This window comes from Lethenteron reissneri, chromosome 66, assembly GCF_015708825.2.
Source record: "Lethenteron reissneri isolate LAM-NWPU_2019-01 chromosome 66, ASM1570882v1, whole genome shotgun sequence".
In the NCBI taxonomy this organism is placed as follows: Eukaryota; Metazoa; Chordata; class Hyperoartia; order Petromyzontiformes; family Petromyzontidae; genus Lethenteron; species Lethenteron reissneri.
The window spans coordinates 7,816,173-8,092,047 of record NC_083844.1 but is presented as its reverse complement, the minus strand read 5'-3'; the positions used below and the strand labels follow the sequence as shown (position 1 = coordinate 8,092,047).

Sequence of the window (275,875 nt, the reverse complement as noted above, 5' to 3'; positions counted from 1 at the left end):
TTTTTAACCCACTTCCCGTGATCCAATCGAGCTGACATTTTGCACGCAGACTCGTTGTGCGTGACAATTAATGTTTGTGAAAAATGTTTTCCAAAATTTTACACTGTTTAGGAAAAAATAAATTATATTTAATTACCAATTACTTAATGGTGGCAGACATTCATCTGACCCATAGGTGGCAGCCATCTCAAGCCAGAGGACGAGAGGACTCTAGCCGCCACGCATATAAAGGATTTATAGTGAAAAACTGTTTTTACGGGTACATTTTTTCTGTCTTTTCTTGGATTCTGTTTGCACATAGTCACTATAAGATGTTTTCTTGTTCATGTTTTAGTTTTTTGTTTGTTGCGGTTGCACCCGATTCAAGAGCCCAATGGCTCACAGGGCTACACCTAATACATGAACTTTTAAACCACTTATTGCCGCCAGAAGCAACAACACTTTCGGCAATTTCGAAACGAAACAAAGTCACCAGCAACACACATAAACACAAAACACAATAAAGATAAAATCCACGCGCTGCACCACGCGGCGCTAGACGCACAACACCACACACAAAATCGTCACGTGGTGGTGGTGGTGGTCGCACAAGCCACGCTGACGACCGAGCACGTTAGATGACAAATAAATTGTCACGCACAACGAGTCTGTGTGCAAAATGTCAGCTCGATTGGATCACGGGAAGTGGAGTTAAAAAACGACCGAAAGATTTGCACGGTCGTAAGCAAGCACGCAAGCACGCAAGCAAGTGAACTTAATATAAAGGATTTAATAAAAATCACCGTACACCAACCCTGTGCAAATATCCCAGTGGGATGCAAGTCTAAAGTCTCTTCTTCTTGGTTCTTTCGGTAAAGTCACGTAGAAGGGAAGTAATAAAAGAATAAAAATAAAACAATAAAATCATTCTTGACCTGAAGACGGCTGCTTGCGTTGTGGCCGAAACGTCGTGAGAATTATTTTATTAAGTTTTATTTTTATTATTTTATTACTTCCCTTCTACGTGATGACTTTACCGAAAGAACCAAGAAGATGAATCCCTGCAGTCACGAAAGCTTTAAATCGAAGTCTAAAGTCTCTCTTACCCTCTTACCCTCTCTCTCCCTCTCTCTGTGTGCGTGTGTGATTAGCGTTATCTCCATTCGAGAGAAGCGGATAGTCTCCCGTTTTCAGTCCCACGCTCTGCCACACGCTGCCCTGTCCCAAGATGGTTCTGGCCAAAGTGTGGAAACTGAAGAGTCACTTCGTGGGGTTCCCAAAGTCCAGCGACTTTCTTCTGGAGGAGGAGGAACTCCCGGCCATCAAGGATGGAGGTGGGTTTCAAATCTCTCTCGGTCCAACTATTTCTCTCTCTTTTGCCAAATATCTCTATCTATTTCTACTAATGTATACAGGGCTTTTCAAAACGATTGACCCGATTTTGAAGTCGCTACAGCTTTGAAGTTGGGTCCATTGTTTTGAAACACCCTGTCTCTCGGGTAAAGGTGTCGACATGCCAAGGGGTACGGTAAAGGGTAGGGTAAAGGTAGCTCGGAAGAATTGCCCGGTAGGGTAAAGGTAGCTCGAAGTATTACCCGGTAAATACGGTGCCTTGTTTACCGCTAAAAGCTCCGTGGCGCAGTCCGTGGCCTCCATTTAATATGTAATGCGGGCGCGGGCGACCTCCCGGATGTGACGTCGCGGAGAGGTGGAGTTAGGTGACGTGGGAGCAAGGTTAAGGTTCTTAAGAGATGAGACCGGAAGAGGAGGGCAGAGAGAGTGAGACTGGACCAGAGTAAGGCCACGTGGGGCGAAGCCAGGAGGAGTGGCACGGCGGCCAGCGGTGGCCAGCTAAGGGAACAGCCAGCGGAGCTGCGAGAGAAAGACAGCAGTGGGGCTGCTGGAGAGAAGGCGGTCGAGGAGCCGCAGTGAACACAGCCGGCGAGGCTGTGTGTGAGAGAGGCTACGAGAGCGACGAGAGGAGAGAGAGAGGCTACGAGAGCGACGAGAGGAGAAACTGCAGAGAGAGCAGCCAGTGGGGGCTGCGTGAGGATAACAGCCAGCAAGGCTACAATGACAACGGGAGACCAACAGAGGAACTGTTGGCGTGACGGGGTTAACAGCAGTATCAGTGTCGGTATAGAAGTCTTATAAAAGGACAGCCGTGTGGGTTACGAGGAAGAACCGAATAAAGGACACCAAGCCAGATTTCGTAGTCGAGTCTTTTATTACAAATAAGTAATATTTACAAAAACTTTTTTAAAAACACGCTTTTATGAAATGTACTCGTAATGGCAGAACTCCACGACTCCAGGAAGTGGCCCCGAAGCTTGCAATAACGTGGGTGGACTAATCTCCATCTGTTCCATCTCATTCCCTTCTAGCCTTGCGTGGACTAATCTCCATCTGTTCCATCTCGCTCCCTTCTAGCTGTGCATGGACTAATCTCCATCTGTTCCATCTCACTCCCTTCTACCCCGTGGGTGGACTAATCTCCATTTGTTCCATCTTACACCCGTGGGTGGACTAATCTCCATTTGTTCCATCTTACACCCGTGGGTGGACTAATCTCCATCTGTTCCATCTTACACCCGTGGGTGGACTAATCTCCATCTGTTCCATCTTACACCCGTGGGTGGACTAATCTCCATCTGTTCCATCTCACTACCTTCTACCCGTGGGTGGACTAATCTCCATCTGTTCCATCTCACTCCCTTCTACCCGTGCGTGGACTAATCTCGATCTGTTCCATCTCGCTCCCTTCTAGCCGTGCGTGGACTAATCTCCATCTGTTCCATCTCACTCCCTTCTACCCTGTGGGTGGACTAATCTCCATCTGATCCATCTCACTCCCTTCTACCCTGTGGGTGGACTAATCTCCATCTGTTCCATCTCACTACCTTCTAGCCGTGCGTGGACTAATCTCCATCTGTTCCATCTCACTCCCTTCTACCCTGTGGGTGGACTAATCTCCATCTGTTCCATCTCGCCCCCTTCTAGCCAGTGGGTGGACTAATCTCCATCTGTTCCATCTCACTCCCTTCTAGCCATGTGTGGACTAATCTCCATCTGTTCCATCTCACTCCCTTCTACCTGTGTGTGGACTAATCTCCATCTGTTCCATCTCGCTCCCTTCTAGCTGTGCATGGACTAATCTCCATCTGTTCCATCTCACTCCCTTCTACCCCATGGGTGGACTAATCTCCATTTGTTCCATCTTACACCCGTGGGTGGACTAATCTCCATCTGGTCCATCTTACACCCGTGGGTGGACTAATCTCCATCTGTTCCATCTCACTACCTTCTACCCGTGTGCAGACTAATCTCCATCTGTTCCATCTCACTACCTTCTAGCCGTGTGTGGACTAATCTCCATCTGTTCCATCTCACTCCCTTACACCCGTGGGTGGACTAATCTCCATCTGTTCCATCTTCTTCTACACCCGTGGGTGGACTAATCTCCATCTGTTCCATCTTCTTCTACACCCGTGGGTGGACTAATCTCCATCTGTTCCATCTTCTTCTACACCCGTGGGTGGACTAATCTCCATCTGTTCCATCTCACTCCCTTCTACCCGTGGGTGGACTAATCTCCATCTGTTCCATCTCACTACCTTCTACCCGTGTGCAGACTAATCTCCATCTGTTCCATCTCACTCCCTTCTAGCCGTGCGTGGACTAATCTCCATCTGTTCCATCTCACTCCCTTCTACCTGTGCGTGGACTAATCTCCATCTGTTCCATCTCGCTCCCTTCTAGCCGTGCGTGGACTAATCTCCATCTGTTCCATCTCGCTCCCTTCTACCTGTGCGCGGACTAATCTCCATCTGTTCCATCTCGCTCCCTTCTAGACATGCGTGGACTAATCTCCATCTGTTCCATCTCACTCCCTTCTAGCCGTGGGTGGACTAATCTCCATCTGTTCCATCTCACTGCCTTACACCCGTGTGTGGACTAATCTCCATCTGTTCCATCTCATTCCCTTACACCCGTGGGTGGACTAATCTCCATCTGTTCCATCTCACTCCCTTACCCGTGGGTGGACTAATCTCCATCTGTTCCATCTCACTCCCTTACCCGTGCGTGGACTAATCTCCATCTGTTCCATCTCACTCCCTTCTACCCGTGCGTGCGTGTCGAGGAGACACAGTACCAACTGGCTCTGCCAGCTAGAAGGCCGCACGGCAAAGTGAAAGCAATAGACTTGCACGGCCTAAATAAATACTGAATCGTGGCGTTTTTTTCTTTTCTAAATAGCCGAGTTTGTCTTTTGTCTTGGTGTTCCACAGAATTACTGTTGGAGGCGGAGTTTCTCAGCGTGGATCCGTACATGAGGTTAGTGTCTCTTCCCCCCCCTCCCTCCTGCTTGTGGCTGAAGTTGGGCGGTTTTTTTTGTTTCAGAAGTCTGAGGGATTTCAGCTGCCCTAGCACATAGCTTGGACCATCCAGCAGTGGATTGAGAAAGTCCTGTGAATTGCTGTTGAGTTGTACCAACAACAACAACCGCCATTCGCCACTAAGTGGTGGTGACATCGCCACGGTGCTTGTGCCAGGCTATGTGCACTTTGAGACCCACAGACTCCCCACACGGAGACCCACAGACTCGTCGCACGGAGGCACGGAGACCCACAGACTCGTCGCACGGAGACCCACAGACTCGCCACACAGAGACCCACAGACTCTTCACACAGACCCATAGACTCATCGCACAGAGATCCACAGACTCGCCACACTGAGACCCACAGACTCGCCACACTGAGACCCACAGACTCGCCACACTGAGACCCACAGACTCGCCACACAGAGACCCACAGACTCGCCACACAGACTCGCCACACAGACCCACAGACTCACCACGCAGAGACCCACAGACTCACCACACAGAGACCCACAGACTCACCACAGAGACCCACAGACTCGCCACACAGACCCATAGACTCATCGCACAGCGACCCACAGACTCGCCACACAGAGACCCACAGACTCGCCACAGAGACCTACAGACTCGCCACACAGACCCATAGACTCATCGCACAGCGACCCACAGACTCGCCACACAGAGACCCACAGACTCACCACACAGAGACCCACAGACTCACCACACGGAGACCCACAGACTCACCACACGGAGACCCATAGACTCATCGCACAGAGACCCACAGAGTTAGCTGTGATTAAATCGCGTTCGATCGCTGCTTGCATCGGTAACAGCGAAATATGTGAACAGGCCTCGAATGAGTACCTGGTGTGGTGCATGTATGCGTGTGTGTGTGTGTGTGAACGTCTTTCACAGCGTACATAGCCAACCGTGCTAACTGTAGGTGTCTTCTTGGTTCTTTCGGTAAAGTCACGTAGAAGGGAAGTAATAAAATAATAAAAATAAAACATAATAAAATAATTCTCGATTTAAAGCTTCTTTCGTGACTGCAGGGATTCATCTTCTTGGTTCTTTCGGTAAAGTCAACACGTAGAAGGGAAGTAATAAAATAATAAAAATAAAACATGATAAAATAATTCTCGATTTAAAGCTTTCGTGACTGCAGGGATTCATCTTCTTGGTTCTTTCGGTAAAGTCAACACGTAGAAGGGAAGTAATAAAATAATAAAAATAAAACATAATAAAATAATTCTCACGACGTTTCGGCCACAACGCAAGCAGCCGTCCTCAGGTGAAAACCAGGTCTGTCGAGGCGACAGCGTCTGAATGAAACACCACCAGGCTTGGAGCGTATATATATAAGCTGGGCGCCTTGACAAAGTAATTTGCATATTCCTTTAGTCTTCACCTGAGGACGGCTGCTTGCGTTGTGGCCGAAACGTCGTGAGAATTATTTTATCGTGTTTAATTTTATTATTTTATTATGTTTTATTTTATTAAGTTTTATTTTTATTATTTTATAATGTTTTATTTTATTAAGTTTTATAATGTTTTATTTTATTAATTTTATTATGTTTTATTTTATTGTTTTATTTTTATTATTTTATTGCTTCCCTTCTACGTGTTGACTTTACCGAAAGAACCAAGAAGTTAATTATTACTGGCCAAGATTACTTAGAGAATCAATTGAAAGTGAAGAATTCAAATGATTGCATTCGCTGCGATAGACTGGGCGCAGACTGGAAGCGCATGATTAAGTAATACACAAACACACATTGCAATTCCTTGCAGGTGAGTCACATGGCAAAGTGGCGGATTACTCTTACATAATTCAATCCTTGATTTTGAAGCTATTACATAAGTGCATACGCCCCTGCCTCCGCCTCTGATCTCGAATCCTGATGGGGTTCAACAATGATGACGTCTCATCGTGCACTATTAAGACCGCAAGCAAGAGGGATGGTTTTCTGGCAAATCGCCCGAAGATGCTGGATGTAATTGTCGAGCGAAATGTCACGGAAATTCCAAATCGTAAATGTTGTGGGCTAAAGTAGGTGAACTATTTTTCTTTTGTCAACGTCTCTCAAACATTTTGTTTTTACCGATTTGGCCGTGTCGGGTGGTGGAGGTTTGCGACACTTTGTAAATAACGCGATCTAACCCAAAAAAGTTGTATTATAAAAAAACTTTCTTAGAAACACGCTTTTAACATGAAATGTACAGTAGTAATGCCAGAACTCCACGACTCCAGGAAGTGGCCCCCGAAGGCTTGCCATAACGTAAGGGGGCCGTGGCCAGTTGCAGCCAACGTCAGTTGAGCGTGGACAATTAGACCCAAGCCGAAACATAACATCTATAAAAAATAATGTTTAAAAAAATATGTTTTTTTATGATAGAACAAGTATAACCTGTAAAAACAAAGTTTTTCACTCTAAATCCTTTATATGCATGGCGGCTAGAGTCCTCTCGTCCTCTGGCTTGAGATGGCTGCCACCTATGGGTCAGATGATTGTATTGCACCATTAAGCAATTGGTAATTAAATATAATATTTTTGTCCTAAACAGTGTAAAATTTTGGAAAAAATTTCACGAACATCAATTGTCACGCACAACGAGTCTGTGTGCAAAATGTCAGCTCGATTGGATCACGGGAAGTGGGTTAAAAAACGACCGAAAGATTTGCACGGCCCTAAGCAAGCAAGCAAACTTAATATAAAGGATTAAAAAAAAAGTTAACCCGTAAAAACAAAGTTTTTCTCTATACATCCTTTATATGCGTGGCATCGGTTTTATTTTATTATTCATTTCTGTTTTTCTTGAGTAAGAGTTTCATTTTTATCACATTGGTATTTTAAATAAAATATGAAAAAAAAATTCCTAAACAGTGTAAAATTTTGGAAAATTTTTTCACGAACATTAATTGTCACGCACAACGAGTCTGTGTGCAAAATGTCAGCTCGATTGGATCACGGGAAGTGGGTTAAAAAACGACCGAAAGATTTGCACGGCCCTAAGCAAGCAAGCAGCGAGCGAACTTAATATAAAGGATTAAAAAACCTTTATTACGACTCAACATTTTTACCGCCCTGCATCGGTGCGACGATTCGCTAGCGGCACTTTTCCCTCCCCCCGACGGTCCGTTGTCAAGCCTACACGGGGGACCTTTGTCTTTGTGCAGGCCCTACAGCGAGACGAAAATGAAGGAGGGGGACGTGATGATTGGCTCTCAAGTCGCCAAGTACCGTAGCAGCGCCCACAACAACATCCACAACAACATCAACATTAACATCATCATCAACAACATCCACAACAACAATAACATCCACAACAACATCAACATTAACATCATCAACAACATCATCAACAACATCCACAACATCAACAACAACATTAACATCCACAACAACAATAACATCCACAACAACAACATCCACAACAACAACATCAACCATAACATCCACAACATCAACAATAACATCCACAACAACAATAACATCTACAACAACAACAACATCTACAACAACAATAACATCCACAACAACAATAACATCTACAACAACAACAACATCTACAACAACAACAACATCCACAACAACAACAACATCCACAACAACATCCACAACATCCACAACAACAACAACATTAACAACAACAACAATCGACGTCACTTACCTGTCGACCCCTTACGAGTGCTCTGCCTTTGCAGACCAATTCGGACCTTTTTTGGGTCACCCCGTGCCCCTTTATAGATCACAACGTTTACATTATGCACTGTACACTATACACTACTACACTATACACTACACTATACACTACTACACTATACACTAGTCACTACTACACTACTATACACCACTATACACCACTATACACTACAGCACTATACACTATACACTACAGCACTATACACTACAGCACTATACACTGCACTATACACTGCACTATACACTACTACACTATACACTGCACTATACACTACACTCTACACTACACTACTACACTCTACACTACTACACTATACTCTACACTATACACTACTACACTCTACACTACTACACTCTACACTATACACTACACTACCACACTCTACACTACTACACTATACACTACTACACTATACACTACTACACTATACACTACTACACTATACACTACTACACTATACACTACTACACTATACACTACTACACTATACACTACTACACTATACACTACTACACTATACACTACTACACTATACACTACTACACTATACACTACTGCACTATACACTACTGCACTATACACTACTGCACTATACACTACTGCACTATACACTACTGCACTATACCTACTACTATACACTACTGCACTATACACTACTGCACTATACACTACTGCACTATACACTACTGCACTATACACTACTGCACTATACACTACTGCACTATACACTACTGCACTATACACTACTGCACTATACACTACTGCACTATACACTACACTATACACTACACTATACACTACACTATACACTACACTATGCACTATACACTACACTATACACTGCACTATACACTACACTACACTATACACTACACTATACACTGCACTATACACTACACTATACACTACACTATACACTACACTACCACCACACAGAGAGGCTGCTCGGGTGACCTCTGCCCCCCCCCTCCCGGCGGCGTTCAGGGTGGTGGCGAGCAAGGTCGCGGAGTTCCCCGTCGGCACCTTCGTGGTGAGCCACTCCGGCTGGCGGAGCCACTCCATCTCCACGGGGAACGGCCTCCAGGCCCTGCAGGCATCGTGGCCCGTGGAGCTGTCTCACTCCCTCGCCCTGGGGGTGCTGGGCATGCCCGGGTAACCAGCTCCAAACGCCCGCCCGCTCGCTCGTTCAGTCGCTCGTTCAGTCGCTCGCTCGTTCAGTCGCTCATTCAGTCGCTCACTGACTCACTCATTCGCTTGATCGCTTGATCGCTAGCTCGCTCACTCGTTCAGTCGCTCGCTCACTCGTTCAGTCGCTCATTCAGTCGCTCACTGACTCACTCATTCGCTTGATCGCTTGATCGCTAGTTCGTTCACTCGTTCAGTCGCTCGCTCCCCTCGTTCAGTCGCTCATTCAGTCGCTCACTGACTCACTCATTCGCTTGATCGCTTGATCGCTAGCTCGCTCACTCGTTCAGTCGCTCGCTCACTCGTTCAGTCGCTCATTCAGTCGCTCACTGACTCACTCATTCGCTTTATCGCTAGCCTCGCTCACTCGTTCAGTCGCTCGCTCCCTCGTTCAGTCGCTCATTCAGTCGCTCACTGACTCACTCATTCGCTTGATCGCTAGCTCGCTCACTCGTTCAGTCGCTCGCTCACTCGTTCAGTCGCTCATTCAGTCGCTCACTGACTCACTCATTCGCTTGATCGCTTGATCGCTCGCTCGCTCACTCGTTCAGTCGCTCGCTCACTCGTTCAGTCGCTCATTCAGTCGCTCACTGACTCACTCATTCGCTTGATCGCTAGCTCGCTCACTCGTTCAGTCGCTCGCTCCCTCGTTCAGTCGCTCATTCAGTCGCTCACTGACTCACTCATTCGCTTGATCGCTAGCTCGCTCACTCGTTCAGTCGCTCGCTCCCTCGTTCAGTCGCTCATTCAGTCGCTCACTGACTCACTCATTCGCTTGATCGCTAGCTCGCTCACTCGTTCAGTCGCTCGCTCCCTCGTTCAGTCGCTCATTCAGTCGCTCACTGACTCACTCATTCGCTTTATCGCTAGCTCGCTCACTCGTTCAGTCGCTCGCTCACTCGTTCAGTCGCTCATTCAGTCGCTCACTGACTCACTCATTCGCTTGATCGCTTGATCGCTAGCTCGCTCACTCGTTCAGTCGCTCGCTCACTCGTTCAGTCGCTCATTCAGTCGCTCACTGACTCACTCATTCGCTTGATCGCTTGATCGCTAGCTCGTTCACTCGTTCAGTCGCTCGCTCCCTCGTTCAGTCGCTCATTCAGTCGCTCACTGACTCACTCATTCGCTTGATCGCTTGATCGCTAGCTCGCTCACTCGTTCAGTCGCTCGCTCCCTCGTTCAGTCGCTCATTCAGTCGCTCACTGACTCACTCATTCGCTTGATCGCTAGCTCGCTCACTCGTTCAGTCGCTCGCTCCCTCGTTCAGTCGCTCATTCAGTCGCTCACTGACTCACTCATTCGCTTTATCGCTAGCTCACTTACTCGTTCAGTCGCTCGCTCACTCACTCGCACACTTGCTCATTCAGTCGCTCACTGACTCGCTTGATCGCTAGCTCACTCGCTCACTCGTTCAGTCGCTCACTCACTCACTCACTGGCTCGCTCGCTTGCACACGTGCTCATTCAGTCACTCACTGACTCACTCGTTCGCTTGATCGCTTGATCGCTCACTCGTTCAGTCGTTTGCAGACTCGCTCACTCATTGGCTCACGCACTGTTGGCTCGCTCCCTCACTCGCTCACTCACTCACTAGTTGGTTTGCTCAGTGCCTCGCGCTCACGTTCGCTCGCTCGCTCATTAGCCACTCCATCTCCACGGGGGACGGCCTCCAGTCCCTGCCGGCATCGTGGCCCGTGGAGCTGTCTCACTCCCTCGCCCTGGGGGTGCTGGGCATGCCCGGGTAACCAGCTCCAAACGCCTGCTTGCTCGCTCGTTCAGTCGCTCGTTCAGTCGCTCGCTCGTTCAGTCGCTCATTCAGTCGCTCACTGACTCACTCATTCGCTTGATCGCTTGATCGCTAGCTCGCTCACTCGTTCAGTCGCTCGCTCACTCGTTCAGTCGCTCATTCAGTCGCTCACTGACTCACTCATTCGCTTGATCGCTTGATCGCTAGCTCGATCACTCGTTCAGTCGCTCGCTCACTCGTTCAGTCGCTCATTCAGTCGCTCACTGACTCACTCATTCGCTTGATCGCTTGATCGCTAGCTCGCTCACTCGTTCAGTCGCTCGCTCACTCGTTCAGTCGCTCATTCAGTCGCTCACTGACTCACTCATTCGCTTGATCGCTTGATCGCTAGTTCGTTCACTCGTTCAGTCGCTCGCTCCCTCGTTCAGTCGCTCATTCAGTCGCTCACTGACTCACTCATTCGCTTGATCGCTTGATCGCTAGCTCGCTCACTCGTTCAGTCGCTCGCTCACTCGTTCAGTCGCTCATTCAGTCGCTCACTGACTCACTCATTCGCTTGATCGCTTGATCGCTAGCTCGCTCACTCGTTCAGTCGCTCGCTCCCTCGTTCAGTCGCTCATTCAGTCGCTCACTGACTCACTCATTCGCTTGATCGCTTGATCGCTAGCTCGCTCACTCGTTCAGTCGCTCGCTCCCTCGTTCAGTCGCTCATTCAGTCGCTCACTGACTCACTCATTCGTTTGATCGCTTGATCGCTAGCTCGCTCACTCGTTCAGTCGCTCATTCAGTCGCTCACTGACTCACTCATTCGCTTGATCGCTTGATCGCTAGCTCGATCACTCGTTCAGTCGCTCGCTCACTCGTTCAGTCGCTCATTCAGTCGCTCACTGACTCACTCATTCGCTTTATCGCTAGCTCGCTCACTCGTTCAGTCGCTCGCTCCCTCGTTCAGTCGCTCATTCAGTCGCTCACTGACTCACTCATTCGCTTGATCGCTAGCTCGCTCACTCGTTCAGTCGCTCGCTCCCTCGTTCAGTCACTCATTCAGTCGCTCACTGACTCACTCATTCGCTTGATCGCTAGCTCGCTCACTCGTTCAGTCGCTCGCTCCCTCGTTCAGTCGCTCATTCAGTCGCTCACTGACTCACTCATTCGCTTGATCGCTAGCTCGCTCACTCGTTCAGTCGCTCGCTCCCTCGTTCAGTCGCTCATTCAGTCGCTCACTGACTCACTCATTCGCTTTATCGCTAGCTCACTTACTCGTTCAGTCGCTCGCTCACTCACTCGCACACTTGCTAATTCAGTCGCTCACTGACTCGCTTGATCGCTAGCTCACTCGCTCACTCGTTCAGTCGCTCACTCACTCACTCACTGGCTCGCTCGCTTGCACACGTGCTCATTCAGTCACTCACTGACTCACTCGTTCGCTTGATCGCTTGATCGCTCACTCGTTCAGTCGTTTGCAGACTCGCTCACTCATTGGCTCACGCACTGTTGGCTCGCTCCCTCACTCGCTCACTCACTCACTAGTTGGTTTGCTCAGTGCCTCGCGCTCACGTTCGCTCGCTCGCTCATTAGCCACTCCATCTCCACGGGGGACGGCCTCCAGGTCCTGCCGGCATCGTGGCCCGTGGAGCTGTCTCACTCCCTCGCCCTGGGGGTGCTGGGCATGCCCGGGTAACCAGCTCCAAACGCTCGCTCGCTCGTTCAGTCGCTCGCTCGTTCAGTCGCTCGCTCGTTCAGTCGCTCGCTCGTTCAGTCGCTCGCTCGTTCAGTCGCTCGCTCGTTCAGTCGCTCGCTCGTTCAGTCGCTCGCTCGTTGGCATGCTCGCTCACTCACTCGCACACTTGCTCATTCAGTCACTCACTGACTCGCTTGATCGCTCGCTCACTCACTCGTTCAGTCGCTCGCTCACTCACTCGTTCAGTCGCTCACTCACTGGCTCGTTCGCTCACTCACTCGCACACTTGCTCATTCAGTCGCTCACTGACTCGCTAGTTCGCTTGATCGCTCGCTCACTCACGAGTTGGTTCGCTCGCTCATTTTTAAATCCTTTTATATTAAGTTCGCTTGCTTGCGTGCTTGCTTGCTTGCGTGCTTGCGTGCTTGCTTGCTTACGACCGTGCAAATCTTTCGGTCGTTTTTTAACCCACTTCCCGTGATCCAATCGAGCTGACATTTTCCACACAGACTCGTTGTGCCAGACAATTAATTTTACACTTTTTAGGCAAAAAAAAATTATTTTACATATATTCAAATAGAACGCATTCATGGCTTTGGCTGAACGTCAGAGTGTAAGAGCCCAGAGCGTAACCCCTCCACAGGCCGTGGCGGAGTAGCGCAGTTGGTAGCGCCCTCGCTTCCCATGCCAAAGGTCGCGGGATCGATCCCCGCGTCCTCCACAGGCGAATATATTTATAAATCCTTAATATTAAGTTCGCTGCCACGCATATAAAGGATTTATAGTGAAAAACTTTGTTTTTACTGGTTATACTTATTTACCTACGTGACTTTTATTAGTTTATTATTTTAGTATTCCCCTTCTACGTGACTTTACCGAAAGAATCAAGAAGTCTGTTACGGGCTACACGGTGGCACTTGCTCCCAAACAGCCCAAGGCTATACGGGGGATCTTTGCCTTTTGTTGTTGTTGTTGTTGTTGCTGGTGGAACCACGTGGGGACGTTCGCAGGCTGACCGCCTACTTCGGCCTGCTCGAGATCTGCAATCCCGTGGCTGGTGAGACGGTCCTCGTGAACGGGGCGGCCGGGGCGGTGGGGATGCTGGTGGGGCAGATTGCCAAGATCAAGGTGAGCGCGCGTCCCGCCACGCGTCTCTTCCACCCCCAACACGCGTCTCCCTGTGTCTGTCTCCCCCCCCCCCTCACCTGCCCCCCCCCCCCTCACGTGTCTTCCCACCCCTCCCCCCACGTGTCTCCCCCCCCCGTCTCTTCCCCCACCCCCCTCACGTGTCTCCCCCCCCCTCCCGTGTCTCCCCCCCCCTCACGTGTCTCCCCCCCCCTCACGTGTCTCCCCCCCCCCCCTCACGTGTCTTCCCACCCCTCCCCCCCGTCTCTCCCCCACCCCCTCACGTGTCTCCCCCCCCCTCACGTGTCTCCCCCCCCCCTCACGTGTCTCCCCCCCCCTCACGTGTCTCCCCCCCCCCCTCACGTGTCTCCCACTCCCCCCCCCCCCCCCCTCACGTGTCCCCCACTCCCCCCCCCTCTCACGTGTCTCCCCCCCTCTCACCTGTCTCCCCCCCCTTCCCCCCCCCCCCACGTGTCTCCCCCCCCCCCCCCCCCCGTGCCAGGGCTGCCGAGTGGTGGGCTTTGCGGGCTCCGACGCGAAGGTGGCGCTCCTCAAGGAGCTCGGCTTCGACTCGGCGCTCAACTACCGCACGGTGGCCTCCGTGGACGCGGCCCTGGGGGAGGCCGCCCCCGGCGGCTACCACTGCTTCTTCGACAACGTGAGTGCCTGAGGGTGGCGCGGTGACCTGTGAGGTGACCTCTGTGTGAGTGAGAGCGTGCGTGTGTGTGTGTGTGTCTCTGCGTGTCTCCGTGTCTTCCCGTGTCTCCATCTCCCCCAGTGACTCTCCGTGTCTCCGCATCTCCCCCCGTGTCTCTGTGCATCTCTGCCCGTGTCTCCGTGTCTCCCCCCCCCCCCGTGTCTCCCCCCGCGTCTCCCCCCCCCCCCCCCCCGTCTCCTCCCCCCCCCCCCCCCCCCCACATATCGCCATTGTGTCCGCACATCTCCCTGATTGATGTTGATGCTGTTTTCGCGGAGTCGTTATCGTTTGTGTCGTCATCTTGGTTATTTTGAAGATTGTTGTGGTGACCTGTGGCTGTTGTGAAGGTTGGAGGGGATTTCCTCTGCGCCGCTCTGTCCCACATGAAGCACCGGGGCCGTGTCTCCATCTGCGGAGGGATCTCCATGTACAATGACGCCACGTCGCAGAAGCGTGAGTGGATGACTCCCCGGCCAATCGGAAATCAGCGCCACTGGGTTGGGGCGGTTCTCGTGTGGACCAATCAGAAATCGGTACCACTGTATGATAATTGTTTTTTTACCCTTCTATCTGGCAAAATAACTGACACCTTTTTTACGAGGAGTCATGTTTGCATTGACCACAATACCTGCAGTCATAATGCAAACAAAAAACACAACTCTGATAATGATATGCACTGTCCTTGACGTTGATTGGTCCACACCCGAGACAGCTTTCCTTAGAGCCTAGTCTCACATGGTGTTGTAAAAAAAGGTGTCAGTTTTGTAGCCAGATAGAAGGGTAAAAAAAAACAATTATATTTTTTTACTGGCAAATGAAGTTCCAATGGTGCATAGCACTACAGTTACATTATAACACTGGTCAACAAAAACTGTAATCGGTGTGTGGGGCGGTTCTTAGTGTGGACCAATCGGAATCGCCGCCACCGGGGACTGTGATGGCGGGGAAGACCGACGTCTGTGTGTCGCCTTTCGCCCAGTGACCTTCCCGCAGCTGACGCTCATCTTCAAGGAACTGAAGCTGGAGGGCTTCATGGTGACGAGGTGGCAGGACCGGCGTGACGAGGGCATCGCAGCGCTCGCCGCCTGGGTGAAGGAGGTGAGAGAACCCACCCCAATGCCTCCCCGCCAGTGATCCACACGAAAGAAAAATAATCCACGGGGAGATGGAGCGAGAGAGACGCAGACTCCAAATGTAGACATCAAGATTCTGGATTGAATCCATTGACCTCCTGTATACCGGGAGAGGTAGTTAACATCTCCCAGCCACCGTAATGATGATGATGAGAGAGACGCAGACTCCAAATGTATACTGCAGGCATCAAGGGTCTGGATCGAACCCATGACCTCCTGTATACCAGGTGAGGGAGTTAACATCTCCCAGCCACCATGATGATGATGAGAGAGACGCAGACTCCAAATATAGACATCAAGGGTCTGGATTAAACCCACGACCTCCTGTATACCAGGCGAGGTAGTTAACATCTCCCAGCCACCGTAATGATGATGATGAGAGAGACGCAGACTCCAAATGTATACTGCAGACATCAAGGGTCTGGATCGAACCCATGACCTCCTGTATACCGGGAGAGGTAGTTAACATCTCCCAGCCACCGTGATGATGATGATGAGAGAGACGCAGACTCCAAATGTATACTGCAGGCATCAAGGGTCAGGATTGAACCAATGACCTCCTGTATACCGGGAGAGGTAGTTAACATCTCCCAGCCACCGTAATGATGATGATGAGAGAGACGCAGACTCCAAATGTACAGCAGCAGGCATCGTCAGGGTCTGGGATTGAACCCACAACCAGGTGAGGTAGTTGACAAAGACAAAGGTGCCCGGTGTAACAGATTGCTGGGGCAAGTGCAATAGACTTGACACTGCCCCACGGACTCGACGCTGCCCCACGGATTCAACACTGCACCATAGACTCAACACTGCACCATAGACTCAACACTGCACCATAGACTCAACACTGCACCATAGACTCAACACTGCACCATAGACTCAACACTACCCACAGACTCAACACTACCCACAGACTCAACACTGCACCATAGACTCAACACTGCACCATAGACTCAACACTGCCCATAGACTCAACACTGCATCATAGACTCAACACTGCCCATAGACTCAACACTGCCCATAGACTCAACACTGCCCCATAGACTCAACACTGCACCATAGACTCAACACTGCACCATAGACTCAACACTACCCATAGACTCAACACTGCACCATAGACTCAACACTGCACCATAGACTCAACACTGCACCATAGACTCAACACTGCACCATAGACTCAACACTACCCACAGACTCAACACTGCACCATAGACTCAACACTGCACCATAGACTCAACACTACCCACAGACTCAACACTGCCCCATAGACTCAACACTGCCCCATAGACTCAACACTGCACCATAGACTCAACACTGCACCATAGACTCAACACTACCCATAGACTCAACACTGCACCATAGACTCAACACTGCACCATAGACTCAACACTGCATCATAGACTCAACACTGCCCATAGACTCAACACTGCCCATAGACTCAACACTGCACCATAGACTCAACACTGCACCATAGACTCAACACTACCCATGGACTCAACACTACCCATGGACTCAACACTACCCATGGACTCAACACTGCCCATAGACTCAACACTGCACCATAGACTCAACACTGCACCATAGACTCAACACTGCACCATAGACTCAACACTACCCACAGACTCAACACGGACCCACAGATGGCGCCATAGTGCAGCAGACGAGTTAAAATGGCTTCCGTATTCTGCCCTGAAGCTTCTGGGTCTACAAACCCCGGATCGAGCCTCGTACGCAGAAACCTTAGTGGATGGTGGTAGTGGGTGGGTGGTGGGTGGTAGTGGGTGGTGGTAGTGGTAGTGGTGGTAGTGGTAGTGGTGGTAGTGGTAGTGGTGGTAGTGGTAGTGGTGGTGGGTGGTGGTGGTGCACACGTAATAAATATTACAAACTCTATCGGGGCATGGAAGCATCAGAATAGATTTGACCCTTTTCTAGCAATGAAACAGAATTAAATGATGATGTCACCCTGCTGCTGATGCTGCTCTAATTAAGGCCGGGAGTAACAGGAGAGCTTCACCATTCTTGCCCGATTGAAGCTGATTGTAGTTGCCAGCGAAACGTCGTACTCAAATTTTAAAATGCTGTTCAAGTTCATTTATTTTCTATAGCCCTGTGAGCCATTCGGCTCTTGAATCGGGTGCAATCGCAACAAACAAAAAACAAAAACGTGAACAAGAAAACATCTTAAAGTGAATATGTGACTAAGTGCAAACAGAAAATCCAAGAAAAGACAGCAAACTGTTGCAGAAAAAACACCGTACACCAACGCTGTGTGCAAAAATCCCAGTGGGATGCAAGTCAAACAACAACAACAACAACCGCAAGACAACTTAGATTAAGGCCATCAGTCTTACTCCGTACTACAACAAACAAGCATGGCCAATATTCATATTTTTGAAATAGTCAACTTTTAGTGAACTTTTCGAAATCACCAAAATAAAGCAATGAAACGGTGATCATAGGAACTGTGACGGAATTTTCACAATAAACGACATCAACAACATGTACCACCAAAACCCTACAGCCGTAGCTGGCTGCATGAGTCACTCCACAACAGCAGTAGCATCAATCGGAGTATTATAATTTTTCAATGCACCTTTTAAGATCAGCAAACCCGTGGGCTAAAGAAGTGAATGATTTTGTCGTTTGAAAAACGTGACGCATTTTTTTTTTTTACTGTTTGGCCGTGTCGGGTGGTGGAGGGTTACGACACATTTATAAATAACGCGATCTAAACCCAAAAACCTTTATTATGAATAATATTGGTCGCGAAAGCCTGCCACGTGTTATAAGCAGCAGGAGTTGTGATAATTGTTTTTTTACCCTTTTATCTGGCAACAAAACTGACACCTTTTTTACAAGGAGTCATGTTTGCATTGACCACAATACCTGCAGTCGTAATGCAAACAAAAAACACAACTCTGATAATGTATGCACCGTCCTTGAAGTTGATTGGTCCACACCCGAGACAACTTTTCTTTGCAAACAAAAAACACAACTCTGATAATGTATGCACCGTCCTTGAAGTTGATTGGTCCACACCCGAGACAACTTTTCTTTGCAAACAAAAAACACAACTCTGATAATGTATGCACCGTCCTTGAAGTTGATTGGTCCACACCCGAGACAGCTTTTCTTAGAGCCTAGTCTCACATGGTGTTGGACCAGATGACCTTAAAAGGCGCACAACTCAAAGACAATGCACCATCAGAGTATGAGAGCTCGGGGTAAAGAATTTACACCATTGGAACCTCATTTGCCAGTAAAAATATGATAATTGGTTTTTTACCCTTTTATCTGGCAACAGAACTGACACCTTTTTTGCAAGGAGTCATGTTTGCATAGACCACAATACCTGCAGTCGTAATGCAAACAAAACAAATGCAAACAAAAAACACAACTCTGATAATGTATGCACTGTCCTTGAAGTTGATTGGTCCACACCCGAGACAGCTTTCCTTAGAGCCTAGTCTCACATGGTGTTGGACCAGATGACGCCAAAAGGCGCACAACTCAAAGACAATGCACCATCAGAGTATGAGAGCTCGGGGTTAAGCATTTACACTATTGGAACCTCATTTGCCAATAAAACATATGATAATTGGTTTTTTATCCTTTTATCGGGCAACAAAACTGACACCTTTTTTACAAGGAGTCATGTTTGCATAGACCACAATACCTGCAGTCGTGATGCAAACAAAAAACATAACTCTGATAATGTATGCACCGTCCTTGAAGTTGATTGGTCCACACCCGAGACAGCTTTTCTTAGAGCCTAGTCTCACATGGTGTTGGACCAGATGACGGCAAAAGGCGCACAACTCAAAGACAATGCACCATCAGAGTATTGAGAGCTCGGGGTAAAGAATTTACACCATTGGAACCTCATTTGCCAGTAGCAAAATGTGATAATTGGTTTTTTACCCTTTTATCTGGCAACAAAACTGACACCTTTTTTACAAGGAGTCATGTTTGCATAGACCACAATAGCTGCGGTCATAATGCAAACAACAAACACAACTCTGATAATGTATGCACTGTCCTTGAAGTTGATTGGTCCACACCCGAGACAGCTTTTCTTAGAGCCTAGTCTCACATAGTGTTGTAAAAAAAAGGTGTCAGATGACGCCAAAAGGCGTACAACTCAAAGACAGCGCACCATCAGAGTATTGAGAGCTCGGGGTAACCATTTACACACTGAGACATCTTTACCAGGTGGCAGTTTTTGTACCAGTTGAAAAGGTAAAAACCTATCACTATATTTTGCCAATGGTAAAGGAGGTCTCGTAGTGTAAACTCATAATGTGTTATTATTATACCGGTCGACTTAAACTGACGAGACAAATTCATCGTATATCATCGAAGCCGTGCGGGGTTTTGCGTGTTCACCACAAGCGCACTGCGTGTGATTAACGCAGTTACTTGGTTTCTTGCAAAAAAGGTTTATAATTTGGCGTTTCAAAATCTTAGCACAACTCCTGTTTTATTGCCAGGTAAGGGTTCCAAAGAACACAGGATGAGATGTTACTATCCTTTGTGCAAGCACTTCCAAGAGTTCATGAACAGTGAGCGGCCTGGTGAAATTTGGGGAGCGCATCGTCAGTAGTGACCCTTTGGTTCCCAGGGTGTTTCGGCCTTTCATACTATACACCCTCCCCAAAGGCGGCCAGCGACAGGGTGATCAATCCTACGCTTGCGTCCCATTCCCAATTAGTCATAGGAGTTGCCTTGTTGGTAGCCAACATCCCATGGGACTATGCATGGCAGGGGCGTCCTCCTCCCTGAGTCAAGCATTGTTGACTGCATACCTCCTGGCCCTCTCACTTTGGGGCCCAGCTGGGGTCTTTCCTCTTCATCCAGAGCCACTGACTGCTGCCTTCTGCCGCCTCCGATACAGCTTTGATTGCCGAACGCTGGCTCTGGCCCTTAATTCCCAGGTCTCTAAGCAGTCTGGTTGTAGATGTTGCCACAAATTATATTTTCCACGCTTTGATACTGTTAAAAAAAAATGTATCCCGTTTATTTTCCTCTCCGGGCAGAGAGACCCGTAGACCTCGCGCAGAGACACACATATATACACAGACATATAATAGATTGACAAACTCGCCTGTACACCCGCTCACCTGTACACACACACACACACACTCGCCTGTACAAAGATACAAAGATCAAACAAAGATCCCCATTATAGCCTTAACAGACTGTAGGGGCAATTGCTGTTAGGGAGCACCTATGAAGGCCGGAACGGTACACGAGGGGGTGGGTGGCCAGCACCACGCCCGGCCGCCTTTGTCTCCCCAGTGGCGAGGTTTACACACCACACCGGGTACTCATTTGAGGCTGAGTCGACCTAGGGGAGGCCCGAGACCGGTTCAGATAATCGTCACTGGGTGTTGGCCGTGAGCGGGAATCGAACCCCGGGTCGCCGGGTTCATAGCGCAGTGTAGCTTTAACCGCTACACTACCGCTCCCCACTCACCTGTACACACACTCGCTCACCTGTACACTCGCTTACTCACCTGTACACACACTCGCTCACCTGTACACTCACCTACTCACCTGTACACACACTCGCTTACTCACCTGTACACACACTTGCTCATCTGTTCACACGCTCACTCACCTGTACACACTCTCGCTCACCTGTACACTCGCTTACTCACCTGTACACACACTTGCTCATCTGTTCACACGCTCACTCACCTGTACACACACTCGCTCACCTGTACACTCGCTTACTCACCTGTACACTCACTCGCTCACCTGTACACACACTCGCTCACCTGTACACATACTCACCTGTACACTCGCTTACTTGCCTGTACACACACTCGCTCACCTGTACACTCGCTTACTCACCTGTACACATACACGCTCACCTGTACACACACTCACCTGTACACTCGCTCACCTGTTCACATGCTTGCCTGTACACACACTCGCTCACCTGTACACATACTCACCTGTTCACTCGCTCACCTGTACACACACTTGCTCGCCTGTACACCCGCTAACCTATACACTCGCTTACTCACCTGTACACTCGCTTACTCACCTGTACACACACTCGCTTACCTGTACACCCGCTAACCTATACACTCGCTTACTCACCTGTGTACACCACCTGTGCCCCCCACTCATCTCTACACCCACTTGTACCCTCACCTGTCGCAGGGCAAGCTGCAGTATCGTGAGACCGTCACCGAGGGTTTCTCCGCCATGCCCGACGCTTTCATGGGCCTCCTGCGCGGCGAAAACGTGGGCAAGGCCGTGGTGAGGGCCTGACGGAGGGGGTGGCACGAAACGCCGCCGCCGCCGCCAGCCCAGGCAGATTTGTTGTCGTAAGGGCCAGACGCGCACACACACACACACACAACAGGTAATACTGACACAACAACAACAACAACAACCGCCATTCCATGGCGCCTGTGCCCTGTGAGTGGGTGTCCATGAGGAGTCATGCCCTCCTGGCCTTGCCAGATCGGTGGCATGGCAGCAAAGTAGACTAATCTCCATCTGTTCCATCTCACTCCCTTCTACCCCGTGGGTGGACTAATCTACATCTGTTCCATCTTGCTCCCTTCTACCCTGTGGGTGGACAAATCTCAATATGTTCCATCTCACTCCCTTCTACCCTTTGGGTGGACTAATCTCCATCTGTTCCATCTCGCTCCCTTCTACCCCGTGGGTGGACTAATCTACATCTGTTCCATCTCGCTCCCTTCTACCCTGTGGGTGGACAAATCTCAATATGTTCCATCTCACTCCCTTCTACCCTTTGGGTGGACTAATCTCCATCTGTTCCATCTCGCTCCCTTCTACCCTGTGTGTGGACTAATCTCCATCTGTTCCATCTCGCTCCCTGCTACCCCGTGGGTGGACTAATCTCCATCTGTTCCATCTCGCTCCCTTCTACCCCGTGGGTGGACTAATCTCCATCTGTTCCATCTCGCTCCCTTCTACCCTTTTGGTGGACTAATCTCATCTGTTCCATCTCACTCCCTTCTACTCTGTGTGTGGACTAATCTCCATCTGTTCCATCTCGCTCACTTCTACCCCGTGTGTGGACTAATCTCCATCTGTTCCATCTCGCTCCTTTCTACCCCGTGTGTGGACAAATCTCACTCCCTGCTACCCCGTGGGTGGACTAATCTCCATCTGTTCCATCTCACTCACTCCTACCCCGTGGGTGGGCGACAAGGAGTAGCCCCCCATATGGGCCGTCCATAAATGACGTCACGCACCTGAGGAGGGGTGGGGGGGGGGTCAGACATTTGTGACGATGTGTGACGAGGGGGGGGGGGAAGTTTGAGAAATGTGACGTCACGTAAAAATGCTGCAACTTTAAATAAATACGCACGACACGTTCCACTTAACTGAATAGACTTTTCGATAAATGTTTTCTCCTACAACATCCGAGTTGCAGCGCCACATTAAACACGCACTGCAATTACAACAATAGTTTAAAACGATTTTTTTGTTTGCCGAGGGTGAGGGCAGAGTTTTTGTGATGTCATATTTGAGGTGGTGGTGGGGGGGAGGGGGGGTCTGACTTTTCGAGAGTCAAAAATCGTTCAAAAATTGCGTGACGTCATTTATGGACGGCTCCTTGGCACCTCCGGCGAAGAAGGTGGTGGCACAGCAGCCGATTTGTGCAACAATTGCCTGTGGATGTTTTTAAACTCTCGGGGTTTGGTTTGTTTGCTGACCGCCTTGGTATTGCTGTTCGTGCCAAGGTGTTGGCATGTGGGTTGGGTTGGGTGGGTGTGGTGGCGGTGGTGGCGGTGTTGGGTTTTGTCTCTTATCTGGGTGTAGCCGGCTGCTTTTTTAATGGACCGACTATAAATTTCACCTTTACAAGTTAACAATGTTTGGCTGTCGTGTTCTTTTTCGCGCGCGTGCGTGTGTAAACACGTGTAGTGTGTGTGTGTACATATACATTACTGAGTGATTGAGCAATTGAATCCTCTCGACTACTCCCACTCGCTCGCTCACCTACCTACCCACTCAACCACCCAATTGTTCACTCACTCATCCACTTAACCACTCACCCACTCGCTCAACCACCCAATCGGTCACTTGCTCAACCACTCGCTCGCTCGCTCACCTACCTACCCACTCACTCAACCACCAAATCGCTCGCTCACTCACCCACCCACTCACCCACCCACTCACCCACCCACTCACCCACCCACTCACCACTCACTCATCCACCCACCCGCCCTGCACCCCACGCAGGCCAGAAGATCCCCCCCTCGCGAGAGGGCCAAGGTTCACCTCCGAATAGCAATGGTTGGCTACATACTGTGTGAAAGAAGTTCAACATACACGCACACACACAATCTCCTCACCCACTTACCCACGAACTCCCCAACGCGTTCACCCACTCACCCTCCACAGACTCCACCCACTCACTCGCCCACTCACCCACTCACCCGCCCACTCGCCCACTCACCGACTCGTCCACCAACTCACCCAATCACTCGCCCACCCACCCACTCACCCAATCATTTGCCCACTCACACACCTACTCACCCACCCACTCGCCCACCAACTCACCCATTCACCCACCCGTCCACTCACTCGCCCACTCACCCACCCGCCCACTCACCCGCCCACTCACTCACCCATTCACCCACTCGCCCACTCGCTCGCCCACCCACCAACTCACCCATTCACCCACCCACTCACCCACTCGCTCACCCACCCACTCACCCACTCACCCACCCACCCACTCACCCACCCACCCGCGGCCAGTAGCCACTTAGCACGCGATCACTGCTGCTGATGCTGGCGGTGACCTCTGCGAGGTCAACCCGTACCCTGACCCCAACCCCTTCCCCCCCCGGGTGAATTTCTCTGTCTCGGTAAATTTTACCCCACCCCCCCCTATCCTTTCCCCCCACCTCACCCCACCTCACCCCACCTCACCCCCCACCTCACCCCACCTCACCCCCCCCGCCACCATCCCACCACCTCGGCGCTTCGAGCCGAGAGTTCTCTACCGAGCGGATTTCGCTGTGAACGCCGCCGGTTCTACCCCGGGGGGTTTTCAGGGGTGAACTCGCCTCCAGCCATCGGTCTTCTACCCCGACAGCTGACTCTTACCATGACTCTTACCATGACTCTTACCATGACTCTTACCATGACTCTTACCATGACTCTTACCATGACTCTTACCATGACTCTTACCACGGCCATAGCTCTTACCATGGCAGTAACTCTTACCATGACTCTTACCACGGCCATGACTCTTACCACGGCCATGACTCTTACCACGGCCATGACTCTTACCACGGCCATGACTCTTACCACGGCCATGACTCTTACCACGGCCATGACTCTTACCACGGCCATGACTCTTACCACGGCCATGACTCTTACCACGGCCATGACTCTTACCACGGCCATGACTCTTACCACGGCCATGACTCTTACCACGGCCATGACTCTTACCACGGCCATGACTCTTACCACGGCCATGACTCTTACCACGGCCATGACTCTTACCACGGCCATGACTCTTACCACGGCCATGACTCTTACCACGGCCATGACTCTTACCACGGCCATGACTCTTACCACGGCCATAGCTCTTACCATGGCAGTAACTCTTACCATGACTCTTACCACGGCCATAGCTCTTACCATGGCAGTAACTCTTACCATGACTCTTACCATGGCAGTAACTCTTACCATGACTCTTACCACGGCAGTAACTCTTACCATGACTCTTACCATGGCAGTAACTCTTACCATGACTCTTACCATGGCAGTAACTCTTACCATGACTCTTACCATGGCAGTAACTCTTACCATGACTCTTACCACGGCCATAGCTCTTACCATGACTCTTACCACGGCCATGACTCTTACCACGGCCATGACTCTTACCACGGCCATGACTCTTACCACGGCCATAGCTCTTACCATGGCAGTAACTCTTACCATGACTCTTACCACGGCCATAGCTCTTACCATGGCAGTAACTCTTACCATGACTCTTACCACGGCCATAGCTCTTACCATGGCAGTAACTCTTACCATGACTCTTACCATGGCAGTAACTCTTACCATGACTCTTACCATGGCAGTAACTCTTACCATGACTCTTACCACGGCCATAGCTCTTACCATGACTCTTACCATGGCAGTAACTTACCATGACTCTTACCATGGCAGTAACTCTTACCATGACTCTTACCACGGCCATAGCTCTTACCATGACTCTTACCATGGCAGTAACTCTTACCATGACTCTTACCATGGCAGTAACTCTTACCATGACTCTTACCACGGCCATAGCTCTTACCATGACTCTTACCACGGCCATAGCTCTTACCATGACTCTTACCATGGCAGTAACTCTTACCATGACTCTTACCACGGCCATAGCTCTTACCATGACTCTTACCATGGCCATAGCTCCCACCATGACTCTTACCATGGCAGTAACTCTTACCATGACTCTTACCATGGCAGTAACTCTTACCATGACTCTTACCATGGCCATACCTCCCACCATGACTCTTACCACGGCCATAGCTCTTACCATGACTCTTACCATGGCAGTAACTCTTACCATGACTCTTACCACGGCCATAGCTCTTACCATGACTCTTACCATGGCAGTAACTCTTACCATGACTCTTACCACGGCCATAGCTCTTACCATGACTCTTACCATGGCAGTAACTCTTACCATGAATTACCATGGCAGTAACTCTTACCATGACTCTTACCATGGCAGTAACTCTTACCATGACTCTTACCATGGCAGTAACTCTTACCATGACTCTTACCATGGCAGTAACTCTTACCATGACTCTTACCATGGCAGTAACTCTTACCATGACTCTTACCATGGCAGTAACTCTTACCATGACTCTTACCATGGCAGTAACTCTTACCATGACTCTTACCACGGCCATAGCTCTTACCATGACTCTTACCATGGCAGTAACTCTTACCATGACTCTTACCATGGCAGTAACTCTTACCATGACTCTTACCATGGCAGTAACTCTTACCATGACTCTTACCATGGCAGTAACTCTTACCATGACTCTTACCATGGCAGTAACTCTTACCATGACTCTTACCATGGCAGTAACTCTTACCATGACTCTTACCACGGCCATAGCTCTTGCCATGACTCTTACCATGGCAGTAACTCTTACCATGACTCTCACCACGGCCATAGCTCTTACCATGGCAGTAACTCTTACCATGACTCTTACCATGGCAGTAACTCTTACCATGACTCTTACCATGGCAGTAACTCTTACCATGACTCTTACCATGGCAGTAACTCTTACCATGACTCTTACCATGGCAGTAACTCTTACCATGACTCTTACCATGGCAGTAACTCTTACCATGACTCTTACCATGGCAGTAACTCTTACCATGACTCTTACCACGGCAGTAACTCTTACCATGACTCTTACCACGGCCATAGCTCTTACCATGACTCTTACCATGGCAGTAACTCTTACCATGACTCTTACCATGGCAGTAACTCTTACCATGACTCTTACCACGGCAGTAACTCTTACCATGACTCTTACCATGGCAGTAACTCTTACCATGACTCTTACCATGGCAGTAACTCTTACCATGACTCTTACCATGGCAGTAACTCTTACCATGACTCTTACCACGGCAGTAACTCTTACCATGACTCTTACCACGGCAGTAACTCTTACCATGACTCTTACCATGGCAGTAACTCTTACCATGACTCTTACCATGGCAGTAACTCTTACCATGACTCTTACCATGGCAGTAACTCTTACCATGACTCTTACCACGGCAGTAACTCTTACCATGACTCTTACCATGGCAGTAACTCTTACCATGACTCTTACCATGGCAGTAACTCTTACCATGACTCTTACCATGGCAGTAACTCTTACCATGACTCTTACCATGGCAGTAACTCTTACCATGACTCTTACCATGGCAGTAACTCTTACCATGACTCTTACCATGGCAGTAACTCTTACCATGACTCTTACCATGGCAGTAACTCTTACCATGACTCTTACCACGGCCATAGCTCTTACCATGACTCTTACCATGGCCATAGCTCTTACCATGACTCTTACCACGGCCATAGCTCTTACCATGACTCTTACCATGGCAGTAACTCTTACCATGACTCTTACCATGGCAGTAACTCTTACCATGACTCTTACCATGGCAGTAACTCTTACCATGACTCTTACCATGGCAGTAACTCTTACCATGACTCTTACCATGGCAGTAACTCTTACCATGACTCTTACCATGGCAGTAACTCTTACCATGACTCTTACCATGGCAGTAACTCTTACCATGACTCTTACCATGGCAGTAACTCTTGCCATGACTCTTACCATGGCCATAGCTCCCACCATGACTCTTACCATGGCCATAGCTCCCACCATGACTCTTACCATGGCCATAGCTCCCACCATGACTCTTACCATGGCAGTAACTCTTACCATGACTCTTACCACGGCCATAGCTCTTGCCATGACTCTTACCATGGCCATAGCTCTCACCATGACTCTTACCATGGCCATAGCTCCCACCATGACTCTTACCATGGCCATAGCTCCCACCATGACTCTTACCATGGCAGTAACTCTTACCATGACTCTTACCACGGCCATAGCTCTTACCATGACTCTTACCATGGCAGTAACTCTTACCATGACTCTTACCACGGCCATAGCTCTTACCATGACTCTTACCATGGCAGTAACTCTTACCATGACTCTTACCACGGCCATAGCTCTTACCATGACTCTTACCATGGCAGTAACTCTTACCATGACTCTTACCATGGCCATAGCTCTTACCATGACTCTTACCATGGCAGTAACTCTTACCATGACTCTTACCATGGCAGTAACTCTTACCATGACTCTTACCATGGCAGTACCTCTTACCATGACTCTTACCACGGCCATAGCTCTTACCATGACTCTTACCATGGCAGTAACTCTTACCATGACTCTTACCACGGCCATAGCTCTTCCCATGACTCTTACCATGGCAGTAACTCTTACCATGACTCTTACCACGGCCATAGCTCTTACCATGACTCTTACCATGGCAGTAACGCTTACCATGACTCTTACCACGGCCATAGCTCTTACCATGACTCTTACCATGGCAGTAACTCTTACCATGACTCTTACCACGGCCATAGCTCTTACCATGACTCTTACCATGGCAGTAACTCTTACCATGACTCTTACCACGGCCATAGCTCTTACCATGACTCTTACCATGGCAGTAACTCTTACCATGACTCTTACCACGGCCATAGCTCTTACCATGACTCTTACCATGGCCATAGCTCCCACCATGACTCTTACCATGGCCATAGCTCCCACCATGACTCTTACCATGGCCATAGCTCCCACCATAGCTCTCACCATGACTCTTACCATGGCAATAGCTCTTACCATGGCTCTTGCCATGACTCTTACTACGGCAATAGCTCTTACCATGGCAATAGCTCTCACCATGACTCTTACCATAGCCATAACTTTTACCGTGGCAATAGCTCTGACGTTGCTGCTTTTGTTGATGTTCTTGATGTTGCTGCTGCTGATGTTATAATTGTTTTTTTACCCTTCTATCTGGCAACAAAACTGACACCTTTTTACAAGGAGTCATGTTTGCATAGACCACAATACCTGCAGTCGTAATGTAAACAAAAAACACAACTCTGATAATGATATGCACTGTCCTTGAAGTTGATTGGTCCACACCCGAGACAGCTTTCCTTAGAGCCTAGTCTCACATGGGTTGGACCAGATGACGCCAAAAGGCGCACAACTCAAAGACAATGCACCATCATGGCAAATGAGGTTGCTGCTGATGTTGTTGATGTTGTTGCTGATGTTGCTGCTGATGTTGTTGATGTTGCTGTTATTGTTGTTGCTGCTGTTGCTGCTGCTGTTGCTGCTGTTGCTGCTGCTGCTGCTGCTGTTCATGCTGCTGCTGTTCATGCTGCTGCTGCTGTTGCTGCTGCTGTTGTTCATGCTGCTGCTGCTATTGCTGCTGCTGCTATTGCTGCTGCTGCTGCTATTGCTGCTGCTGCTATTGCTGCTGCTGCTGCTATTGCTGCTGCTGCTGCTGCTATTGCTGCTGCTGCTATTGTTACTGCTGCTGCTATTGTTGCTGCTGCTGCTATTGCTGCTGCTGCTGCTATTGTTGCTGCTGCTCATGCTGCTGCTGCTCATGCTGCTGTTGCTGCTGCTGTTGCTGCTGCTGTTGCTGCTGCTATTGCTGCTGCTGCTCATGCTGCTGCTGCTGCTATTGCTGCTGCTGCTCATGCTGCTGTTGCTGTTGCTGCTGTTGCTGCTGCTGCTGTTGTTGTTTTCGCATTGCGTCTGCGTCACCTATCCCACCCACACTCTGCAGGGGCCAAACTGCCGGCGGGGAAATACTTCGAGTTGGGCGACGGCTGGGGGGGGGTACGCAGCAAGTTTTGGGTGAGCGGGAATTGCAGGAATGCGCCGTTCGTGTTTTTTGTTGTAACGCCACCATCATCACCACGTTCATCATCATCAGCACCGGCATCACCACGGCCATCATCACTATCACCACCATCACCCACCATCATCAGCATCACCACCACCATCACTGCCACCATCGCTGCTACCATCACCACCATCATCATCATCACCACGTTCATCATCATCATTATCATCACCAGCATCACCACCATCAACATCATCCACCACCCATCATCATCAGCATCACCACCACCATCACCGCTACCATCACCACCATCATCATCATCACCACGTTCATCATCATCATTATCATCACCAGCATCACCACGACCATCATCACTGTCACCACCATCAAGATCACTACCACCACCATCCCCACCACCATCACCCACCATCACCGACCATCATTACCATCACCACCACCATCATCAGCATCACCCACCATCACCAACATCACCAATATCAATACCCGCCATTCGCCACTAAGTGACGGTGACATCACCACGGCGTTTGTGCCAAGCTAGGTGCACGTTGAGACCACGTGAAGTGTCGAACGCCCGCTGGCAGGAGGTCACTGGGCAGACCCAGCAGGTGCCACGGGTCGACTGACCGAGATGACTGGCTGATGCACCACCTGTGCCCCCTACTGTGCCAACTTGCTGTGCTTTAGCCACCCGGCGCTCCGCTCATTGTTGTGAGCGTCGTTCCTCCGCCCTCCGTTGTTGTTGCTGGAGGGCGACTGCCTCCAACTGCCCAGTAGCGTCCTTCACGAGCCTCCTCCACAGAGGCCGATCTTAACACCGCTGGTACCGGTCATCGGCAAGTCCACTCAGCTCCATATCCTCTCATTCCACGTAATTTCTTCTCTTCTCTAGCTCGTGCCGTGCCCGTTTAGCCCCCCCCCTCCCCCATCTGACCCAGCCAACGCAGCCTTGCCTGCCGGAGGAGCTCACCAATCGGACTGTGTGCAGATATTTCAATAATTCTAGATTTGAAGCTTTCGTGACTGCAAGGATTCATATTCTTAGGTTTTTTCGGTAAAGTCACGTAGGTAAAACATCAAAATTAATAAAAAATAAAATAAAATAAAATAAAGATCACGACGTTGTGTTGCCTCCGAAACGTCGTGATCTTTATTTTATTTTTTATTAATTTTGATGTTTTACCTACGTGACTTTACCGAAAAAACCTAAGAATATAGATATTTCAATAATTTTGTGAGCTTCTAATACATTCCGTCCTGGTCGAACCGAGGATGGATCGTAGGCAGGGCCAGCCTGAGTGTTTCTAACCAGCGAAGATGTTCCATTAGCGGAGGGTGGGGGGAGGTCGACGTTTCGCAAGCGTAGAGAAGGGAGGGAATGACCGTGGCCGAGAAGACCTGAAGCTTCGTGTGGAGTGACAGACCAGGTAGCTTCCACACAGCGTTACACAACCGATGAAAAGATATTGCCGCTCGACCGATTCGCAGTGAACCTCTGCTGTCAAACCGAAACCGGTCATGAGTACACTGCCCAGGTATGGGAAACTTTCCACTCTCTCCACAACTGCCCCATCACCGATTGGGAGTTGGGGGAGTGGAGTGTCCGATGGTACAAAATACCCAGGCAGGTGCTTAGTTTTGGTGGGCTGATGGTAAGTCCCCACCTCTTAGTGGCACACTCCAGTTTCAGCAGCAGCGCCTCCAACTCCTCCTTTGAGTGAGCAGCAATTACCAGGTCGTCGGCATACATAACGTGGTTGACCAATAGGGAGCCATCCCTTGACCGCACCCGGGCATCGATCCGCCTCCCATTGTATCTGTACCAGATGAAAATTCCTCCAGTACAGCTACTGAAGGCTTCACGAACTACGTAGTCGAAATAGATGTTAAATAATGTGGGAGCCAGAGGACATCCCTGTCGCACCCCAAGGTGTACAGGGATTGGTTCTGACTCCTGGCCACGTAGTTTGACCCGGGCCCGCTCACCATCATGAAGGTCCTTAATGATCGTGAGCAGAGGGTCAGGGACTCCGAAAGCACGAAGAACAACCCAGAGCCCAGGTCTACTGATGGTATCATAGGCCTTGACCAGGTCAATACACACAGACACACAAACACATAAACAACAACAACAACCGCCATTCGTTACTAAGTGGTGGTGACGTCACCACGACGCTTGTGCCAGGCCAAGTGCACCTTGAGGCCACGTGAAGTGTCAAAAGCCCGCTGGCAGGAGATCACGGGGCAGACCCAACAGGTGCCACGGGTCGACTGACCGAGATGACCGAGATGACTGGCTGATGCACCACCTGTGTCCCCTACTGTGCCAACTTGCTGTGCTTTAGCCACCCGGCTCTCCGCTCGTTGTGAGCGTCGCTCCTCCGCCCTCCGTTGTTGTTGGAGGGTGACTGCCTCCAACTGCCCAGTAGCCTCAATGTGCACCTAGCTTGGCAGAGCCCAGTAGCGTCCTTCACGAGCCTCCTCCACAGAGGCCGATCTGGACACCGCTGGTACCAGTCATCGGCAAGTCCACTCAGCTCCACGTCCTCCTATACCACATCACTCCATCTCTTCTCTAGCCCGTGCCGCGCCCGTTTAGCCCCCTCGATCCGGCCGAACAAAAGCTGTTTGTGCATGCGGTGGCTGGGCATGCGGGCTACATGACTCAGCCAACGCAGCCTTGCCTGCCGGAGGAGCTCACCGATGGGACTTTGACCAGATCTTTCAAGGATTTGTGAGCTTCTCACACAATCCAGCCTGCAGGTTAAACCCAGGATGGATCGTAGGCAGGCCAGCCTAAACGTTTCCAACCGGCGAAGACACATAGACACACACATGCATACACACATACACACACATTCTCGAAAGTCCAACAACCCACACCGCTCACTCGCCCCGTCCACCCTCCCCGAAACCCGGGGGGAGGAATGATGAGGGGAGGGGCGGAGGGGGGAGGGGTGGGGGCAATGTCCCCCCCTCCCCCCGCCCCTCCATCCCCCGCCCCCCCCCGCCCCCCGGGGCATTGTGGACCAGGACAAAGCGTTCTGTGACATTGCCACGAGCGGTCATCAAAACGACAACAACAATGCCAGGACGATGATGAAGATGGCGACGAAATATTTGACCTCTGGGGGAGAGACAAAGGCGGCCGAGCGTGGTGGTGGTGGTGGTGGTGCTGGTGGTTATGGGGCCGCCCTCGTGTGCCGTGTGAGCCTTTATATTTGTATTTGGGGTGTAGGGCAGGGGCATCAATGTGTGGTGGAGCATGGATTTGATGATGGCCACGTGCCAGACTTTGAACTGCATAGTGAACACCATTGTGAAGTTTGCTGATGACACCACAGTTGTGGGGCTCATCTCTGGGGGGGATGAGTCTGCCTACAGGGACGAGGTGGAGCGGCTGACAGCATACTGCAGGGGCAACAACCTGCTCCTTAACACCGCAAAGACCAAGGAGCTCATAATAGACTACAGGAGAAAGAAAACGGACACTCCACCACTAATCATCAGCGGGGACTGTGTGGAGAGGGTGGCAGACTTCTGCTTCCTGGGAGTCCACATTGGGGAGGGCCTGACCTGGAGCGCCAACAGCACTGAGCTTCTGAAAAAGGCCCAGCAGAAACTTTACTTCCTGAGAATTCTCAGGAATAATAACATCACACAGAAACTGCTGGTGTCCTTCTACCGAGCCTCCATCGAGAGCATTCTTACATACTGCATCTGTGTATGGTACACCAGCTGCACAGTGGCTCAGAGGAAAGCGCTCCAGAGGGTCATCAACACAGCCCAAAAGATCGCCGGCTGCCATCTCCCCACACTGGAAGAACTACACAGTTCACGTTGCATCAAAAAAGCACAGAACATTATAAAGGACTCTTCTCACCCTGGACACTCACTGTTTGAGCTGTTGCCATCAGGCAGACGATTCAGATCAGTCAAAACAAGGACAGATTCAAACAGAGCTTTTATCCTACAGCGATCACCACACTCAATAATGCTAATTAATTATTAAGTAATAGCGTTTACAATTGACTGTGAAATAGAGATGTGCAATGACAAAATGTAACCTTATGTGGGTATGTGGGTATACTTGGGCTGTTTTATATATATAGTATAAATTGATTATCTTTCATTTAATTTTATTTTTATTTTCTTGTTTTATTTAATTTAAATTTATGAATGAGGCCCTGACTGGTGAGCATTTTAAATTTCGTTGTACTGGTGACAATGACAATAAACGATCTATCTATCTATCGATCTATCTATTGCGTGTCAATGTTGGCGTCGTTGGAACTCGCCACCACCCCGACACAGCCAACCAGTGAGGGTTGGCATGTCAACAGAGTCAAGCCCACAAGATTTACTTTGCTCTAAAGCACACTGGTGTGCTGTACTAGTACACTACACTACACACTACACTATACACTACACTACCATACACTACACTACTATACACTACACTATACACTACACTACTATACACTACACTATACACTACACTACTATACACTACACTACTATACACTACACTACACACTACACTATACACTACACTATTATACACTAGACTACTATACACTACTATACCCTACACTACTATACACTACACTACTATACACTACACTATACACTACACTACTATACACTACACTATACACTACACTACTATACACTACACTACTATACACTACAGCACTATACACTACACTATACACCACTATACACTACAATACACTACACTATACACTACACAATACACTACAATACACTACACTATACACTACACAATACACTACAATACACTACACTATACACTACACTATACACTACACTATACACTACACTATACACTACACTATACACTACACTATACACTACATTATACACTACACTATACACTACACTATACACTACAATACACTACACTATACACTATACTATACACTACACTATACACTACACTATACACTACACAATACACTACACTATACACTACACTATACACTACTATACACTACACTATACACTACATTATACACTACACTATACACTACACTATACAAACTCTTTGGTTCTTTCGGTAAAGTCACGAAGGTAGAAAAATGATATTAATATTAAATAATAGTAACCGTGACCTTTACGTGAGTGCGCTTCACCTGGCACAGCAGTCAACCCGTGGCACCTGCTGGGTCTGTCCCGTGACCTCCTCCTGCACCTAGCCTGGCACAGCAGTCAACCCATGGCACCTGCTGGGTCTGTCTCGTGACCTCCTCCTGCACCTAGCCTGGCACAGCAGTCAACCCATGGCACCTGCTGGGTCTGTCCCGTGACCTCCTCCTGCACCTAGCCTGACACAGCAGTCAACCCACGGAACCTGGGTCTGTCCCGTGACCTCCGCCTGCACCTAGCCTGGCACAGCAGTCAACCCACGGCACCTGCTGGGTCTGTCCCGTGACCTCCTCCTGCACCTAGCCTGGTACAGCAGTCAACCCATGGCACCTGCTGGGTCTGTCCCGTGACCTCCTCATGCACCTAGCCTGGCACAGCAGTCAACCCACGGCACCTGCTGAGTCTGTCCCGTGACCTCCTCATGCACCTAGCCTGGTACAGCAGTCAACCCATGGCACCTGCTGGGTCTGTCCCGTGACCTCCTCCTGCACCTAGCCTGGCACAGCAGTCAACCCATGGCACCTGCTGGGTCTGTCTCGTGACCTCCTCCTGCACCTAGCCTGGCACAGCAGTCAACCCATGGCACCTGCTGGGTCTGTCCCGTGACCTCCTCCTGCACCTAGCCTGACACAGCAGTCAACCCACGGAACCTGGGTCTGTCCCGTGACCTCCGCCTGCACCTAGCCTGGCACAGCAGTCAACCCACGGCACCTGCTGGGTCTGTCCCGTGACCTCCTCCTGCACCTAGCCTGGTACAGCAGTCAACCCATGGCACCTGCTGGGTCTGTCCCGTGACCTCCTCATGCACCTAGCCTGGCACAGCAGTGAACCCATGGCACCTGCTGGGTCTGTCCCGTGACCTCCTCCTGCACCTAGCCTGGCACAGCAGTCAACCCATGGCACCTGCAGAGTCTATGGTGACGTCACCGTCACTTAATGGCGAATGGCGGTTGTGCGTCTTAGGTGTGGGGCCGTCCATAAATGACGTCACACGATTTTGGACGATATTTGACCCCCCCCCCTCGTCACACATCGTCACAAATGTCTGAACCCCCCCACCCCCTAGGTGCGTGACGTCATTTATGGACGGCCCCTTACACTCCGCACCAGATACTCATTTTAGGAGCCTCAAATGAGTAACCGAGAGAGACAAAGGCGGCCGGGCGTGCATGGTGCTTGCCACCCACCCCTTAGTGTGCATTAAGTGCCGGCCTTCATAGGCGCTGCTACTCGCTAACAGCACTTGCCCCAACAGTCTGTTGAAAGACTATACGGGGGGTCTTTGTCTTTGTCAACGTGCACTGGTTTACGCAAATAACAGCTGCCCGGCGGGGCAATTCCATCATTTGAGATGACAAGTTGATTTGGAGATTATATAGACTCACACAGAGACACATAGACTCACATAGATACCCATGGACTCACACAGAGACCCATAGACTCACACAGAGACCCATAGACTCACACAGAGACCCATAGACTCACACAGAAACACATAGACTCACACAGAGACCCATAGACTCACACAGAGACCCATAAACTCACACAGAGACCCATAGACTCACACAGGGACCCATAGACTTACACAGAGACCCGTAGACTCACACAGAGACCCATAGATTCACATAGAGACCCATAGACTCACACAGAGACCCATAGACTCACACAGAGACCCATAGACTCACACAGAGACCCATAGACTCACACATAGACCCATAAACTCACACAGAAACACATAGACTCACACAGAGACACATAGACTCACAAAGAGACACGTAGAGTCACACAGAAACCCATAAACTCATACAGAAACCCATAGACTCACACAGAAATAGACTCACACAGAGACACATAGACTCACACAGAGACCCATAGACTCACACAGAGACCCAGAGACTCACACAGAGACCCATAGATTCACACAGAGACCCATATACTGACATATAGACCCATAGACTCACACAGAGACCCATAGACTCACACAGAGACCCATAGACTCACACAGAGACCCACAGACTCACACAGAGGTCCATAGATTACATAGAGACCCATTAACTCACAAAGAGACACATAGACTTACATATAGACCCATAGACTTACACAGAGACCCATAGACTCACATTTGAACAGTTGTTTTTTTACATTTTATTTAGAATTTCCCTGTGAACTTAGAAGTTCTTGAATCGGCGTTCATCAACTATACAAAAAAATTATAAAAATTAATACACGTGTTTGCAACAGGTCGCATCAAAATGATATATACAACAAATACAGCAATGAAAAAATGTCAACAACAAAAAAATGTACAATATATTGCTTAGTTATGAATTAAATATTAAACTAAAGTTAATATTAATATTAGAGAAACATTAATTCTAGATTTGAAGTGTTAGTGACTGCAAGGGTCCATACGCTTTGGTTGTCCTGTGACCAGTCACTCTTTGGTTCTTTCGGTAAAGTCACGTAGAAGGTAAATAATAAAATAATAGAAATAAAACATAAAAAATAAACATTGACACTATGAGACATCTCCTTTACCAGTGGCAAAATATAGTAATAGGTTTTTACCCTTCCAACTGGTACAAAACTGACACCTTTATACAAGTTATCATGTTTGCAATAACCACAACACAAGCAGTCACAAGTAAACCCGTAAAAACAAAGTTTTTCACTATAAATCCTTTATATGCGTGGCGGCAAGAGTCCTCTCGTCCTCTGGCTTGAGATGGCTGCCACCTATGGGTCAGATGATTGTCTGCCACCATTAAGCAATTGGTAATTAAATATTTAATTTGTTTTCCCTAAACAGTGTAAAAAAAAATTTCACGAAAATTAATTGTCACACACAACGAGTCTGTGTGGAAAATGTCAGCTCGATTGGATCACGGGAAGTGGGTTAAAAAACGACCGAAAGATTTGCACGGTCCTAAGCAAGCAAGCAAGCACGCAAGCACGCAAGCAAGCAAGCGAACTTAATATAAAGGATTTAAAAATGCAAACAAAAAGACCGTCTTTTGGGGCAAGTGCAGTTAGCGAGGAGCACCTATGAAGGCCGGCACGGCACACGAGAGGGTGGGTGGCCAGCACCATGCACGCCCGGCCGCCTTTGTCTCCCCAGTGGCGATGATTACTCCACACCGCACCAGGTACTCATTTGAGGCTGAGTCGACCTTGACACACAACAACAACCGCCATTTGCCATTAAGTGGCGGTGACGTCACCACGGGGCCTGTGCCAGGCTAGGTGCACTTTAAGGCCACGTGAAGTGTCGATCGCTCGCTGGCAGGAGGTCACGGGACAGACCCAGGTGCCATGGGTTGACCGACTGAGATGACTGGCCGATGCACCACCTGTACCCCCCTACTGTGCCAACTTGATGTGCTTTATCCACCCTGCTCGTTGTTGTGAGCATCGCTCCTCCGCCCTCCGTTGTTGCTGGAGGGTGACTGCCTTCAACTGCCCAGTAGCAGCGTCCTTCACGAGCCTCCTCCTCCACAGAGGCCGACCTTGACACCGCCGATACCGGTCATCGGCAAGTCCAAGTCCTCTTGTAGCACTCCACTCCCATCTCTTCTAGACACCTAGACACGCACAAACAACAACAAAGATCCCCCGTGTAGCCTTAACAGACCGTTGGGGCAAGTGCTCTTAGCGAGCAGCACCTACGAAGGCCGGAACGGCGCACGAGGTGGGATGGGTTGGCCATCACCACGCACGCCCGGCCGCCCTTGTCTCCCCAGTGGCGATGCTTACTAAACACCGCACCAGGTAGTCACTTGGAGGATGACCGTCACCGGTGGTGTTGGTTTGCCGTGCACGGGAATCGAATTCCAGGTTCACGCCAGAGGTCGCAAACGGGTTTTGATTCCTTACCCGTACCCGTACCCGGCCGCACCAGGGTCGCAAATGGGTACCCGTACCCGTACCCGGCCGGGTACGGGTAGCCGGGTATCGGGTAGGGTACGGGTATCGGGTACCCGATTACGACCTCTGGTTCACGCGCGCCCCCGTGCCCGCTCGCAGACACAGACGCGCGCTAATTTTTTCGGACATTGCCCTGGGGGTAGGAGTGGCTGGCCTGTCAGCACGAACACTGCAGATGTGTCACGTCGAATGTCAATTTCCCACCTATGACACAGCCCCCTACCTGCCAAACCGATATATCTCTCTCTTCGTCAAAGCGCTGACGACGAGGTTTTTGCGCGGCGGGCGAAGAAAAGGCGTGCGACGAATGCGGTTGGTTTTGGGTGTAAAAAAGTTACGACGCGAAAGAAAAAAAAAGAGCCACGCAAATTTTTCTGCAACAAAAAAATTCAAACCTGAAAAAGAATCCGAGATATTTCTGCCCGCCAGGTCAGAGAGGACAGCGCGGAATTCTTAGTGACGCACGCTGGGCAGGCGGGGAGGGGGGCCGGCCGAAGGACAATCGTCGGAGGAGTTTGTATCGATGGAGGGGGGGAGGGTTGATTTATGCTAGCGCCTCTGATCTGTGGGCTCAACAATCTCCACGCGGAAACACAGTCGGTTGAAAGGCTACACGGGGGACCTTTGTCTTTGCACTGCCCAGCGGGGCCATTCCGTCACATGCGATCACAAGTTGACATGAGAAATGACCCATCGAGACCCATAAACTTACACCAAGTCCTATAGACTTACATAGAAACTCATAGACTCACACAGATACCCATAGACTCACAGAGAGACCCATAGACTCACACAGAGAGGCATGGGCTCACACAGAGAACCATGGGCTCACACAAAGACCCGTAGACTAGCTCACAGAGACCAAAAGACTCATACGAGGAACCATAGACTCACCCAGAGACCCATACACTCACATAGAGACCCATAGACTCACACAGAGACCCATAGACTCACACAGAGATCCATAGACTTACACAGAGATCCATAGACTTACACAGAGATCCATAGACTTACACAGAGACACATATACTTACACAGAGACCCATAGACTTACACAGAGACCCATATACTTACACAGAAACCCATAGACTTACACAGAGACCCATATTATCACATAGAGACCCGAAGACACACGTTGAGAGCCATGAACTCACATAGAGACCCATAGTCTCCCATAGAGACCCATAGTCTCACATAGAGACCCATAGACTCACATATATGGACTCACGTAGAGACCCACAGACTCTCATAGAGACCCATAGACCTACATAGAGACCCATAGTCTCAAATAGAGATCCGAAGACTCACACAGAGACACACAGACTTACACAAAGACCAATAGACATACGTAGAGACACAGACTTACACGTTGATCAATGCACTAGTCTACGTTCAATGTTAATCTATGTGCAATGTTAGTCTATGGGCAGTGTTAGTCTATGGGCAATGTTAGTCTATGGGCAGTGTTAGTCTATGGGCAATGTTAGTCTATGGGCAGTGTTAGTCTATGGGCAGTGTTAGTTAATGTGCAAAGCAAGTCTATGGGCAATGTTAGTCTATGTGCAATGTTAGTCTATGGGCAATGTTAGTCGATGGGCAATGTTAGTCTATGGGCAATGTTAGTCTATGTGCAATGTTAGTCTATGGGCAATGTTAGTCTATGTGCAGTGTTAGTCTATGTGCAATGTTAGTCTATGTGCAATGTTAGTCTATGTGCAATGTTAGTCTATGGGCAGTGTTAGTCTATGTGCAATGCTAGTCTATGGGTAGTGTTGAGTCTATGGGCAGTGTTAGTTAATGTGCAATGTTAGTCTATGGGCAGTGTAAGTCTATGTGCAATGTTAGTCTATGGGCAGTGTTAGTCTATGTGCAATGTTAGTCTATGGGCAGTGTTAGTCTATGTGCAGTGTTAGTCTATGTGCAATGCTAGTCTATGGGCAGTGTTAGTCTATGGGCAATGTTAGTCTATGTGCAATGTTAGTCTATGTGCAATGTTAATCTATGTGCAATGTTAGTCTATGGGCAGTGTTAGTCTATGGGCAGTGTTAGTCTATGTGCAATGCTAGTCTATGGGCAGTGTTAGTCTATGGGCAATGTTAGTCTATGTGCAATGTTAGCCTATGTGCTGTGTGAGTCTACGTCACTCCACATACCCACCAAGTTTGCATCGAGCTCCTGAAACGAACAATGACACCAGCAAGACGGTTCTCAGAGACACCGCCAAAAGCGCATTCTCTCCGCCACCCCACCCAACCCACCCACCAAACACAGTCCCACCTAAAAACATGAACAAGACGTTTCACAATGACAAAGTAAACCACTTGCGGGAAACCAAACACCTCACGGCCTTTGGCCAAGGGCGTTCATGGGAGTTTGGTCTCATTACGCAACTCCTGCCGCTCGGTGCACGATGTAATTCAAGTGAAATGTAAGTCTGTGTGAAATGTTAGTCTATGTGCAATGTTAGTCTACGTGCAGTGTTAGTCTGTGTGCATTGTTAGTCTACGTGAAATGTTAGTTGTATTTGGGGTACAGGAACTCATCTACTTAAGAACGAGTTAGATTTCAGAGGTATGTTTGTAAGTCCCAACTTTATTCCTAAACACGGGGAATGGCTTTAAACGTTGTATAATCTCCTGCAGATGTAGATGCCACTGGTTCTTCATGTCATGCTGATGTAGATGCCACTGGCTCTTCACGTTCTGCAGATATAGATGCCACTGGTTCTTCACCTTCTGCAGATGTAGATGCCACTGGTTCTTCACCTTCTGCAGATGTAGATGCCACTGGTTCTTCACGTTCTGCAGATATAGATGCCACTGGTTCTTCACGTTCTGCAGATGTAGATGCCACTGGTTCTTCACGTTCTGCAGATGTAGATGCCACTGGTTCTTCACGTTCTGCAGATGTAGATGCCACTGGTTATTCATATTCTGCAGATGTAGATGCCACTGGTTCTGCACGTTCTGCAGATGTAGATGCCACTGGTTCTTCACATTCTATCTCTCTATCTCTCTGGAAGTTGCGCCCCCAGGATACAAGGTTCTACATAAACCTCGCGCAACTAACCAGCGGGGTGGTGGCTTAGCGGTCGTTTACAATGCTCACTTGAAAATTAAAGAGCTCCATCTACCAATGGCTCAGGCCACATTCGAGGTCCAGTCCGTATCCCTTACTACTAACAACGAGTGCTTTTACATGATTTCCATCTATCGCCCTCCAGATGGCAGCATCAACACCTTCGTAAATGAGCTTTCGGAATTCCTATATCTGATTCCTAACCCATCTCACAGGCTCGTGCTTACAGGCGACTTCAATTGCCCCGGCAATACCCCAGCCTCCATCGATAGTCACCTTGAGTCAACTTTGGCCTGCCATAACCTGGTCATCACAAACTCAGGCCCCACCAGAGCTTCGTCAACAAACGTTGAGAGCATGCTCGACCTGGTTCTGGAACCTAACCAGCACCGACGCATCACTGCACTGGGAGTTTTCCAAACTGGTTACTCCGACCACCGCCTTATACTTTCTTCCCTCCAATTTCCGAAGCCAATCACCATCAAATTCACCCTCAACTTGCGTAATTTTAAGGGTATCGAATTTTCTGCTTTTCGTCACCTCCTTGCAAACTCGCTTTCAATGTTAACCCCATCATCGGATCCAACCGTCTGCGCTCTCCAACTAGAAGCTGACATGAGGGCGGCGCTGGACAAACTAGCTCCATTAAAATCACGAACCGCTAGGCAGTCTTCTCACGACACTCACTGGCTCTCAAGAGATGCCATCATTGCTAAGCGAACCAGGAGGCGTCTTGAACGTATCGCATCCCGCAGTGGTCTACCTGCTGATCGACTTGCTTACAGAGTCGCCTGCAGGAAAACTAACAAACTGATCCTTGTCTCACGTTCCTCCCACATTGAGGAACGCATCAAAAAAGCAACCGGAAACCCGCGCATTCTATGGAAAACTCTCAAAGATCTTCTCCATCCTGGTAGCACCATGGTCCCTCACCTTAGCGATCCCCTTGCCTCACTGAAACTTGCCACCTCTTTTAATACTTACTTCAACAACAAGCTAATCGCCGTCGCAAACTCGTGCACGTCTACTGACACATTGCACCATTGTACCCCGCTCATGGTACCTAAAATTGTAAGCACTAACCCAGACACTCTTCTAACTATGCTAAAGCCTGTGTCTACAAAATACGTTTTCGCTTTAATTGAATCACTTCCTTTGAAGTCATCTCCACTCGACGTGCTCCCAGGTTCCTTGTTCAAGCAATGTGCTCCGGAACTCGCCATCATGATCAGGAACATCGCAAATGCCTCCTTCTCTTCGGGGTGTTTTCCGTCCAACCTCAAATCTGGCCTGGTTTCTCCCTTGTTAAAGAAACCAAATCTAGATCCGGATGACCCATCTAGTTATCGTCCCATCACTAACCTCTCGAACCTCTCTAAACTCCTTGAACGACTAGCCCTCGCCCAGCTACAACCACACGTCACCTCCTCCGCAAACTACTGCAACTTCCAGTCAGCTTACCGTCAAAACTATTCCACAGAAACAGCACTCACTAGGGTGCTCGATGACATTTTAACGATCGTTGATTCCGGCTCAACTGTTGCACTTGTAAGTCTGGACATTTCGTCAGCCTTCGACACCATCAACCATTCGCTCCTTACTTCCCTCCTGAAATCCGACTTCGGTATATGCGGCTCAGCACTCAAGTGGATAGCTTCGTACCTTTCTGACCGGCAATCCTCAGTCAGGGTGGGCATGTCCACATCGCCTGAAACAAGAGCATTATGCGGGGTTCCCCAGGGCTCTGTTCTAGGTCCCCTGCTCTTCACAGCCTACACTTCCCCGATCGGCCGACTCATTGCAAGCTTCGGTGTTAAGCATCACTCATACGCGGATGACACAATTCTATTCACCGCCATCGATTCTAGCAATGCATCTGGATTCGAGAGGCTCTCGGAATGTACCACCGCCGTGCAACAATGGTTCACTGCACACAACCTAGCCCTTAATCCGAAAAAGTCAGTGGCCATCATGTTAGGTACCAAGCAACGTCTCAATTCAGCAGCACTCCCCACACACATACACATCTTCGGTCATAGCATCAAGTTCACCAACCACTTCAGCTACCTCGGTGTCATCCTAGATTCAACTTTATCCTTCGACCGTCAAACCAACCATATCATCAGCTCATGTAACTTTCACCTGAAGGCTCTTAGACACGTACGTCCTCTCATCTCTACTGAAATTGCCAACACTTTGGCATGTTGCATAGTTGGGTCTCGCCTTGACTATTGTAACTCCGTCCTTGTCCGGACCTCCGCTGGCAACCTAAGGAAGCTTCAAAGACTACAAAATAACCTAGCACGCGTCGTCATTGCCCACACTCATCCCCGCCTCGACTCACTAGCTCGTCTCCGCGCTCTCAACTGGCTCCCCATTGCCAGTAGGGTCACATACAAGACCGCCTGCCTCTGCCACAATGCCTTCATATCCGCCTGCCCGCCGTACCTTTCTTCATTACTGACAACTTGCAGCTCAGCACACGGCAGATGCCTGCGCAGCGCGACTCACGACCTCCTCTCAATACCAAGATCCAGGATGGTCATGTCTACGCGCCGCTTCTCGGTGGCAGCCCCAACAGTCTGGAACGATATCCCTCTGCACATTCGCAGCAGCACCTCAATCGCCTCCTTCAAGAGACACTTAAAAACTCACCTCTACAATCATGCTTTTGAGCGACTCTGAGCTTGGCTCCGCGCCTCTGAGTTGCGGCCACTACGTCTGCAAATTTGCGCGCGTTACAAATTGTACTATTATTATTATTATTCTGCAGATGTAGATGCCATTGGTTCTTCACCTTCTGCAGATGTAGATGCCACTGGTTCTTCACGTTCTGCAGATGTAGATGCCACTGGTTCTTCACGTTCTGCAGATGTAGATGCCACTGGTTCTTCACGTTCTGCAGATGTAGATGCCACTGGTTCTTCACGTTCTGCAGATGTAGATGCCACTGGTTCTTCACGTTCTGCAGATGTAGATGCCACTGGTTCTTCACTTCTACAGATGTAGATGCCACTAGTTCTTCAGTTCTGCAGATGTAGATGCCACTGGTTCTTCACCTTCTGCAGATGTCGATGCCACTGGTTCTTCATGTTCTGCAGATGCAGATGCCACTGGTTCTTCACATTCTGCAGATGTAGATGACACTGGTTCTTCAGATTCTGCAGATGTAGATGCCACTGGTTCTTCACCTTCTGCAGATGTAGATGCCACTGGTGCTTCACCTTCTGCAGATGTAGATGCCACTGGTTCTTCAGTTCTGCAGATGTAGATGCCACTGGTTCTTCATGTTCTGCAGATGTAGATGCCACTGGTTCTTCACATTCTGCAGATGTAGATGACACTGGTTCTTCACGTTCTGCAGATGTAGATGCCACTGGTGCTTCACCTTCTGCAGATGTAGATGCCACTGGTTCTTCACCTTCTGCAGATGTAGATGCCACTGGTTCTTCACGTTCTGCAGATGTAGATGCCTCTGGTTCTTCACGTTCTACACATGTAGATGCCCCGTAGATTTGGAGTCTGCGTCTTTCTCTCGCTCTCCCCGTGGTCGCGTGGTTTTTATTATTTTTACACGCTTTTTATTAACTCACTCAGTCTGTTGTTGTTATATCCTAAAATCTTGTAACTCAATTGTAACCCACTTCCCAATGTGGTATCGACTGCAAACTTGGTATACTTTGTCACACTGATGGCAATACTATATTCTATCATTAAAATATTTTTTTATGTATTTTTAAACATTATTTTTTTTATATATGTTATATTTCGGCTTGGGTCTAATTGTCCACGCTCAACTGACGTTGGCTGTAATTGGCCACGGCCCCTTACGTTATGGCAAGCTTCGGGGCCTCTTCCTGGAGTCGTGGAGTTCTTCCACTACTAGTACGGTTACATTTCATGAAAGCGTTTTTTTAAGTTTTTTTTTAAATATTACTCATTTCACCTGATGACGATTGTTCGTGTTGCGATCGAAACGTCGTGATGTTTTTATTATTCTTTCTATCTACGTGGCTTTACCGAAAGACCCAAATATGTTTTTAGGGTAGTTTCGGCATCTTTACTGCTGCCTTTAGGAGGTCGATTGCAGCACATTACGAGGATATTCTGAAAAAAAAGTTTTTTTTTTAATATTACTTTATTTTGTCCTGCGGCCCTCCGGGTTTTCTAGCCCCCTTCACCACAACGGGGCAACGTTTCAGGTTCACGCTGGATCTCTATGCCAGTCTGTGGGTCTCTGTGTGCGTCTGTGGGTCTCTGTGTGAGTCTGTGGGTCTCTGTGCGAGTCTGTGGGTCTCTGTGTGCGTCTGTGGGTCTCTGTGTGAGTCTGTGGGTCTCTGTGTGCGTCTGTGGGTCTCTGTGTGAGTCTGTGGGTCTCTGTGCGAGTCTGTGGGTCTCTGTGTGAGTCTGTGGGTCTCTGTGTGAGTCTGTGGGTCTCTGTGTGCGTCTGTGGGTCTCTGTGTGAGTCTGTGGGTCTCTGTGTGAGTCTGTGGGTCTCTGTGTGAGTCTGTGGGTCTCTGTGTGAGTCTGTGGGTCTCTGTGTGCGTCTGTGGGTCTCTGTGTGCGTCTGTGGGTCTCTGTGTGAGTCTGTGGGTCTCTGTGTGAGTGTGTGGGTCTCTGTGTGAGTCTGTGGGTCTCCGTGTAGCGAGTCTGTGGGTCTCTGTGTGCGTATGTGGGTCTCTGTGTGAGTCTGTGGGTCTCTGTGTGAGTCTGTGGGTCTCTGTGTGCGTCTGTGGGTCTCTGTGTGCGTCTGTGGGTCTCTGTGTGCGTCTGTGGGTCTCTGTGTGAGTCTGTGGGTCTCTGTGTGAGTCTGTGGGTCTCTGTGTGAGTCTGTGGGTCTCTGTGTGGTGAGTCTGTGGGTCTCTGTGTGCGTCTGTGGGTCTCTGTGTGAGTCTGTGGGTCTCTGTGCGAGTCTGTGGGTCTCTGTGTGCGTCTGTGGGTCTCTGTGTGAGTCTGTGGGTCTCTGTGCGAGTCTGTGGGTCTCTGTGTGAGTCTGTGGGTCTCTGTGTGAGTCTGTGGGTCTCTGTGTGAGTCTGTGGGTCTCTGTGTGCGTCTGTGGGTCTCTGTGTGAGTCTGTGGGTCTCTGTGTGAGTATGTGGGTCTCTGTGTGCGTCTGTGGGTCTCTGTGTGCGTCTGTGGGTCTCTGTGTGAGTCTGTGGGTCTCTGTGTGAGTCTGTGGGTCTCTGTGTGAGTCTGTGGGTCTCTGTGTGAGTCTGTGGGTCTCTGTGTGCGTCTGTGGGTCTCTGTGTGCGTCTGTGGGTCTCTGTGTGAGTCTGTGGGTCTCTGTGTGAGTCTGTGGGTCTCTGTGTGAGTATGTGGGTCTCTGTGTGCGTCAATGGGTCTCTGTGTGAGTCTGTGGGTCTCTGTGTGAGTATGTGGGTCTCTGTGTGAGTCTGTGGGTCTCTGTGTGAGTCTGTGGGTCTCTGTGTGAGTCTGTGGGTCTCTGTGTGCGTCTGTGGGTCTCTGTGTGCGTCTGTGGGTCTCTGTGTGAGTCTGTGGGTCTCTGTGTTAGTCTGTGGGTCTCTGTGTGAGTCTGTGGGTCTCCGTGTAGCGAGTCTGTGGGTCTCTGTGTGAGTCTGTGGGTCTCTGTGTGGCGAGTCTGTGGGTCTCTGTGTGAGTCTGTGGGTCTCTGTGTGAGTCTGTGGGTCTCTGTGTGAGTCTGTGGGTCTCTGTGTGAGTGTGTGAGTCTCTCTCTATGAGTCTGTGGGTCTCTGTGTGCATCTGTGGGTCTCTTTACGCTGCAGTTTTGGTAGCGCACGCCAGGGGGCAGCAGCATAGGCAGTAGCGCTGAAAGAGAAGGGCTCTCCATCGAGAGGATGTGCGAACCCACGAGTCAACACTGAGCAGGGGACTCGGAGAGACTCGGGCAGTGGCGGCTCCTGCAAAATCTCTCAGGGGGGCAAATGTCTGGATGATTGATAAGGATAAGGTCCACCCATGCAATGGATAAATTAACAGCTTAAGCATGTAAAGGCAACTTCACTTCTTTAATATTAATGAAAAATAAAGTGACTCTTACAATACATCTCCTTGTTTGTTTCTATACTCACTATTATTACAATCCACTCAGTTTATTGTATTAAAGATTCCACTAGGTGACGACAAATTATATTGTTGGATGAAACGTGCTTACGTATGATGACGTAAGCACGTTAGGGCGAGCCCTCCCGGAAGCCATAGAGAATGCATTGCAGCGCCCGCCGTTCGAAAAAAAACATCTTTGAATGTAAGTCTATGGGAACACTCGGGGCGATTCTCAGCCGGAGTGAAATCGCCCAAAAAGAGGCGGTACTCCACAGAACGTGACATGACGCTGATTGGACTATATCCAGAGGCACAGTGACGGCTAGCGTGACTCTGTGGTTGAATGAGCTTGGTGGTGCGTCGCCCAATCGTCCTAATGAAGAAACCGCCCCTGGGCTCGGGTGATATGAAAGGCAAAGTTGTGATTATGTGTGTCTGTTCAACATGTTTAGCGTACTTCCCGACATGCAACAAACTTCGATTTAAAAGCTTTCGTGACTGCAGGGATTCATCTTCTTGGTTCTTTCGGTAAAGTCACGTAGAAGGGAAATGATGAAATAATAAAAATGAAACATAATAAAATACAATTCTCACGACGTTTCGGCCACAACGCAAGCAGCCGTCCTCAGGTGATGAACAGGTCTGTCGGAAAGACAGCGTCTGAAATTCAGACGCTGTCTTCCCGACAGAAATTCAGACGCTGTCTTCCCGACAGAAATTCAGACGCTGTCTTTCCGACAAATTCAGACGCTGTCTTCCCGACAGAAATTCAGACGCTGTCTTCCCGACAGAAATTCAGACGCTGTCTCTTCGACAGAAATTCAGACGCTGTCTTCCCGACAGAAATTCAGACGCTGTCTTTCCGACAGACCTGTTCTTCACCTGAGGACAGCTGCTTGCGTTGTGGCCGAAACGTCGTGAGAATTGTATTTTATTATGTTTTATTATTTCCCTTCTACGTGACTTTACCGAAAGAACCAAGAAGATGCAACAAACTTTAAATTTGCCACGTGGGAGCTCAATAATGCGTATTTTTTTTGCACGGCAAAGTGAGCTGTGACGTCACATCTGTCACGTGACCCGCGCACGTGGCAGCGTCACGTGTTGTCGTGTAGCGGTTAGCGCCACGCCGCGCTACGATCCCGGCGACCTGAGTTCGATTCCCGCTCACGGCCACCACCGGTGACGATTATTTTTAACCGGTCCTGGGCCTCCCCTAGGTCGACTCAGCCTCAAACGAGTAACTGGTGTAGTGTGTGTGTGAACATCGCCACTGGGGAGACAAAGGCATTTTTCGACCCCCACTGCCACTATTACACTGTCGTTAAAAAACATTAAAAAGTAAAATAAAATAAAAATCACGACGTTTCGGAGGCAACACAAGCAGCTTCCGTCTTCAGGTGGTACCGTCACAGCCACGACAGCTGTATCAAGTAAATGAGAGATTGCAGGAGCTACCACTCCGTTTATATAATGGTTGGAGAAGGTGGTGGGGCATGGGCCGCATACTTTTTTTATTAATATGGTAAGGTGTAACAGGGAGACCTAAGAATATTAATCATTGCAGTCACGAAAGCTTCAAATCTAGAACTATAATTTCAGGGTGCTGATTCCAAATCTGATCTCAGATTTGCTCTATCACATCTCATTTTTATGCTATCGGCATACCCCGTTTTCATTGATTTCACCCGAAATTAACTCCGTCACTTATGATTGCAAGTCGTTGCGAGTCAGTGACTGCTTTAGTGTTAAAACATGGTGCTGTATTTTTAGGATAGTGTGTTTATAATATAATTGTATGTAGATATCCACATTTATATAATATTTTTCTTCTGCAGTTTTTATTGAAAATGCAATATTTGATATCTCAAAAACCTGATGTGATAGACAAAAACTGATGCCAGATTTGGAATCAGCACCCCAAAATTACTTTGAAACCATTGGAATACCTTATGCCAGAAAACGTGTGTTGACCAGTGTAATAAATGTATTGTCTTTGAAACTGATTGGTCCACACCAGAGACAGCTTTCTTTTGAGCCTCGTCTCAAACGGTGTTAGACCAGAAGACGCCAAAAGGCGTACAGCACAAAGACAATGCATATATTATCAAAGTACGTTTTTTTTTGGTTTGCATTCTGACCACAAGTATTGTGGTCAATGCAGACATGATTCCTTGTAAAAGGTTTCAGTTTGGTGTTTTAACATCTTGACACAACTGTTTTGTTACCAGAAAAAAAAACAGATGCCAGATTTGGAATCAGCACCCCAAAATTACTTTGAAACCGTTGGAATACCTTATGCCAGAAAAAGTGTGTTGACCAGTGTTATTATTAAGTGCCAGGGACTCTGAGATGATAGAACAATAGTCTGAGTCCGTAATTGGCAATAAGTAACGGGCAAAGCGGTGATAAGCGACTCACAGAATTGTGCGTCTAGAGTTCACGACTTCCATGAAGGCAAAGTTGACTGCTGTGCCAGGCTAGGTGCAGGAGGTCACGGGGCAGACCCAGCAGGTGCCATGGCTTGACTGCTGTGCCAGGCTAGGTGCAGGAGGTCACGGGGCAGACCCTGCAGGTGCCATGGGTTGACTGCTGTGCCAGGCTAGGTGCAGGAGGAGGAGGAGGTCAAGGGGCAGACCCAGCAGGTGCCATGGGTTGACTGCTGTTCCAGGCTAGGTGCAGGAGGTCACGAGACGGACCCAACAGGTGCCATGGGTTGACTGCTGTGCCCGGCTAGGTGCAGGTCACGGGACAGACCCAGCAGGTGCCTTGGGTTGACTGCTGTGCCAGGCTAGGTGCATGAGGTCACGTGACAGACCCAGCAGGTGCCATGGGTTGACTGCTGTGCCAGGCTGGGTGCAGGAGGTCACGGGACAGACCCAGCAGGTGCTATGGGTTGACTGCTGTGCCAGGCTAGGTGCATGAGGTCACGTGACAGACCCAGCAGGTGCTATGGGTTGTACTGCTGTGCCAGGCTAGGTGCAGGAGGAGGAGGAGGTCACGGGGCAGACCCAGCAGGTGCCATGGGTTGACTGCTGTGCCAGGCTAGGTGCAGGAGGTCACGGGGCAGACCCAAAAGGTGCCATGGGTTGACTGCTGTGCCAGGCTAGGTGCACGACGTCACGGGGCAGACCCAGCAGGTGCCATGGGTTTACTGCTGTGCCAGGCTAGGTGCAGGAGGAGGAGGTCACGGGGCAGACCCACCAAGTACCATGGGTTGACTGCTGTGCCAGGCTAGGTGCAGGAGGTCACGAGACGGACCCAGCAGGTGCTATGGGTTGTACTGCTGTGCCAGGCTAGGTGCAGGAGGAGGAGGAGGTCACGGGGCAAACCCAGCAGGTGTCATGGGTTGACTGCTGTGCCAGGCTAGGTGCAGGAGGAGGAGGAGGTCACGGGGCAGACCCAGCAGGTGCCTTGGGTTGACTGCTGTGCCAGGCTAGGTGCATGAGGTCACGGGACAGACCCAGCAGGTGCTATGGGTTGACTGCTGTCCCAAGCTATGTGCATGAAGTTACGTGACAGACCCAGCAGGTGACATGGGTTGACTGCTGTGCCCGGCTAGGTGCATGAGGTCATGTGACAGACCCAGCAGGTGCCATGGGTTGACTGCTGTGCCAGGCTGGGTGCAGGAGGTCACGGGACCGACGCAGCAGGTGCCATGGGTTGACTGCTGTGCCAGGCTGGGTGCAGGAGGTCACGGGACAGACCCAGCAGGTGCCATGGGTTGACTGCTGTGCCCGGCTAGGTGCAGGTCACGGGACAGACCCAGCAGGTGCCATGGGTTGACTGCTGTGCCAGGCTAGGTGCATGAGGTCACGTGACAGACCCAGCAGGTGCCATGGTTTGACTGCTGTGCCCGGCTAGGTGCAGGTCACGGGACAGACCCAGCAGGTGCCACGGGTTGACTGCTGTGCCAGGCTAGGTGCAGGAGGTCATGGGGCAGACCCAGGTGCCATGGGTTGACTGCTGTACCAGGCTAGGTGCAGGAGGTCACGGGGCAGACCCAGCAGGTGACATGGGTTGACTGCTGTGCCCGCCTAGGTGCAGGTCACGGGACAGACCCAGCAGGTGACATGGGTTGACTGCTGTGCCCGGCTAGGTGCAGGTCACGGGACAGACGCTGGTACCACGGTCCATAATAGAGGTTTTTTTGGGTTAGATCGCGTAAATATATAAATGTTGTGTTGCTAAACCCGCCACCACCCGACACAGCCAATTATTAATGTTTGTGTCACGTAAATAAAACCAATTCGTTACGAGTTCAGCATTAACCGCTGGTGGGTTGCAGAGTAAACCCACCACAAAATTACAATTATAGTGTAGTGTATAGTGTAGTGTATAATGTAGTGTGTAGTGTAGTGTGTAGTGTCGTGTATAGTGGAGTGTATAGTGTAGTATACTAATTTAGCACTAACGGCTTGTGTGTTGCAGAGTAAACCCACCACAACATTACAATTATAGTGTAGTGTATAGTGTAGTGTATAATGTAGTGTGTAGTGTAGTGTGTAGTGTCGTGTATAGTGGAGTGTATAGTGTAGTATACTAGTTCAGCACTAACGGCTTGTGTGTTGCAGAGTAAACCCACCACAACATTTACCATTCTAGTAACCGTGACGTTTCGCCGGCAATTACAATTAGAGCCAGCATCATCAGGCGACTGAGTGAGATGACTGGCAGATGCACCAGTTGTGCATCTGCCAGTCTACGTGCAGTGTTCGTCTATGTGCAATGTTCGTCTATGGGCAGTGTTAGTCTATGTGCAATGTTAGTCTATGGGCAGTGTTAGTTTACGTGCAATGTTAGTCTATGGGCAATGTCAATCACCCACACAAAGATAAGATGAATCACACACACAGACACCTACACACCTACATTCCCAACCACCAACACACCCACCCACCCACACAACAACACATCCACCCATGCACCAACCCACCCACCCACACAACCAAGCACGCACGCACACCCCTGATTCATTCACGGAATGCTGACTCGGCACCCCCCCCCCCCCCCGCGTGCCCACAATCTGTATATAAGGGCGATCTTCTCAACCTGCCAACTCAGGTAACTCTTACGCGTCTTCACGCCGCGTCTCCCTCTGACCCTGTCACCCATCCCACGCGCGCACGCGCCTGTGTGACCGACGGCTCCACGGTGGTCACCATGAGGCTTTCGTCGAGCCTCCACCTGGGGCCTCTTCTCCTCCTCCTCCACCTCGTCGTCGTCCTCCTCCTCGTACTCGTCCCACCGGGATCCGATGCCACTCACCTGCGCGGTGGAACCATCTCGTGGAAGCAGTCGGAGGGTGACCAGGTGATGCCCGGCACTCACGCACGCTCGCTCGCCCCAAAATCCTGCAGGCTTCACGGTTTGAAACAATCTCTGGGTGGGTTTTGATGATTTTTTTCCTTGTTTTTTCATCACGAGTTGACTCGTAATTGGCCGTGTCAGAGACGCTGAGCGAGAATTGAAGAGATCATGGGATCAAATCCTGGGTCTGGGTGTCTCTCAGGGGGTTTATAATGGCCGTGTCAGAAACGCTGAGCCAGAGTTGCAGAGATCCTGGGTTCAAATTCTGGGTCTGGGTGTCTTTAGGGGGGTTCATAATGGCCGTGTCGGAGACACTGAGCGAGAATTGCAGAGATCCTGGGATCAAATCCTGGGTCTGGGTGTCTCTCAGGGGCGTTCATAATTGGCCGTGTCAGAAACACAGAGCCAGAATTGCAGAGATCCTGGGTTCAAATCCTGGGTCTGGGTGTCTCTCAGGGGGGTTCATAATGGCCGTGTCAGAAACACTGAGCCAGAGTTGTAGAGATCCTGGGTTCAAATCCTGGGTCTGGGTGTCTCTCAAGGGGCGTTCATAATTGGCCGTGTCAGAAACATTGAGCCAGAATTGCAGAGATCCTGGGTTCAAATCCTGGGTCTGGTGTCTCTAGGGGGGTTTTAAATGGCTGTGTCAGAAACACTGAGCCAGAATTGCAGAGATCCTGGGTTCAAATCCTGGGTCTGGTGTCTCTAGGGGGGTTATAAATGGCTGTGTCAGAAACACTGAACCAGAGTTGTAGAGATCCTGGGTTCAGATCCTGGGTCTGGGTGTCTCTCAAGGGGCGTTCATAATGGCCGTGTCAGAGACATTGAGCCAGAAATGTAGAGATCCTGGGTTCAAATTCTGAGTCTATGTGTCTCTCTCTCTCTCACAGAGGGTTCATAATGGCCATGCCCAATCCCGTTCAAAGCTCAAACCCTGTGTCTGCGTGTCTCTCTCTCTCTCTCTCAGGGGGTTTAGAATGCTCTGTCACGGACACTGAGAGCCGGAATTGCTCAGGGTGGATGCATATCTGAAACGGGCACGTTTGACATTTGCAGTCTGAAATGTCAGTGTTAACAGAGGGTCTGTTATGATGTTAAAACACCAAACTGAAACCTTTTACAAGGAATCATGTCTGCATTAACCACAATCAAAAAACATACTGGTCAACAAAACATACACTGGTCAACAAAAAAAAACATTTTTTTCTGGCCTGGACTTTTGCAGCTGTTCTAGACTAATTTCAGGGTACTGATTCCATAACTGATCTCAGATTTGCTCTATCACATCTCATTTTTATGCTATCGACATACCCCATTTTCATTGATTTTACCCGAAATTAACTCTGTCACTTATGATTGCAAGTTGTTGCGAGTCAGTGACTGCTTTAGTGTTAAAATATGGTGCTGTATTTTTAGGATAGTGTGTTTATAATATCATTTTATGTAGATATCCACATTTATTTAATATTTTTCTTCTGCAGTTTTTATTGAAAATGCAATATTTGATATCTCAAAAACCTGATGTGATAGACAAAAACTGATGCCAGATTTGGAATCAGCACCCCAAAATTACTTTAAAACCATTGGAATACCTTATGCCAGAAAACGTGTGTTGACCAGTGTAATAAATGTATTGTCTTTGAAACTGATTGGTCCACACCAGAGACAGCTTTCTTTTGAGCCTCGTCTCAAACGGTGTTAGACCAGAAGACGCCAAAAGGCGTACAGCACAAAGACAATGCATATATTATCAAAGTACGTTTTTTTGGTTTGCATTCTGACCACAAGTATCGTGGTCAATGCAGACATGATTCCTTGTAAAAGGTTTCAGTTTGGTGTTTTAACTTCTTAACACAACTGTTTTGTTACCAGAAAAAAGGGGAAAACCATATTCCCAAATTTTGGTGCTGGCAAAGGAGGTCACATGATGTAGGTTATGTTATATTTGTGGGGAGCGGTGGCGCAGCGATTAGCGCTGCGCTACGAACCCAACGACCCGAGTTCGATTCCCGCTCACGGCCACCACCAGCTTAGGTGATAGCAGTGATCTGAGACCAGTCTAGGGCGCCTCCTCCAGGTTGACTCAGCCTCAAATGCGTACTCTGGTGAAAAAAAACATCGCCACTGGGGAGACAAAGGCGGCTACCCACTCTCTCGTGTGCCGTGCCGGCCTTCATAGGTGCTACTACTCGCTAACAGCACTTGCCCCAAACGTCTGGTAAGACTATACGGGGGATCTTTGTCTTTGTTATATTGCTGAGTATGAATGTTATTACATCCGAGGCAACTTGAACAATTGGATGCAACTGGGAGCATCCGATGCAATTATCGTAGACTAACATTGCCCATAGACTAACATTGGCTATATATTGACATTGCCCATAGACTAACATTGCCTATAGACTAACATTGTACATAGACTAGCATTGCACATAGACTAAGATTGCACGTAGACTAACATTGCAGAAAGACTAACATTGCCCATAGACTAACATTACCCATAGACTAGCTTTGCCCATAGACTAATATTGCCCATAGAGGCCCCCCCCCACCCCGTCTGCCCCCCCCCCCATGCTGCTCGTTACACCGCTACTGGGGCGCTAGGATAGAGAGGGTGAGTGGGTGAGTGAGTTGGTGAATGTGTGAGTGAGTGGGTGAATGTGTGAGTGAGTGGGTGAATGTGTGGGTGAGTGGGTGAGTGAGTTGGTGAATGTGTGGGTGAGTGGGTGAATGTGTGGGTGAGTGTGTGGGTGAGTGTGTGGGTCAGTGGGTGAGTGGGTGATTGGGTGAATGTGTGGGTGAATGGTGGGTGAATGTGTGGGTGAGTGATTGTGTGAATGGGTGAATGTGCGGCTGAGTGGGTGAATGTGTGGGTGAGTGGGTGAGGGGGCGAATGTGTGGGTGAGATGGTGAGTGGGGGGTGAGTGGGTGGGTGAGTGGGTGAGTGAGTTGGTGGGTGAGTGGGTGAATGTGTGGGTAAATGGGTGGGTGAGTGGGCGAATGCGTGGGTGAGATGGTGAGTGGGGGGGGGGGTAGGTGAGTGGGTGAGTGAGTTGGTGAGTTGGTGGGTGAGTGGGTGAGTGGCTGGGTGAGTGGGCGAATATGCGGGTGAGTTGTTGAGTGGGGGGGGGGTGAGTGGGTGAGTGAGTGAGTGGGTAGGTGAGTGGGTGGGTGAGTGGGTGGGTGAGTGGGTGAGTGAGTGGGTGATTGAGTGAGTGAGTGAATGTTAACAACCACTGACCAATTCCATTCCGCCCCCCCACCTCGGGACTCTGAGATATGTGCGATAAGAATGCGGCTTTTCGTGCCATAATTTGAGAAACCACCCCCGAGGGGATGGGATGGTGTTGGGGGGTTGGGGTGGGTCGTGGTGAACTCGAAGCGATAATGACCATCCTCCTGGCGTCGTAAACCCGACCGCTGAGTAGACATTTTTTGAGACACGTAGAAATCACCCGGGGTGTGGGGGGGGGGGGTGTGAGAGTTGTTGAGGGGGTTTAGCGTTTGTGTCGTCTACAAAGGCAAAGATCCATCCCACCGTCTCGACCTCGTGTAGCCGGTAACAGAATGTTGGGGCGAGTGCTGTTAGCGAGTAGCAGCGCCTATGGATAGGTGGGGTTTTTTTTTTATTATTTCCAATGTATTATTTTTATTTTATTTTTAATATTTTCAATGTATTATTTAAATTTTTGTTCTTTTCAATTTATTATTTTTACTTTATTTTTATTATTTTAAATGTATTAATTTAATTTAATTTTTATTATTTTCAATGTATTATTTTTATTTGATTCGTATTATTTTCATTTTATTTTATTATTTTATTTAAAAATTTTGGTTTTTTTATTTACGTTAATTTGCCGAAAGAATCAAGAATATAATACTATGGATAGGGCTGAACAATTAATTGATTTCAAATCGATATCGCAATTTAAAACGATGCGATTAGCAAATCATAAAGGCTGCGATTTTTTGAGATTTTAAAAGTCATATTGCTTTCTTATTGAAATTGTTTTAAAAAAATTGTTTAAAAAAATTATTATTAGAACTTCATTTATTTAACTTAACAGTTGTTCTATATTTGATTGTTCTATTTCAATGAAAACATTGTAATAAATACATGTTGGAAGCAATTCATATCTTTTGAGTTCTTATCCTTGCATTAGAATATATAGAGCGATTCATATTTTGATGGTTTCACGCGTTAATGCTTCATCGCGTGTTTTAAATCTGTCACGCGGTGAACATTGAACTGTCACTCGACCACAAAAATGTAATCGCAAATCAAACCGCGATCGTGTGTGTTTGTCTGTATGTGTGTGTGTCTGTGTGTGTGTGTGTGTTTGTGTCTGTGTGTGTGTGTCTGTGGGTGTGTGTTTGTGTGTGTTTGTGTGTGTGTGTTTGTGTGTGTGTCTGTGTGTGTCTGTGTGTCTGTGTCTGTGTGTCTGTGTCTGTGTGTCTGTGTGTGTCTGTGTGTGTCTGTGTGTCTGTGTAGTGGGGAGCGGTAGTGTAGTGGTTAGCGCTACGCTGCGGTGACCCGAGTTCGATTCCCTCACACGGCCAACACCGGCGATGATTATCTGAGCCGGTCCTGGGCCTCTCTTAGGTCGACTCAGCCTCAAATGAGTACCCGGTGCGGTGTGTAGTAAATATCGCCACTGGGGAGACAAAGGCGGCCGGTCGTGGTGCTGGCCACCCACCCCCTCGTGTGCCGTTCTGGCCTTCATAGGTGCTCTCTAACAACACTTGCCCCTACAGTCTGTTAAGGCTATACGGGAGACCTTTGTCTTTGTGTGCAGTAAGCAAAAATAAACTTGACTCACTCAGCCACTCACGAACCTATCCAGGCACCCACTCACCAACCCATGTACTCACCCACTTATCCACTCACCCATCCACTGACCCACTCACCCAGCCACACACTCATCCATTCACTCACCCACTCACTCACCCACCCACCCACCTACCCACTCACTCACCCATCCACTAACCCACTCACTCACCCACCCGCTCACTCACCCACCCACCCACTCACCCATCCACTAACCGACTCACCCACTCACCCACCCGCCCGCTCACTCACCCACTCACCCATCCACGGACCAACTCACCCACTCACCCACCCACCCACCCGCTCACTCACCCACCCACCTACCCACTAACCCACTCACCCATTCACTCACCCACTCACCCATCCACTGACCCACTCACTAACCCACTCACTCACTCACCCATCCACTGACCCACTCACTAACCCACTCACTCACTCACCCACTCACTCACTCACCCACTCACTCACCCATCCACTGACCCACTCACTCAACCACCCACCCGCTCACTCACCCACTCACTCACCCACCCACCCACCGACCCACTCACCCACTCACCCATTCACTCACCCACTCACCCATCCACTGACCCACTCACTAACCCACTCACTCACTCACCCACTCACTCACTCACCCACTCACTCACCCATCCACTGACCCACTCACTCAACCACCCACCCGCTCACTCACCCACTCACTCACCCACCCACCCACCGACCCACTCACCCACTCACCCATCCACCGACCCACCCACCCGCTCACTCACTTCCTTACCCAACAGGGGGGGGCAAGGGGGGGGGGCTGCGGGGGTTTCAGGATCCCACGCAGCCCCGCCCCTCGATGGCAAGGTGCAAAAAGGGGGACCTCCCCAGTAGCTTGGACCATCTTCTTGGTTCTTTCGGTAAAGTCGTCACGTAGAAGGGAAATAATAAAATAATAAAATAACGCATAATAACATACAATTCTCATGACGTTTCGGCCACAACGCAAGCAGCCATCCTCAGGTGAAGAACAGAACCAAGCCTGGTGGTGTTTCATTCAGACGCTGTCTTTCCGACAGACCTGTTCTTCACCTGAGGACGGCTGCTTGCGTCGTGGCCGAAACGTCGTGAGAATTTGTATTGTTTTATATTTATATTATTTTATCATTTCCCTTCTACGTGATGACTTTACCGAAAGAACCAAGAAGATGAATCCCTGCAGTCACGAAAGCTTTAAATCGAGAATTATTTGATTATGTTTTATGTTTATTATTTTATTATTTCCCTTCTACGTGATGACTTTACCGAAAGAACCAAGAACATGAATCCCTGCAGTCACGAAAGCTTTAAATCGAGAATTATTTGAATATGTTTTATGTTTATTATTTTATTATTTCCCTTCTACGTGATGACTTTGCCGAAAGAATCAAGAAGATGAATCCCTGCAGTCACGAAAGCTTTAAATCAAACTATAATGTCCTGATGAGTTGATGAGTTAATGATGACGTCACCCTGCTGCTGCTCTTTATAAGGACGGGAGACACAGCAGAGCCTCACCATGCCCGATGATGCTGGATGCAATTACCAACGAAACGTCGTACTCAAATTGTAAATATTGTGGCTTCAACACACCGGTGGGCTAAAGCAGTGAACTATTTGTCTTTTGTCAACGTGACACTTTTTTACTGATTGGCCGTGTCGGGTGGTGGAGGGTTACGACACATTTATAAATAACGCGATCTAAACCCAAAAACGTTGATTATATATAATGTCCTCCTCCACCTCCTCCCCATCTCCCCACGAAACCTCTTCTCTCCCGCACCAGTATCACTTCTACTACATGCTCGCGTGGCGACGAAACTCTGGCGAAGGCGGGACGTGCGTGGACGCCGACATCGCCTCTGGCAAGTCGTTCACCTCGTACCAGAGGTGGCGCTGCACCGAGAGCTGCTCGTCCACCTACTCGCTGTCCTACTCCTGCATCGAGCAGAACCAGAACTCCAACTGGATGATCGGCTCGTCGGCGTTCGACTTCAACGTCCCGCCCACGGCGCCCAGTGTCATCGCGTGAGTGGCCTACCGACAAATCGTCCGGCAGACAGCCCGTGTCCCCGGTCCGGCCGGCTGCCCCAAAGGTCGCAACCGGGTACCCGATACCCGTACCCTACCCGATACCCGGCTACCCGTACCCGGCTACCCGTACCCGGCCGGGTACGGGTACGGGTAGGCCGTGAGTCACTGGTGAGTCACCGTTTGTCACTCATTTCCCAACGTCTTGTCTCTTCTCACGATTCAAGTTCCTAGAATCAACCCACCCGCGCCTGCAATGTGGCTTCATCCCAGAGGTCGCAATCAGGTACCCGATATCCGTACCCTACCCGATACCCGTACCCTACCCGTACCCGGCTACCCGTACCCGGCCGGGTACGGGTACGGGTAGGCTGTGAGTCACTGGTGAGTCACCGTTTGTCACTCATTTCCCAACGTCTTGTCTCTTCTCACGATTCAAGTTCCTAGAATCAACCCACCCGCGCCTGCAACATGGCTTCATCCCAGAGGTCGCAATCAGGTACCCGATACCCGTACCCTACCCGTACCCGGCCGGGTCATACCCGTACCCTACCCGTACCCGGCCGGGTACGGGTAGGGTACGGGTACGGCCGGGTACGGGTACGGGTACTCGTTTGCGACCCTGGTGTGGCCGGGTACGGGTAAGGAATCAAAACCCGTTTGCGACCTCTGGACTGCCCCGGCCGGCGACGCTACGACCCCTTCCTCCTCCCCCCCCCCAACCTCCCCCCCACCAACGCCAATGCGTTGGGCCAATTGGTTGACTGCGCGGGGTCGGCCCTCCTTACAAACTTCGGTCATCACGCGAAGAACTCGGGTCGTCCTCGCGGCAGCGGAGGCCTTCTGGCTCGGCCGTCGAGCAAAGATGGCGGTCGCCGCATCTGCGCGCGCGCTTTCAGATGCGCTCCTGCGGCCGTCTGGAACGCCGTCGCACGAGGTCACGCAATTGGCGCAAACGGTCCTTTGCTGACCATGCGCGATGATTAAAACTATTGAACGAAACTTTTTTCTTCTTGGTTCTTTCGGTAAAGTCATCACGTAGAATGGAAGTAATAAAATAATAAAAATACAACATAATAAAATAATTCTCACGACGTTTCGGCCACAACGCAAGCAGCCGTCCTCAGGTGAAGAACAGGTCTGTCGAGAAGACAGAGTTCTGAATGACACACCCCAGGCTTGGAGCGACTATTTAAGCTGGGAGGGAGGAGCAAGAGCGCCTTGACAAAATAATTTGCATATCAAGAGGAATTAAATATGCTAAAATTCCTCTTGATATGCAAATTCGTTTGTCAAGGCGCTCTTCACCTGAGGACGGCTACTTGCGTTGTGGCCGAAACGTCGTGAGAATTATTTTATTAAATTAAGTTTTATTTTTATTATTTTATTATTTCCATTCTACGTGACTTTATTGAAAGAACCAAGAAGATGAATCCCTGCAGTCACGAAAGCTTTAAATCGAAATTGAACGAAACTTTGTTTTGTGTCACTAGCTAAGGCCCACTGAACTATCCAGATCTTTTGCAGAAGCGACCGGCCTGCGACAAATGAGGGCCACTGCATCGCGCGGCGCTTTCAGATGCTGCTGCTTCTGCGGCCCTTCTGGAATGTTCTTCCCTTCCGATTTTCTTTTTTTAGAACTGCTATTTGTGTTTAGTTTATCGTCCTTCCCACCACACCTCCGATTAGCAACAGTTGGCTACGTACGGTGGATTGGACTCAATGCGGAATTGGTAGTTGGCTGCGTGGTCGCAACCTCTGTAGGACTCTAGCTGCTTACTCTCCAGGACCCGCCCAGTTCTCTTTAGGACCTCAGCTCCTTACTTCTTAGGCAGCACCCTTTCCTGGATCCGCGCATTTCGCTTTCAGGCTCCACCGCTCCTTATTTAGGCCCCTAACTCTTCCCGTGGGCATTTGGGAGCCGTACCCCCCAGAAGAAGGTGGATACATCACAGAGAAGTGTGTGGACAAATCTCCATCTCGATTTAAAGCTTTCGTGACTGCAGGGATTCAACTTATTGGTTCTTTCGGTAAAGTCACGTAGAAGGGAAATAATAAAATAATAAAAATAAAACATAATAAAATAATTCTCACGACGTTTCGGCCACAACGCAAGCAGCCGTCCTCAGGTGACGGCCGCTTGCGTTGTAGCCGATACGTCGTGAGAATGATTTTATTACGTTTTATTTTTATTATTTTATTATTTCCCTTCTACGTGACTTTACCGAAAGAACCAAGAAGATAAATCTCCATCTGTTCCATCTCCCTTCCCATGTCACGTCGCCCCATCCCCCCTCATCCCTCTATCTCTCTGTAAATGTTCACTACTGATGATGCGCTCCCCAAATTTCACCAGGCTCACAGTTCATGAACTCTTGGAAGTGCTTGCACAAAGGATAGTAACATCTCATCCTGTGTTCTTTGGAAACACCCATACAGTTTCCGCGACTGCTGCTGGGTGAACGTCCTGGTGTGGAGGGTGAACAACCAGATTGAGGCGTCCGAGTGGGACTGGTCACTCATCACTGTGCTCAACCCGGGCGTACGCAGCGACACGGGGGCTCCCAACGTCTCGCCCGTCACCGCCTCCAAGCCGCTCATTAGGTGCCCCCCCCCCCCCCCCCCCCCACACAACCATCTCGCTCCCCTCCCCTTTCACGTCTCTCCGCGTCAATCCCCATGCCCCTCTAGCCCCCCCCCCCCCCTTCCCGATTTTACTTTTCTCTGACTAGACTCGGGATGATAATTGTTTTTTACCCTTTTATCTGGCAACAAAACTGGCACCTTTTTTTACGAGGAGTCGTGTTTGCATTGACCACAATGCCTGCAGTCATAATGCAAAAAAGCATAACTCTGATAATCTTCTTGGTTCTTTCGGTAAAGTCGCGTAGAAAGAAAATAATTTAAATAATAGAAAACGACGTTTCGATTGCAACACAAGCAACCGTCATCAGGTAGAACTAAATTTGAGAGCGAGACAAAGCACAGACACGGAGACACACAGACAAACACACAAGCAGAGAGAGACTCACACAGAGACACACAGAGAGCGACACACAACATAGACAGAGAGAGAGAGAGACACACAACACAGAGACACACAGAGAGCGACACACAACATAGACACACAGACAGACACACAAGCAGAGAGAGACTCACACAGAGACACACAGAGAGAGACAGACAGACACACAAACAGAGAGAGACACACACATAGACACAACGGAGACCCAATGCCTCTGTGTCGAGGCCTTAAATAGAGAGGGGGGAGGGGGGAAGAGAGAGAGGTGGGTCTGCTGGGGCAGCTGCTGGAGCAGAGAAATTAGCATGTCAATGAGTATGCAGTAGCTCTTTCGTCAGAAGCGACCTGGCCACAAATGATAGCTCAAATGGCTTGTCAGCGTGTGGAAATTGATAGCGGTAGCCAAACGCTCTAAATGTGTGGTGACGTTGATTTTAAATGCAGAGGGAATCAACGGAGGAGGTCCCGGAGAAAAATCCACGTGAATACGGGGAGAGAGGGAGAGAGATGCAGACTCCAAATCTACAGCAGCAGCAGGCATCGTCAGGGTCGGGATCGAACCCACGACCTCCCGTAAACCAGGCGAGGTAGTCAACATCTCCTAGCCACAGTGATGATAATGACAGAGAGAGACAAACTCCAAATATACAGCAGCAGGCATCGACAGGGTCGGGGTCGAACCCACGACCTCCCGTAAACCAGGCGAGGTAGTCAACATCTCCTAGCCACAGTGATGATAATGACAGAGAGAGACAAACTCCAAATATACAGCAGCAGGCATCGTCAGGGTCGGGATCGAACCCACGACCTCCCGTAAACCAGGCGAGGTAGTCAACATCTCCTAGCCACAGTGATGATAATGACAGAGAGAGAGACGCAAACTCCAAATACACAGCAGCAGGCATCGTCAGGGTCGGGATCGAACCTACGACCTCCTGTATACCAGGCGAGGTAGTTAACATCTCATAGCCACCATGATGATGATGAGAGACGCAGACTCCAAATATACAGCAGCAGGCATCGTCAGGGTCGGGATCGAACCCACGACCTCCCGTAAACCAGGCGAGAGAGTTAACATCTCCTAGCCACAGTGATGATGACAGAGAGAGAGACGCAAACTCCAAATACACAGCAGCAGCAGCAGCAGGCATCGTTAATGTCTCACCACCGCAGGGCTCGAGTATATTGCCACGAGTACCGCCACAATCACCACCAGCCTGAATCTTCTTATGCGGTGGCGGAAAGTTTTTGCGATCGGGGGGGGGCCCCTCCGGGGGGGCCCTCCCCGCTCCCCGTGTCTGCGATTGTGCGCGTCTCATTTGTTTCTCGGTGGCCCCCCCCCCCCCGTCCCCTCCACCTGCCCCCCCCCACCCCCGCCCCCCCGCCCCCCCCGCCCCCCCCGCCCCCCCCCCCGCCCCCCCCAGGCTGAAGGCCGGCTGCACCACGGTGTGGCAGATCCCGGTGTACGATGCCGACGGGGACACGGTGCGGTGCCGCTACGCCGAGAAGGGAACGCGCGACGAGTGCGGAGGCATCTGCGGGGTCGCCCCCTACGGAGTCCTCGACGAGGTGGGGGTGGATGACTTGGGGGGGGGGTAAGGGGGGTGGGTGGTGGGTGGTGGGTGGGGGGGGAAGGTGGTAGATGGGTGGGGGGGAAAGGTGGGTGGGATGGTGGATAGGTGGATGGGATGGTGGGTGGGTGGGTGGGATGGTGGGTGGGGGGAAAGGTGGGTGGGTGGGGGGATGGTGGGTAGGTGGGTGGATAGGGCGGCCCATCTTCTCTCGCTGAGGTGGGGGGTGGGTGTCTTGGGGGGGTGGTAAGGGGGGTGAGTGGAATGGTTGGTCGGTGGGTGGTGAGTGGGGGGAAAGATGGGTGGGTGGGTGATGAGTGGGGGGAAATGTGGGTGGGTGGGTAGGGGGGAAAGGTGGGTGGGGGAATGGTGGGTGGGTGGGTTGGTGGGTGGGTGGGGGGAAAGGTGGGTGGGTGGGGGGATGGTGGGTAGGTGGGTTAGTGGGTGAGGGGATCGCTAATTCCTGACCCTTTAATGTCGTTGTTCCAATTCACTGCAGTCCCCTCTCACTCACCCACCCGCTCACTCACCCACTCACCCACCCACCTACCCACTCACTCACTACCCACTCACTCACTCACCCACTCACCCACCCACCTACCCACTCACCCACCCACCTACCCACTCACCCACCTACGCACTCACTCACCCACTCACCCACCTACGCACTCACTCACCCACTCACTCACCCACCCACCTACCCACTCACTCATTACCCACTCATTCACTCACTCACCCACTCACCCACCCACCTACCCACTCACCCACCCACCTACCCACTCACCCACCTACGCACTCACTCACCCACTCACCCACCTACGCACTCACTCACCCACTCACTCACCCACCCACCTACCCACTCACTCATTACCCACTCATTCACTCACTCACCCACTCACCCACCCACCTACCCACTCACCCACCCACCTACCCACTCACCCACCTACGCACTCACTCACCCACTCACCCACCTACGCACTCACTCACCCACTCACTCACCCACCCACCTACCCACTCACTCATTACCCACTCATTCACTCACTCACCCACTCACCCACCCACCTACCCACTCACTTACCCACCTACGCACTCACTCACCCACCCACGTACCCACTCACCCACTCACCCACCCACCTACCCACTCACTTACCCACCTACCTACCCACTCACTCACTACCCACTCACTCACCCACTCACCCACCCACCTACCCACTCACTACCCACTCACTCACCCACTCACTCACCCACCTACGCACTCACTCACTCACCCACCCACCCACTCACCCACTCACCCACCCACGTACCCACTCACTCACTCACCACTCATTCACTCACCCTCTATTCACCCTCTACCCAACCCTCCGCACAGGCCGCCTGCCTCATCACCTTCACGGTGCCCCCGGACGCTGACGGACTCTGGGCCCTGGCCCTGATGATCGAGGACTCCGTCAACTCGTCGCTGACCATCGGCTCGGCGAGCTTCGCTCCGGGCGACGCTCTGTCCAGCATCCCTCTGCAGGTCCTCCTCGAGTGTGAGTCACGGGTGATGACCACGACGATTTCGACGACAATGACGTCGATGATAATTGGTTTTAAAATCCTTTATATTAAGTTCGCTTGCTTGCTTGCGTGCTTGCTTGCTTGCGTGCTTGCTTACGACCGTGCAAATCTTTCGGTCGTTTTTTAACCCACTTTCCGTGATCCAATCGAGCTGACATTTTGCACACAGACTCGTTGTGCGTGACAATTAATGTTCGTGAAAATTTTTTTCAAAAATTTTACACTTTATAGGACAAAAATATTATATTTATCTGACCTATAGGTGGCAGCCATCTCAAGCCAGAGGACGAGAGGACTCTAGCCGGCACGCGTATAAAGGATTTAGAGTGAAAAATTTTGTTTTTACGGGTTATACTTATTTTACCCTTTTATCTGGCAACAAAACTGACACCTTTTTTACGAGGAGTCATGTTTGCATAGACCACAATACCTGCGGTCATAATGCAAACATAAAACACAACTCTGATAATCTATGCACTGTCCTTGAAGTTGATTGGTCCACACCCGAGACAGCTTTTCTTAGAGCCTAGTCTCACATGGTGTTGGACCAGATGACGCCAAAAGGCGCACAACTCAAAGACAATGCACCATCAGAGTATGAGAGCTCGGGGTAAAGCATTTACACCATTGGTACCTCATTTGCCAGTAAAAAATACGCTAATTGGGTTTTTACCCTTTTATCTGGCAACACACATTATCAGAGTTATGTTTTTTGTTTGCATTATGACTGCAGGCATTGTGGTCTATGCAAACATGACTCCTCGTAAAAAAGATGTCAGTTTTGTTGCCAGATAAAAGGGTAAAAAAACAATTATATTCTTAGGTTTTTTCCGGTAAAGTAAAATAAAATAAAAATCACGACGTTTCGGAGGCAACACAAACTTCCGTCTTCAGGTGGAACCGTCACAGCACGCTTGCTGTATCAAGTAAATGAAAAAAAAAAAACTATTATCATTTTTTTTTACTGCCAAATGAGGTACCAATGTTGTAAATGGCGTCGATGCTGACGACGATGCCCCCCCACCGCCCCCGCCCCCTCCCTCCAGTCGAAGCTGCCGTCTCGTGCCTGATGCCGACCTTTGTGGGCGTCACGCCCACCAACGGGCAGTCCTACGTGGTGACGCAGGGAATCCTCTTCGAGCTGCCCATCGACATCTCCGTGGCGACCGATTCGGCAGCGACGTGAGAGGCCCCCCCCCCCCCCACCTACAATTGCCCCCCCCCTCCAGCACTCCCCCCACCACACCGTCCCTCCACCGGCCCCCGCATCACACCACGTGCTTCCAAAGGCACGTGGTGTGAGTGCGTGCGAGGCTGCAACGTTATATCCACCGCAAAGACGGGACAGCTGGGTTAGGGCGAAGGTGCTGCACCGCCTTTCTAGAAGGCAGAGCCAGGGGGCTACGGCTACTCCTAGACACCCACCCACGGGTAGAAGGGAGTGAGATGGAACAGATGGAGATTGGTCCACGCACGGCTGGAAGGGAGCGAGATGGAACAGATGGAGATTGGTCTTCCCACAGGTAGAAGGGAGTGAGATGGAACAGATGGAGATTGGTCCACTCACGGGGTAGAAGGGAGTGAGATGGAACAGATGGAGATTAGTCCACTCACGGGGTAGAAGGGAATGAGATGGAACAGATGGAGATTAGTCCACACACGGGTAGAAGGGAGTGAGATGGAACAGATGGAGATTAGTCCACTCACGGGGTAGAAGGGAGTGAGATGGAACAGATGGAGATTAGTCCACTCACGGGGTAGACGGGAGTGAGATGGAACAGATGGAGATTAGTCCACTCACGGGGTAGAAGGGAGTGAGATGGAACAGATGGAGATTAGTCCACTCACGGGGTAGAAGGGAATGAGATGGAACAGATGGAGATTAGTCCACACACGGGTAGAAGGGAGTGATATGGAACAGATGGAGATTAGTTCACCCACAGGGTAGAGGGGGGTGAGATGGAACAGATGGAGATTAGTCCACTCACGACTAGAAGGGAATGAGATGGAACAGATGGAGATTAGTCCACTCACGGCTAGAAGGGAGTGAAATGGAACAGATGGAGATTAGTCCACTCACGGGCTAGAAGTGAATGAGATGGAACAGATGGAGATTAGTCCGCACACTTTCATCTCCTGCCATCTTCAGCCTGGCGGAGCCAGTCGGGGATACGGCCCCTCCCGACGGCATTTCCGCTAGACGTGTTACGAGGAGGAGGAGGAGGAAGAGGGGGGGTTTGTTAGAGCGATCCATCACCCCCCCCCCCCCCACCCGGTCGTGCAATCCCCTTCAGCGTGACGATCCCTCGCCTGGGCACATTCGCTCCGTTCGGCTTCAACAAGGACCCCATCACGGTGGACGCCACGAACCCGCAGCTGTTCCACACGCGCCTCACGTGGATGCCCACCAACAAGGACGTGCGCACCCACCAGGTCTGCTTCTACGCCTCCGAGAGCACCACGTAAGGAGCAGCACACACACTCACTCACCTAGCAGTACACTCACTCAGCCAGCAGTACACTCACTCAGCCAGCAGTACACTCACTCAGCCAGCAATACACTCACTCACCTAGCAGTACACTCACTCACCTAGCAGTACGCTCACTCACCTAGCAGTACAGTCACTCACCTAGCAGCTCACTCACTCACTCACCCAGCAGTGCACTCACTCACCTAGCAGTACACTCACTCACCTAGCAGTACACTCACTCAACTAGCAGTGCAGTCACTCACCTAGCAGCTCACTCACTCACCCAGCAGTACACTCACTCACCCAGCAGTACACTCACTCAGCTAGCAGTATACTCACTCACCTAGCAACAATACATCGCACACAACATTCCAAGTAGCCTCTATGCACGCGGTGAATACGCCACGGCGGCGAGGAGATGTTAACTACCTCGCCTGGTATGCAGGAGGTCGTGGTCTTCGACCAAGACCCTGCCTCCCGTTGTATATATTGGAGTTTGCGTGTCTCCCTCTCTCTCTCTCGCTCTCTCTCTCTCCTCATGGTGGTCGCGTGGTTTTTGTATCACTCCGGGTGCCCTCCGCATTTAGAATCGACGTATTTGGCTGCCGCGTTTTGTTGAGCGGCTATCACTTGTGATGTTGAGGTCGCTTCTGAAAAAGAGCTACTATGTAGCAGCTCAGTGGGGTCCTTACCTGGTCACAAAAATAATGGTTTAATCTGTGAGTATGTATGTATCTCTATGGGTCTCTGTGTATCCCCATGGGTCTCTGTGTATCTCTATGGGTCTCTATGCATCTCTATGGGTCTCTGTGTATCTCCATGGGTCTCTGTGTATCTCTATGGGTCTCTGTGTGTCTCTGTGTCTCTGTGTATCTCTATGTGTCTCTGTGTGTCTCTATGGGTCTCTGTGTGTCTCTATGTGTTTCTGTGTGTCTCCATGGGTCTCTATGTATCTCTATGGGTCTGTATGTATCTCTATGGATCTCTGTGTGTCTCTATGTGTCTCTGTGTATCTCCATGGGTCTCTATGTATCTCTATGGGTCTGTATGTATCTCTATGGATCTCTGTGTATGTCTATGGGTCTCTGTGTATCTCTATGGGTCTCTATGTATCTCTATGGGTATCTATGTATCTATATGGGTCTATGTATCTCTATGGGTCTCTATGTATCTCTATGGGTATTTGTGCATCTCTATGGGTCTCTATGTATTACTATGGGTCTGTATGTATCTCTATGGGTCTCTGTGTATCTCTACGTGTTTAAAGTATTTGGCTGCTGCTGTAAATGTCCACGTGACGGTGACGATGTTGATGACGTCAGTCACGTGGTTGAGCGGCCATTATTTGCGATGGCCCAGGGTCGATACTAACATAGCTCAGTGGGGGCTTACCTGGTAGCAATTAAAGTTAGTTTTTGTTTTAATGTGCTTTGTTTATCTTTCTCGCACTCTGCACTCCTATTGTGTTTTTGCTTTGTGTGTGTGTGCGTTGTTTGGAACTTTTTAACCCTGTGCCCCCCCCCCCTAACTGGACATCTCGTGCACTATTAAGTACCGATTTTTGATTCTCTCTCTCTCTCTGGACGGAACAGGCAGGAGACGGAGCTGCGTTGCGTGACCGTCAGAGTCTCACGTAAGGCCTGACACACGCACACACGCACGCACACACAACAACAACCGCCATTCGCCACTAAGTGGCTGTGACGTCACCACGACGCTTGTGCCAGGCCATGTGCACCTTGAGGCCACGTGAAGTGTCGAACGCCCGCTGGAAGGAGGTCACGGGGCAGACCCAGGTGCCACGGGTCGACTGTTTGAGACGACCGCACACACACACATGCACACACACACACAACAACCCCTTAGCCTCATCAGACTTTTGGGGGGTAAGTGCCACAACTAAACTATAAACAAGTAGCGACTTAGGGGCCGTCCATAAATGACGTCACGCGATTTTGGACGATTTTTTACCCCCCCCCCCCTCGTCACACGGTGTCACAAAAAGTCAGACCCCCCCTCAAATATGACGTCACAAAGCTCTGCCCCCCCCCCCCAAAATAAAACATGCTTCAAATCGCTTGAAACTATTGTCATTGTAGTGCGTATTTAATGTGGCGCTGCACTCTGATGTTGTAGGAGAAAACATTTATCAAAAAGTATATTTAATTAAGCAGAACGTGTTGTCTATATTTATTTAAAGTTGCGCATTTTGATGTGACGTCAGATTTCTCAAACCCCCCCCTCCCTCGTCACACATCGTCACAAATGTCTGACCCCACCCCCCCTAGGTGCGTGACGTCATTTATGAATGGCCTCTTATAGCGAAGCGACGAATAACGGGGACTTCCCCCCCCCCTCCCCCATAGGGATACATCTCAATGGGCTTGGGTGGCATAGGGAGGTCGTGGGTTCGATCACGACCCAGACGACGCCTGTGTATTTGGAGTTCGCATGCTATATCTCTCTCGCCCCCCCATCGTGGTGGCGATTTCACGATTTCAAATCGACGTCGAAATTCGATAGCCAATCGACTGCTTAAAAGAATCGTCACGTGGATTTGTTTTTAGATCGTCCGTCGAATGATCCGATTGGGCGGTCGCTCGCGATGCGTTGCGCGGAGTGCCGGAGGCGGTCGTGAGTGGTGACGTGGGGTCAGCGTCAAGCAGTACGAACTGTTGGAAAGTTATATAATTCACTATGTTGGGTAGTAAGTGTTGTTTTCTAATTGCTTATGCCTCAAAAGTAAAGATAATGGCTATTATTATTCCCCCACAAACTTTGCTTTTGTGACCGGGACTTTACGCGAAGGAATGACACAAATGCACACCACGTTTTCCCATTGAAAATAGGTACATTTCAAAATATCAATGTTCTGGTCACAAAAGCAAAGTTTGTGGGGATAATAGCCTTTTTCTACACTTTTGACGCATACGCAATTAGGAAATAATACTTAATACCCAGAAACAAAAAACATATACATTTGTTACACAGTGTTATTAATGAAGTGGATTATTAACTTTTATTTTGTGTCCTGGTGACAAAAGCAATGTTTTTTGGTAATAATAGCCATTGCCTATACTTTTGAGGCTTAAGCAATTAGAAAATAACACTTACTACCCAGGAACGAAAAGTAAAAACAATGTTTGTCACGCAGTGAATTATCACTCAAAGCGTAACAAAAGAGAAGTGGCCTAGAGCCCTGCAAGAACCTTAATCCGGCTTTGCAGAGAGGAGAGAGAGACACGCAACCTTCCAAATATACAACAGGATCAAGCCCACGGCGCCCTGCATACCAGGCCTGGCAAATGCGTTTGCTCACTCGGCTACTGGGTGGCTGTGGTCGTGATCGACCACTGACCACTGTCACTCGACTATCAGCTCGCGACGATCATTGAGGGGTGACGTTCCCGTGTATTTCTTCTCTCCCTTACAGCCACCGTGGAGCCAACTGCTTACGCCCACAGCACCCCGCTCACTTTCAACAACGTGGCCATCGGATGGACCGTCACCTTCTCAGGAGAGGTCAGCTTGTCAGCGCGGTCTTGTCCATTGCAGATGGGGCGATGAGCAAGCAGATGCTGTGGGGGGTACCCCCCTAAAGACAAAGATGATTCCAGATTTGAAGCTTTCGTGACTGCAAGGATTCATATTCTTAGGTTTTTTTCGGTAAAGTCACGTAGGTAAAACATTTAAATTAATAAAAGTTCATTGAAAATAAAATAAAAATCACGACGTTTCGGAGGCAACACAAGCTTCCGTCTTCATGTGGAACCCTCACAGCATGCTTGCTGTATCAAGTAAATGATTCATTTATATCAAGTAAATTATTCATGTACTTGATACAGCTATCGTGCTGTGACGGTTCCACCTGAAGACGGAAGCTTGTGTTGCCTCCGAAACGTCGTGATTTTTATTTTATTTCTACTTTACTTTTATTAATTTTAATTTTTTACCTACGTGACTTTACCGAAAAACCTAAGAATAAAGATGATTCCACCACCCCCCTCACCCCAGCCCGCTCACTCTCCCCCCCACCCCCCCACGGCATTGTGCCGTGCTCGCCCTTTTCCTAATCCCTCTTGCAACGCTCCACTCTCCCCCCCCCTCTCTATATCTCCTCCCTGGCTCCTCCCCCCGTCTCTTACCTATGAAGTGTTCTTGAAGACGCGTGGACAACGGGGTAAGGCACACGTATTTATTTGCACAATGTCTTTACAATACTGGAGGGATGTATCGGCCCCCTCACCCGTACAACTGGGAATTCACCCCTAGCTAGCCTTCCTAGCTGAGTCCTCCGCTAACGGGCTAGGGGAGGCTGTCTGGCCCGACACTGGTTAGTCGGGCTACGGTACCCGGAATCCCAGAGGTCTGACTCTGGTTCCGGGACCACGCCACTGGCTCCAGCCTGCACTGCCCTTACAAGGGCGGCGTCCCAGGGGGAGTCCAGGGCCTATCTGGCCGGTCTTCTCTCTTCCCTTAACTACACTAAGACTGAGCCCCGAGCTCTCTGGCTCAACCCTTTTTATACCCCCCTAGAGGATCGAAACCCCCCTCACGCCGTCCAGTACGGACGTCGTTGCGGGCACCACCCCGTGTGCTCACGGAGTCCCCGCCCACTGTGTTTGTTATCCGTTAGCCCCTATGCAAACAGCCCTACACAAACAGCCCCTCTGTAACAGCCCTACATCACCCCCCCCCTGTACAGCTCGCAGCCGTCCCGGCTGCAACAACTTTAATAAAGGCTGTTTAACCCCTGGATACCCGCGTGTGCCTTAAAAAACGTTTTTAACGCTAACATGAAGGAACCAACAGCAACAACGACAACAACAACAACAATGACAACAACAAAACCCACAACCCCGAAGGGAACAATCCGACGCACCCCCCCTGAATAAATACGAATACCGTAAGAGTGACGCATATATACAGGTTAAGCAGGGAACTCGCAACACACATGCAACACAACACAAAAAAAAAATGTGCTAGGAGCTCCCCACCGACGCAGCACCACGCAACCGTACGTAAGAGAGAAGAAGAAAAAAAATGTTCGTCCAATGCGCTATAAGAGTCTGCGCATTTTTGCGCGTGTCCTTGCTGCAGGCCCGTCACACGGGGCAATCCCGGGTGGCGAACCCGCCGGTGGCGGTTGTTCGTTTTGTATAGAGTCCGCGTCTGACGTCGCGGGAACCGCGGCGTCCCTTGCAGCAGCAGGTGGGTGCGGGCTCGTCAGTCCCGATGCACCTGGAGGTGGCACGGCCGGCAAGGCATTAGGTGAGCGCGGTGGAGACGGAGCTAGTGAGTCGGTCGACCCCCCACACATCTGGCCACGCATGTGTGAAGTGGGTTTGTGTACCGCGACGAAAGGTTTCAACCGAGAGGGGTGCACGAACCATCGCCGCTTCCCCCGACGAATGCGCACGCACTGTGGTCGCAAGACCTCGACCACTTCCACAGGGCCCCGCCACGGCCGCGCCAGCTTAGGGGAGGTGGCCAGGGGTACTTGGGGACAGTGCAACCATGCCCTGTCCCCCGGTTTCCACTGTATTACATGCGCCCGACCCAGCCTGAGGCGCTCGTTCGCCTTTTGACGGAGGTCCGAGTTCAACCTCGCAGCATCCCGCGCCTCTGTTAATTTAGCCAGATTAAATTTGACGTGGTCAGCCAATTTAGTTTTTCCTTGCGGGTCGGGGATCTGCAGCTGGGCGCGAACAGGCGGGTCGGGTTCGCGACCGTACATAAGGAAAAAGGGGGAAAATCCCGTAGCTGCATGGGGTGCCATCCGGTATGCCGCCAAGACCCCCTGAATATGCAGGTCCCAATCAGTCTGAGAATCTGAGACCTGCTGTGCCATCATAGACGAAATGGTGCGATGCAGGCGCTCGACCATTCCGTCTGTCTGTGGGTGATACGGGGAGGTCCGAATTTTCTTTGTGCCTAAGAGGTCAGAGACTTGTTTAAGCAATTTGCTTGAAAAATTTCTACCCTGGTCGGTCAGCAGCCGTTCCGGAGCACCTTTGTCCAGGACGTATCCCTGAACAAAGGCGTCCACGATGGCTGCTGCCGACTGGTTGGCAAGGGGCCAGGCCATGGGCCAGCGCGTAAAATACTCGACTCCTGTCAGCAAATACCTATTGCCCCTGGGGGTGGCGGGAAATGGGCCCAAGATGTCCAGCGCGACAAGCTCATTTATTCTGGACACCTTGATTGATTGTAAAGGCGGGTTAGACTCCCGTGCCGGCGGTTTCCGTTGCGCACACCGCGGGCATGAATTCAAAAGATCCCCAACATCCTTCGTCATACCAGGCCAAAAAAAATCTAGTTGTATCAGTGCAAGGGTCTTTAGAGTCCCCAGATGTAACAGGCGCTCATGCGCGGCCCACACCACTTTGCCTCGCAACTCCGAAGGGACGACCAGCCGATGTCGCTGCGATTTCGCGTCCCAATGCATGAGCAGACCCTGTACCATTTCCCATGCACCCGAATCACCTTTCACCCGGCCGGCACCCCCGACGCGACGACGCCACCCGAGGAGGGAGGTATCCTCCATTTGGAGGCGCCCCCACTCAGTGACGGGCAACCCCAACAGGGAATCCCTTCCCTGTTGTTCGATCGAATTATCAGGCAGTGGTTCGTCGTCGTCGGTGGCTGCCAGGATCGGAACCGATGCGTCCCCTGAAGGTCTGCAACGTCCCGACCCCAGGAGGCATGCACATTCCGAGGTGGTTGGCATGCGTGACAGAGCGTCCGCGTTGGTATGGCGAACGCCCTTACGGTAAGTGGTCTCAAAATCAAAATCCTGGAGGACCTCCAACCATCGAGACAACTGTCCCGATGGTTGTTGAACCCGCAGGGCATACTGTAGTGCCGCATGATCTGTGCGGACGGTGAAATGCCGACCGTACAGATATGGGCGATACTGTTGGATGAAAAAAACAATTGCCAACAGTTCTCTACGGGTGACACAATATCTCTGCTCCGCAGGAGACAACACCCGACTACCGTATGCGACCACCCGTTCAACGCCATCAACCACCTGGGAAAGCACACCCCCAATACCCGTGTTGCTCGCATCGGTGTCGAGCAAAAAGGGCTTCGAAAAATCAGGGTAGATCAAGGGAGGGGCTTTCACCAGGGCGTCCCGAAGGGAGCGGAACGCAGCCTCCTCCTCTTGACCCCAGTGGAACCGAACCCCTTTAGATGTTAAAGCGTGCAGGGGTTTAGCAATTGTCGCAAAATCAGCAACAAACCGTCGATAATACGACGCGAACCCAATGAAACTCCTGACCTCTCCCACCGAGGTGGGAGTCGGCCAGGAGCTGACACACTGCGTTTTGGCGGGATCGGTAGCAATACCTGAGCGTCCCACGATGTGCCCCAAATAACGCACCGAATCACGCAACAAATGGCATTTTTGGGGCTTGAATTTCAAATTAGCAGCCCGCATCTTTAGGAAAACCGCCCGCAACCTCTGGAGATGTTCATCAAAGGTTTTTCCAAAGACGATAACGTCATCCAAATAAATGAGGCACGACTCCCATTGCAGTCCAGCCAAAACCAATTCCATTAAGCGCTGGAAAGTTGCCGGCGCTGAGTGTAAGCCCATCGGCAACCGGTTGAATTGAAACAAGCCGTGCGGTGTACGAAAAGCAGTTTTAGGCTTTGACTCATCATCCAGAGGAAGCTGCCAGAATCCCGAAAGTAAATCGAGTGTGGAAAAGAATCGCGCTCCCGCCAAGGCGTCAAGCGATTCATCCATCCGAGGGAGCGGGTATGCGTCGGCAACCGAAATTTTATTAAGACGCCGGATGTCAACGCAAAACCGCAACGAACCGTCCTGCTTTTTAACCAGGACGATCGGCGCTCCCCAAGGGCTGGTGGAAGGAGAAATGATGTCCGCGGCCAACATGTCATCAACAGCCGATTTGACATGGTCCTTTTCGGCGGGACTCAACCGAAACGGATTTTGGCGAATTGGCGCGCTGTCACCCGTGTCAATATGGTGACGCAGCAAGTGAGTGCAACCCAAATCATATTTATTTCGACTAAAAACGTCGGAAAATTCTCGCAGTAATGTTTTAAGTTGTTGACGCTCTGAATCGGACAGGTCCGTCGATCCCGCACAAAGCGCCTCGAGCCACCCTTCATCGCTGTCCGAATGCGGTCGCGACGCAGGGACAGTGTTGACGCAATTTACGGCGGGTTCCTCACACGGCACCGGTGTTGCGTGAGCAAGCACGGTCCCCTGTGGGATCACCACCGTCCGCGAGCCCACATTAAGGACCGCGATGAAGGGTTCACCATCCCCTCTCACTATGGTCTGGGCCGGTAGTAAGTCAGGTCCACTAACCCCGCCCTAGACGGTCCCAACAGTACCCCTTGTGCCCCAGCACCCTTAACGAGGGGCCGCCGAAGTTTCAAGGGTACCAGCATTTGCGTCCCCGGAGGAACGCGTACCGTTCTTTCCACGAGCGCCGGCACCGTCGCAAACGCCGTCCGAGTCGCAACCGGCGATGGCAGAAACGCCATGCGTCTGCCCGATGGAAGCTCTATGCACCCCTGGTCGATCAAAATTACAATCGGCATTTTGGCCAGGAAGTCCGTCCCCAGCAGGCACGGAACCGCCAGCGAGGAAGAAACAAAAATTGGCCCAGACAATTTTATTTCCCCGATGCAAATTTGGGCACGAATTTGTCCGATGATGCCAAGTGAGCCCCCGTTAGCCGCATAGAATGGTATGTTAACTGGCATCAAGGGACGACTCCGGACGGGGAGAATATTATAAATTAATTCCGAAATAATAGTCGCCGATCCTCCCGTATCGACCAGGATGCGCACTTCAACCCCGTCGATGTACCCCACAACGGCCGACGATCCCGACGATGCGGCAACCACACGATCGGCCAGCACGGACCACTGGCCGGGTTCGATATGGGTACCCGGAGTGGTGCGTGATGGTGCGATGGTGCGTGATACCGGCCCCCCTCTCGTCGCGGTGTTTGAGTGCGTGACGGGTGTGTGTGTGGGCCAAACGTGTGGGGTGCCGCGACTCGCCGGTTTTTGATGGTGGAGCTTGGGATGAGGCCCGTCGTCCCGGTGAGGTGTCGTCCCGCGCTGACGAGGAGAGCGGCACCCCGAGGCGACGTGGCCCCGGACGCCGCAGTTAAAACACCGCGGGGAGCGACGTCGGAGGTGACGAATGGTCGGAACGGCCCGACCCGTCCTGGCCCGGCCGTGCACTCGTCGCCTGTTGCCGTCGGTGGTCGACGGCGTAGAGTTCCTCCGTCGGAAGGGTGGCTGCAGCCACCGCACGCCCCGCCGATGCCCTGCTGGCTTTTCGCCGGAGCGACAGGAGGTTTGCGTGGAGGAGCCGCGCCGCCTGGAGCGATGTCATTTCCGCGTCCTCCTGTGCGACGACAGCGATGTCAAGATCGTCAGCCAGGAGGAGTATTTTCTCCGTCACCATAGCGTCGATGCCGTCGTCATCCATACGGGGGAAGGCCGACTTGGCCAACGCCAGGAGGCTCGTTCGGTACGCCAGGGGCGACTCCTTTTCTCCCCGCTTGCGGTCGTAGAACTCCTGTCTACATTCCGCCGATGGTCCGTAGACCCCTCCCAGCAGCTGCAGCGCCATTGGTAACGTAGAGCGCCTTTCCTTCGGTGCCGATGTTAGAGCGGCAAGCGCGTCGCCGTCCAGGAGCGCCGGCAGGGCGTTGAGAGCTTCTGCGTCTGTCCATTTAGCCATTTCTTGGTGGGCGAGGAAGCGTCTTCGGAAGCCGCTCCAGTCGCCCTCTGCGCCCACGAATTCTTTAAGCGGGGGCAGCCTTTGATGCAGCGCAGCAGTTGCCGTGGAGTCCTCTGGGCTGCTGTCTCCCCGACCCGGCTGCGTCTCGGCGCGAACGGCAGATGGCATCGCCTGTCGCAGCTTTGATGACGCGCCCTCCTCCGTCGTTGATGCGGCAGCCCCAGCGCGGCCGATGTCGGACCCCAGGTTGAGGTTGGCCACGCCCCTAGCGGTCGCCGCGTCGATGGCGGGAAATTCAAAATTCGAATCTTCAGAAATGGCGGGAAGGCGCTCCGGACGCCGGTTCCCCTCGCCCCGCGGTGGACCACCAGCACCCAGCCGTGTGATGTTCTCCAGCGTAGCGGCAGCGGCGTAGAGCAGTTCCGCCAGCCTCTCGTGAGCCAGCCTCAGGTGGTCTGTCCGCTGCTCCTCTCCATGGCGATGCTCCGGCAAGAACGCGTCCGGCCCCGGCTGCACGTCGTCTTGTTGAGCCATCTCGGGCTCGACAATTTCGGCGGCGTCTTCCGTTTGCTGTTCCCTGGCTCGAGCTGTTTGGCGCGTGTCCATGTTCTTGGTTCTTCTGACGCCAGATGAAGTGTTCTTGAAGACGCGTGGACAACGGGGTAAGGCACACGTATTTATTTGCACAATGTCTTTACAATACTGGAGGGATGTATCGGCCCCCTCACCCGTACAACTGGGAATTCACCCCTAGCTAGCCTTCCTAGCTGAGTCCTCCGCTAACGGGCTAGGGGAGGCTGTCTGGCCCGACACTGGTTAGTCGGGCTACGGTACCCGGAATCCCAGAGGTCTGACTCTGGTTCCGGGACCACGCCACTGGCTCCAGCCTGCACTGCCCTTACAAGGGCGGCGTCCCAGGGGGAGTCCAGGGCCTATCTGGCCGGTCTTCTCTCTTCCCTTAACTACACTAAGACTGAGCCCCGAGCTCTCTGGCTCAACCCTTTTTATACCCCCCTAGAGGATCGAAACCCCCCTCACGCCGTCCAGTACGGACGTCGTTGCGGGCACCACCCCGTGTGCTCACGGAGTCCCCGCCCACTGTGTTTGTTATCCGTTAGCCCCTATGCAAACAGCCCTACACAAACAGCCCCTCTGTAACAGCCCTACACCTATATAGCCTCTTGTTACAGCAGCCCTTTTGCCCACTTCAGCAATTGTTTCTTGCTGTGGTTGTCCCACCTGATGATGGACGCTTGTGTTGCGCCCGAAACATTCGTGATTTAATGTTTTTTTATACCTACGTGACTTTACCGAAGGAACCAAAGAGTATGGATCCCTGCAGTCACGAAAACTTCAAATCTAGATTGTAACAGACTTGTTGGCGCAAGTGCCGTTAGCGCAGGGGCGGGGAACCTTTTTTCTGCCAAGGGCCATTTGGATATTTATATAACATCATTCGTGGGCCATACTAAATTATCAACTTAAAAATTAACCCGTTATATTTGGTCAAACATTTAATTAACTCACCCCTAATGCGATGGCTGGAACTGCTTCTCTTTGGCGAGGCGTGGTGATGTGAGCTGCTGGTGATGATGATGTTGCTGCTACTCGCAACTCCTTTTCCAGGTTTGCTCCTAGATTTGTTGAATTTCGAGTCCCGCCTGTGGTTGCCTTGGCAGGGCCAGACTCAAATGATTTCGCGGGCCTTGTATGGCCCGTGGGCCGGACGTTACCCACCCCTGCGTTAGCGAGTAGCGGAGCCTACATGCAAAGAAAAAAACATGGCTCTGGTAGTATATGATGCATTGTCTTTGAAACTGATTGGTCCACACCAGAGACAGCTTTGTTTAGAGCCTAGTCTCACACAGCGTTAGACCAGAGGACAAGGCCGAAGGGCGAACAGCACAAGGACAATGCCACGATCAGGACATTGAGAGCTCGGGTTGAGCAGCTTCAATCTGGGACCTTTCCCCCTTTAGGCAACAACGAAGCGTTGGCGTTGCCGTTTCACAAACCCTCCGGTGCCCGTCCGCAGCGGAGTGGCCCACTCCTCGGGAGCGCAGAAACACACAACGCAGAGTATCCGCTCATTGTCACCGTCTCCGGAACTTTTATGTCGTCGTCCTTGTCGTCATTGTTGTCTTGCTCGCCGATGACCCCCCCCCCCCCCCCCCCCGGCTCATCACGATTCTCGGTGGGGAAGGCCGACGGGATGGGTCGCGACCTCCAGCCGGGCGTCGCCCCGCGTCCGCACTGTCGATGAGCGCATCACCGGAGCGCGATAGGCGACGCCGATCGGTTAACCAACCCCTTGTCGGTTCGGTCCACGCAGGTCGCCCTTCCATCGGCGAGCGGCGCCTTCTTCCGCTTCTTCGAGGTGCGGGGCGACCACGAGGTCTTCAAGGTGGACGGGACGAGCGCCACGCTGCTGTCGGGCAACACCCAGGCGCAGTTCACGACCCCGGCGTCGGTCTTCAACGGAGGCGTGGAGCACTACATCACGGTGGACGAGGGCGCCATGAGGGGCGTCGTCGGCGGCGTGGCCGTCACCAACACGAACGCGCGCGTCAAGAAGGACTGGCGCTTCCGGCTGCAGAAGAAGGTCTACGGTGAGCGGGAAGGGGGTTGGTGGGGGTGGTGGGGGTGGTGGGGGGGGGTGGACTAGGGAGGATGGAGGAGGAGCAAGGAGGAGGTGGTGGAGGGTGTGGAGGGGGAGGAGGAGGGGAAGAAGGGGGAGGGGGGTGGGGATGAAGGAGAGGAGGAGGATTGAGGGGATGAAGATGGAGAGAGATTTAAATTGCGGAGGAGGGGAGAGAAGAAGAGAGGCAGGTGGAGGCTGAGGCTGAGGTGGTGGAAGATTAGGTGGAGGAGGGGATGAAGGTAGAGGGGTTGAACAAAAGACTCAGCTTTTGATGGTGCCGGTTGACGCGACCTCCAGCCAAACGTCGTCCGCATCTCACCCTGTCTCAACATTCTGCTGGCCAATTTCCAGCTTTCCTCCTCCCGCGGAGTGTTTTTTTCTCTTTCCTATTTCCTTTTCCGAACCACCAATATCAGCGGCGGGTGGCCGCAAGCAGGAATCGAACTCGGGTCTCCGCTTGGGTGGGCAAGGGGGGGGGGGTGGTGTGGAGCGCTAACCGCTGCACCAACGCTCACTCGCTCGCGACTCCGACCCTCCACCCCCCCCCCCCGTCCCCAACCCGCCCGCAGCGTGGTGCCACGGTGTGGGCGACCCTCACTACCGCTCCTTCGACGGCAACCACTTCAACTTCATGGGCACGCGCACCTTCGTCCTCGCCTCCAACTGCATCTTTAACCTGCCGACGCCGTGGCGCGTCCTCGCCAAGAACGAGCACAGGCGGCGTGCCGACGTGTCGTGGACGCGCGAGGTGCACACCGAGATCTACAACCACACCATCTCCTTCATCCGCGACCGCAAAGTCCTGGTATGTGCGCTCTCTTTCGTCGCGGGGCTGGGCAAAGGGCAACCCCCGCCCATAATAGAGGTTTTTGTCTTTTTTGGGTTAGATCGCTTAAGAATATAAATGAGTCGTTAGAACCCGGCACCACCCAGACACAGCCGACTCGTGAGGGTTGTCACGTAAACAGAACGTGGTCAATTCATCACTAGAACAGCACTCGTGTGTAGTGTAGTGTATAGTGTAGTGTATAGTAGTGTAGTGTATAGCAGTGTAGTGTATAGTAGTGCATAGTGTAGTATATAGTGTAATGCATAGTAGAGTGTATAGTGTACTCTATAGTAGTGTATAGTGTAATGTATTGTGTAGTGTATAGTGTACTGTATAGTGTAGTGTATAGTATACAGTGTAGTGTACAGTGTAGTGTATAGTAGTGTATAGTGTAGTAGTGTATAGTAGTGTATAGTGTAGTGTTTCGTAGTGTAGTGTATAGTAGTGTAGTGTAGAGTGTAGTGTATAGTGTAGTGTATAGTGTAGTATACTAGAACAGCACACCGGTGTGTTGGAGAGCCAAGCCACAACATTTACAGTCTGAGTGCGACGTTTTGCCAGTAATTACAACCAGCTTCATCAAGCGACAGCCAGATTTGTGGAGAAGTCAAACTGTTCCGTTTCTTACATTAAGGCATAGACACCGATTGCAGGAGACCGGCAGAGATCGGATCCGCTCTCGCAAAATTTGTCGGAACTGAGGGTCGGGTGTGACGACGCCGGTGCGGGAGACCGGTGGGTATCAGATGCGCTCTCGCACAATCGTCGGAATCGAGGATCGGGGTGACACGGCCGATGCCTTTGCGACGTCCCCGTCTTGACCTCGACACGTCATTTTGTTTTTCCCGTCCGTCGTCGTTGACCTCCTGCGCAGCTCGATGGCCTCGTCGTCAACGTGCCCTACTACGACCCGGCGGAGAGGTTCCGGATCACGCTGTCCAAGAACGACTTCCTTCTCTGGACCAACGCCTTCCTCAGCGTCTCCTACAATGGTATGTTCGGCATATATGTGTCCATATAAAAAAAGACAAAGAACCCCCGTATAGCCTTAACAGACTGTTGGGGCAAGTGCTGTTAGCAAGCACCTATGAAGGCCGGCACAGCACACGAGGGGGTGGGTGGCCAACACCACGCCCGGCCACCTTTGTCTCACCGGTGGCGATATTTTTACACACTGCACCAGGTACTCATTTGAGGCTGAGTCGACCTAGGGGAGGCCCAGAACCGGTTCAGGTAACCGTCACCGGTGTTAGCCGTCAGAGGGAATCTAACCCAGGTCGCCAGGCTCGTAGCGTAGCGTAGCGCTAACCGCTACACCACCGCTCCCCAGAAGGGCGCAGGATTTCCTCCTTGTGCTTTGCGCAGTGTGCTCGTGACCGTCTCCTATTCGGTGGCAGCGGAGGTCTCGCTCGCGGTCGGTTGTCGCGGCACCGCCGTTTGATTGGCCGCGCGAGTCAACGCCCCCGTGGGAGCTCTGCCCCTGGGCCTTCAGTCGCTCGACGAAAAAAAAAACAGCCTGGGGCCTCCGCTTGGCCACAATGATGCCCCTATCGTGTCTGCACACTTGTGAAACGTGGACCACCCGCACACGTGGCTCGCGTCGCGAATGTCACATTGGTGAACGTAACGTCACGTGTTGTTACGAATGACCACCGATTGTGACCCTAGTAAATGCAGATGTTACGCGTAAAGTAGAACGATGATTCGTGCCCGTGCATGTGCGTGAAAGTGGCCGAGTTGGCACAGTAGGGGTGCACAGGGTGGTGCATCGGCCAGTAGTCATCTCAGTCAGTCGACCCGTGGCACCTGCAGGGTCTGTGCCCGTGACCTCCTGCACCTAGCCTGGCACAGTAGGGGGGCACAGGTGGTGTATCGGCCAGTAGCCCCGTGACCTTCTGCCAGCGGGCATTCGATACTTCACGTGGCCTCAACGTGCACATAGCGTGGCACAAGCGCCGCGGTGACGTCACCGCCATTTAGTGGCGAATGGCTGTTGTTGTTTGTGTGGGTGAGTGGGAGAGTGAGTGGGTTGAGTGTGGGTGGGTGGGTAAGCGAGTGCGTGAGCGGGTGTGCAGATGTTGAATGCTTCGATGTTGTCTGCCGGCCGAATTGCCTCTCAAATCTACGGGCTTTACTGGGGAAATCGATGTCTGGACAGGGGGCGCGGATAACCAAATCGTTCGCACAAGCGATGCCCGCTCGATAATCCGGCACCCCCCCCCCCACCCCACCCATCCAGGAATCAGCCGCGTGGAGGTCCACCTCCTCAACTATGACGTCTACTACAACTCCGTGTGCGGCCTGTGTGGGACGTGGAACAACGACCCCAACGACGACTTCCTGACGCCCAACCTCACCCTGGCGGCCACCGCGGCCGAGTTCGGCAACAGCTGGGAGCTGCCCGAAAAGAAGATCACGGAAAGGTACGCGGGTGGGCGGGCGGACGCGTGGGCAGCGACAATTGCGTTCGTGCACAACAACATACGACGGGAGACTTGCACCCCCCTGCCTGCTCCTTCGTCTTTCAAGGGTCACCACCGACAATCCTGCTCCGTCCTATCGAGCCCGGATCAGTGATGGCTTCAAATCGACTCCCGGCTATGACCCGCCGGCTCGCGGTGACCCTGCCTGCTGTACCAGCCCCGCTGGGGTCGTAATAGGCGTGGCGATAGGGGTTGGGGTCGTGATAGGCGTGGTGTTAGGGGTTTGGGTAGTTATAGAGGTAGTGATATGGGTTGGGGTGGTTATAGAGGTGATGATAGAGGTTGCCGTAGTGGTAGGAGTAGTGATAGGCGTTGGGGTAGTGATAGGGGTAGTGATAAGAGTCTTGATAGCGGTTGGGGTAGTGACAGGGGTGGTGATAGGGGTTGGGGTAGGGGTAGTGATAGGCGTTTAGGTAGTGATAGTGGTAGTGATAGGAGTGGTGATAGGGGTTGAGGTAGTGACAGGGGTAGTGATAGGGGTGGTAATAGGGGTTGGGGTAGTGACAGGGGTGGTAATAGGGGTTGGGGTAGTGATAGGGGTGGTGATAGGGGTTGGGGTAGTGATAGGGGTGGTGATAGGGGTTGAGGTAGTGATAGGGGTGGTGATACTGTAGAATTGCTTCTTGCGTTGAACTTGGGAAAAAAAAATAAGAGTATGTGGTGATAGGGGTTGGAGTAGTGGTAGGGGTAGTGATGGGGGTAGTGATAGGCGTTGGGGTAGTGAAAGTGGTAGTGATAGGGGTAGTGATTGGCGTTGGGTAGGCCTGGCCGTAGCTGAGGGGTGGGGATTATTGACTAACACTAACAGCAGGACGGGCTAGGAAAGAAAGGATGGGGGTCGTTCTAAGGGAGGAAACGGAAGCTCGTCACTGGAGCAAAGACGACAATCGGGCGTCGCTGACTGCGCCCCGTGTCCCCATCCAGCGGGAGCAGCGACACGGGCGCCTCCGTCGGCGTCGTCCTCGACCCCCAGCGGCAGATCAAGGCAGGCTTCAACGACAACTGCGGCCTCCTCAAGGACCCGGCGAGCCCCCTGGCCCCGTGCTTCGGCACCGTTGACCCGGCGCCGCACTACACCGACTGCGTCTACGACCTCGTGCTCGCCAAGCTGGACGTGGCCGTGCTCTGCCAGGCGGTGCAGACTTACGTGAAGCTCTGCTACGACCAGGGTGTCACCTTCGCGCCCGACTGGAGGAACACCACCAAGTGCCGTACGTTGCCCCCCCATCCCCCCCGCACACTCGTTCATTGCATGCAAGGCGCTTGCCCCAATTGATGCAGGATGCCGCCTCATTGTTCATCTCGTCAGAGACGCACGAAGCCATCACGTGAACTCCGGTCGTACTCGCGGCAGTCACGATATTAGGAAGCCGCTGGAGCCCTGCACTTTTAAAGTCTGCTGAATTTATAGCTTATTACTGCAGAACTGCTTCTTGCGTTGAGCTTATTGTCCGTCCACCACAGCTCCGATGAGTGCGGTTGGCTACGTACAGTGCAAAAGAAGTACAACACATACAAGAGGGGGAGAGAGTGAGAGAGAGAGGGAGAGAGTATGGAATGGTTCAGGGGCACGGGAAGCCACAGGCATACAGGAAGGGCAGCCAAGAAAACGGCGTTACCGACAATTCCCCCCCTGTCCCTCCATCCCCGCCCCCATCCGGTCTTCCGCCAAAGACGTGGACTGCGGAGCGAGCGCGGCCTTCAAGGACTGCGGCAACGCGTGCCCGGCCACGTGCTACGACCCCAGCGCCCCAGCGGACTGCGCCGACCCGTGCGGCGAGACCTGCGAGTGCCTTGACCCGACCCACGTGTGGAACGGGGATGAGTGCGTCGCCCCGGCGCTGTGCGGCTGCAAGGACAACGACGGCAAGTACTACAAGGTGAGCGCGGCGAGCTCCTGCCACCTCGGGTTGGGGGTAACAACGGAATGGCTGCCGTCTCATCGCTCACAAAGACGCTGTGGGGAAAGCAAGAGGCCTGTTGTACAGAGAGAGAAAGAGGCGGTCGGTGTACAGGCCGTTGAAAATTGGGAAGATCTTGATCTTGGACTCGAACAGGGGCAGGGAGCCGATGGCACGGATGGCGGGAAGGAAGGAATTCCAGGCAATGGGGGCAGCAGCGGAGAATGAGCAAACGTTGACCTTAGACAGAACGCCTTGGTTTCTGAAGCAGAGAGCGTGTGTGCAGGAGGGTAGAGTAAAATGAGAAGGAGAGGAGGTAGCAGAGAGTGTGTGTGGAGGTCAAAGACGGCTGGGTGGGCGTGGTGGTGCCACCGTGCCGGCCTTCATCGGCGATGGTTCTCGCTACGAACAGCACTTGCCCCCATCAGCCTTGTTAGAGGCTACACGGGGGATCGCTGTGTGGAGGAGGAGCGGCCGAGCAGTGGTTGGTGCTGCGCTGCGAACCTCCGGTAGCTCTGCGGAGCGCACTGGTAACATTGGGGAGCGTGCTGGTGTGTTGTCGCAGAGCGGTCCACGAAACACACAACAATTGGGTACAGAGCAAGTTCTAGATTTGAAGCTTTAGTGATTGCAAGGATTCATACTCTTAGGCTTTTTCGGTAAAGTCACGTAGGTAAAAAATAAAATTAAAAGTTAATAAAAGTAATAATGGAAATAAAATAATAAATCACGACGTTTCGGAGGCAACACAAAGTCTCCGTCATCAGGTGGGACCGTCACAGCTAAAATTACTGCATCTTGATGCAGTAATTGATGCAGTAATTTTAGCTGTGACGGTCCCACCTGATGACGGAGACTTGCGTTGCCTCCGAAACGTCGTGATTTATTATTTTATTTTATTTCCATTATTACTTTTATTAACTTTTAATTTCATGTTTTACCAACGTGACTTTACCGAAAAAACCTAAGAGTACGGAGCAAGTTGTGGCCGGGAGTCACAACCGGCGTCGTCAGGCGGTCAGCGGCCTCACACTGGAGCTCTGTTGTTTGTGCGTGTGTCCGTTTAGGTGGCCGATGTGTTCTGGAAGAACGGCTGCTCTCTTCAATGCACGTGCGTGTCCTCGGGCAACATCCAGTGCCAGAAGAACCCTTGTGACCTGACCCTGAACTACTGCGGCGCCGGGCCCCAGGGAGACTACGGCTGCCAGCCCAAGATCTGTGAGTCACTGCAGCCACGGTCAGCCCACAGCATACACACACGTCAGTGACCACAGCAATGGTCACCACAAGATATGTGGGTAACTACAGCCATAGTCACCACAAGATAAGTGAGTAACTACAGCCATAGTCACCACAAGATAAGTGAGTAACTACAGCCATAGTCACCACAACATAAGTGAGTAACTACAGCCATGGTCACCACAAGATAAGTGAGTAACTACAGCCATAGTTACCCCAAGAAAAGTGAGTAACTACAGCCATAGTTACCACAAGATAAGTGAGTAACTACAGCCATAGTCACCACAAGATAAGTGAGTAACTACAGCCATGGTCACCACAAGATATGTGGATAACTACAGCCATAGTCACCACAAGATAAGTGAGTAACTACAGCCATGGTCAGCACAAGATATGTGGGTAACTACAGCCATAGTCACCACAAGATAAGTGAGTAACTACAGCCATAATTATCCCAAGATAAGTGAGTAACTACAGCCATAATTACCACAAGATAAGTGAGTAACTACAGCCATAGTTACCCCAAGAAAAGTGGGTAACTACAGCCATAGTCACCACAAGATACGTGAGTAACCACAGCCATAGTTACCCCAAGAAAAGTGAGTAACTACAGCCATAGTTACCACAAGATACGTGAGTAACTACAGCCATAGTCACCACAAGATAAGTGAGTAACTACAGCCATAGTCACGCCAAGATAAGTGAGTAACTACAGCCATAGGTACCACAAGATAAGTGGGTAACTACAGCCATAGTCACCACAAGATAAGTGGGTAACTACAGCCATAGTCACCACAAGATACGTGAGTAACTACAGCCATAGTTACCCCAAGAAAAGTGAGTAACTACAGCCATAGTTACCCCAAGATAAGTGAGTAACTACAGCCATAGTCACCACGAGATAAGTGAGTAACTACAGCCATAGTCACCACAAGATAAGTGAGTAACTACAGCCATAGTCACCACAAGATAACTGAGTAACTAAAGCCATAGTCACCACAAGATAAGTGAGTAACTACAGCCATAATTACCACAAGTGAGTAACTACATCCATAGTCACCACAAGATAAGTGAGTAACTACAGCCATAATTACCACAAGATAAGTGAGTAACTACAGCCATAGTCACCACAAGATAAGTGAGTAACTACAGCCATAGTTACCCCAAGAAAAGTGAGTAACTACAGCCATAGTTACCCCAAGATAAGTGAGTAACTACAGCCATAGTCACCACAAGATAAGTGAGTAACTACAGCCATATTCACGCCAAGATATGTGGGTAACTACAGCCATAGTTACCCCAAGATAAGTGAGTAACTACAGCCATAGTCACCACAAGATAAGTGAGGAACTACAGCCATAGTCACGCCAAGATAAGTGAGTAACTACAGCCAGACCTTGCTGATCTCGTCAAAGAGCACAAACTCCGGTCATCCTTGCAGCGGCTTTTGTTTAACAATCGGACAAAGACGGTCACCGCATCGAGCGGCGCTTCTGGAAAGCTCTTCCTTCTGATATTAGAAAGCCACTTGAGCTACGCAACTTTAAATCATCATCATCATCATCTCGATTGACAAACTCGTCTGCCTGTCGTTGTGTTTAGTTTGTTGTCCTTCCCTCCGCACCTCCGACCAGCACGGCTGGCTACGTACGTACGCACACACGTGCACACCGCGGTCGATCTCTGATGCCCCGTGCCGCGTTGTGTCTCTCCAGTGGAGTGCACCGCGTGGGGCGACCCCCACTACACGACGTTCGACGAACGCAAGTTCGATTTCCAGGGCACGTACACGTACGTGCTCACGCAGGTGAGAAACAAAGTCCTCTTTCCGACAGACCTGTTCTTCACCTGAGGACGGGTGCTTGCGTTGTGGCCGAAACGTCGTGAAAATTGTATTTTATTATGTTGGATTTTTATCAATTTATTTATTATTTTATTTATTATTTTATTTATTCTTTTATTGCTTCCCTTCTACGTGCCAGATAGAAGGGTAAAAAACTAATTATCATATTTTTTACTGGCAAATGAGGTTCCAATGGTGTAAATGCTTACCCCGAGCTCTCATACTCTGATGGTGCATTGTCTTTGAGTTGTGCGCCTTTTGGCGTCATCTGGTCCAACACCATGTGAGACTAGGCTCTAAGGAAAGCTGTCTCGGGTGTGGACCAATCAACTTCAAGGACAGTGCATATATTTTCAGAGTTATGTTTTTTGTTTGCATTATGGCTGCAGGTATTGTGGTCTATGCAAACATGACTCCTTGTAAAAAAAAGGTGTCAGTTTTGTCGCCAGATAGAAGGGTAAAAAACCAATTATCGGTGTGAAGTCGTTAACATCGCCACTGGGGGGACAAAGGCGGTCGAGCGTGGTGCTGGCCACCCACCCCCTCGTGTGCCACGATGCCGGCCTTCATAGGCGCTCGCTAACAGCACTTGCCCCAACAGTCCGTTAAGGCTATATGGGGGATCTTTGTGTTTGTTGTGCGTGGGGAGCGGCGGCGCAGCGATTAGCGCGCTGCGCCCAAGAAACCGCGGCCACCACCCGAGCTTTCGATTCCCATATTCTTAGGTTTTTTCGGTAAAGTCGCGTAGGTAAAACATCAAAATTAATAAAAATAAAATAAAGATCACGACGTTTCGGAGGCAACACAAGTCTCCGTCATCAGGTGGGACCGTCACAGCCAGATTAGCTGCATCAAGTGAGGCAATGATTCAAGATGTAATCCCTTAAAAGCGAGTTGAGGGGGGAGGAGACGGGGGGGGGAGCTCATCAGAATGTGGTAGCCAATGAATGGAACGTATCGGGAGGGAGGGGGGCGGGGCCAAAAGGGTGGGTGACGGCGTGGAAGCGATTGTGCGCAAGCGACAAACTTTTGATTTCCGCTCTCGGCCAACGGCACGACGACCTCAGCGGTCTGCTGAAGGCCCCAACGGGGCTCGTTTGCATCTGCCCTCTTTCTTTTGCAGCCGTGCTCGGGCGCCGACTGGAGCGTGAAGGTAAAGAACGAGCACCGTGCGGGCAGCTGGGTCGTGGCGTACACGCGCGAGGTCACCGTCGAGCTGTACGGCCAGCGGGTGCTGCTCGCTGTTGGCTCCCACGTCTACGTGAGTATCGCTCGCCGCACCGCCCCCCCCCCGCACCCCAAAGAGGCACAGCCGTCCAACCTCCCACCCCCTTTCTCGCTTCGTATCCATCTGGCTGCCGATGTTGATGTCGAGCAGCGGCGGTGAGTTCACGCTGAGGTGGTTGAGCCACAGGTCACGTACTCACGTCCTGTCCGCCCCCCCCCCCCCCGCCCTCATCCTCCTCCCCATCCTCTTCCCTATCCACCTTCCCATCCTCCTCCTCCTCCCCATCCTCTTCCCTCCATCGTCTCCCTTCCCATCCTTCTGCTCCCCATCCCCATCCTCCTCCTCCCTCCTCCTCCCTATCCACCTCCCCATCCTCCTCCTCTTCCCCATTCTCTTCCTCCACTACCTCCTCCTCCCCATCCTCCTCCTCCTCATCTTCTTCCTCCTCCCTATCTTCCTCCCTAACCTCATCATCATCCTCCTCCTCCTCCCACCCTCCGTCCTGCTCCTTCCCCCACCGTCCACCTCCCCTCCATCCCCCTCCATCGTCCACCTCCTCCCGGTCCACCACCGCCGCCTCGTTCCGCCCCCCCCCCCCCGCTCCCCCCGACCGCAGCTGAACGACGTCCATCTTCGCCTGCCGTTCTACTACGGCGGCGGCGGCGTCGCCGGTGGCGCAGGAGGTTTCTCGGTGACGCGCGACGGGGGCTTCATGCGCGTGGCGTCCGACTTCGGCCTCGAGGTCCTCTACGAGGGGAACTACCACGCCAGGGTCAAGCTGCCCACCACCTTCGCGTCGTCGCTCTGCGGCCTTTGTGGCAACATGAACGGCGCCAGCGCTGACGACTTCACGCGCCGGGACGGCTCGCAGGCATCCGGCGCCACCGACTTTGGCAACAGCTGGAAGGTGGAGGAGCCGGGCATCGTGGACACGTGAGTGCCGTGGAGGAGGTGGGGGAGTGTTGAGTCTGTGGTGCAGTGTTGAGTCTGTGGTGCAGTGTTGAGTCTGTGGTGCAGTGTTGAGTCTGTGGTGCAGTGTTGAGTCTGTGGTGCAGTGTTGAGTCTGTGGTGCAATGTTGAATCTATGGTAGAGTTGTGAGTCTCTGGTTAGTGTTGAGTCTATGGGCAGTGTTGAGTCTATGGACAGTGTGAAAGAAACGTGAAAAATATTGATATAAAAAAAAAACGCATAACCTGGTTCCGAGCATTTGGGGGACATATCCTCATCGCCTGCATCTATTTCCCTTGCCGAGTGTTCATCCATTTAACCTCACGCCCCCCCCCCCCCCCCCCCCGCTCCTCTCCTCCGCCGACAGGGGCTTCGACGACATCGGCCACCCCGTGGTCATTGACCCAGTGGGCTCCGGCGTGGCGGCCCAGCCGACCTGGTGCGGCATCCTCAAGGACCCGCTGGGCGCCTTCGCCAGCTGCCAGGCGTCCGTCGACCCCGAGCCGTTCTTCGCCAACTGCGTCTTCGACCTGGTGCTGCTGCAGTTCGACCCGGTCGTCCACTGCAAGGCGCTGGAGGCGTACTTTGCCGCCTGCGTCAAGGCCGGAGTGGCCACCCAGGAGTGGAGGAGCTCCACCGTCTGCCGTGAGTGTCGCGGCCCCCGACGCGGTGCCCAGTCCGGCGGTGGGCCGGCGGTGGCGGTGGTGGCATCCCTGATCATTCGATCAGGGATTGTGGGCGGAAACCACAAACCCCACCCACCCCCACTGACCATCCCCTCCCAGATGTGCGGTGTTTTCCCGTCGGTATTCGCCACCAGGGATACGTTCCAGAGGTGCTCGTGATTTGGCGAATTTCGCGGGCAACGGTTTTGTCGCTCTCATTTCCATTGTCTCATCACTTTCTATCATTCGCCCACCCATTCACCCAGCCACTCACCCATTCATTCATCCTTCCACTCACTCACTCATTCACCCTTCCCTTCACTCACCCACCCATTCACCGAGTCACCCGCCCAGCACACTCACCCACCCATTTACCCGGTCACTCATTCAAATACTCACCCACTCATTCATCGATCCACCCACCCATTCACTCACCTACTCACTCACCCCACTCATTCGCCCATTCACCCACTCATTCACCCACTCCCTCACCCACCCATTCACCGTGTCACTCGCCCACTCCCACTCACCCACCCATTTATCCGGTCACCCACCCAGTCACCCACCCAGTCACCCACTCGCCCACCCATTTACCCGGTCACCCACCTGGTCACCCACCCAGTCACCCACCCAGTCACCCACTCGTCACCCATTTACCCGGTCACCCACCCGGTCACCCACCCAGTCACCCACTTGCCCACCCATTTACCCGGTCACCCACCCGGTCACCCAGCCGGTCACCCAGCCAGTCACCCACCCACTCACACACCCAGTCACCCACTCACCCACCGGTCACCCACCCAGTCACCCACTCACCCACCCGGTCACCCACTCACCCACCCATTCACCTGGTCAGTCGTCCCCGTGAGGCCGCACGTGTGACACCTCTGCCGCCCCGCGTCTCCATTTGCTGCCGCCCACAGCAGCCCCGCAGTGCCCCGCCAACAGCCACTACTCGTATTGCGCTCCGCCGTGCCCCGTGTCGTGCGTGGACGGCGCCGTCGAGGGCCAGTGCCAGGGAGACTGCGTCGAGGGCTGCGTCTGCGACATCGGCTACGTCCTGGAGGACGATGCCTGCGTGCTGGCCGACCAGTGCGGCTGCCTCTACAAGAACAAGTACTACAAGGTGATGCACTCCCCACTGTGGGTTGTTGTTGTTGTACCATGAGGTCATGTATTGTATGTGGAACTTCTTTCACACCGTACATCACCATCATGGTGGCTAGGAGATGTCAACTACCTCTCCTGGTATGCAGGAAGCCGTTGGTTTGATCCCAACCCTGACGATGCCTGCTGCTGCTGTATATTTGGATTCTGCATCTCTCTCTCTCTCTCATCATCATCATCACGGTCACTTGGAGATGTTGACTACCTCGTCTGGTATGCAGGAGGCCGTGGGTTCTATCCTGACAATGACGCCTGCTGCTGTATATTTGGAGTTTACATGTCTCTCTCCCCATGGTCACTGTGCGGATATGTCTCCAGCTCCTACGGGTTTTTCCCTCCATGTTTGGAATCAACATCACAGCGCATTTAGAGTATTTGGCGGCTACTATAAATTTCCAGGTGATAATGATATCAGTCACTTGGTTGATCTGATATCACAATATGAGACCTCCTTTACCAGTGGCAAAATATAGTAATAGGTTTTTACCCTTTCAACTGGTACAAAAACTGACACCTTTATACAAGGCATAATGTTTGCAATAACCACAACACAAGCAGTCAAATGCAAACATAGTGTAAATGCTTACCCCGAGCTCTCAATACTCTGATAGTGCGCTGTCTTTGAGTTGTACGCCTTTTGGCGTCATCTGGTCCAACACCAATGGAGACTAGACTCTAAGAAAAGCTGTCTCGGGTGTGGACCAATCAACTTCAAGGACAGTGCATATCATTATCATCATCAGAGTTGTTTCTTTTTGTTTGCATTTTGACTGCTTGTGTTGTGGTTATTGCAAACATGATGCCTTGTATAAAGGTGTCAGTCTTTGTACCAGTTGGAAGGGTAAAAACCTATTATTATGATCTGCTATCGTTTGTGATAGCGAGGGTCACTTCCGAAAGAAACCAGATACATAGCTCAGTGGAGCCTTAAACCTGATAACAATCTTCTATCTAAACAAAGACCTTAATGTGTATGTTTCAAAAACCTTTCGGGCACTTCCCGACAAGGTAGAAAACCGACATTCTGTATATATGTAGCTTTAGGCTACAAACAGGAAAACCCTGAAAATGTCATATTTTTTATTTTAAGGCCCCCAAACCTCGATGTTTAAGTTCCTCGTAAACATGTTTGTGTGCATGGTGTCATTCAGAAACCGTTCGAAATATAACAGTGCGATTTTTTTCGGTTGATAGAGCCTTAAACAGCAAATTAAATGAAAGCGAGAAAGTTTTGGGGTTCCATCTTTTATGGTGTTTGAGATATTTAGGATTCAATCGGTTTTGAATGAAACATCGGCATTTTATGATGTTCACATCTGAATAATTTGAAAACGGTACACGGTAGAGGACAGCTTCCCCTCATAGACTATTAAGTGAATTAATGTTTGTGCTTTCGAATAACAAAAAAGAACGGGATCTTTAAATCGAGCGGCTTACCGTGATGGGTACGTCTTTAAATAGAAGAAGTTGAATAAAAGTCGTCAACACATTAAAGTTTTTGCGGGAAAATACCGAATGTTTGGAGTAGTTTCAAAGCGATCTAATAGTACGCTAAAAAATCGTAAAAAAAAAACAAGGTTCATTATCATCTTCATTGAAAACTTTTGCCCCACAAACACCCACCCCCCCCCTTCACGAACTAAAGATGACCCCGTTCCTGATTCGCTGCAGGTTGGCGACACGTTCATCTCAGACGACTGCACGAGCTCGTGCCTGTGCGACGCGGGGGGCATCGACTGCCAGGCGTTCACGTGCCCGGAGTTCCACACCTGCGCCGTGCTGGAGGGGGGCAAGGCCGGCTGCCAAGCCAACGCGAGTGAGGCCCGGCCCTGGGGCGGGAGGGGGGTGACGGGGCGGCGTGACGGGGCGCGGCGGCTGTCGCGGGTTGCACCGCCGCTCCAAACGACAACACCAACGACAGCAGCAGCAGCCACCTGTCGCCATTAAGTGGTGGCGACGTCGTCAACCGCGGCGCTCGTGCCACGCTGGGTGCACTTTGAGGCCACGTGAAGTGTCGAAGGCCTTTCGTGTAGCAGGGGGTCTGTATTGATGCGCCTGAAAATCTCCCATTGCGATGGTGGCTGTCCACCTAGGACCCCATTCGAACCCAGTTCCAATGGTCTCAGTTGAAAATTGGAAATGTCATCATCGCTTGCAGCTGGGGCTGGCATCGTCCCCACCTCCTCCTACTGCCGAGGGGGAAACCAGGGAGGTTTAGGACTGTGGCTCATGCAACTGCAATGGCTGCTTTGGGTGCACGGTCTAAGCCGGCCAGGAGACCCCGGGTGACGGAAGAGGTGTTCTGGCTGGCTGAGAAAAAGCGACAGGCCCACTTCCACCGTCTACAGCATCCCGCGTCAGAGAGAATGGGGGTTGGCATCGTCCTCTTTCTCGTCTCGATGCCGAGTGGAAATGGGCGAGGTTTAGGACTGTAGCTCATGCAGCTGCTATGGCTGCTTTGGATACACGGTCCAGACGTCCCCAGAGACCCTGGCTGATGGAGGAGGTGTTCCGGCTAGCTGAGAAAAAGCGACAGGCCCACTCCCACCGTCTACAGCATCCCGCGTCAGAGAGGATGGGCGTTGGCATCATCCTCTTTCTCGTCTCGATGCCGAGGGGAAATGGGCGAGTTTCAGGACTGTGGCTCACGCAGCTGCAATGGCCGCATACGCCAGACTTCCCCAGAGAACCCTGGCTGATGGAGACGGTTGTTCCGGATAGCCAAGTGAAAGCCACAGGCCCAGACCCCCACCATCTGCAACATCCCATGGGCAAGGATGAGGAGGCTTTCCACCACTCCCGTGGATACGTCCGCAGTCAAAGGCAGAAACCTTAGCAACAGGCGCGCCACACGATGACCACTCGGTGCCGGGTGGCGGTGATGGCTACGCCGCACGCGGCAGCCCGTAAGCCAGCACTGTGAGGCATCGGCAGCGGCACCAGAGGTTGTTGGATCGCACGCGGAGAGTTGTTTGCGTGAAAGTCCCTTCCCATGGGTGGTCGTCAGGGAGGGGCCATACCCTGGGTCGGGTTTGGTGGGTTGGTGGGTTTGGTAATTGGGTGGGTGAATAGGTGGGTGCATGAGTGGGCGGGTGGTTGGGTGAGTGGGTGGGTGGGTGGTTGGGTTTGGAGGTTGGGCGAGTGGACAGGTGGTTGGATGGGTGAGTGGGTGGGTGGTTGGGTTTGGAGGTTGGGTGAGTAGGCAGGTGGTTGGGTGGGTGGTTGGGTGAGTGGGCAGGTGGTTTGGTGGGTGGATGGGTGAGTGGGTGGGTGGTTGGGTTTGGAGGTTGGGTAGGTGGTTGGGTGGTTGGGTGTGCTGTTGGTTTGGTGGTTGGGTGGACGAGTGGGTGGGTGGGCAGGTTGGCGGCTGTCGGACACATCTCACTATCTCTCTTCTTTCCCTTCTCCACGTGGTGGCCATCCCCCCCCCCGCCACGCCTAAAGAGCACTGCCACGCGTCGGGCGACCCGCACTACACCACCTTCGATGGCAAGTACTTCGACTTCATGGGCACGTGCACCTACATGCTGGCAGCGCCGAGCCCCAGCTACAAGGGCTCGCACCCGGCGGCGTGGCACGTCCTTGTGCAGAACGAGCACCGGTACGGCTCCACGGCCGTGGCGTACACGCGCACCGTCGAGGTGCGGCTCGACCGCGACGTCAACGTCAAGCTGCAGTTCGGTGGCGCCGTCCTGGTGAGTTGAGAGTTGGGGCGGTGGGGGAGTGAGTTGTCAGGGGGAGGGGGGATGGCATGGGGGAAGAGTGGAGGGCATGGGCATGGCTAAGCCGCTGCACGTGGCAGGCTGTTGCCTAGCGCTGTGGAGGCGGAGGCAGCAACAGCGCGAGTTGGTGAATCACACGCAGATTGTTCTGTGAAACTATATTTTTGTGAGTGGTGCGTCGAGGAGGAGCCTATACCCCCTGGCTCTGCCAGCTAGAAAATGGCACAGCAGCAAAGTGTGTAGTCTAATCTCCATACGTTCCATCTCACTGCCTTCTACTCATGGGTGGGTGTCGATGAGGAGCCGTACCCCCTTGTTTTGCCAGCTAGAAGGCAGAACTCAGTAAAGATGTTGACTCCACTTGGTCTGTCTGCATGGAGATAGAGTGTTTCACCCTCACTCGTACTTGCGGGATTTCTCCCGGCGCTCCGGTTTCTTCCCACTCCATCTATAGTGGAGTGCAGAGCTTGGGAAATTGTTGATGCACTGGCTCCGCACCGCGTGGCTGCTGCTGTCACTGTCTCTCGAGTCACCCTCTCTCCCTCTCCGAGAGCAAGTGGATACGGTGCGGTGGCGGCTGTGAGTCGCGAGACGAAATCGGAACGAGTCCGTCGTTTCGCTTCTCCGTCTGGCGAAACGCAGGTGAACGACGAGAGTGTGAGCCTCCCCGTGGGCCTGCCCAACGGCACGGTGGTGAGGGCCGGAAAGTTTGCGGTGCTCTCCTTCCCGGCGGCGGGGCTCACCGTCAAGTACGACGGCTACAGCTACGTGGACCTGCGCCTCCAGGCGTACTACGCGCGCAACCTCAGCGGCCTCTGCGGCGACTTCAATGGCGACCCGGGCGACGACTTCGTGGGGCCCGATGGGGAGCTGCACGCCACCGCCTACACCTTCGGCAGCTCCTGGCAGTTCCCGGTTGCCAGCAACAACTCGGCGTGAGTCGTCTCCGCCGTTGGAACCCTCCACGTAACCCTAACTGTAGCATTGTCCCTACCCCTTGACCTTAACCAGGGCAGCTCCTGGCCAGCAGCAACTCAACTTGATGATGATGATGATGGTGAAGTGCTTTTGCTCTCCCCACCACCACCACAGCTGCGGGTTCGACTACGGCCGAATGGTGAAGCCAAACAATGCCGACTTGGACAGTGCCGCCGGGCCGTGCAGTCCCCTCAAGAGCGCGACGTCACCGTTCGCCGCGTGCTTCAACGCTGTGCCGCCCGAGCCCTTCCACAGCAACTGCGTGTTCGACCTGGCGCTCACAGCGCTCAGCGATGAGCTGCGCTGCTCCCACCTGCAGGGGTACTTCGACACATGCCTGGGCAGCGGCGTGAGCCTCGGCGAGTGGAGGGCGTCCTTGAATTGCCGTGAGTGGGGTTTTTTTTCTGTTTTTCGTTTAAATGTGTAAGGACAATGATTGTTGTTACTGTTACGACGTGGGATATCTAACAAGCCGAGTTGGAATTGGAAAAAATATAAAAACTGGTGGAGGAAGTCATACATCCCCCCGCTACACCACACCACCAATTCGAGAAAGATCTGGACCGTGCCAACTTAACCTGAGTGCAAAGCGGGGGTCGCGGATGCAAACGTCAACTCATAAATTAACATTGACTCATGAACAGATTCTGAGCGTGGCAAAAGGACACTTGCGACTTATCTATAGATATATACACTACCAACCTCCACGCCAATTCATTGCTTCCTCCCGGGAAGTGATTGATGCACATATCACGGCGGTGACCATGGATTGGGGGGGGGGCAGCACCAATCTTTATAGAGTCACAGTCTGCTACGAAACGTCAACCGACAACTGAAGCGGGAAGTTTGCTGGAGTTTGCGCATCGAGATGGGCGACGTGTCCAAGAATTGACAGCCACCCCCCCCCCACCTCGAATGAAGCTCTCAATCGCTCGGATGACCTGGCGCCTTACAAGTTGGAAGAATTATTAACGTCTTGCACACGTCCAAGCAGAGCTGATGGCGAACGCACGTTGAGGAAGCGTGACGGAAATTTGAGCATGTTGAAAGATTATTTTTCTCATCCTTCTTTCGTTTTTTTCTTCCCTTTCACCTGCCCTGGTCCACCCGGCAGCGCTGAGCTGCCCGGCGAACAGCGCGTACAAGGCGTGCGCATCGCCGTGCCTGAGCGCGTGCGGCTTCCCCAGCGCCGCGTGCCCAAAACGGCAGGCATGTGTCGAGGCGTGTGAGTGCAGCCCGGGCTTCTTCCTGCACGACGAAGCCTGCGTGGACGCGGCCAGCTGCGGCTGCACCATGGACGGCATCTACCATCCCGTGAGGCCTAGTCTGCTTCATCTGTGCCCAGAGCCTAATCTACCATCCCGTGAGGCCTAGTCTGCTTCATCTGTGCCCAGAGCCTAATCTACCATCCTGTGAGGCCTAGTCTGCTTCATCTGTGCCCAGAGCCTAATCTACCATCCCATGAGGCCTAGTCTGCTTCATCTGTGCCCAGAGCCTAATCTACCATCTTGTGAGGCCTAGTCTGCTTCATCTGTGCCCAGATCCTAATCTACCGTCCCGTGAGGCCTAGTCTGCTTCATTTGTGCCCAGAGCCTAATCTACCATCCCATGAGGCCTAGTCTGCTTCATCTGTGCCCAGAGCCTAATCTACCATCCCATGAGGCCTAGTCTGCTTCATCTGTGCCCAGAGCCTAATCTACCATCCCGTGAGGCCTAGTCTGCTTCATCTGTGCCCAGAGGGGAATGTATCTATCGCCATGCGAGGCCTAGTTTGCTTCAAAGCATAATTCCTTTACAAACCACATGAGGCCTAGTTTATGTCATCTGTGTCACAGCCCAATTCCTTCATCATCAAGTGAGGCCTAGTTCACGTCATTTGTGTCAGAGCCTAAGTCCTCTACCGCCACACAAGGCCTAGTCTACTCATCTATCACAAAGCCTATTTCTCTAACACGACATAAGACATCTTCAACTCCTATTTAATTACCTAAACCTCTGCCCCTACATAAAGGGGACGGAGCATGTCATAATGCGGAAGGGCCAGGTCAAACCGAGGAAGGGCAAGGCACTACTAGAGGTCGAAATACCCTGCTGATTTAAGGTAATAGACCTATAGCATCAAATATGTGCAGCAGATGCGTCCGCAGGCCAACCGGTGGATATTACATTTTAGATCGTTCAAGCCGACAATCCAAACGGCCGTTTGTGTGTGTGCAGGTGGGCGACGAGTGGTGGTCATGGGACTGCTCGTACCACTACACCTGCTACTCGCAGTACAACATCTCGAAAGACCCCAGCGGGTGCATGGGCAACGAAGTCTGCTTCCTGAAGAACGGAATGCTGGGATGTCACCCTGGTAGGTTGCGTGGTGGCAGCGATCATGATTACATGTGTTGCCTCTGAAACGTCGTGATTTTTTATTTTTTATTTTTTTTATTTTACTTTTTAATGTTTTTTACCTACGTGACTTTACCGAAAAAACCTAAGAATATGAATCCCTGCAGTCACGAAAGCTTCAAATCTAGAATTCATGATTACATTGCACATAAACTAACAATGTCCATTTAGGCTGGCATTACACATCACCCAACAGTGAGCATAGACTAACACTTTGCACAGACTTATATTGCACTCAAACTAACACTGTCCATGCAGAGCTACCTGAGCCATTAGCTCTCTTTCAGAAGCGACCTGGCTATCACAAATGCTAGGTCAACGAAGTGGATTGTCGCGTGGACATTTATAGCAGCCAAATTCTCCGAGTGCACGTTTCTAAATTCTGGAGGGGAAAAAAACTCGAGTGTGTACCCTCAGTTACTGGTCCCGCCATCCCATGGCGCGGCGTGCACAGTGGTACGTTGTATCTCGCCAAACATTATCGGTACATTGCTCGTGGGGAAATTGTTTTCACTCAATGCGTTTTATCGCTTTAAGCGACACCTTTCGGGAACGCATCTACGACCGCCGCCACATTAAATGAGGACTTGCCGTAATAAAATAACTCGATTAAATTATCGTGCTCCAGCCACTTTTACATGCGCCGACATCCTCTTCACCATTGTCGTGTCCGTCGCTCTTTCCCCCCCCCCCCCCCCCTTTAGCTGAGGTGCGGCTGTCGTGCCAGGATGAGCGGATGTCAGCCTACATCCCCAAGGTGCTGGTGGCGGGCCACAACGCGAGCGACTTCTCGCTCAATGACGGCTCGCCCCCGGGCTGCTCGCCACTCGACAATGGCCAGTTCATCGTCTTTGACATCGGCATCGTGGACTGCGGCGCCGTGTGCCAGGTGCGGTGTGCAACAGCTCTTAAACTCAACCGTGGACTTAACATTGTGCCATAGACTCAACACTGCGCCATAGACTCAACACTGCACCATAAACTCAACACTGCACCATAGACTCAACACTGCACCGTAGACTCAACACTGCACCGCAGACTCAACACTGCACCATAGACTCAACACTGCGCCATAGACTCATCATTGCACCATAGACTCAACACTGCGCCATAGACTCAACACTGCGCCATAGACTCAACACTGCGCCATAGACTCAACACTGCACATAGACTTAAAATTGACAGTAGACTTAACACTACCCATAAACTAGTATTGCCCATAGACTAACATTGCACGTCGACAAACATTGCATGGAGACTAACATTGCGCGTAGATTCACATTTTCCATTGACTAACACTGCACATTGACTCACATTGCCCATAGACTCACATTGCATATAGACTCACATTACCCATAGACTCACATTGCACATAGACTAACATTGCCCATAGACTCCCATTACCCATAGACTCACATTGCACATAGACTAACACTGCCCATAGACTAATATTGCACTCGACTTACATTGTCCGTAAATGATTAGATTCTTGCAATGATGATGAAAGCAGAGATGTCGTTCAAGAGCTAAGATGCCCAATGTGGAGGTTCAGCGGCCGCTGCCTCTGGCCACGGTGAAAGAGACAGGTTCAGCAGAAGGCGAGGGCTCGTGTAGCATTGCCGTTCCTCATCCTCCCATTGAGGGATCGCGCGACCACGTCGGGTCCGCAACAGCGCGAGTTGATGTGGCTGTCGGTGATATCTGCCGTCCCTGCAGGAGACGGACTCGCAGATGATCTTCTCCCAGACGCTCACCCTCAAGTCGGCCAACAGGAGCCTGCCCATCATCCGCAACTTCAACGACATCCAGGTCCCGCTCACGTACGTAAGCGCGTTCAACTTAGAGCCGTCACGAGATCACGCATGCGGTGCGGTTCCTTCTGTCCGAACACCAACGTGCAGTAAATCCTCGTTTAATGCGCGTCCGTTCGCACGACGTCTTTCCGCTTTAACGTGGTTTATATATTTTTTTACTACTCGCTACAAACCCGCGCATGGCGGACTACTCGCTGTAACGGGAGTCTAGCATGTGATGGACTACTCGCTACAACGCGAGTCTAGCATGTGATGGACTACTCGCTGTAACGGGAGTCTAGCATGTGATGGACTACTCGCTACAACGCGAGTCTAGCATGTGATGGACTACTCGCTGTAACGGGAGTCTAGCATGTGATGGACTACTCGCTGTAATGGGAGTCTAGCATGTGATGGACTACTCGCTGTAATGGGAGTCTAGCGTGTGATGGACTACTCGCTGTAATGGGAGTCTAGCATGTGATGGACTACTCGCTGTAATGGGAGTCTAGCGTGTGATGGACTACTCGCTGTAATGGGAGTCTAGCATGTGATGGACTATTCGCTGTAATGGGAGTCTAGCATGTGATGGACTACTCGCTGTAACGGGAGTCTCGCATGTGATGGACTACTCGCTACAACGCGAGTCTATCATGTGATGGACTACTCGCTGTAACGGGAGTCTAGCATGTGATGGACTACTCGCTGTAACGGGAGTCTAGCATGTGATGGACTACTCGCTGCAACGGGAGTCTAGCATGTGATGGACTACTCGCTGTAACGGGAGTCTAGCATGTGATGGAATACTCGCTGTAATGGGAGTCTAGCATGTGATGGACTACTCGCTGTAACGGGAGTCTAGCATGTGATGGAATACTCGCTGTAATGGGAGTCTAGCATGTGATGGACTACTCGCTACAACGCGAGTCTAGCGCATGATGGAATTCTCGCTATAACACGATGGTTAAGGTTTTAAGGATGCGGTCTTTGTGTGAACATCCCGACTGTCGTCTCTCTGTCTCATCTCCATCTCATCTCCACGGTCACTCTCATCCCTCTTTCTGTGAACATCCTCACTCTGATCTCTCATCTGTCTCATCTCAATGTCATCTGCACGATATCTCGCTGTGAACATCTTGACTCTCGTGTCCCTCTTTGTCTCACCTCTGCCGTCTCTCTCTCGTCTGTCTGTCCGTGAACTTCTTGACTGTCATCTCTCTCATCTCCACAATCTCTCTCTGTGATCATCCTCATCACTCATCTCCATCTCATCTTCACGATCTCCGCCACCGCCTCACATCGTCTCTCGCTCTCCAGGTGTAAGTACGACAAGCGCCGCAGCCTGGCGGTGAACTTCGTGCCGGACACGGGCAGCATCTTCGTGACGGAAACGGGCTTCGGCGACTTCGTCTTCAACATCGAGCTGTACCACTCGGAGCGCTTCGCGCTGCCGTACAAGAAGAGCGACTACCCCGTGCACTTCAAGGAGAACCAGAACGTCTTTGTGCAGCTCGCCGTCAAGTCCAACCTGAGCGTCACGCTCTTCACCGAGAACTGCTTCGCAACCCCCAGCGGGGACCCCCAGGACCCCATCCGATACGACCTCGTCAAGAATGGGTACGCGAACGGAGACCCCTGACACCGCACGTGGACTAGCATTGTGCACGGAGTAACATTGCACGTAGACCCACATTGCTCGTAGACTAACATTGCCCGTAGACTAACATTGCCTGTAGACTAACATTTCCGATAGACTTACATTGCCCGTAGACTAATATTACCTGTAGACTAACATTGACCATAGACTAACATTGCCTGAACTCCGTCCCGAGCTCGACTCAAGCACCTCGGCAGAACGAGCAATGGAAGTTTAACACGTCGTAGGCTTTCGTGACCACTATCATCCAAGTTGTGTTGGGTTAGATTGCGTAAATATATTAATGTTGTGTCGTTAACCCCGCCACCACCCGACACAGACAAAAAGTAAGGTTTGTCACGTAAACAGAAGGTGGCCAATTCGTTACTAGTACAGCATACCAGTTGTGTGTCGGAGAGCAAAGCCACAACATTAACAATCTTAGTACGACGTTTTGCCAGTAATTACAACTAGCTTCATCAGGCAATACGTCGTACTAAGATTGTAAATGTTGTGGATTTGCTCTCCAACACACAACCGGTGTAGTACTCCACTATACACGACACTATACGCCACACTATGCACTACACTATACACTAGCGCTGTACTAGTAACGAATTGGCCACCTTTTGTTTACGTGACAAACCCCTTACTAATTGGCTGTGCCGGGTGATGGCGAGTTTAACGACAGGACATTTACATATTTACGCGATCTAACCCAACAAAAGCTGTATAATGGACAACAAAGGAATGGCCCGTCTCGGGACCGCGCGTCACGTAACCTCGTCGAGAATACCTTCCTCCGCCGGAATCTGACGACGTTTCCACGCCCCGGGCTCGTACCGTCAGTCGCACGATGACCGTCAAACTATTTTAACAATTTAAGTTTTGTAACTTTAGCAGGCATACGCCCATTCAACCCCCCTCCCCCCGCCACTGATCTACGTAGTAGATCTTTTTCAGAAGCCGCCTGACCTGGCTATCACAAATGATAGCCGCTCAACCAAATTGCTGATACTGGCAACATCAACATCATCATCACGTGGAGATGTATAGCGGTAGCCGAATGCTCTCTCAAAGCGCGACGTCGATTCGAAATATGGAGGAGAAAAAACCTGGTGCACCCGGAGAAAAATGCATGAACGGAACTTTTAACTAAGCTTTCGTGACTACAGGGATTCATCTTCTTGGTTCTTGCGGTAAAGTCACGTAGAAGGGAAATAATAAAATAATAAAAATAAAACATTATAAAATACAATTCTCACGACGTTTCGGCCACAACACAAGCAGCCGTCCTCCGGTGAAGAACAGGTCTGTCGGAAAGACAGCGTCTGAATGAACACCACCAGGCTTGGCAGCATATATTTAAGCTGGGTTAGAGGAGGAAGGTGTTCATTCAGACGCTGTCTTTCCGACAGACCTGTTCTTCACCTGAGGACGGATGCTTGCGTTGTGGCCGAAACGTCGTGAGAATTGTATTTTATTATGTTTTATTTGTATTATTTTATTATTTCCCTTCTACGTGACTTTACCGAAACAACCAAGAAGATGAATCCCTGTAGTCACGAAAGTTTTAAATCTTTTGACTATTTAATTTTTACATTCTTTGGCTCTTTCGGTAAAGTCACGTAGATAGGTTCAAATTAATAAAAATAAACAATAAAACACGACGTTTCGATCACAACACAAGCGTCCGTCGTCAGGAGGAAAGAGAGCTGACAATCGCTTGTGTTGTGATCGCAATGTCATAGTTTTTGTTAATTTATTCGTATTAATTTCAATCTATGTACGTGACTTTACCGAAAGACCCACCAATGAATATTAATTCCTGCAGTCACGAAAGCCTTAAATCGATCGTCATTGACCACGTGGAGATCCATAGTGGTAGGCGAATACTCTCCCAAAGCGTGACCACGGGGAGAGAGAGAGAAACATGCAAACACCAAATCTACAACAGCAGCAGCAGGCATCGTCAGGGGTCTGGATCGAACCCACAACCTCCTGCACACCAGGCGAGGTAGTCAACATCTCCTAGCCACCGTGATGGTGATGAGAGAGACGCAGACTCCAAATATACAGCAGCAACAGGCATCGTCAGGGGTCGGGATCGAACCCACGACCTCTTGCACACCAGGCGAGGTAGTCAACATCTCCTAGCCATAGTGATGATGATGATGAGAGAAAGACGCAGACTCCAAATCTACAGCAGCAGCAGGCATCGTCAGGGGTCTGGATCGAACCCACGACCCTCCTGCACACCAGGCGAGGTAGACTTAGATTCCAAACATGGAGGGGAAAATGCACGTGACAACTTTCACCTCTACCCTATCCCTCCCCTACCCCCCCCCCCACCCCAACAGCTGTGTGCTGGACTCGACATGGAAGAGCTACAGCAGCTTCCTGAAGAAGAACCAGTTCAGCTTCACCGCTTTCGCCTTCGTCGGGGAGTTCAAGCAGGTGGGCGCAAGAGATGGGACGACCCCGTGGTGGTTGGGAGTGTGGGGGGGAGAGTAGTGGGGTGAAGCGGTGCACCTAGCCTGGCACAAGCGCCGTGTCGCAAGGCTAGAGGGGGAGCGGTGGCGCAGAAGTTAGCCGTCGGCGGGCATCTGCTGCGCTGCGCTGCGCTTCGAGGCTGGCTGAGACGCGAGTTTGATGATTTGAACCGGGTCCTGGGTGCTCCCCCCTAGGTCGACTCGGCCTCAAAACAATGAGGGAGAGACCACGGCGGCCCGGGCGGCCGGGGTTTTGGTGCCGTTCCGGACCCAGTGGCGGCCTTCGTAGGCTCCTAACAGCACTTGCCACCACACAGTCTGTTATGGCTGTTGCGTGTGTGCAGTTGGGGGGTGGGTGCTGATTCGTGTTTAACGGGGGGGGGGGGACTGTGTGGTGCTTAGCAGAGGTCTGGCAAACCCGAGTGGGATTTGCCGCCACTGCTGAACTTACCTATGTTGACTTCAGACCTTCTGTGGGCACCTGGAGCTCTCCACACCCCCCCCCCACACTCCCCACGTGTCACTGCACTGTGACGTGCTGGTCTACGTGTCTACACTGACCCACGTGGTCCACCCCCCCCCTCCGCGTGTCGCCCCATGTCCCCCTCCCCCCGTGCCCCTGCTCCCCCCCCAGGTGTCCCTGCAATGCAACGTCACTGACCCACGTGTCCCCCCCACTCCTCCCCCCCAGGTCTTCCTGCACTGTGACGTGCTGGTGTGCAAGGCGGGCCAGGCGGGCACGCGCTGCCAGCAGGGCTGCGTCAACAGCGCCCGTCGCAGGAGGAGCGCCGGCGCCATGGGCGAGATCGTCGAGTCGGCGGTGCACACCGTGTCCCGCGGGCCGCTCGTAATCGGGGAACCGAACCGCTCCTCCGGTAATCACGACGGCGGTGGCGGTGATGTCGGCACAGTAGGGGCGGGGGCGGGGGGGCGCAGGTGGTAGTGCATCGGCCAGTCGTCGTCTCAGTCTGTCGACCCGTGGCGCACCTGCTGGGGTCTGCCCCGTGGCCTCCTGCCGGCGGGCGTTCGACACTTCACGTGGCCTCAACGTGCGCGTCGCCTGGCACAAGCGTCATGGTGACGTCACCGCCATCCAGTGGCGAATGGCGGTTGTTGTTGTTGTTGGAGATGATGGTGGTGGTGGTGACGGTGCTGATGACGGTGGTGACGATTATCTGAACCGGTCCTGCACCTCCCCTAGGTTGACTAAGCCTCAAATGAGTTACCTGGTGTAGCGGTGTAGGGTAGTAAACATCGCCACTGGGGAGTAGAAGGTGGCCGGGCATGGTGCTGGCCACCCACCGCCTCTTGTACCACATTGCCGGCCTTTATAGTTACTCTCTAACAGCACTTGCCCCAACAGTTTTTTCAGGCTATATGGGGGACCACACAGACTGTAACAACTACAGTGGCATCTGCCTCCTCGGTGTGCCTTGGCAAGGATTATTTAACATCGCCTTGACAGGCACGCTGAGGAGAGGATTGCGGAGACCCGAATGCGATTTCAGGCCGGGGCGGTCCTGCACAGACGCCATATTCTGTCTGTCTGCTACAGCAGAGGTGTATGGAATTTAAAAGGGACTTATTGACCTGGTCAAGGCCTATTAGTCCATCAACAGGTCAGGGCTGTGGGCAGTTCTTCATGCTTTCGGAGTCCCTGACTATCTGCTCACAATCATTAAGGGCCTTCATGATGGTGGGCAGGCCCAGGTAAAGTTGCGGGGCCGTGAGTCAGAGCCATCCCCTGTTCACCTTGGGGTGCGACAGGGATGTCCTCTGGCCGCTACACTATTTAACATCTTTGACCACGCAGTTCGAGAATATTTCAATGACTGTACCAGTGGAATTTCTATCTGGTACAGATACAATGGGAGGCTGAACGATGCACGGGTGTGGTCAAGGGATGACTCCCCATTGGTAAACCACGTTATGTATGCTGATGATCTTGCGATTGCAGCCCACTCTGAGAGGTTCTGCTGCTGCTGAACCTGGAGTGTGCCACTAAGAGGTGGGGTCTTACCATCAGCCCCACCGAAACTAAGCACCTGCCTGGGTGTCTTGTGGAGAGAGTGGAGGGGTTTCCGTACCTGGGTAGTGTGCTTATGACCTGGCAGCAGAGGTGCCAAACCTCTGCCGGTCATTTCGGTTAGTAAACCCATGGCACCTGGGTCTGTCAAGTGGCCTCCTGTCAGCGGAGAGCCTTCGACACTTCGCGTGGTCTCGGTGCCGCGGCGATGTCACCGCCAGTTAGTGGTCAATGGCGGTCGTTGTTGGTGGTGGTGAAGATGACGATGATGTTGATAGTGATGATGTTGATAGTGAAGATTATGTTGATAGTGATGATGATCTCGATAGTGACGATGTTGATACTGATAGCGATTATGATGATGTTGACGACAGCAGTGAATATGTTGATGGTGACGATGATGATGACGATCCGATGGTGACGAAGTGCACTTTTTTCTCTGCCGGCACCACAGTGGCCGTGTCGCAGTTCGTGACTCCAATCGCCGTCATCGCCGCCGCCTTCATCGTGGCGGTCGCCCTCGTCTACCGCAAGAAGCGATCCTTGCGCAGAGGATACCGGCCACTGTCTCCCCACTCGTCCAGATAGACCACCAACAACATCATCAACATCACCATCAACATCATCACCATCAAAATCCCCGTCACCGTTGCGCAGAGGATACCGGCCCCTGTCTCCCCATTCGTCCAGGTAGACCACCATTAACATCAACATCATCAACATCATCATCATCACCATCATCAACATCATCACCATCATCATCAACATCATCACCATCAACATCATCACCATCAACATCACCATCGTCAACATCATCACCATCAACATCATCACCATCAACATCATCACCATCAACATCATCACTATCAACACCACCATCAACATCAACACCATCACCGACATCAACACGATCATTGCACAGAAGACACAACAGGTCTTCTGCAGACCCCTATGGATGAACGCAATCAACATCATCATTAAGACATCACCACCACCACCATCATCACCCCGCACCTCCGATTAGCACAGTTGGCTATGCACTGTGCAAAAGAAGCCCAACATACATACATCATCATCGAGCACAGTTAGTATGTGAGCAATGTTAGTCTAAGGGCAATGATAGTCTATGAGCAGTGTTAGTCTATGAGAAATGTCATTATATGGGCAATGATAGTCTATGGGCAATGGTAGTCTATATGCAATGTCAGTGTATGGGGAATGTTAGTCTATGCACAATGATAGTCTATGGGCAATGGCAGTCTATGGGCAATGCTAGTCTATGGGCAATGTTAGTATATGAGCAATATTGAGTCTATGGGTAGTAATAGTATATGGGTAGTGTTAGTCTATGGGCAGAGTTGAGTCTAGGGGTAGTGTTGAGTCTATGGGCAGTGTTAGTCTATGGGTAGTGTTGAGTCTATGGGTAGTGTTGAGTCTGTGGGTAGTGTTGAGTCTGTGGGTATTATTGAGTCTATGGGCAGTGTTAGTCTATGGGTAGTGTTGAGTCTATGGGTAGTGTTGAGTCTGTGGGATAGTGTTGAGTCTATGGGTAGTATTGAGTCCACGGGCAGTGTTGAGTCTATCGGTAGTGTTGAGTCTATGGGTAGTATTAGTCCATGGGCAGTGTGTATGTACGTTTAACTTCTTTCGCACTGTACGTAGCCAACCGCGCCAATCGGAGGAATTGCGATTGCAGGATGCACAAAGTTAACACACCAAAAAAAATCAGTGAGTTTGTTACGATGATGCTGATCTAAAAGTGCATCACGGCTCCCACTGGCTTCCTAACATCGGAAGGGAAGAGAGCGTTCCAGACGGGCCGCAGCAACAGCAGAACCTGAAAGCGCCGCGTGACGACGATGCAATTTTGGTGGTGGCGACGGTGGTGGTGGTGGTGATGGTGGCACAGTAGGGGGGTACAGCCGGTGGTTGCATCTGCCGGTCATCTCAGTCAGCCACAACCCATGGCACCTGCTGGGTCTGTCCCTTGACCTCCTGTCAGCGGCGAACATTCAACACTTCACGTGACGGCCTCAAAGTGCTACCTGGCCTGGCCGGTGATGATAGTGACGGTGGTGGCGGTGTTGGTGGTGGTGGCTACGTGGGTGCTGATGTTGCCGAATGAGTACCGCGTTTATTAAAACACCGATTCCGATCGTCATTTTCTGTCAAAATCGATCGTTCTGCTGCTGTTGCTGATCATGATGATGCTACTGATGCTGATCAAAGTGCTGCTGCTACTGATGCTGCTGCTGTTTAACGCTGATGCCGATGACTCCCAGAGTTGTTTAATAAAGAGTCATTTAATTCAGTTTCATTTCACTATCATTTATTAGGTATAACCCTATGAGCCATGTGGCTCTTGACTCGGGCGCAACCGCAACAAAACAAAAACATGAACAAGGAACATCTTCAAGTGATTACGTGCAACAGAAAAATTCAGGAAAAAACAGCAAAGTCTTCCAGAAAAAGCATCGTATATCAATGCTGTGTTCAAAACCATTAAAGTTATCAGTCTAACTCTGTACTACAACAAACATATGGCTAAACCACTATGCACTACACTATGCACTACACTATGCACGACACTATACACTACAATATCCACGACTATACACTACACTGCTATAAACTGCACCACACTATACACTACACTATGCACTACACTATACACTACACTATGCACTACGCTACACACTACTATACACTACACTATGCACTACACTATGCACTACACTATATACTACACTATGCACTACACTATATACTATACTATGCACTGCTATACACTACACTGCTATACACTACACTATATACTACACTATACACTACACACTACACTACACACTAGTGCTGTACTAGTGACGAATTGGCCACGTTCTGTTACCGTGACAACCCTCACTAGTTGGCTGTGTCGGGTGGCGGCGGGTTTTAACGACACAACATTTATACATTTACGCGATCTGACCCACAAAAAATAACCCCTATCATGGACGTGTTTTCTTATTTCACCAAGTCTAAGGCCCTGCTACTCAGCTGCCGTGATAGCGCATTTTTATTATTACACGCTTTTATTTATCTCACTCTGTTGTTGTCGTATCCTCAAATCTTGTAACTCAATTTTAACCCACTTCCCAATGTGGTATCGACTGCAAACATCGTATACTTATGTCATACTGATTACAATACTATAGTCTATCATTAAAAATACTGTATATTTTTAAACAATCTTTTTAAACGCTTTCTATTAACTCACTCTGTCTTTTGTTGTTGTCGTATCCTCAAATCTTGTAACTCAATTTTAACTCACTTCCCAATGTGGTATCGACTGAAAACTTTGTATACTTACGTCTTACTGACGACAATACTGTGTTTTATCATTAAAAAAATTAAACAATCTTTTTACACGCTTTCTAATAACATACTCTGTCTGTTGTTGTCGTATCCTCAAATCTTGTAAGTCAATTTTAGCCCACTTCCCAATGTGGTATCGACTGCAAACTTGGTATACTTACATAGTAGATTAACGCTGCCAAGGGGGGAAATTGTAAACACGTGTGGGTTATGGACAGTGGGGTCGCATCAGGACAAGCAGGTGTTGCTGGGAGACAACGGCCGGAGAGAGACGGCTCGTTAGGTAATTATGGGACGCAGAGCAGTGATTGGCCGGTTGTTGTTGTCAGGGACAAGATGGCGCCAGTAAGTCTGGGGATGGGAGCAGGTGGCGGCGGGGGCCGCGGGCGCGGGGCCTGGGGGGGGAGACGCCGGTTAATTAATTGGAAATTAATGAGGACCGGGATAAATACGGGAGCGTGAGAATGAGACGAGGAGTTGTGCTGGGAGCTGGACGGAGACGGTTGGAGCAGAAGAATAGGTTAGCAGTCGAGACGGAAAAGAAGAAGAGATGAGAGATAGAATAGGCTAGCAGTGGAACGGGAACAGAGAGAGACAGTCGGAGTGAGACGGAGACAAGAGAGGGAGCGACAGTTGGAGTGAGACGGAGACGAGAGAGAGAGACAGTCGGAGTGAGACGGAGAAGCCAAGGGAGGGAGCGACAGTCGGAGTGAGACGGAGACGAGAGAGAGAGACAGTCGGAGTGAGACGGAGAAGCCAAGGGAGGGAGCGACAGTCGGAGTGAGACGGAAACGAGAGAGAGACAGTTGGAGTGAGACGGAGAAGCCGAGGGAGAGACAGTCGGAGTGAGACGGAGAAGCTGAGAGAGCAACAGTTGGAGTGAGACGGAGACGAGAGAGAGAGAGATACAGTCGGAGTGAGACGGAGACAAGAGAGAGACAGTTGGAGTGAGACGGAGACAAGAGAAGGAGCGACAGTTGGAGTGAGACGGAGACGAGAGAGAGAGACAGTCGGAGTGAGACGGAGAAGCCAAGGGAGGGAGCGACAGTCGGAGTGAGACGGAGACGAGAGAGAAACAGTTGGAGTGAGACGGAGAAGTCGAGGGAGAGCGAGACAATCGAAGCCGAGACGGGCGGGGCAGAGAGGAGAGTTGGGGGAGAAAGAGACGGAGAAAGAGAGGGAGGGAACGGAGCGAGCTCGGCCAGCGGAGTGCGGCGAGCGAGCAGAGAACGCGCTGGAGTCTTGGTTGTGGACTATGCTGAGTTTGATGAAAATAAAGTGATGACGGAAAAATAAGAAGTTGTCCGCGTAAAGTTCAGCACTACACTTATGTCATACTGATAACAATACCATATTCTATAAAAAAAAAGGATAAAGAAATACAAATTTTAAACAATATTTATTATATGTGTAGTGACATAAGAAGGGAGGGGCTGCTGGGGGCTCTGGGACCCTGGGCGGGCCAGGCGCTTAAGCCTCTTGGCACCAGGTGCTGGGTTCCCAGGCGGGTCCAGACGCTTAAGCCTCTTGGCGCCAGGCGTTGGGTTCCCAGGCGCTTAAGCCTCTTGGCGCCGCCAACGGGGGGGGGGGGGGGGGGCTGTGTGTGCTCTGTGGGATGTCTGGTGGCGCACATGGCCCCACCCCTCGTTGGACTAGGCATAAAAGGGGAGCTCCCTGGACGATCAGGGCCAGTCGTAGCTCAAGACCCAAGACACAAGACCAGCCATCTGAGGACCCTGGGATGTTGTGAGAGCCAGTGGTGGGACTCTGGAACTCCCGACTCTACGACCTTGTGAGGGCGAGTTCCAGAGCGTAGCCAGAGTAGAGTATCTAGGCTGTGTACCTAGGCTGTGTACCTAGGCTGTAAGAGTATCAGGAGTGTTGGAGAGTTGGAGAGTTGGAGTGTTGGATTGTAATAAATAAGTTACCTCTACAAGTGTCTCCGGAACCCGTTACATATGTTATGTTTCGGCTTGGGTGTAATTGTCCACGCTCAACTAACGTTGGCTGTAAATCACCACGGTCCCTTACGTTATGGCAAGCTTCGGGGCCACTTCCTGGAGTTCTGCCGTTACTCGTATGGTACATTTCATTAAAGCTATGTTTTTAAAAGGTATTTTTAAATATTATTTTACACTCTTTCATTTAACTCACTCTGTCTGTTGTTGTATCCTCAAATCTTGTAACTCAATTTTAACCCACTTCCCAATGTAGTATCGACTGCAAACTTGATATACTCATGTCATACTGATGACAATACTATATTCTATCATAGGAAATAAAATATATATTTTTTTAAGCATTCTTTTTTTATGTTATGTGTCGGTTTGGGTCTAATTGTCCACGCTCAACTGACGTTTGTTGTAATTGGCCACGGTCCCTTACGTTATGGCAAGCTTCAGGCCACTTCCTGGAGTCTTGGAGTTCTTCCATTACTAGTACATTTGATAAAAGCGTGTTTTTAAAAAAGTTTTTTAAAATATTACTTATTCGAGAAGCCACCCGGCCCATCACGGACGAGAGCTCAGCGAGGCGGTGGCTCCTTCGTCCTCATCATCACGTGGAGATTCATAGCAGCGGCCAAAACTGGTATCAACGGCGCTGCGACGTCAATGGAGGAAAACATTCGGAGGACCAAAAATTCCACGCAGTGACCACCACGGGGTAAGAGTTGACACAGACTCCAAATATACAGCAGTAGGCAGGCGTCGGTCAGGGTCTGGGATCGAACCCACGGTCTCAGGCGCACCAGGTGAGGTAGTTAACATCTCCTAGCCACCGTGATGATAACGAGAGAGAGACGCAGACTCCAAATATACAGCAGCAGGCATATGGTTCGACGTCGAACCTGCGACCTCCTGCGTACCAAGCAAGGTAGTTAACATCTCCTAGCCACCGTGGCGCCCACGTGTACCCCCCCCCCTCCCACCACCAGCCAGGGTTTCGTGAAGACAGCGACCAAGGGTGTGGGCTCGGTTTTTGGGGATGGGCATTGCCTGCCGGTGGCTTCAACATCACCTCCCCCACCGACGACGAGAGTTCGCTGGGAGCGCATTTCAGTCGACATTGCAACACTGCTGTGCGCCTCCTCCCCCACCTAGCCCCACCACCACCCCACGCACACCCACAACCACCACCCAACACCACCCCCCCCACCCCACCCACTACCACCTCACCCCCATCATTCTCAGCACCACCCCGATCCTCCCCGAGCACCCCACCCACCCCTACCACCACCACCCCACCCACCCCTACCACCACCCCTACCACCCCATCTACCCCCACCACCCCACCCACAACCCCAACCACCCACCCACCCACCCCACCCACTACCACCCCACCCTCATCACTCCCACCACCCCTACCACTCCATCCACCCCCACCACCCCACCCACCCACCACTACCACCCCACCCCCATCACTCCCACCACCACCCCCACCACCCCACCCACCATCCACCACTACCACCACTACCACCCCATCCACCCATAGTTCGTGTTTGTGTGTCTATATACAGGTGGTGTATGCACGACGCTTATCGTGTCGTGCATTGCCGCGACACCGAAATGAACAAGTCATTAATTGGGCGACTGCATTGCAATGCATGCCAAGCGAAATGATTGATTGCGGGTGAGTGCGTGCGCGTGTGTGTGTACGCTCACAACAACGAGCGAAGCGCCGGGTGGCTAAAGCACATCAAGTTGGCACAGCAAGGGGGCACAGGGTGGTGCATCAGCCAGTCATCTCAGTCATCTCAGTCAGTCGACCCATTGCACCTTTGTCTGCCCCGTGACCTGCCAGCGTGCGTTCGACACGTGGCCTCAAGATGCACATGGCCTGACACAAGCGTCGTGGTGACGTCACCGCCACTTAGTGGCGAATGGCGGTTGTTGTTGTAACGTGTGTGTACGTCGGGAGAGCGGTGACGCAGCGGTTAGCGCTACGCTGCGCTACGAAACTGGCGCCCCGGGTTCGATTCTCGCTCATGGCCAACGCGGTGACGATTATCTGAACTGGTCCCGGTCCTCGCCTAGGTCGACTCGGCCTCAAATGTGGACCTGGTGCGGTGTGTAGTAAACGTCGTCACTGGGGAGAGACAAAGGCGGCCGGGCGTGGCGCTGGCCACCGACCCCCTCGTGTACCGTGCCGGCCTTCAGAGGTGCTCGCTAACAGCACTTGCCCCAACAGCCTGCGTAAGGCTATGCGGGGGATCTTTGTGTTTGTCTGTGTACGTTGATCTTAATTCGTTCGGAGGTGTGGAGGAAAGGACAACAAACTGAACACAACAACAAGCAGCAGTTCTAGATGAATTAGTTTGTCAACCTAGATGATGATTTAAAAGTGCATCACAACTCGTATTGGCTTCCTAATATCAAAAGGAAGAGCGTTCCAGACGGCCGCAGAAGCCGATGTGCAATATTAGTCTATGTGCAGTGTTAGTCTATGGGCAATGTTAGACTATGGGCAATGTTAGTCTATGGGCAATGTTAGTCTATGGCAGGGGTCGGGAACCTTTTTAACTTGGGAGAGCCATAAAAGCCAAATATTTCTAAATATATTTCATTGAGAGCCATATAGTATTTTTTACGTATAATAAATGAAATATGTCTTACTTTTAATGCCACTTCTGGTGCTACGTGGTTTTGCTGATGGCCTTGTAGTCAGGTTCATACGTGGTGAGGTTGAGCTTCGTGCAGGCGTGACCCGTGAAAGTTATCTTCAAAACTAATTTCTGTTTACTTTAAAATGACATAGTATTATTAAGCAGTATTTTAAAATCAGTTCCAAACTGATTTTTTTTCCAACTCAAAATTGTCTGGGAGCCATATTCCGTCACTGGAAGAGCCATATATGGCTCGCGAGCCATAGGTTCCCGACCGCTGGTCTATAGGCAATGTTAAACTATGTGCAATGTTAGTTTATGGGCTATGTTAGCCTATGGGCAATGTTATAATATGAACAATGCTAGTCTATGGGCAATGTTAGACTATGTGCAATGTTAATCTATGGGGAATGTTAGACTATGTGCAATGTTGGTCTATGGGCAATGCTAGTCTATGAGCAATGTTAGTATATGGGCAATGTAAGTCTGTGGGGAATGTTAGACTATGTGCAATGATAGTCTATGTGCAATGCTAGTCTTTGGGCAATATTAGTCTATGTGCAGTGTTAGCCTATGTGTAATGTTAGTCTATGGGCAATGTTAGTCTATGCGTGATGTTAGTCTATCTGCAATGTTAGTCGATGGGCTATGTTAGTCTATGTATAATGTTAGTCTATGTGCAATGTTCGTCTATATGAAAAGTGCAGTGCTCGGTTATGGGCAATGTTAGTCTAGGCTATACGTGAGGAACCTTTGTATTCTCTCTTCATATTGTGTGGGCGATTTAATTACACGTGAGTTCACTCTGCTATGACGCCACACATTCCCCAGAATCCTCCTGTCGCCTATGGCTTGAAAAGAAGTGTTTGTGCGGGACTCCGAGTGTGTTTGCCTGTGTGTCTGTGTCTCTGTATGTGTGTATCTGCGTGTGTCTGTGTATGCGTGTGTCTGTGTATGTGTGTGTCTCTATGTCTCTATGTGTATCTCTGTGTCTATGTGTGTGTCTGTGTTTGTGTGTCTGTGTCTGTCTGTGTGTCTGTGTGTGTCTTCTCGGCCACGGTCATGCCCTCCCTTCTCTTTGCTTGCAAAACGTGGGCCCCTCAAATGGAACATCATTGCCAGTTCGAAACGTTTAGGGTGGCCTGCCTACGATCCATCATGTGTTTAACCTGCAGGCTTGATTGTGTAATGAGCTCATAAATCCCTGAAAGATCTGGACACAGTCCCATCGGTGAACTCCTTCGGCAAGCAAGGCTGCGTTGGCTGGGCCATGTAGCCCGCATGCCCAGTCACCGCATGCCCAAACAGCTTTTGTTCGGCCGGATCGAGGGGGCTAGACGGGCGCGGCACGGGCTAGAGAAGAGATGGAGTGATGTGGTACAGGAGGATGTGGAGCTGAGTGGACTTGCCGATGACTGGTACCAGTGGTGTCAAGATCGGCCTCTGTGGAGGAGGCGCTGCTGCTACTAACGACAATTGCCCCTACGTCTGTGACGGCCGTGCGGGGGGGGGGGCTCTTTGTCATTGTATTTTATACTCTTTGGTTCTTTCTGTGAAGTCACGTAGATCACGTTTCGGATCGCAACACAAGCGACCGTCATAAGGTGAGACAATCACAGCAGGGAAACTGCTGAAACAGTTCACGTTTCAGCAGTTTCCCTGCTGTGATTGAAACGTCGTGATCTATTATTTTTTCTATCTACGTGACTTTACCGAAATAACCAAAGAGTATGGATTCCTGAAGTCACGAATGCTTCAAATCAACATTGTATTTTGCCTGCGTGATGTGTATGGTGTAATGTGTGGCGTGTGTGTGTGATGTGGGTCCACACCCCTTGACTTGTTTGCGGGTGATTGATGATGATGACGGCTCGTGGAATACGCAAAGTCAGCTGTCAGCGCGGACATCTCACACGTGCATCAACTCCAGTGCCGCGATGCCAAAATCATCTGAAGGTTCGCCCTTCCTTCCTTCCTTGGCTCCCTTCCTCCACCGTCGACCTTTGAATGAACCACGGTACCTCGCTGCTGACCTCGTCAAGGAGCTATAAACCATCGTCATGCAACACTCCGGCTGTCACCTGCGTAGCAGCAGTGGTGGCTTCTGGCTAAGCCGTCGAACAAAGATGCTATACACTATACACTACGCGATACACTACACTACACACGAAAAAATACACTACACACGACTAAAACACTACACTCCACACTACTACACCATACACTTCTATACACAACAGTATACTCTACTATGCACTACACTATACACTACACACGACTAAAAACACACTCCACACTACTACACCATACACGACTATACACTACATGATACACAACACACGACAATGCATTACACACTACGATACACGACTATACACTCCAGTGTACTCTCCTATGCACTACACTATACACTACTAGAAACACTACACTCCACACTACTACACGATACACTACTACACACTACACTTATAGCTAGCCGTCGAACAAAGATGGCGGTCACTGCATCATCTTCGAGCGGCGCTTTCAGTTGTGCTGCTTCTGCGGCCGTCTGGAACGCTCTTCTCTTCCGATATTAGGAAGCCACTCAAGCTGTGTCCTATTAAAATCATCCACATTGACAAACTCGTTTCTTTAGAACTGCTTTTTGTGTGTTTAGTTTGTTGTCCTTCAACCCCCGCACATCCGATTAAAACGGTTATGTATGGTGCGAAATAAGTTCAACATACATACACACATACGAACCCAAAAAAATGCATTTATTGCAGACCAGACGACGTATGTCAGCATGGAACTGCAGTCCACTCTCTAGATCCAGATGCTGCTGCGGTTGCAAGGCTGTATTATCAAATAGGCCAACAGTGCCTCCTGAATTATCTCAGACTCGATCCCATGCTCAATCCCGTGCTCAATCCCGTGCTCGATCCCATGCTCAAACCCATAACGCCTCAAGCCCATGCTTGACCTTGTTCCCAAATGCATGCTCGATTAAAAGGCTCGATCCCATGCTCGATGACACGCTCGATCCCGTGCCCAATCTCATGTTCGATCCCATGATCAAACCCATAACACATCAAGCCCACGCTTGACCTTGTTCCCAAATGCATGCTTGATCAAAACGCTCAACCCCATAACACATCCAGCCAATGCTCGACCACATGCTCAATCAGATGCTCGACCCCGTGCTCCATCCCACCGTGCTGGGCCTCCATTAGCAAACCACCAATATAATTCTTAACCAGCCCTGGGGGGTGATTGTCAAAGTATAACAACACTTTGACCTCTTTGCTCGCCAAATAAAGGCTCCGTTATACGTGCGTAATTAGGCCTCATGAGAGCCAATTTGTCAGTCTGCGCGAGTCTCGTTATTACATCGCTGACCCTAATTGCACCTTTCATCATCATCATCGCCGTCGTCGTCGTCATGCGGCACTTTGTGTGGCTCGAAGGTCCTCCCTTGACATTCACGAAGCTGCAAACTGCTGCCCCTATAGAAAAGGGCAAACACTGCTGGTCATACCTTTGATACTAGCAAAGAAAGGCTCCCAAAGATATAACTGCTGGACCTGAGCTATAAGTGCTCCGATACGTGTGGCATTGTCTTCGCCCTGTTCGCCTTTTGGCTTTGTTCTCTGATCTGACACTGGTGGTGAGACGAGGCCATAAAGAAGGCAGCAGCTGTCTCTGCTGTAGGTCAATCAGTTTCAATGAGAATGCCTCTAACGTTATAGTTACATTGTTATTAATGGCAATGCCTATAACATTATAGTTACATTATTATAGACAATGCCATATAAAATTATAGTTACACTGTCATTAATGGCATTATAGTTATATTATTCTTTTTCGATGTAAAGCTTTCGTGACTGCATGGATTCATGTTCTTGGTTCTTTCAGTAAAGTCACGTAAAAGGGGGCACCTATGACGCCCCCGGCACAACCACAGCCTGCAGCGTCTCCGAACAACCACAGCGTGCAGCGTCCCCCAACAACCACAACGTGCAGTGGCCCCCAACAGACTGGTCAAGTAAATCCTTACGATCCACTCGCACAGCGTGCGATGGGCCTTCATCCAGCAGTGGATTTAAGCACCAAAAAAACTAGAGGATCAATGTAATGGACAGAGCACGGCACTCCCTCAGGGCAGCAGTGGAGATACCGCGGCTCTTCCTCAAGCCAGCAGTGGAGAGGATGGGGGTCCCTCAGGGCAGCAGTGGACGGAGCATGGCTCTGCCTCACTCTCACCCATCTCCTCTGAGCTGCATGCGATTGTGTGTGAGTGAGTGTGAGTGAGCTGTGTGTATGAGTGAGCTGTGTGTGAGTGAGTGAGCTGTGTGTGAGTGAGCTGTGTGTATGAGTAAGTGAGCTGTGTGTGTGAGTGAGCTGTGTGTGTGAGTGAGCTGTGTGTGTGTGAGTGAGCTGTGTGTGTGAGTGCTATGAGCTGTGTGTGTGAGTGAGCTGTGTGTGTGAGTGCTATGAGCTGTGTGTGTGTGCAATGAGCTGTGTGTGTGAGTACTATGAGCTGTGTGTGTGAGTGAGCTGTGTGTGTGTGAGTGAGCTGTGTGTGTGAGTGAGCTGTGTGAGTGAGTGAGCTGTGTGTGAGTGAGTGAGCTGTGTGAGTGAGTGAGCTGTGTGTGTGAGTGAGCTGTGTGTGTGAGTGAGCTGTGTGTGTGTGTGAGTGAGCTGTGTGTGTGAGTGCTATGAGCTGTGTGTGTGAGTGAGCTGTGTGTGTGAGTGAGCTGTGTGTGTGTGAGTGAGCTGTGTGTATGAGTGAGCTGTGTGTGTGAGTGAGCTGTGTGTGTGAGTGAGCTGTGTGTGTGTGAGTGAGCTGTGTGTGTGTGAGTGAGCTGTGTGTGTGAGTGAGCTGTGTGTGTGAGTGAGCTGTGTGTGTGAGTGAGCTGTGTGTATGAGTGAGCTGTGTGTGAGTGAGCTGTGTGAGTGAGTGAGCTGTGTGTGTGAGTGCTATGAGCTGTGTGTGAGTGCTATGAGCTGTGTGTGTGAGTGAGCTGTGTGTGTGAGTGCTATGAGCTGTGTGTGTGCTATGAGCTGTGTGTGTGAGTGCTATGAGCTGTGTGTGTGTGAGTGAGCTGTGTGTATGAGTGAGCTGTGTGTGTGTGAGTGAGCTGTGTGTGTGAGTGCTATGAGCTGTGTGTGTGTGAGTGAGCTGTGTGTATGAGTGAGCTGTGTGTGTGAGTGAGCTGTGTGTGTGTGAGTGTGCTGTGTGTGTATGAGTGAGCTGTGTGTGTGAGTGCTATGAGCTGTGTGTGTGTGAGTGCTATGAGCTGTGTGTGTGAGTGAGCTGTGTGTGTGAGTGAGCTGTGTGTGTGTGAGTGAGCTGTGTGTGTGAGTGCTATGAGCTGTGTGTGTGAGTGCTATGAGCTGTGTGTGTGAGTGCTATGAGCTGTGTGTGTGTGAGTGAGCTGTGTGTGTGAGTGAGCTGTGTGTGTGAGTGAGCTGTGTGTGTGAGCTGTGTGTGTGAGCTGTGTGTGTGAGTGCTATGAGCTGTGTGTGTGAGTGCTATGAGCTGTGTGTGTGAGTGAGCTGTGTGTGTGAGTGCTATGAGCTGTGTGTGTGTGAGTGAGCTGTGTGTATGAGTGAGCTGTGTGTATGAGTGAGCTGTGTGTGTGTGAGTGAGCTGTGTGTGAGTGTGAGTGAGCTCTGTGTGAGTGACTGTGAGTGAGTGTGAGTGAGCTGTGTGTATGAGTGATTGTGTGTGAGTGAGTGAGCTGTGTGTATGAGTGAGCCGTGTGTGAGTGTGTGAGTGAGCTGTGTGTATGAGTGATTGTGTGTGAGTGATAGAGCTGTGTGTATGAGTGAGCTGTGTGTGTGAGTGAGCTGTGTGTGTGAGTGCTATGAGCTGTGTGTGTGTGAGTGAGCTGTGTGTATGAGTGAGCTGTGTGTGTGAGTGCTATGAGCTGTGTGTGTGAGTGCTATGAGCTGTGTGTGTGAGTGAGCTGTGTGTGTGAGTGCTATGAGCTGTGTGTGTGTGAGTGAGCTGTGTGTGTGAGTGCTATGAGCTGTGTGTGTGAGTGCTATGAGCTGTGTGTGTGAGTGCTATGAGCTGTGTGTGTGAGTGAGCTGTGTGTGTGAGCTGTGTGTGTGAGCTGTGTGTGTGAGTGAGCTGTGTGTGTGAGCTGTGTGTGTGAGTGAGCTGTGTATGTGTGAGTGAGCTGTGTGTATGAGTGAGCTGTGTGTATGAGTGAGCTGTGTGTGTGTGAGTGAGCTGTGTGTGAGTGTGAGTGAGCTCTGTGTGAGTGACTGTGAGTGAGTGTGAGTGAGCTGTGTGTATGAGTGATTGTGTGTGAGTGAGTGAGCTGTGTGTATGAGTGAGCCGTGTGTGAGTGTGTGAGTGAGCTGTGTGTATGAGTGATTGTGTGTGAGTGAGCTGTGTGTATGAGTGAGCCGTGTGTGAGTGTGCGTGAGTGAGCTGTGTGTATGAGTGATTGTGTGTGAGTGAGCTGTGTGTGTGAGTGAGCCGTGTGTGAGTGGATCGACCGTCAGCTTTCCGTGGCTGCGTCTCCAACGGTGTGGCCGCCATGTTGCTGCTTCTCTGAACTCCGAGGTGCGGGGCGCACCACAACAACACGAAGTGGGCAGCTCGCGGTCACGTGACGCACTTCAACCAATCCGGTAGCGTACATGTTTGGGAGGGGCGCACCTCTGGTTGGCTGCTCGCTCGCGGTCACGTGACGCACTTTAACCAATCCGTGGCGCGTTAATCACAGTCACAGAGTGACAGGTCTGGGCTAATTATATATGTATATTATTATAGACAATGCCTATAACATTATAGTTACATTATTATCAGAGCCTGTCTGTTTGCACTGCTTGTGGTTAATGCGTTAACTTGATACCTTGCAAAAGTTCTAGATTTGAAGCTTTCGTGACTGCAAGGATTCATACTCTTGGGTTTTTTCGGTATTTACCGGCGTGACTTTACCGAAAAAACCTAAGAGTATGAATCCTTGCAAAAGGTTTATATTTGGTGTTTGAACATCTTAACACGACTCCTGTTTTATTGTCAGAAAGGCCACAACCCCTACTCTTATTTGTCACACAAAAAAGGTCCCGAAGATATTGCTACTCGCAAGCAGCAGCATCAGCGAGGGTTGATGGATCAGACACTGATGTACGTACGTATGTCGCGAACTTCTTTCGCACCGTACGTGACCAACCACGCTAATCGGAGGTGCGGGGGAAGGACAACAAACTAAATACAACAACAAGCAGTTCAATGTAGTATAGTAGTGTAGTGTATAGTGTAGTGTATAGTAGTGGTGTATAGTAGTGTGGTGTAGTGTAGTGTATAGTGTAGTGTATAGTAGTGTAGTGGATCGTGTAGTGTATAGTGTAGTGTATAGTGTAGTGTATAGTAGTGTGGTGTAGTGTAGTGTATAGTGTAGTGTATAGTAGTGTAGTGTATAGTGTAGTGTATAGTAGTAGTGTATAGTAGTGTAGTATATAGTGTAGTGTATAGTGTAGTGTATAGTAGTGTAGTGTATCGTGTAGTGTATAGTGTAGTGTATAGTAGTGTAGTGTATCGTGTAGTGTATAGTGTAGTGTACAGTAGTGTAGTGTATAGTGTAGTGTATAGTGTAGTGTCTAATAGTGTACAGTAGTGTATTGTGCAGTAGTGTAGTGTATAGTAGTGTAGTGTATAATAGTGTATCGTAGTGCAGTGTATAGTAGTGTAGTATATAATATAGTGATGACGTTTGCGTTGGGGTTAGAGATCACGTAAATGTAACTGTGTCGTAAACCGACCTCCACCTGACACAGCGAATCGGTTTCGGTTGGTCACGTTGTGAACAAAACTTCCCCAATTAATTGCGACTTTAGCCCTAACCGGTCGTGTTGTGTTGGAGAGCAAACTCACAACATATTTTACAATTGAGTCGATGTCTCTCTGTGTGATGAGTTTGTTGATCTATGTGTGGTGAGTCTGTGGGTCTCTGTGTGGTGAGTCTCTGGCTTTCTGTGTGATGAGTCTGTGGGTCTCTGTGTGGTGAGTCTGTGGGTCTCTGTGTGATGAGTCTGTGTGTGTCTGTGTGATGAGTTTGTTGATATATGTGTGGTGAGTCTGTGGGTCTCTGTGTGGTGAGTCTGTGGGTCTCTGTGTGGTGAGTCTGTGGGTGTCTGTGTGGTGAGTCTGTGGGTCTCTGTGATGAGTCTGTGGGTCTCTGTGTGGTGAGTCTGTGGGTCTCTGTGTGGTGAGTCTGTGGGTCTCTGTGTGTTGAGTCTGTCGGTCTGTATACGGATCTATGGGTCTACGTGCTTATGGGTCTGTGATTCTACGGGTCTCAGTTTCTATGGGTCTTTGAGTCGACATGGTCTCTGAGTCTATGGGTCTCTGAGTCTATGGGTCTCTGAGTCTATGGATCTCTGAGACTATGGTTCTCTGAGTCTAGGGGTTTCTATCGACCTACTTACCTACCCACCTGCCGACCCGCCCACTCAACACATGTCGTTCTACGCCCCGCGGCCGCATGTCTTATAATTTCCATCTTGTCAGGTGACGGCGTTGTTATGCTCATGTAGTAGTATTAGTAGTAGTATTATTATCATTATTTCTGTCTCACCTGCAGTATTTGCCGTCGCGCTCAGCGACCAAGAAGACGAAAAAACAACAAAGGCATCGCTCCGGAATTGCCACGGGGCTGGGCGCGGGTGCTGTGGTGTGGGTGGGGCGGTGGTGGGAGGGTGATGGTGGGAGAGTGGTGGTGGGGGGTAGTGGTGTTGGGGGGTGGTGGTGGGGGGCGGTGGTGGGGGGCGGTGGTGGTGGGGGATGTCCTCTAGCTCCCCTAGGTCGACTCGGCCGAAAATGAGTACCCGGTGTGTAAACGCCGTCACTCGGGAAGACAAAGGCGGCCGGGCGTGGTGCTGGCCACCCACAGCCCCTCGCTTGCCGTGCCGGCCTTCATAGGTGATCCTTCGCTAACAGCACTTTCCCTAGCGGTGTGTTCAGGCTACACGGGGCACCTTTGCCTTTGGCGTGGCGTGAGTGGCTGGGGGTACTGTTGGTGACTTGACGAAGGTCACGCTGTTGTCTCTTTTCACGGGGTAAGGGAAATCGTTTAAAACCAAGTAAAAAAAAAGATCGGAACGTAATGTAACGTCGCTTTAAAGTCAATTAAAAATATATTTTTTTTATTTTATCAGGCAAGGTCACTGCCAGGTGAGTGGCGATGGAGAGAACAGGTTTCCTGGATCTAGCCAGGACAATCATTATCGTCTCACCAGGACCCTCAATATTTAAAACTACTGAATAATTTTTTTTTTAATAGATATTCTTACTAATCAAGGCCCCCCTCTGAGATATGGCGTGGCTCTTTTTCACAAGCCCTGACCTGGCTATCACAAATGATTGCAACTCAGCCAAATGGTGACTTATCACGTGGATATTCATAGCGGCAGCCAAATATTCTCAACGCATAGAGATACACAGAGACCCATAGAGATACATAGATACCCATAGAGATACATAAAGACCCATAGAGATACATAGAGACCCATAGAGATACATAGAGACCCATAGATATACACAGAGACCCATAGAGATACATAGAGACCCATAGAGATACATAGAGACCCATAGATATACACAGAGACCCATAGAGATACATAGAGACCCATAGAGATACATAGAGACCCATAGATTTACACAGAGACCCATAGAGATACATAGAGACCCATAGAGATACACACACTCCCACAGAGATACATACAGACCCATAGAGATACACACACTCCCATAGAGATACATACAGACCCATAGATTCAACTAAATTATGTTTTATTGTTACCAGGCAAGGCCCCTCTGAGCTACGTAATCGCCCCTTTTTCAGAAGCGACCCTGGCCCATCACAAATGATAACAGATCGACCAAGTGGCTGATATCACCATCACGTGGAAATTTAAAGTAGCAGCAGAATACTCTGAACGCGTGTTGCTAAATGTGGAGAAGAATCCAAGCGACCACAGGAAGAAAATGCAAACTCCAAATATATAGCAGTGGCAGGCGTCAGGGTCGGGATCGAACCCACGACCTCTTGTATACCAGGCGAGGTCGTTACCATCTCCTAGCCACCGTGATGATGATGAGAGAGAGAGACACGCAAACTCCAAATATACAGCAGCGGCAGGCGTCAGGGTCGGGATCGAACCCACGACCTCTTGTATACCAGGCGAGGTCGTTACCATCTCCTAGCCACCGTGATGATGATGAGAGACAGAGACACGCAAACTCCAAATATACAGCAGCGGCCGGCATGGTCAGGCTCGGGATAGGATCCACGACCTCCTGTATACCAGGCGAGGTAGTTAACATCTCCTAGCCAGAGTGATGTTGATGAGAGAGAGATGCAGAACTCGAAATATACAGCAGCAGCAGACGTCAGGGTCGGGATAGAACCCACGAACCTCCTGCCCTGAAAACTTGAGATCGCGTCTCCAAACCCACGGGGACGAATGTCTGTGGGTGAGCGACCTTGCCCAAGCCCTGGGCCAAATAGCCGCCAAGTCACGGCCAAGGGTGTGACCCCTCGCGATGGTGGCATCTATAAGAAGCGTCAACCACTCCCTGAACTCTCCAGAGACCGGGGGGTGGTGAGAAGACTGGCACAGCAGACAGTCCATCTCTCTCTCTCCATCTCTCCCTCTGAGTGCGTGTGAGTGAAGTTGGTGGGTGTCTGTGTGTGTGTGTGTGACCTTGACAGCTGACCCCCGACAGTCCGCTAAAGGCAACACGAAGGAATCTTTGTCCTTGTGGTGCGAGGTCTCCACAACCGCACCGCCAATCGCTTCTCGATCCTCCTTCTGCTGCTACCCACGCGAAACTTGATCTCCCACTGTCATCATGAGGCTCGCGTTGGGTGCCCTCGTGGTGGTGGTGATGGTGGCCGCCCTGGGGGTGGAAGCCACTCACCTGAGAGGTGGCACCATCTCCTGGATCCAGGAGGAAGGTGGCAAGGTGAGTGTGTGTCTGTGGGCGCGTGTGAAGTGTCGAGTTGGCAGAGTGGTCGTGGCAGCGGGCAGTGGCCAGCGCTAAGCTGCACTTCGAACCCGGCGACCCGAGTTCGATTCCCGCTCACGGCCAACATCAGTGATTGTTATACCTTGAAACAAAAATATATTTGTTTTGTCCCTGGGTTGTAAGTGTTATTTCCTAATTGCTTATGCCTCAAAAGTGCAGAAAGTGGCTATTATTCTTATTACCCACCAACTTTGCTTTTGTGACCAGGACAGTGATATTTTGAAATGTACCTATTTTCAATGAGAAAAAAGGGTAAATTTGTGTCAATCCTTCACGTAAAGTCCTGGTCACAAAAGCAACGTTTGTGGGGAATAATAATAGCCACTTTCTGCACATTTGAGGCATAAGCAATTTGGAAATAACACTTATTACCCAGGAACAAAAATCGATCGTGTTACATAGTGAATTATCTGAACCGGTCTTGGGCCTCCCCTAGGTCGACTCAGCCTCAATGAAGACCCACCCTAATGGAACATCTTTGCCGGCTAAAAACATTTAGGCTGGCCTGCCTATGACCCATCCTGGGATTTAACCATGCTGGATTGTGTGAGGAGCTCACAAACCCTTGAAAGATCTGGACAAAGTCCCATCGGTGAGCTCCTCCAGCAGCCAAGGCCACGTTGGCTGTGTCATGTAGCCCGCATGCCCAGCCACCGCTAAACGGGCGCGGCACGGGCTAGAGAAGAGATGGAATGATGTGGTACGGGAGGACGTGGAGCTGAGTGGACTTACCGATGACTGGTACCAGCGGTGTCAAGATCGGCCTCTGTGGAGGAGGCTCGTGAAGGACGCTGCTACTGGGCAGTTGGAGGCAGTCGCCCTCCAGCAACGTAATTTATGGACGGCCCCTAAGCCACACTTTGTTGAGTGGCTGTCACTTGCGATGGGCCAGGTCGCTTAGGGAACGACGACTTTAGAAAGCTCAGTGGGCAAATTGCCTCGGTGAGGATGGAGGGGGCGGGTGGATGGTCTGCTGTTGTATCTGGAAGTGACACAGCGGATTTGTTTAACCTGACGCGTAACCGTTTGCTGTCCTGAGAAAAGAGCTTTACGGCTCTTCGGATTCCTCCTCCAGCGGTATAAAACGCTGATTCTGACCTCTCGCCTCCCTCCATACCTCCCCCACCACACACCAAACAAAGACAAAGGCCCCCGCGTGTAACCTTGATAGACTGTTGGGGCAAGTGCTGTTAGCGAGCGCTTATGAAGGCCGGCACGATACACGAGGGAGTTGGGTGGCCAGCACCACGCCCGGCCGCCTTTGTCTCCCCGGTGGCGATGTTTAGTACACTACCGCACCGGGTAATCGATTGAGGCTGAGTTGACCTAGGGGAGGATGCACAGGACCGGTCGTCATTGTGGCGTTGGTGGCCGTGAGTGGGAATCGAACTCGGGTGGCCGGGTTCGTGGCGACAGCGCACTAACTGCTGAACTACTTTTCCCCCCACCACACCACCACACCACCACACCACCACACAACCACCACACCACCACAACACAACCACCACACCACCACTACCACAACCACCACGCCACCACCACACCACCACACCACCACGCCACCACCACAACACAACCACCACACCACCACTACCACAACCACCACGCCATCATCACACCACCACACCACCACGCCACCACCACAACACAACCACCACACCACCACTACCACAACCACCACGCCACCACCACACCACCACCACAACACAACCACCACACCACCACTACCACAACCACCACGCCACCATCACACCACCACTACCACAACCACCACGCCATCATCACACCACCACACCACCACCACAACCACCACGCCGCCACCACTACCACAACCACCACGCCATCATCACACCACCACACCACCACGCCACCACCACACCACCACCACAACACAACCACCACACCACCACTACCACAACCACCACGCCATCATCACACCACCACACCACCACCACAACCACCACGCCGCCACCACCACAACAACCACCACGCCACCATCACACCACCACACCACCACCACACCACCACCACGCCACCCACACACCACCACCACACAACCACCACACCACCACTACCACAACCACCACGCCACCATCACACCACCACACCACCACCACAACCACCACGCCGCCACCACCACAACAACCACCACACCACCACCACAACCACCACGCCACCACGCCACAACCACCACGCCACCACCACAACCACCACACCACCACCACAACCACTACGCCACCACCACGCCACCACTACAATAACCACCACGCCACTACCACGCCACCCACAACCACACCACTACCACGCCACCACCACAACCACCACGCCACCACCACCACACCACACCACCACGCCACCACCACAACCACCACACCACCACCACAACCACTACGCCACCACCACGCCACCACTACAACAACCACCACGCCACTACCACGCCACCCACAACCACACCACCACCACACCACTACCACGCCACCACCACAACCACCACAACACCACCACAACACAACCACCACAACACAACCACCACCACCACAGGTGCGTTTCAACTACATGCTGGCCTGGCGCAGGACCTCGGACGAGGGAGCGAAATGCACGGACGCAGACATCGACAGCGGAGCGCTCATCAAGTCCAAGCAGAAGTGGAAATGCCGGGAGGGGTGCCAGGGCTCGTACTCTCTCAACTTCGTGTGCACGGAGCAGAACGAGAACTCCAACTGGATGATCGGTGCCTCCAGCTTCGAGTTTGACGTGCCAGCCTCTAAGCCCACCGTCGTATCGTGAGTCGCCGTCATCGTCTGTGTGTGTACGTGTGTGTGTGTACGTGTCTGTACGTCTGTGTGTGTGTAAGTGTGTCTGTACGTACGTGTGTGTGTGCGAACGTCTGTGTACGTGTGTGTGTACATGTGTACGTGTGTGTGTACGTATGTGTGTGCGTGTGTGTGTGAACGTCTGTGTACGTGTGTGTGTACGTGTGTACGTTTGTGTGTACGTGTCTGTATGTGTGTGTGTGTACGTGTGTGTGTACGTGTGTCCGTGTGTGTGTACGTGTGTCTGTACGTATGTGTGTGCGTGTGAACGTCTGTGTACGTGTGTGTGTACATGTGTGTGTGTACGTGTCTGTACGTACGTGTGTGTGTGCGTGTGTGCACGTCTGTGTACGTGTGTGTGTGTACATGTGTACGTGTGTGTGTACGTGTGTCTGTACGTACGTGTGTGTGTACGCGTGTCTGTACGTATGTGTGTGTGAACGTCTGTGTACGTGTGTGTGTACATGTGTACGTGTGTGTGTACGTGTGTCTGTACGTATGTGTGTGTGCGTGTGTGTGTGTGAACGTCTGCGTACATGTGTGTGTACATGTGTACGTGTGTGTGTACGTGTGTCTGTACGTATGTGTGTGTGTGTACGTGTGTCCGTGTGTGTGTACGTGTGTCTGTAGGTATGTGTGTGAACGTCTGTGTACGTGTGTGTGTACGTGTGTACGTGTGTGTGTACGTGTGTCTGTACGTATGTGTGTGTGTGCGTGTGTGTGTGAACGTCTGTGTACATGTGTGTGTACATGTGTACGTGTGTGTGTACGTGTCTGTACGTATGTGTGTGTGCGTGTGTGTGTGAACGTCTGTGTACATGTGTGTGTACATGTGTACGTGTGTGTACGTGTGTCTGTACGTATGTGTGTGTGTGCGTGTGTGCGTGAACGTCTGTATACATGTGTGTGTACATGTGTACGTGTGTGTGTACGTGTCTGTACGTATGTGTGTGTGCGTGTGTGTGTGAACGTCTGTGTACATGTGTGTGTACATGTGTACGTGTGTGTACGTGTGTCTGTACGTATGTGTGTGTGTGCGTGTGTGCGTGAACGTCTGTATACATGTGTGTGTACATGTGTACGTGTGCGTGTACGTGTGTCTGTACGTATGTGTGTGCGTGTGTGAACGTCTGTGTACGTGTGTGTGTACGTGTGTGTGTACATGTGTACGTGTGTGTGTACGTGTCTGTACGTGTGTGTGCGTGTGAACGTCTGTGTACATGTGTGTGTACATCTGTACGTGTGTGTTTACGCGTGTCTGTACGTATGTGTGTGTGCGTGTGTGAACGTCTGTGTACGTGTGTGTGTACATGTGTACGTGTTTGTGTACGTGTCTGTACGTATGTGTGTGTGCGTGTGTGAACGTCTGTGTACGTGTGTGTATGTACGTCTGTCATCTCGGTCATCTCGGTCAGTCGACCCGTGGCATCTGCGTCTGCCCCGTGACCTCCTGCCAGCGGGCGTTCGACACTTCACGTGGTAGCCTCAAGGTGCACATGGCCTGGCACAAGCGTCGTGGTGACGTCACCGCCACTTAGTGGCGAATGGCTGGTGTTGTTGTGTACGTGTGTGTACGTGTGTGTGGAGGCTGACACCCACCTCCCCGCTCCCCGTGAGCGGGCAGGGCGCGACGTCCACCCCCTCCACTACCCCCTCTTCGGCCACTTCTCGCCGGGCCCACCCCGATCTGGTGATCGGCCCCTCGCACCAGCGTCCTCTCTGAGGGACATACTCTTAGGTTTTTTCGGTAAAGTCACGTAGGTAAAAAAAAAAATTTAATAAAAGTAATAATAGAAATTATTGTTATTTCTATTATTACTTTTATTAATAAAAAAATGTTTTTGATAAAGTCCCGTAGGTAAAAAAAATTAATAAAAGTTATAATATTAATTGTTATGTTATTTCTATTATTACTTTTATTAATTTTACTTTATTTAAAAAAATAAAAGTAAAATTAATCAAAGTAATAATATAAATAATTATTTTATTACTTTTATTAATTTTAATTTTATTTTTTTTACCTACGTGACTTTACCGAAAAAACCTAACAGCATGAATCCTTGCAGTCACGAAAGCTTCAAATCTGAGGGACATGGCTAAGCGGCTGGCTCCCCACCGCCCGGAGTTATCCCACACACACTCCCCACGTACACCACCACTCATGCGGAGGTGGCTGCGTGCACGCGCGGTGCCCGTGCGTTCGTGTGGAGGGGTGCGTGGAGATGGCAGCGCTGGTGGAGTTGCTCCGTTGCTGTGTCACCACATGTGTACGTGTGTGTGTGTACATCCTCATCCTCCTCATCCCCCTTCTCCTCGTCGCCCATCTCTCCCGGCAGCTTTGACGACTGCTGCTGGGTCAATGCGCTGGTGCAGAGGACGGGTGGCCTCGTGGAGGCGTCCGAGTGGGACTGGTCGCTCATAACGGTGCTCAACCCGGGCGTGCGCAGCGACACGGGGGCTCCCAACGTGTCACCCGTCACCGCTTCCAAGCCGCTCATCAGGTGCCGTGGGTGGGGGGGGAGGTGGGGGGGAGGTGTGGGTGGGGAGGTGTGGGGGGAGGTGGGAGGGAGGTGTGTGGTGAGGTGGGTGGGAGGTGTGGGGGAGGTTTGGGGAGAGGTGGGTGGGAGGTGGGAGGGAGGTGGGTGGGAGGTGGGGGGAGGTGTGGAGGGAGGTGTGGGGGGAGGGGCAGGGAGAGGTGTGAGGGGGAGGTGGGGGGGGAGGTGTGGGGGAGGTGTGGGGGGGGAGGTGTGGGGGGGGAGGTGTGTGGGGAGGTGGGAGGGAGGTGTGTGGTGAGGTGGGTGGGAGGTGTGTGGTGAGGTGGGTGGGAGGGAGGTGGGTGGGAGGTGGGTGGGGTGTGGAGGGAGGTGTGGGTGGGGAGGTGTGGGTGGGAGGTGGGTGGGGTGTGGAGGGAGGTGTGGGGGGAGGTGGGGGAGAGGTGGGTGGGAGGTGGGAGGGAGGTGGGTGGGAGGTGGGTGGGAGGTGTGTGGGGTGTGGAGGGAGGTGTGGGGGGAGGTGGGGGGGAGGTGTGGGGGAGGTGGGGGGGAGGTGGGGGGAGGTGTGGAGAGAGGTGGGTGGGAGGTGTGGGGGAGGTTTGGGGAGAGGTGGGTGGGAGGTGGGGGGGAGGTGGGTGGGGAGTGGGTGGGAAGTGTTGGGGGAGGTGTGGAGGGAGGTGTGCGGGAGGTGTGGGGGGAGGTGTGAGGGTGGTGGGGGAGAGGTGGGGGGAGGTGGATGGGATGTGGGTGGGATGTGGGGGGGGGAGGTGTGGCGGGAAGTGTGGGGGGAGGTGTGGAGAGAGGTGGGGGGGGAGGTATGGGGGTAAGTGTGGGGGAAGGTGGAGGGAGGTGGGGGGAGGTGTGGGAGAAGGTTTGGTAGCGATGGTGGCATTTACATCTGCAGAACGTGGAGAGCCAGTGGCATCTACATCTGCAGAATGTGAAGAACCAGTGGCATCTCCATCTGCAGAACGTGAAGAACCAGTGGCATCTACATCTGCAGAACGTGAAGAACCAGTGGCATCTACATCTGCAGAACGTGAAGCACCAGTGGAATCTACATCTGCAAAACGTGAAGAACCAGTGGCATCTACATCTGCAGAACGTGAAGAACCAGTGGCATCTACATCTGCAGAACGTGAAGAACCAGTGGCATCTACATCTGCAGAACGTGAAGAACCAGTGGCATCTACATCAGCAGAACGTGAGGAACCAGTGGTATCTACATCTGCAGAACATGAAGAACCAGTGGCATCTACATCTGCAGAACGTGAAGAACCAGTGGCATCCACATCTGCAGAACATGAAGAACCAGTGGCATCTACATCTGCAGAACATGAAGAACCAGTGGCATCTATATCTGCAGAACATGAAGAACCAGTGGCATCTACATCTGCAGAACGTGAAGAACCAGTGGCATCTACATCTGCAGAACGTGAAGAACCAGTGGCATCTACATCTGCAGAACGTGAAGAACCAGTGGCATCTACATCAGCAGAACGTGAAGAACCAGTGGTATCTACATCTGCAGAACATGAAGAACCAGTGGCATCTACATCTGCAGAACGTGAAGAACCAGTGGCATCCACATCTGCAGAACATGAAGAACCAGTGGCATCTACATCTGCAGAACATGAAGAACCAGTGGCATCTATATCTGCAGAACATGAAGAACCAGTGGCATCTACAACTACAGAACACGAAGGACCAGTGGCATCTACATCTACAGAACACGAAGAACCAGTGGCATCTACATCTGCAGAACATGAAGAACCAGTGGCATCTACATCTGCAGGAGATTATCCAACCTTCAAAGCCATTCCCCGTGTTTAGTGTACACGCCGTACAACACGTTTGCAACCGACAGGGAGTCCAATCGACTTACGAACAGTGCCTCTGGAAAACAAACTCGTGCGTAAGTAGTCCTCGTACACTCTTGTGATGTGTCATTGTTCATTCATTCATCATGCTTCGTGCCGACACCCCCCCCCTTCTCGCCTGACCCCCCCTCCCCTCCCCCCCCCCAGGCTGAAGGCCGGCTGCACCACGGTGTGGAACATCCCGGTGTACGATGCCGATGGGGACACGGTGCGGTGCCGCTACGCCGAGAACGGAGCACGCGACGAGTGCGGAGGCATCTGCGGAGTCGCCCCCTACGGAGTCCTCGACGAGGTGGGGGGTGGTGGTGGGTGACTTGGGGGGGTAAGGGGGGTGGGTGATGGGTGCTCAACCTGTCCATATTTATAGAATTCAGAGTGACCGCTGTCGGTCGGTCGGTAGGTCAGAGGGTGATGGATGTGTGATTGAGCACTGGCTAGGACTCACTCCAGTCAATTCACTCACTCGCCCGCCCGCCCACTAACCTAGTCGCTCACGCACTCACTTACTCAGCCACTCACCCACTAACTCACCCACTAATTTACTCAGCCACTCACCCACTAACTCACCTACTAATTTACCCAGCCACTCACCCACTAACTCAACCACTTAATTACTGAGCCACTCACCCACTAGCTCACCCACTAATTTACTCAGCCACTCACCCACTAACTCACCCACTCATTTACTCAGCCACTCACCCACTAACTCACCCACTCATTTACTCAGCCACTCACCCACTAACTCACTCACTCATTTACTCAGGCACTCACCCACTAACTCACCTACTCATTTATTCAACCACTCACCCACAAATCGAGCATCTTCGGTCAATTCATTCGCTCGCTCGCCCACCCACTCACTCAGCATATGACATCACTTTGCCTTTGACATGTTACTACCTTCCACCCTCCCCCCCTCGCCACACCCCCCACCCCCCCACCCTCCGCACAGGCCGCCTGCGTCATCACCTTCACGGCCCCCGCGGACGCCGACGGCCTCTGGGCCCTGGCCCTGATGATCGAGGACTCCGTCAACTCGTCGCTGACCGTGGGCTCACTGAGCCTCGCTCCGGGCGACGCTCTGTCCGGCATCCCGCTGCAAGTCCTCCTTCAGTGTGAGTCGGCCTCGCCGTGGTCTCCGTGTACTCAAGGCAGAGGTCGCAAACAGGTTTTGATTCCTTACCCGTACCCGGCTGCACCAGGGTCGCAAACAGGTACCCGTACCAGTACCCGGCCAGGTACGGGTAGCCGTTCCCTACCCGTACCCTACCTGAAATGAATGACAAACGGTTACTCACCAGTGACTCACGGCCTACCCGTACCCATACCCGGCCGCACCAGGGTTGCAAACGGCTACCCGTACTTGTACCCGGCCGGGTACGGGTAGCCGTTCCCTACCTGTACCCTACCCGAAATGAGTGACAAACGGTTACTCACCAGTGACTCACGGCCTACCCGTACCCGTACCCGGCCGCACCAGGGTTGCAAACGGCTACCCGTACCCGGCCGGGTACGGGTAGCCGGGTATCGGGTAGGATACGGGTATCGGGTACCTGGTTGCGACCTCTGACTCAAGGGCACCACCGCATTGCAGAAATAAATGTGCAGAGGGTGCTGTGAATGCAGTGGGCGAGGCGTGAGAGCAGTGGGTGGGCCTATGAACAGAGTAGGCAGGGCTTGTGAGTTGTGGGCGGGGCAAGAGAGCAGTGTGCGAGGTTTATGGACACGGTGGGCGGGGCTTGTTAGGAGTGGGCGGGGCTTGTTAGGAGTGTGCGGAGCCTAAAGTTGGTGTTCGATCCGTTCTCTAACGCTGCGTTTGGTTTTCACAACGCCGAATTGGATATATATAACGCGATGATGAACGTATTAGGAAACGCATTTTTTACGTCACGGGGATGCGGATTATATACGTAACGCGATTAGGGATTAGCAGTTGTACGTACGGCTCCATCAGTATAGCATCATCATCCCACTGGGTATTGGGATGCTGATGGATGCTTCTACCCACGCAGCCTGTGTGCAGGCCCCGTGTTACGCATCTCTCGCGATATCGCGGACTCGGCTCTGTATATTATTTATGATCGCGAGATTTTTCCGTAACGCAGCGTTCTTTTGGAACGCTACTACAACCGCCACGTTACCGGAGAAGCAGAGACTGTAGTTTTATAGTTTGGATGACGACGATGACGATGATGATGATGACGACAATGACGACGATTATGACGATGATGACGACGATGATGACGATGTTGATGACCATAATGATGATGATGACGACAATGACGATGATTATGACGATGATGACGATGTTGATGATGATGACGACGATGACGACGGTGATGACGACGACAATGATGACAATGACGACGACAATGATAATGACGATAATGATGATGATGATGACGACAATGACGATTATGACGTTGATGACGACGTTGATGATGATGACGACGATGACGATGGTGATGATGACGACGATGATGACAATGACGATGATGATGATGACGACAATGACGACGATTATGACAATGATGACGACGATGATGACGATGTTGATGACCATAATGATGATGATGACGACAATGACGATGATTATGACGATGATGACGATGTTGATGATGATGACGACGATGACGACGGTGATGACGACGACAATGATGACAATGACGACGACAATGATAATGACGATAATGATGATGATGATAATGACGATTATGACGACGTTGATGACGACGTTGATGATGATGACGACGATGACGATGGTGATGACGACGACGATGATGACAATGACGATGATGACGACAATGACGACGATTATGACGATGATGACGACGTTGATGATGATGACGACGATGACGATGGCGATGACGACGACAATGATGACAATGATGACGATGATGACGATGACAATGACGACGATGACAACGGCAGAGACGACAACGATAATGACAATGATGACGACGACGATGATGACAACGATGACGACGATGATGACGATGACGACGATGATGACAACAATGACGACGATGATGACGACCATAACAATGACGACGATGACAACGACAATGACGACAACGACGACGCCGACGACGCCGCCGCTGATCGCACGATGCCGTGCCGCTGTCCCGTCGCGCGCGACGCAGTCGAGCCGGCGCTGTCGTGCGAGATGCCGATCTTCGTGGGCGTTACCCCGGCCAGCGGCGCCTCCTTCACCGCCAGCCAAGGGGTGCTCTTCGAGATGAACATCGACGTCGAGGTGGCCGCCAACTCCGCCAGCTCGTGAGTCAGCGTCACGTCCCGCAGTGCTGCTGCGAATGGTGGTGGTTGTGGCCATGGTGGTGGTAGTGGTGGTGGTGGCTATGCTGCTGCAAATGGTGGTGGTGGCCATGGTGGTGGTAGTGGTGGTGGTGGCTATGCAGCTGCGAATGGTGGTGGTGGTGGTGGCCATGGTGGTGGTAGTGGTGGTGGTAGTGGTGGTGGTGGCTATGCTGCTGCGAATGGTGGTGGTGGTGGCTATGCTGCTGCTACACGTGGTGGTGGTTGTGGTGGCTATGGTGCTGCTGCTACTGCGAATGGTGGTGGTGGTGGCTATGCTGCTGCTACACGTGGTGGTGGTGGTGGTGGCTATGCTGCTGCTACACGTGGTGGTGGTGGTGGCTATGCTGCTGCTTCACGTGCTGGTGGTGGTGGTGGTCATGGTGCTGCTACACGTGGTGGTGGTAGTGGTGGCTATTGTGCTGCTGCTACACGTGGTGGTGGTGGTGACTATGGTGCTGCTGCTGCTATACGTGGTGGTGGTGGTGGCTATACTGCTACTGCAGTTGGTTGTGTTGATTGCCATTATAACATCTCGCCACCGCGGCAATGCAAAAATAATATACAAGTAAATAATTCAACAATCACAATCACGCCTCTGTAATGCCACGCGTGCCCCCCTCTCCTCTACCTATGTGCCCCCCCCGCCCGTCTTCCCCCACCCCTTCCTCCCCCTCCTCACCCCATGTGGACCCTCCCCTCTCTGCCCCCCCACTGCCCCCCCCTACATCTGCTGCTCCTCTCCCCCTCTGTCCCCCAATTCCGTACTGCCCCCTCGCTCCTACCCCTCCCGTCCCCATGTGCACGCCCGCTGCCCACCCACCACCCCCAGAGTGACGATCCCACGGCTGGGCACGTTCGCTCCCGTGGGAGTCGTCAAGGCGCCCGTGGTGGTGGACCCGGGCAACCCCAAACTCTTCCACACCAAGGTGTCGTGGACGCCGGCCAGCAGAGACATCGGCAACCAGAGGGTTTGCTTCTACGCCTCCGAGAGTACCACGTGAGTGTGTGCATGTGTGTGTGTGTCTGTGTTTCTGTGTATGTCAGTGTGTGTGTCTGTGTGTGTCAGTGTGTCTGTGTGTGTGTCTGTGTGAGTGTGTTGAAAGATCTGGACAAAGTCCCATCGGTGAGCTCCTCCAGCAGGCAAGGCTGTGTTGGCTGGGTCATGTAGCCCACATGTCCAGCCACCGCATGCCCAAACAGCTTTTGTTCGGCCGGATAGAGGGAGCTAAACGGGCGCGGCACGGGCTAGAGAAGAGATGGAGTGATGTGGTACAAGAGGACGTGGAGCTGAGTGGACTTGCCGATGACTGGTACCAGCGGTGTCAAGATCGGCCTCAGTGGAGGAGGCTCGTGAAGGACGCCGCTACTGGGCAGTTGGAGGCAGTCTCCCTCCAACAACAACGGAGGGCGGAGGAGCGACGCTCACAACAACGAGCGGAGTGCTGGGTGGATAAAGCAAGTTGGCACAGTAGGGGGCACAGGTGGTACATCAGCCAGTCATCTCAGTCATCTCAGTCAGTCGACCCGTGGCACCTGGGTCTGCCCCGTGACCTCCTGCCAGCGGGCGTTCAACACTTCACGTGGCCTCAAGGTGTACATGGCCTGGCACAAGCGTCGTGGTGACATCACCGCCACTTAGTGGCGAATGGTGGTTGTTGTTGTGTGTGTCTGTGTGTAGTGTAGCGGTTAGCGCGCTGCGCTATGAACCTGGCGACCCGGGTTCGATTCCCGCTCACGGCTAACACCAGTGACGATTATCTGAACCGGTCCTGGGCCTCCCCTAGGTCGACTCAGCCTTAAATGAGTACCTGGTGCGGTGTGTAAACATCGCCACTGGGGAGACAAAGGCGGTCGGGCGTGGTGCTGGCCACCCACCCCCTCGTGTACCGTTCCGGCCTTCATAGGTGCTCGCTAACAGCACTTGCCCCTACAGTCTGTTAAGGCTATACGGGGGATCTTTGTGTGTCTGCCCTCATGTCCATTTGTTCCCACGCTGCCCCTACGTCTAACACCGTGGGTGGCACAGCAAAGATTGTGGACTAATCTCCATCTGTCCCACTCTCCCTGCCTCCGTCTCTCCCTGAGCCGTGATATCGCTCGTACAAGTTTTTTTTCCTGCCCAGGCCGTCTGAATGATTCGCTCTTTCTCTGTCTTCTGTTTTGTGTCTTCAACTCCGAAACTAGACAAGAGACAGAGCTCCGATGCGTGACCATCGTCGTTCAAGGTAACAAACGCAGCGAGTGGGCAAGTGCTCAATGGGCTGAGCCACCCCCACCACCCCTAATTTACCTCACCCACCACCTGTCCCACCCACCACCCCACACCACCTACCAACTCACCCATCAACCCACTTACCTCACCCACCACCCGACTCCCCCCCCCCACCAACTCACCCATCACCCCACATACCTCACCCACCACCCCACCCACCATCTGACCCACCACCTCACCCCACTCACCAACTCACCCATCACTCCACCCACTTCACCCATCACCCCTAACCCACTTCACCCACCACCTTACCCATCCACCACCCCACCCACCAACTCACCCATCACCCCACCCACCAACGCACCCACAACCCCACCCCATCCACCACCTGACCGACCACCTCACCCACCACCCCTAGCTCCACCACCATGGCTCCACTACCATAACTAGTATACCACACTATACACTACACTATAAGATACACTATACACTACACTATAAACTACACTACACTATACACTACACTATAATTGTAAACGCTGTAGTGGGTTTCACTCTCCAACACACAACCAGTGAAGTGCTGTAACTAGTATACTACACTATACACTACACTATACACTACACCATAATTGTAAACCCTGTAGTGGGTTTTACTCTACAACACACAACAACCGGCGTCGCGTTGTAACGAGTAACGAATTGGAACCACGTTTTGTTCACGTGACACAAACATCCTCAACGATTGGCTGCGCCGGGCGCCGGTCAGCGGATTTAAACGACACCACGTTCATATTTACGCGATCTAACCCCAAAACAAAACAACATCTGCTGTGGGTAACAGCTGTCTTTGTGGATTTCACCCCCCCCCCCCCCAAACCCTCTCACAGCCGGTTCCGTGCCCATCTCATTCAGCTTCGACAACACCTCCGGCAACGACGTTGCCATCCAGTGGACCGTCACCTTCAACAAAGAGGTGATAGGGCGCGCGGCATGCGCGCACGTGAGGAGGCTCGCGAAGGATGCTGCCGTCGCAGTTAGAGGTAGTCGCCCTCCAGTAGCAATGGTCGGAGCGCTAGGCGGATAAAACGCAGCAAAGTTGGCACAGTGGCGGAGGGGGGTGGCACAGGTGGTGGTGCATCGACCAATAGTCAACTCGGTCCGTCAACACATGGCACCTGCTGGGTCTGTCCATGACCTCCTGCCGGCAGGCGTTCAAAACTTTGCGTGGCCTTTACGTGCACATAGCCTGGCGCATACGCCGTGGAGAAGTCACCGCCACCTAGTGGCGAATGGCGGTTGTTGTTGTGTGCACACGCGAACAGTGGCGATGTTTACGCACCGCATCAGGTACTCATTTGAGTCGACCTAGGGGAGACTCAGGACCGATTCAGATAATCGTCACGGTAGTTGGTCGTAACGACTAATCGACGGGCCTCCATAGAGCCCAATGTGTAGTGTATATAATTGTGTAGTGTATAGTAGTGTCGTGTATAGTAGTGTATAGTGTAGTGTATAGTGTAGTGTAGTGCCTCCATAGAGCCCAATGTGCTCACTTACCGACCATTCCCCTGTTAATGACGGGCTGTTGTAGCTACAGTAAATATTAATGAATGCATTGATTAACCTTGCTTATTTTAATATTGTGTTAATAATGCTGTTAGTATATTTACAAAACAGGAGGATTTCTCCACAAATCTGGCTGTCGCCTGATGATGCTCGTTTCAATTATTGGCGAAACGTCTTACTCAGATTTTAAATGTTGTGGCTTGGCTCTCCAACACATCGGTGTGCTGTACTAGTAACGAACTGGCACATTCTGTTTACGTGACAAACCTTGATAATTGGCTGTGTCGGGTGGTGGCGGGTTTAACAACACAACATTTAAATATTTACGCAATTTAACCCAAAAAACACCTGCATTATGTAAAGTAAACATTTTTTGGGGTTTGAAAAAGGGGTAACTTCAGATGCTCCCAGAACGAATTGAGCCTTTAACGTGCATTTCCTATACTCGCTTAATGACCAACTCACTTAACGACAGGTCTCATGGAACCAATGGCCGTCGGCTAAGAGGGGTTATATCCCAGGTCTGTCCCGTGACCTCCAATTCAACAACAGCCTTCTCACTTCTCCCACCCCACACTGAATTGGGCCTGACCTATAACCCCCTCCCCCCCACTAACCCTCGCTGATCCCCGCCCCCCACCGCGCCTGCGCAGGTCGCCCTTCCGTCGGCGAGTGGCGCCTTCTTCCGCTTCTTCGAGGTGCGGGGCGACCGCGAGGTCTTCAAGGTGGACGGGACAAACGCCACGCTGCTGGCTGGCAACACCCAGGCGCAGTTCACGAGCCCGGCGTCGGTCTTCAACGGTGGCGTGGAGCACTACATCACGGTGGACGAGGGCGCCATGAGGGGCGTCGTCGGCGGCGTAGGAGTCAGCAACACGAACGCGCGCGTCAAGAAGGACTGGCGCTTCCGGCTGAAGAAGGTCTATTACGGTGAGTGGCACGGAGGTGGAGGAGGGAGAGGAGGAGGGGGAGGAGGAGGGGGATGACGATGAGGAGGTGGATAGCAGTAATCATAATTTACGGTCGTTTGCAAGGTGCCATCCACTAATGTCTCGAGGCGCCTTGTATGCATAAAGAAAAAGATCACGTGGCTTTTTTTCGTTTAAAATTGCAACTCAAAGCGAGCCCGGCACAATACACCGGGGTTGGACACAGAAACTCCAGGAACGGCAACCCAATTTCAGCGCGACAGGAACCCTACGAAGGGACACGATCACGTGACCTTTTAAAAAATGGCGGCATTGCCGTGCGACAGATTAACCACGCGACAACGCCATCCCCACCGCCCGGGTGCTTTCTAAACCTCGGAAACCCGCCCGTAATCGCACCCCATTCATCGCCCGCCCGCAGCGTGGTGCCATGGCGTGGGCGACCCTCACTACCGCTCTTTCGACGGCAACCACTTCAACTTCATGGGCACGCGCACCGTCGTCCTCGCCTCCAACTGCATCTCCAACCTGCCGGTGCCATGGCGCATCCTGGTGAAGAACGAGCACCGGCGGCGCGCCGACGTGTCGTGGACGCGTGAGGTGCACACCGAGATCTACAACCACACCATCTCCTTCATCCGCGACAACAAAGTCCGGGTACGTGCGCCGCGTGTGTGTGTATGCATGCGTGTGTGTGTGCGTGCGTGTGTGTGTGTGCGTGCGAGCGAGTGTTTGAGAGACGAGGCTCGCGAAAGGATGCTTCGACCGGGCCAGTTGGAGGCAGTCGCCCTCCAGCAACGACGGAGGGCCGGGGAGTGACGCTCACAACAATGAGCGGAGCGCCGGGCAGATAAAACTTAGCGAGTTGGCACCGTAGGGGGCAAAGGTGGTGTATCTGTCAGTCAACTCAATCAACCCATGGCACCTGCTGGGTCTGTCCTGTTACCTCCTGTCATCCAGCCTGGCACATTCATTAATCCATAGCACCTGGGTCTGTGTGTCAGTGGGTGAGTGTGTGAGTGAGTGAGTTGCACAGTAGGAAGCATAGGTCGTGCCTCAGCCAGTTATCTCAGTCAACCCATGTCACCTGCGTGTGCATGCACAGGGACAAAGACGAAAGGTCCCCCGTGTAGCCTGACCGGACTGTTAGCGAGTAGCAGCACATACGAAGGCCGGCACTGCGGCACACGCAGGCAGGTGGCCAGTGCCACGCCCGACCGCCTTTGTCTCCCCAGCGGCGATGTTTACGCGGTCGTGGTGTTTGTGCATACCCCCACCCCTCGCTTCCGCAGCTTGACGGCGTGGCGGTGAACGTGCCGTATTACCACCCTGCTGAGCTTTTCCGCATCACCAAGTCTGGCGAGTACTTCGAGCTCAACACCGGTGCCTTCTTGAAAGTCGAGTACAATGGTGAGGGATTCAGTGAAGTTTGTTTCTTTTGCCTCGGCTTGCCGAAGAGCCTCTGAGTGACTCGACATGCCCTGCATCACAGCCACGTCTCTGAAAAGGCGTTGTTTTGTTATTGTTTTTGTTACAAACGTGACATTTAATTCTTTACTCGGCTTGTAGGGCTAAGTGGAGTTCAAAAATGCATGTGTGTGTGTGTGCATTACCCTGTGAGAGGCACTGCCTATAATAGGGTGAGGCTAAGAGGCCTATGTGGGGTATAAAGCCTGTTTAGTCTGTCGTTTGTCACACACGTGGTCGGTCTCTTCAAGTTCAAGTTCATTTATTAGGTATAGCCCTGTGAGCCATGCGGCTCTTAAGTCGGGTGCAACCACAACAAACAAAATATGAACACAGAACATATTAAAGCGACGACGTGTAACAGAAACATCCTGGAATAAACCAGCAAATATAAAAAAAAACGTATTAAAACACTGTGTGCAAAAATTCCACTGTGGTGCAAGTCAACAATAACAACCATAAGACAATTTAGATGAACCATATGTTTTCGAATCACCAAAATAAAGCTATAAAAACAATGTTACAACAGTAATCATAGGAACTGTGATTAAAATTTTAACAATAAACGATATGCATAGCACGTACGACCAAACTTGCAGCCATAGCTGGCAGCATGCCACTCCCAGTGTATGATGTGTGAGTCAGCGTATGATGTGTGAGTGAGTCAGTGGTAGTGTGAGTGAGTGTATGATGTGTGAGTCAGAGTATGATGAGTGAGTCAGTGTATGATGTGTGAGTCAGCGTATGATAAGTGAGTCAGTGTATGATGTTTAGTTTTCAGTCTATTTGGTATAGCCCTGTGAGCCATTCGGCTCTTGAATCGAGCTGCAGTCACCAGCAGCAGGGGGGCCTCTATCAGAGGGCACCAATTTGCTCCTCAACCTGATCATAGATGCGCTTCTGCGGGCGTCTGGAATGCTCTTCCTTCCGATATTAGAAAGCCACAGGAGCTATGCAATTTTAAGTCATCTAGATTGAAATCTCATTTCTATGTATGGTGCGAAAGAAGTCCAAGGTACATACACACATGCATGGTCGCTGATGACATCACTTCCTGTTTGCACCAGGACAAAAAAAGGCCTCTTAACCCCTAATTCGCTAGCATTGTATTGTCCTTGGCAAAAATTGGTGAACCTGTGATGCCTATTTTTTTTATTCCGAATTACATTTGTATCACGATCGGACGAGGGGCAGCTCAGAAACCACCCCCCCTCCACCCCGCACCCCACTGATTCTCTTCGGCACTGCCGTGTGCAGGGATGAGTCGCGTGCGCGTCCACCTCCTCAACAAGGACGTCTACGCCGCTGCCACGTGCGGTCTCTGTGGCCTCTGGAACAACGACCCCAGCGACGACTTCATGACCCCCAACGGCACGCTGGCGGCAAGCGCTGCCGAGTTCGGCAACAGCTGGGAGCTGCAGGAGAAGGTCGTCAGCGAGAGGTGCGAGAGTGAGAGTTTCCCCCGGTCGAACGTTGGCGTCCGATCCGCAGTCAAAAAAAAGACTTACGTGTGCGCGAGTCACCCGTCGAGTTTGTACTCATTACCGTTGTCGCGGAGAGCAAAGCAGCGAAAAGCCAACGCGGCGGCACGTACGCCACCACGCGCTACGAACCCGCTCGCTTATGCATTCCCTGCCGACGCACCACGCCCCACACGCGTACCTCACCTCACGTGCCTCTCGCCCCTTTCAGCGGGAGCAGCGACACGGGTGTCTCAGCCAACGTCTCCCTGGACTACTTCCTCAACATCAAGGCGGGCTTCAGCGACAACTGCGGCCTCCTGAGCGACCCGGCGAGCCCCCTGGCCCCGTGCTTCGCCGTCGTGGACCCGGTGCCCCACCACGCCGACTGCGTCTATGACCTCGTGCTCGCCAAGTTGAACGTGGCCGTCCTGTGCCAGGCAGTGCAGGGCTACGTGAGGGCCTGCAATGGCGAGGGCGTTGCCTTCGCGGCAAACTGGAGGAATGCTACCAAGTGCGGTAGGTGCCTCCGGGAGGGAAGGAAGGGGGGGAGGGGTTATGGATGTCATGGTGGCTAGGAGATGTTAACTTCCTTGCCTGGTATACAGGAGGTTGTTGGTTCGATCCTGGCCCTGATGCCTGCTGTTTATTTGGAGTTAGCATGTTTCTCTCCACGTGGTCGTGCGGATTTTTCCCTGGGTCCTCCAGACTTTCAATTCCATGCGTTTAAGAGTGTTTGACTGCCACTTCGTGACCGTCTTTGTTCGACGGCAAGCCACATTCTGAAGCCCTTAAGATGTAGCTTACTTGGCTTAGGCCTAAATAATCTGGCCCTGGGTAGGTACCGGGGTTGGGTTACCCCGGCGATAGGCGGGGGTCGTGGGGGGGGATGGTGGCAAGCGATTTGGGGAAATGTGACGATGCATCGCGGTACACCACCACCAACACTGAAACTTCTAACAAAACAACACTGGACACGTGCATACTGCTGCTTCTGCGAACACTTCCCACCCCTAAAGAGGGTGCTGTTTTGCCAATTGGGGGGGGGGGGCGGCCGTGACTATGGCTGGCTATGGGCATCGGGATGAATAGGCACGTCGACATTTTAATTTCTGACTTAAAACTTTCGTGTCTGCAGGCATTCATATTCTTGGTTCTTTCGGTAAAGTCACGTAGATAGAAAAAAAAGTAATACATAAAAAATTGCATAAAATACTAAAAAACTAATAAATGTAAAAGAATAAACGCAAAAAACCCACGACGTTTCGATTGCAACACAAGCGATCTTCATCAGGCGTGACTTTACCGAAAGAACCAAGAATATTTAAATTCACACCGCTGATTTTGGGGTAGACTGCCAGACAGAAAGACACCCAGGGAAACACCCGATGGCTGTGTTTTGAGGGTAGGATACTCTTCATCAGGTAAACCTGATGACAGACGCTTGTGTTGCGCCCGAAACGTCGTGATTTATTTTATTTTATACCTACGTAACTTTACCGAAAGAACCAAAGAGTGTGAATTCCTGCAGTCACGAAAGCTTCAAATCAAGATTGAGTGTAGGATAGTTTTTGTTTGGTTCATTATTCAAGAGTAATTATTGAAGGGTAGGGTGGGGTTAAGAGGCCTACGTGGGGGTTAAAGGACTTTTCGGTATTGGTACTAACAGGAAGTGATATCATCAGCCACCATGCCCAGATTGAAGTGCAGATTGGCGCCCCCCTGTGGAGGACACCTGCTGCTGGTCACTGCAACCAGGATTAGACAGTCTTTAAACTCCACGTAGGCCTCTTACCCGCTAATCGCCACTAAGTGATGGTGACGTTACCACGGCGCCTGTGCCAGACCAGGTACACGTTGAGGCCATGTGAAGTGTCGAAGGCTCGCTGACAGGAGGTCACAGGACAAACCCAGCTGCCATGGGTTGGCTGACTTAGATGACTGCTAGATGCACCAGCTCCTGTGCCAACTCGCTGCATCTCAGCTGCCTAGCGCTCCACTCGTTGTTGTGAGCGTCGCTCATCTGCCCTCAGTTTTTGTTGGAGGGCGACTGCCTCCAACTGACCGGTAGCATCCTCACAAACACACACACACACAGAGGTCCACATACAGTGATGCACACACACAGATACGTGAAGTGATAGGGTGAGGTGGGTGTAAGGTCAGGCCTATTTTGGGGTAAGAGCCTGGCTCTGTCCTGGTGCTAACAGGAAGTTATGTCATCAGCCACCATGGCCAGGTTAAGAAGCAGATTGGCACCCCCTCTGTGGAGGTCCCCCTGCCCCTGGTCACTACAAGTCAATAGACCAACCACGTGTTTGAGCAAAGAGGACTAGACAGGCTTTATTCTCCACATGGGCCTCTGAAACCCACCGTACTATCATTACTTATTTAATGAGCATTATTTATTCAGTGTAATCCAAAGCATGAACCTCTCCACAATCGACTTCCATCTCACACACTATCACCAATCACACACAAAAGACAAAGATCCCCGTGTAGCCTTTAACAGACTGTTGGGGCAAGTTCCGTTAGCAAGTAGCACCGATCAAGGCCAGCTCCAGTATGCAAAGGGGTGGGTGGCCAGCGCCAAGCCAAGCCTGGCCACCTTTATCTCCCTTGTGACGATGTTTACTACACACCACACCAGGTACTCATTTGAGGCCGAGTCGACCTAGTGGTGTTGGTGGCCGTGCACAGTGCCCCAACCGCTAAGCTGCAATTCCCCCATCACGCCATTCACCACTAAATGGCGGTCACGTCACCAGGGCACTTATGCCAGGCTAAGTGCACATTGAGGCCACGTGAAGTATCGAACGCCCTCTGGCAGGAGGTCACGGGGCAGACCCAGTAGATGCTATGGGTTGATTGACTGAGATGACTGGCCAATGCACCACATGTGCCCCCTGCTGTGCCAACTAAAATATCCACCCATCGCACACACAGCACATCCTAGTGGCACTCGCCCACTCTCCGTTCCGTCTGCCCCTTTGTGAGTGCGTCTTTTCCCTGACTCTTGTCCCCCGCACCCACCAACCCTCGTCACCGACCACCGCAGAGATCGATTGCGGAGCGAGCGCGGCCTTCAAGGACTGCGGTAACGCGTGCCCGGCCACGTGCTACGACCCCAGCGCCCCAGCGGACTGCGCTGACGCGTGCGGTGAGACCTGCGAGTGTCTTGACCCGGCCCACGTGTGGGACGGGGACGAGTGTGTCGCCCCGGCGCTGTGCGGTTGCAAGGACGACGACGGCAAGTACTACAAGGTGAGCGTGGCAAGTGCGGCGAGTTCCTGCCACCTCGGGTTGGGGGGATGTGGGACTGGGGTAACAAGGGAATGGTTGCCGTCTCCACACTCATGAAGACGCTGTAGAGAAAGCAAGAGACCTGTTCTTATGGAGAGAGAGAAAGAGGCGGTCGGTTTGTCGGCCTTTAAAAATTGGGAAGATCTTGATCTTGGACTTGAACAGGGGCAGGGAGTCGACAACACGGAATTCTGGATGGAAGGAATTCCTAGTGATGGGGGACAGCAGTGGAGAATGAGCAAACCTTGACCGAGGACTTAGACAGAAAGCCTTGGTTTCTGGAGCAGAGAGTGTATGGTGATGTTTTACACACCGCACCATGACTCATTTGAGACTGAGTCGACCTAGGGGAGGCCCAGGACCAGTCCAGATAATCGCCAATGGTGTTGGCCGTGAGCGGGAATCGAACTCGGCTGGCCAGATTCGTAGCGCAGCGTAGCGCTAACCGCTACACCACCGCTCCACCCCACTCACACACATACGTCCAATCCTCGTGTGGCCATCAGGTGAAGGAAATCTTCTGGAAGAAGGACTGCTCCGCTCAGTGCACGTGCGTGTCCTCGGGCAACATCCAGTGCCAGAAGAACCCTTGTGACCTGACCCTGAACTACTGCGGCGCCGGGCCCCAGGGAGACTATGGCTGCCAGCCCAGAATCTGTGAGTCACTGCAGCCACGGTCAGCCCGCAGCATACACATGGGTCACCGATGACCATGGTAATTCCGAGATACGTCAGTGACTACAGTCATAGTCACCCCAAGCTAAGTGAGTAACTACAGCCATAGTCATCCCAAGTTACGTGAATAACTACAGCCATAGCTACCCCAAGTTACGTGAATAACTACAGCCATAGCTACCCTAGGTTACATAACTACAACCATAGTCACCCCAAGTTACATGAGTAACTACAACCAAAATCACATCAAGTTACGTGAATAACTACAGCCATAGTTACCCCAGGTTACGTGAGTATCTACAGCCATAGTCACCCCAAGTTACATGAGTAACTACAGCCAAAGTCACCCCAAGTTACGTGAGTAACTACGGCCAAAGTCACCCCAAGTTACGTGAGTAACTACAGCCAAAGTCACCCCAAGATGCATTACGGACAGGTTTGTTCGTATCTCTGAAAGTCCGTAAGTCGAATGTTTATGAGAAGAGGAATCGCCGTCCGTATTCCCGTCTTTGACCATGAGCTCCGCGTTGTGTATCACCAGTGGAGTGCACCGCTTGGGGCGACCCCCACTACACGACGTTCGACGGACGCAAGTTCAACTTCCAGGGCACGTACACGTACGTGCTCACGCAGGTGAGACCCGTGGCCTGCGCATTCGTACCCGAAGGGTGTGCGTAAAATTAATGTGTTTACGTAAAGTCCTTCGCCTTTTTTTATTTTCTACTTTACAAGAGCCCGGTGAAAAGGCACGAAGCGTATCGAGCGAAGGAAGGGGTAACAGAACATTTCCGCGGGACGACCGAAGTCCAAACTCAGTGCTCCTGGGGGCCTCTGGGAAAGGGGAGGAGATTGGCACTCACTGCCCCACACATGTAAAAACGGCGAGTAGTGGGGACGTGAGGGAGGTTTTTTTCGGAGGAGGGCAAGTGCACCTCACAAAAGCTTCCGAACAAAGTAACCTACACCCGCCCAGTGAACCTGACGTAGGCCTCGGCAAGGTAAGGTAAAAGTTAAAAGGTAAAAACAACGAGCCTACCTTTACCCTACCTTTTACCCTTACCCCATACAAATTACCCGATTACAGGGTAATTACTGGGGTACTACTACACATAAAAAAGGTTTATAATGGTAAATGCTAGGTAGAGCGCTTTAATCATATAGAATATTCTCGATGATTCCAATTGTACACGCTTGTTGTCGTTGTCGTCGTTGTTGTATCCTCAAATCTTGTAACTCAAATTTAACCCACTTCCCAATGTGGTATCGACTGCAAACTTAGTATACTTATGTCATACTGATGACAATATATTCTCATAAAAAATATATATTTTAAACATAATTTTTATATGTTATTTTTCGCCTTGGGTCTCATTGTCCATGGTCAACTGATGTTGGCTGTAATTGGCCATGGTCCCTTACGTTGTGGCAAGCTTCGGGGCCGCTTCCTGGAGTCGTGGAGTTCTGCCATTACTCATACATTTTATAAAAGCGTGTTTTTAAAAAAGTTTTTTCCAATATTACTTATTAAATGGAGGCCACGGACTGCGCCACGGACTGTGCCACGGAGCTTTTAGCGGTAAACGAGGTACCGTATTTACCGGGTAATACTTCGCGCTACCTTTACCCTACCGGGTAATTCTTCCAAGCTACCTTTACCCTACGCTTTACCTTACTCCTTGGCATGTCGACACCTTTACCCTTTTACCCGGTAAAAATGGTAAATGACCTTACCTTGCCGAGGCATAACATGCCATCAGTATAAGCCGCGCGGAGCAGTGACTAACTCCCGTCTTAACGACTCCCCTTGGCCACCGGTAAGTACCCCGCTTTAACGCGTGGCGTTGGTTTTCACACCGCCGCCATGCATTTTCGCTATGCAAACGTGGGTTCATTTTCCGTTGGGCAAGGCTTATGTCACAGAACGCGCGCTCCGTTATAACACGTTAATGACCGCTCCGTTGCAACGTAGAGCGCTCCGCTCCGTTATAACAGAATTTCTGAGCGGTCGACGACGAACTAGTTTCTTGAGCTGCGCGGCTGGGCGGTATGGTGATGAAATCATACAGTAACATAAAATAATACGGTAACGCTGAGTGATACTTTAACACAGAGTGATACAGTAACGCAGAATAGTACTGTACACGGAATGATACAGTATGTATAGTAATACAGTACGTGGAATTATACAGTAACGCGGCGGCATACCCTCAGTTATTAGTCCCGCCATCTCACCGCACGGCGTGCTTCGTGGTACATCGTATCTCACATTACTTATGGGGAAATTGTTTTAGCTTCATTCGGCACTTTTTAGGAACGTATCTACTACCGCTATGACTAGCGTATTAAATGAGGACTTCCTGTATGTACGCATGGGAGCGGCAGCATAACGGTTAGTGCGCTGCGCTACAAACCCGGCAGACCCGAGGTTCGATTCCCGTTAGCGGCAAACAACACGACAGCAGCGCTTGCCCCAACAGTCAGCTTAAGGCTACGTGGGGGACGTTTGCCTTTGCAGCCGTGCTCGGGCGCCGACTGGAGCGTGAAGGTGAAGAACGAGAATCGTCCGGGCAACTGGGAGGTGGCGTATACGCGTGAGGTCATCGTCGACATCTACGGGTACCGGGTGATACTCGCTGCCGGCTCCAAAGTTTCCGTGAGTGCCGCGTGTCACTCTGACCCCAAACCCCCCTTCTGCTCCTGCCGTGTCTCCTCGTCGATGTCTCGCCCAGTGTGTCGTGTCTCCATCTGCTACTCATTGTCCCCTCAATCTCTAATCCCCCGTGGCCTCGTCTGCTCCTCAGGGTCTCTTCAATCTCGAAGTAATCCCTTCTGTGTCTTTGTCTGTTCATCAATGTATCCTCCTTCATCTCTCTATGTCTTCTCCAATGAATCTCGTTCTTTCCTCCATGTCTCCTCCTTCTCTATGTCTCCCCCACTGTATCTCCTGCTGTTCTCTGTTCTATTCATCCCTTTGCGGAGCTTCTCTTCTGCCCAGTTTTGTCATTCATGTAGCTTTTTTGTCCGTATGCTCTTTTTCCCCCTGTGTTTCCTGCTGGTGTTCTGTCTCCTACTCGTCACCTTATCCTCCTCTCTCTCTCTGTGTCTCCCCATTTGTAGGTTTCCTCTCCATGTCCCACCAACATTGCCTACTGTGCGATGCCTTCCCAAGAATTTAACCAACTCTTCCATGCGTGCCATTTTAACAGTGATTGTGATGTTTATATTCATAGTCAAAAAGCGCCCAACTCTCAATCAGATAAAACTGTGGGCTTAAACCTCAGTCGGGGTTTAGATCGTCGCATTGGCGTCCTTTCTACACGGTTGAATTAAAACGTGGCGCCACCACTACTTGTGAGGCCCACCGTTTTTTGCTCTGCGTTAACTATTTTCGTCCCGTCATGGGCAGGCAGAACTTACGCAATTAGCTTAGGGCTGCCAACAACTTGCAAACGGGGCGCCATGCCGTCGTTTACTCGAGCAGCGGAAAACCTCCCCTGACGAGTGAACGACGGGCGTAGTCCGATAGATCGCCCCCGCTGACACCCGTCGTCCAACCTCGCTTCGCCTTACCTCTCCCCTTGCAGCTGAATGGCGTGAGCCTGAACCTGCCATTCTACTACAACAGCAGCGGCCACGAGTTTTCAGTGACTCGCTCTGGCCACTACATGCGCGTGTCGGCCGACTTCGGCCTCGAGGCCCTCTACGACGGAATATACCGCGCGAGCGTCAAGCTGCCCACCATCTTTGTGGCGTCACTCTGCGGCCTCTGCGGCAACATGGACGGCTTCCCCGCTGATGACTTCACACGCCGGGATGGCTCGCAGACGCCCAGCGCCTCCGAATTTGGCAACAGCTGGAAGGTTGAAGAGCCGGGCATCATCGACACGTGAGCTACTGTGGTCTCACAGTCAGATCCTTTCCCCAAACGAATAAGCCTCGCTTGCCCAGCTTGGATAATGCCACACTTCGCGTGGTCTCGGCGTTTGCCGTATGCCTGTGTTGGGCCCGATGTTGAATGCACTAGGTCTGGGAATAGCGTTGCCAAGCTGTCCTTTTCCCCCATCCCCGCACCCCCCTCCCCTCAAGATTATCTTGTGTTTTTGAGGTGGCCGTCATTGGACACCTGCAGATCTTTCCAACCTGGCATTAAAAGTACACTTTTTTCTTGTCAGTTGCATAATCATGCACCACTCAAGACTGTGAATTCACGTGGAGTACTACCCTTGTTTGGCATTGTGAGATATGCTTCTGTTTTCCGTGATATATCCCAATTTTTGTGTTCTCAGTGTTGGCAACCTGGGACAATAACTTGCACTCAGCCAACTTATGGATGCATTCCCCTGAAGGGAATGGGAAGCCTATATTAGGCTGAATGCCAAATGTGTGAGACCTACGACAATGGCAGACCCAATGTCAAAATCTGAGGCAAAGTGGAAACCAGCAATAGGTCCAGCACCAAATTAATTAGGCTTATGACTACGCACAGTTTGTGCTAGTCCAAAAATACTCAGCATTAGGCCTAAGACAGTGCAGAGCCTATTATAGGCCTGAGAAAAATCGCAGTTTGTGCTGGCTATGTCTATTACCAAATGCATTATACTTTAGACGATGCAGAGCCTGCACTAGGTCAAGCCAAAGTTAAGTCAAATTCAAAACATTGCAAAAGCCTGCACTAGGCCTGAAATTGGATTCCAGAGTCACTCCCATTGCCCTCGCTGCCATGGGGCGTGAGGTGGCCATGTGTTGTGTTACGGCGTTTTCGCCGGTGACAGCCCTCTTACTTATTTATTTTTCTCTCTCTCTCTCCCTCCCGGTGGCTTTTGGGCCATGCAGAGGTTCCGACGACACCGGCAGAGCTGTGGTTCTTGATGCCAATGCCGTCATCCAGGCCCAGCAGAACGACTCTTGTGGGATCCTCAATGACGTTGCGGGCGTCTTCGGCTCATGCCTGGCGCTCGTCGAGTCCATGCCGTACATTGACAACTGCGTCTTTGACATGGTGCTGCTAAACTTTACTGATGATGTCCTCTGCAAGGCCCTGGAAGCCTACTTCGCGGCCTGTGTTAAGGCCGGGGCTCCCGTTGAAGCGTGGCGGAGTCCAGCCCTCTGCCGTGAGTGTTGGGCCGACATCTCGGCTCTCCATAATATTTACGACCGAAACAGGAGGATTTCTCCACAAATCCGGCTGTCGCCTGATGATGTTGGATGTTGTAATTACCGGCAAAACATCGTACTTGAATTGTAAATGTTGTGGGTTTACTCTCCAACACACCAGTGTGCTGTACTAGTAACGAATCGGCATGTTTTGTTTACTTGACAAACTTTACTAATTCGCTGTATCGGGTGGTGGCTGGTTTAACGACACATTTATAGTTACGTTATCGAACCCAAAACCTCTATTAATATTGGTCGTAAAAACCTACGTGTTAAAATCACTGCTCTCCCTTCGATACTCACCTGAGCCAGTGGTGTGAATTTTTTGCGTGATATAAATGCATTACAAATGCACATCGTCCAAAGATTAGCGAAATGGCTGGCTCATGCCGCTGCTAACAGAAGGGACTGAACTAACGGAAACTCTAAAAATCCCCATCTAGAGGTGTTTTTTATGTCTGCTTGCCAGGTCTCACTCCGAATCAGATGAGTGCCTTTATTTCGTTAAAAGCTATGTATCGCTGTGTGGAAGCTACCTGGCCTGTCGCTCCATACGAAGTTGTGGGTTCTTGGACACAGTTATACCATCCCACATCTATGCTTGCAAAGCCTGGACCCCTTTAAAGGAACATCTGTACCGGTTGGAAATATTTAGGCTGGCTTAGCACGGTTGGCTCCGCATTGTGCGAAAGAAGTTCAACACACACACATACATCCTGGGATTATCCAGACTCGATTTTGTGAGGGTCTCACAGATCCTTGAAAAATACGGATACAGTGACTCAGTGAGCTCCTCCAGCAGGCAAAGCTGCGTTACCTGGGTCATGTAGTCTGCATGCCCGGCCACTACATGCCCAAGCAGATTCTGTTTGGCATGGGCTGGAGAAGAGATGGGACCATGCGGTGCAGGAGGATGTGAAGCTGGGTCTACTTGCCGATGACCGGTAGGAGCTAGCAGAAGGCTCAAGAAGGACGCTAATGGGCAATTGGAGGCAGTCGCCCTCAAATCACGGAGGGCAAAGAAGCAAAATATTTGTGCTCATTTTCAATCTCAGCCATTCACTCGCTCACTAACTCACCCATCTATCAGATCACCCATTCACCCACCCATTCGTGCATTTACTCGCTTACTCATTCACCCACTCAGTCACTCACTCACCAACAGCCTTTTGAGGATGCATGCATGCCACCTCTGAACGCGTCTTCATTGCTTTCTCTCATACACCTACCTACCCATTCACACACCCATCCATTCACACACCCACTCACCCACCCACCCACTCAGCCATTCACCCACCCACCCAGTCACCCACTCGCTCACTCTATAACGCACTCAGTCACTCACCAACAGCCTGTTGAAGCTGCACGACTCCACCTCTGCGCGCGTCTTCATCTGCTTTCTCTCATTCATCCACCCACTCACCCACCCACTCACCCACCCACTCACTCACCCACGCATCCACCCATTCACCCACTCACTCACCCAACCACACCTCTGCTCGCGTCTTCATCTGCTTTCTCTCATTCATCCACCCATTGACCCACCCACACACCTACCCACTCACTCACCCACGCATCCACCCATTCACTCACCCACTGACTCACCCACCACGCATCCACCCACTCACTCACCCATTGACTCACCCACGCATCCACCCACTCACTCACCCATTGACTCACCCACTCACCCACACACTCACCCATTCACCCGCTCACTCACCCAATCACACCTCTGCGCATCTTTCTCTCACTCGTCCACCCACTCACCCACTCACCCGTTCACTCACCCAACCATTCCTCTGCCGCCCACAGCTGCCCCGCAGTGCCCCGCCAACAGCCACTACTCGTACTGCGCTCCACCGTGCCCCGTGTCGTGCGTGGACGGCGCCGTCGAGGGCCAGTGCCAGGGAGACTGCGTTGAGGGCTGCGTCTGCGACATCGGCTATGTCCTGGAGGACGACGCCTGCGTGCTGGCCGACCAGTGCGGCTGCGTCTACAAGAACAAGTACTACAAGGTGATGCACTGCCTACTGCGGGTTGTTGTAACCATGAGGTCACCTGGCACACGTTGACTCACACACTGCAGCCTGTACTACCACAAGGTGGTGCACTGCCTACTGCGGGTTGTTGTAACCATGAGGTCACCTGGCACACGTTGACTCAGACACAGGAGGATGTTCCATAACTGTGTCGTTAGAACCCGCCACCACCCGACACAGCCAATTAGTGAGGGTTGTCACGTAAACTGAATGTGCTCAATTCCTCACTAGTGCAGCACACCAGTTGTGTGTTGGAGAGCCAAGCCACAACGTTTCTCCAGTAATTACAACCAGCTTCAACTAGATTTGAAGCTTTCGTGACTGCAGGAATCCATACTCTTTGGTTATTTCGGTAAAGTCACGTAGGTAGAAAATAAAATGAATCACGACGTTTCGGGCGTTTGTGTTGCGCCCAAAACGTCGTGATTTATTTAATTTTACACCTACGTGACTTTACCGAAAGAACCAAAGCGCAAATCAGCGCAACCAAGTGGCTGATGTCTTCCATCGTCATCATTGTGTGGAAATTGACAGATGGAGGTGGTCAGCCGGTGTGGGCCCCCCTCTCCCCTCCCCCCCTGCCCCCCTCTACCCCCCCCCCCCCCCCATCGCTTCACCGGTGTCCTTCCTCGGTGGCAGGTGGGAGAGTCGTTCATCTCAGACGACTGCACGAGCTCGTGCCTGTGTGACGCGGGGGGCATCGACTGCCAGGCGTTCGCCTGCCCCGAGTTCTACGTCTGCGCCGTGCTGGAGGGGGGCAGGGCCGGCTGCGACGCAATCGTGGGTGAGATGATAATGACGATGATGATGACGATGATGATGACGATGATGCCAACTCATGATAACCTCCTGCACACCAGGCGAGGTAGTTAACATCTCATAGCCACCGTGATGATGATGAGAGACGCAAACTCCAAATATACAGCAGCAGGCATCGTCAGGGTCTGGGATCGAACCCACGACCTCCTGCACACCAGGCGAGGGAGTTAACATCTCCTAGCCACAGTGACGCCCCATCAAAACTGGTCCTGGGCCTCCCCTAGGCATACCAGGCGAGGTGGTTAATATCTCGTCTTGAGCGGTAATCCAACTCGTTGTAAGAGCCATAAGACAGGTAGTGAGTGTATTATTTCTGGAAATACATTTCATGTACAAACCGTCATACATTTGTTGACAGACTGGTTGTATTTGATTTGGAATATTCCAACTGTTTAGAAGCCTCCCTGTGGTAAGACGCTCCGTTCGTTGAACCCATGACGTCACTTCCGGTTTTTACAGTATAAATGGGGGGCTATGAGAAGAGCCGGGTGGGGAGTGAGTGGATAGTCTCATACCGTGCGACAGGGTGATACAGTACGTGAACAGGCGAAGATATAACTTTAGAAAACGCTCGTTTTTGTGCAACTAAGAAATAAAGAAACACTTTGAGTTAAGACACCTCAAACACGCGTCAGACTTATTGCTCCCACAAGTTAAGGCGTAGCTTATTTTCTGGTACAAGAAAGCTGCGCCTACACTCGGGTCGCCGGGTTCGTAGCACAACGAGCGAACTGCTACACCGCCGCTCCCCACTCTCCTCTTACCACCACCGCTACCACTACCACCACCACCGACCACCGCTACCACCACCACCACTACCGCTACCACCACTACCGCTACAACCACCACCGCTGCTACCACCACCACTACAACCACCACCGCTACCACCGCTACCATTACCAAGAAGACAAAGATCACCTGGAGAGCCTTAATAGACTATTGGGGCAAGTGCTGTTAGCCAGCTCCTATGAAGGCCAGAATGGCACACAAGGGGATGGGTGACCAACACCCAGCAAGGGCCGCCTTTGTCTCCCCAGTGCCAATGCTTTTACACATCGCACTGAGTCGACCAAGGGGACGCCCAGGTACCGGTTCAGATCATCATCGCCGGTGATGACCGTGAGCGGGAATCGAACTCGGCACGCCGGGCTCCTAGCGCAGTTTAGCGCTAACCTTCCCACCCCGATCCATCATCCTCTCCACCGCCACCCCCCCCCCCAGGTCACTGCCACGCATCGGGCGACCCGCACTACACCACCTTCGACGGCAAGTACTTTGACTTCATGGGCACGTGCACCTACATACTGGCGGCACCGAGACCCAGCTACTCGGGCTCTCACCCGGCAGCGTGGCACGTGCTGGTGCAGAACGAACACCGGTACGGCTCCACGGCCGTGGCGTACACGCGAACCGTTGAGGTGCAGATCGACCACGACGTCAACGTCAAGCTGCTGTTCGGTGGCGACGTCCTGGTGAGTTGGAGATGGGGGGGTGGGGACCAAGTAAGGTAGCACAAACGGGAGGCGGGTAGGGAAAACGTCGGGCACGGGCGTTGTAGATCGGTGATGCGTGTACACGTGTGTTTGCGCGTGCATGTGTTGAACTTCACCTGTGAGAGGGGCTGCCATTCTTCCACTAGGGTGGTGGGTGTACATTCGGGACCCCGATTAAACCCACGGTGGCCTGGTCTCAGCGAGACGATGAAAGTTGGCAGCAAGAATTTAATCATAGCTTGCAGCTGGGGATGCCGAGGGGAAATGGGTGAGTTTTTGGACTGTGGCTCATGCAGCTGCAATGGCTGCTTTGGGGACACGGTCAAAACCTCCCCAGAGACCCTGGCTGATGGAGGACATGTTCAGGCTGGCTGAGAAAAAGCGACAGGCCCACTCTCATCGTCTACAGCATCCCACGTCAGAGAATGAGGAGGCTTACTGCAGCCATCGCTCGGAGGTTCAAAGAGCCGTGCGGCACTGTAAGGATGGGTAGTGGTCGCAGGTTGCTGAGGAGATGGAGTCTGCCTCAGTAGCCTGCGATCACTCTTTAACACCATCTAAAAAGTAACTTGCAGCGCCACACCTATTACCATCATTAGCGGAAAGAATGGTGATCCAATCTCCAACCCCCAGGAACAGGTTTTCAGATTTGCTGAGCATTTCTGTGAGATCTTGTAGGAGGGAGAATCCCTCAGCATGGAAAACATCATGGGGCAAAGTGGGGATGAACCTGCTCGGGCTGCAATGCCTCAAATATTGGAAGTAGTCACCCCCTGTGCGTGGATGGCTGAGGTGCCATCTGATAACGAAGCACAGAAGGCGATCCAGAGTCAGAGACCAGGCAAAGCACTGGGCAGACATAATCTCCCAAGCGAAATGCTGAGGGAGGGTGGTATTTGTGCGCAGACTGCCCTGTATGACATGATAATAAAATTCTGGACCTCTGGATGGGTTCTCAGGATTGGAAGGGTGCCCTGGTGGTTCCCCTCTTTAAGAAGGGGGACTGCACATACTGTAACAACTACAGGGGCCTCTCACTCCTCAGTGTGCAGGTCCATGAGCCGATAGCCTCCCCTTCAACCTACATCATTATCATCATCAGCTGCACCAGCCCATAGCCTTGTCTGCACCTATAACATCATCAGCAGCAGCAGCAGGTCCCCCAGCCCATAGCCTCGCCTCCACCGACGTAGATGGAGGTCAATGTGGGTGGAGGAAATCAGTTGGCAGAGGGCAACCAGAGGGAGGATTCTAGGATACGGACGAGACCAGGAGATGGAGGAGACGAGGGTTGTGTGATGTTCAGGGGACCGACCAGGTCATGGAGAATGGAAGAAGGTGAGAACCAGTAGTATTATAACAGTGGTCAGCTACGGCCAAATAATTTGTCCTGCCATGTTTCAAATCCGACTTGTGGTCGCGAAAGCGATCAGAAATGTCTTTTCGTTTCCCCGATATAACAATCCCCACAGGTGCCCGAAACGTTGTGATTTTATTTAGTTGTTTTTCATTTATTTTATATTTTACCTACGTGACTTTACCGAAAAACCAAAGAGTATAGAGGATGATGAGAAAGAGAGAGAGAGAAGCAGACTCCGAATACATAGCAGCTGGCGTCGTCAGGGTTGGGATCGCACCCGCAACCTCCTGCGTACCAGGCGAGGCATTTAAAATCTCACGTGTGCAACCAGGTGAACGACGAGAGTGTGAGCCTCCCCGTGGGCCTGCCCAACGGCACGGTGGTGAGGGCCGGCAACTTCGCGGTGCTCTCCTTCCCGGCGGCGGGGCTCACCGTCAAGTACGACGGCTACAGCTACGTGGACCTGCGCCTCCAGGCGTACTACGCGCGCAACCTCAGCGGCCTCTGCGGCGACTTCAATGGCGACCCGGGCGACGACTTCGTGGGGTCCGATGGGGAGCTGCACGCCACCGCCTACACCTTCGGCAGCTCCTGGCAGTACCCGGTCGCCAGCAACATCTCGGCGTGAGTCGTCTCCGCCGCTTGACCCCAACATGAACACATACCCCTACCACGTGACTCTAACATGAGCACATACCCCTACACCTTGACTCTTAACATAAACACATGCCCCTACACCTTCTCCAGGAACGCCTCTTGAGCGCTAAGCGAGGTCTGCCTGTACCTATGTATATATATATACACATATCTAGTATATATAAAATACACTCTGCCCCACCATGGTGCTGTGATCGAACAAAGAGCGATGAGAAAGAGAGAGCAGAAACTTCGCACCGGATTTATTTGGGGGGGGGGGGTGGCGGGGACGGGCAGGTGGTGACGGCATCCCCCATGCCTCTCTCTCTCTCTTCCCGTGGCAGCTGCGGCAGCGACTACGGTCGCGTCGTGGATCCCGACGAGCGCAGCAAGGAGAAGGCATCCCTCCTCTGCGCGCCCCTCAAGAGCGCCGCCTCCCCGCTTGCTGCCTGCTTCCAGGCGGTGCCGCCGGCCCCCTACCACGGGAACTGCGTCTACGACCTGGCAATGACAGCGCTCAGCAACGAGCTGCGCTGCTCACACCTGCAGGGGTACTTTGACGCGTGCCTGGGCAGCGGAGTCCGGCCCGGAGAGTGGAGGGATGCCCTCGGCTGCTGTGAGTTTCTTTTGCTTCCTTCCGATATTATCGTCATCCTCGTCGGTAGCGGCGATCACTCGCGGTCAATCATGGAATGTCACGTCGAAATGTATATAGGGACAAATGCTCTGAAGGCGTGTTTTTAAAGGTAGAGGGAAAAAAGCGGAGGACCAGGAGAAAAGTCCACGCAGCCACGGGGAGAGAGACACGCAAACTCCATATATACAGGCATCAGGGTTGGGATCCAACCCATGACCTCCTCGGCATCAGACTATTTATTCGTGCTGCTGGAGGAATCCGATGAGCTATAAAGCTCTTGTTCACAGATGTCCAGTCAGGCGGGTAAGAACGTAGCAACAACAAACAATACAAAAACATGATGGAAATGCATGATTTCAAAAAAGGTAAGCAAATCACCCAAACACATATATATTAAACTAAACCATCCCCATCCTATCAGACAAAGCCCCACTGTGGCATTAACTTATTTTTCAACAGCGACCTGGCCACAAATGATAGCTCAACAAAGTGGCCTATCATTTGGACATTTATAGAAGCAAAATTAATCTAAATAGTCTAAACGCGTGTTTCTGTAACAGGCGAGGTGTTTAACATCTCCTTGCCACCGTGGCGCCCAGGGAGCCACATACTATGCCTCCTTTCCTGGTTTAAGTTCTAAGTTCTAAATGACCGATTGATCCAACAACTTCAATCTCCTTCTCCCCACCTACACCCGCACCCCACCCCGGCGCCCTCTGCTCCCCGACAGCGCTGAGCTGCCCGGCAAACAGCGCGTACAAGGCGTGTGCATCGCCGTGCCCAAGCGCGTGCGGCTTCTCCAACTTTGCGTGCCCCAAGAATCAGCCGTGCGTCGAGGCGTGCGAGTGCAGCCCAGGCTTCTTCCTGCACGACGGCGCCTGCGTGGACGCGGCCAACTGCGGCTGCACCATGGACGGCATCTACCATCCCGTGAGGCCTAGTCTGCTTCATCTGTGCCCAGATCTTAATCTACCATCCTGCGAGGCCTAGTCTGCTTCATCTGTGCCCAGAGCCTAATCGACCATCCCGTGAGGCCTAGTCTGCTTCATCTATGCCCAGAGCCTAATCTACCATCTCGTGAGGCCTAGCCTGCCTCATCTGTGCCCAGATCCTAATCTACCATCCCTTGAGGCCTAGTCTGCTTCATCTGTGCCCAGATCTTAATCTACCATCCCGTGAGGCCTAGTCTACTTCATCTGTGCCCAGAGGCTAATCTACCATCCCTTGAGGCCTAGTATGCATCATTTGTGCCCAGATCTTAATCTACCATCCCGTAAGGCCTAGTTTGCTTCATCTGTGCCAAGAGCCTAATCTACCATCCCTTGAGGCCTAGTCTGCTTCATCTGTGCCCAGAGCCTAATCTGCCATCCCTTGAGGCCTCGTCTGCTTCATTTGTGCCCAGATCCTAATCTACCATCCTGCGAGGCCTAGTCTGCTTCATCTGTGCCCAGAGCCTAATCGACCATCCCGTGAGGCCTAGTCTGCTTCATCTATGCCCAGAGCCTAATCTACCATCTCGTGAGGCCTAGCCTGCCTCATCTGTGCCCAGATCCTAATCTACCATCCCTTGAGGCCTAGTCTGCTTCATCTGTGCCCAGATCTTAATCTACCATCCCGTGAGGCCTAGTCTACTTCATCTGTGCCCAGAGGCTAATCTACCATCCCTTGAGGCCTAGTATGCATCATTTGTGCCCAGATCTTAATCTACCATCCCGTGAGGCCTAGTTTGCTTCATCTGTGCCAAGAGCCTAATCTACCATCCCTTGAGGCTTAGTCTGCTTTATCTGTGCCCAGAGCCTAATCTACCATCCCATGAGGCCTAGTCTGCTTTATCTGTGCCCAGATCCTAATCTACCATCCCGTGAGGCCTAGTCTGCTTCATCGGTGCCCAGAGCCTAATCTACCATCCCTTGAGGCCTAGTCTGCTTCAACTGTGCCAGAGCTTAATTCTTCTACCACGAGATGAGGTCTAGTTTACTGCATCTGTGTCCCTTGAGGCCTTTACTACTCTGGCATCTTCTCCTCTGCTCTGATCTTAAATAAATTCTGAAAGACCCCAAATTATGTTTTCTATCCTTTCAGCCCCCTCCTACAACCCCACAGTCATGCTTCCGCCACTAATTTATAATTTTGCAAGTGCCATCGACCGCTGAGTAGGTGTACAGGATTCTCTCGTTATTCGGAAAGGATAAGTTACGAAGATGCTCATGAAGAGCAAATTTCGCGGATAATGATATTGGCCTATGAAAACCTATCTATTAATACATTACCTTTAAATACGTGGAAATTATCATGACACAAACAGAATGTATTATAATCCACATAAAGTAAATAAAAATGAACATTAAAGTATTAAATAACGGTTTGTAAATGAACTCACCTTTATCTCGTCAATACTGTATTCCTAAATCCCGAGTCCTAGACCCTGAGTGGTGGAACGTCGTGGGCAAAATGAATGTGGTTTGTGTGTGTGTGTGCTTATCCTGTGGGGAGCAGTTGTGTACACGACACTACCCAGCGGCATCGAGTTAAATTCCCGCTCACGGCTATCAATGCTGATGACGATAATCTGAACTGATCCTGGGCCAACCCTAGGTCGACTTGGCCTCAAATGAGTACCTGGTGTAGCGGTGTGTAAAAACATTGCCACTGGGGAGACAAAGGCGGACGGGCGTGATGTTGGCCTCCCACCCACTCGTGTGCCACAGTCGGCCTTCGTAGGTGCTGCTGCTCGCTAGCAGCACTTGCCCCAATGGTCTGTTAAGGCTACATGGGGGATCTTTGTCCATTTGTTCTGTGGTGCAGGTGGGCGAGGAGTGGTGGTCGTGGGACTGCTCGCACCACTACACCTGCTACTCGCAGTACAACGTTTCGGACGACCTCGGTGGGTGCTTGGACAACGAAGTCTGCTTCCTCAAGGACGGAATGCTGGGATGTCACCCCGGTGGGTCCGCACACACACATACGGCAAACAATAACACACCGTTTCGGACACCGAGAATCTCTAACTGTCACAGCCTCACGTCGGTTTCTTTGCTGTCACCCCCTCGCTGTGGAATGCACTCTGACTTTTAAGAAACATCTAAAGGCCTCAGGCATTGGCACCTGATTGGCTCACCAGTGACGACATCACATTTATCCCTCCATTTAAGACCGAAACAGAATTTCTCCACAAATCTGTCTGTCGCTTGATGATGCTCGTAATTACTGGCAAAACGCCATGGTACTCGACGCAAATGAAGACGACGAAGAGGGCAACGCTAATGAAGATGACAACGGTGACGACGACATTAATGAAGACATTGATGGTAACGCTAAGACAACGGTGACGCTAATGAAGACGACGACCGTGACGGCGACGACCGATGACGGCTGACGATCCGTTGCTCTCTCCCATTTCAGCCGAGCTGGAACTGTCGTGCCAGGATGAGCGGATGTCGGCCCGCATCCCCAAGGTGCTGGTGGGCAAGCACAACGCGAGCGAATTCGCGCTCAACGACGGCTCGCTCCCGGGCTGCTCGCCGCTCGACGATGGCCAGTTTATCGTCTTCGACATTGCCATCGTGGATTGCGGCGCCGTGTGCCAGGTGCGATGCATGTGGTAGTGTAGTGGAATGTATAGCCGCGTAGTGTATAGTAGTGTAGTGTATTGTAGTGTATAGTAGTGTAGTTTATAGTAGTAGTGTAGCATATAGTAGTGTAGTGTATAGTAGTGTCATCTATAGTGGTGTAGTATATAGTAGTGTAGTGTCTCGTAGTGTAGTGTATAGTAGTGTAGTATATAGTATTGCACTGTATAGTATTGTAGTATATAGTAGTGTAGTGTATAGTAGTGTATTATAGTGTAGAGTATTGTATAGTAGTGTAGTATATAGTAGTGTATAGTATTGTATAGTAGCGTAGTGTATTGTAGTTGTCGTGTATAATAGTGTATAGTAGTGTCGTGTATAGTAGTGTATAATTGTGTAGTGTATAATATGGTAGTGTAATGTATAGTAGTGTAGGGTATAACAGTGTAGTGTATAATATAGTATTGGTGTGTATAGTAGTGTATAGTAGAGTATTGTATTGTAGTGTATAGTAGTGTAGTGTATAGTAGAGTATTGTATTGTAGTGTATAGTAGTGTAGTGTATAGTAGTTTAGTGTATAGTAGTGTAGTGTATAGTAGAGTATTGTATTATAGTGTATAGTAGTGTAGTGCATAGTAGTGTATAGTGTATAGTAATGTAGTGTATAGTAGTGTAGTGTACAGTAGAGTATTGTATTGTAGTGTATAGTAGTGTAGTGTATAGTAGAGTATTGTATTGTAGTGTATAGTAGTGTAGTGTATAGTAAGTAACTCGTCTCGCTACCGTCACCCCCCCCCCCCCCCTTCCTAGGAGACGGATTCGCAGATGATCTTCTCTCAGACGCTCACCCTCAAGTCGGCCAACAGGAGCCTGCCCATCATCCGCAACTTCAAAGATGTCCAGGTCCCGCTCACGTACGTGTTGCCCCCCCCCCTCGCTCTTACCCCCCTCGACTATGTATTACATCATCCATAAATGACGTCACACACCTAGGGCGGAGGGGGGGGGTCAGACATTTGTGACGATGTGTGACGAGGGGGTGGGGGTGTTTGAGAAATGTGACATCACATCAAAATGCGCTACTTTAAATAAATATAGAATTATTATAATACTAATTGTTATAACACTCTTACAACATCAGAGCGTAGCGCCACATTAAATACGCACTACAATGACAATAGTTTAAAGTTATTTGAAGCATGTTTTATTTTCAAAATGGAAATATGGTTTTGCGGGGGGGGGGGGCAGAGCTTTGTGACGTCATATTTCAGGGGGGGGGGGTCTGACTTTTTGTGACGCCGTGTGACGAGGCGGGGGGTCAAAAATCGTCCAAAATCGCGTGACGTCATTTATGGACGGCCCCTAAAGCGAATGCATAACCTCGACCTCTGCTCAGAGTGACCACCTCCACTCTCCCCCCCGCCATTGAGACCACCTCACTGCTCCGGCCATGTTGACAGGCGATGGACATGCCCTAGTCTATTTGCTCATTCAACGCCTCGCTTGCTTCTCATCATCTTATTCTTCGTATTCTTCTTCATCGTCGTATGGGGGGGGGGGAGTGGAAGCGGCTGCAGTTTGATTGTCGATGTTCGCCATCCATACGACGGCTTCACGCGGCGAGGCAGAGTGAGTGGTCGCGATGCCGCTGCTGCCAGATACGTACATACGGGAACTCCCGCCATCTCTCTTTCTCTCTGAACATCCTGACTATCAACTCTCATCTCCACCTCATCTCCACAATCTCTCTCTGTGAACATCCTCATCTCTTATGTCCACAATCTCTTTCTGACCATCTTGAATCTCATCTCCATCTCAACGATCTCTCATCTCATCTCCATGATCTCTGTCTGACCATCTTGAATCTCATCTCCATCTCAACGATCTCTCTCTGTGAACACCCTCATCTCTCATCTCATCTCCATGATCTCTGTCTGACCATCTTGAATCTCACCTCCTCGAACGTCTCTGTGAACATCCTTATCTCTCATCTCCATCTCATCTCCACGATCTCTCTCACCATCTCTCCTCGTCTCTTTCTCTCTCTCTCTCTCTGTGAACATCCTGACTCTCGTTTCTCATCTTAATCTGATCTCCACTGTCTCTCTCTTTCTCTCTCTCTGTGAACATCCTCATGTCTCATCTCCATCGCATCCCCACGATCTCTGCCACCGTCTCACATCGTCTCTTGCTCTCCAGGTGTAAGTACGACAAACGCCGCAGCCTGGCGGTGAACTTCGTGCCGGACACGGGCAGCATCTTCGTGACGGAGACGGGCTTTGGTGACTTTGTCTTCAACATCGAGCTGTACCACTCCGAGCGCTTCGCGCTGCCGTACAAGAAGAACGACTACCCCGTGCACTTCAAGGAGAACGAGATCGTCTTCGTGCAGCTCGCCGTCAAGTCCAACCTGAGCGTGTCGCTCTTCACTGAGAACTGCTTCGCAACCCCCAGCGGGGACCCCCAGGACCCCATCCGATACGACCTCGTCAAGAACGGGTACGCGAACGGAGACCACTGACACCGCCCGTGGAATAGCATTGTGCATGGAGTAACATTACACGTAGACCCACATTGCCCGTAGACTAACATTTCCCATAGACTAACATTGCCTGTAGACTAACATTTCCGATAGACTTACATTGCCCGTAGACTAACATTACCTGTAGACTAACATTGACCATATACTAACATTGCCCATAGACTAACATTGCCCATAGACTAACATTACCCATAGACGAACATTGCACGTAGACTAACATTGCCCATAGACTAACATTGCCCGTTGACTAACATTGTCAATAGACTAACATTGCTCGTAGACTAACATTGCCCATAGACTAATATTGCCCATAGACTAACATTACCCATAGACTAACATTGCCCGTAGACTTGCTCTCCAGTCGATGTGGGTGAACAGTGCAACCGAACTCCATCCCGAGCTCGACTCAAGCACCTCGGCAGAACGAGCAATAGAAGTTTAACACGTCGTAGGCTTTCGCGACCACTATGATCCACAATACAGGTTTTGTTGGGTTAGATCGCGTAAATATATTAATGTTGTGTCGTTAACCCCACCACCACCCGACACATACAATTAGTAAGGTTTGTCACGTAAACAGAAGATGGCCAATTCGTTACTCGTACAGCACACCAGTTGTGTGTACGACGTTTTGCCAGTAATTACAAGTAGCTTCATCAGGCAACATGTCGTACTAAGATTGTAAATGTTGTGGATTAGCTCTCCAACACACAACCGGTGTAATACTACACTATACACTACACTGTATACTACACACTACGCTACACACTACACTGTTGTGGATTTTCTCTCCAACACACAACCGATGTAGTACTACACTATACACTACACTACACACTACGCTACACACTGCACTGTTGTGGATTTGCTCTCCAACACACAAACGGTGTAGTACTCCACTTTACACTACACTATACACTACACTATGCACTACACTATACACTAGCGCTGTACTAGTAACGAATTGGCCACCTTCTGTTTACATGACAAACCCCTTACTAATTGGCTGTGCCGGGTGGTGGCGGGTTTAACGACACAACATTTACATAATATGAGATCTCTTTTACCAGTGGCAAAATATAGTAGTAGGTTTTTACCCTTTTAAACTGGTACAAAACTGACACCTTTATTCAAGGCATCATGTTTGCAATGACCACAACACAAGTAGTCAAAAAAGCAAACAAAAAGAAGCAACTCTGATAATGATAATAATATGCACTGTCCTTGAAGTTGATTGGTCCACACCCGAGACGGCTTTCTTTAGAGCCTAGTCCCCATTGGTGTTGGACCAGATGACACCAGAAGGCGTACAACTCAAACACAGTGCAATATCAGAGTATTGAGAGATATTGCACTGTGTTTGAGTTGTACGCCTTCTGGTGTCATCTGGTCCAACACCAATGGGGACTAGGCTCTAAAGAAAGCTGTCTCGGGTGTGGACCAATCAACTTCAAGGACAGTGCATATTATTATCATTATCAGAGTTGCTTTTTTTGTTTGCTTTTTTGACTACTTGTGTTGTGGTCATTGCAAACATGATGCCTTGAATAAAGGTGTCAGTTTTGTACCAATTTAAAATGGTAAAAACCTACTACAACATTTACATATTTACGGGATCTAACCCAACAAAAGCTGTATAATGGATAACAAAGGAATGGCCCACCGCGGGTCACGTGACCTCGTCGAGAATTCCTTCCTCCGCTGGAATCTGACGACGTTTCCACGCCCCGGACTCGTGCCGTCAGTCGCACAATGACCGTCAAACTATTGGCGAACTATTTGAACAAGTTTAGTTTTTTTTCTTTAGCAGGCGTAAGCCCTTTCAACCCCTGCCGCCACTGAGCTATGTAGAAGCTCTCTTTCAGAAGCCACCTTACCTGGCTATCACAAATTATAGCCGCTCAATCAAATTGCTGATACTAACAACATCAACATCATCATCAATTGGAGATGTATAGCGGTAGCCGAATACTCTCCCAAAGCGTGACCACGGGGAGAGAGAGAGAGAAAAAAAACAAGCAAACACCAAATCTACAGCAGCAGCAGCAGGCATCGTCAGGGTCGGGATCGAACCCCCGACCTCCTGCATACCAGCAGAGGTAATTAACATCTCCTAGCCACCGTGATGATGATGAGAGCGAGACGCAGACTCCAAATATACAGCAGCAGCAGGTGTCGTCAGGGGTCTGGATCGAACCCACGTGACAACTTTCACCCCTACCCTATCCCTCCCCTACCCCCCCCCCCCAAACAGCTGTGTGCTGGACCCAACGTGGAAGAGCTACAGCAGCTTCCTCAAGAAGAACCAGTTCAGCTTCACCGCTTTCGCCTTCGTCGGGGAGTTCAAGCAGGTGGGCGCAAGAGATGGGACGACCCCGTGGTGGTTGGGAGTGTGGGGGGGAGAGTAGTGGGGGAAAGCGGTGCACCGAGCCTAGCACAAGCGCCGTGTCGCAAGGCTAGAGGGGGAGCGGTGGCGCAGCAGTTAGCGGTCGGCGGGCATCTGCTGCACTGCACTTCGAGGCCGGCTGAGACGTGAGTTTGATGATTTGAACCGGGGCCTGGTTCCTCCCCCCGAGGTCAACTCGGCCTCAAAACAATGAGTGCCCGCTTGCTGCGATGCGTAGCAAGAAATCAGCTGCCGGGAGGGAGAGACCACGGCGACCCGGGCGGCCGGGGTTTTGGTGCCGTTCCGGACCCAGTGGCGGCCTTCGTAGACTCCTAACAGCACTTGCCACCACACAGTCTGTTCTGGCTGTTGCGTGTGGGCAGTTGGGGGGTGGGGTGCTGATTCGTGTTTAACGGGGGGGGGGGGGACTGTATGGTGGCTTAGCAGAGGTCTAGCAAACCCGAATGGGATTCGCCGCCATGGCTGAACTTCCCTAGGTTGACTTCAGACCTTACGTGGCCGCCTGGAGCTCTTCACCCCCATGCACCCCCCCCCCGCCACACTCCCCTCCCCAGGTGTCCCTGCACTGCAACGTCACTGACCCACGTGTCCCCCCCACTGCAACGTCACTGACCCACGTGTCCCCCCCACTCCTCCCCCCCAGGTCTTCCTGCACTGTGATGTGCTGGTGTGCAAGGCGGGCCAGGCGGGCACGCGCTGCCAGCAGGGCTGTGTGAACAGCGCCCGTCGCAGGAGGAGCGCTGGCGCCATGGGCGAGATCGTCGAGTCGGCGGTGCACACCGTGTCCCGCGGGCCGCTCATCATCGGGGAATCAAACCGCTCCTCCGGTAATCACGGCGGCGGCGGCAGTAGCGGTGGCCTCCTGCCGGCGGGCGTTCGACACTTCACGTGGCCTCAACATCACCGCCACCCAGTGGCGAATGGCGGTTGTTGTTGGCGATGATGGTGGTGGTGGTGATGACAGTGGTGACGATTATTATCTGAACCGGTCCTGCACCTCCCCTAGGTCGACTCAGCCTCAAATGAGTTACTGGGGGGACGAAGGTGGCCGGGCATGGTGCTGGCCACCCACCGCCTCTTGTACCACATTGTCGGCCTTTATAGTTGCTCTCTAACAGCACTTGCCCCAATGGTCTGTTCAGGCTATGCGGGGGATCGTTGTTTGTTTTTTGGTGATGATAATGATGATAGTGGCTGATGATGGTGATGATGACGGTGGTGGTCAAGACACGATGGAAACACCCAACTAAGATTGTGCCACGGGGATAGGCAATTACGACGCCTTCTGGCCAAATCCCATTTGACGGATCCAGACTGATAACCCCAAACCCCTCTCAGGAAACAGGCCACATGTGGAATGGGTGTCCATTTAGGACTCCATTCAAACCCACAGTGGCCTGGTCTGATAGTTGCACGCGGGAATTCCAAGCATTGCTTGCAACTGGGATTAGAATCTTCCCCCATCCCCCTCCTGATGCTGAGGGGAAATTGGTGAGGTTCTGGACTGTGGCTCGTGCAGCTGCAATGCTTGCATTGGGTATGCAGTCCAGACATTCTCAGAGACCCTGACTGAAAGAGGAGGAGGTGTTCCGGCAAGTTGAGAAAAAACGACAGTCCCTTTCCCACTGTCTACAACATCCCACTTCGGGGAATTAGGAGGCTTACCGCAGCCTTCGTTCAGAGATTCGCAGAACTGTGTGGCGCTGCAAGAATGGGTGGTGGGCACGAGTTGTGAGTGGCTGGTTGAGGTGCCTTCGGTTGAGGAAGTACGAGGGGCGATCCAGAGTCTGAGACGAGGAAAAGCGCCGGGCAGAGATGATTTCCAAAGCGAACTGCTGAGGGAGGGTGGCGTTTGTGTGCAGACTGTCAAACGTGACATCATCACAAGTGTCTGGACCACTGGATGGGTTGCACAGGATTGGAAGGACGCCTTGGTGGTCCCCCTCTTTAAGGAGGGGGACTGCACAGACAGTAACAACTACAGGGGCATCTCACTCCTCAGTGTGCCGGGAACGGTCCTGGAAAGGATTATTCAACATCACCTTGACAGGCACGCTGTGGAGAGGCTTGCGGAGCCCAATGCGATTTCAGGCCGGGGCGGTCCTGCACAGACGCCATATTCTGTATGTCTGCTACAGCAGAGGTGTAGGGAATTTCAAAGGGACTTACATCTCTGCTTTACTGACCTGGTCAAGGCAGTTCTTCATGCTTTCGGAGTCCCTGACTATCTGCTCACAATCAATAAGGGCCTTCATGATGGTGGGCAGGCCCAGGTAAAGTTGCGTGGCCGTGAGTCAGAGCCATCCCCTGTTCACCTTGGGGTGCGACAGGGATGTCCTCTGGGCGCTATATTATTTAACATCATCTTTGACCACGCAGTTCGAGAATATTTCATTGACTGTACCAGTGAAATTTCTATCTGGTCCTGATACAATGGGAGGCTGAACGATGCACGGGTGTGGTCAAGGGATGACTCCCCATTGGTAAACCACGTTATGTATGCCGATGATCTGGCGATTGCAGCTCAGTCTGAGAGGTTCTGCTGCTGCTGAACCTAGAGTGTGCCACTAAGAGGTGGGGCCTTACCATCAGCCCCACCAAAACCAAGCGCCTGCCTGGGTGTTTTGTCATCAAACACTCCACTCGTCTCAACTTCCCACGAGTGATGGGGCAGTTGTGGAGAGAGTGGAGAAGTTTCCGTGCCTGGCAGCAGAGGTGCCAAACCTCTGCCGGTCATCTCAGTCAGTAAACCCATGGCACCTGGGTCTGTCCGTGGCCTCCTGTCAGCAGAGAACCTTCAACACTTCGCGTGGCCTCGGCGGCGTGGCTATGTCACCGCCAGTTAGTGGTGAATGGCAGTCGTTGTTGGTGGTGGTGGTGGCGGAAAAGATGACGATGATGTTGATAGTGATGGTGATGAAGTTGATACTGATAAAGGATTATGTTGATAGTAATGACGATGTCGATAGTGACGATGTTGATAGTGATAGCTATTATGATGATGTTGACGACAGCAGTGATGATGTTGATGGTGACGGTGACGATGATGATGACCATGCGATGGTGACGACGTGCACTTTTCTCTCTGCCGGCACCACAGTGGCCGTGTCGCAGTTCGTGACTCCGATCGCCGTCATCGCCGCCGCCTTCATTGTGGCGGTCGCCCTTGTCTACCGCAAGAAGCGATCCTTGCGCAGAGGATACCGGCCACTGTCTCCCCACTACTCCAGATAGATCATCATCATCATCATCAACATCATCACCATCATCATCACCATCATCACCGTCATCACCATCATCACCATCAAGATCAACGTCTCCGTTGCGCAGAGGAGATACCGTCCCTGTCTCCCTACTCGTCCAGATAGACCACCATCAACATCATCACCATCATCACCATCAACATCATCAACGTCAACATCATCACCATCAACAACATCATTACCATCAACAACATCATCACCATCAACACCACCATCAACATCACCATCGACACCATCATGATATCAACACGATCATTGCACAGAAGATGCAGCAGGTCTTCTGCAGACCCCTATGGATCGACGCAATCAACATCATCATTAAGACATCACCACCACCATCATCACCCCGCACCTCCGATTAGCACGGTTGGCTATGCACTGTGAAAAAGAAGTCCAACATACATACATCATTATCGGGCAAAGCGAGTATGGGAGCAATGTTATTTTATGGGCAATGTTAGTCTATGAGCAATGTTAGTCTATGGGCAATGATAGGCTATGGTTAATGATAGTCTATGGGCAATGTTAGTCTATTGGCAATGTTGAGTCTATGGGTAGTGTTAGTCTATGGGTAGTAATAGTATATGGGTAGTGTTAGTCTATGGGCAGTGTTGAGTCAATGGGCAGTGTTGAGTCAATGGGCAGTGTTGAGTCTATGGGCAGTGTTGAGTCTATGGGCAGTGTTGAGTCTATGGGCAGTGTTGAGTCTATGGGTAGTATTAGTCCATGGACAGTGTGTATGTACGTTTAACTTCTTTCGCACCGTACGTAGCCAAACGCGCCAATCGGAGTAATTACGATTGTGCAAACTTAACACACCAAAAAAAATCAGTCCTAAAAAAGTGAGTTTGTTGATGCTTATGTAAAAGTGCATCACAGATCCCACTGGCTTCCTAACATCAGAAGGGAAGAGAGCGTTCCAGACGGGCCGCAGCAGCAGAACCTGAAAGCACCGTGTGACGACAATGCAACTTTGGTGGTGGCGACCGCGGTGGTGGTGGTCGTGGTGATGGTGGCACAGTAGGGGAAGTACAGCCGGTGGTTGCATCTCCCGGTCATCTCAGTCAGCCACAACCCATGGCACCTGCTGGGTCTGTTCCATGACCTCCTGTCAGCGGCGAGCATTCGACACTTCACGTGACGGCCTCAAAGTGCTACCTGGCCTGGCTCGGACGCCGTGGTGACGTCTCCCGGGGTATTGGTATTGGTGATGATCGTGGCGGTGGTGGCAGTGGTGGCGGTGGTGGTGACGGTGTTGGTGGCGTTGGTGGTGGTGGTGTTGGACTTGCCGATGACTAGTACCAGCGGTGTCAAGATCGGCCTCCGTGGAGGAGGCTCGTGAAGGACGCTACTGGGCAGTTGGAGGCAGTCGCCCTTCAACAACAATGGAGGGCGGAGGAGCGACGCTCACAACGAGCGGAGCGCCGGGTGGCTAAAGCACAGCCAGTTGGCACAGTAGGGGGCGTACAGGTGGTGCATCAGCCAGTCATCTCGGTCATCTCATTCAGTCGACCCATGGCACCTGGGTCTGCCCTGTGATCTGCCAGCGGGCGTTCAACGCTTCACGTGGCCTCAAAGTGCACCTAGCCTTGCACAAGCGTCGTGGTGATGTCACCGCCACTTAGTGGCGAATGGTGGTTGTTGTTGGTGGTGGTGGCGGTGTTGGTGGTGGTGGTGGCGGTGTTGGTGGTGGCTACGTGGGTGCTGATGTTGCCGACTGAGTGCCTCGTTTATTAAAACGCCGATTCTGTCAAAGTCAATCGTTCTGCTGCTGCTGATCACGATGATGCTACGGATGCTGATCAAGGTGCTGCTGCTACTGATGCTGCTGCTGGTTAACGCTTGTGCTGATGATTGGCGAGATTGCGGGAAGGTTTGGATATCGAGAGAGAGTTTCCATGGTTACTCCTGAAAGGTACCGGATTTGTGTTTTGTTTTTTGGGGTTGCTACTCCCAGAGTTGTTTAATAAAGAGCCATTTAATTCAGTTTCATTTCACTATCATTTATTAGGTATAACCCTGTGAGCTATGCAGCTCTTGAACATTTCAGGAAAAAACAGCAAAGTCTTCCAGAAAAAGCACCGTATATCAACGCTGTGTGCAAAGATCCCAGTGGGATGCAAGTCAAACAATAACAACCATAAGACAATTCATATTAAAGCTATTAGTCTAACTCTGTACTACAACAAAGAAATATGGCTAAACCACTATGCACTACTATTCACTATACACTACACTATGCACTACACTATGAACGACACTATACACTACAATATGCACGACTATACACTACACTGCTATAAACTACACACTATACACTACACACTACTATACACTACACCAGGGGTCAGCAACCAAAATAACAAGAAGAGCCATTTCTTTCCAATTCGGTACAAAATTCAGTATTTCAAGAGCCGCAATGCATCTGAGTACATACTGTACATACGTACATATCGTCAAGAAGCAGCCCGTAAAGAGCCGCATGCGGCTCCGGAGCCGCATGCGGCTCCGGAGCCGTAGGTTGCCGACCCCTGCACTACACTATGCATGAGACTATATACTACACTATGCACTGCTATACACTACACTATACACGACACTATACGCTACACACTACACTACACACTAGTGCCATACTAGTGACGAAGGGCCGCTACCCCTTCCAGTATTGTATTATTGCCCGGGTGTTAAATAAATAAGTGTGCCTCCGACTACGTCGTCTCCGTCTGATTGGAACCCACTACACATGTACTGGACAAAGAAGTCTCACTTCAGGGTTGCCCCAGTATCTACATTTTTTTGTGAAAATGTGAAATCGACGTGGCGCAGAAAAAAAAATGCCTGCTCTTGCCCAGAAATGGTTCACACGTGCAACCCCCACATCTCCGAGGCCACCTGTGTACGTACAAAATGGCGGCCGCATGCGCGACCCGCATCCCCACGGCTTCCCGCGCGCTCCCAAAATGGCGGGCGAATGCTCGAAGGCAATCCCCACGCACACGCATATCTCCGCGGTTCTCCCCGCACTTGTATCCCAGTATACTCCTTTGGGAATCACAACAGACAATCCATGTCCCATGTTTACACCCTCCGACGTCTCTGCGCGTCGCCGCAGTTTGCCGCACGTATAAGGCCGTAGCGGGGGAAATTTTAAGCAGTATCTCTCCAAGACTCTCTCGTTGCAGCAACCAGCTGTCTCAACCGAGCTGAGAAGACATCTTGCTCACACGCTCCTACTCGCAATGCAGCCCCTGGCTGCACGCAATCGAGCGGAGAGAGCAACAACAGACAGGAACCCACCGGGGAGTTCGAATCACACCGGTCCTGCCAACCAAAAATCCCTTATGACATCAACCACGGGATTTCAGCACCCAACTCAAAAGCAACTCACCATAAGCTCCCCGAGTCTCTGTCTCACTGTTTCAGACGCGCCTCGGAGTGTCTTGGTCTCCGGGCCGTCAGGTCAAGCCGCCAGCCACAGCATGACGGGACCACAAATCCCCGAGCCATGTGAGCGCACAGCCCACTAGGCTAGACACGCCACGGAGTGTCTCTGACTCCGGGCCGTCAGGTCAAACCGTCAGCCATAGCATGAAGGGACCACACTCGTGTCAATATGAAACCATAACAGGGGCTTCTGTGCAGGATATTTGCCCCAGATAAGCCACAGCCAGCAGCACAATCCAAATCACTGGCACCATATGTCATCGTCACAATGCACCTCACAACCCGTATCCGTGCAGAGACAGTATATGCAGTACGGACAGTCCACACATCCGATCGCGAGAAAAGCCCCATACAATCAACACATCGTTAACAAATGTGGCACATCGCAATCACAACAAGGAAAAAATCTAGATCTGAACAACAACATAAACCGATGTCACACTGCGAGCCAATAACACGGCAACCCACGGGACATTAAAGGGCCTCGGGACACTCAACACAACCGAATTAATCATTAACTGCCCCATCAAGATAACGATCCCGATGCCGTAAGCCCGTAACCATACACACACAAAAAAAATTCTACAGCAACACACGAACACAGACGCCGCGTTCATTCTACACTCACACAGCCAGAAAAACACGTACCACAGCCCAGCAAGCAAAAAAAAAACAACACGCAAAAGAAACCCGGCGTGCTTAAGATGGGTGAGGTGTGTTTTAAGGGCCGGGTGCATTGTGTCACGACTCGCCTTAGAGGCTGTGAGGATGGCAGGGTGGAACTTGAAGAATCTTGGATGGTGAGCACGGCATCCTCTTGCGACAGGATGCCACCAAGACTGCCGAAAATCTCCCTCCGCGGGTGTTGAAAATGCCGGGAACCGCGTCCCTACCGGCCGACAAAATGGCGGCCGCGCGCGCATATTTTGCACGCGCGGCCGCCATTTTGCGCGCGTGGCCGCCATTTTGCTGTGGGTGCCGGGGTGGCACCCACAGCAGCGGCGGCGTCCTCTCTCTCTCGATGGCAGCGAAGCAGCAATGTGTTATGAGTCCTGCTGCCCCGCCTGCAGCGCCATCTCCCTCCTTGACCGGGGCTGCAGACCACGGGGCTGCCCTGAAGATTAATTTCCCCCGTCCACGTCTTCTTGGGAGGCAACACTAATTTATTAGAACAGTAAGTACTGTTAAATTTCGATTTAAAGATTTCGTGACTGCAGGGATTCATCTTCTTGGTTCTTTCGGTAAAGTCACGTAGAAGGGAAGTAATAAAATAATAAAAATAAAACATTTATTTTATTTGATTTTATTATGTTTTATTTTTATTATTTTATTACTTCCCTTCTACGTGACTTTACCGAAAGAACCAAGAAGAGTAAGTACTGTATTATAACACTGTGCATTACACATAGGTTGGTGACCACCGACCTACTCTAGCGAGAACCGGCCCTGACGTTATTCCCGCCTCCAGCCGGGATGACGTCATGTATATGTGTGTGTAGACCCACGTGGTAGTGACGTTCCCGCCATAGTGACGTCACACGTGTGCGTGTGTACACAGCAGTGATACTGCAATCATTACAACGGTAAGTGGAACTGCAGACTGTTGAATGGTGAGTGACAATCACCCCTACACATTTACACGATCTGACCCCAAAAAAAATAACCCCCTATCATGGACGTGTTTTCTTATTTCACCAAGTCTAAGGCCCCACTATTCAGCTGCCACGTTAGCTCATTTTTCTTTTTACACGCTTTTGATTAACTCACTCTGTTGTTGTCGTAGCCTCAAATCTTGTTCCTCAATTTTAACCCACTTCCCAATGTGGAATCGACTGCAAACTTGGTATACTTATGTCATACTGATGACAATACTATTTTCTATCATGAAACATACAAAATGTATATTTTTAAACATTCTTTTTATATGGTATGTTTCGGCTTGGGTCTAATTGTCCACGCTCAACTGACGTTGGCTGTTATTGGCCACGGTCCCTTACGTTATGGCAAGCGCCGGGGCCACTTCCTGGAGTCGTGGAGTTCTTCCATTACTAGTACGGTACATTTCATAAAAGCGTGTTTTTAAAAAAGTTTTTTTTTATATTACTTATTCGCGAAGCCACCTGGCCCATCACGGGCGAGAGCTCAGCAAGGCGGGTGGCTCCTTCGCTCTCATCATCACGTGGGAGGTTCATAGCAGCGGCCAAAATTGGTATAAACGCCACTGCGACGTCGATGGAGGGAAACATTCGGAGGAGGACTAAAAATTCCATGCAGTGACCACCACAGGGTGAGAGTTGACACTGACTCCAAATACTGTATACAGCAGCAGGCGTATGGTTCCATGTCGAACCTGCGACCTCCTGCGTACCAGGCGAGGTAGTTAACATCCCCCAGCCACCGTGGCGCCCACGTGTGCCCCCCCACCACCAGCCAGGGTGTGGGCTCGGTTTTTGGGGATGGGCATCGCCTGCCAGTGGCTTCAGCATCACCCCCCACCCACGACGAAAGGTCGCTTGGAGCGCATTTCAATCGACATTGCAACACTGCTGTGCGCCTCCTCCCCCACCCACCCAGCCCCACCACCACCCCACCCAACCACTACCACCCACCCACCACCCCACCCACCACTACCACCACTACCACCCCATCCACCCACCACCACCCCAACCACCCACCACCACCACGCACCCACCACTACCACCACCCCCCTACCACCACCATCACCTGGGGGAGGGCAAATCCCTCAGGCTGTAAAACATTCATGGGACAAAGTGGGGATGACCCTGCTGAGGCTGCGGTGCCTCAAATATTGGAGGAGGAAGTTACCCCCTGTGAGTGGCTGGCTGAGGTGCCATCTGTTGAGGAAGTACTGAAGGCGATCCAGAGTCTGAGACCAGGAAAGGCACCCGGCAGAGATGATCTCCCAAGCAAAATGTTAAGGGAGGGTGGCGTATGTGCGCAGACTGACATTATAACCACAGTCTGGGCCACTGGACGGGTACCGCAGGATTGGAAGGATGCCTTGCTGGTCCCCCTCTTTAAGAAGCAGGACCGCACAGACTGTAACTACTACAGAGGCATCTCACTCCTCAGTGTGCCGGGAAAGGTCCTGGCAAGGATTATTCAACATCGCCTTGCTAGGCACGATGAGGAGAGGCTTGCGAGCCCCAATGCGGTTTCAACAGATGCCATATTTTCTGTCCATCTGCTACAGCAGGGGTGTAGGGAATTCCAACAAGACCTACATCTCTGCTTTATTGACCTGGTCAAGGCCTATGATACCATTTGTAGGCCTGGGCTATGGGTTGTTCTTCGTGTTTTCGGAGTCCCGGACCCTCTGCTCATGCTCATTAAGGACCTGCATGATGGTGAGCGGGCCCGGGTAAAACTATATGACCAGGAGTCAGAGCCATTCCCTGTACACCTTGGGGTGTGACAGAGATGTCCTCTGGCTCCCACATTATTTAACATTTATTTTGACCACGTAGTTCGTGAAGCCTTCAATAGCTGTACCGGAGGAATTTCCAGTGGTACAGATATAATGGGAGGCTGATCGATGCTCGGGTGCGGTCAAGGGATGTCTCCCTATTGCTCAACCACGTTATGTATGCCGATGATTTGGTAATTCCTGCTCACTCAGAGGAGGAGTTGGAGGTGCTGCTGAACCTGGAACTTGCCACCAAGAGGTGGGGCCTTACCATCAGCCCCACATAAACTAAACACCTGCCTGGGTATTTTGTACCATCGGACACTCCACCCCCACAACTCCCAATTGGTGATAGGGCAGTTGTGGAGAGAGTGGAGAGTTTCCCATACCTTGGCAGTGTGCTCATGACCGGCTCCGGTTTAGCAGCAGAGGTCTCACTCCGAATCAGTCGAGTGGCATTATCTTTTCATTGTTTGCGTAATGCTGTGTGGAAGCTACCTGGTCTATCACTCCACAGGAAGCCTCAGGTCTTTTCAGCCACGGTCAATCCCTGCCTTCTCTATGCTTGCGAAACGTGGACCCCCGTAATGGAACATCTTCGCCGGATAGAAACATTTAGGCTGGCCTGCCTACGATCCATCCTAGGTTTAACCAGGCTGGATTGTGTGAGGAGCTCACAAATCCTTGAAAGATGTGGACAAAGTCCCATCGGTGAGCTCCTCCGGCAGGCAAGGCTGCGTTGGTTGGGTCATGTAGCCCGCATGCCCAGCCACTGCATGCTTAAACAGCTTTTGTTCGGCCGGTTCGAGGGGGCTAAACGGGTGCGGCACGGGCTAGAGAAGAAATGGAGTGATGTGGTACGGGAGGACGTGGAGCTGAGTGGAATTGCAGATGACTGGTACCAGCGGTGTCAAGATCGACCTCTGTGGAGGAGGCTCGTGAAGGACGCTACTGGGTAATTGGAGGCAGTCGCCCTCCAACAACAACGGAGGGCGGAGGAGCGACGCTCACAACAACGAGCGGAGCGCCGGGTGGCTAAAGCACAGCAAGTTGGTACAGTAGGGGGCACAGGTGGTGCATCAGCCAGTCATCTCGGTCAGTCGACCCGTGGCACCTGCTGGATCTGCCCCGTGACCTCCTGCCAGCGGGCGTTCGACACTTCACGTGGCCTCAAGGTGCACTTGGCCTGGCACAAGCGTCGTGGTGACGTCACCGCCACTTAGTGGCGAATGGCGGTTGTTGTGTGCACGTGTTTGTGTGTGTACGTGTGTGTGTGAGTGTGTACGTGTGTGTACGTGTGTGTGTGTACGTCGGGGGTGCGGTGGTGCAGGGGTTTGCGCTGCGCTACGAACCTGGCTACCCGGGTTCGATTCCCGCTCACGGCCAGCACCAGTGACGATTATCTGAACCGGTCCCGGGCCTCGCCTAGGTCGACTCAGCCTCAAATGAGTACCTGGTGCGGTGTGTAAACGTCGTCACTGGGGAGAGACAAAGGCGGCCGGACGTGGAGCTGTCCACCCACCCCCTTGCGCGCCGTTCTAGTCTTCTTAGGCACTCGCTAACAGCACTTGCCCCGACAGTCTGGTAAGGCTCTACTGGGGATCTTTGTCTTTGCGCATATTTCGGCGGTGTATTTTAAAATGCTTATCGTGACGTGCATTGCTGCGATCCAGGAATTAATAAATCATTAATTGGACGACTGCATTGAAATGCATGCCATGCGTAGTGATTGATTGTGTGTGTGTGTACGTGTGTCTGTGCAAAACATCCCCCTACCTCCTCGTGGTGCCGGACGGGCAATGCTGTCGTAGACAGTGTCGTGGGTGGAGGGCCAATTCTGATTGGCCTTTCCCCTCATGGTATCTGTGACCACCACAGCGGCTAAACGGGGGCTCTGGATGGGTGCGAGGGCTGGTAACCCCTCCACCTTCAATAAATTACCATTAAACCACGACTGAAATATCTAACTAATAAGCTTGTGCCGGAGGCCCCGGGGGGACAGGCGTCTATGACGTCTCCTGGCCAACCCCCATTTGGCAGAGCCAGGAGATTGAATCTTTACCCTTGGGGCTCCTCCAGAAACAACGAAAAGCCACTCCGGATGGCCACGTGGAATTTTCGAACGCTCACTGCGGAAGAGAGGCTCCCACTCCTCTGTCGGGAGTTGGACCGGTATTGCCTGGATCTCTGTGGCATCCAGGAGGTCCAGTGGACCGGCTCTGGCTCCTGCCACCAGGAGGGGTGGGCAGTCCTCTACTCGGGGCAGGAGACTGGGAGTGGCTCTTTTGAACAAAAAAATTAAGGGGGCATGGGAGCGTGGTGGTGAGGTGTTGGAAACTGTAAGCCCCAGGCTACTTTGGGCTCGCCTTCCCATCAACCGGAGGCGAGGAGTGGTGGTCGTGGTTACTTATGCCCCCAGCGAAGACGAACATCCGTGGAGGGATGCAGGCAAGGCCGATATGTCAAATGCCTTCTATGACCTGTCACAGGTGCTGGCTAAAGTGGCCCCTCAGGATAGAGTCATCTTGTTGGGTGACTTCAATGTCCGAGTTGGTCATGATGCTGGCACCTGGTCTGGAGTGATTGGAAGGCATGGGACAGATCAGCTCAATAACAACCGTCAGAGTGTTGTATATGTCGGGTCTTAATAATTGAAAAAATAATAAAGTTTAAATGGAAATGGAAAAACACTAAATTAACATAATTTATGCTAATCTATGTAGTTGTGCACATCATTTATGCAAATTAAGAAGGTGTACTTCTGTAATGTTATTCACATATATGCGATTATGCTAATGTTTGCAGTTATGATGATTAGGCTCGGCTTCATTGTTTAGGGTTGTATTATCAATCGGGATAATATGATGAATTGTATGAAGTTATGCAAGTGTGATGTAAGTATGCTGATCAAGCTCGGCTTCGTTGTCTAGGGTTCTATTATCAATCAGGATCATACAATTATTCTCGCTTTAACATTCACTGAGTAATTCTTAGTGTTTTTATGTCAGGTCTCCAAATTCAAATCTCACCGCGGGATACAGTTCTCATAATTAAGATTACTATGCATGAACTTAGGAAGGCACCACTCAGAAACTTCTGTGTTAAGCAATTTTAATTTCTAACCAAAAACATAACACTCTAATATGCGAACTCTTATGCTTGTAATTGTCAACGCAGTACTCCTGGAGATGTTCTCCTCATTGATCCGTACATTTAACCCTCAAAGATTATGTTTGTTAAACTGGGTAACAGAACAATCGGTTAATTCCTCAGCGTAACGCGAGCATATACCGCGATAATAAAAAGTCCTTAAAATTTAATGTGATGATATTCATACAAAGGCAATAAAGAAACATGTCCCGAAGGCAAAAGTAGACCTCAATGAATTCATTGGTAAGATTATGTAATTAACGAAATGTGATATGTGCTTTATGTGTGTGTTGGTGGTTTTGTCTCCTTGTTCAACTCTTTGGATTAAGCAGACGTCAGGCAGATGCATTGTGAGTGTGGGGGAGGGGCATACAAACAGCTTCCTCGCTCTGTCTCTCGCTCGGCAGCAGCTGCAGGTGCTTGTCCACTGCTGGATGAAGAGAGTCGGCACGACGCTCGCCGTCGGCGGTGCGCGATGATTCCGTCGTCAGATAGCGCCCGCAGCTCGTCCGCTGGTCGTCGTTCTTCACTCTTGTCTTGGTTCCCAGCTGGTGCTGGTCGGTGTGTGTGGGTCGAACCCACGGCGCTCTCGTCGGCGCTCTCCTTTTCCTCACGGGTGGCTGGTCAGGCTCTTTCCCCTGCTGGATGAGCTGAGTCGGCACGACGCTTGTCTTTGAAGGTGCTCTACAGCGCTCGCCGCTCGTCCGCTGCCAGCTGGTGGTGTAGCGGTTAGCGCTACACTGCGCTACGAACCTGGCGACCCTGGTTCGATTCCCGCTCACGGTCAACACCGGTGACGATTATCTGAACCGGTCCCAGGCCTCGCTTAGGTCGACTCAGCCTCAAATGAGTACCTTGTGCGGTGTGTAAACGTCGTCACTGGGGAGAGACAAAGGCGGCCGGGCGTGGTGCTGGCCACCCACCCACTCGTGCGCCGTGCTGGCCTTCATAGGCGCTCGCTAACAGCACTTGCCCCTACAGTCTGGCAAGGCTATGGGGGGGATCTTTGTCTTTGCGCATAGATAGGCGGTATATTCAAGACGCTTCGCGTGCCGTACCTTGCTGCGTTCCAGGAATTAATAAGTCATTAATTGGGCGACTGCATTGAAATGCATGCCATGCGTAATGATTTATTGTGTGTGTGTACATCGGGGGAGCAGTGGCGCAGCTAATCGCTGCGCGACGAACCTGGCGACCCGGGTTCGATTCTCGCTCACGGCCAACGCGGTGACGATGATCTGAACCGGTCCCGGGCCTCGCCTAGGTCGACTCAGCCTCAAATGTGTACCTGGTGCAGACTGGAACAACTACAGGGGCATCTCACTTCTCAGTGTGCCGGGAAAGGTCCTGGCAAGGATTAATTATTCAACATCACCTTGCTAGGCACGCTGAGGAGAGGCTTGCGGAGCCCCAATGCGGTTTCAGGAAAGGGCGGTCCTGCACAGATGCCATATTTTCTGTCTATCTGCTACAGCAGAGGTGTAGGGAATTCCAACAAGACCTAAATCTCTGCTTTATTGACCTGGTCAAGGCCTATGATACCATCAGTAAGCCTGGGCTCTGGGTTGTTCTTCATGCTTTCGGAGTCCATGACTCGCTGCTCACAATCATTAAGGACCTTCAAGATGGTGAGCAGACCCGGGTAAAACTACGTGGCTGAGAGTCAGAGCCATTCCCTGTACACCTTGGGGTGCGACAGGGATGTCGTCTGGCTCCCTCATTATATAACATCTATTTCGACCACGTAGTTCGTGAAGCCTTCAATAGCTGTACCGGAGGAATTTCCATATTGTGTGTGGGCGATTTAATTACACGTGAGTTCACTCTGCTATGACGCCACACATTCCCCAGAATCCTGTCGCCTATGGCTTGAAAAGAAGTGTTTGTGCGGGACTCCGAGTGTGTTTGCCTGTGTGTCTGTGTGTCTCTGTATGTGTGTATCTGCGTGTGTGTGTGTGTGTCTGTGTATGTGTGTATCTGCGTGTGTGTGTCTCTGTGTGTGTCTCTGTATGTGTGTATCTGCGTGTGTATGTGTGTCTCTGTATGTGTGTGTCTGCGTGTGTGTGTGTATGTGTGTATCTGCGTGTATGTGTGTGTGTCTCTGTGTGTCTGTATGTGTGTCTGTGTGTGGCACAAGCGTCGTGGTGACGTCACCGCCACTTAGTGGCGAATGGCGGTTGTTGTTGTGTGTGTCTGTGTGTGTCTGTGTATGTGTCTGTGTGTGTATCTCTGTGTGTCTGCAAAACGCGGGCCCCCTCAAATGTAACACCTTTGCCAGTTCGAAACGTTCAGAGTGGCCTGCCTACGATCCATCATACTTTAACCTGCAGGCTTGATTGTATAATGAGCTCCCAAATCCTTGAAATATTTGTGCACAGTCCCATCGGTGAGCTCGTCCGGCAGGCAAGGCAGCGTTGGCTGAGTCATGTAGCCCGCATACCAAGACACCGTATGCCCAAGCAGCTTATGTTTGGCCCAAGGCCGTAATTATAATATATATTGAGGGGGACACATCCCCTCCCCCCCAATATTCAAATATGCTCAAAATGTCCCCCCCCTCCCCATATATTGCTATAAATAGATCTACGTTTATATAATTGTGGTTATGGTTGTACTTTATGAATCCATTACATACAATGAAACAAGAAAAGGTAAAAAAGAAAAAAAACTGAGCAATGTAATACAATACAATATTAGACATTATTGTAAAAAATTAAAAGTCCATCCCATGTGCTAGTGAATTGTTTTATATTTTAGGCAGAAAATGGCAGAAAACTAGTTTTAAAATTAAAATAAAAAATTCTGGGGGGGGGGGGGACCCCCAGACCCCCTGAAAAATATGGTCACCCCCCCCAATGTTGACTCCATGGCTACGGCCTTGGTTTGGCCGGATAGAGGGGGCTAAACAGGCACGGCACGGGCTAGAGAAGAGATGGAGTGATGTGGTACAGGAGGATGTGGAGCTGAGTGGACTTCCCGATGACTGGTACCAACGGTGTCAAGATCGGCCTCTGTGGAGGAGGCACTGCTGCTACTCGCTAACGGGGATGGGATCTTTGTCATTGTATTTGATACTCTTTAGTTATCTCGGTAAAGTCACGTAGGTAGAAAAAATAATAGATCACGACGTTTCGATCGCAACACAAGCGACCGTCATCAGGTGTGATTGAAACGTCGTGATCTATTATTTTTTCAACCTACGTGACTACCGAAAGAACCAAAGAGATTCCTGCAGTCACGAAAGCTTCAAATCCATATTGTATTTTGTCTGCGTGATGTGTATGGTGTAATGTGTGGCGTGTTTGTGTGTGTGTGATGTGGGTCCACACCCCTTGACTTGTTTGCGGGTGATTGATGATGATGACGGCTCGTGGAATACGCAAAGTCAGCTATCAGCGCGGACATCTAACACGTGCATCAACTCCAGTGCCGCGATGCCAAAATCATCTGAAGGTTCGCCCTTCCTTCCTCCCTTGGCTCCCTTCCTCCACCGTCGACCTTTGAATGAACCACGGTACCTCGCTGCTGACCTCGTCAAGGAGCTATAAACCATTATCATGCGACACTCCGGTCATCATCCGCGCAGCAGCAGTGGCGGCTTCTGGCTAAGCCGTCCAACAAAGATGCTATACACTACACTATACACTACGCGATACACTACACTACACACGAGTATATACACTACACACGACTAAAACACTACACTCCACACTATTACACCATACACTTCTATACACAACAGTATACTCTACTATGCACTAAATTATGCACTACACTATACACTACACACGACTAAAAACACTCCACTCGACACTACTACACGATACACTAATATACACTACACGATACACTACAATACATTACACACGACGATACACTACTATACACAATACACTACTACACACTACAATTATAGCTAGCCGTCGAACAAAGATGGCGGTCACTGCATCGTCTTCGTGCGGCGCTTTCAGTTGTGCTGCTTCTGCGGCCGTCTGGAACGCTCTTCTCTTCCGATATTAGGAAGCCACTCAAGCTGTGCACTGTTAAAATCATCCACATTGACAAACTCGTTTCTTTAGAACTGTTTTTTTGTGTGTTTAGTTTGTTGTCCTTCCCCCCGCACCTCCGATTAGCACGGTTGGTTATGTACGGTGCGAAAGAAGTTAAACATACATACATACAAACCCAACACAATGCATTTATTACAGACCAGACGACGTATGTCCGCATGGAACTGGAGGCCACTGTCTAGATCCAGATGCTCTTGCTGTTGCAAGGCTGTATTATCCAATAAGCTACAGTAGGCACTGTTGGCCTATTGAATTATCCCAGGCTCGATCCCATGCTCAATCCCGTGCTCAAACTCATGCTCGATCCCATGCTCGATCCAATGCTCGATCCTATGTTCGATCCCATACTCAAACCCATAACATCTCAACACCATGTCTGACGTTCTTCCCAAATGCATGCTCGACCAAAAGGCTCGAACGCATGCTCGATTCCATGCTCAATCCCATGCTCAATCTCACGTTCGATCCTATGCTCAAACCCATAACACATCAAGACCATGCTTGACCTTGTTCCCAAATGCATGCTCGATTAAAAGGCTCAATCCCATGCTCAACCCCATAGCATATCCAGCCAATGCTCGACCCCGTGCTCCATCCCCCCGTGCTGGGCCTCCATTAGCAAACCACCAATATAATTCTTAACCAGCCCTGGGGGGTGATTGTCAAAGTAGAACAACACTTTGACCTCTTTGCTCGCCAAAAATAGGCTCCGTTTTACGTGCGTAATTAGGCCTCATGAGAGCCAATTTGTCAGTCTGAGCGAGTCTCGTTATTACATCGCTGACTATAATTGCCCATTTCATCATCATCATCGCTGTCGTCGTCGACGACGTCATGCGGCACTTTGTGTGGCTGGAAGGTCCTCCTTTGACATTCACGAAGCTGCAAACTGCTGCCCCTATAGATAAGGGCAAACACTGCTGGTCATACTTTTGATACTAGCAAAGAAAGGCTCCAAAAGACAACAAACTAAACACAACAACAAGCAGTTCAATGTAGTATAGTAGTGTAGTGTATAGTGTAGTGTATAGTAGTGAAGTGTATAGTGTAGTCTTCTTCTTGGTTCTTTCGGTAAAGTCACGTAGAAGGGAAGTAATAAAATAATAAAAATAAAACATAATAAAACAATTCTCACGACGTTTCGGCCACAACGCAAGCAGCCGTCCTCAGGTGAAAACCAGGTCCGTCGAGGCGACAGAGTCTGAATGAGTATAGTGTAGTGTATTGTAGTGTAGTTTATAGTAGTGTACAGCAGTGTGTTGTAGTAGTGTAGTGTATAGTAGTGTCGTGTATAGTGTAGTGTATAGTAGTGCAGTGTATAGTAGTGTAGTGTATAGTGTAGTATATAGTAGTGTAGTGTATAGTGTAATGTATAGTAGTGTAGTGTATATTAGTGTAGTATATAGTAGTGTACAGCAGTGTATTGTAGTAGTGTCGTGTATAGTAGTGTCGTGTATAATACTGTATAGTAGTGCAGATTATAGTAGTGTAGTGTATAGTCGTGTAGTGTATAGTAGTGTACAGTAGTGTATTGTATAGTAGTGCAGTGTATAATAGTGCATAGTAGTGCAGTGTATAGAAGTGTAGCATATAGTGCAGTGTTTAACAGTCTGTACTTTGAACTTTTTTGGCACCGTACGTAGCCAACCACGTTAATCGGAGGTGCGGTGGAAGGACAACATAGGGGCCGTCCATAAATGACGTCACGCACCTAGGGGGGAGGCGGTCAGACATTTGTGACAATGTGTGACAAGGGGGGGGGGGGTTGAGAAATCTGACGTCACATCAAAATGCGCAACTTTAAATTAACATAGGCAACACGTTCTACCTAATTAAACAGACTTTTTAATACATGTTTTCTCCTACAACATCAGAGTGCAGCGCCACAATAGATACGCACTACAATGACAATAGTTAAAAGCGATTTGAAGCATTCTTTTATTTTGGGGGGGGGGGACAGAGCTTTGTGAAGTCATTTTTGAGGGGGGATCTGACTTTTGTGACGCCATGTAACGAGGGGGGGGGGTGGTCAAAAATTGTCCAAAATCGCGTGACATCATATATGGACGGCCCCATACTACACACAACAAGGATTCTTAATCCAGCTTTCGCGACTGTGATGAAGTTTGCGTTGGGGTTGGAGATCACATAAATGTAACTGTGTCGTAAACCGACCACCACCCGACACAGCGAATCGGTTTCGGTTGGTCACGTTGTGAACAAAACTTCTCCAATTAGTTGCGACTTTAGCCCTAACCGGTCGTGTTGTGTTGGAAAGCAAACTCACAACATATTTTACAATTGAGTCGATGTCTCTCTATGTGATGAGTCTGTGGGTCTCTGTGTGATGAGTCTTTGGGTCTCTGTGTGATGAGTCTGTGGGTCTCTGTGTGATGAGTCTGTGGGTGTCTGTGTGATGAGTCTGTGGGTCTATGTGTGATGAGTCTGTGGGTCTCTGTGTGGTGAGTCTGTGGGTCTCTGTAATGAGTCGGTGGGTCTCTATGTGGTGATTCTGTGGGTCTCTGTGTGATGAGTCTGTGGGTCTCTGTGCGATGAGTCTGTGGGTCTCTGTGTGGTGAGTCTGTGGGTCTCTGTTTTATGAGTCTGTAGGTCTCTGTGCGATGAGTCTGTGGGTCTCTGTGTGATGAGTCTGTGGGTCTCTGTGTGATGAGTCTGTGGGTCTCTGTGTGATGAGTCTGTGGGTCTCTGTGTGGTGAGTCTGTGGGTCTCTGTGTGATGAGTCTGTGGGTCTCTGTGTGATGAGTCTGTGGGTTTCTGTGTGATGAGTCTGTGGGTCTTTGTGTGGTGAGTCTGTGGGTCTTTGTTTGATGAGTCTGTAGGTCTCTGTGCGATGAGTCTGTGGGTCTCTGCGTGACGAGTCTCTGTGTGATGAGTCTGTGGGTCCTTGTGTGATGAGTCTGTGGGTCTCTGTCTGATGAGTCTGTGGGTGTCTGTATGATGAGTGTGTGGCTTTCTGTGTGATGAGTCTGTGGGTCTCTGTCTGATTAGTCTGTGGGTCTGTATACGGGTCTATGGGTCTACGTGCCTCTGAATCTATGGGTCTCTGAGTCTATGGGTCTCTGAGTCTATGGGTTTCTGAGTCTGTGGCGCATTTAGTCCATGGCTCTCCGAGTCTATGGGTTTCTATCGACCTATCTGCCCGCTCACTCACCTACCCACCCACCTACCCGCCCACTCAACACACGTCGTCCCATGCCCTGCGGCCGCATGTTTTATCATTTCCATCTTGTCAGGTGACGGCGTTGTTATGCTCATGTAATAGTATTAGTAGTCATATTTTCATTATTTATGTCCCGCCTGCAGTATTTGACGTGGCACTCAGAAAACAATAAAACAACAAAGGCATCGTTCCGGAATGGCCACGGGGATAGGCGCGGGCGGAGTGGTGGTGGGGGGCGGTGTTGGGGGTGGTGGGGGGGTGGTGGTGGGGGGTGGTGGTGGTGGGGGGTGGTGGTGGGGGGTAGTGGTGGTCGCCAACACCACCCAGTGACGATTATCTGAACCGGTCCTGGGCCTTTGATTCGGCCGCAAATGAGTACCCGGTGTGTAAACGCTGTCACTCGGGAAGACAAAGGCGGCCGGGCGTGGTGCCGGCCACCCACAGCCCCTCGCTTGCCGTGCCGGCCTTCATAGGTGCTACTTTGCTAACAACACTTTCCACAGCGGTGTGTTAAGGCTACACGGGGGACATTTGCCTTTGGCGTGGCGTGAGTGGGTGGGGGTACTGTTGGTGGCTTGAAGAAGGTGACTCTATTGTCTCTTTTTTTCACGGGGTAAGGGAAATCGTTTAAAACCAAGTAAAAAAAGATCGGAACATAATGTAACGTCGCTTTAACGTCAATTTTTTTTTTATCAGGCAAGGTCACTGCCAGGTGAGTGGCGATGGAGAGAACAGGTTTCCTGGATCTAGCCACGACAATCATTATCGTCTCACCAGGACCCTCAATATTTAAAACTACTGATTTTATTTTGTTATAGATATTGTTAGTAATCAAGCCCCCCCCCCCCCCCCCCCCACTGAGTTACGTAATGGCTCTTTTTCTCAAGCCATGATCTGGCTGTCACAAGTGATTGCAACTCACCCACTGAGATACACAGAGACCCACAGAGATACACAGAGACCCATAGAGATACACAGATACCCATAGAGATACACAGAGACCCATAGAGATACACAGAGACCCATAGAGATACACAGAGACCCATAGAGATACATAGAGACCCATAGAGATACACAGAGACCCATAGAGATACACAGAGACCCATAGAGATACACAGAGATACATAGATACCCATACAGATACACAGAAACCCATAGAGATACACAGAGACCCATAGAGATACACAGAGACCCATATAGATACACAGAGACCCATAGAGATACACAGAGACCCATAGAGATACATAGAGACCCATAGAGATACACAGAGACCCATAGAGATACACAGAGACCCATATAGATACACAGAGACCCATAGAGATACACAGAGACCCATAGAGATACACAGAGACCCATATAGATACACAGAGACCCATAGAGATACACAGAGACCCATAGAGATACATAGAGACCCATAGAGATACACAGAGACCCATAGAGATACACAGAGATACATAGATACCCATACAGATACACAGAAACCCATAGAGATACACAGAGACCCATAGAGATACACAGAGACCCATAGAGATACACAGAGACCCATAGAGATACACAGAGACCCATAGAGATACATAGAGACCCATAGAGATACACAGAGACCCATAGAGATACACAGAGACCCATATAGATACACAGAGACCCATAGAGATGCACAGAGACCCATAGAGATAAATTATGTTTTATTGTTACCAGGCAAGGCACCTCTGAGCTACGTAATAGCCCCTTTTTCAGAAGCGACCCTGGCCCACCACAAATGATAGCAGATCGACCAGGTGGTTGATATCACCATCACGTGGAAATTTAAAGTAGCAGCAGAATACTGTAAACGCGTGTTGCTAAATGTGGAGAAGAATCCAAGCGACCATGGGAAGCAAAAGCAAACTCCAAATATATAGCAGTGGCAGGCGTCAGGGTCGGGATCGAACCCACGACCTCTTGTATACCAGGCGAGGTCGTTACCATCTCCTAGTCATAGTGATAATGATGAGAGAGAGACACGCAAACTCCAAATATACAGCAGCAGGCAGGCGTCAGGGTCGGGATCGAACCCACGACCTCTTGTATACCAGGCGAGGTCGTTACCATCTCCTAGCCACCGTGATGATGATGAGAGAGAGAGACACGCAAACTCCAAATATACAGCAGCAGCAGACATGGTCAGGCTCGGGATAGGATCCACGACCTCCTGTATACCAGGCGAAGTAGTTAACATCTCCAGGCCACAGTGATGACGATGAGAGAGAGAGAGAGATGCAGAACTCGAATTATACAGCAGCAAAAGTCAGGGTCTGGATCGAACCCACGAACCTCCCGCCCTGAAAACTTGGGTTCGCGTCTTCAACCCCCCGGGGATGAATGTCTGTGGGTGAGCGACCTTGCCAAAGCCCTGGGCCAAATAGGTGCCAAGTCACGGCCAAGGGTGTGACTCCCCGCGATAGTGGCATCTATAAGAAGCGTCCACCAGTCCCTTACGTCTCCAGAGATCGAGGGTGGTGAGAAGGCTGGCACAGCAGACAGTCCATCTCTCTATCTCTCCATCTCTTCCTCTGAGTGCGTGTGAGTGAAGTCTCTGCGTGTATGTGGGTGACCTTCACAGCTGACCCCCGACAGTCCGCTAAAGGCAACACGAGGGAATCTTTGTCCTTGTGGTGCGAGGTCTCCACAACCGCACCGCCAATCGCTTCTCGATCCTCCTCCTGCTGCTGCTGCTACCCACACGAAACTTGATCTCACACTGTCATCATGAGGCTCGCGTTGGGTGCCCTCGTGGTGGTGGTGATGGTGGCCGCCCTGGGGGTGGAAGCCTCTCACCTGAGAGGTGGCACCATCTCCTGGATCCAGGGGGAAGGTGGCAAGGTGAGTGTGTGTCTGTGTGCGCGTGTGAAGTGTCGAGTTGGCAGATTGTGGAGCGGTCGTGGCAGCGGTGAGTGCTACGCTGCACTTCAAACCCGGCGACGAGAGTTCGATTCCCGTTCACGGCCAACATCAGTGATTATTATACCGTGAAACTAAAATATATTTGTTTTCTTTCTGGATAGTAAGTGTTATTTCCTAATTACGTATGCCTCAAAAGTGCAGACAGTGGCTATCATTCCCCGCAAACTTTGCTTTTGTGACCAGGACAGTGATATTTTGAAATGTAGCTATTTTCAATGAAAAAACTGGCGAATTTGTGCCATTCCTTCACGTAAAGTCCTGGTCACAAAAGCAAAGTTAGTGGGGAATAATAAGAGCCATTTTCTTTACTTTTGAGGCATAAGCAATTAGAAAATAACACTTACTACCCAGGAACAAAAATCATGTTACATAGTGAATTATCTGAACCAGTCTTGGGCCTCCCCTAGGTCGACTCAGCCTCAAATGAGTACCTGGTGCGGTGTGTAAACATCGCCACTGGGCAGACAAAGGCGGCCAGGCGTGGTGTTAACCACCCACCACCTCGCATGCCGTGCCCGCCTTCATAGGTGCCCGCTAACAGCACTTGCTCTAAAATCTGTTCAGCCTATACGGGGAATCTTTGCCTTTTTTGTGCCCGTGCGTGTGAGTGCCGAGTAGGCACAGTAGGGGGCACGGGTGGTGCATCGGCCACTCATCTCAGTCAGTCGACCCATGGCACCTGCTAGGTCTGCCCCGTAACCTCCTGCCTGCGGGCGTCCGACACTTCACGTGGCCTCAACGTGCGCCTAGCCTGGCACGAGCGCCGTGGTGACGTCACCGCCACTTAGTGGCGAATGGCGGTTATTGTTGTTGTGTGTGTCTAAGCGTGTGTTTTACATACTGTAACAACTACAGGGGCATCTCCCTCCTCATTGTCCCGGGACACGTCCTGGAAAGGATTATTCAATATCGCCTTGCCAGGCACGCTGTGGAGAGGCTTGAGGAGCCCCAATGTGGCTTCAGGCCAGGGCGGGTCCTGCACAGATGCCATATTTCATGTCGTTTGCTACAGCAGAGGCGTAGGGAATTCCAACAAACCTACATCTCTGCTTATTGACCTGGTCAAGGCCTATGATACCATCAGAAAGGCCTGGGCTCTGGGTTGTTCTTTGTGCTTTCGGAGTCCATGATTAGCTGCTCACAATCATTAAGGGACCTTCATGATGGTGAGCAGACCCGGGTAAAACTACGTGGCCGGGAGTCGGAGCCATTCCCTGTTCACCTTGGAGTGCAACAGGGATGTCCTCTGGCTCCCACATTATTTAACATATATTTCGACCACATAGTTCGTGAATCCTTCGATGGCTGTACCAGAGGAATTTTCATCTGGTACAGATACCATGGGAAGCTGATTGATGCCCGGGTGCAGTCAAGGGATGGATGGCTCCCTATTGGTTAACCATGTTAGGTTTGTTGATGATCTGGTGATTGCTGCTCACTCAGAGAAGGAGTTGAAGGCGCTACTGCTGAATCTGGAGCGTGCCACTAAGAGGGTGGGCCTTGCCATCAGCCCACCAAAACTACGCACCTGCCTGGGTATTTTGTGCCATCAGAAACTCCACCCCACAACTCCCAATTGGTGATGGGGCAGTTGTGGAGGAAAGTGGAAGAGTTTACCATACCTGGGCAGTGTGCTTATGACCGGCTCCGGTTTGACAGCAGAGGTCTAACCCCGAATCAATTGAGCGGCATTATCTTTTCATCGGTTGCGTAACGCTGTGTGGAAGCTGCCTGTCTCTCGCTCTGCACGAAGCTTCGGGTTTTCTCGGCCATGGTCATGCCCTCCCTTTTCTATGCTCGCAAAACAAAGACCCACCCTAATGGAACATCTTTGCCGGCTAGAAACATTTAGGCTGGCCTGCCTACGATCCATCCTGGGATTTAACCATGCTGGATTGTGTGAGGAGCTCACAAACCCTGAATGATCTGGACAAAGTCCCATCGGTGAGCTCCTCCGGCAGGCAAGGCCGCGTTGGCTGGGTCATGTAGCTCGCATGCCCAGCCACCGCATGCCTTAACAGCTTTTGTTCGGCCGGATAGAGGGGGCTAAACGGGCGCGGCGCGGGCAAGAGAAGAGAACGAGTGATGTGGTACAGGAGGACGTGGAGCTGAGTGGACTTGCCGATGATTGGTACCAGTGGTGTCAAGAACGGCCTCTGTGGAGGAGGTTCGTGAAGGACGCTGCTACTGGGCAGTTGGAGGCAGTCGCCCTTCAGCAACATCAACCGAGGGCAGAAAAGCGATGACAGCATAGAAGAGCGATGCTCACAACAACGAGCAGAGCGCCGGGTTGCTAAAACACAGCAAGTTGGCACAGTAGGGGGCACAGGTGGTACATTGGCCAGGGCACCTCAGTCGGCCAGTCCATGGCACCTGGGTCTGCCCCTTTGACCTCCTGCCATCGGGCGTTCGACACTTCTCGCTGCCTCAAGGTGCACATGGCCTGGCACAGGCGCCGTGGTGACGTCCCAGCCACTTAGTGGCGTTGTTTTTCTTGTTGTGTGTAGCGGTAGTGGTTTGGTCCCTCTCGCAAACAGCACTTGCCCCAAAAGCCTGTTGAGGCTATACGGGAGGTGGGGGTTGGTGGGGGATCTGTGGCTTTGTCTTTGTAGTGGGTAGCGCGGTGCTGCTGAGCTGCGACAACCGAGCCGCCCGAGTTAGATTCCCTGTCATAGCCCCCCCCCTAGGTCAACTCAGCCCGAAATGAGTACCTGGTGTAGCGGTGTGTCATAAACATGGCCACTGGGGAGAGATAAAGACAGTCGGGCGTGGTGTTGGCCACCCACCCCCTCGTGTGCCGCATTGCAGGCCTTCATAGGTACTCGCTAACAGCACTTGCCCCAACAGTCTGTAGTGTATAGTGTATAATGTAGTGTATAGTGTAGTCTATAGCGTAGTATATATTATAGTGTAGAGTGCAGTATACTAGTACAGCACTCCACCACTTATTTGTTGGATAGAGCAAAACCCACTACAACATTTACCATTATAGTGTAGTGTATAGTAGTGTCATGCATAGTAGTGTAGTGTATAGTAGTGTAGTGTATAGTAGTGTATCGCAGTGTAGTGTATAGGGTCGTGTATAGTAGTGTACTGAATAGTGTTGTGAACAGTAGTGTGGTGTATATTAGTGTATTGTATAGCAGTGTATAGTGTAGTGTATAGTGTAGTGTATAGTGTAGTGTATAGTGTAGTGTATAGTGTAGTGTATTGTATGGTAGTGTATAGTGTAGTGTATAGTGTAGTGTATAGTAGTGTATCGCAGTATAGTGTATAGGGTCGTGCATAGTAGTGTACTGAATAGTGTTGTGAACAGTAGTGTGGTGTATATTAGTGTATTGTATAGTAGTGTATAGTGTAGTGTATAGTGTAGTGTATAGTGTAATGTATAGTGTAGTGATTGTGGGGCTTAGACTTTTTAATTCTGATTCTGTGGAGAGGAAACAACCCGGAGGACCCAGAGACAAAATCCACGTGACCACGAGAGACAGAGACACACACAAACTCCAAATACACAGCAGGCGTTGTCAGGGTCGGGATCGAACCCACGACCCTCCTGCATATCAGGCGAGGTAGTTAACATCTCCTAGTCATCGTGATGCTGATGAGAGAGACGCAGACTCCAAATATACAGCAGCAGGCATCGTCAGGGGTAGGGATCTAACCCAAGAGCATCCTGCACACCAGGCGAGGTAGTTAACATCTAGCCACCGTGATGCTGATGATGAGAGAGAGACGCTGACTCCAAATATACAGCAGCAGGTATCGTCAGGGGTAGGGATCGAACCCAAGAGCCTCCTGCCCACCAGGCGAGTTAGTTAACATTTCTTAGCCACTGTGATGATAATGAGAGAGACGCAGACTCCAAATATACAGCAGCAAGCATAGTCAGGGGTAGGGATCGAAACCAAGGCCCTCCTGCACATCAGGCGAGGTAGTAAACATCGCCTAGCCACCGGGGCACGCCCTGGTTAATGTAGTTACGCCACTATTTTTGATCATTATGTTATCATTTTAACTCCCTAACGACGCCCTATTTCAATTCTCACCGTCCACCCAACTCCACCAACCTGACACCTACCCACCTACCCACCTACCCACGTACCCACCCCCTCCCCCAGCACGCGATAAGCCACGCTTTGTTGAGTCGCTTTGACTTGCGATGGACCAAGTCGCTTAGGGAACGACGAATTTAGAAAGCTCAGTGGGCCAATTGAATTGCCTCGGTGAGGATGGGGGGGTGGATGGTCTGCTGTTGTATTTGCTGATTTGTGAGCAGAGAGCTTTACGGCGCTTCGGATTCCTCCTCCAGCGGTATAAAACGCTGGTTCTGATTCTGACCTCTCACCACCTCCACACCTCTCCCACCACACACCAAACAAAGACAAAGACCCCCACGTGTAGCCTTAACAGACTGTTGGGGCAAGTGCTGTTAGCGAGCGCTTATGAAGGCCGGCACGCCCGGCCGCCTTTGTCTCCCCGGTGGCGATGTTTACTACACACACAGCACCGGGAACTCGTTTGAGGCTGAGTTGACCTAGGGGAGGATGCCCAGGACCGGTCGTCATTGTGGCGTTGGTGGCCGTGAGCGGGAATCGAACTCGAGTGGCCGGGTTCGTGGCAATAACTGCTGAACTACTTGTCCCCACACCACACCACCACCACAACCACGCTACCACCACCACAACCACCACACCACCACAAACACGCCACCACCACAATCACACCACCACAACTACCACCACCACAACTACCACCACACCACCATCACCACACCACCACCACCACAACCACGCCACCACCACAACCATGCCACCACCAACACAACTACAACCACCACACCACCACAACCACCCCACCACCACAACTACCACCACACCACAACCACGCCACCACCACAACCACGCCACCACCAACACAACCACCACACCATCACACCACCATCACCACACCACCACCATCACCACACCACCACCACAACACAACCACCACAACCACCACCACAGGTGCGCTTCAACTACATGCTGGCCTGGCGCAGGACCTCGAGCGAGGGAGGGACATGCACGGACGCAGACATCGACAACGGAAGGCTCATCACGTCCTCGAGCACGTGGCATTGCCTTGAGGGGTGCCAGGGCTCGTACGCCCTCTCCTTCGTGTGCACGGAGCAGAACGAGGACTCCAACTGGATGATCGGCGCCTCCAGCTTCGAGTTCGTCGTACCAGCCTCTCAGCCCACCGTCGTATCGTAAGTCGACGTCTTCGTCTGTGAAGCCTTCAAAAGCTGTACGGAGGAAATTTGCATTTGGTACAGATATAATGGGAGGCTGATCGATGCCCGGGTGCGATCAAGGGATGGCTCCCTATTGGTCAACCACGTTATGTATGCCGATGATTTGGTAATAGCTGCTCATTCAGAGGAGGAGTTGGAGACGCTGCTGCTGAGACTGGAGCGTGCCACTACCATCAGCTCCACCAAAACTAAGCACCTGCCTGGGTATTTTGTACCATCGGACACTCCACCCACATAACTCGCAATCGGTGATGGGGCAGTTGTGGAGAGAGTGGAGAGTTTCCAATACCTGGGCAGTGTGCTTATGACCGGCTCCAGTTTAACAGCAGAGGTCTCACTCGGAATCAGTCAAGCGGCAATATATTTTCATCTTGTATAACGCTGTGTGGAAGCTACCTGGTCTGTATAATGGAGCATCTTCGCCGGTTAGAAACATTTCGGCTGGCCTGCCTACGATCCATCCTGGGTTTAACCAGGCTGGATTGTGTGAGGAGCTCACAAATCCTTGAAAGATCTAGGAAAAGTCCCATCGGTGAGCTCCTCCGGTAGGCAAGGCTGCGTTGGCTTGGTCATGTAGCCCGCATGCCCAGCCACTGCATGCCTAAACAGCTTTTGTTCAGCCGGATCGAGGGGGCTAAATGGACGCGGCACGGGCTAGAGAAGAGATGGAGTGATATGGTACAGGAGGACGTGGAGCTGAGTGGACTTGCCGATGATTGGTACCAGCGGTGTCAAGATCGGCCTCTGTGGAGGAGGCTCGTGAAGGACACTACTGGGCAGTTGGAGGCAGTCACCCTCCAACAACAACGGAGGGCGGAGGAGCGACGCTCACAACACCGAGCGGAGCGCCGGGTGGCTAAAGCACAGCAAGTTGGCACGGTAGGTGGCACAGGTGGTGCATCAGCCAGTCGTCTCAGTCAGTCGACCCGTGGCACCTGGGTCTGCCCCGTGACCTACTACCAGCGGGCGTTCGACACTTCACGTGGCCTCAAGGTGCACCTAGCCTGGCACAAGCGTCGTGGTGACATCACCGCCACTTAGTGGCGAATGGCGGTTGTTGTTGTTGTGTGTGTGTGTAAATCCTCCTCATCCTCCGTCATCCTCCCCCTCGTCCTCCCCATCCTCCTCCTCCTCGTCGCAGCTTTGACGACTGCTGCTGGGTCAATGCGCTGGTGCAGAGGGCGGGCGGCCTCGTGGAGTCGTCCCAGGGGTCCTGGTCGATCATCACGGTGCTTAACCCGGGCGTGCGCAGCGACACGGGGGCCCCCAACCGTCTCGCCCGCCACCGCCTCCAAGCCGCTCATCAGGTGCTGTGGGTGGGGGGGGAGGTTGTGGGGAGGTGTGAGGGGTGTGGGTGAGGGGTGTGGGTGGGTGGAGGTGGGTTGGAGGTGGAGGGGGAGGTAGAGGGGTGGTGGGGGGAGATGTGGGGGGGGGAGGTGCGGAGGGGGAGGTGCGGGGGGGAGGTGTGGGGGGGAGGTGGGGGTGCAGGTGGGTTGGAGGTGGGGGGAGGTGTGGGGGGTGTGGGTGGGAGGTGTGGGGGAGGTGGGGGGGAGGTGGAGGGAGGTTGGGGGAAGTGTGGGGGGAGGTGTGATGGCGGTGGTGGCATCTACATCTGCAGAACGTGAAGAACCAGTGACATCTACATCTACAGATTATCCAACCTTCAATGCCATTCCCCGTGTTTAGTGTACACGCCGTACAACACGTTCGGAACCCACAGGGAGTAAAGTTTGGACTTATGAACAAATCGACTTATGAACAGTGCCTCTGGAAAACTAACTCGTGCGTAAATAGAGTAAGTCCGCGTACACTCTTGTGATGTGTCATTGTTCATTCATTCATCATGCGTCGCCGTCCCCCCCCCTTGCCTGCCCCTCCCCCCCCCCCAGGCTGAAGGCCGGCTGCACCACGGTGTGGAACATCCCGGTGTACGATGCCGACGGGGACACGGTGCGGTGCCGCTACGCCGAGAACGGAGCACGCGACGAGTGCGGAACCATCTGCGGGCTCGCCCCCTACGGAGTCCTCGACGAGGTGGGGTGGGGGTGGGTGACTTTGGGGGGGGGTAAGGGGGGTGGGTGGTGGATGGGGGGGAATGTAGTGGATGAGTTGGGGTGGAAAGGTGAATGGGTGGGTGAGGAGAAAAGTGGGTGGGTGGATGGGTGTAAAGGTGAATGGGTGGGTGAGGGGAAAAGTGGGTGGGTGAGTGGGCGGGTCACGCTCGCTGCTGCCAGAACCTCACCCCTGTTGGGGCAAGCCGCTGAAGCGAGCACCTTTGAAGGCCGGCACAGCACACGAGGGAGCTAACACCACCACCGGCCGCATTTGTCTATCCCCAGTGTGTACTACTACACACCGCTCCACCAGGTACTCATTTGAGGCTAAGTCGACCTAGGGGAAGGAGGCCCAGGACCGGTTCAGACAATCACTGTCTCCAGTGTAGCGCAGCGCTAACCACTACACCACCACTCCCCACACGCACGCGGAATGCTCAACTTGTTCATAGTTATAGAATTCAGAGTGACCGCTGTCGGTCGGTCGGTAGGTCAGAGGGTGATGGATGTGTGATTCAGCACTGGCTAGGACTCACTCAGGTCAATTCACTCACTCACTCGCCCGCCCGCCTACCCACTAATCTAGTCGCTCACGTACTCACTTACTCAGCCACTCACCCACTAACTCAGCCACTAATTTACTCAGCCACTCACCCACTAACCTACCCACTCATTTACTCAACCACTCACCCACTAACTCACCCACTAAATTACTCAGCCACTCACCCACTAACTCACCCACTCATTACTCAGCCACTCACCCACTAATTTACTCAGCCACTCATCCACTAACTCACCCACTCATTTACTCAGCCACCCACTAACCTACCCACTCATTTACTCAGCCACTCACCCACTAACTCACCCACTAAATTACTCAACAACTTACCCACTAACTCACCCACTAAATTACTCAGCCACTCGCCCACTAACTCACCCACTAATTTACTCAGCCACTCATCCACTAACTCACCCACTAATTTACTCAGCCACCCACCCACTAACCTACCCACTCATTTACTCAGCCACCCACCCACTAACCTACCCACTCATTTACTCAGCCACTCACCCACTAACTCACCCACTCATTTACCCACTCATTTACTCAGCCACTCGCCCACTAACTCACCCACTCATTTACTCAGCCACGCACACACTAACTCACCCACTCATTTACTCAGCCACTCACCCACTAACTCACCCACTAATTTACTCAGCCACCCACCCACTAACCTACCCACTCATTTACTCAGCCACCCACCCACTAACCTACCCACTCATTTACTCAGCCACTCACCCACTAAATTACTCAGCCACTCGCCCACTAACTCACCCACTAATTTACTCAGCCACCCACCCACTAACCTACCCACTCATTTACTCAGCCACGCACACACTAACTCACCCACTAACTCACCCACTCACTTACTCAGCCACTCACCCACTAACTCACCTACTAATTTACTCAGCCACCCAACCACTAACCTACCCACTCATTTACTCAGCCACTCATCCACTAACTTACCCACTCATTTACTCAGCCACCCACCCACTAACCTACCCACTCATTTACTCAGCCACCCACCCACTAACCTACCCATTCATTTACTCAGCCACCCACCCACTAACCTACCCACTCATTTACTTAGCCACTCGCCCACTAACTCACCCACTAAATTACTCAGCCACTCACCCACTAACTCACCCACTAATTTACTCAGCCACTCATCCACTAACTCACCCACTCATTTACTCAGCCACTCACCCACTAACTCACCCACTAATTTACTCAGCCACCCACCCACTAACCTACCCACTCATTTACTCAGCCACTCGCCCACTAACTCACCCACTCATTTACTTAGCCACCCACCCACTAACCTACCCACTCATTTACTCAGCCACTCACCCACTAACTCACCTACTAATTTACTCAGCCACCCAACCACTAACCTACCCACTCATTTACTCAGCCACTCATCCACTAACTCACCCACTCATTTACTCAGCCACCCACCCACTAACCTACCCACTCATTTACTCAGCCACCCACCCACTAACCTACCCATTCATTTACTCAGCCACCCACCCACTAACCTACCCACTCATTTACTTAGCCACTCGCCCACTAACTCACCCACTAAATTACTCAGCCACTCACCCACTAACTCACCCACTAATTTACTCAGCCACTCATCCACTAACTCACCCACTCATTTACTCAGCCACTCACCCACTAACTCACCCACTAATTTACTCAGCCACCCACCCACTAACCTACCCACTCATTTACTCAGCCACTCGCCCACTAACTCACCCACTCATTTACTTAGCCACCCACCCACTAAACTACTCACTCATTTACTTAGCCACCCACCCACTAACTCACCCACTCATTTACCCACTCATTTACTCAGCCACTCGCCCACTAACTCACCCACTCATTTACTCAGCCACTCACACACTAACTCACCCACTCATTTACTCAGCCACTCACCCACTAACCTACCCACTCATTTACTCAGCCACTCGCCCACTAACTCACCCACTCATTTACCCACTCATTTACTCAGCCACTCACCCACTGACTCACCCACTCATTTACTCAGCCACTCACCCACTAACCTACCCACTCATTCACTTAGCCACCCACCCACTAACCTACCCACTCATTTACTCAGCCACTCACCCACTAACTCACCCACTCATTTCCTCAGCCACTCACCTACTAACTCACCCACTAATTTACTCAGCCACTCACCCACTAACCTACCCACTCATTCACTTAGCCACCCACCCACTAACCTACCCACTCATTTACTCAGCCACCCACCCACTAACCTACCCATTCATTTACTCAGCCACCCACCCACTAACCTACCCACTCATTTACTTAGCCACTCGCCCACTAACTCACCCACTAAATTACTCAGCCACTCATCCACTAACTCACCCACTCATTTACTCAGCCACTCACCCACTAACTCACCCACTAATTTACTCAGCCACCCACCCACTAACCTACCCACTCATTTACTCAGCCACTCGCCCACTAACTCACCCACTCATTTACTTAGCCACCCACCCACTAAACTACTCACTCATTTACTTAGCCACCCACCCACTAACTCACCCACTCATTTACCCACTCATTTACTCAGCCACTCGCCCACTAACTCACCCACTCATTTACTCAGCCACTCACACACTAACTCACCCACTCATTTACTCAGCCACTCACCCACTAACCTACCCACTCATTTACTCAGCCACTCGCCCACTAACTCACCCACTTATTTACCCACTCATTTACTCAGCCACTCACCCACTGACTCACCCACTCATTTACTTAGCCACTCACCCACTAACCTACCCACTCATTCACTTAGCCACCCACCCACTAACCTACCCACTCATTTACTCAGCCACTCACCCACTAACTCACCCACTCATTTCCTCAGCCACTCACCTACTAACTCACCCACTAATTTACTCAGCCACTCACCCACTAACCTACCCACTCATTCACTTAGCCACCCACCCACTAACCTACCCACTCATTTACTCAGCCACTCGCCCACTAACTCACCCACTCATTTACTTAGCCACCCACCCACTAAACTACTCACTCATTTACTTAGCCACCCACCCACTAACTCACCCACTCATTTACCCACTCATTTACTCAGCCACTCGCCCACTAACTCACCCACTCATTTACTCAGCCACTCACACACTAACTCACCCACTCATTTACTCAGCCACTCACCCACTAACCTACCCACTCATTTACTCAGCCACTCGCCCACTAACTCACCCACTCATTTACCCACTCATTTACTCAGCCACTCACCCACTGACTCACCCACTCATTTACTCAGCCACTCACCCACTAACCTACCCACTCATTCACTTAGCCACCCACCCACTAACCTACCCACTCATTTACTCAGCCACTCACCCACTAACTCACCCACTCATTTCCTCAGCCACTCACCTACTAACTCACCCACTCATTTACTCAGCCACTCACCCACTAACCTACCCACTCATTCACTTAGCCACCCACCCACTAACCTACCCACTCATTTACTCAGCCACTCGCCCACTAACTCACCCACTCATTTACTCAGCCACTCACCCACGAATAGAGCAACTTCGGTCAATTCACTCGCTCGCTCGCCCACCCACCCACCTGCTCACTCAGCATATGACATCACTTTACCTTTGACACGTCACTACCCCCCACCCTCTCCCCCTCGCCACACCCCCCACCCCCCCACCCTCCGCACAGGCCGCCTGCGTCATCACCTTCACGGCCCCCGTGGACGCCGAAGGCCTCTGGGCCCTGGCCCTGGTGATCGAGGACTCCGTCAAGTCGTCGCTGACCATCGGCTCGGCGAGCTTCGCTCCGGGCGACGCTCTGTCCAGCATCCCTCTGCAGGTCCTCCTCGAGTGTGAGTCGCCCTCGTCGTGGTCTCCGTGTACTCAAGGGCACCGCCGCATCGCAGAAATAAATGTGCTGTGAACAGTGGGCGGGGCGTAAGAGCAGTGGGTGGTGTCTACAGACACAATGGGCGGAGTCTATGCACGCAGTGGGCGGGGTATGAGAGCAGTGGGCGGGGGGCTATGAACATGGTGGGCGGGGCATATTAGGAGTGTGCGGGGTCTAAAGTTGGTGTTCGGTACGTTCTCCTCTAACGCTGCGTTTGGTTTTCACAACGCCGAATTGGATATATAACACGATGATGAACGTATTAGGGAACGCATTTTTTAGGTCACGGAGATGCGGATTCTATACGCAACCCGATTAGGGATAAGCAGTTGCACGTACGGCTCCATCGGTATAGCATCATCATCTCACAGGGTATTGGGATGCTGATGGATGCTTCTACCCACGCAATCTGTGTTCAGGCCCCGTGTTACGCATCTCTTGCGATATCACGGACTCGGCTCTCCCCCCTTAAGGTTGTATATTATTTATGAACGCCGATATTTTCCATAACGCAGCGTTCTTCTGGAACGCAACCGCCACGTTACCGGAGAAGCAGAGACTGTCGTTTTATAGTTAGGATGATGACGATGATGACGATGGCGATGACGACAATGACAATGACGACGATGACAATGACGGCAACGATAATGGCAACGATGACGACGATGATGATGACAACGATGACAACGACAGTGACGACAACGATGATGATGACGCCGACGACACCGCTGACCGCGCGATGCCGCGCCGCTGTCCCGTCGCGCGCGACGCAGTCGAGACGGCGCCGTTGCAGTCGTGCGCGATGCCGATCTTCGTGGGCGTCACCCCGGCCAGCGGCGCCTCCTTCGCCGCCTTTCAGGGGGTGCTCTTCGAGATGAAGATCGACGTCGAGGTGGCCGCCAACTCCGCCAGCTCGTGAGTCAGCGTCACGTCCCGCAGTGCTGCTGCGAATGGTGGTGGTGGTGGCCATGGTGGTGGTAGTGGTGGTGGTAGTGGTGGCCATGGTGGTGGTAGTGGTGGTGGTGGTGGCTATGCTGCTGCTACACGTGGTGGTGGTGGTGGCTATGGTGCTGCTGCTGCGAATGGTGGTGATGGTGGCTATGGTGCTGCTGCTGCACGTGGTGGTAGTGGTGGTGGCCATACTGCTGTTGTACGTGGTGGTGGTGGTGGCTATGGTGCTGCTGCTATACGTGGTGGTGGTGGCTATACTGCTACTGCAGTGGGTTGTGTTGATCACCATTGTAACATCTCGCCACCGCGGCAATGCACAAAAATAATACTAATAATTAAACAATGATAAACAAGCAAATAATTAAACATTCACAATCACGCTTCTGTAATGCCACGCGTGCCCCCCTGTCCTCTACCTATGTGCCCCCACCCACCCCTCTGCCCCCACCCCCTCTGCCCCTCCCCCTCCTCTCTCCATGTGGACCACCCCCCCTCTGCCCCCCCCCCACTCCTCCTCCCCCCTGCGTCTGCTCCTACTTTCCCCCTCTGCCTCCCCCCCCCTGACCTCCCCTCTCCCCACTGCCCCCCCCCCCGCCCCCACTTTTTCCCCTCCTCTCCCCATTTGGACCCCCCCCCCCCGCTCTGACCTACCCACTCCCCACTGCCCCCCCACTTCTGACCCTCCCCCTCCTCTCACCCTCTGCCCCCCCCACCTCCCTACTGCCCCCCCACTTCTACTCCTCCCCATGTGCCCCCCACCCACCGCCCCCAGAGTGACGATCCAACGACTGGGCACGTTCGCTCCCTTGGGAGTCGTCAAGGCGCCCGTGGTGGTGGACCCGGTTAACCCCACACTCTTCCACACCAAGGTGTCGTGGACGCCGACCAGCAGAGACATCGGCAACCAGAGGGTTTGCTTCTATGCCTCCGAGAGTACCACGTGAGTGTGTGCGTGCGTGTGTGTGTCTGTGTGTGTGTGTGTCTGTGTGCGTCTGTGTGTGTCTGTGTGTGTGTGTCTGTCTGTGTATGTATGTGCATGTGCGTGTGTGCGTGTGTCTGAGTGTGTGTGTCTGTGTGTGTCTGAGTGTGTGTGTCTGAGTGTGTGTGTCTGCCCTCGTGTCCATCTGTTCCGACGTTGCACCTCCATCTAACACCGTGGGTGGTACAGCAAAGAGTGTGGACTAATCTCCATCTGTCCCACTCTCGCCTGCCTCCGTCCCACCCTTTCTCCATGGGTAGGCTTCTCGGAGTAACCGTACCCAGCAGCGCGTGTGCGCTGCTACTAAGCCATGACATCGCTCGTACATGGGTTTTTTTCCTGCCCAGGCCGTCTGAATGATTCGCTCTGTCTTCTGTTTTGTGTCTTCAACTCCGAAACTAGACAAGAGACAGAGCTCCGATGCGTGACCATCGTCGTTCATGGTAACAAACGCAGCGAGTGGGCAAGTGCTCGACGGGCTGAGCCACCCCCACCACCCACCAACTCACCCATCACCCCACCCACTAACCCACCCATCACCCCACCACCTCACCCACCACCCCACTACACTCACCAAGTCACCCATAACCCCCCCCCACCCACCACCTCACCCACCACCCCACCCACCACATGACCCACCTCCTCACCCACCACCCCTAACCCACCCACCTCACCCACCCACCAACTCACCCATCACCCCACGCTCCCACCACCTCACCCACCACCCCTAGCTCCACCATCATAGCTCCGCCACCATGGCTCCATTACCATAACTAGTATACCACACTATACACTACACTATAAACTACACTATACACTACACTATAAACTACACTATACACTACACTATAAACTACACTATACACTACACTATAAACTACACTATACACTACACTATAAACTACACTATAATTGTAAACGCTGAAGTGGGTTTCACTCTCCAACACACAACCAGTGTACTGCTGTAACTAGTATACTACACTATACACTACACTATGAACTACACTATAATTGTAAACACTGAAGTGGGTTTCACTCTCCAATACACAACCAGTGTACTGCTGTAACTAGTATACTACACTATACACTACACTATACACTACACCATAATTGTAAACCCTGCAGTGGGTTTTACTTTCCAACACACAACAACCGGCGTCGCGCTGTAACGAGTAACGAATTGGCGCCACGTTTTGTTCACGTGACGCAAACATCCTCACCGATTGGCTGCGTCGGGCGACGGTGGGCGAATTTAAACCACACTACGTTCATAATTACGCGATCGAACCCCAAATCAAAACAACTACTGCTTTGGGTTATAACCTTCTTTGTGAATCCCCCCCCCCCCAAACCTTCTCACAGCCATTTCCATGCCCATCTCATTCAGCTTCGACAAGACCTCCGGCAACGACGTTGCCATCCAGTGGACCGTCACCTTCGACAAAGAGGTGATAGGGCGTGCGGCATGCGCGCACGTGAGGAGGCTCGCGAAGGATGCTGCTGTCGCAGTTAGAGGTAGTTGCCCTCCAGCAGCAATGGGCGGAGCGCCGGGCGGATAAAACGCAGCAAAGTTGGCACGGTGGCGGAGGGGGGTGGCACAGGTGGTGGTGCATCGACCAATAGTCAACTCGGTCCGTCAACACATGGCACCTGCTGGGTCTGTCCTGTGACCTCCTGCCGGCAGGCGTTCAACACTTTGCGTGGCCTTTACGTGCACATAGCCTGGCACAAGCGTCGTGGAGAAGTCACCGCCACCTAGTGGCGAATGGCGGTTGGTGTGTGCACACGCGAACAAAGATCCCCCCGTGTAGCCTTAACAGACTGGAGGGGCAAGTGCTGTTAGCAAGGAGCCGAACCTATGAAGGCCGGCACTGTGGCACACGAGGGGGTGGGTGGCCAGCACCACGTCCGGCCACCTTTGTCTCCCCAGTGGCGATGTTTACACACCGCATCAGGTATTCATTTGAGTTGACCTAGGGGAGACCCAGGATCGATTCAGATAATTGTCACGGATGTTGGCCGTAACGACTAATCGCTTAACGACGGGCCTCCATAGAGCCCAATGTGTTGTGTATATAATTGTGTAGTGTATAGGTGTGTATAGCAGTGTCGTGTATAGTAGTGTATAGTGTAGTGTATAGTAGTGTATAGTGTAGTGTAGTGCCTCCATAGAGCCCAATGTGCTCACTTACCGACCATTTCCCTGTTAATGACGGGCTATTGTAGCTACAGTAAATATGAATGAATGCATTGATTAACCTTGCTTCTTTTCATATTATGTGTTTATAATTTTGTTAGTATATTTACAAAACAGGACTTCTCCACAAATCTGGCTGTCGCCTGATGATGCTAGTTGTAATTACTGGCGAAACGTCGTACTCAGATTGTAAATAGTGTGGCTTGGCTCTCCAACACACCAGTGGTGCCGTACTAGTAACGAATTGGCACATTCTGTTTATGTGACAAACCTTGCTAATTGGTTGTGTCGGGTGGTGGCGGGTTTAACGACGCAACATTTAGAAATTTACGCAATTTAACCCAAGAAACATCTGCATTATAGATTATAAAGTAAACTTTTTTTGGGGATGAATAAGGGGTGACTTCAGATGTTCCCGGAACGAATTGAGCCTTTAACGTGCATTTCCTATACTCGCTTAACGACCAACTCACTTAACGGCCAGTCTCGTGGAACCAATGGCCGTCGCCTCAGAGAGGTTATCTCCCAAATCTGTCCCGTGACTTCCAATTCAACAACAGCCTTCCCACCTCTCCCACCCCACACTGAACTGGGCCTGACCTATAACCCCCTCCCCTCCCGCTGACCCCCGCTGATCCCTACCGCCTACCACGCCCGCACAGGTCGCCCTTCCGTCGGCGAGTGGCGCCTTCTTCCGCTTCTTCGAGGTGCGGGGCGACCGCGAGGTCGTCAAGGTGGACGGGACGAGCGCCACGCTGCTGCCGGGCAACACCCAGGTGCAGTTCACGACCCCGGCGTCGATCTTCAGCGGAGGCGTGGAGCACTACATCACGGTGGACGAGGGCGCCATGAGGGGCGCCGTCGGCGGCGTAGGAGTCAGCAACACGAACGCGCGCCTCAAGAAGGACTGGCGCTTCCGGCTGAAGAAGGTCTATTACGGTGAGTGGCACGGAGGTGGAGGAGGAGGGAGAGGAGGAAGATGAGGAAGGTTGAGGGGGTTGAAGAGGAGGAGGAGGGGGAGGAGGAGGGAGAGGGGGATGACGATGAGGAGGAGGAGGAATAGGAGGAGGGGGAGGAGGATGGGGATGAGGATCAGGAGGTGGAGGATGAGGAGGAGGAGGGGGTGGAGGAGGAGACAGTGGTCGTCTGTTCTTCATTGAGCAACGCGTTCGTGTCTTGTGTACAGCAGTAATCATAATTTACGGTCGTTTGCAAGGTGCCATCCACTAATGTGTCGAGGCGCCTTGTAGGCATAAGGAAAAAGATCACGTGACTTTTTTCGTTTTAAATTGCAACTCAACGCGAGCCCGGCACAATACACCGGGGTTGGATAACAGAAACTCCAGGAACGGCAACCCGATATCAGCGCGACAGGAACCCTACAAAGGGGCACGATCACGTAACCTTTAAAAAAAATGGCGGCATTGCCGTGCAACAGATTAACCACGCGACGCCGCCATCTCCACTGCCTGGGCGCTTTCTAAACTTCGGAAACCCGCCCGTAATCGCACCCCATTCATCGCCCGCCCGTAGCGTGGTGCCATGGCGTGGGCGACCCTCACTACCGCTCCTTCGACGGCAACCACTTCAACTTCATGGGCACGCGCACCGTCGTCCTCGCCTCCAACTGCATCTCCAACCTGCCGGTGCCGTGGCGCATCCTGGTGAAGAACGAGCACCGGCGGCACGCCGGCGTGTCGTGGACGCGTGAGGTGCACACCGAAATCTACAACCACACCGTCTCCTTCATCCGCGACAACAAAGTCCGGGTACGTGCGCCGCGTGCGTGCGTATGCGTGTGTGTGCGTGTGCGTGCGTGTGTGTGTGTGGGCGTGCGAGCGAGTGTTTGAGAGAGAAGGCTCGCGAAAGGATGCTTCGACCGGGCCAGTTGGTGGCAGTTCGCCCTCCAGCAACGACGGAGGGCCGGGGAGCGACGCTCACAACAATGAGCAGAGCGCCGGGCAGATACAACGTAGCGAGATGGCACAGTAGGGGGCAAAGGTGGTGTATCTGTCAGTAACCTCAATCAACCCATGGCACCTGCTGGGTCTGTCCCGTGACCTCCTGTCATCCAGCCTGGCGCGTTCATTAATCCATAGCACCTGGGTCTGTGTGTCAGTGGGTGAGTGTGTGAGTGAGTGAGTTGCACAGTAGGAAGCCTAGGTCGTGCCTCAGCCAGTTATCTCAGTCAACCCATGTCACCTGCGCGTGCATGCACAGGGACAAAAATGAAAGGTCCCCCCGTGTAGCCTGACCGGACTGTTAGCGAGTAGCAGCACATACGAAGACCGGCACTGCGGCACACGCAGCGAGGCGGGTGGCCAGTGCCACGCCCGACCGCCTTTGTCTCCCCAGCGGCGATGTTCACGCGGTCGCGGTGTTTGTGCATACCCCCACCCTTCGCTTCCGCAGCTTGACGGCGTGGCGGTGAACGTGCCGTATTACCACCCCGCTGAGCTTTTCCGCATCACCAAGTCCGGCGAGTACTTCGAGCTCAACACCGGCGCCTTCTTGAAAGTCGAGTACAATGGTGAGGGATTCAGCGAGGTTTGTTTCTTTTGCCTCGGCCCTTTCCGCCGCGGCGCTTGCCGAAGAGCCTCTGAGCGACTCGACATGCCCTGCATCACAGCCACGTCTCTGAAGAGGCGTTTTTTGTTATTGTTTTTGTTACAAACGTGAGATTTAATTATTTACTCGGCTTGTAGGGCTAAGTGGAGTTCGAAAATGCGTGTGTGTGTGTGTGCATTACCCTGTGAGAGGCACTGCCTATCATAGGGTAAGGCTAAGAGGCCTATGTGGGGTATAAAGCCTGTTTAGTCTGTCGTTTGTCACACACGTGGTCGGTCTCTTGAGCTGCAGTCACCAGCAGCAGGGGGCCTCTATCAGAGGGCACCAATTTGCTCCTCAACCTGGTCGTAGATGCGCTTCTACGGGCGTCCGGAACGCTCTTCCTTCCGATATTAGCAAGCCACAGGAGCTATGCACTTTTAAGTCATCTAGATTGAAATCTCATTTCTACGTACGGTGCGAAAGAAGTCCAACGTACATGCACACATGCATGGTCGCTGATGACATCACTTCCTGTTCGCACCAGAACAAAAAAAGGCCTCTTAACCCCAACCTCACCCCTAATTCGATAGCATTGTATTATCCTTGCCAAAAATTTGTGAACCTGTGATGCCTATTTTTTTATTCCAAATTACATTTGTATCACTATCGGACGAGAGGCAGCTCATCAACCCCCCCCCCACCCCCACTGATTCTCTTCGGCACTGCCGTGTGCAGGGATGAGTCGCGTGCGCGTCCACCTCCTCAACAAGGACGTCTACGCCGCTGCAACTTGCGGCCTCTGCGGCCTCTGGAACAACGACCCCAGCGACGACTTCATGACCCCCACTGGCACGCTGGCGGCGAGCGCCGCCGAGTTCGGCAACAGCTGGGAGCTGCAGGAGAAGGCCGTCAGCGAGAGGTGCGAGAGCGAAAGTTTCCCCCCATCGAACATTGGCGTCCGATCCGCGGTCAAAAAAATATTACGTGCACGCAGAGACTCCCGTCGAGTTTGTTCTTGTTACCGTCGTCACGGAGAGCAAAGCAGCGAAAAGCCAACGCGGCGGCGGCGGCACGTACGCCACCGCGCGCTACGAACCCGCTCGCTTGTGCATTCCCCGCCGACGCACCTCACCTCACGCGCCTCTCACCCCTTTCAGCGGGTGCAGCGACATGGGTGTCTCGGCCAACGCCTCCCTGGACCACTTCCTCAAAATCAAGGCGGGCTTCAGCGACAAGTGCGGTCTCCTGAGCGACCCGGCGAGCCCCCTGGCCCCGTGCTTTGCCGTCGTGGACCCGGTGCCCCACCACGCCGACTGCGTCTACGACCTCGTGCTCGCCAAGCTAGACGTGGCCGTCTTGTGCCAGGCAGTGCAGGGCTACGTGAGGGCCTGCGACGGCGAGGGCGTTGTCTTCACGGAAAACTGGAGGAATGCCACCAAGTGCGGTAGGTGCCTCCGGGAGGGAAGGAAGGGGGGGGGGAAGCTATGGGTGTCATGGTGGCTAGGAGATGTGAATTTCCTTGCCTGGTATACAGGAGGTTGTTGGTTAGATCCTGACCCTGACGCCTGCTGTTTATTTGGAGTTTGCATGTTTCTCTCTACGTGGTCGTGTGGATTTTTCCCTGGGTCCTCCAGATTTTCAATTCCATGCATTTAAGAGTATTTGGCTGGCACTTCATGACCGTCTTTGTTCGACGGCAAGCCACATTCTGAAGCCCTTCAACTGTAGCTTACTTGACTTAGGCCTAAATAATCTAGCCCTGGGCAGGTAACGGGGTTGAGTTACCCTGGCGACAGGCGGGGGTCGTGGGGGGGGATGGTGGTAAGTGATTTGGGGAAATGTGACGATGCATCGCGGTACACCACCACCGACACTGGAACTTCTAATAAAACAACACTGGACACGTGCATACTGCTGCTTCTGCGAACACTTCCCACCCCTAAAGAGGGTGCTGTTTGGCCAATTCGGGGGGGGGGGGGCGGCAGTGACTATGGCTGGCTATGGGCTTCGGGATGAATAGGCATTTTTATTTCCGACTTAAAACTTTCGTGACTGCAGGCATTGATATTCTTGGTTCTTTCGGTAAAGTCACGTAGATAGAAAATATATATATAAATAAAAGTAATAAATAAATAAATATTCGTGTCAATTTTTTTTTTACTAATACATTGAAAATAATAAAAGAAAAAACCACGACGTTTCGATCGCAACACAATCGGTCTTAATCAGGCGTGACTTTAACGAAAGCACCAAAAATATTTTAATTTCCACCACTGATTCTGGGGTAGACTGCCAGACAGAAAGACACCCAGGGAGACACCCGATGGCTGTGTTGTGAGTGTAGGATAGATTTTGTTTGGTTCATTATTCAAGAGTAAATATTGAAGGGTAGGGTAGGGTTAAGAGGCCTACGTGGGGGTTAAAGGCCTTTTCGGTCTTGGTACTAACAGGAAGTGATGTCGTCAGCCACCATGCCCAGATTAAAGTGCAAATTTATGCCCCCCTGTGGAGGACCCATTCTGCTGGTCACTGCAGCTCAATAGACCAACCACATGTGTGAGCAACCAGGATTAGACAGTCTTTATACTCCACGTAGGCCCCTTAGCTCCACCTTACTATAGGCAGAGTGTCTCTCACACAGACAACACACAAATAATACCAATCAATACCCGCTATTCATCACTAAGTGATGGTGACGTCACCACGGCGCCTGTAACAGACCAGGTACATGTTGAGGCCACGTAAAGTGTCGAAGGCTCGCTGACAGGAGGTCACGGGACAGACCCAACTGTCATGGGTTGGCTGACTGAGATCACTGGTAGATGCACCAGCTATACCCCCTACTGTGCCAACTTGCTGCATCTCAGCTGCCCAGCGCTCTGCTCGTTGTTGTGAGCGTTGCTCCTCTCCCTCAGTTTTTATTAGAGGGTGACTGCCTCCAACTAACCGGTAGCATCCTTCACGAACACACACACACAGACATCTACATACAGTGACGCACACACACAGATACGTGAAGTGATAGGGTGAGGTGGGTGTAAGGTCAGGCTTATTTTGGGGTAAGAGCCTGGCTCTGTCCTGGTGCTAACAGGAAGTGATGTCATCAGCCATCATGGCCAGGTTAAGGAGCAGATTGGCACCTCCTCTGTGGAGGTCCCCCTGCCCCTGGTCACTACTGCTCAATAGACCAACCACGTGTGTGAGCAAAGAGGATTAAACAGGACTAGACAGCCTTTATACTCCACATGGGCCTCTTAAACCCACCGTACTATAATTGCTTATTTAATGGGCATTATTTATTCAGTGTAATCCAAAGCATGAACCTCTCCACAATTGACTTCCATCTCATACACTATCACCAATCACACACAAAAGACAAAGATCCCCGTGTAGTCTTTAACAGACTGTTGGGGCCAGTGCCGTTAGCGAGTAGCACCGGTGAAGGCCAGCACAGTACGCAAAGGGTTGGGTAGCCAGCGCCAAGCCTGGCCACCTTTAGCTCCCTCGTGACGATGTTTACTACATACCACACCAGGTACTCATTTGAGGCCGAGTCGACCTATGGGGAGGCCCAAGACCGGTTCAAATAATCGTCACCGGTGTTGGTGGCCGTGAACGGGAATCGAACTCGGGTCGCCTGGTTCGCAGCGCAGCGCCCCAACTGCTAAGCTGCAGTTCCCCCATCACAACAACAACAACAACCACCATTCTCCACTAAGTGGCAGTCACGTCACCAGGCGCTTGTGCCAGGCTAAGTGCACATTGAGGCCACGTGAAGTGTCGAACGCCCGCTGGCAGGAGGTCACGGGGCAGACCCATCAGATGCCATGGGTCGACTTACTGAGATGACTGCCCGATGCACCACCTGTGCCCCCTGCTGTGCCAACTAAAAATATATATATATATATCCCCCATCACCCATGCACACACACTCACGCACATATCCATCCGTCGCACACACAGCACATCCTCGTGGCACTCGCCCACTCTCCGTTCCGTCTGCCCTTTTGTGAGTGCGTCTTTCCCTGACTCTCGCCCCCGCACCCACCAACCCCCGTCACCGACCACCGCAGAGATCGACTGCGGAGCGAGCGCGGCCTTCAAGGACTGCGGTAACGCGTGCCCGGCCACGTGCTACGACCCCAACGCCCCGGCGGACTGCGCCGACCCGTGCGGCGAGACCTGCGAGTGCCTTGACCCGACCCACTTGTGGGACGGGGATGAGTGCGTCGCCCCGGCGCTGTGCGGCTGCAAGGACAACGACGGCAAGTACTACAAGGTGAGCGCGGCGAACTCCTGCCACCTCGGGTTGGGGGGATGTGGGACTGGGGTAACAAGGGAATGGTTGCCGTCTCATCACTCATGAAGACGCTATAGAGAAAGCAAGATACCTGTTCTTATGGAGAGAGAGAAAGAGGCGGTCGGTTTGTCGGCCTTTAAAAATTGGGAAGATTTTGATCTTGGACTTGAACAGGGGCAGGGAGTCGACAGCACGGAATTCTGGATGGAAGGAATTCCAAGTGATGGAGGACAGCAGTGGAGAATGATCGAACCTTGACCGAGGACTTAGACAGAAAGCCTTGGTTTCTGGAGCAGAGAGTGTATGGAAGAGGAAGGTAGAGTGAGATGAGAGAGGAGAGGTAGGGCAGGGACGAGTCAATGGATGGTCTAGAAGATGGCAAGGGGCAATCGTGACATTGTCAAAAATGCCAATGATGCACGATCCTCCGATTAACACCGCACCTCCGATTAGCACGGTTGGCTACATACGGTATGAAAGAAGTTAAACATACACACTACTATAAACTACACTATATATTACACTATACACTACGATACACTACACTACTCCACACTACATTACTATACACTACTATACATTACATTATACACTACACCGCTAAACAACATTGCTATAATAATTTCTTTAGAACTTATTTTTGTTGTTGTGTTTAGTTAGTTGTTCTTCCCTTGCACCTCCAATTAGCACGGTTGGCTACGAACGGTGCAAAAAAAGTTCAACACGCAAAAACAAGTTCCCCCCGTATAGCCTTAACAGAATGTTGGAGCAAGTGCTGTTAGCGAGCACCTTTGAGGGCCGGCAAGGCACCCCAGGAGGTGGGTGGCCAACACCACGCACGGCCGCCTTTGTCTCCCGAGTGGTGATGTTTTACACACCGCACCATGTACTCATTTGAGGCTGAGTTGACCTAGTGGAGGCCCAGGACCGGTCCAGATAATCGCCAATGGTGTTGGCCGTGAGCGGGAATCGAACTCGGCTGGCCAGGTTCGTAGCGCAGCATAACGCTAACCGCTACACTGCCGCTCCACTCCACTCACACACATACGTCTGATCCTCGTGTGGCCGTCAGGTGAAGGAGATCTTCTGGAAGAAGGACTGCTCCGCTCAGTACACGTGCGTGTCCTCGGGCAACATCCAGTGCCAGAAGAACCCTTGTGACCTGACCCTGAACTACTGCGGCGCCGGGCCCCAGGGATACTACGGCTGCCATCCCAAGATCTGTGAGTCACTGCAGCTGCGGTCAGCCTAAAGCATACACATGGGGTCACCGATGGCCATGGTAATTCCGAGATACGTCAGTCACCCCAAGTTACGTGGGTAACTACAGCCACAGTCACCCCAGATTGCGTGAGGATCTACAACTATAGTCACCCAAAGTTATCTAAATATCTACAGCAAAGTCACCCCAAGTTACGTGAATAACTACAGCTATAGTCACCCCAAGTTACACGTGAATAACTACAGCTAAAGTGACCCCAATATACAAGATTACGGACGGGTTTGTTCGTATCTCTGAAAGTCCGTAAGTCGAATGTTCATAAGTAAAGGAGTCGCCGTCCGTATTCCCGTCGATGACCATGAGCTCTGCGTTGTGTCTCACCAGTGGAGTGCACCGCGTGGGGCGACCCCCACTACTCGACATTTGACGGACGCAAGTTCAACTTCCAGGGCACGTACACGTACGTGCTCACGCAGGTGAGACCCGTGGCCTGCGCGTTCGTACTCGAAGGGTGTGCGTAAAATGAACATGTCTACGTAAAGTCCTTCACCTTTTTTTTTTATTTTCTACTTTACAAGAGCCCGGTGAAAAGGCACGAAGCGTAACGAGGGAAGGAAGGGGTAACAGAAAATTTCCGCGGGACAACCAAAGTCCCAATTCAGTGGTCCTGGGGGCCTCTGAGAAAGGGGAGGAGATTGGCGCTCACTGCCCCACACACGTAGAGACGGTGAGCAGCGGGAACGTGAGGGGGGTTTTATCGGAGGAGGGTAAGTGCACCTCACAAAAGCTTCCGAACAAAGTAACCTACACGCCATTGGAACCTCATTTGCCAGTAAAAAATATGATAATTGTTTTTTTACCCTTTAATCTGGCAACAAAACTGAAACCTTTTTTTACAAGAGTCATGTTTGCATAGACCACAATACCTGCAGTCATAATGCAAACAAAAAACATAACTCTGATAATGTATGCACTGTCCTTAAAGTTGATTGGTCCACACCCGTGACAGCTTTCCTTAGAGCCTAGTCTCACATGGTGTTGGACCAGATAACGCCAAAAGGTGCACCGACACGCCCCCAGTGAACCTGCCGTCAGTATAAGCCACGCAGAGCAGTGACTAACTCCCGTCCTAACTACTCCCCTTGGCCACCGGTAAGTCCCCCACTTTAACGCGTGGCATCGGTTTTCACACCGCCGCCATGTGTTTTCGCTAAGCAAACGTGGGTTCTTCTTCCTTTGGGCAAGGCTTATGTCACAGAACGCGCGCTCCGTTATAACGCGTTAATGACCACTCCATTGCAACGCAGAACGCGCCGCTACGTTATAACATGGTTTCTGAGCGGTCGACGACGAACTTGTTTCTTGAGCTGCGCGGCTGAGCGGTACGGTGATGAAATCATACAGTAACGTCAAATGTTACAGTAACGGCAAGTGATACTTTAACACAGAGTGATACAGTAACGCAAAATAGTACGTGGAATGATACAGTATGCGTAGTAATATAGTATGTGGAATTATACAGTAACGCGGCGGAGTACCCTCAGTTATTAGTCCCATCTCACCGCACGGCGTGCTTCGTGGTACATCGTATCTCGCCAAACTTTATCGTCACATTACACATGGGGAAATTGTTTTATCTTCATTCGGCACTTTTTAGGAACGCATCTACTACCGCTACAACTAGCATATTCAATGAGGACTTCCTGTATGTATGCATGGGAGCGGCAACATAACGGTTAGTGCGCTGCGCTACAAACCCGGCAGACCCGAGTTCGATTCCCGCTCAAGGCCAACACCAGTGACAATTATGTGCATCAATTCTGGGCCTCACCTAGGTCGACTCACCCTAAAAGGACGATGTGGTGTAGCAGTGTGTAGTAAAATACGCCTCTGGGGAGACAAAGGCCCATAGGGCGTGATGCTGGCCACCCATCCCCGTGTACCATTCCGGCCTTCATAGGTGCTGCTACTTCGCTAACAGCATCTGTTAAGGCTGCACAGGGGATCTTTGTCAGTGTTTTTGTGCGTGTGAGGAGCGGTAGCACAGCAGTTAGCGCGCTGCACAGCGAACCGTGTCTACCACCCGAAGTTCGATTCCCGCTCGCAGCAAACAACACGACAACAGCGCTTGCCCAAACAATCTGCTTAAGGCTACGTGGGGGACGTTTGCCTTTGCAGCCGTGCTCGGGCGCCAACTGGAGCGTGAAGGTAAAGAATGAGATCCGTCCGGGCAACTGGGATGTAGCGTACACGCGTGAGGTCCTCGTCGACATCTACGGGTACCGGGTGACGCTCGCGGCCGGCTCCAACGTCTTCGTGAGTGCCGCAAGTCGCTCTGATTCTGCACACCCCTTCGTGTCGTGTCTCCTCGTCGATGTCTCCTCCACCATATCTCCTGCTGCTCTCTGTTCTATTCATCCCTTTGTGGAGATTTTCTTCTGCCCAGTTTGTCATTCATGTCGCTTTCTTGTTCTTATGCTCCTTTTCCCCTTGTGTCTCCTCCTGGTGTTTTGTCTCCTACTTGTCACCTTATCCGCCTCCCCCCCCCCTCAACATTGCCTGCTGCGCGATGCCTCCCCAAGAATTTAACCAACCCTTCCATGCATGCAATTTTAACAGTGATTGTGATGTTTATATTCATAGTCAAAAAGCGCCAAACTCTCAATCAGATACAACTGTGGGCTTAAACCTCAGTCGGGGTTTAGATCATCGCATTGGCGTCCTTCCTACACAGTTGAACTAAAACGTGGAGCCACCACTGCGTGTGAGGCCCACCGTTTTTTGCTCTGCGTGAACTATTTTCATCCCGTCATGGCCAGACGGAATTTACGCAATTGACATAGGGCTGCCAACAAGTTGAAAATGGTGTGCCACACCGTCGTCCACTCGAGCGGCGGAAAACCCCCCATGACGAGTGAACGACGGGCGTGGTCCGATAGAGAGCCCCCACCGACACCTGTCGTCCATCCTCGCTTCGCCTTACCTCTCCCCTTGCAGCTGAATAGCGTGAGCCTGAACCTGCCGTTCTACTACAACAGCAACGGCCATGAGTTTTCGGTGACTCGCTCTGGCCACTACATGCGTGTGTTGGCCGACTTCGGCCTCGATGCCCTCTACGACGGAATATACCGCGCGAGCGTCAAGCTGCCCACCACCTTTGTGGCGTCACTCTGCGGCCTCTGCGGCAACATGGACGGCTTCCCCGCCGACGACTTCACGCGCCCGGACGGCTCGCAGACGCCCAGCGCCTCCGACTTCGGCAACAGCTGGAAGGTGGAGGAGCCGGGCATCATCGACACGTGAGCTACGGTGGTCTCACGAAAACGAATAAGCCTCGCTTGCCCGGCTTGTATAATGCCACATTTCGCGTGGCTTCGGTATTTGCTTGTGTTGGGCCCGATGTTGAATGGACTAGGCCTGGGAATAGCATTGCCAAGCTGTCCTTTTCCCCCATCCCCGCACCCCCCCCCCCCTTTCTGGATCATCTTGTGTTTTTGAATGGGCCATTATTGGACACATACAGATCTTTCCAACCTGGCATTAAAAGTCCAACGTTTTCTTGTCAGTTGCATAATCATGCACCACTCAAGACCGTGAATTCACATGGAGTACTCCCCTTGTCTGGTATTGTGGGATATTCTTATGTTTTCTCTGATATATCCCATTTTTTGTGTTCTCAGGGTTGGCAACTGCTACCTGTAACAATAACTTGTACTCAGCTAACTTATGGATGCATTTCCCTGAAGGCAATGGGGAGCCTATATGAGGCCAGACGCCAAATGTGTGAGACCTACGACAATACCAGACCCAATGTCAAATCTTTAGCCTAGGAGGCATTGCACCTGAGGCAAAGTGGGAACCTGCAATATATTCAGCACCAAATTAATTAGGCTTACGACTACAGACAGCCTGTGCTAGGCCAAAAATAATCAGCGTTATACCTAAGACAATGCAGAGCCTATTATAGGCCTGAGAAAAATCACAGTCTGTGCTGGCTATGTCTATTACCAAATGCATTAGACTTTAGACGATGCAGAGCCTGCACTAGGTCAAGGCAACGTTAAGCCAAATCCAAAACATTGCAAAAGCCTGCACTAGGCCTGAAATTGGACTGCAGAGTCGCTCCCATTGCCCTTCACTGCCATGGGGCGTGAAGTGGCCATGTTGAAAAATTGTTGTGTTGCGTTTAGGCATTTTCGCCGGTGACAGCCCCTTATTTATTTTTCTCTCTCTCCCTCCCGGTGGCTTTTGGGCCGTGCAGAGGTTTTGACGACACCGGCAGAGCTGTGGTTCTTGATGCCAATGCCGTCAACCAGGCCCAGCAGAAAGACTCGTGTGGGATCCTCAATGACGTTGCGGGCATCTTCGGCTCGTGCCTGGCGCTCGTCGACCCCATGCCGTACATTGACAACTGCGTCTTCGACATGGTGCTGCTGAACTTTGCCGACGACATCCTCTGCAAGGCCCTGGAAGCCTACTTCGCGGCCTGTGTTAAGGCCGGGGCTCCCGTTGAAGCGTGGCGGAGTCCAGCCCTCTGCCGTGAGTGTTGGGCCGACATCTCGGCTCTCCATAATATTTACAACAGAAACAGGAGGAGGATTTCTCCACAAATCCGGCTGTCGCCTGATTATGTTGGTTGTTGTAATTACCGGCAAAACATCGTACTTGATTGTAAATTTTGTGGGTTTACTCTCTAACACACCAGTATGCTGTACTAGTAACGAATCAGCATGTTTTCTTTACTTGAGAAACTTTACTAATTCGCTGTATCGGGTGGTGGCTGGTTTAAAGATACATTTATAGTTACGTTATCGAACCCAAACCCTCTATTAATATTGGTTGTAAAAACCTACATGTTAAAATCACTGCTCTCCCTTCGATACTCACCTGAGCCAGCTGTGTGAACACATCGTCCAAAGGTTAGCGAAACGGCTGGCTCATGCCGCTGCTAACAGAAGGGACTGAACTAAAGGAAATTCCAAAAATCCCCATCTAGAGGCGTTTTTTTACATCTGCTTACCAGGACCTTTCACAGCAGAGGTCTCACTCCGAATCAGATGAGTGCCTTTATTTCGTTAAAAGCTATGTATCGCTGTGTGGAAGTTACCTGGCCTGTCACTCCATTCGAAGTTGCAGGTTCTTGGACACAGTTATACCATCCCTTATCTATGCTTGCAAAGCCTAGACCCCTTTAAAGGAACATCTGTTCCAGTTGGAAATATTTAGGCTGGCTTATACTCATCTTTCACTCTCTGTCAGCCATTCACCCACTCACTCACCCATTCACCCACTCACTCACCCATTCACCCACTCACCCATCCACTCACTCACTCATTCACCCACTCACTCACCCATCCACCCACTCATTCACCCATCCACCCACTCACTCACCTACCCACCCACCCACTCACCCACCCACTCACTCACTCACTCACCCACCCACCCACCCACTGACTCACTCACCCTCCCACTCACTCACCCACCCACTCATCCACTCACTCACCCACCCACCCACTCACCCACCCACTCACTCACCCACTCACCCACTCACTCACTCACCAACCCACCCACACACTCACCCACCCACTCACTCACTCACTCACCCACTCACTCACTCACCCACCCACCCACTCACTCACCGACTCACCCATCCACCCACCAACTCACCCACTCACCCACCCACTCATCCACCCACTCACTCACCTACTCACTCACTCACCCACCCACCCACCCACTCACCCACCCACCCACCAACTCACCCACTCACCCGTTCACTCACCCACCCACTCACCCACCCACCCCACCACTCACCCACTCACCCGTTCACTCACCCAACCACTCCTCTGCCGCCCACAGCCGTCCCGCAGTGCCCCGCCAACAGCCACTACTCGTACTGCGCTCCGCCGTGCCCCATGTCGTGCGTGGACGGCGCCATCGAGGGCCAGTGCCAGGGAGACTGCGTCGAGGGCTGCGTCTGCCACATCGGCTACGTCCTGGAGGACGACGCCTGCGTGCTGGCCGACCAGTGCGGCTGCGTCTACAAGAACAAGTACTACAAGGTGATGCACTCCCCACTGTGGGTTGTTGTTGTAACTAGGCATCGGCAAGGTAAGGTAATTTACCCTCTTTACCGGGTAAAAGGGTAAAGGTGTCGACATGCCAAGGGGTAAGGTAAAGGGTAGGGTAAAGGTAGCTCGGAAGAATTACCCGGTAGGGTAAAGTTAGCACGAAGTATTACCGCTAAAAGCTCCGTGGCGCAGTCCGTGGCGCAGTCCATGGCCTCCATTTAATAAGTAATATTTATTAAAAACATGCTTTATGAAATGTACTAGTAATGGCAGAACTCCACGACTCCAGGAAGTAAGGGACCGTGGTGCTTTACAGCCAACGTTAGTTGAGCGTGGACAATTAGACCCAAGCCGAAACATAACATATACAAAATAATGTTAAAAATTATATATATTTTAAATGATATACAGTAATATAGTATTGTCATCAGTATGACATAAGTATACCAAGTTTGCAGTCGATACCGCATTAGGAAGTGGGTTAAAATGTATTTACAAGATTTGAGGATACAACAATAATAACGACAACAACAGAGTTAAAAGAAAGCGTGTAAAATTGGAATCATCGAGAGTAGTATATATGTATAAAGCGCTCTAGCTATAGCATTTACCGTTATAAACCTTTTTCATGTGTAGTACCTCAGTAATTACCCTGTAATCGGGTAATTTGTATGAGGTAAGGGTAAAAGGTAGGGTAAAGGTAGGCACGTTGCTTTTTTACCTTTAGCCGTTTACCTTACCTGCTAAATGGTAAAAGGTAGGGTAGAGTGATTGTATTGTGGTAAGGTAAAAGGTAGGGTAAAGGTACGCTCGTTGTTTTTACCTTCAAACTTTTACCTTACCTTGCCGAGGCCTAGTTGTAACCATGAGATCACCTGGCACACGTTGACTCAGACACAGGAGGATGTTCCGTAACTGTGTTGTTAGAACCCGCGACTTTACCGCAAGAACCAAAGAGCAAATCAGCTCAACCAAGTGGCTAATGTCCTCTATCGTCATCATCGTGTGAAAATTGACAGATGGAGGTGTGGGCCCCCCTCCCCCCCCGGGTCCTCCCCCCACCTGCCCCCCCCCCCTGCCCACCTCCCCCCCGTCCCCCCCATCGTTTCACCGGTGTCCTCCCTCGGTGGCAGGTGGGGGAGTCGTTCATCTCAGACGACTGCACGAGCTCATGCCTGTGTGACGCGGGGGGCATCGACTGCCAGGCGTTCGCCTGCCCCGAGTTCTACGTCTGCGCCGTGCTGGAGGGGGGCAAGGCCGGCTGCGACGCCATCGCGGGTGAGATGATAATGACGATGATGACGATGATGATGACGATGATGATGATGACGAAGTTGATGATGATGATGACAATGATGCCAACTCATGATGACCTCCTGTATACCAGGGAGGTAGTTAACATATCATAGCCACCATGATCATGATGAGAGAGAGACGCAGACTCCAAATATACAGCAGCAGCTGGCATCGTCAGCATCTGGGTTCGAACCCACGACCTCCTGCACACCAAGCGAGGGAGGTAACATCTCCTAGCCATGGTGGCACCCCATCTAAACCTTTCTTAGGCCTCCCCTAGGCATACCACGCGAGGTGGTTAACATATCGTCGTGAGCGGGAATCGAACTCGGGTCGCTGGGTTCGTAGTGGAACGCGCAAACCGCTACACCGCCGCTCCCTATTCTCCTCTTACCACCACCGCTACCACCACCACCGCTTCCACCACCACCGCTACCACCACCACTGCTACCACCACCACCGCTATAACCACTGCTACCACCACCACCGCTACCACCACTGCTATCACCACTACCACTACCACCGCTCCCGCTACCACCACCACCACTACCACCACTGCTACCACCACTACCGCTACCACCACCACCGCTACCACCACCACCACTACCACCACTGCTACCACCACTACCACTACCACCGCTACCACCACTACCGCTACCACCGCTACTGCTACCACCACCACCACTACCACCACCGCTACTACCACTACCACCGCTACCACCACCGCTACTACCAAGAAGACAAAGATCACCCGGATAGCCTTAATAGACTGTTGGGGCAAGTGCTCTTATCCAGCACCTATGAAGGCCAGAATGGCATACAAGGGGGTGGGTGACCAACACCCCGCAAGGGCCGCCTTTGTCTTCCCAGTGCCAATGCTTTTACACATTGCACTAAGTCCTCATTTGTGGCAAGGTCGACCAAGGGTACGTCCAGGTACCGGTTCAGATCATCGTCACCGGTGATAACCGTGAGCGGGAATTGAACTCGGGCTGCCGCGCTCGTAGCGCAGCGTAGCGCTGACCTTCCCACCCCGACCCATCGTCCTGCCCACCGCCACAACCCCCCCCCAGGTCACTGCCACGCATCGGGCGACCCGCACTACACCACCTTCGACGGCAAGAACTTCGACTTCATGGGCATCTGCACCTACACGCTGGCGGCGCCAGGCCCTGGCTATGCGGGCCCTCGCCCGGCGGCTTGGCACGTCCTGGTGCAGAACGAGCACCGGCACGGCTCCACGGCTGTGGCGTACACGCGAACCGTCGAGGTGCGGTTCGACCGCGACGTCAACGTCAAGCTGCTGTTCGGTGGCGCCGTCCTGGTGAGTTGGAGGTGGGGGGGTGGGGACCAAAGTAGGGTAGCAGAAACGGGAGGCAGGAAGGGAAAACGTCGGGCACGGCTATTGTAGATCGGTGATGCATGTACACGTGTGTTTGCGCGTGCGTGTGTTGAACTTCACCTGTGAGAGGCCGCTGCCATTCTTCCACTCTGGTGGCGGGTGTACATCGGGGACCCCGATCAAACCCACAGTGGCCTGGTCTCAGCGAGCCGATAAAAGTTGGCAGTTAGAATTTCATCATCTCTTGCGGCTGGGGTTGGCATCGTCCTCCCCCCTCCTCCTGATGCCGAGGAGAAATGGGTGAGTTTTTGGACTGTGTCTCATGCAGCTGGGAATGGCTGCTTTGGGGACACGGTCAAAAACCTCCCCAGCGACCCTGGCTGATGGAGGAGGTGTTCAGGCTGGCTGAGAAAGAGCGACAGGCCCACTCCTACTGTCTACGACATCCCGCGTCAGAGAATGAGGAGGCTTACCGCCGCCTTTGCTCGGAGGTTCGGAGAGCCGTGCGGCACTGCAAGGATGTGTGGCTGTCGCGGGTTGCTGAAGAGAGGCAGTCTAGTAGCCTGCGATCACTCTTTAACGCTATCAAAAAGTAACTTGCAGCACCACACCTATCACCATCATTAGCGGAAAGAAAGGTGATCCGATTACCAACCCCCAGGAACAGGTTTGCAGATTTGCTGAGCATTTCTGTGAGGTCTTGTGGGAAGAGGAATCCCTCAGCCTGGAAAACATCATGGGGCAAAGTGGGGATGAACCTGCTCGGGCTGCAGTGCCTCAAATATTGGAAGAAGTAGGGTGATGAAGCACAGAAGGTGATCCAGAGTCAGAGACCAGGCAAAGCACCGGGCAGACATGATCTCCCAAGCGAAATGCTGAGGGAGGGTGGTATTTCGGCGCAGATAGCCCTGTATGACATGATCATAAAAGTCTGGACCACTGGATGGATTCTTCAGGATTGGAAGGATGCCCTGGTGGTCCCCCTCTTAAGAAGGGGGACTGCACATACTGTAACAACTACAGGGGCCTCTCCCTCCTCAGTGTGCAGGTCCATGAGCCGATAGCCTCCCATCCACCAACATCATTATCATCATCAGCTGCACCAGCCCATAGCCTGGCCTACACCTACATCATCATCAGCAGCAGGTCCACTGGCCCATAGCCTCGCCTCCACTTTCAACATCATCTTCAGCAGGTCCATCAGCCCATAGCCTCGCCTCAACCGATGTAGATGGAGGTCAATGTGGGTGGAGGAAATCAGTTGGCAGAGGGCAACCAGAGGGAGGATTCCAGGATACGGACGAGACCAGGAGATGGAGGAGACGATGGGTGAGTGATGTTCAGGGGACCGATCAAGTCAGGGAGAATGGAAGAACGTGAGGAGATGGAAACGACCAAGCGAAAACTCGATCATCTCAGCCAATGGGAGGGAGGTCACTGTAAATGGAGGATTCCAGGAGATGGAAGGTGTGCAGGATAAGGCTCCACTGGGCTGTGTAGCTCTCATCTCAGAAGCGACCTAGCTATCACGAATGATAGCAGCTGAACGAAACTGGTGGCTTAACGTCAACACCATTATCATGTGGGAATTTACAGCGGCAAACAAATCCTCCGAACGTGTGATCAAGTCGATTGTGAGCGTGGAGGGAGAACCCGGAGGGGGACCCGGAGAAAGATCCAGAGAGAGAGAGACGCAGACTCCAAATACACAGCAAAAAGGTATCGTCAGGGTCAGGATCGAACCCACGACCTCCTGTGTACCAAGCGAGGGAGTTAACATCTCCTACCCGCCGTGATGATGATGAGAGAGAGAGAGACGCAGACTCCAAATATACAGCAAAAGGCGTCGTCATGGTCAGGATCGCACCCACGACCTCCTGCGTACCAGGCGAGGAATTTAACATCTCGTGCGTCCGACCAGGTGAACGACGAGAGTGTGAGCCTCCCCGTGGGCCTGCCCAACGGCACGGTGGTGAGGGCCGGAAACTTCGCGGTGCTCTCCTTCCCGGCGGCGGGGCTCACCGTCAAGTACGACGGCTACAGCTATGTGGACCTGCGCCTCAAGGCGTACTACGCGCGCAACCTCAGCGGCCTCTGCGGCGACTTCAATGGCGACCCGGGCGACGACTTCGTGGGGTCCGATGGGGAGCTGCACGCCACCGCCTACACCTTCGGCAGTTCCTGGCAGTTCCCAGTCGCCAGCAACAACTCGGCGTGAGTCGTTTCCGCCGCTTGACCCCAACACGAACACATGACCCTACCACTTGATTCTAACTCGAACACATACCCCTACACCTTGACTTTAACACGAACACATTTCCCCTACCACTTGACTCTATCACAAAGACATATCCCTACTCCATGACCCTTACCCAAACACATACCCCTACGACTTGACTCTTAACATGAAAACATGCCCCTACACCTTCTCCAGGAACGCATCTTGAGCGCTAAGCGAGGTCTGCCTGTACCTATATATGTATATATACACATTTCCTATGTATACACTCTGCCCCACCATAGTGCTGTGATTGGACAGAGAGAGATGAGAGAGAGAGAGATGAGCGTGCCACCTCGATGCTCGGTCCCGAGCAGAAACTTCGCACCAGATTTATTTGGGGGGGAGGGGTGGCGAGGAACGGGCAGGTGGTGACGGCATCCCCCGTGCCTTTCTCTCTCTTCCCTTGGCAGCTGTGGCTTCGACTACGGTCGTGTCGTGGATCCCGACAAGAACAGCAAGGATAAGGCGTCCCTCCTTTGCGCGCCCCTCAAGAGCGCCACCTCTCCGCTTGCCGCCTGCTTCCAGGCGGTGCCGCCGGCCCCCTACCACAGCAACTGCGTCTTTGACCTGGCGCTCACGGCGCTTAGCAACGAGCTGCGTTGCTCCCACCTGCAGGAGTACTTCGACGCGTGCCTGGCCAGCGGAGTCCAGCCCGGAGAGTGGAGGGATGCCCTCGGCTGCTGTGAGTTTTTTTTTTGCTTCCTTCCGATGTTATCATCGTCATCCTTGTTGGCAGCGGCGATCACTCGGGGTCGAGCATGGATTGTCACATCGAAATGTTTAAAGGGGCAAATGCTCTGAAGGCGTGTTTCTAAAGGTAGAGGGAAAACACCAGAGGAACCCGGAGAAAAGTCCACGCAGCCCACGGGGAGAGAGAAACATGCAAACTCCAAATAATCAGGCATCAGGGTTGGGATCCAACCCACGACCTCCTCGGCATCAGAATATTTATTTATACTGCTGGAGGAATCCGATGAGCTATAAAGCTCTTTTTCAGAGATGTCCAGTCAGGCGGGTAAGAACGTTACAACAACAAACAATACAAAAATATGATGGAAATGCGTGAGTTCAAAAAAGGTAAACAAATTACCCAAACACATACATATAAAACTAAACCATCCCCATCCTATCAGACGAAGCCCCACTGAGGCATTAACTTATTTGCAACAGCGACCTGGCCACTAATGATAGCTCAACAAAGTGGCTTATTGTTTAGACATTTATATAAGCAAATTCATCTAAATAGTCTAAACGCGTGTTTCTGTAACAGGCGAGGTGTTTAACATCTCCTTGCCACCATGGCGCCCAGGGAGCCACATACGATGCCTGCTTGCCTGGTTTAAGTTCTAAGTTCTAAATGACCAATTAATCCAACGACTTCAATCTCCTCCCCACCTACACCCGCACCATGCCCCGGCGCCTCCCGCTCCCCGACAGCGCTGAGCTGCCCGGCAAACAGCGCGTACAAGGTGTGTGCGTTGCCGTGCCTGAGCGCGTGCGGCTTCTCCAACGCCGCATGCCCAAAGAATCAGCCGTGCGTCGAGACGTGCAAGTGCAGCCGGGGCTTCTTCCTGCACGACGGCGCCTGCGTGGACGCGGCCAACTGCGGCTGCACCATGGACGGCATCTACCATCCCGTGAGGCCTCGTCTGCTTCATCTGTACCCAGAGGCTCATCTACAATCCCAGGAGGCCTAGTCTGCTTCATCTGTGCCCAGATCCTAATCTACCATCCCGTGAGGCCTAGTCTGCTTCATCTGTGCCCAGATCTTAATCTACCATCCTGTGAAGCCTAGTCTGCTTCATTTGTGCCCAGATCCTAATCTACCATCCCGTGAGGCCTAGTCTGCTTCATCTGTGCCCAGATCTTAATCTACCATCCTGTGAAGCCTAGTCTGCTTCATTTGTGCCCAGATCCTAATCTACCATCCCGTGAGGCCTAGTCTGCTTCATCTGTACCCAGAGCCTAATCTACCATCCCAGGAGGCCTAGTCTACTTCATCTGTACCCAGAGCCTAATCTATCATCCCAGGAAGCCTAGTCTGCTTCATCTGTGCCCAGAGCATAATCTACCATCCCGTGAGGCCTAGTCTGCTTCATCTGTGCCAAAATCCTAATCTATCCATCCTGTGAGGCCTATTCTGCTTCATCTGTGCCCAGATCTTAATCTACCATTCCGTGAGGCCTGGCCTGCTTCGTCTGTGCCCAGATCCTAATCTACCATCCCGTGAGGCCTAGTCTGCTTCATCTGTGCCCAGATCCTAATCTACCATCCCGTGAGATCTAGTCTGCTTCATCTGTGCCCAGATCCTAATCTACCATCCCGTGAGGCCTAGTCTGCTTCATCTGTGCCCAAATCCTAATCTACCATCCCGTGAGACCTAGTCTGCTTCATCTGTGCCCAGATGAGGCCTGGCCTGCTTAATCTGTGCCCAGATCCTAATCTACCATCCCGTGAGGCCTAGTCTGTCTCATCTGTGCCCAGATCCTAATCTACCATCCCGTGAGGCCTAGTCTGCTTCATCCGTGCCCAGAGCCTAATCTACCATCCTGTGAGGCCTAGTCTGCTTCATCTGTGCTCAGAACTTCATTCTTCTACGACGAGATGCGGCCGAGTTTATTTCATCTGCGTCACATCATAATTCATCTACTGTCCCTTGGGGCCTTTACAACTCTGGAATTTTCTCCTCTGCTCTGATTTTAAATAAGTTCTGAAAGAGCCCAAATTACGTTTTCTATCCTTTCAGTTCCCTCCCGCAACCCCACAGGCAAAATGAATGTGGTTTGTGTGCGTGTGTGCTTGTCCTGTAGGGAGCGGTTGTGTCCACGAAGCTACCCAGCGACATTGAGTTTGATTGATCCTGGGCCAACCCTAGATCGACTCGGCCTCAAATGAATACCTGGTGTAGCGGTGTGTAAAAGCATTGCCACTGGGGAGACAAAGGCGGACGGGCGTGATGTTGGCCTCCCACCCACTTCGTAGCTGCTGCTGCTCGCTAGCAGCACTTGCCCCAATGGTCTGTTAAGGCTACATGGGGGATCTTTGTCCTTTTGTCTTGTGGTGCAGGTGGGCGAGAAGTGGTGGTCGTGGGACTGCTCGCACCACTACACCTGCTACTCGCAGTACAACATCTCGGACGACCTTGGTGGGTGCTTGGGCAACGAAGTCTGCTTCATCAAGGACGGAATTCTGGGATGTCACCCCGGTGGGTCCACACACACACATACGGCACACATACACACACCGCTTCGGACACCGAGGATCTCTGTCACAGCCTCACGTCGGTTTCTTTGCTGTCACCCCCTCGCTGTGGAATGCATTTTGACTTTTAAAAAACATCTAAAGGCCTCAGGCCTTGGCACCTGATTGGCTCACCAGTGACGACATCACATTTATCCCTCCATTTAAGACCGAAACAGGATTAATCCACAAATCTGGCTGTCGCTTGATGATGCTCGTAATTACTGGCAAAACGCCATGGTACTCGAATTGTAAATGTTGTGGGTTTACTCTCCAACACACCGGTGTGCTGTACTAGTAACGAATTGGCATGTTCTGTTTACGTGACAAACCTTACGAGTTGTCTGTGTTGGGTGGTGGCGGGTTTACCAACATATTTATATTTACACGATCTAACCCAAAAACCTCTATTATGGGCCTCTATCTTGTTGGGTCGGGGCATTCGAGCAGCCCTGAGCTTGGCTGAGTTGTTTACTTGTCTGCAAAATTTTGGTGCGTTATAAATGTCATTATTATTATAAGAGTAATATGAAAAATTACGATGATGCTGATGGTGTATGTTTAACACGTAGGCCTTCGCGACCCATATCATCCATAATACAGGTGTTGTTAAACCTGCCATCACCCGACATAGACAATTCGTAAGGTTTGTCACGTGAACAGAACATGCCAATTCGATATTAGTACAGCACACCGGTGTGTTGGAGAGCAAAGCCACAACGTTTACAATCTGAGTACGACGTTTCACCAGTAATTACAACTAGCTTCATTGGGCAACAGCCAGATTTGTCGAGAAATCCTCCTGTTTCGTTCCTTAATTAGAGAAGTAGATGTGATGGCATCACTTGTGAGCACTTCTTGAGCAATGTGGGGTGGGGGGATTAATTAATGCATATAAATGACAATTGGTATCCATTGCCGGTTGAGTTATTTATATGGTAATAAACATACATTGTGCATGCACATTATACAAGCCCATTGTTCTTGTACCTCCTGTCGATGATGTATATATGCATGTTGAACTTCTTTCGCACCGTATGTAGCCAACCATGCTAATCGGAGATTGCGGAGGAGTCTCTGACACACATCAGAGACTTTGCTTCGCCTCTCTAACCCAAAACTGCTAGGCCTCTCATTCTGTCTGTGACCCTCCTCCCATTCGCCAATTAACAAAAAGCCTGACCCTCGACGTTAAGCTGATTGTTGACGGGAATGACGGCGATGGTGACGGCAATGCTAATGAAGACGACAAAGATGGTGATGGTAACGCTAATGAAGACGACGAAGATGGTGACGGCGGTGCTAATGAAGACGATGAAGATGGTGATGGCAATGCTAATGAAGACGACGAAGATGGCGATGCTAATGAAGACGACGAAGACGGTGACGCTGATGAAGACGAGGACGGCAATGACGGTGATGGCGACACTAATGAAGATGATGACGGTGACGGCAACGATAATGAAGACGACGAAGATGGTGACGGCGATGCTAATGAAAACGAAGATGATGATGGCGACGCTAATGAAGACGACGAAGATGGTGATGCTAATGAAGACGACGACGGTGACGACGACATTAATGAAGACAATGATGGTGGCGCTAAGATGACGGTGACGACGACACTAATGAAGGCGACGACCGATGACGGCTGACGATCCGTTGCTCTCTCCCATTTCAGCCGAGTTGGAGCTGTCGTGCCAAGATGAGCGGATGTCGGCCCGCATCCCCAAGGTGCTGGTGGGCATGTACAGCGCAAACCTATTCACGCTCAACGACGGCTCGCTCCCGGGCTGCTCACCGCTCGACGATGGCCAGTTCATCGTCTTCGACATTGCCATCGCGGACTGCGGCGTCGTGTACCAGGTGCGATGCGTGTGCTCGTGTAGTGGAATGTATAGTCGCGTAGTGTATAGTAGTGTAGTGTATTGTAGTGTATAATAGTGTAGTTTATAGTAGTAGTGTAGCATATAGTAGTGTAGTGTATAGTAGTGTAGTGTATAATAGTGTATAGTAGTGTAGTGTATAGTAGTGCAGTGTATGGTATTATAGTGTATAGTAACGTAGTATATAGTAGTGTATAGTAGTGTATAGTATCGTAGTGTATAGTAGCATTGTCTCGGCCTCGCTGTGCGCTGCGTTGCACCGCTATCCGAGGAGTTAACCTCGCGTCCAATAAACCCTCGGAGCCAGGATGAACGTCCGACTCCAAACGTCATTTATTGAGTTTAACGAGGTAAAACTGGTGAGAAACAGCACAGATACAGCATCGGTTAATACCCGGAAACACCAACACAATGAATGAACACCACAGCCTCAGAACATTGTCTTAGATAACATGTTTCTCAACAATAGACCCTGGATGGACCAGGCCCCTACATTACCACTGAATAACTATACAAGAGCATAAGCTGCTGTGTTACATAAAGGCACATCGTGTATTCATCACACTGCACCCAAAATGTACAGTATTACACATAACACTAAATTGTGGATGAGATATTTCATCATCCTTGCTCTCAGGATCGCAATATAGTTACTTGGGTACAAGTTTGACTCGACTTATTAAATTACAAGTAACATTCACAATAAGGAAAATTGCAGGCTTCGTTGTTAACTAGCAGCATTATAAAGGCATTTACATCATTATAACGGTCATTCTAACATAACAGCATTGCCAATATTATAAGAACATAAACGAACTTACAGACAATGCTTCTTAAAGTCCCACAATGGACAATTGCGGCTGGCTTCACTGGGACGCGATGTGTGCCGCCATCTTGAATTATGTGTGTAATGGCCGACGCCTGTGTGGTTGAGCGGGAATCTTAAATCGCAACTTCCTGGTCACGTGACCAAACTTAGCATCAAAAACAGGAAATTCCTGTGTACATACGCCCCCCCATCTGCCGTGAGGCAAGACACTTGCCGTAAGGCAGAACAAGCGTAGTGTATTGTAGTGTAGTGTATAATAGTGTAGTTTATAATAGTGTATATTAGTGTAGTGTATAATAGTGTATAGTAGTGTCGTTAAGACTTTACCTGGTTAACTGACTGTGATGTTTCCATCCACCTGCCTATGTCAGCTGTTATTTCCGACTCTCTGTGTGTGTCTCTCTCTATGCCTCTCTCTTAGATCTCTCATGCTCACCTGTCCTTTGCATTGCACTCTCATGCCTTTGGATTGCACCACTCTTCGATCTTACACTAACATGCTAATCTCTCACATTAACATAGCCATTCCGTGCCCTCGTCGAGGAGGCCGCTCTCCGTTCTTACATTTACCTGCTAATTTCTCACATTAGCATCACTAGCCCCGCCCACTTCTTTATAACCCTTGGGCTACACCCATTTCAAACCTTTTAAAACAGTCTGCCTCAGCGGCAGGCCACGCTTTCCTACCTAATGACGGACGCTTGTGTTGCACCCGAAATGTCGTGATTTACTTTATTTTATACCTACGTGACTTTAACGAAAGAACCAATCAGTATGGATTCCTGCAGTCATGAAAGCTTCAAATCAAGATAGTAGTGCAGTGTATAGTAGTGTAGTGTATAATAGTGTATAGTAGTGTCGTGTATAGTAGTGTATAACAGTGTAGTGTATAATATGGTAATGTAATGTATAGTAGTGTAGTGTATAGTAGTGTATAATAGTGTAGTGTATAGTACGGCGCGTTCAAGCAAAACTCAGAAACTCCCCATTCCACCAACCCCCCTCTCCCCACCCACCCCACCCGCCCCGCCACCCACGCCGACGAGGAGCACCAAAACCTCCGGGCGACGTTACCTCCATAACTCGTCTCGCTACCGTCACTCTCCCCCCCCCCCCACCCCCAGGAGACGGATTCGCAGATGATCTTCTCTCAGACGCTCGCCCTCAAGTCGGCCAAGAGGAACCAGCTCATCATCCGCAACTTCAACGACGTCGAGGTCCCGCTCACGTACGTGTTGCCCCCCCCCCCTGCCCGGCGCTCTTACCCACGACGATGTAAAGCGAACGGATAACCTCGACCTCTCTGCTCAAAGTGACCACCTCCACTCTCCCCCCCCCCCCCCACCGCCATCGGGGAGACCTCACTGCTCTGGCAATGTTGACAGGCGACGGACGTGCCCTAGTCTATTTGCTCATTCAATGCCTCGCTTGCTTATCATCATCTTATTCTTCTTATTCTTCATCGTTGTATGGGGGGGGGGGGTGGAAGCGGCTGCAGTTTGATTGTCGATGTTCGCCATCCATTCGATGGCTTCACGCGGCGAGCCAGAGTGAGTGGTCGCGATGCCACCGCTGCCAGATACGTACATACGGTAACTCCCACCATCTCTCTTTCTCTCTTTGAACATCCTGACTATCATCTCCACGTCATCTCCACCTCATCTCCACGATCTCTGTCTGACCATATTGAATCTCATCTCCACGGTCTGTCTCTGTGAACATCCTCATCTCTTATGTCCACAATCTCTTTCTGACCAGTTTGAATCTCATCGCCATCTCATCTCCATGATCTCTCTGTGTGGACATCCTCATCTCTCATCTCCATCTCATCTCCACGATCTCTCTCTCTGTGAACATCCTGACTCTCGTTTCTCATCTTAATCTCATCTCCACTGTCTCTCTCTTTCTCTCTCTGTGATCATCCTCGTCTCTTATCTCCATCTCATCTTCACGATCTTTGCCACCATCTATCATCGTCTCTCGCTCTCCAGGTGTAAGTACGACAAGCGCCGCAGCCTGGCGGTGAACTTCGTGCCGGACACGGGCAGCATCTTCGTGACGGAGACAGGCTTCGGCGACTTCGTCTTCAACATCGAGCTGTACCACTCGCAGCACTTCGCGCTGCCATACAAGAAGAGCGACTACCCCATGCACTTACAGGAGAACGAGAACGTCTTCGTGCAGCTCGCCGTCAAGTCCAACCTGAGCGTCACGCTCTTCACCGAGAACTGCTACGCAACCCCCAACGGGGACCCCCAGAACCCCATCCGATACGACCTCGTCAAGAACGGGTACACAAAAGCGCCACCTGGTTTTTATTACGTTCTATTAAAGTTTTCAAAGTTTCATTCATAAATACAAATTGGGGGGCAGGTGTTGCGGTAATGCAACACGAGCCCGGTACAGAGTGTAAATGCTGACAAAGAGGGGGTGGGCGGGTCATGGAAACTTCACGAACAAAAAAGGTCCTAAACTCGGTGCTCCCTGGGTATTTATGGCAGGAGGGGGGGTGTATAAATTGGGGCTAACTGCCCCCACCCAAGTGTCGACCGTGAGTGGGAGCGTGGATTTTTTTTATAATGGGGGAAAGGGAAAGGAAGTAAAGGGGGTAGAAGGGACAGGGGGATGAGGATGGAGGGGATGGAGGGGAAGAGGGAAAAGCGGAGCGCCTCCTCACTCAATAATCGCAATCGTAATCTTTGATTTTCGACTGGAGGAATAGCGTCGACTCGTAACTCTGTGCCGCCACTGGGCAGTATCCGCTCGCTTTCGTAGCGAAAGAAAGGGACGGGGAGGGGGTAGGGAGGGCGACTCAGATGCTCCAGGAGAGAAGCACAGAAGAGCGGGAAGGCGCAACAAGTCGGCGCAAGCAAACAGTTTTTGCCCAAAGCTCTGCAGTCCTCTGTATATTCGGGTGTTTTCCTTTGGCCAATTAATAACGAGCATTTGCTACTTGTGGGAGGAGTCAGAGGAAACCGGAGCACCCGGGGAAAAGCCACACGAGCGAGGGGGAGAGGCAGGCGTGAAGGAACAGGACAGGACGCGGAGAGGCCATGCAGCAGAGCACTTGGTGTAGCGGTGCACAGTGAACGTTGCCACTCGAGATACAAAGGTGGCCGGGCGTGGTTCTGACCACCCACCGCCTGACTTGCCATGCAGGTCTTCGTAGGAGTGCTGTTACTCGCCGCTAACAGCACTTGCCCCAAGAGTCTGTGTGAGGCTACAAGGGGAGATCTTTGTCTTTGTATGTTATCCCCCCCCCCCCACTCACACTCCCCCCCACTCAACAGCTGTGTGCTGGACTCGACGTGGAAGAGCTACAGCAGCTTCCTCAAGAAGAACCAGATCAGCTTCACCGCCTTTGCCTTCATCGGGGAGTTCAAGCAGGTGCGCGAGACGTTGGGAGTGCGTCGTGTTAGCCGCGCGTGCTTTACTGGGCGGGGGGCAAATCCCCCGCCTCGTTGCCGCTCGCTGGTCGGGAGCACTACGCTGGCTGTGAGCGATAGCCATTGCGCGGGGGGGGTGGGGGGCTCTGGACACGTGCGATGGGAAGGTGACCCACCACACTGCCCTCCACCTTCAACTACGTTACTAAAAAATACAGCCTGATTAAACAAACTAAGCCTTTGCCGGAGGCCACTGTGAGGTGGAGGCGGGGTTAGGGACAACTGTCTATGATATCTCCTGGCCAAACCCCCATTTTGTGGAGCCAGGAGGTTGTTGACACACGTGTTCTGCTGACAGTTGTATTTGTGAGTATTTAGTATTTATTTTCCGTTCTTTTAGTCTCGTGCTGATAATTTGTCCTGTTTGCCCAACATAGCATTTGCCGCAAGTGCAATTAATCTGGTACACACCTTCTGTTGATAGCTTCGGTAATCTTTTGTACCAGATATAATTTTTTGTATTTTATGTCCTGTGCCAAATCTGACTCGGATGTTTTGCAAATCTAGTTACAACTGACCAAGACTAATAAGAGAATCTATCGAAATTGAGAGAAATAAAAATAATTTTAACCGTTCGGATAGCTACAAACTTCGCGCAAGAAGAGCGCACAAGTGATGTCATCACATCTACCCCTCTATTTAAGGAACGAAACAGGAGGACATCTCCATGAATCTGGCTGTCGCTTGATGAAGCTAGTTGTTGTAATTACTGGCGAAACGTCGTACTCAGATAGTAAATGTTGTGGCTTGGCTCTCCAAGACACTGGTGCTGTACTAGTATACTACACTATACACTACTGTGCGCTACACTAAACACTACACTATACACTAGTGCTGTACTAGTGATGAATTGGCCACGTTCTGTTTACGTGACAAACCTTTCTAATTGGCTGTGTCGGGTGGTGGCGGGTTTAACGACACATTTATATATTTACGCGATCTAACCCAAAAAGCCTATTACGGGTAATTATGGTCATAAACCCTACGTGTTAAACCAAGCTTTACATGGCTGTACTAGAGGTATTTCCGTCTGGTACAGATACAATGGGAAGCTGATCGATATCTGAGTGCGGTTGAGGGATGGCTCCCCATTGGTAAAACATGTCACGTATGCCAACAATCTGGCCCTTGCTGCTCACTCTCAGGAGTTGGACGTTCTGCTGCTAAACCGTGTTTCCAGGTGTCTCTACGCTGTGATGTGCTGGTCTATGTGTGTGTTCACACTGACCCACGTATCCTCCCCCCCCCCCCCCCCGTGTCCCCCCATCCCCCAATCCCCCCATGTCCATGTACTGCAACGTCACTGACCCACGTGTCCCCCCCCACTCCCCCCCCCCCAGGTCTTCCTGCACTGTGACGTGCTGGTGTGCAAGGCGGGCCAGGCGGGCACGCGTTGCCAGCAGGGCTGCGTGAAAAGCGCCCGCCGCAGGAGGAGTGCCGGCGCCATGGGGGAGATCGTCGAGTCGGCGATGCACACTGTGTCCCGCGGGCCGCTCGTCTTCGGTCAGCGCGGACGCTCGACCGGTAATGGACGCTCGAACACACCGACCCAGCCAGTGCAGGGCCTAACCCGCGAGATGTAAACGTCCACATGATGGGCAGCTTTCTTGGTAGGATGGGGATGGCTTAGTTGTCGTAATTGTACGTGTTTGGGTGATTTTGTTGAATAATAATGCCAATTCATAACGCGCGCAATTTTCACTCGCCCAAGGGGGCAATGGCCCTTGAGGCGCGGAGCCCAGCTCAGAGATCCGCTCAAGTGAAAGTTAAATATAGATGTTTTTTTTGAGAAGGCGCTTAAAGGTCGGCAAAGAGTCAGGCACTGCGAATGTGGAAGTGGGGGGGGGGGGGCATGGCGGCATTCCAGGTGGAGGAAGGGCAAGACAACAAAGAAATGACGCATGGCGGTCGTGGCCCTGAATCTCTTTCTGGTGTCGAGAGTAACTCCCGGGTCGAGCCGTGGAGAGCTCCGGTGGCGGTTTTGAAGCGGGGCGTCAGGTGGTCCGAGAGGTTACGGAGGGTGGGCCAGTCCTGTAGGCATCGTAACAGAAGCGGGCGATTTTGAAGGTGATATTGATGGGGATTTGGGAAGCCAGAGGAGGGTCCGGAGAGCAAAGTCGGAGGTCAGACGCGGTTGGTGGGAGGTGAGGACAGTGCGCGCCTGGTGGGTTTTGCAGACGTTGGAGTGTCCTCAGGTTGTTTCATGAGGGCTGGTTGAGTACCGGGCTGCAGTCGTCGATGCGTGAACTGATGATGCTGCAAGCCACGTTCGTTTGCGACGTCTGTGGTGATGAATGGTAGATACAGTTTCCGATGACCAGGTTGGTGTGAACGACAGGATGGAAGTCCATGGTGGGCACCCAGAAATTTGAGATGGTCGGTCAATTTAACAGCAGACCCAGCGATTCGGATGGTTACAGGCGGTGAAAATGGGGCCTGCTCTTGTCTGTGACTGATGAGGATCGCTTCAGATTTGGGAGCTTTGCACGATAGACTGTGAGGCCAGAAGCAGTGCTTGGGTGTGCGAAAGAGTGGTCGGGAAGGCGTGCGAGCCCCAGAGGTGTTAGGTGGGGGGTGAAGGCGGCATAATAGAAGTGTCGTCGGGCGTACAAGTTACGGTGATTTACCGAAGTTATCGATAAGTCGTCCGATGAGTGATGCTGTGGAGAGAAGCGGTCTGAGAACGGATCCCTGAGGGATGCCCGCAGCCCATCGTGAAACAAGGGGGTGAGAAGTTGCCAAATGTAATGGCGGAGTACTCTGCCAGAGACGAAATATTTCATCCGGCCGACGACCGCACCAGTGATGCCGAAATCGGGAGGAGAGAAGGTCGACGGGGGTGTGTTGCGGTTTATGGCGCTGAAAGCGGAGATGTCAAGGGTGACAACGGCCGGCGACTGTGGAGCCGGAGTCAACGATATGCAGGATGCGATCGAGGACGCAAGCGGGGGCGGTCGAGGCAGAGTACGCTTTGTGATAAGCCGATTTGACGAGGACAGAAGCTTGGAGGTGGGGTGATGTTTGGGCTTTAGCTGTGCGAACGCAGGGCGCTCAAGCAGCTTAGAGAAAGTGGACAAGTTGGTGATGGGATGATAGTATGATGGGGGGTCGTGGTTTAAGTTGGGAGGTGGGGGGGGTTCATATATATAATGGGAGTTATTTTGGCCCAGTCTTAAGAAGAGGATGGGGAAACAGCCGGTAGAGAAAGAAGCAATGTGTGATATTCGATAGATTGAGTTGCGATTTGAGAGCTGCAGTGCGGAATGAGCGAGCCGGGGAGAGTGTCCAGAGGTGAGGATTTAATGCGAAGTGAGCACAGCCAGGCAGAGAGACCTCAGCAGGGGACACATGTGAAAGTAAACGGGCACGGTTGGAGGGGTATTACAAGGAGTGGCAGGAGGGTGAGGAGAGTTGAGGTGAAGATTGAGAGATGATTTGATTGTGTCCGCTATGGTGGTGAGTGTATTGGTGAAGTGTGTGTGAAATGCAGGTAGTATTAAACTATCGTGTTTTTGATTTAAAGCTTTCATGACTGCAGAAATTCATATTCTTGGTTCTTTCAGTTTTGCAGTAGAAACGTCGTGAGAATTTTATTGTTTTATATTTTTATTGTTTTATTATTTCCCTTCTACGTGACTTTACCGAAAGAACCAAGAATATAATATCGTGTTTTTGTATTGTTTGTTGTTGTAACGTTCTGACCCTGTTCCCCTACTAGACATCTGTGTAAAATAACTGTATAGCTCATCAGATTCCTACAGTATAAATACATATTCTGATCATGGTTATAATGGTTATAATGGTAAGAAAATAATATACAGGAAAACTGTTTTATCTATGTTGATAGTGATGATGTTGGTGATGATGTTGTTGATAGTGATGTTGGTGATGACAATGATGTTGATGATGGTGATGATGTTGATAGTGATGATACTGTTGAGAGTGATGATATTGATGTTCATAGTGATGATGTTAATGATGTTAACAGTGATGTTGATAGTGATAGCGATGATAATGATGTTGACGACAGTAGTGATGATGGTGATGGTGACGATGATGTTGTGATGGTGACGATGTGCACTTTTTTCTCTCTCCTCACCACGGTGGCCGTGTCGCAGTTCGTGACTCCGATCACCGTAATTGCCGCTGCCTTCATTGTGGCGGTCGCCCTCGTCTACCGCAAGAAGCGATCCTTGAGCAGCGGATACCAGCCCCTGTCTCCCCACTACTCCAGATAGACCACCATCAACTCTCAACACCACTACCATCAACACCACCATCAACACCACCATCAACATCACCATCATCGTTACACAGAGGACACCGGCCCCTGTCTCACTTCTCCAGATCAACCAACCATGATTTCTCAACACCACTACCATAAATACCACCACCATCATCAACACCACCATTAACATCACGATCACTAACACAGACCTTGATGCCAATGTTGAGGTCTCCTGGCCACCAGGACGAGAGGGCTTCAGCAGAGAGAGTTCGTGTCATGTCGCTGTTGCTCCTCCTCCGTTGAAGGAGCACAGACCGCCGTGGGTTTACTGCTAGAGGGTCCGTAGTTTGGGTTGCACGGCCACATTCACGCTGCTGTGGCTTGTCTTTAATGTATCTCTGTGTGTCTCTGCGTATGTCTACGAGTCTCTGAGGGTATCTGTTGGTTTGCTGTATGGGTCCATGGGTTTTGGTTTGCACGGCCACAGTCGCACGACTGTGGTTAAATCGTTAATCTTCCACTTACTGAAAGGTGGCGTTGAGTTATGATGCACGATGCAATAGTGGTGGTGGTGATTAATTGGCAATGCCGCGGGCACAGCTGGTGCATCTGTCAGTCATCTCAGTCAGTCAACCCATGGCACCTTGGTCTGTCACATGACCTCCTCCTGCCAGCAGCGAGAGCCTTCGATACTTCACGTGGCCTCAGAGTGCACCTGGCCTGGCACAGGCGCAGTGGTGATGTCACCGTCACTTAGTGGCAAATGGCGGGTATTGGTATTGATTACGTTGGTAGATTAAAGATTTTTCATACATTACAGTGCTGGTGTTAGCGGTGACGACAACGATGATGATGATGGTGGTGACGATGATGATGATGATGTCGACAAGATGGTCACTGCTATTGACGGTCAACACTGCAGATGCCTCTGGAAGGCAGTCGCAGTGGCGGTGGGGTTCACGGTGGTGCTCACGGTGGCGGGCACGGTGGTGGTCACGGTCGTGGTCACGTTGGCGCTATGGGGTGCGGGTATCGGTGATTGTATCAGAGGCTTTGGTTTCGACATTAAAAGGCAGATCGCAGCAGTCCTTTGTCTTCTGACTTATTTTTTTCTTTTTACATTCGCCGTGGTTGCTTGCTAAGCGCAGGCTCAGACGACGCTCTTGCATTTTGATTCATGTGTAACGGTGTAAATACTGCAGGAGACGAGTTGACGGAGGCAGCACGTATTTATTTATAACACCCTACAGAACAGTCATCTATACAGCCTAGGAACACAGCCTACGGCTAAGCGTGCCTGACACCGGCTACGCTCTCAGGTCCTCCGGCTATGTACTTCCTAGAGGAGGCTATCTGACCCGACCTAGCCAGGGTACGGGTCTCAACCACTGGCCCATCAAACCCGGCCCTGATAAGGACGTCGGGCCGCGAGTACCCAGGGTCTCACCACTGAGCCACACAGAGTCCCGGCCCTGATAAGGGCAGCGGGGCTAGGGGTCCCAGGGTCCTATCTGGCTTGCTCCGTCTTCATTCTTCACTGGCTTCAACGACTCCCCGAGCGCTCACGCGCACCGCCCTGCCCCCGAGGGGCGGGGCTAATGCGAATGTCAGTGTAGCCACCCATGTGCGGACAGTGATGTAGACACCGACTACGTGATGGCTCGCTTCACCCCGGTACGTACCACCTCTACACATGCAACGGGTTCGTTCTATCGATTTTGGGGTCAGAATCGCCGCCGCCTGGTGGTGATGCAGCCGGTTGTAGCGCAACTTGATTAGATTGGCCCTGCCTCCCCCCCCCCCTCCACAGTTGCCAGATCATTGCTTCCTGGACAGATTCTCCGTTCTTCGCCACTCTGATGTCTGGATATGGAACTTGTCTTCCCGAACACAATGTCAGTGTATTCATCGATTCTGGTCTCCCGGGGGCCTTCAAATGCCGAGCACCACGTGGACATCTCCGAATGTCACCACACGTTTCGGAGGAGTCGGTCTTTTGAGTTTCAGTGAACCGATGATTATGCCGATTAGACTGTACTAATGTCTGATATGGCTGTTGATCACAGTTGTACCCAATAACAAAAAAAACGTATAAAGGATGTTAGACATCCTTGGACAACAGCGTCTTTGTGTATAGGACATGGTTTTTTGCCTTGGATATCGTAAACACCATAGCCACCACGAGGGGGCGCTGTAATACGATATCAGCGGACATTAAATAAAAGCAAACACTTGGAAGTGGACATCTTTGCCCATATATGGTGTCGTGACGTTAAAGAGGGCGTGTCTTAGGTGTTTTGGATCGCTAATTAGCGATTCTGTGGCGTCAACCGATTATGCCGATTAAATTGCACTGTCTGATATGACTGTTGTTCACAGTTGCACTCAGTAACAAAAAACGTGTCAATTATGTTAGAAATCTTTGTATATAGTAGGCCATGGGGGTTTTTTTACTTGGATATCAAAAACACCATAGTTGTCATCAGGTCGTATTTATTATTTCCCTTCTACGTGACTTTACCGAAAGAACCAAGAAGATGAATCCCTGCAGTCACGAAAGCTTTAAATCGAAATAGAATAGTACCTGCCAAATAAGATGGTCAAAATATGTGTAGTTAAATCTTTTTTGCATGGTTAATAACATTTTTCCAATGATTACTTAGTGTGTACCCATCATCACGGTTGAAGTTATGTCCGTGTTTGTATATCTGGATGGCTTCGTGTACAAACCTTTGATGATGATGTACAAGAAGCCATCCTTTTTGTATTTGGATTGTCAACCAACACCGGGTAAAACATCAACATGTGCACCTATTGTACTCTTTTAGCCCCGCCCACCCCCCCCAACACGTTCCATTCATTGGCTTCCATATTCAGATAACCCCCTCCCCCTTCCCCCCCTTAACTTGTATTTAAGAGCTTGTCTCTTGGAATTTTGCCTCACTTGAGACAGTAAATCTAGCTGTGACAGTCCCACCTGATGACGGAGACTTGTGTTGCCTCCGAGACGTTGTGATTTATTATTTTATTTCTATTATTATTTCTATTATTTTTTATTTTTTATTTTAATTATTTATTTTTACCTACGTGACTTTACCGAAAAAACCTAAGAGTATATACTTACTGTTCTAATAAATGAGTGTTGTCTCCCAAGAAGTGTGTGCGTCTAAAATGAACCCATTACATTTGGTGTTAGAAGTGGCTAGCGTTAGGCGTTATCCTAGTCAGTATAGAATACGCGCGATTACTACAACTTACCTGGACGCTTCCACACTACGAGGACGGCGGGAAAATCGTCTTCAGGGCAGCTCCGGGGTCTGCAGCCCCGGTGAAGGAGGGAGATGGCGCTGCAGGCGGGGCAGCAGGACACACATCACGTCGCTGCTTCGCTGCCATCGAGAGAGAGCGCCGGAGCTGGAGGAGAGAGGACGCCGCTGCTGCTGCGGGTGCCTGGGCGGGAAATTCGCGCGCGTCCCGACCGGCCGCCAAGATGGCGGCCGGTCGGGACGTGCGCCATTTTCAACTCCTGATCCCCTGCTGATTTTGTACGTTTGCCCACTGACAAAGAAATGATCAGTCTATAATTTTAATGGTAGGTTTATTTGAACAGTGAGAGACAGAATAACAAAAACAAAATCCAGAAAAACGCATGTCAAATTTTTTATAAATTGATTGGCATTTTAAGGAGGGAAATAAGTATTTGACCCGTCTGCAAAACATGATTTAGTACTTGGTGGCAAAACCCTTGTTGGCAATCACAGAGGTCAGACGTTTCTTTTAGTTGGCCACCAGGTTCGCACACATCTCAGGAGGGATTTTGTCCCACTCCTCTTTGCAGATCTTCTCCAAGTCATTAAGGTTTCGAGGCTGACGTTTGGCAACTCGAACCTTCAGCTCCCTCCACAGATTTTCTATGGGATTAAGGTCTGGAGACTGGCTAGGCCACTCCAGGACCTTAATGTGCTTCTTCTAGAGCCACTCCTTTGTTGCGTTGGCCGTGTGTTTTGGGTCATTGTCATGCTGGAATACCCATCCACGACCCATTTTAAATGCCCTGGCTGAGGGAAGGAGGTTCTCACCCAAGATTTGACGGTATATGGCCCCGTCCATCGTCCCTTTGATGTGGTGAAGTTGTCCTGTCCCCTTAGCAGAAAAACACCCCCAAAGCATGTTTCCACCTCCATGTTTGACGGTGGGGATGGTGTTCTTGGGGTCATAGGCAGCATTCCTCTTCCTCCAAACACGGCGAGTTGAGTTGATGCCAAAGAGCTCCATTTTGGTCTCATCTGACCACAACACTTTCACCCAGTTGTCCTCTGAATCATTCAGATGTTAATTGGCAAACTTCAGACGGGCATGTATATGTGCTTTCTTGAGCAGGGGGACCTTGCGGGCGCTGCAGGATTTCAGTCCTTCTCGGCGTAGTGTGTTACCAACTGTTTTCTTGGTGACTATGGTCCCAGCTGCCTTGAGATCATTGACAAGATCCTCCCGTATAGTTCTGGGCTGATTCATCACTGTTCTCATGATCATTGCAACTCCACGAGGTGAGATCTTTCATGGAGCCCCAGGCCGAGGGAAATTAACAGTTCTTTTATGTTTCTTTCATTTGCGAATAATCTCACCAACTGTTGTCACCTTCTCACCAAGCTGCTTGGCGATGGTCTTGTAGCCCATTCCAGCCTTGTGTAGGTCTACAATATTGTCCCTGACATCATTGGAGAGCTCTTTGGTCTTGGCCATGGTGGAGAGTTGGGAATCTGATTGATTGCTTCTGTGAACAGGTGTCTTTTATACAGGTAACAAGCTGAGATTAGGAGCACTCCCTTTAAGAGTGTGCTCCTAATCTCAGCTTGTTACCTGTATAAAAGACACCTGAGAGCCAGAAATCTGTCTGATTGAGAGGGGGGCAAACACTTATTTCCCTCATTAAAATGCAAATCAATATATAACATTTTTGACATGCGTTTTTCTGGATTTTTGTTGTTGTTATTCTGTCTCTCACTGTTCAAATAAACCTGCCATTAAAATTATAGACTGACAATTTCTTTGTCAGTGGACAAACGTACAAAATCAGGAGGGGATCAATTACTTTTTTCCCCTCACTGTATTTAGGGTGTGTAGGCATACATGCCTGCAAAATCAATGTCTTTTTTAGGGGGTGGAGTGACTTTTTTTTGGGGAGGGGGGGTTGACCATTTTTGTAAACCTGTTGGATCAACTTTTTACCCCCACATCTGCGGGGGGGGGGGGGGGTCCATTTTCTATAACTTTTTGATTTATGCCTTCTGAAAGGCTCTCATCATTTAGTTGACGGACAAACGAACAAATGGGACGCCGGGCTTTTATAATAGACAAGCTCTTTTGCCCGTCAAAAGACGAGTGTATATTGCAGTAAATGTGAAATACTCAATAGAAAAATAGTTCAGCTCATGATTATTAATGAGGGGGGGGGGGGGTTGCCCCATGTGGAGTGACGTCACCCGTTAATGGTTATTGTGGAGGGCTGCGGCATGTGGAGTGACATCACCCGCTCAGGATTATTGAGGGGAAGGGTGGGCATGTGGAGTGCGCGACCTTGTGCGTTAGTGTAAATTTCCACACAGGCATGAATATTAATGAAAGGGGGGGGCCTCTTTTGCAGTGACGTCACTCACTGTGCTGCGTATTAATTTTTTACCGTCACTTTCTGTAAAGAAAAGTCATATTTGAAGCGACTTTGCGTATTATTTAATTCAGCTCGACCTTCCTCTGCGTTAGTGTAAAAACCCACCCACTCATGAATATTAATGAGGCGGGGGGTGGGCCTCATGTGGAGTGACATCACGCGCGGGACACACTCACATTATTGGCTGATTACACTGGTCAACAAAAAATTGTTTTTCTGGCCTCGACTTTTGCAGCTGTTTTAGACTAATTTCAGGGTGCCGATTCCAAATCTGATCTCAGATTTGCTCTATCACATCTAATTTTATGCTATCGGCATACCCCATTTTCATTGATTTTACCCGAAATTAACTCTGTCACTTATGATTGCAAGTTGTTGCGAGTCAGTGACTGCTTTAGTGTTAAAATTTGGTGCTGTATTTTTAGGATAGTGTGTTTATAATATCATTTTATGTAGATATCCACATTTCGTTAATATTTTTCTTCTGCAGTTTTTATTGAAAATGCAATATTTGATTTGATAGACAAAAAGTGATGCCAGATTTGGAATCAGCACCCCAACATTACCTTAAAACCGTTGGAATACCTTATGCCAGGAAAAGTATGTTGACCAGTGTTATAGTAGTATTCAAGCAAACGCAAAGGGATAGAAGAGTGAGATAAAACACGTGTGCGCGCACGATCCAGCACTAGGTGGTACAAAGACTGAGTGGGGGGGGGGCTCGCTGCTGCGGCCGCTGTCACCACTGCCGCCCGCGACGCGCGTGTTGCCTCCTCACCCTCGGGTACTGTACTGTACGCGGGAACGTGGCGGAAAATTTCGGCTTCTGAAAAATCCCACGAACAAGGGTGTAAAATCGTCGAGCGCGGTGATCGGGCGTCTGCCCCTAACTTTGTAAATCGTTTGTGCCAAACGGATTCGCGATACACCGGGGACGACTCGTGCATGCTGATGGTGATTTTGGCCGTAACTTACATAACCATTTGCCGAACAAAAACATTATAATAAAGGTCGCCGCGCTCATTACACACTAAGCGCTTGTCACAAATGAACCACAACAATATATCACTGTTCTCGTCAAGGAACATAAACCAACATCACGCGAATTACGGTCATTCTCGCAGCAGAAGCGGTTTCGGGCTAACCGTCGAACAAAGACGGTCACTGCATCATGCACTTTCAGAAACGCTGTTTCTGCGGCCATCTGGAACGCTCTTCCTTCAGGTCGCCGCGCTCATTACACACAAAGCGTTTGCCACAAATTAACCACAATATATCACTGTTCTCGTCAAGGAGCATAAACCAACATCATACGAATTACGGTCATTCTCGCAGCAGCAGCGGTTTCGGGCTAACCGTCAAACAAAATGGTCACTGCATCATGCACTTTCAGAAGCGCTGTTTCTGCGGCCATCTGGAACGCTCTTCCTTCGGATATTAGGAAGCCACTGGGAGCTATGCACTTTTAAATCTACATTGAAAACGAATTTCTTTAGAACTACTTTGTGCGTTTATTGTCCTTCCCCCCCCACACCTCCGATTTGCGTGGTTGCCTACGTACGGTGCGAAAGGAGTTCAACGTACACACACGTACGTACGTTCGTGTACGTGACTTGGCGGGTGTTATGGAACTTTACGTGGCCGGTCTCATTCCACAGCTGTGGGGCAACGGCTGGAGAGGCCAAATTGTTTTTTTGTCACAACAAGTTCGCCACGCGAACGGGCGGTAAGAGGCGGACGCGTGCTGGCATGAAGATGCACGAACTCCGGCTCTATGCTGCTGTGGGATGCGAGCGACATTACCACCGCGTGTCAGCCCAACCAGCCAGCCGGCAAACTGTTTTTCAAATTTTGGGTTAAATATCGTATTTCAGCTCTCCGTGCCGGCATCATTTCTCGAACATGAGAGGCGAGGGACTTCTCCGAACCGCGAGCGCGCTTTCACTCTCGGGGCTTTTCCTCCGCGTGGCTCCTCCTGTGCGTTTTGAGCGCACCCGAGCGCTGGAATGCCTTCTCGCACAGGTCGCACTTGTAGGGCTTCTCGCCCGTGTGCACCATCATGTGGGCGCGAATCCCCCCGGCGCACGAGAACGCCTTCCCGCACGCGGCGCACTCATACGGCTTTTCGCCCGTATGGATCCTGTTGTGTATGCGTAGGGCCACCGGCTCTGCAAAGGCCCTGCCGCAAATGGCACATGCGTACGGCCTCTCGCCCGTATGCGTCCTCTTGTGCCCGAGGAGGACCCTGGCCTGCGCGAACGCCTTCCCGCACACATCGCACACATACGGCCTCTCGCCCGTGTGCCTCCTCCTATGTATCAGGAGGTACTGCGACCGGGCGAACGCCTTGCCGCACACCGAGCACTTGTAGGGCTTCTCGCTCGTGTGGACACTCTGGTGCCGGACGAGGGCGCCCGACTGCGAGAACGCCTCGCCGCACTCGGCGCACGCGAACGGCTTCTCCCGCGTGTGCGTCCGCTGGTGGCTGCGGAGGTGGTCCGAGCGGGAAAACTCCATGCTGCAGACGGTGCAGTGGTAGAGCTTCTTGCTGACGTGCGTGCTCCTGTGCGAGACGAAGCTCGTCGCCTTCGCGAACGTCGCGTTGCAGACGCCGCACCGGTAGGGCTCCTTGCTGGCGTGTGTCCTCTGGTGCTCGTCGAGGTCCTGCGACCGACTGAATGCCAGTTCGCAACCAGTGCACTTGTAGGGCTTCTCCTCGGAGTGCGCCGCCTGATGCTCACGGAAGACCTCGGCGTCTATAAAGACCTTGCCGCACTTCCCGCACTTGTCCGACGCGCGAGCGTCGTGCGTCGCCTGGTGCTCGATGAACACGTTCAGCTTGTCCGTGTTGAACGGGCAGTGGGGGCACCGGAACAGCGTGGGCTCGGTACACCCCCTGTGCCGCTTCATGTGGTCGTCTAGGGCGGGCAAGCTGACCACGAGCCACTTGCAGATAGGGCAGAAGATCTTCATCTTTGCTCCGTCCGTCCTATCAGCACTGGGACACGCAGGGCAAAGCACAAATAAGGAAATCAATTCTCTCCTCGTGTCTTCACGTCAACCCTTTTCCCATGTCCAAGGCGACTGCCAGTTCAGAATCAGAATCAATGTTTAATCTGATGAGCTATAAAGCTATTTTTTCACAGATGTCCAGTAGGAGCACGGGGTCAGAACTTAACAACAAACAATACACAAACACAATAGGAGTGCAAAGTGTAGAAAAGGTGGACAGCCAGATGTGTCCGCCTGATGATGCTCGTTGTTGTAATTACTGGCGAAACGGCACAGTACTCAGATTGTAAATCTTGTGGATTTGCTCTCCAACACACAACCGGTGGAGTACATTATACACTACACTATATACTGCAGACTATACACTACACACTATGCACGACACTATATACTGCACACTATACACTACACACTATACACTACACGCGATACACTATACACTACACACTATACACTACACGCTATACACTGCACATTATACACTATACACTACACGCTACACTATATACTACACTGTACACTACACACTATAATATACACTACACAATATACAGCACACACTATAGTTGTAAATATTGTAGATGTACTCTCCCAACATACAACTGGTGGTGTACTACGCTATACACTCCACTGTACACTCCAATATAGACTACACTACACACTACGCTGTACACTACACACTACGCTATACACTACACTGTACACTGCACTATATACTCCACTATACACTACGCTGTACACTACACTATACACTACGCTGTACACTACACTATACACTACGCTGTACACTAAACTATACACTACGCTGTACACTACACTACGCTACGCTGTACACTACACTGCTCTCCAACACATAACCGCTGTGGTGCTGTACTAGTAACGAATTGGCATGCTCTGTTTGTGTGACAAACCTTACTAATTGGCCGTGTCGGGTGGTGGCGGGTTTAACAACATAACAACATTTATATATTTACGCGATCTAACCCACAAACACATTCCTGTGGAGGGAGCTGGTGGTAGGAACGTTGGGTTGCTCGGTCAATGGCCAGGGTCAACGGCGGCGTGGTGTATTCCGCAAATATGGCCGACTGTGAGGGCGGGCACAAGCCGGCGTGAGTAGGTTAAACGTTGAGTTTTATAAGGGCACCACGGGGTGACCAGCCCCTCCCCACCCAGCCCCACCCCTCCCACCCCCCACCCAGCCCCACTCTCTCCACCCAGCCCCTCCCCACCCTCCCCACCCAGCCCCTGCCTCCCCACCAGCCCCTCCCTGCACGACGGACACAATAATCCCCTGTGGGCTGGTGTAACCAGGAGGTTCCTACCAGTATAACCCTCTATTCTGGACTCCTACTACGTATTAAACCAATTGTTGTTTGTCGAGAAACTCACTCTCCCATTTTTTTGGGGGGAAGTGGTTAGATTCGCGTAAATATGTTACATTGAACGTAAATAATATATTTGTTATATTAAGTATAATATTTTTTTATTATATTTTATTATAAACCAAATCTGGGGTTGTCCACTCACGCTCGCGTCTGCTTCCGCCTCCGATTCACAAACATCCGGGCGCGACGTCACTGTCGGAATGAGGGGTGACGTGACGTCACTGTCAGGATAGGGGAGAACGTGACGTCACTTGCAGGATAGGGAGGGACATGACGTCACGATCAGAATAGGAAGAGACGTGACGTCACGGGCACGTACAAGTTCAAGTTCATTTATTAGGTATAGCCCTGTGAGCCATTCAGCTCTTGAATCGGGTGCAACCGCAACAAACAAAAAACATGAACAAAAAACATCTTAAAGTGAATATGTGACTAAGTGCAAACAGAAAATTCAAGAAAAGACAGCAAAAATATTGCAGAAAAAACACCGTACACCAACGCTGTGTGCAAAAATCTCAGTGGGATGCAAGTCAAACAACAACAACCACAAGACAGCTTAGATTAAGGCCATCAGTCTAACTCTGTACTACAACAAACAAACATGGCTAAACCAATACACTTTTCGAAATCACCAAAATAAAGCCATGAAAGCAATGAAAAAGCAACCATAGGAACTGTGACGGAATTTTCACAATAAATGGCATAAACAACATCTACTACCAAAACCCTGCAGCCATAGCTGGCTGCATGAGTCACTCCACAACAGCAGGAGCATCAATCGGAGTATTGTAATTTTTCAATGCACCTTTAAGATCAGCACACTAAATCAAAACACAGGTCATACTTTGTAGCGATCATCCGGAGCGAAACATTTAATTTTAGGTCACTGAATAGCACTGGCAGCTAGGGGTGTACAACTCCTCTAGAGCAGTTTTGAGTGAAGATCTCATAGGTAGTGAAGTTCTGCTTGCGGCCTTACAAAGATAATGCAGTACTGTACGGACAGTACGATACATGTAGTACTGTGCATACAGTACGCACAGTACGATACATGTAGTACTGTACATACAGTACGCATAGTGTGGTACATGTAGTACTGTGCATACAGTACGCACAGTACGATACATGTACTGTACATACAGTACGATACATGTAGTACTGTACATACAGTACGCACAGTACGATACGTGTAGTAATGTACATACAGTCCGCGCAGTACGATACATGTAGTGCTGTGCGTACAGTACGATACATGTAGTACTGTACATACAGTACGCAGTGCTATACATGCGGTACTATCCACACCGTACAGTACTGTATAGTGCTGTGCGTAGTGCTGTACAGTACGTGCCGTGCTGTATATACAAGAGGCGACGTTTCGGGCAATGACCCTTCTTCATGGCACGTGATTCGAGGGGGCTGAGGTGGCTAGGAGATGTTGACTACCTCGCCTGGTGTGCAGGAGTGCGTGGGTTCGATCCCAGACCCTGACGATGCCTGCTGCTGCTGTGGAGAGGCTGGTGGAGTTCCCATAACTCAATTGAAAACTAATTTCTTTAGATCTGCTTCTTGTATGTGTTGTCCTTTCCCCCTGCACCTCCGATTATCACGGTGGGCTACGTACGGCGCGAAAGAAGTTCAACATACATACACTGGACTGTCCACTACACAATAATATACACTACAAAATAATATACACTACACAGAAAAAAAATCTAAATTTGAAAACTAATTTTCTGCCTAAAATATTACAAAATTCACTAACACATGGGATGGACTATTAATTTTTTTACAATGTCTCAGTGTATTGTATTACATTGCTCCGTTTTTTCTTTTTTACCTTTTCTTGTTTCATTGTATGTAATGGCAGAGATTATGGATTAATAAAATAAAACCATAACCACAATCATATTAACATAAATCTATGCATTGATTTATATGAAGTCCAGATATTGTGGCCAAGGTTTAGCAAATTGTTTTATTTACATAGCATAGCAATTATATTTTATAGCAATATATTAGGGGGGGGCATTTTGTGATAGGCAGGGTGGCTTCTAACGAGAGCTACCACATAGCTCAGTGGGGCCTTACCTGGTAACAAAAAATATATAGTTTAATATATGGGTCTCTGTGGGTCTCTGTGTATCTCTATGGGTCTCTGTGTATCTCTGTGGGTCTCTGTGGGTCTCTGTGCATCTCTGTGGGTTTCTGTGTATCTCTGTGGGTCTCTGTATCTCTATGGGTCTCTGTGTATCTCTGTGGGTCTCTGTGTATCTCTGTGGGTCTGTGTATCTCTATGGGTCTCTGTGTATCTCTGTGGGTCTCTGTATCTGTGGGTCTCTCTGTATCTCTATGTATCTCTATGTATCTCTGTGGGTCTGTGTATCTCTATGGGTATCTGTGTATCTCTATGGGTATCTGTGTATCTCTATGGGTCTCTATATCTCTGTGGGTCTATGTGTGCCAAGGTGTCCACTCCATCATTAGACCTCCTTTGCCAGTACCAAAATATAATAATAGGGCTTTTCCCCTTTTTTCTGGCAATAAAACTGAAACCTTTTTACGAGGAATCATGTGTGCATTAACCACAATACTTGTGGTCAAGATGCAAACAAAGAACACTCTGATAATAGATGCACACAGTGTTGGTGTACGGTGCTTTTTCTGCAATATTTCGCTGTCTTTTCTTGGATTTTCTGTTTGCACATAGTCACTTTGTTCATGTTTTTTTGTTTGTTGCAGTTGCACCCGATTCAAGAGCCGAATGGCTCACAGGGCTATACCTAATAAATGAACTTGAACTTTAACTTGATAGGTCCACACCAGAGAAACATTTTTGACGCGGAAGATCGCCCTGGCGGTTTGGGTCTTCCGCAAAGCTGCTCACGGTCCAACCTAAACCGCATCGTCCACTGCACAAGCCATGGCAAGCGGTCGATGTGGACGACACCAGACGATGCACAAATCCTCACACAGGTGTCTTCACATTTCATCGGCACCTCGACGTCGCTTGGAGTCACGCCGCAAGCCCCTTTGGACCCCATGCGCTTCATCTTCAACGTTGCGAAGTTCAAACCCCGATGAATCTTGGAGACCGGAATGGAGTTCAAAAGAACTCGCAATCAAACACCTTGTCGTGAAAGAAACCAACGCAGAAGATCCCCTGGGTTTGATCTTCCACCGTAGCTCATGGTCCACTCTCAAGCCGCATTCCACTGCAGAAACCGTGGCAGCAGCCGATGGGGATAACCTGATGCACAAATGAAAAATTAAAAACTCTCCAGTCTGTAGTGGTGCGACTGCGGTCAGGGGCCGTCCATAAATGACGTCACACACCTAGGGGGGGGGTCAGACATTTGTGACGAGGGGGGGGGGGTTTGAGAAATGTGACGTCACATCAAAATGCGCAACTTTAAATATAGACAACACGTTCTACTTAATTAAATAGACTTTTTAATAAATGTTTTCTCCTACAACATCAGAGTGCAGCAGCACAGTAAATACGCACTTCAATGACAATAGTTTTAAGCGATTTGAAGCATGTTTTATAATTTTTTTGGGGGGGGGGGTCAGAGCTTTGTGACGTCATATTTGAGAGGGGGTCTGACTTTTTGTGACGCCGTGTGACGATGGGGGGGGGGGGGTCAAAAATCGCTTGACGTCATTTATAGACGGCCCCAAACACGTAGTAGAGTGCACCATTCTACGTGCCATTCAACACAGGTAGGCTAACACCAGCTACACAACGAATAATGAATTAAAGTTTGTCCATTAAGTTGTATATGATATACAGTGTTACCTCGGTATACGTCGTTAATTCGTTCCAGAAGGTAGGACTTATACCGAAAATGACGTACACCAAACAAATTTTTCCCATAAGAAATAAAGGTAAAGTAAATAATCCGTTCCAGAGGAAAAGAATTGATATTTTACATGGCATATTATACATTAATGGGGTTGTATAAAATAATTTAGACACCAATTACTAAAATACGGAAGCCACATGACCGCACTGCTGCCAGCTGCGCTGGTCACGTGGCGTGCCTCAACCCCGTACGTCGCGTGCGCCTCGACCCAGGGCTCCACCCTCCATGGGGGCAGCCCCCCACGTCCCCCGCCCCTCTCCCCCACGTCCCCCACCCCTCTCCCCCAAGTCCCCCGCCACTCTCGATTTGTTTCAGTCGTGAACGGGGCATATGCGGGTACTGTACGCGGTAACTCATCCCGACCCATACAAGTTCTAGCAAGCGCGTCGTATCCCAAGCAAGGCGTCGTATCCCAAGCAAGACGTCGTATCCCAAGCAAGGTGGCGTATCCCAAGCAAGACGTCGTATCCCAAGCAAGACGTCGTATCCCAAGCAAGGCGTCGTATCCCAAGCAAGACGTCGTATCCCAAGCAAGACGTCGTATCCCAAGCAAGGTGTCGTATCCCAAGCAAGACGTCGTATCCCAAGCAAGACGTCGTATCCCAAGCAAAGGCGTCGTATCCCAAGCAAGGCGTCGTATCCCAAGCAAGACGTCGTATCCCAAGCAAGACGTCGTATCCCAAGCAAGACGTCGTATCCCAAGCAAGACGTCGTATCCCAAGCAAGACGTCGTATCCCAAGCAAGACGTCGTATCCCAAGCAAGTGCGTCGTATCCCAAGCAAGACGTCGATCCCAAGCAAGACGTCGTATCCCAAGCAAGACGTCGTATCCCAAGCAAGGTGTCGTATCCCAAGCAAGACGTCGTATCCCAAGCAAGACGTCGTATCCCAAGCAAAGGCGTCGTATCCCAAGCAAGGCGTCGTATCCCAAGCAAGACGTCGTATCCCAAGCAAGGTGTCGTATCCCAAGCAAGACGTCGTATCCCAAGCAAGACGTCGTATCCCAAGCAAGGTGTCGTATCCCAAGCAAGACGTCATATCCCAAGCAAGACGTCGTATCCCAAGCAAGGTGTCGTATCCCAAGCAAGACGTCGTATCCCAAGCAAAGGCGTCGTATCCCAAGCAAGGCGTCGTATCCCAAGCAAGACGTCGTATCCCAAGCAAGACGTCGTATCCCAAGCAAGACGTCGTATCCCAAGCAAGATGTCGTATCCCAAGCAAGACGTCGTATCCCAAGCAAGACGTCGTATCCCAAGCAAGTGCGTCGTATCCCAAGCAAGACGTCGTATCCCAAGCAAGACGTCGTATCCCAAGCAAGGTGTCGTATCCCAAGCAAGACGTCGTATCCCAAGCAAGACGTCGTATCCCAAGCAAGGTGTCGTATCCCAAGCAAGACGTCGTATCCCAAGCAAGACGTCGTATCCCAAGCAAAGGCGTCGTATCCCAAGCAAGGCGTCGTATCCCAAGCAAGACGTCGTATCCCAAGCAAGACGTCGTATCCCAAGCAAGACGTCGTATCCCAAGCAAGACGTCGTATCCCAAGCAAGACGTCGTATCCCAAGCAAGTGCGTCGTATCCCAAGCAAGACGTCGATCCCAAGCAAGACGTCGTATCCCAAGCAAGACGTCGATCCCAAGCAAGACGTCGTATCCCAAGCAAGACGTCGTATCCCAAGCAAGACGTCGTATCCCAAGCAAGACGTCGTATCCCAAGCAAGACGTCGTATCCCAAGCAAGACGTCGTATCCCAAGCAAGACGTCGTATCCCAAGCAAGACGTCGTATCCCAAGACATTTTTCTCTCTCGAAAAAAAACACGTGTACCAAATTCGACGTATTCCAAAGCGGTCGTATACCGAGGTTCCACTGTACTATATATATACACACTTAGCTCTGCATAACTCACGGGTACTCTGTGGCTCTTGGCAGAGGTCGCAACCGGGTACCCGATACCCGTACCCTACCTGATATCCGGCTACCCATACCCGGCCGTGTACGGGTAGCCGTTTGCGACCCTGGTGTGGCCGGGTATGGGTAGACTGTGAGTCACTGGTAACTGTTTGTCACTCATTTCCCAACGTCTTGTCTCTTCTCACAATTCAAGTTCCTAGAATCAACCAACCCACGCCTGCAATATGGCTTCATCCCAGAGGTCGCAATCAGGTACCCGATACCCGTACCCTACCCGTACCCGACCGGGTACGGGTAGGGTACGGGTACGGCCGGGTACGGGTACCCGTTTGCGACCCTGGTGCGGCCGGGTACGGGTAAGGAATCAAAACCCGTTTGCGACCTCTGGCTCTTGGTCTGTTACATGTTGGCCACCGCTGCTCTAGACAAGCGATTGCGGACATATTTGGTGAAAAAAGCCATTCTGCGTTCCAAAAACTGCCGCTGTCAAAGCATGGAACGCCTCTGTTCATACTCGCCTTTGTACTTCCTCTGCATAGCCATAATGATCAAATGCGAATGTAGAACTGCATTGCGGAAAGAACAAATACTGGCTTTCTTTGAAAGAGCTGTATTTTACAGGTCAACCCTACAGACTACTAGCATTGAATGGGTGCGAGGTCAATCCTACAGACCACGAGCATTGAATGGGTGCGAGGTCAATCCTACAAACCACGAGCGTTGAATGGGTGCGAGGTCAACCCTACAGACCACGAGCATTGAATGGGTGCGAGGTCAACCCTACAGACCACGAGCATTTAATAGGCGCGAGGTCAATCCTACAGACCACGAGTATTGAATGGGTGCGAGGTCAACCCTACAGACCACGAGCATTGAATGGGTGTGAGGTCAACCCTAACAGACTACGCGCATTTAATAGGTGCAAGGTCAACCCTAACAGACTACGATTATTTAATAGGTGCAAGGTCAACCCTAACAGACTACGAGCATTGAATAGGTGCAAGGTAAACCCTACACATCACCAGTATTGAATGGGTGCGTGGTCAATCCTACACATCACCAGCATTGAATGGGTGCGAGGTCAATCCTACACATCACCAGCATTGAATGGGTGCGAGGTCAATCCTACACATCACCAGTATTGAATGGGTGTAATCCCCAAAAAATGAACCGTTCCACCCCAACTCTATACGAGTTCTGCCCAGGCCTATGTGTTGCCTCTGGCGGCCTAAGCCTGCCCGCGGGCATCTGCCCGTCGCAAGGCTCCACCGACTCTGCCAGGGCCTTTTGTCGCCTCTAGCAGTCCACCCCTGCCTCTGAGCCATCTGTGTTTGCCCGCCACAGTACCCCCCCCCCGCCTGCAAGTGTAGTTCTGACAAGCCTGCTAAACGGGGACCCCTCCACAGCCGGTTTTCATTTTGACGATGGACACTGCCATCATCGGAACGGAATCGTAAGGAAAAATAATCCAATGAGCGATGAAGCTCTTTTTCACATATACAACTAGTACTATTTTTTTTATTTTACCAGAGGTAAGGCCCACTGCACGAAATAGCTCTTTTTCAGAAGCAACCTATCACAAACTAGGTTGTGCGGGGGCGCCAACCACAGCCTGTAGCGTCCCCGAACAGCCACAGCGTACGGCGGCCCCAAACAACCACAGCCTGCGGAGCCCCCCAACAACCACAGCGTACAGCGGTCCCAAACAACCACAGCCTGCGGAGCCCCCCAACAACCACAGCCTGCGGAGCCCCCCCAATAACCACAGCCTGCGGCGGCCCCCAACAGACTGGTCAAGTAAATCCTTACGATCCACTCGCACAGCGTCCGGTGGGCCTTCATCCAGCAGTGGATTTAAGCACCAAAAAAACTCGAGTACTAATGTAATGGACAGAGCACGGCTCTCCCTCAGGGCAGCAGTGGACGGAGCATGGCTCTCCCTCAGGGCATCAGCGGAGCAAGCACGGCTCTCCCTCAGGGCAGCAGTGGAGAGCACAGGGGTCCCTCAGGGCAACAGTGGACAGAGCACGGCTCTGCCTCACTCTCACCCGTCTCCTCTGAGCTGCATGCGATTGTGTGTGAGTGTGAGTGAGCTGTGTGTATGAGTGAGCCGTGTGTGAGTGGATCGACCGTCAGCTTTCTGTGGCTACATCTCCAGCGCTGTGGCCGTCATGTTGCTGCTTCTCGGGCCTCCGAAGTGCGGGGCGCACCACAACACGAAGTGGGCAGCTCGCGGTCATGTGACGCACTTCAACCAATCCGGGGGGGCGCGGTCACGTGACGCACTTCAACCAATCCGTGGCGCGTTAATCACATAATGAAATAAATAATGACAGAAGGACAGATCTGGGCTATTATATACGTGTATGATCGCTCAACGAAGTGGCTTATCATTATGTGGAAATGTACAGCAGCCAAATACTCTCAACGCGCGATGTCGATGCTAAATATGGAGGGAAAAACCGGAGGACCAGGAGAAAAAATCGACGCACCAACAGGGAGAACATGCAAACTCCAAATATACAGCAAGCGTCAAGGTCGAGATCAAATCCACGGCCTGTATACCAGGCAATGTAGTTAACATCTCATAGCCACCGTGGTTTACACCCAAACTCCCGAACGCCTCCCACCGTGGTGGCTAAACCATCTTCTACAATTTACGTATTCGCCATTAAGAGACATCCAAAACAAAGTCAAAGACCCCCCGTATAGCCTTAATAGACAATTGGGGCAAGTGCTGTTAGCAAGAAGCACCTATGAAGGCCGGAACAGTACGAATTTGGGGGTGGGTGGCCAGCACCACGCCTCGACCACCTTTGTCTCCCCAGCGGCGATGTTTACTACTACACACTCATTGGCGGCCGAGTCGACCTAGGAGAGGCCCAGGACCGGTTCAGATAATCGCTGTCACTGGTGGCGGTGGTGATGGTCGTGAGTGGGAATTTGAACTCGGGGTCTCTGTGCTGGTACTTAATTTTGAGCTTTCGTGACTGCAGGAATTACTCTTTGGTTCTTTCGGTAAAGTCACGTATGCTAAGTATGCTTGTATTTAATTTATTATTTTCTCTTTATACGTGACTTTACCGAAAGAACCAAAGAGTAATCTCTGCTGGGTTCATAGCGCAGCGCACTCAACGCTGCGCTACCGCTCCACACAACAACAGCAGCCATTCGCCACTAAGTGGCAGTGACGTCACCACGGTGCTTGTGCCAGGCTAGGTGCACTTTGAGGCCACGTGAAGTGTGGAAGTCTCTCGCTGCTGGCAGGTCACAGGACCCAGGTGGGTTTACTGCTGTGCCAGGCTAGGTGCAGATGCACCAACCGTGCTCCCCACTGTACCACCTTGCTGCGCTTTACCCACCTGGCACTCTGCACCAGGTACTAATTTGAGGCCGAGTCGACCTAGGGGAAGCCCAGGACTCTTTCAGGTAATCATCACCGATGTTGGCCGTGAGCGGGAATCGGATTCGTAGCACTTTGCGCTAACCGCTGCACTGCCGCTCACTATTAGACCCACGTTCTTGAGCTCCAGGCTGCTAACCGAAGGTCTGGTTCCAACTCTCACTTATCCCTTCTGTACAGAGAGTAATATACAACTTTTCCGAACCAAGTTCCCTGACCTTCTTGACCCCATCATCGTCTGCGGTGAACACCACTTCATACTCTTTAGTTCTTTCGGTAAAGTCACGTAGGTAGAAAAATAATAGATCACGACGTTTCGATCGCAACACAAGCAATCGTCATCAGGTGGGACAACCACAGCAAGAAAAAACTGATGACGATTGCTTGCGTTGCGATCGAAACGTCGTGATCTATTATTTTTCTACCTACGTGACTTTACCGAAAGAACCAAAAAGTATGGATTCCTGCAGTTTTGAAAGATTCAAATCAAGATTGAACCACTTCATACGTTTTCCAGATTGCCAAGTTCAATCCCTGCTTTGTTTTAACAGATACTGCGTCTTCTTATTCTTTCTTCTCGTCGCACGGTCCCTGATGTAGATGCAGAAGAACAACTACAATTTCACATTCGGATGGTCAAGACCGATAACGGTCAGGAGCAGCGGAGTGTGTCGCCATGATGTGTCCTTCGTATTTGTGGATCGAGGCATTGCGTCGTTGTTATACGTTGTACGGTCCTTTCCTGGATGACCAGTCACAGACTGGAGAGTTTCTAATTTCACATTTGTGCATCAGGTATCCGCATCTGTTGCTGCCGTGGTTTGTGCAATGGATGCGGTTTAGGGTGGACCATGAGCTTCGTGGAAGATCAAACCCCAGGGATCTTCTGCATTGGGTCTTTCACAAGGTGTTTGCGAGTTCTTTTGAACTCCATTCCGCTCTCCAAGCTTCATCGGGGGTTGAATCGCATTGAAGGTTAAGCGCATGGGTCAAAAAGGGCTTATGGCGTGACTTCAAGCGACGACGCAAAAAGTAATTGAGGTCCCGATGAATGGGAAGATACTGCGTGAACATTGTATACTTGTATCTGTACTTAAATTGTATTTCTTGATGCATATAGCGACTCATCTTGTTCGTTACCATGATTCTCATTCTATGTCTCTCTGACTATATATTCCTTCAGCCTTATCCCTCGTTTTTGTGATTATCACTTCGCTATTAGGTTCTGCGGCCATCTGGAATGCTCTTCCGATATTAAGAAGCCACTGGAGCTGTGTACTTTTAGTTTGTCGTCCTTCCCCCGCACCTCCCATGAGCACGGTTGGCTATACACGGTGCGAAAGAAGTTCAACATATGTACTCAACAGTATTGCTTAGCCGGTCCCATTTGCTTTCACGTCAAATGTTTGTCTCCCGGTCAAATATTGCGCGTCAGAGGTTACTTTTCGACATGTTATAGATCGTCGTTTGGGTTGGTTTACATCAGGGCCTCCGGATCGCGAGTGCTTTTGAAAGAGGCATTTTCACCCCTTTAGGCCTTTTCCTCCGCGTGGCTCCTCCTGTGCTTATTGAGCGCCCCCGAGCGCTGGAACCCCTTCCCGCACAGGTCGCACTTGTACGGCTTCTCGCCCGTGTGGACCATGGTGTGCGTGCGAAGGGCTCCCGTGCACGAGAACGCCTTCCCGCACACAGCGCACACGCACGGCCTCTCGCCCGTGTGGACCCTGTTGTGTACGCGCAGGGCCACCGGCTCGGCGAAGGCCTTGCCGCACACGCCGCACGCGTGCGGCCTCTCACCCGTGTGCGTCCTCTGGTGGCTGCGCAGGTGATCCGACCGGCCGAACGCCCTCTCACACACGGTGCACTTGTACGGCTTCTCCTCCGCGTGGGTCCTCGTGTGCACGAGGAGGGCCCACGACCGCGCGAACGCCTTTCCGCACTCGACGCACTTGTACGGCCTCTCGCCCGTGTGGATCCTCTTGTGCCCCAGGAGGGCGCCCGATTGCGAGAACGCCTCGCCGCACTCGGCGCACTTGTACGGCTTCTCGCCCGTGTGCGTCCGCTGGTGGCTGCGCAGGTAGTCCGAGCGGGAAAACTCCATGCCGCAGACGGTGCAGTGGTAGAGCTTCTCCCCCGTGTGGATCCTCTTGTGCGACAGGAGGCTCGCGGACCAGGCGAACGTCACGCCGCACTCGTCGCACCGGTAGGGCTTCTCGCCCGCGTGGCCCCTCTTGTGCGTGAGGAGGCTCGCCGACCACGCGAACGTTACGCCGCACTCGTCGCACCGGTAGGGCTTCTCCCCCGTGTGGGTCCTCTGGTGGCTGCGGAGGCAATCCAGCCGGGTGAACTCCGTCCCGCAAACGCCGCACCGGTACGGCGCCCCGCCGTGGATCCTCTGGTGCACGCGAAGATCTTCCGCCCGGCCGAACGCCTCTCCGCACGCGGCGCACTTGTGGGGCTTCTCCTCGTCGTGCATCGCCCGGTGCTCGCGGAAGACATCTGCGTCGACGAACACCTTGCCGCACTCGGCGCACTTGTGGGACTCCCCCGCGTCATGCGTCGCCTGGTGGGCGATCAGGACGTTGAGATTGTCCGTGCTGTACGGGCAGTGGGGGCACCGGTACATCACGGGCTCGATCCGGCCCTTGTGGCGCTTCATGTGGTCCTCCAGGGCGGGCAGGCTGACCACCACCCAGTTGCAGACTGGGCAGCAGATCCGCTTCACTTCCTCTCCTTCTTCTTTCATTTTTCCCTCGACGCCAGGGCACAAAGGGACAGTCAATCCACTTCAATTCTTCGCGCAGAGTACCGCCGATAGCTACGAAGCCTAGAGGAGAAAACACGGACGCTTCCTATAACATACCATGCAGCAATACCGGAGAGTTTCGGCGCAGGGCACACAGTGACGCACACGGAGGGAGCGAGAGTTGATGCCTTGTCAATCCGCCGCTGTTATGTGTGCGTGCTGAACTTCTTTTGCACCGTATGTAGCCCACCGTACTAAATCGGAGGTGCCGGGGGAAGGACAACAAGCTAATAACAATCAGTTCGAGAGAAATGAATTCTCAATGTAGCGTAGTGGTGGTGTATATTGGTGAAGTGTGTATTTGTGTAGTGTGTAGTAGTGTCGTGTATAGTCGTGTAGTGGTGTAGTGTATAGTAGTGTAGTGTATAGTGGTGTAGTGTATAGTAGTGTAGTGTATAGTGGTGTAGTGGGTAGTAGTGTCGTGTATAGTGGTGTAGTGTGTAGTGGTGGTGTGTAGTGGTGTAGTGTATAGTGGTGTATAGTGGTGTGGTGTACAGTAGTGTACTGTATCGTAGTGTAATGTATATAAGTGTATAGTATTGTATTGCATAATAGTGTAGTGTATAGTGTAGTGTATATTATTGTGTAGTGTATATTATTGTGTAGTGGACAGTCCAATGTATGTATGTTGAACTTCTTTCGCGCCGTACGTAGCCCACCGTGATAATCGGAACAGGGGTGAAGGACAACAAATACAAAAATCAGTTCTAAAGAAATTAGTTTTCAATTGAGGTGTGGGAACTCCACCAACTTATCCACAACAGCAGCAGGCATCGTCAGCATTGGGTTCGAGCCCACGACCTCCTGCACACCAGGCGAGGTAGTCAACATCTCCTAGCCACCGTGATTATGAGAGACGCAGACTCCAAATATACAGCAGCAGGCGTCGGGGTTGGTGATCGAACCCACGACCTCCTGTAGACCAGGCGAGGTAGTTAACATCTCATAGCCACCGTGATGATAATGAGAGAGACGCAGACTCCAAATATGCAGCAGTAGTAGGCGTCATCAGGGTCGGGATCGAATCCACGATCTCCTGTATACCAGGCGAGGTAGTCAACATCTCCTGGCCACCGTGATGATGATGATGAGAGGGAGACGCAGACTCCAAATCTACAGCAGCAGCAGGCATCGTCAGGGTCTGGGATCGAACCCACGACCTCCTGTAGACAAGGCGAGGTAGTTAACATCTCCTAGCCACCGTGATGATGATGAGAGAGACGCAGACTCCAAATATACAGCAGCAGCAGGCGTCGTCAGGGTCTGGGATCGAACCCACGACCTCCTGCACACCAGGCGAGGTAGTCAACATCTCCTAGCCACCGTGACAATGATGAGAGAAAGAAACGCAGACTCCAAATATACAGCAGCAGCAGGCATCGTCAGGATCAGGATCGAACCCACGACCTCCTGCACACCAGGCGAGGTAGTTAACATCTCATAGCCACCGTGATGATGATGAGAGAGACGCAGACTCCAAATATACAGCAGCAGCAGGCGTCGTCAGGGTCTGGGATCGAACCCACGACCTCCTGTAGAAAAGGCGAGGTAGTCAACATCTCCTAGCCACCGTGATGATGAGAGAGAGAAACGCAGACTCCAAATCTACAGCAGCAGCAGGCATCGTCAGGGTCCGGGTTCGAACCCACGACCTCCTGTAGACCAGGCGAGGTAGTTAACATCTCATAGCCACCGTGATGATGAGAGAGAGAAACGCAGACTCCAAATATACAGCAGCAACAGGCATCGTCAGGGTCAGGATCGAACCCACGACCTCCTGCACACCAAGCGAGGTAGTTAACATCTCCTAACCACCGTGATGATGATGAGAGAGAGAAACGCAAACTCCAAATATACAGCAGCAGCAGGCATCGTCAGGATCCGGGTTCGAACCCACGACCTCCTGTAGACCAGGCGAGGTAGTTAACATCTCATAGCCACCGTGATGATGAGAGAGAGAAACGCAGACTCCAAATATACAGCAGCAGCAGGCATCGTCAGGATCCGGGTTCGAACCCACGACCTCCTGCACACCAGGCGAGGTAGTCAACATCTCCTAGTCACCGTGATGATGAGGAGGAGAGGTGGTTCCTCACCACCGCTCACCGCAGCGAGCCTTGCGGGTGACGTCACTCATTTGCACCCCCACCGAGTGCGTGACGTCATCGCATCCGACTATGACTGGATGACGTCACTCCTTTGCAGCCCCACCGCGCGCGTGACGTCATCGCGCCCGAAGATGGCTGGGTGACGTCGCGCGCGGGAGGGGTGCGGGGCGGGGGGAGGTTTCAGGGGTTGTGGTTAACAAGGGGTTGACGTTGTCGCTCGCGCGTGCGTGCGTGACGTCATGTTACCACTCCCCGAGGGGGGGGCGTGGACGACTTGAGTGACGTCACGCACGGACGAGGCTGAGTGACGTCACGCACGGAGACAGAGAGTCGAGGTCTCCGTGTTTCTGTGGTGTGAAGTTGGGAGAGACAAAGGCGGCCGGGCGTGGTGCTGGATACCGACCCCCTTCATAGGTACTGCTACTCGCTACTAACAGCAGCACTTGCGACTGCAGCCTGTGTGAGGCTACCTGGGGCATCTTTATCTTTGTGTGCGGGCTTGCTCCTGTGGGGAGCGGTGGTGCAGCGGTTAGCGCTACGAACCCGGCGACCCGAGTTCGATTCCCGCTCACGGCCAACACCGCCAGTGACGATTATCTGAACCGGTCCTGGTTCTCCCCTAGGTCGACTCAGCCTCAAATGTGTGCCTGGTGCTGTGTGTGTGGTAAACATCGCCACTGGGGGAGAGACAAAGGCGGCCGGGCGTGGTGCTGGCCACCCACCCCCTCGTGTGCCGCTCTGGCCTTCCGTAGGTGCTCGCTAACAGCACTTGTCCCTACAGTCTGGTAAGGCTACACGGGGGATATTTAAAATTTTCGACACTTCACGTGACGGCCTCAAAGTGCACCTAGCCTGGCACAGGCGCCGTGGTGACGTCACCGCCACTTCGTGGCGAATGGCGGTTGTTGTTGTTGTGTCTGCGCCGGTTTACAACTTGCAGGCCGGCCATGCCCACGATCCATCGTGGGTTTAACCTGTCGTCTGAGTCGCAGTGTGAGGAGCTCACAAATCCTTGAAGGATCGGGACAGGGTCCCTATCATCGGCGAGCTCCTCCAAGGCTGCTTTGGCTGGGCCATGTAGCCCGCATGCCCAGCCACGGCATTGATCGAGGGGGGCTAAACGGGCGCGGCACGGGCTGGAGATGAGATGGCGCTGATGCGGTACGGGAGGATGTGGAGCTGAGTGGACTTGACGATGACTGGTACCAGCGGTGTCAAGATCGGCCTCTGTGGAGGAGGAGGCTCGTGAAGGACGCTGCTACTGGGCAGTTGGAGGCAGTCGCCCTCCAGCAACAACGTAACGCAGAGGAGCGACGCTCAAAACAACGAGCAGAGCGCTGGGCTACTAAGAGCATCAAGTTTGCACAGTAGGGGGCACAGGTGGTGCATCTGCCAGTCATCTCTGTCAGAATCAGAATCTTTATTGGACTGCAGGAGGAATCCGATGAGCTATTAATCTCTTTTCTACAGATGTCCAGTATAGGCATGGGGAGTCAGTGATTTTCAACGGCAAACACACGATACACACAAACACACTATACACAAAAACACGATACACACAAACACGATACACACAAACACGATACACACAAACAAACGATAGGAGTGCAAAATAGAACAAAAGGTAGGAAAGTTGCAAAATGGAAATTCATTGTTTAAGTTCGATTTATCAAGATTGGGCAAGGCAGCAAGAATAACAACAGAACAAGTAGCCAACCGCGCTAATCGGAGGTGCGGGGGAAGGACAACAAATTAAACACAACAACAAGCAGCAGTTCTAAAGAAATTAGTTTGTCAATCTAGAATCTAGATGATGATTTAAAAGTGCATCGTAGCTCCCAATGGCTTCCTGATACCGGAGAGGAAGAGCGTTCCAGACGTCCGCCACAAGCAGCAGCATCTGAAAGCGCCACGCGACGCAGCGACGACCACTGCCTTTGTTCTACAGTTAGCAACCGGTGTCCGTGGTTTCAATCTTCACGCCTTGTTTGCGATACTTCACAGGGGTGGGGCAAGGGAGATTCATTTTCCTTCGTGTGCCTCACTCTTTGCCCCAGTCCCAGGACGGGAACGGTGAATGAGGGAGGAGAGATCAAGATCTACTGCCCGATCTGCAACTGGGTGGTGATCAGCCTGCCCGCCCTGGAGGACCACATGAAGCGGCACAGGGGCCTGACCGAGTCCGTGCTATACCAGTGCCCCCACTGCCCGTACAGCACGGACGAAGCGGCCACGCTGATCAGCCACCAGAGGAGCCACGCCGACGAGAAGCCCTACAAGTGCTGGGTGTGCGGTGAAGTTTTCGCAAATTCGGGAGACTTCTGCTCCCATCAGAGCGTGCACATGAGGCCCTTCGCGTGCCCCACGAGCGGGAAGGCCTCCTCCGCGTCGGGGAGCCTCCGGGCGCGCCGGCAGGCCGGCGTGGGTTCAAGCGTGTCGACGTCGCCGGCCCGTCCCCCCTTCCTCAGCCACTGCACCCGCGGGATGGTAGGGGGCGTGACTGCCACTGGGCAGGTCATGTCGAGCCTCGGGGGCGAGAGTCCCGCGGCGATCCCCTCGGTGACCCCCTCGGCATCGCTAACATCAGAACACAGAGAGACCCTCAGCTTCGAGACATGGCCGGGGGTGAAGATGGAATGCGACGGTGAAGAACCTTCCACCACACTGCGGATCGTGAAGCGGGAGCACGGAGGGATCGCCAGCTCTGAGATGTGGCCAGCGGTGGAGGTAGAATGTGGGGGGGAGGATTCTTCCTTTAAGTGCTCGGTGTGCAATGAAGTTTTCGTGAATTCGAGAGACTTATGCTTCCATCAGAGCGTGCACATGAAGCAGGCGCGAAGCGGGAAGGCATTCACCCCATCACCAGGAGACATCTCACCGGACGAGAGGAACCACGCGGGTGAGAGGCCCTACTGCTGCAACGTCTGCGGGGAGGACTTCACTCAGTCACACCACCTCCTCAACCACCAGAGGATCCACACAAGCAAGAAGCCATACGCGTGCACCGTGTGCGGCAAGACGTTCGCTCACTCGGCCGTCTTCCTCGCCCACAAGCGGGTCCACACGGGCCAAAAGCCGTACAGGTGTGCCACGTGTGGCAAAGCATTCAAGCAGTCGGGGACGCTCTTCAACCACGAGAAGACCCACGCGGAAGAGAAGCCCTACGGGTGCGCGGCATGCGGGAAGCGATTCGCGCAGTCGAAGGGCCTCGTCAGACACGCGAGGACCCACACGGGCGAGAGGCCTCACAGGTGCGCCACGTGCGGCAAGTCCTTCGCCCAGTCGGACACCTTGCGCATCCACAAGCGCACCCACACGGGCGAGAGGCCGTACGCGTGTGACGTGTGCGGCAGCTCGTTCACGCACGTGGGCACCCTCCACGTGCACAAGAGGACGCACACGGGCGGGAGGCCCTCCGCATGCCCCACGCGCGGGAAGGCCTCCTCCGGGTCGGGGAGCCTCCGGGCGCAGCGGCAAGCCCGCGTGGGCTCGAGCGCATCGACGGCGCCGGCCCATCCCCCCCTCCTCCGCCGCTGCACCGGCGGGAGGGCCAGGCTCCACGAGGGCGTGACTGCCGCTGGGCAGGTCGTGGCGAGCCTCGGGGGCGAGGGTCCCGCGGGGACACTCTCGGCGACCCTCTCGGCGACCCCCTCGGCGACCCCTTGGGCATCGCGAACATCAGAACACGGAGAGACTCTCAGCTTCGATACATGGCCGGGGGTGAAGATGGAATGTGACGGTGAAGATCCTTCCACCACCCTGCCGATCGTGAAGCGGGAGCACGGAGGGATCGCCAGCTCTGAGACGTGGCAAGGAGTGAAGGTAGAATGTGGGGGGGAGGATTCTTCCTTTAAGTGCTCGGTGTGTGATGAAGTTTTCCTGAATTCGAGAGACTTATGCTTCCATCAGAGCGTGCACATGAAGCAGGCGCCACGCGGGAAGGCATTCGCCCCACCGCCAGGAGACGTCTCACCAGACGAGAGGAACCACGCGGGCGAGAGGCCCTACTGCTTCAATGTCTGCGGGGAGGACTTCACTCAGTCGCACCACCTCCTCAACCACCAGAGGATCCACACAAGCAAGAAGCCGTACGCGTGCACTGTGTGCGGCAAGACGTTCGCTCACTCGGCCGTTTTCGTCGCCCACAAGCGGGTCCACACGGGCAAAAAGCCGTACAGGTGCGCCACATGTGGCAAGGCATTCAAGCAGTCGGGGACGCTCTTCAACCACGAGAAGACCCACGCGGAAGAGAAGCCTTATGGGTGCACGGTGTGTGGGAAGCGATTCGCCCAGTCGAAGGGCCTCGTCATACACACGAGGACCCACACGGGCGAGAAGCCCTACAAGTGCTCCACGTGCGGCAAGTCCTTTGCCCAGTCGGGCACTCTGGGCATCCACAAGCGCACCCACACGGGCGAGAAGCCGTACGCGTGTGACGTGTGCGGCAGCTCGTTCACGCACTTGGGCACCCTCCACGTGCACAAGAGGACGCACGCAGGTGGGAAGGCTTCCTCTGGGTCGGCGAGCCTCCGGGCGCGCCGGCAGGCCCGCACGGGCTCGAGCGCGTCGACGCCGCCGGCCCGTCCCCCCCTCCTCCGCCGCAGCGCCCGCAAGAGTGCCGGGCTCCACGAGGGCGTGACTGCCGCTGGGCAGGTCGTGGCGAGCCTCGGGGGCAAGGGTCCCGCAACGACCCCCTGGGCGATCCCCTCAGTGACCCCCTTAGCGACCCCTTCGGCATCGCTAACATCAGAACACGGAGAGACCCTCAGCTTCGAGACTTGGCCGGGGGTGAAGGTGGAATGCGACGGTGAAGATCCTTCCACCTCCCTGCCGATCGTGAAGCGGGAGCGCGAAGGGATCACCAGCTCCAAGACATGGACAGGGGTGAAGGTAGAATGTGGTGGGGAAGATTTTTCAGTTCCCCTCTCGATTGTGAAGCAGGAACGGGAAGAAAGCCCCGGCTGTGAGACGCGGCTGGAGTGAAGGTGGCACACTGGAGGCCGAGTCTCTGTTTTAGGAATGGATGTTGAGGTCTACGTGGGAAGAGTGAAGGAGGAGGCTCCAAGCAAGCATGTCGAGTGAGAGCGAGTCCTCGAATGGGACCTTTGTTAATTTGGTGGCTCTGGTGGAGGATGTGGGCTAAGCAGAGTGGGCAAGCCTCATGGAGCAGAGATTAAACACTCGAGAAGCTCATTGTTGTATATATTCCTTTTCCAAAAACATATTAAGAGTGATATTGCCTATTTTTTATTTATTAGATTTTCTTATAAAAATGGATTCAGCGCGTTAAAAAATGCAGTGATGCATACCTGGGAACTCCTCCCTCGAAAAAAAGGCCAAAAGGAACCACACTTAGGGGAAATTAAGAGCATCTGTGTCCACAGGCCATGAGATGACTGCTGGAAGAAGGGGAAAGGGGTCGGGCCTTGATGTGATTTAGGGAATGACTTCAAAAAATTAGAACAGACAGACACGCACGTACACCGGACAAACGGTCACAATCAAATGGACAGTTCTTCCGTCGTCAAAGGAAACCGACCAATCACAGACCGAGGAGCGAAATGAAAGGAATTCCGGTCCTTTGTGAGAAGACGAGCCGAGGTGAAACATTTCGGAAATAACAAAGAAGCCGAACCATCCAAATCAGTCTTGCAACGGCAAGCTACGGGGTATGGTCCTCGATCATACATGGGTGTCGAGTCTTGCAGAGAGGGGCAATGTGTTGCTAAATATTGAGTTCGGCGCTGACAGACGGAGTATCGCTGAAAGTTTTATTCTACATTTATCCTTGTTTTTAGTCGCTTGCAGAGTCAAGGACTGCGATAAGTTGTATTGTACTAAGCTATAAGAGTTGTGAGAAGCTAAGAGGTGTAGAAATACATTTTATGAGTTTTGGAGAGTGAGGAGCAGCCGACGAGCAGCTCACAGCAGGATCCCTCCTGGGGCAAGGGTGGGGGGCACAAAGGATGCTCGCGCGAAGCAAGCTGCCAAGACGAGGAGCGACGGGGCCACAGGCATTCCAACTGTTAATCGATCTGGGCGCGCAGTTAATCCTTGGGCGTGCTTAATCGGAAGCCCCGAGCACACTCCAGCAAAGGTCGAGCTCAAGGATCAACAGTGTCTGGAGCCAAGGGGGTGACGCGCTGCCACCCAGCGGAGGAGCTGCGAGCGCTATCTTGCGACGGGACCATCGCGCACATCAACGCAGTAGGAGCCGGACCCATCATTTCTGCCAGCACGGGCACTGCCGCCAGCATGAGCAGCGTAGCGACTCAGCAACCACCCCAGCGGTGGAGAGAGACTGACGGCGCAGCCGAGAACGCCGTGTGTTCGAGACACACACGCTGGGAACCTGACGTATTTTCGGTACAAGGAACGCTGCACTACGAAGTTCACCTTTGACCTCAGCAGGACAGTTAGCAGGAATAGTACGTGGATAACTCAAACCATACTGCCCGCTATAATTATTGGACCTCGTGGTGACTGTGGTCCAACACACACATACAACGCGCATATCGGTATGAATAAGATTGTTCCAAGAAGTTTTGTTTCGAAAAGGGTTGCCATCCCCAGGTGGTGTGTTAACTATTCGCTAGTCGTGAAAAGCATTGTTCTGTCCTTTGAACCGCATGAATACGGTCGTTTAGAAGTATTTTGGTCATTATGAGAATAGGTTTTCCCCTTTTTCTAGCAACAAAACAGGGGTTAAGATGTTAAAACACCAAACTGAAACCTTTTACAAGGAATCATGTCATGCAAACAGAAAACACTCTCATAATATATGCATGAATACGGTCATTTAGAAGTATTTTAGTCATTAGTTTTCTTTTATCACGTAATATTACCAATGAACTCATTGATGACACACTAAACATTTATAAGCATCTATGTTACGAATCTACACACACGAATACTATTGTTTTGAGATATTTATTTTAATCACGGAATTTTGCCCGCGAATTCATTGATGTCCCATTAGTCAATTGATAAGCATCTGTTAGCCAAACACACACTCATAATCTTACCAATTAATTCATTGATGTCCACTTTTGCCATTGGGCACATGTTTTTTTCGCGCGGTTCCGTATGAATACTGTTATTTTTAAGGACTTATCCTATCGTGTATTGTCGCGCTACTATGAAGAGTTAGCCTATTGTTTTATTGCTCAGTCTAACAGAAGTGACCTGGCCATCACAAATGATACCTCAACGAAGTGGCCTATCATCACGTGGACACTTATATCAGCAGCCAAATACTCTCTAAACGCCTGGTGATGTTGATTCTAAATGTCGGGGGGGGAGGGGGGGGTGGAAACCGGAGGACCTGGGGATAAATCTACGCGAACCACGGGGAGAGAGACACGTGCAAATTCCAAATATACAGCAGGCCATGTCAGAGCTGGGATTGAACCCACGACCTCCTGTATACCAGACGAGGTAGTTAACATCTCGCCACCATGTCACCCAAAGGCGGAGAAGGCACCAAACCAAATTTTGAATCAACACCTTTTTGGGACCTTTGGCGATCTGGAGGTGTGGGCGACGCAACAGGCATGGATGGATAACGTGCAACGCACTTTAAACTTTGGTAAACACTCTAGAGCGGTGGTTATTAACCTTCACTGCACCCCGTTGGTTCTCAATGGTAAAAAAGTATGTTAATAAATATGCAGGGCTTGATGGAACAAAGTTGTTTACTTACGTGCCCGTGCTTAATTTGTGTTTTTGATTATTTACCGTCTAAAAATAAACCTGCCCATTTCTCGCACACCCCCAACAAAGGGAATCTCGCACCCTCAGGTGGTGCGTGCACTCCAGTTTAATAACCACTGCTCTCATGGGATTGGACAGGGGAATAGGTGAGTGGGTGAATGAGTGTTAAGTCTGTAGACAGTGTTGAGTCTATGGGTAGTGTTGAGTCTGTTTCGATGATTTACCCTTCTTAAAAAGATTCTGCCATGTCTCGCTACCCCCAGAAAAGGGCATCTCGCACCCAGGTGTGCACCGCAGGTTAAGAAGTAAAACCACTGGTCTAGACTCATTAGAACTTACACGATTATGGTAGCGTATGTGTATTCGACGAGTAACCGGTGGTGCACCTTGGGGAGGCTTCACATCACGCACTTCAGGGGAAGGGAAACAACAACAAATACTAAATAAGTTCTCAGAAGCTTGCGGCAGAGCCGGTTGAGATTGCAGCTTGTCCAGCGAAGCAAATTTGCTGCCACTTAATTTTTCTCGGACGACTCCGTTGGTAATTCACAAACGGCGCGGTCTCGCGGGCGGGAGGAATGCATTGTGGCCACGTTCGGTCGTGCTCGACCATCGATAGAATGTCCTACTCCACGCAAGACGCCCGTCCCCCCCTCACTTCACACTCAACGGGGAGACGGTCGAATCTCGACCTCCGCTTTTTAGTTTCACGCCCGCGCCGGTCTCACAGCCGGCGCCTTCCTCGGTTTGCTGCTTCGCGAGCGACTGGGTGAGAGGCCAGGATCTTCGCCGCAGGATTCCATCTTCACGCCCGGCCACAGCTCGCAGCCTGAGCTCCCGGCTTCTCGCAACAGGGGGAAGAGGCGCATGCACAAACGTCCGTGACATGTCGGGTTCCACCGAGTCACCCCTCTGCCCACCACCTTCACGAGCTCCATCTGACCCCGCCCTCCGTTTGTAACATTGCACGGTTCGTAAGTCGTGTACAGCGCCATATTTCAATGCCCGCATGGTCGGTGTTGTGAAACGTGTTACGGTTCAACGCAACAAAAAGGTTAATGCACTGTTAACACCTCGTAAATTAAGAGGAAACGTCGTACATTTGCATGTAATACTGAACTGTAACAAATACGATCAAGTCAATTGTTTTGGCTGTCTGTCTCTCTGTGTCCATGCCTGCCATGTAACGCTTTTTAACTGACAAACTATTGGGTTTACGTTTCAAGAAAGTACACAAATACAAC

General features: G+C 51.5%; 5 protein-coding genes across 6 annotated transcripts; 4 read left to right on the top strand and 1 right to left on the bottom strand.

The window, feature by feature from the left end:
- The first annotated feature begins 1,134 nt into the window (after positions 1–1,134).
- LOC133359859 (prostaglandin reductase 1-like) lies at positions 1,135–23,371 on the top strand. Of its 2 annotated transcripts, XM_061578417.1 has the most exons (10): positions 1,135–1,313; positions 4,269–4,314; positions 7,536–7,595; positions 9,047–9,214; positions 13,685–13,802; positions 14,302–14,386; positions 14,441–14,457; positions 14,844–14,949; positions 15,476–15,594; positions 21,801–23,371. In XM_061578417.1, exons 1-10 carry the CDS (start codon positions 1,208–1,210, stop codon positions 21,909–21,911), a joined length of 936 nt encoding a protein of 311 aa, XP_061434401.1. In that variant the 5' UTR covers positions 1,135–1,207; the 3' UTR covers positions 21,912–23,371. The 2 variants fall into 2 exon arrangements, with proteins under 2 accessions (XP_061434401.1, XP_061434400.1); XM_061578416.1 differs by having other exon boundaries at positions 14,302–14,457.
- A 30,006-nt stretch (positions 23,372–53,377) lies between these two features.
- LOC133359825 (IgGFc-binding protein-like) lies at positions 53,378–111,176 on the top strand. The gene is made up of 33 exons (XM_061578366.1): positions 53,378–53,636; positions 60,266–60,507; positions 62,950–63,114; positions 64,957–65,101; positions 66,473–66,635; positions 67,710–67,845; positions 68,958–69,125; positions 70,727–70,767; positions 72,568–72,656; positions 81,209–81,485; positions 82,087–82,322; positions 83,221–83,338; positions 84,586–84,769; positions 85,754–86,040; positions 86,504–86,709; positions 87,798–87,948; positions 89,685–89,776; positions 90,936–91,073; positions 91,657–91,973; positions 92,357–92,634; positions 93,578–93,780; positions 95,493–95,637; positions 97,266–97,516; positions 98,186–98,478; positions 98,636–98,907; positions 99,636–99,835; positions 100,739–100,877; positions 101,623–101,807; positions 102,635–102,738; positions 104,029–104,328; positions 106,708–106,804; positions 107,531–107,714; positions 109,320–111,176. The coding sequence occupies exons 1-33, from the start codon at positions 53,487–53,489 to the stop codon at positions 109,451–109,453; spliced, it is 6,090 nt and encodes a 2,029-aa protein (XP_061434350.1). The 5' UTR covers positions 53,378–53,486; the 3' UTR covers positions 109,454–111,176.
- A 16,255-nt stretch (positions 111,177–127,431) lies between these two features.
- Positions 127,432–220,302, top strand: LOC133359828 (IgGFc-binding protein-like). The gene is made up of 34 exons (XM_061578368.1): positions 127,432–127,788; positions 130,393–130,634; positions 133,001–133,165; positions 135,184–135,328; positions 135,989–136,151; positions 138,180–138,315; positions 139,184–139,351; positions 140,539–140,579; positions 141,454–141,539; positions 142,786–143,062; positions 143,483–143,718; positions 144,354–144,471; positions 145,786–145,969; positions 146,221–146,507; positions 149,047–149,252; positions 149,798–149,948; positions 150,508–150,599; positions 152,482–152,619; positions 153,551–153,852; positions 154,800–155,077; positions 156,933–157,135; positions 157,799–157,943; positions 159,200–159,450; positions 161,163–161,455; positions 161,812–162,083; positions 162,835–163,034; positions 164,910–165,048; positions 165,507–165,691; positions 166,485–166,588; positions 167,874–168,173; positions 170,471–170,567; positions 171,267–171,450; positions 173,724–175,560; positions 220,293–220,302. The coding sequence occupies exons 1-33, from the start codon at positions 127,675–127,677 to the stop codon at positions 173,855–173,857; spliced, it is 6,036 nt and encodes a 2,011-aa protein (XP_061434352.1). The 5' UTR covers positions 127,432–127,674; the 3' UTR covers positions 173,858–175,560; positions 220,293–220,302.
- A 27,997-nt stretch (positions 220,303–248,299) lies between these two features.
- LOC133359868 (zinc finger protein 883-like) lies at positions 248,300–266,656 on the bottom strand. Its single transcript, XM_061578431.1, has 2 exons — positions 263,542–266,656; positions 248,300–250,883 (listed from the first exon to the last, which is right to left on the bottom strand). Exons 1-2 carry the CDS (start codon positions 264,748–264,750, stop codon positions 250,368–250,370), a joined length of 1,725 nt encoding a protein of 574 aa, XP_061434415.1. The 5' UTR covers positions 264,751–266,656; the 3' UTR covers positions 248,300–250,367.
- Positions 266,657–267,214: 558 nt separating this feature from the next.
- LOC133359836 (zinc finger protein 271-like) lies at positions 267,215–271,906 on the top strand. Its single transcript, XM_061578382.1, has 2 exons — positions 267,215–267,332; positions 268,976–271,906. Exon 2 carries the CDS (start codon positions 269,073–269,075, stop codon positions 271,899–271,901), a length of 2,829 nt encoding a protein of 942 aa, XP_061434366.1. The 5' UTR covers positions 267,215–267,332; positions 268,976–269,072; the 3' UTR covers positions 271,902–271,906.
- Positions 271,907–275,875: the final 3,969 nt, after the last annotated feature.

Bases quoted from the DNA above. Each gene is read 5' to 3' on its own strand.
- LOC133359868 (XM_061578431.1), bottom strand. From the start codon at position 264,750: ATGAAAGAAGAAGGAGAGGAAGTGAAGCGGATCTGCTGCCCAGTCTGC. The intron at 250,884-263,541 runs GCCTAAAGGGGT...ACGCGGGAGAAG, and splicing joins GGAGCCACGCGGAGGAAAAG to CCGTTCGCGTGCGCCGAGTG.
- LOC133359828 (XM_061578368.1), top strand. From the start codon at position 127,675: ATGAGGCTCGCGTTGGGTGCCCTCGTGGTGGTGGTGATGGTGGCCGCC. The intron at 136,152-138,179 runs GTGAGTCGGCCT...CGCGCGACGCAG, and splicing joins GCTGCAAGTCCTCCTTCAGT to TCGAGCCGGCGCTGTCGTGC. The intron at 155,078-156,932 runs GTGAGTGTTGGG...TGCCGCCCACAG, and splicing joins GCGGAGTCCAGCCCTCTGCC to CTGCCCCGCAGTGCCCCGCC.
- LOC133359859 (XM_061578416.1), top strand. From the start codon at position 1,208: ATGGTTCTGGCCAAAGTGTGGAAACTGAAGAGTCACTTCGTGGGGTTC. The intron at 9,215-13,684 runs GTAACCAGCTCC...GGACGTTCGCAG, and splicing joins GGGGTGCTGGGCATGCCCGG to GCTGACCGCCTACTTCGGCC. The intron at 14,458-14,843 runs GTGAGTGCCTGA...GCTGTTGTGAAG, and splicing joins ACCACTGCTTCTTCGACAAC to GTTGGAGGGGATTTCCTCTG.
- LOC133359825 (XM_061578366.1), top strand. From the start codon at position 53,487: ATGAGGCTTTCGTCGAGCCTCCACCTGGGGCCTCTTCTCCTCCTCCTC. The intron at 87,949-89,684 runs GTGAGTCACTGC...GTGTCTCTCCAG, and splicing joins CGGCTGCCAGCCCAAGATCT to TGGAGTGCACCGCGTGGGGC. The intron at 99,836-100,738 runs GTGAGGCCTAGT...GTGTGTGTGCAG, and splicing joins TGGACGGCATCTACCATCCC to GTGGGCGACGAGTGGTGGTC.
- LOC133359836 (XM_061578382.1), top strand. From the start codon at position 269,073: ATGAAGCGGCACAGGGGCCTGACCGAGTCCGTGCTATACCAGTGCCCC.